The sequence below is a fragment of the Diorhabda carinulata genome, chromosome 9 (assembly GCF_026250575.1).
Source record: "Diorhabda carinulata isolate Delta chromosome 9, icDioCari1.1, whole genome shotgun sequence".
Classification (NCBI taxonomy): Eukaryota; Metazoa; Arthropoda; class Insecta; order Coleoptera; family Chrysomelidae; genus Diorhabda; species Diorhabda carinulata.
Genome location: NC_079468.1, coordinates 6,624,643 through 6,846,483, shown reverse-complemented (window position 1 = coordinate 6,846,483; position 221,841 = coordinate 6,624,643). Strand labels below are relative to the sequence as shown.

General features: G+C 32.8%; 12 protein-coding genes across 17 annotated transcripts; 7 read left to right on the top strand and 5 right to left on the bottom strand.

Annotated features, from left to right (window-relative positions):
- Positions 1–17,821: 17,821 nt before the first annotated feature.
- On the top strand, positions 17,822–22,306 carry LOC130898034 (cysteine-rich PDZ-binding protein). Its single transcript, XM_057807069.1, has 2 exons — positions 17,822–18,105; positions 18,234–22,306. Exons 1-2 carry the CDS (start codon positions 17,933–17,935, stop codon positions 18,361–18,363), a joined length of 303 nt encoding a protein of 100 aa, XP_057663052.1. The 5' UTR covers positions 17,822–17,932; the 3' UTR covers positions 18,364–22,306.
- A 3,646-nt stretch (positions 22,307–25,952) lies between these two features.
- LOC130897810 (uncharacterized) lies at positions 25,953–135,539 on the bottom strand. 2 transcript variants are annotated; one of them, XM_057806724.1, is made up of 7 exons: positions 135,198–135,539; positions 120,352–120,596; positions 59,553–59,624; positions 52,189–52,331; positions 47,944–48,088; positions 46,027–46,223; positions 25,953–30,842 (listed from the first exon to the last, which is right to left on the bottom strand). In XM_057806724.1, the coding sequence occupies exons 2-7, from the start codon at positions 120,533–120,535 to the stop codon at positions 27,732–27,734; spliced, it is 3,852 nt and encodes a 1,283-aa protein (XP_057662707.1). In that variant the 5' UTR covers positions 120,536–120,596; positions 135,198–135,539; the 3' UTR covers positions 25,953–27,731. The 2 variants fall into 2 exon arrangements, with proteins under 2 accessions (XP_057662707.1, XP_057662708.1); XM_057806725.1 differs by having other exon boundaries at positions 135,202–135,523.
- A 2,713-nt stretch (positions 135,540–138,252) lies between these two features.
- On the top strand, positions 138,253–142,563 carry LOC130897785 (zinc finger protein OZF-like). 2 transcript variants are annotated; one of them, XR_009059791.1, is made up of 6 exons: positions 138,253–138,623; positions 138,676–138,897; positions 138,956–139,297; positions 139,350–139,603; positions 140,606–141,038; positions 142,546–142,563. XR_009059791.1 is itself a non-coding variant. In XM_057806687.1 (5 exons), the coding sequence occupies exons 1-5, from the start codon at positions 138,495–138,497 to the stop codon at positions 140,967–140,969; spliced, it is 1,311 nt and encodes a 436-aa protein (XP_057662670.1). In that variant the 5' UTR covers positions 138,253–138,494; the 3' UTR covers positions 140,970–141,562. The 2 variants fall into 2 exon arrangements, 1 of the variants encoding a protein (XP_057662670.1); XM_057806687.1 differs by lacking the exon at positions 142,546–142,563 and having other exon boundaries at positions 140,606–141,562.
- A 3,013-nt stretch (positions 142,564–145,576) lies between these two features.
- LOC130897950 (V-type proton ATPase subunit E) lies at positions 145,577–162,851 on the bottom strand. The gene is made up of 4 exons (XM_057806941.1): positions 162,649–162,851; positions 162,344–162,519; positions 161,795–161,963; positions 145,577–146,181 (listed from the first exon to the last, which is right to left on the bottom strand). Exons 1-4 carry the CDS (start codon positions 162,679–162,681, stop codon positions 145,879–145,881), a joined length of 681 nt encoding a protein of 226 aa, XP_057662924.1. The 5' UTR covers positions 162,682–162,851; the 3' UTR covers positions 145,577–145,878.
- A 36-nt stretch (positions 162,852–162,887) lies between these two features.
- LOC130897773 (mediator of RNA polymerase II transcription subunit 23) lies at positions 162,888–170,806 on the top strand. Of its 3 annotated transcripts, XM_057806669.1 has the most exons (11): positions 162,962–163,513; positions 163,567–163,912; positions 164,094–164,426; positions 164,626–165,001; positions 165,082–165,548; positions 165,618–166,059; positions 166,267–166,692; positions 167,697–167,885; positions 168,009–168,304; positions 168,575–168,882; positions 168,940–170,806. In XM_057806669.1, the coding sequence occupies exons 1-11, from the start codon at positions 163,100–163,102 to the stop codon at positions 169,186–169,188; spliced, it is 3,846 nt and encodes a 1,281-aa protein (XP_057662652.1). In that variant the 5' UTR covers positions 162,962–163,099; the 3' UTR covers positions 169,189–170,806. The 3 variants fall into 3 exon arrangements, with proteins under 3 accessions (XP_057662651.1, XP_057662652.1, XP_057662654.1); XM_057806668.1 differs by having other exon boundaries at positions 162,888–163,513; positions 168,575–170,806; XM_057806671.1 differs by having other exon boundaries at positions 165,412–165,548; positions 168,575–170,806.
- On the bottom strand, positions 170,704–171,874 carry LOC130897776 (18S rRNA aminocarboxypropyltransferase). The gene is made up of 4 exons (XM_057806674.1): positions 171,681–171,874; positions 171,328–171,630; positions 171,016–171,273; positions 170,704–170,967 (listed from the first exon to the last, which is right to left on the bottom strand). Exons 1-4 carry the CDS (start codon positions 171,763–171,765, stop codon positions 170,921–170,923), a joined length of 693 nt encoding a protein of 230 aa, XP_057662657.1. The 5' UTR covers positions 171,766–171,874; the 3' UTR covers positions 170,704–170,920.
- On the top strand, positions 171,875–176,293 carry LOC130897774 (general transcription and DNA repair factor IIH helicase subunit XPD). The gene is made up of 13 exons (XM_057806672.1): positions 171,875–171,958; positions 172,014–172,113; positions 172,175–172,429; positions 172,483–172,716; positions 172,770–172,990; positions 173,665–173,941; positions 173,994–174,208; positions 174,275–174,446; positions 174,535–174,633; positions 174,690–174,869; positions 174,943–175,119; positions 175,841–176,050; positions 176,104–176,293. Exons 1-13 carry the CDS (start codon positions 171,954–171,956, stop codon positions 176,236–176,238), a joined length of 2,280 nt encoding a protein of 759 aa, XP_057662655.1. The 5' UTR covers positions 171,875–171,953; the 3' UTR covers positions 176,239–176,293.
- Positions 176,294–177,966: 1,673 nt separating this feature from the next.
- Positions 177,967–179,085, bottom strand: LOC130897775 (leukocyte receptor cluster member 1 homolog). The gene is made up of 3 exons (XM_057806673.1): positions 179,002–179,085; positions 178,849–178,948; positions 177,967–178,731 (listed from the first exon to the last, which is right to left on the bottom strand). The coding sequence occupies exons 1-3, from the start codon at positions 179,022–179,024 to the stop codon at positions 178,003–178,005; spliced, it is 852 nt and encodes a 283-aa protein (XP_057662656.1). The 5' UTR covers positions 179,025–179,085; the 3' UTR covers positions 177,967–178,002.
- Positions 179,086–180,769: 1,684 nt separating this feature from the next.
- On the top strand, positions 180,770–185,277 carry LOC130898073 (uncharacterized). Its single transcript, XM_057807117.1, has 3 exons — positions 180,770–180,812; positions 184,715–184,867; positions 184,926–185,277. The coding sequence occupies exons 1-3, from the start codon at positions 180,789–180,791 to the stop codon at positions 185,202–185,204; spliced, it is 456 nt and encodes a 151-aa protein (XP_057663100.1). The 5' UTR covers positions 180,770–180,788; the 3' UTR covers positions 185,205–185,277.
- Positions 185,278–188,233: 2,956 nt separating this feature from the next.
- On the bottom strand, positions 188,234–198,176 carry LOC130898072 (importin-7). Of its 2 annotated transcripts, XM_057807116.1 has the most exons (12): positions 197,936–198,176; positions 195,756–196,067; positions 195,377–195,682; positions 194,853–195,109; positions 194,491–194,672; positions 194,203–194,410; positions 192,538–193,219; positions 191,433–191,859; positions 191,173–191,376; positions 189,874–190,134; positions 188,714–188,857; positions 188,234–188,655 (listed from the first exon to the last, which is right to left on the bottom strand). In XM_057807116.1, exons 1-12 carry the CDS (start codon positions 198,017–198,019, stop codon positions 188,594–188,596), a joined length of 3,129 nt encoding a protein of 1,042 aa, XP_057663099.1. In that variant the 5' UTR covers positions 198,020–198,176; the 3' UTR covers positions 188,234–188,593. The 2 variants fall into 2 exon arrangements, with proteins under 2 accessions (XP_057663099.1, XP_057663098.1); XM_057807115.1 differs by having other exon boundaries at positions 188,234–188,857.
- A 635-nt stretch (positions 198,177–198,811) lies between these two features.
- Positions 198,812–200,738, top strand: LOC130898071 (60S ribosomal protein L18). Its single transcript, XM_057807114.1, has 4 exons — positions 198,812–198,882; positions 199,014–199,100; positions 199,156–199,414; positions 200,451–200,738. Exons 1-4 carry the CDS (start codon positions 198,880–198,882, stop codon positions 200,666–200,668), a joined length of 567 nt encoding a protein of 188 aa, XP_057663097.1. The 5' UTR covers positions 198,812–198,879; the 3' UTR covers positions 200,669–200,738.
- Positions 200,739–203,738: 3,000 nt separating this feature from the next.
- On the top strand, positions 203,739–204,725 carry LOC130897936 (uncharacterized). Its single transcript, XM_057806923.1, has 4 exons — positions 203,739–203,964; positions 204,019–204,052; positions 204,111–204,280; positions 204,336–204,725. Exons 1-4 carry the CDS (start codon positions 203,811–203,813, stop codon positions 204,644–204,646), a joined length of 669 nt encoding a protein of 222 aa, XP_057662906.1. The 5' UTR covers positions 203,739–203,810; the 3' UTR covers positions 204,647–204,725.
- Positions 204,726–221,841: the final 17,116 nt, after the last annotated feature.

Here is a 221,841-nt window from a genome sequence, read left to right as displayed (position 1 = left end):
TCATACAGGGTAACTAAGAAAATTTCAAATAAACTTATTTAAAAAACGTCAATCGTTATTTTTTATTTGGCATATCTGATATTTTCTGAGTAGTAAATGAAAATTTATCCTATCTTTAGACCATGCAGAATTTCATTTCGTTTTATTATAGGTTTTCGTGTTTGAACCTCTAAATTTATTATACCTAATACCAAATGATGCATTGGTCCAGCGGCGGACATATTACTAAACAAATCGGCCGAAAGGACCCTTCGATGCTATCGATTCTAGAGCATTTTTGTCTCGGAATAGATAAAATGTATATGTATATGTAAGTCCTCACCACCTATGTTTAATATTCGTTAAAAGCATCTGGCAACAGTTAATTTGATCCGAACGTAATTCCGGGAATCCCATACAACCCAGTCGTCCGTATATTGTAATTTAATTCCCACTATTTCCAGGTCACATATTCATTAATTATTCACCATTTAGTGATGCTCAAAAAGTTTGTTTAAATTTGAAGATAATATTGTGAAGTGGGTTGCTAAGAGTTGTACGGTAGGCTAAAAATACAAAAAACAAAAGTAACTTTAGTTCTTACTTGCTAAGAATAAAACAAATTCTGAGAAAATCAATTGGATGTAAGTAAATTTGTTATTCAATTGAATACTAAACAACTTCATCTTGAACCAGACGATAGCAGATAATAAATGGTTTATAAGTATAGATGTCACTAAAACCAGTGAAACTGATGGCTCTCTCTTCGCAGTAAATATCTAGCTGGAGATTTGACCATAACGAAGATATGACAAAGGAAATCTAGAGAATTTTGGAAGATCTAAATATTACAATAATCAATTATTATAGACAAGGCTACGTTCGCACAAGCGTGATCTTATAACGGCGTTCAGGTCAAAATTAAAGGTGTTCCACCCAACGCAGAATATATATTCTGTGAGAGAGGGAGAGAAAGAGAAATGCTTTATTGTCCAAAAATTGTTACAATTTGTAGACAAAAGCTTGTAAAAACTGAAAAAGCAACATACACGTGATTAAATTTCAATATACAGAGGATAACCACAATGAGTAACAAAATTATAGGTAATAGTAATAGGTAATAATTAGTATATAAGTCGCATATGAGTCCATAGCAAAAATTAAAACAGTATGCAGCATGCCCGGAATTAAATATTATTATTAGAATAGAAGTCGTTTAGAGTAGTAAATATGCCCTAGAATTATTGCGGAATGCGGGAAAAGATAATAATGATTTGATTTCAATTGGCAAGTGATTGTACTTTTTCTTTTAATTGTAAAATATCGAGCACTTAATTAATTCTGAACGTGGAGTAGGTAGATAAAGGTCGTGCTCCGCGTTTCTAAGTGGATAGCCAGTGGTATTGGATGGAACGATCCTTCTGAAATTGGAGTAGAAGTATCAAAAACAATAAGAGCTTTCGTCTTCCTTTACCGGGTAATCATGAACTAGTTTCATCAATATTCTAAAGCCTTCAACAATAGTAAATTGAAATCGCAGAAAAGGGAAGAAGTCATGGAAGATAAAAATTTGAAAGTTAAAATGGCCAGCTAAGAGTTTGTTTTTTTTTTGGTTTGATGATCTTTCTTTTTGTAAAGTAAAGTTTGCATCAAAAATTTTATAAATGATTGATTCATGTCCACAAAAGATTTTGTCCTGAGGCTCAATCTCCCAATTCCGCTACTCCATCAGCCCTGGAAAATAAACTTTCAAACTGTATGTTTTCCAAATATTTGCTACATATTGACATTAGAGTTCTAATTGTACTTGTTAAAGGTTTTCGTATTGTGAATACAATTGAACAATTTTAGATAATATTAAATTGCCTTTATCCTGTATAAAGCTTTTTTCATGCTTTTCAAAAATAGTTAGTTATTATACAAAGAAAAATGTACTAGGTTTTAGCTTGAAGTTGTAAAGGTATATTTTCAATACGGTAAGGTTAAAAATGTCTGATTCCGAGTTTTCCACCGGAATTATACTAGTATTCAAAATAGCGTCACAAAAATGATTACCAGCTAAATCGCGGAAAATTCATGAAACCGAAATACATACAGTTATTTTTCGGAGAGGGTGTTATTGACTTATTTTTCGAAATTGGCACAGTAACAAAACTATCAACAGTGTAGTCAAATGATTCAATGATTAAAAGTATGTTACGATCCAATAATAATGTAGACATTTAAAAATATTTCAAACTAATTACAGCTCTAAAACAAAATGGGAAATTATTACAAGCCTAAAGGCCCCCATACACTACGGGTAAACACGACAATCTTAACGCGTACAAAATTGCTGTTGTAGGAGCCAATCACGACGATGTTAACCGACGTTCTTCATCTCCGACATAACCTGAAATTTTGTCCGTACATGCAAATCTGCTAGTGTATGTGGTATTCATTCAAATCCGTCGTATAAAAACATGGTTGTTCTGCAAAATGGCCCATACAAGAATGTGGAACAAAGATTTTACTATTGAATTTTTGGAGTTATGGAAAATAAAATCTTCAGAATATCCAACAGAATAAAATAAGAAAAAGCCTATGAAATTATGATCAAAAAGCTGCGAGAAATAGATCCAGAAGCTTCTTAAAATGATGTTAAGAAAAAGATTTACTAAAGGGATCCTTTAGAAAAGAGATGAAAAAAGTAGAGACAAATCTGGAGCAAGGTCGTATGATATTTACAGACCACACTTGTGGTATTTCAAGTATTTGCTGTTCCTTACAGATCAAGAGATGCCAAGAGAAATCCAAAACAATATTGTGGTTAATGTGGAAGCCATTGTAAGTATAAAAATAATTATATTTTAGTTGTAGGTACAACAAGAATCGCTTATTAGTCCAATCAATTTAAACAACTCTAATTTTATTTGTACTCCGTTTTTTGAGGTCAAATAAATAAAGTAATAACAAAAACATTTTATTGAAAAGAAATGTAGGCAAATATTCCATTTTTATGTTTTTAAAAAAGTTAAATTTAAATATATTGATCTTGCCAAGATACGGCACCATCATTATTAAAATAATTCATAAAGGCATTTCGAACATTTTTGGTTGTTTCGGACGCACCCCGATTTCGTCCGACCTCCAAGTCTATAAAACCATTTTGCAGTGGACGTAGATGATCAGTTGCATAATTGTATTCATCTACTGCCAACGGAATGTATTGCTCGCCCCATTTTCTTCGTATAAAATTATGTACAGCAAGCCATTACCACTTTTTCAGTATTGTGCAGATCCAAACCTATAGCAGATCGAATGATTCTAAATCAAACCGCAAGAATTCCAAACACATTTTCTAATATACGACGTGCACTGGAAAGTCTGTAGTTGAATATTCATCTCTCTTTACTTAAAAGTTTCTGAGCAAACTGCTTCAAAAAATCAGTACGCGTAAATGCGTCGTCACCAATAAAGACAAAAGGAAGTAATATTGACTTGTTATTGATTTTCGATGTACACAGTAAATTCAATGACCGTGTTATTAACTTCTGATAAAAAGCCGTATTCTCTATCACTCCACCATAAGCACTAGGCTGTGAGTGCTTTTATAGTTATAATAATATGAGCCCATATTTGGGGGTGGTAGGATCTGCATGTGTTTGCCAGTATTTATTTTCTTTAATACACAATTTTGAGTAGCAATTTATTTTTAGAATGAGGATTCACATATATTTTAATGAAACGGAAATAGAGTCACCCTGCTCTATAGAAGCGAATCAGGATAACGAGAGACCAAGTTCTAATACGAGTACTTCATGTCCTGCGTCTACCACACAGTCAACTCTTGACAATGAGAGCAATGTCAATACACTACAATCTATACCGCGGGTAAAAGATACCCCTAGATCAAAGAGATCCAGAAATAGAGGTGATGATATACTGGAAAAAATATCAAAATAACTTTATACTGGAGAAGATAAATTCGATATTATTGGCAAGAACATAGCTCACAAATAAGAGATTTATGTGCAAATGTTGCTTTCATAACAGAAAAACTAATAACTGATGTAATATTTGAGGCTGAATTGGGAAATGTTTCTCGACAATCAAGAATAACCATACATACAATATATTCAAACTGAGAATTTAGGACCGATTGCTTCCACTGCACTTAAACTTACCTTTAAATATTCGTCCTTTAAAACCGTGTTTAAAGCATCACATGTTTCTGGTACTATGCGTCCTAAGGCTTGAGCTGATATTGCTGTTAAAAATTTCGCCCTGGAACAAGATATCGTAATGTTGCCGTAAGACGTTCATGACAGGATATAGACTGCCGAAGGAACGAATTTTGCTTTTGTATCAAAGGTGTGACACGGTTTAACAATTCCAAATAAGTATCTTCAGTTTGAACTCTTTTAATAGATTAACATGGGAAAATTCGTTTCTTTTTAATAACCAATCTCTTGTCCATTTCGAACGTTTTCTACGTGAATTATTTTTTTAAAGCAAAAATCAACGCCACTGCTATTATGTCCTTGCGGTTCATCGTGAAACACACAACTGCAGACTTTCTTTTCTAACAGTGCATGTGTGTTTAAAAGCGGCAAATTTGCACATACAATTTTAACTGTTTGATTAAGATTGTCGTGTTTACCCCTAGTGTATGGGGGCCTTAAGAAATCTGCGATTTCTACGAGTAGTTTATTCGATGGTCAAGGTTGTTGTTGCTTTTTGTATTTAGAAGCTTATCGAATTTGTGAAATCAGCGAGGTAACATTATACTCTATTTGGAATGAGCGTAGAGTAATAAATGCTCATTATAAATGCAAAACCCTGAAATTTTTAGTACGGTACTTCACGTCCAAAATTTGGAATATTTAAATATGCCAATGATAAATAAGGAACTGGACAGAGATATATATAGATAATCCAAATGGCAATCCTTTTCTTTCCAAAATTGAAGGATATCTTTATTTCTATCTCTATTTTAATACTTTCACACCAACTTCTGAATCTCCCCAAAAGTAAGAAGACCCTTACCATCATAGCCGTTGGAATTGGTTTTTCGTAATTAATAAAATATTATTATTGCTTTTTAATATATACAGTTATTTTCATTTAATTATTCACAAATACGAGTATATACATGTAAGTATGAAAAATACAAATTGTGTGTGTCAGCTCCGATGCACGACTGGAGTTTAGTCCTTAAGTTCGATAGTCTAACCAGACGCAGAAAGAGTTTATTTAACTTAAAAAAGATTGGTTGATTGCCAGAATATTTTGGGCTTCCTTCATTAATTTTTTTTTAATCTGTAAGCTCGCTGTCTCTCGGCTGGAGTTTTTGGAGGTTTAGATTTTTTCCTAGTCAAAAAATATAAAAAAAAATTAGAAACTTTATAAATGCATAATTATAAGAATTTTAACTGACTTTAAGAAAATTGATAAAAAAAGGTTTTTATAAACATTTTTTTTTAATTATTATAATTAATTTTTTATTTAAAATATAATATTATCTTAATAATTAACAAAAATGGTTGTAAAAAGATAATTATGTCACCAAATCTTTTACATACAATAATAAATAGTACATGAAAATTATTTAAATAAGCAAAAAAATAACTTTTCGAAAGAAAATTATATAAAAACATTATTATAATGAAAAAATATTGTCGATTTTTCCGATAATATTATCGAATTATTGACTACAGTTGTTAATATTTAAAAATTATTTATAAAATAAATCATAATAACGTGGAAGAATTTATAGACATCGACAAAAAAATTAATTTTTGGTTAGGTTTGAAATTTTCTATTTTATGTGGATGCGCTTGATAATTCATATTGGGTTGATTATCTAATTTTATGTGTTATTTTCAAATATATATTTATATAAACTACATCGATAATTATTAAAATATTTAATAAATACAAATTGCACATGCTCATACATATAATACATGAATTATAACGTACCTTGCAACCACGTGTTTGTTAGATGTTCCGGCAATATCATCTACACCTCTTTCTGCCATACTTATTTGAAAATACTTTCAGTTCACTTTAGCGGAACACAATGATAATAAAACTTCACAATGACAGCAATATAAGTATGTTGACACTGACAAATTAGAAAGTTGCGCATCATAGGGTGCGCACCAAAAACGTAACGAGGTCATTCATCGATAGATTTTACTCCTCACATTTTTCTCATACCAGGCCCCTTATATATGCAAATCGATTCTTAAGGAGTAAACTCCAAAAATACAAAATATACTAAACTACACATTACTATATTATATACAACAGTCTACAAATATTTCCTGTAACATATTTAAAGTATGTGCATATTTGCAATATATGTATTTTATTCCGAAGAACTAGAGGATGAATTGTTTAAATTAATCATGAGAGGTTCTACAGTTTCATCAATAATGTTGTCTAGTTCCCACATGTTTTTTTCCTCTTTGATAACATGCTGAATGCATTTTGCGCCAGTTTTCATCAATAATGTTTTTTAAAGCGTCTTTTTTTCTCCATAACGTCGTAGGTAGACTTTCAACTTGTCTCGAGTGGTACTGGCGTTGTCAAGAACAATTACAGATCCGGCTGGAATAAGAGCTAGCATTTGTATAAAATATTCCTCGAACACATCTGCATTCATAACACATACTTGTTAGATCATCCACACCCACTGAAGGGTACTGATGTTTTAATGCACCATATACATTTAAAGCCATGGCTTTCTCATTAACAGAGAGTGCATGCGTCTTCACTTTATATATTGGAGTATAGTTTTCAAAGGTCGACATATTGAATATTCAGTAAAGTTTTGTAAACGTTTCTTGACAAACACTGCGCTAGAAATTTTAATCTTTTAATACCCTCTTGCAAAATGTACCTAATTATCATTTTTCCCAGGAAACATTTTATAAATCGTTTTCAAATTAACCTGTCTGCTAAGGTTTGATAAAATAAAATAATAAATTGTTCTCAAATATGACCACGGCTATGGTGGCCTGGAGAGGGATTGATTTATCACTCTATACTCTTTCCGAATGGAGTATAGATAATATTGAAAATTTGTGAATGTTATTAATGATAAAACATAAAAAAACAAGGACTGATGTGAACATAAGATTTTTAATTATTGAAAAATATCTTAAATTTTACAGAATGTAGAAAGCCCTTTGTCCAGTAGCAGTAAAGGATCGCCGCCTGTTTTTTTTGCATATCACAATGGAATATGTATCAATTAAGTTGTGGATGGAAATCAGTTTTATTAGTTTCCTCGAAACATTCATAGGTCATTCATTTAGAACAGGGGTCTACAAACTACGGCCCGAGGGCCACATCCGGCCCGCGGACAGATTTTGTCCAGCCCGCGGAGAGCTAGCATACTTGAAAACTTCTTTTAGAGAACATATTTTTTATAGCAAATTAAATTTAGTTTACTGAAGTATTGTAATTTTATGTTGAATAATTATTAATACTCATAACATTGTTGTAGGCTTATTGTTATTGTTTTTATTTTATGAGTAAAGACGTGTATAATATGCAGAAAATTTAACTTCAGTATATAATAACTAACAAATTATTATTAAAATGAATCCAACTAACATTTTATACATTTTAAATACAGACATAACTTATAACAAGCATAATGACATATGAAATACTAATGAGATTCATGTAATTGAGATTTTCCACTGACAATAGTTTGTAGTTGTGGACTAATTTTACTTGTACCAATTATTAAAAGAGATTTAAGATGCTCATCAGTTAATTTAGATTTGTAAACATTTTGTTTGTACTTCATTTTGGAAAAGATCTTCTCACACAAATAAGTAGTACCAAAAACAGAAATTTATGCAAATTATCAAATTGTGTCAGTGGAAGACTCTTATAAAATTTCCATAAAATCATTTCCATTTGAAATTCCGGGGCTAGGGTTTCAATGTCAGTATCAAAAGGATTCTGAAAAATCTTAATTTGATTCGCAATGGCATCAAAGTCCGAGAAACGAGTATAAAAATTTATTTTCAAAGCACTCAAAGTTTCGATTGCAAAATCGATAGAAAACTTAGTCTCAGTGGTGTGGTTGAATATTTCACATGTTTTAAAATGTGAAAAACATTTACTTCGTAGTTGTGATTGTATAAATCAGGAAGATGCTGGTTTTCTCCTTACAATCTTAAATCCAGTTCGGTCACATGTTTTGTCAAATCAACAACTTCCACAGCCATACGTTGTTTTGTAATTCAGTAAGAGGGCGATGCTTTTCATTCAAGAAAATTTCGATCGCAACTCGAAGTTCAAAAAAGTTCTTTCTCACAACTAAGCCAACGTACGGTAGTATGATAAGGTAAGTCATTTTCTCCAATCTCTTCAATAAATTGTCGGTGATTCAGCCCAAAAGATCTGATAAAATTAAAAGTTGATATGACTGGTTTCAGAACTTCAGACATATTCAAACATTTTCCGCACAAAGACTGTTGATGAATGATACAATGTAAGATTAATGGTTTTGAACCACCGTCATTTTCTACAGCCTTTGACACAAGAGCGACCACTCCTTTATCTTTCCCACTCATGTTTTTGCCTCCATCAGTTGTAATACATTTCAAGTTTATCCATCGAAGGTTCTTTTGATTAATGGCCATTTCAACTCCTTTAAAAATATTTATACCAGTAGTTGTGCCATGAATACTATACATATCAAGAAGTTCTTCATGCATTTCATAGATTTTATCTACTCCTTGAATATAAATCAACACCTGAGCAGTATCTGACACATCCGTTGACTCATCCAAGGCCAAAGAAAATCACTCAACCTGACCTTTTCAGGACACATTTCTTCGGCTACTGCAATTATGCATTCTTTGATCATTTCTCCACCGGTGAATGGTTTTCCACGCTTTGCAATTTCAAGAGCCACACGAAAGCTGGCACGAGTTGCAGCCTCTTGTTCAGTTTTCAGTTTTATAAATGAAGATTGCTGCGATTTCAATCCGCGCTTCATAGCTTCAAATTTTTCTGTCCGCAAACTTCCTGTATATTTTGAGTAATTTTGAAAATGTTTTGTTTCATAATGACGTTCAATGTTATATTCTTTGAGAACAGCTATGCTTTCATTGCAAATCAAACATAGCGCCTTGTTACTGGACTCAATTACGAAATACTGGATGTTCCACTGATCTTTGAATTTTCTGCATTCACTATCAATTTTTCGCATATTTTCCATACTACTAAATCACACACAAAAGCAACAATTCAAATCAAAATACTGTTACAAAAATGTCTTAAACTTAAACACGCATATACTCGTTTTAAGGAGGTACGCACTATTTTATTTCACAACAGTGTCGTAGGAACTGACTTGTGGTTGCGCCACTAGCCTTCTTATATATTCCAATTACTGCCATCTAGAAGTGAGTGGAAGACACCAGAACTTTCTCGAACCAATGAGATTATTCTGTACGTGATATTAGCGCCATCTGTTAGCGATAGAAGGTACTACCTATTTCCGCTTTTGTCCACCAGATGTCGTGTCACGTTACTCCTCAAATTAATAATATGTAGTGTTACCGATTGCAGACTTTAGTCCGATTGGCAGCCTTTTTTAAACGTTGCGTACTTATTCGCACCTTTTTTTCATCAGTGGACTATTTCACTTTTACCACCGGCAACAATGATAATATGGTTTTGGCCCTCGGAACTTACTGGAGTAATCAGTATGGCCCTAAGGCTGGAAAGTTTGGAGATCCCTGATTTAGAAGATCGTCTGCTACACATTTAGATAATTTTAGGGGAGATTTGATGACACTAAAGAAACATAGCGGTTGAAAGTCATGAACGGTTGCTGTAGGGTCTGCTGATGAATCGGTAGCACACAGGACAGAAATAGCTAATAAATTGTTTATAACGTATAGTAGTGCTGAAAAAACACCGGATTTGCGACCAAGTATATCAATGTGACTTGTGATGACAGGAAGAAATATAATTTCAACATAAGAAAATTCTACTGTTGTAGTGAATAGTTTAAGGAATGTATAAATCATGCAATGCACATTTAATGATTTTACTTTTAATATAAACGAAATGTATCTTTATTTACAACAATATATGCAATGCTGTTATCACTAACGTCATTGAAGGTTAGAAAGTGTCATATTACACACCTCTACTTCCCGCCCTCATTAACCGCCCTCACTTCCCGCCCTCAAAAATATTGTGATCGTTAAAATTTTTCTCATCTATTCCAGATGAAATTTTCCATATTTAAAAATATAGCCCATTGACAAATATTTAATGGCAAACAATAAAAACCAACAATGAACTAAAATACAACAAACTACTTATTGAAATTAATGGTTAAATTTGAATTATTACAAGAGTTTATAGAAATATTTAGGCAAAAAATTACTTTGCTGTTAAATGACAAAGGTTTGTGAACTACTTGCAACAGCTTTAGAAGACATGGCACATTGGGACAGCTTATTGGTAGTTTTGGGTTTATACTCCATTGAGCTATCCACATAACCTTCTGCGAAATTACTAGATTTCCATCCTCCCAGCTGTTCTAATTGGAGTATATTTGCACCGCTTTTGGAGAGTAACGTAGCGGCGATTCTTCTTAGAGCGTGACCTTTAAAGCCTTTCGAGTCCTCTAAAATTTTAAAAAGTTTTATTTTATATAAAAATTTAATTTAAAAAAATTAAAAAAGTAGCAGTTTTTTGGGAAAAATTGTTGATTTTTTACTATTACTCCTCTAAGCTAAACAAAAAATCTATTTCTATGTTTTTTCTTAAATACATGTAGTCTCGAATGATCAGTAAAGAAAAATAAACTACTTGTATGTATTTTGGAATCTGGAATTTCAACCGAAATTTTTTCTTAAAAAAAGCAAAATCAAAAATTTTCATTTTCACTAATTCGTCCGACCGACAAGCTCCAGATACGCCTATTATTAGTGCGACCTAAAACAGTGAGAAAAATATAATACCATAATAACTGTGCACTTGTATAAGCTAAAACACGATTTAAAAAAAAATACCTATTTGAAGATTATAAATGTATTACCTGTATCGCTAAACATTCATTTGGAGCTTTGTTTAAAAGATCCTCTAGATTTTTCTTGGAAAATACGTTCGATTTCTTGGACCTGAAGCCCACAATTTGTCGTTTCAGGAAGGCAAACAGTTTCCCATGTCTCGATATATCAGTTTTTTCCCCAATTTCCAACATCGTTCGAATTATACTGTACATTGCTCAAAAAGCAAACGGCTTCTTTTGTCTGGTTTGCTCTCCAAAATACGCTGAGAGTACAGTTTCGGAACTGGTATTCTTCATCTTTTTTTCTTCACACCACTTCGTATATAAATAATTCAATAGCTTTTAGAAAACGATGATAACTTTCGAGAGCAACCATGTGCTGCTGCGTCAGCAGCCCGTCGTATTTCTGGAGCGGTACAATCCATCAAATCTTCATCGGAGAACATTTTTCTCAATTCGCAAACTCAGTATCCATCCGACTTGATCCAACATTTATTTATATTGGTGACTGCTGTTTACCACATAGCAACAGTAACATTATTCTGAGAAAAATGATGGTTGGAAATAAAATAGTATACAAACCTCGGTAAGAAGTTTCATTCCTGTCTCGAGATCATAGCTTCGCGTCTTGGTTAACTATATTAGTATTTATCTTTTTCTTTACTTGAATTTATTAGTGTATTAGGATTTCTATTGTTCTTATTGTGTAATATCTATATGTGCGTTGTCGGATGATTCTATTAATTTAATATTCTTGGTGATATTCTAAAGAAGTTAATTTTAATGCTTTTTCTGTTATTCCTATAACGATGCTGTTTTTTTGTGACTTAGGATGCATGAGTTATAATTAAAATATCTTCCAGATCATGTTTCTTCTCTTCTACAACGATATTATAGAAAAAAAATATTCATATATCTATATATATATATATATATATATATATATATATATATATATATATATACAGGGTGTTTCAAAACGTTCGCATTAAGCAAAAAAAAACGATTAAAAACCACCAAACAATCACATGTCTATAATGCATAGATTAATTGCAAAGTTTAGCCAATCAAAGCTTGTGGAACGTTTAAGGCGGATTCACACCAACGGGCACAGTCAGATCAGGTCACGGTGAGATCACCGTCCAGTCACGGGCAAGCAATTCACACAGCGCGGGCAGATTGCAGGCAGTCTGTGCCTATGAATCAGTGCGAACAGATATGCCTATCTCCATCATGTACTATCATCGGTACTTGTCTTCTACAATAATGCCATTTAGAAAATCAACTCTATTAAAAATTGCTTTAATTTTAGAGGAGGAAGAGAATATTAATAAATCGCGATTTCAAAGACGCTTTTGGGTACATGATATCGCTAAATCAAGGAGGGAAAAAGGAAAGTTTGTAAAACTATTTCCACATCTGGTTGACGATGAAACCAAGTTCTACCAATATTTCCGCATATCACACTGTGATTTTAGAAATTTGTTGATTCTCATTAAAGAAGACATAATGAAGATAGATACTCACTTCAGGAAAGCTGTGACTCCAGCTGAAAAACTCGTTGTTTGTTTGAGTCTAAATAAATAAATTAAAAAATATAGAAATATTTTTTATAATAATATTTTATAATATATAATAATATTTCTTATTTAAAAAATGTATACAAAGCTTTGGATTCACAAAATTTAAATTCAGTAATTCTCTTCTGATGAAAAACTTTCCAAGTATGAAATGAAGTTTTGCTTTTCATTCAAATTAATCCCTTCCAGTTCATTGACAATAGCTGTTTTTCCGGGATCTTGTTTTTGTCGCTAAATTTTTTGACTGTCGCTTTCATAGTGTCAAAAAATAAATCTATATCATCCTCCATCGTTACTATTTTGCTCTTCTTATTCCTTCTGTTTTTTTTTCCTTGTCCAAAATGTATTTCATCAAAACACCCGAAGCAGTTTCGGATAACTTTTGCTTTGAAGGAAAGGCGCGTGACTTTCGAAGTGGAGTCACAAAAATGGGGGGGGGGGAATTTAGCTTCTGATCCCTCAGGTCTCTCCACCGTGTCGATTTCTTATTCTTCTTCAGGAGAAAAGATGTGGTCAAGCCCTGATGTCACGGAGGTATACCTCATTTTGTCCTTCATGTACGGTTTTAGAAACAGCATGTTCTCATAATATTTCCATTTCAAAGGAGACCCAGCCGATTGGCCTGTAGTAGTTTTCTTACTCCAAATATATCGTCTGAATTGATTTCGTAAAGACTCCCATCTTGTCTTACAAGGATCTGAAAACTAAATACAAAAGCATTAATATATGAATTGGATATTGAAAAAAATAACTAATTTTATACTCATATGCATCAATTTTATTACAAATAAGTTATTATAAAGTATGTTTTTTTTATATTTGTTTGATTGTTTTCAGGTTTCTTGCAACTGGTGATTCTTTTGTTACGATTTCGTACAGCTATCGACTTGATCATTCAACAATGCACTCACTCTATGGTACATGAAGTTTGTCAAGCAATAGTGAAAAACTGTTTGAGTGTTTTCATTCCAACGCCTGGAGCAGAAGACTGGGTGAAAATAGCCCAAAATTTTTAAACTAATTGGAATTTAATTATAAGAAAACATTTTCAGTAGTTCTACTAGCACTAGTTAATGCTAACTACAAGTTCGTAGCTGTCCTACGGTAAAAATAGTGACGGTGGAATTTTTTTGAAGTTCTAGATTAGGTAAAGCACTGAAATCTAATTCACTCAACATTCCCAGTCCAAAGCCTTTACCTGGTACAAGTATATCTATCCCACATGTAATTTTGGGCGATCAAGCGTTTCCGCTCAAGACATACTTGCTGAGACCATATCCTGATAATCAAGTTCAGCAAGATCCAGCAAAAAGAATTTTCAATTATCGCCATTGCCGAGCCAGAAGAACTGTGGAAAATGCGTTTGGTATTCTGGCTCAAAGATTTAGATTATACTACCGAAAAATAAACTCTCAACCTGGGTACGTGGAAAATATAATATTGTCAACATGTATTCTTCATAACTACATTTTATATAGTACTTAGAGACTTGCCTGGACTTGGGTACAACGCTCGGTTGTCAGCATTTGATAATAGAGAAAAATTTAAGGATTACTTCAATTTAGAAAATGGATCCGTACCTTGGCAGGGAGATCATGTGTAATTGCATTGATGCAACGCATACATTTTTTTTATCACAATGCATATCTCTATTTTCGGACTTTGCTCACATTTAATTATGTAAAACAGGTAATTTTTAAAAAGTTGACAAAAAAAATTTGGAAGTATTCCAATGTTAAAAAATAAATATAAGAAAAATTGTCTTATGTATGTATCTATTGGTATTGTTTCAAACAAGCATACGGACACTACATTTGATTATGAACATACAGACATAAATCCATTTGTTTTGCTCTCATGACATTTTTAATAATTTATAAATATTTTGTTTTGAAAAGATCACCCATTATTCTTCAACATGAAAATATTGATTGTCTCTATCAACAAACATGCTATAAATAATTGAATTGTAGGGTTGAATCATGTTTCAAAAGGCTATTTTTATTTATTTATTTTTGATATATTCCGAGAATTACAAAGGAACCTTTTGGAAAAATGTGTTGATTTAAATAAATGTATTCATAAGTTGGCAGTAGTTTTATCTACTTGAATTAACATGAAATAAAAAACTAACCTTGTTTTAGTGCATGCCCTATCTCCTGCATTTCTGCGTTTTGTGGAATGCATCACTGTAGTGAGGGCTGGAAAAGTCGTATAGAACTTGCTGCTCCCGGACCAATTCAATGAGTCTCTCATCATCCATTTTAATAAAGAGGTTGAAGGCAGATGGTTGTCTGTGACTGCGGTAGTTCACACTCACAGACTGGTAGCGGACGGGCAGGGGCAGGCATAGTCCTGATCGCAGGAAAGGCGAGAAAGCGGGCAGCCCGCCGATCTTGATCTGACTGTGCCCGTACCGTGCCCGCCAGTGACAACACTCTCATTGAAATCCCGAGGCAGCGATCTTGACTTGACTGTCTCTGACTGTGCCCGTTAGTGTGAATCCTCCTTTAAGTTCCTCCCTATCGAGCGATCGAGAGAGCCATAAAAGTATTTAGCTGCTGCCGCATTTTTGAATTTACTTTTCTTTCTATAAACGTACTCGAATGTTTTTCGGCGCATATTATTATCTATCGCAATTAAAATAAATAAGAAGCATTTTACCCTCTAAAAACGCCAAAAAATTCAACGATCTATAATAATATGCGCCGGAAAACCTTCGAGTACGTTTATAGAAACAAAAGTAAATTCAAAAATTGGGCAGCAGCTAAATACTTTTATGGCTCTCTAGACCGCTCGATAGGGAGGAACTTAAACGTTCCACAAGCTTTGATTGGCTAAACCTTATTGTTAATTTGCGATTAATCTATGCATAGACATGTGATTGTTGGTGGTGATTTTTAATCGATTTTTTTTTGCTTAATGCAGTGATATAACTCGAATGCGAATTTCATGAATTTTTTTACCTGTCAACAGAGATTAAATGACAAACTTTTTTCCCGTCACAAAAAAATTAATATTTTAGTTCTGTTCTGTTTAATTTTTATCCTGAATTTTTTTATTTTCTTACTTTTTACATGATTATCAATTAACTTATGAGACTACTCTACGTACTTTAAGAATTGACAAGGGATAGGTAGGGACCCACAAATCTATGCCCTGAGGCTAACTCACTCCTAGAGCCCCTACTCAGTGCTCTGATTAGCAAAACTGTTTTCTAATGACTTTACCAATCAGAGACAAACCTAGTCATTACACACGTGGCTAAATAATCCTAGTTATTGATACCAATGAGACAGACAGTCCTTTCTTTCTCTAATATTGGCATTGATGAACACCTCGACTATGAAAATCTTCCGAAAGAAGACAGACAAAGAAGAAAAAGGAATAAAACTTGTTAAATAAGAGAATATATAATTCATAATTAAGATTTGAAATATGAAAAATATTTACGAAAATGCTTTCAGCCAATGGATTAGCCAAAACTAGGGAGGGTAGATAGAAAAAACATGAAAAAGTTTCCAACTGTATACGATAAATAACCATTCAAAAACCTTTCAGAATAGCATTGGCTTAGACATAGGGTATGGTATGAATGTAGCAATTGTAGATGCGCGTCAGCTCATTATTAAATTTTTTGAACGACTTGCGTTGAATATAACCTAAAATGAATTACCCTGATACTAATTTGGCGCCATCTTGATTGCGACGGACCCCTTTCATATAGACAGATTGTTTTTCTTCTCTATACCCTCCTACGCCAAAACTATGAACCGGTATCAGTTAGATGATCTATCTGATTTCCGATCCTAACCCAGTCGCGATTTTTATCAGAGTTTCAGATTTACGTTGGTTTTTTGTTAAAAAATTAAGACTTAGAACTCAACCAACGAAAAACTTTTATTTCGATTACTTAATCCCATAATATGGTTTGAGCCAATTACTTCGATCAGTTTCCAAACAGCATCGAGTTACTCCTATTTTAGCTTTCCCCCTAGCTTTCCTAGATTCAAAGAATGATAGAATGAACAACAAATAAACTAAGGTATCAACTGCTCTCTAATTTGCCATGACTAAAAAATTATTTTATATTCAATAATATTTGACCACTTTCTCTTAATAACAATAAATCTGTCAAAAATAAGCTACGATATACCTTATAAAAATTAAAACAAAACGAATTTATTTGCGGAAACTAAACTTAAAGCAATCTTTAAAAACTAAATATCACCACAACATCCTAAATAATAAAAAAACAGTGACGCTAACAGAAATTATCACGCGATTGTGCAACCCTAAATAAAATTCACTTTAACGTTGATTCTTAAAGTATAAGAGGAATTTTGTTTACTTTCCTAAAAAATCGGTAATTACATTTCTATGAGTAAAAAATACGTACAAATATCAAACTACATATATTTCTCAATATTAATCTTTATTAAGGTACATTTGTAATGCAACCCGCAGGCGAAGTGCGAATCGCCACGAACTTAAACGCCAACAACTTTGTGAACAGTGTTTGCACATGCTCCTTTGCAGCAGTTTTTTGATTATTAAGTTTAATTGTGTCGTCTTTCGATGTAATATGGACACAAAAATAAACGATGAATTTCTTCTCCAGAAACACTACTTCATATTTTTTTTAAATGAAAATGCATATGACAATACGACCTAGTGCGCATGCACGGCATGAAATTTAACCTTGAATTGACTGTGTTCTGTGATCAAACGTCAAGTTGTAACCTTTCCAAAGATTATATAACTTTTCTAAGAAGAAGAATGTTTGAATTCGTTTGTGAAGAAAAGAAAAATGAATTGGAACTGCATGATTTATTCTCTATAAAATATACATCGAAATTCTATGAAAAAAACTGTACAAAGTAACTCCACATTTACCACTAGATGTAACACTTGTTAACTTCAATAAAAGCAACCAAAATAGCCTCTGGTTAGAAAATATAACTGTCATAAACTAACTAGACACAGATAACAAAGAAGAGTTGACAGCGAATGCTGAACATGTTCCTGATCGTAACCGTTACCGATAAGAAGTAGTAGCGCTATGCGCTTCCTCCGCCCATGAATTAAATTAGAAATATACCCTTTGGTGGAAAAAAAACTTGAATATTTCATATTTTAAATACAATTTAAATACTTAACAATAGAACTTAACCGGAATGGTGCGTTACTATGAACTATAGAACTGTCATTGTCATTTGTCAAAACAGAAAGTGCTAGTAAATAAATATTAACAACAATAAAGCTATATTATAAGTACATACAATTTAATTATTTTATATAATTGTAAATAACTATTCTTAGTGAAAATATGGTTTGTGATAAATGCCAAAAAAAATGCGGAAAAGTAATAACTCCAGATCCTTGGAAATCTGGAGCAAGAAATACCACAGAATCAGGAGGCCGAAAAGTTAATGAAAATAAAGCATTAACTGCAGCCAAAAATCGTTTCAATCCATACACCACAAAATTTGAAACTTGCAGGTAAATAGATCTAATTTTTATCTGAATAATTAGTAGTATCATATTATAATGATGAATAGAATATTTAAAATAAAAGTTATGTATAGTTCTCTCGTTTCTGGAAGTGTTATCTATACTTATTGTTTCAGAATATGTAGACAAAAAGTACATCAAGTTGGATCACACTACTGTCAATCATGTGCTTATAAAAAGGGAATATGTGCCATGTGTGGAAAAAAAATAATCAGTACCAAAAATTACAAGCAATCGGCAGTATAGTTTAAACTGGCTGTGTAGGCTTAAAATGTGAAAAGTGTATTTTAGTTTAATCATATTAATTGAATTATTGTTAGGGAGATGATGTAGTGGAATGGGGCACTCAATGTTGAAGATGGTTTCTGAGAATTATAACTTCTAGCTTCACATATCCCTTCTTTGCATGATTTTTTCTTTATCGGTAAATAAATCAAGGTGATATAATTTATGTTCAAAATTAAAGGATAAATGGTTAAAAAACTATTAGTATATATTTATGGTAGAGATTGAACAAAAAACAATATGATGGAAATTTCCATCATTATGCAAAATTATATCATTAGCTTAGTAGTAAATAGAAATAAAAGAGGATATCATTGGATATTTTTTATTCTTTATGATAATTAACAAAACAATCATTATTTTTATTTATTCACAAATTGTAGAATACCCTTTAGATTTAGAATATTTGCACAGGAGTGACCCACCCACTGTTGTCTAATGTTCAGCAACATCTATTCTTATATCTTTTGGAGGTGGAGGAACTGTATCAAATCTTTCATTGAGGCGCTGTAGTACAGCTCAGATTTTATGGAGTCTGTCATGTTCTGGGTGTCCTACGGGTTTATGAAGATGATTATTATTGAAATGTAACAATGAGTAAAAATATTTTTTCTTATACATTAAGAGATAAGTAACTGCAGTGTGATGTTAAATTCTATCATGTGGTATTTTTTAAATTAAATTCGAACTTTTTCAGAAATTGCTCAAATAAGGTTGAAGAATCCCGACTCTATAGTTATATAGCGGTTGTCTGGGGTTTTTTTAAGTGGTTTTTTCATTATGAATGGTTGACAGTCCTGCTAATGACATTTTTAAGTGCTGTCATCTTGACATTCATTTTTACTTCATGTATTCCGATTTACTTGTAATTTGAATTTATTTTGTCAAGCAATTAAAAACTAAACTGAAAAAGTTTGTTTGGATTAGAACATGAAAATCACATCAAATAATAATAGAAACACATGTTACAAACTCAAATATAATAAAACAAAATTAAAAACGAAATCATATGCTTATTGCAACCAAGGTTACTAGAATAATAGAAGGTTTGTGACAAGCGGCTGTTTTTGTAAACAAACGATCAGCTGCTAGATCATAAGCTACATCATTATGTTTACATTTTTGTTTTGTTTATATATTTATGTCAAACAGAACCTCACTAACATTATGTTTGAATTATGAGGATGTGTGTTATCTCTGGCTGATCTGGCTATACAAACGAATTTATTGAGACTTGTTGCTGTTCTCACAACTGTGAAGAACCGGTGATGTCACTTGTCAACTGCGCATCTTGTTATTGTCACAAACCTTCTGTTATTCTAGTAACCTTGATTGCAACTACAATAAGCAGTGGAATGACAACTTCAAGTTCATACACAGAATGAACGGGGGCATGACGCGCTCTTGACGTCGAAGTTAACCAACTTTCTACTTTTTCGCGCTGATCGTCTTGAATGTCAAAAACATAACCTCACTTTCCTCGTCTGAATCTAATTCGTTCATTTTAAAATATGTTGTAGTAAAGTTATTGTAGAAATTTCTTTTCAAATTGAGGAGTCTCACCCACCAACGCCGCCGTGTCAAATGTCGCTTTGTATATATTTCTCTACACATTTAATACAGTAAAGTAAATATATCTTATTAATAATTTAAAATCGTTGAATGCTCTAGGTTTTACTGATTTTCCAATGACAAAGAGAGGTAGCTTAGTGACCCTAATGCGTTCGAACACAAAGCAACTTCACTAGAAATGATTCTCTTAAACTTTCTGAAAATTGACTTGCTGCTGGCTCATCTGCTGACATTTTTTCCCCACATACGCTGATAAAGTGAACTCCATGGCGTTTTTTCCATCTTGCCAGCCAGCCATCCCTTGCAGTAAACGTACCTTCTCCTCCAAGTTTTGCGTGAAGGATTATTGCCTTCTCTTTTAAAATTGGACCACTTAGAAGATTCAATGGATTTTCGGTTCCTACGCCACTAAATCACAGTACTTTTACCGACATTGAATTCTCTACAAATACTTTGGACTGATTCACCCTTGTCTAGACGCTCTAGGATATCAAGTTTTTGTTACATAGTCACAAACGTATTTTTACGTTTTTCACTAATTTTAGAAAACATTTTTCTCCAAGTAAACACGCACACTCACTTACACAACACTTAGTCAAACATACACTCACAAATTAACGTACGGTACAGTAAAATCTCACTTTATAACAATAACGAATGTCACAAGTTAAGTGCAACCGGTCGATAACGAAACCACCCGTGCACTATTCTGACATAAAAACTGTAGTTTGTGTGTACGGCCGGAAACAAAACATTTAAGTAAAGACCTGTCGAAAGTCATTAGCCCCCGGCGCGGTGCGGCGGAGCAATGTAACGGATATGATTCATCCTCCCAGGACCGGCCGAACTATCCGGCGGCCGATCCAGCCGAGGGTGTCTACTGTACACAACAATCAGGACATTCAAGTGAAAATGTTGATTGAACTGTCACTGGTATACGTGTTGATAGATCAGACTATTTAACTGAATTTGTTTTATTATTGGAAAAAAAGTTTGTAACAGGATGTAAGTTTTGTAAATACCCTGTGTTGTATTTTGTTTCAATTATTTCCTAAACATAATGAGTGTTTTACATAAACATGCTTAAAAAACATTTTTATTCAGTTTTGGGTTAGGCCTGTATTAAACATCTAAAAAATATTTTGCACTTTTTGATGTTTTAAATGCTTTAAAATTCAAATGAAAAATAAATGTTGGAATTTCCGGCACATTTGAATCCCTACACCTCAACCGCAAAAATACTGACTGTCTCGTTTTCGAACAAAGTTTTTATGGCCAGCCCAAATAAGATATGTTTAAAATTTCTCATATTATTTGTATAATTTTTAATACAGTTTCATCTGTTTCCTCATAAATGAAGCGAAATAGGGTACAATTATAATTAAATTTAAGTAGATTTTATCCAGCCTTTTCCTAAAGCAAATATTAAATCAACCATAACAACATGTAGAAAAAATGATAAAGCAATATCTTGAGATAACTCAAGATGTTTTTATGCTCCTAATAATTCCACTTTGCTAAAGCTATTTTTTAATAATTTTTGAGTCTCTAGATTCTTATTCAGAAAAAATATCAAAGTTTGGAATGAACATAACCTCAAAATGAGATATTTATCCATTCATTGAGGTACCGCAACTCTGAGAAAAGTGTTGCTATTAAATAATCTTTGGAACAATGCTGTTTATCCTCAAAATTTTGCATCAATTTCATGAATTCCAGTTATTTTATAACACACTATTTGTAAAACAGATTGCTCTGAAGTAGCTTCGTTTAACTATTGAACTCTTTATAAATGTTCAGTTTCTTTTAGATGGGAGTCTACATCAGTAAAAACTTCCAAGTATACAAGCTAAGCTAGTGTATGGAAACAGATAGGACTGAGGTTATTACTAATAGAGTCATGAAAATACTTATAGCACCACTTCTAGAAACGTCTTATATAAAAATAACTTTACAAAACGTGAGAAGTGTTTCAAGAAATGCTGGAACTAGACTCAAGTAGCTGACACTCATTATGGAAAACCATGCAGTTAAATTAGGATCCACACGTGAAGATGAGAACCAGAATATTTAAGAATGGGGCAATGTACTTTTCATAGATGATAAGATATCAAAAAATTTTGGAGGGTCTATCATGTTGTCGGGTGAAATATCTTTTACAAAGACACACCAAATTTGGTAATTATAAACGAAAAATTTTTTTCGAAATTTTTGGTCCAATTTTGCCCCCTATCGTTATATTTTGGTCTCCCCTGTACGTCTCTGTTCTGTAACTCCCTTTTTATGTAAATAAATTTGTTGAATATATTAATTATTATATTACTAAGTATTATTCACTGGTTTATATTTGTTATAAAATAGGTAAATGGGAATTAGAAAATTATATATTCATATAATATAAAGCATTTTTCTTTCTTAAAAAAACTCCATAAATCAAGATACTTTTTACAAAATAATAAATTCAAATTTTTATTCTGGAAGGATGGGGGTATCTCCCATATATTTTCATTGAAACTTATCTGTCATCCATTGAAGTTGTCAAGGTACGTGGTTAATCAAACAAACCACTCGTAATCAAAAAGGCTTTATTGCTTGTTAATAAGAACAATAAAATAGCATCTGTCCAATATATCTTATAGTTATTCCAATATCAATTGCAGAAAACAATTATGCGAGGAATAATCAATATTTCATAAATTCGCACGGCACTCATACCAAATTAAGAAATGAAAAATAATGTTCACTCCCCGTATAAAATTAGGTAAACATCTAACAAACCGTCAGTCCTCCTGGACTCATCATCTCCAATGTTTACCAATGAAAACATCGAATCGTAAACATGAAATTGCACTGTGTAGTGAGAATAAAGACAAGTATGAATTTATTAATAAATATTTAGATATACAAACATGGCAAGTAATTTTAAATATATTCAAATGTTAAAAAATCAAAGTATTCAGCAATCTGATAATGCAATCATAATAAGAAATGCTGAATTAACTAGAGTAGATAAATTTTCCATTTATCGAGTAGTCACGAAAAGGGTTGCTGTGGATCATTCACATAACAGAAAAACTGAAATCAGTTGACAAAGCTACTCAAGATTTTGTGACATTAGAAGTAATACAGCAAAAGATAGCAGATTATCCAGAATACAATTATACCAGTTTAGAAACATTTCGACAAGTTTTGTCAGCATGTGGTACCTCTACCCTCCATAAATTTCCCCTTATAACATAAAGTAGTAAGAAAGAATTCTTATGTCAAGGACAGTTAACCGGGATGGTTATCCAAAATGGCTGCTGCAGAATATACTATATCATTGGCGTCGTACCTATATTTAGGTAAGATAAAACTATTTTTATAAAATGAAATTAATATTTTCAATAACTCATAGAAAATTTTTACCAGTGAATAATTTCTCAAAACATAATTTTAAAGGCATTACAGACATTAAAGTTGGTAATATGGAAATAAAAAACAATCATACATTTATATTTCCACTTACAGTAACATTATTGGCCCTTAAATGAGTTTTGTATAATCTTGTGATACTACAAACAACAGGCTTATAAGATTTTTGAACTTTCATTTTAAGAAAATCTAATGCTTCTGATGTTAATCCCGGAGATGCATGAACCGAACAGTAATACGTAGATAAACACTTAGGGTGAGGCAAACAATTTTCAAATTTATTTCTGATAATCATATGCGTGGGGAGAAAAAAAAATGTAAAGTGATTGCAAAAGATCTCGACTGTGATGAATAAGTTTTTGGCACAGTCTTATCTACAGTTTTCCTAAATAGTCTCTGAACAATTTCTTTACTATTTCCAAAATTTTCCAAAAAAATGTTTTCATCTTCCTCGACAATCAAATTTTTGTCTTTAGTTCTGTTGTTATATTTTTTAATAATTTGACTCTTTGTTGTCTCCATACAGTTTGGTGTAATTTCCGTAATTTGAGTGTCTTTATTTTATTTTGCATTTCCAACTTGTGAATGCGCCTTTTAAAATCTCTTTTACGAGGAGTGTCTTTAGAGAGTAAGAAAATTTTGAGAGTCTGAAGGTCCAGGAAGAGCTGAAACTGAAATGCAGAATGGTAGTCAGCTCAAATTTGCTTTGACATTTTCTGAAAAAATATACTGAACACAAGGAATGGAATTTAAAAACCATAAGAAACATCAAGTTTACCAATTTAATTAAAATACTTTAAATAAATATTTACATATTTCATTCGAGTGACTCTAATCGTAGGTACGACATTTGCTAACAATCTAACAATAAGAGAGAAGGACCTATCAAATGCATCTTCTGTAAAGTGTTTGGAACATAAGAAACTGTTTTTCCCAGGAGTTCAGCTCCTTCAGTCCTTATCCACAACATTTATCCATTGGCTTCTCAGGATGAAAAATATTGTAAGTAAAAAGTATATTATAAAATGATATATAAGTTGGAAGCTCTCTTAATAATAATGATGTGTTAATATGAAACTTCATATATTTGTTTATAACTAAAAAATAGAAATGATACGCCCTTGTCTAGTGAGAATTTAGGTTACGAAACAACTATGATGTATTTTTTAAAATTTTTAACATAACGACCAATATTCACATCTGTAGATCATAATTATTATAATAATGCGACTTACCAATGGAAAGTAATTTTCAAAGCGTCATTTTTACCAATTTTTGAACGTCCACAAGCACTACAACTCACCATTATCTTGAAAACTATATTTATATCACTGAGAGTATGTATAACGTAAATAAAAACCCAATTTAACATTAGAAAATACTATTATAAAGTAAAAACATCTAAGTAAGTAATAATCGACAAAATATATATAAAAAATAAAGATAAAAACCAACTTTTCAACAGCGATGAAGCAGTGAGTCAGAAAATGGTTATCCAAAATAGCCGACTTTGTCTCTTTTATTTATCACTCTATGTTCTAAGAATTTTCCAAACGCTTTTCTGATGTGTGTTCTAAATAGGAAGAATTTTGTAAAATACAATGCTCCAAATCAATTTATGGCTAGTGTGAAAATCATTTTCTGGAAAGTGATCTAACTAATTTCAATAGAAAACATTTAAAGTAGAAAGTTTTTCCAAAGTTCCCAGTTACGACAAAGTTAATGACTGTATTGAAAACCAAGAACATTCATATGCTGTAAGTGCAGACATAGTACACAGTGATATTATCGTGCATCAAATTCTTAATCCATGTATTCATGCCAACATCTGAGAATTTACATATATAAGAATCATTGGAGTTTTCAAGTTAATTTTCAGACTACTTTGTTACAAACAAAAATCGGTTTTTTTCACTGTAGGGACTAGTAAGAACAATTTAATACCTAGGCAAAGGTTAAGGGTATCAAGTTCATTGGAATGACAGTCAAAATATCAAAATTGAAAAACAGTTTGAAGAATAACAAAGAGCAGTTAAAGACATTAAAGAAGATGGGTGAAATAGTAACATTTGAGTGTAATGAAGAAAATTTAAATAATGTAACGGAAGAATTCATTAATTATAGTTAAGAAATATTCATAGACAAGGTACAACAAAACGATGGACTATATAGGATACAACTTATTTTATATGTACAAAAGAAGTCTCTACAACCAATATTACTCATTTTTGAATTATGTTTATGGACAGGGTATGTTTCGTGCATCTCCCTGTAATTCGTCCAAGAAGCCTTAAAATGTTTTAGTGCCAAAGTGAAAAAGTGTTAGCTAATTCTAATGTGATAGCCAATCAGTTAAATAGTGAAATGTGGAGGTTGAAACGCCTGTTGCCATCCGATCTGAGTGATGAGTTTTCATATTATAAGACTTAGATTGAGATTTAAAAGAGGTTACTGGCTGGAGTAATTTTTTACAAGTCATTCACTATTCATACCAAACCCTTATTGCCTATTAGACTACTCTGAGAGTTTAAAAAAATGTAGGTTGTGAAATAAAAGAAAGTACATATAGATAAAATTATATTTGTTGGCTTAAAAAAATATTTACAATACAATATCCACCTTTAAAATTTGTAGAAAGTTCAACAATAACTTTATAAAAAATATATATTTACTAAATGTATGTACAAAATATCCAACATTTTTTTAATATTAGTATAATTAAAATCGCCTAAAGATAATAAATGAAAAGTTAGGTAATCTTAATTGAGCATTAAACTTTTTTCTTTGAAAATATATCTACGACATTGAAGTGGAAGTTTTCATTTTACTGTACATAAGATTCTAGAGCAAGAAGACTTAAAAGTTCTTAAAATTATTTAAAAATTATTGTAATAGGTTAAAACAGATTAAAATGTTAGTCTGTATAAACTATCTACTATTTTCTTGTTTTTATTTGATGGTTTCATTGAAAATTTACTAAATATTACCAAATAAACTTAACACTAAATAAATCAAAACTTTATTTAGGTTTTCATTTTATCTCATTAATACTAATGATATCATAAAATATTCATATTTTTTAAAGTATTTATGACAATAAATAAAAATAAAAAATTTAGAAAATGAGCTAACTACGCCTATGGGAGATGAAACAAAATTGTCGGCAAGGGTTTTTATTAAGTTTTTATAATCTGCAATTGATATTGGAAGAACTATAATAATTTTTTATATAATAAATTGTCATTTGATGGTTTCTTCTCAGTTCTTCTCATATTTCTTATTCCTTTGTTTTTAAACAATCTTTATTTCCATATTTTTTTGAAATATATTCATAATTATATATTATCAATTAATTATGGTATTGTCTTGTTTTTAAAAACATATTCGATACTAAGAAAAATTGTGAATAGGGAACTCCAGAAGAATCCTAAAAGAACTAAGCAAAGAAGCATATAAAAAAAACTAAACATGATTAAATAAATACTAATTATTGAATAAGGGGCAAAAATAAAAAAAAATTGTTGGTGGACAGTGGAAATAAGAAAGGATAATAAATATACTGAAACTACTAAACTTTACTAAAAGATAGAAACATTAGCAAAAAAAACAAAAAAAGTTACAAAACAATAATGACACCAGTAGTAATAACTTACACAGAAATATGGAAATGAAAAAAATAAAAATGTTGGGGCCCAAAAAGATACAAGAAAACAAATACCAAGCACTAATAAACTATGAAATTAGGACTCTTATGAAGGAGGGAGACATATGAAGACAAAAATCCATCATCCTTGTTAAAAAAAGGGGAGACTAATTAAAAGTGTACAGAGTTAAGCAAAGTTTATACTATGTAGCACGGCTATATAGCAAATTTTGATGTCGAAGAGGATATCCGGGAGCTAGGTATGAGGGAGTGTAGACGCCTAGCGTTGGATAACTGGAGGAATGTGGTGGACAAAGCCAAGACTCTCTCCGTAGTGCCAGTGGTGTTGAAAATATTACAGTAGCTGCGGCTGCTGCAAGAACTACCTTCGTCTCCTGCATCTGGTTGGAAACTGAACGGTTTCTCCCAAGCTATATGTAGCTCTACTACACAGAATGGCATCAAATTTATTTATAGTAGAGCTGTATAGCTATATAGTGTAAACCCAGCTTAAATGCCCAGAAGAGGTGAGAAACAGAAGAACAGATTTTAAGGAATTTGGTACTTATATAATATATGGAAGGAGATGGAATCACCTGTAACTATTATGAAATATCGTTTAAGCAGACATATAATTAACAATCACTTCCACTCCAATGTACTGAATGTATGGAATAAAACTAAATATTGAAAGTGAATATCACTTTCTGTCATCTTTATTTTGAGTAACCGTAACATTAGTTACATTGGACGGATTAAACACCCATTGCTTAAAGCTGCTTTCGACATTCCCGTTAGTCGACACTTGTACGACATTTTCATCATTTAGCTCTATTTTTCTGGGCGTCCTGGTACCTCCCAAAGTAGGTAAACCGGAAGGTATTTTCGAACTGGTTCTTATAGATGTTACAGTGACGTTTTTATTGGGTGGTTTGATTTTTGTTGCGAATGGAGTTGAAGTTATAGAAGACGACATCAATTCTAAAATGGCTTTATCATTTTCATTTTCGAGATTTCTGGAATCTCGTCGTTCTGGAGAAGTTGGAGGAGTTTTTGTTGTCGCTATCGGTATACGAGATTTTGATGGAAGTTCGGGTTTGGGAGGTTTCGCTGAAGATTTTTCAAAGTTGGATTTCAGTAGTTCGACTTGTGACTGTCGTTTTTCTGGTATTTTAGACGGCTCGTAACTGGATGTCGTGAATTTCATTTCTGGTAATTTTTTAAGTTGCTGTTCAGCTATTTTTCGTATTTTTTGTAATTCATTTTCATCTACTTTTTCTTCTAATTTAACATCCACTGGTTCTTCTTTTATAAACTCTTGGAGGTTACTATCAAATTGGTGGATGTTACTTTCAAAATGTTCCAATTTAGCTTCGAAATTTTTTACATAGTTTTCGAATTCCTTATCTAAATTTCGAGTTTCTTCAACGGATTCATCGGGTTCATCGGATGTTATTTCTATTTCCGATACATTACCTTTCTTATAATTATTTGGTGTTACTTTAATTTCCGTGACATAAGTATGAGATGCATTTTGATTTTTACCATCGTCACTAACAGAATCAGCATAATGTGAAGGACTTGATGGATTATTATTTGTGAAAGTTACCTCATCATTTAAAGTATTGATAGCTTCAGTTAAAGTTACGTTTTTAATTAGATCTGGAGTATTTAATATTACTTTACTATCATTATAATCCACAGCAGTGGTATACATATCTTGAGATTCATTAATACTTAGTTCCAAACTATGCAATTCTGAATCACCATTAGCACTGTTGGTAACATTAATATTACTAACATGTTTTATGGCATCCGTTGGTTTATTATCATATTTTGGACTCTGTCTTTCCAAACTTTCGTAAGAATGTCTTGAAACTTTAATATCATCTGAAACGTTAACATCTTCCGCTTTAGGACAGTAGATGTTCTCTCCTTCATTATTAAGTTGTTCTGTATACAAAAAATTACGAGTAACTTCTTTTAGGTTAAATTCCACTGGTAAAGCATTCAAACTCACAACGGTTTTAGTTTCGTCGGTGATGTTCGAATTCAACACAGATTGTTTCAACGCCTCCTCTTTTTGATTTTTCACCATCGAATTCAGAAGTGGAATTTTCGATAAAACTTCTTCTGGTTTCGGTACTGGTGAATATTTCAACGGTGTGATATCCTCGGTTTCGAGAGAATGAGGAGGTGAAGTGTTTGTGATATTATCGGGAAATGAACTATCCCATTCATCTATTACGTCGGAAATTGGATCGGGGGGTATGGCAGAAACATCTGGTAACCTTTGTCGTTTATTCAATTCCGGTATTGCGGTATTATTAAGAATATCATTTAGTTTGTTGGTTGTAGATTCGAATGGTTCATAGATTCTGTTATTTATTGCAATATTTTTTTGTAGAGGTTGATGAAAAGTACTGCTTTCCGTTTCTGCATCTTTATTTTCCGCTATGTCATCTGTCATAGTCTCTATGGTAATTATATTGTTAGTATTTTCTTTGAATCCACCATTATCTGGCCATATTTCATTCTTTATTTGTTTTAAATTATTCGGGGTTTCAGATTCTCTTTTTATTTCATTTATTTTATTAACAACTGCATGGTACTCGCTATTTTCTGTATCGGTGAAACTGTTTTGGAATTTTTCATCTTCTTGATCTAATTTCAAAATTGCATCTTCGAGATTTCCCCATTCTGTAGATTTTTTCAATCTATTTCTCTGGAAAGTATTCAGACCATCTAGAATTAACGATAAACGAGGTTCTCTACTAAGTATTTCGCTTCTAAAAAGATCTTCGTCCGATTTCATCAAATCTTCAGATATTCTGTTTCTAATAGGTACAGTAGAATCGGTTATGTCAAGACTTTGAGCTCTTTCTAATGTACCGGTATTATTAGAACATTTAGAATGTTTGATTTTACTTAAATCGCCAGTACTAGCGGTTTTTCTATTTTTCAGTTTTTCTTCTTCTTCCGTTTGATGAATTGTAATATCACTGGAATTTAGTTCTATTGTATTTACGGAAGAATTGTTGTCTGTTTCTGCGTCGGAATCGGAGTTGTAACATTTAGTTTCTTTATTTGAAATTGATGGACTTGTATTTGCTTCTTCAATGTCGACATCTTTTAAATTATCATCATCTGTGGCAGGTTGTATGTCATCATAATTTGTTACTTTTATGTCTTCTGGTACTAAAGGCGCTTTACCTTTTTTCTTCCTTTGATCGTTTTCATTGAATAATTCTCTATTTATTGATTTTCTATTGTTCATGGCAGCGGTAGCTGCATTTAACATGTGTTCTGGAAGCTCTAAAGGTATCCCTTCTTTATCTCTTCTTATTCCAGAATTATTCATACTGTTCCTCTCGAAATATTCATTTCTTTCTATTTTTTTCTCTCGTTTCTTAACTGGTGGCGGTTGTTTAGTGTTATCAACTTCATCTATACTCGGTTTACATTCTAAATTTTTTTCTATGTTAATATTGTTTTCGTTTTGCTCGGCGCTTTTTGGACTTATTTGACGTTCATTTGGTAAAACTCTTATACCAAATTTGGGAAATTTCGCTTCTGTTTTCTGGGTTTCGTGTTCTATAGGATCTTTCATTTCCATTCGTTGCTCCAGTTGGACTTTTAGATGTTCAGGATTTAAGTTATTTATTTGTTTCTTAGTTGGGATATTTATGTTTGGGGAATGGGACTCTTTCCTTTCCAGCGTTGTCATGTTACTTATGGACTTTTTCAAACTTGAATAGTTCGAATCCAGTGAACCGCTATCGATGATTTTCTTTTTGCTACTTTTATCCACCTAGAAATTAAAAAAAAAACAGATTATTAGTTGTATTATTGAGTTAGGATACATGAAAAGCAATTATGAACATTCAGTAAGAGAGTGTATTGATACATTCTAAAATTGAAGCAAATCATTTAGAGTAGAGATTTCCAAACGTTTAGTGGGTCTGCTGGCATAAATTGGAAAAAAGTTAACAAAAACAGCATCTAAATAATTTTATATTTTATATTGATGATTATGGTCCGACAGTGACAAATTTTCATCACGAATTTCCTCCCGTGTGAAAATTCGTAAAATGCAATAGGAATTTGTGTTATGAAGCTTCGCGACCGTCAGCTGCGGCTCCGGTAGTAGGGCAGGCAGCGGCAGCCTCCCACGCACGAAGAAAAAAAGTTTTGTTAGTCATTTCCTCCCATTCTAAAATTTCTCGAACATAACTTTATCTAATATCGCGAAGCTGACTATGTAAAAATAATTTATATTTTCAATGATTTCCTCTCAACTTAAAATTAATCTGGTGATAGTTTATATGTTACTGTGAATGAAAATTAATGTCAGCTTGTTGTATCCTCAGTGGAAAGTTCGTCGGCTGGTAACTTGAAATGTGTAACGTAGCAGCATCTATCACGTACCGAATCTTATCAGCTGCGGACTTTTCCCTTGATTTACAGCTAGCTGAATTTTTTTTTATTATTTACAAGACTATATTACCTATTTTTTATAAATTAGTTATACATGTTATCATATACGATGGATATTTCATCTTACATCAAATGAAAGACGCGCCTCTTAGCTTTGGGAATATTTCAAAAAAACTTTTACAGATAATTTGTGCAAACAGGGCTAAGATAATCGTCATTGCTTTTGATTGGTACATATTTCCTTCGATCAAATATACCGAGCACAAACTTCGAGGTATTGAGTAAGTTAACTCCCGTATCGATAGTCCTGATCAAGTACGAAAAAAAGAGTTTTCAATTGAACTGAAAAATATTTATTTCAAGGAAGCTCTTATTCAGTTCATTATTGAAAATTGGGAGCAAGATTATATGGCACAATATATAAGCAACAAAACTATTTTTGTGAATACGGATGTTTGTTATAGATACATTGTCACTAATGGAAAAGTTGTAAAAACTGTACACAAAAATGATTTTTCACGCTTGCCAAATCGATTTACAAGGAAACTTAACGATCCGTTGTTCTGACACAGATGTATTGGTTATAATGTTAGCTAATATAGCTCATGTTTTAAACGATGTTAACGTTTTTATGGAAGTTGGCGTTGGAAAACATATTAGATTCATGAATGTCACTCAACTTTACAAAACTTTGGGACCGAGTTTAAGTGCAGCACTCCATGCATTTACAGGATATGATTTCAACCCTGCATTTTTTAGAAAAGGCAAAAATGTCAGAGCCATCGAAGAACAGGGAAGATTTATGACAGTCGCGAAGCTTCTTACTATATTTTACGAATTTTCATTTGGGAGGAAATTGGACATGAAAATCTATAACTGGCTCTCGGACTATTATGATTCTGTTCATGTCAAAAACATTACATATGTGTGATTTGTCTAAATTTCAATCAAGTAAGATTTTTGGAGTTTACTCCTTAAGAATCGATTTGCATATATAAGGGGCCCGGTATGAGAAAAATGTGAGGAGTAAAATCTATCGATGAATGACCTCGTTACGTTTTTGGTGCGCACCCTATGATGCGCAACTTTCTAATTTGTCAGTGTCAACATACTTATATTGCTGTCATTGTGAAGTTTTATTATCATTGTGTTCCGCTAAAGTGAACTGAAAGTATTTTCAAATAACTATGGCAGAAAGAGGTGTAGATGATATTACCGGAACATCTAACAAACACGTGGTTGCAAGGTACGTTATAATTCATGTATTATATGTATGAGCATGTGCAATTTGTATTTATTAAATATTTTAATAATTATCGATGTAGTTCATATAAATATATATTTGAAAACAACACATAAAATTAGATAATCAACCCAATATGAATTATCGAGCGCATCCACATAAAATAGAAAATTTCTAACCTAACCAAAAATTAATTTTTTTGTGGATGTCTATAAATTCTTCCACGTTATTATGATTTATTTTATAAATAATTTTTAAATATTAACAACTGTAGTCAATAATTCGATAATATTATCGGAAAAATCGACAATATTTTTCATTATAATAATGTTTTTTAATTTTTAAATAATTTTCATGTACTATTTATTATTGTATGTAAAAGATTTAGTGACATAATTATCTTTTTACAACCATTTTTGTTAATCATTAAGATAATATTATATTTTAAATAAAAAATTAATTATAATAATTTAAAAAAAAATGTTTATAAAAACCTTTTTTTATCAATTTTCTTAAAGTCAGTTAAAATTTTTATAATTATGCATTTATAAATTTTCTAATTTTTTTTTATATTTTTTGACTAGGAAAAAATCTAAACCTCCAAAAACTCCAGCCGAGAGACAGCGAGCTTACAGATTAAAAAAAAAATTAATGAAGGAAGCCCAAAATATTCTGGCAATCAACCAATCTTTTTTAAGTTAAATAAACTCTTTTTGCGTCTGGTTAGACTATCGAACTTAAGGAGTAAACTCCAGTCGTGCATCGGAGCTGACACACACAATTTTTTTTTTCATATCATCATTATAACTAAAATATTTCAAATTTTATAATCTTCGTATTTCGTTCTTAAGATTTCATCGTTTTGGTGATAATATACTAATATTTTAAGCAAAAAAGTTTAATATATGAATGTTTTACTTATTTGAAGGTTGAATAAATTTAAATTTCGCACCATTTTAATTTGCGGGTATTTTGAGTCGTATTAGTAGTTATAGTTTACAAGCCTAGATGGCGCCAATTTATACTAAAACTACATGCAGGCCTTTTAAATATTAACTACTTTTATTCAAACGTGGCTGAGACTGGTAGTGATCATTTTCTTTTAGTGTCTACGGTAAGGGAACATGAAAAAAAGTAGAATAGATAATTGTAGAAAAGTCAATTTTGGACATATAAATTTGAAGAGAAAGAAGTAGCAGAACGATACGCACATACAGTTACAGAAAATACACGAATTAAACAACTAAAAAACGTTTCGGAAGACTGTGGAATGTGGAATATAAGTAGCGATAAGCGAAGCAGCAAAACAAGTACGTAGAATCAGTGGCGGACTAACAGGGGCGCGGAAGAGGTGGCCCGCCCCGGGCGGCCTCAAATGCCTCCGTGTTCCTCTGATCAAATCCTAAATAAGACTTTACAAATGTGCTAAGACCATTGAAGTTTTAAAATAAATGAAGGGCCCACAAGTAGCGCACTTTTGAAGACGATCAAATGCGCTATAATGTCTCATCACCTCTCACACCTTCTCAAGACGTAAGATGAACTACACGTCTTCAATTGTAGTGCAATAAAAAGAAACCAAAATTATGCCTTCGTGTGGTTTCCTCTTGGATAAAAACACGACAAAAAAGTTTAAAAGTCTTTTTTTTATGAGAATAGATGACGAGACGAACAAATCGCTCGCCTGATGGTAAACGACACGCTTGTCCATAACAATTCATTGTCACCCAGAAAAGAAAAATTCTGCGCGGCAATGCACTGTGCTGGTCATTCTGAGATATAGCTGTTAAATCTCTAGAGAAATTATATTCGTTCTTTTCGTCAGATACACAGAGATGGCATTTACTGAAAGAGAAAACTTGAAAAAATTTAAAACGTTTATCAGATACTTGCTGGAGTGCTCATTACGAGTCAGTAAAAGTTGTAAAAGAAAACATAGAGACAATTGTGAGTAAATTGAAACATTTTTAAGATCCAATAAAAGCAAATCTAGATACAAGATATCATCTTTCTATACATGGGGAATTAAATTTTGTTCAATAATATATTTGCAGTCTCCAAAAATGACTCTGTACATCAACATCGAGAAACGAGGAAGAAGGAAGATAAAAAGAACGATGCCGGGTGAATCAGCTCGTGATACTGGATTATCAATTCAATACGTCGGGCATTGTATAAATGCATATACCGATTTATACAAGAATTTTCGTCACGATACTGGGCCATGAAACAAATCAATAATATTTTCCAAATTATTGAAACAGAGTTTATGCTAGAAGCTTCAGATGACGCTCTGGATGTAGCATTTGACAATCTGATACAAATTTATGATGAATTTGACAAGGAGCAAGTTTTCCAAGAAATACAAAGGTACCGCAGACATGTAAAAGCCACCGATACGAGTATGGACTTTGCTGCCGAATAGAGACCCCAAGAAATCCTTCAATTTATAGCAAAATGGGACTTCAGTGAATCGTTACCCTGTATATCGCTTATATTTCAATACTTTTTGACCATTTGCATCTCGGTGGCATCATATGAGGGGAGTTTCCATTCTATATTGTAGGTATATATGTTCATTCAGCCTAAATAATTTAAAACAAATTTCACTTGCCAGATTTTAACGAAATAAACATAAACTGAATAAAAAGCTTGTAAAACTACATTTTTTTTATGCTGGGGGGGGCCTCGAAGGGGCCCCGAGCCTCTGACGGGCTTAGTCCGCCACTGCGTGGAATATGTGAAACAACTATCAACAGAAAATGGACGAACCAAATAAAGTAAGAAATAAGAAAGAAAAAAGGCATATGGAAGCGATATCTTGCAAGCAGACCAATAGGAAACTATGAAAAATACAAACAGCAGAGAAAAAAGTGAAATATGTGGTAGCTGAATCGAAGAAAGCGAGTTGGACAGACTTCGGTATCAAACTGGAAAAAGACAGCAAAAGAAACCAGAAACTATTTTATAAAACAATCAAATGATTAAGAATAGATTAGAATAATCTATTGTCCGGCATTTAGCTAGTACTCCGGGAGAATAGGCATGCGTGGCACGCCATCAGCCAACTGCCTATTATCCTGGGATATCCTGGGATATACCAAAAAACTGGGAAATAGCATTATTATCACCTACTTATAAATCAGGAGATAACAAGCAACTATAGAGGAATGGCATTACTGTGTACATAGGTGAAACTTTACGAGAAAATCAGTGATAACAAATTGAGACCAAAAGAAGAAAATTCATTAAATGATGCACAAAGCGGATTTGGCAAAGATAGAAGGGTACAAGATCAAGTATTTACCATCAAACAAATTATGTATAGTACATAACTATAAACTTAGACCACACATCACTATGTGGTATATGTGTATTACAAAGTCCAAGCGACTAGCTCCTCAGTTAGCTCAAGACCACCATTGAGTGTATTATTCCATTCCAAGGAGTAGGCAGATTGAGACCACGGAATCGGATTACTACACCAATGAACGAATAACCCACCCTTCTCTTGATAATTACTTATAGAAATAATAATAATAATAATAATAATAACGGTAGACATAATCACGACCTCAACGGAACTTCAAACAGATGGCTTACTAGCGGTACTGTCTTTCCAGAGACCGAACACTTTATGATAGCTAATCATTATTAGCACTAATAACTACAATAAAAATGTTATTGAGGATCCGAACACCCAACAAACATCGGATACCATTCAAAACATAACATCTGCTTGTAGTGTGGGACTTAATACTCATTATCTGCACCGACATAATCAAGTGTGCAACATCATCCACCAGAAACTGACCAACAAGTGCGGTCTTCTCAATACGTATACACCGTATTACAAGTACCAGTCGCAGAAGGGGCTCGGAAGTAACAATTTCAGACTCTACTACTATAGGTCCATTATCACCGATAGACAGGTGACGAATAATAGACCTGGCACAAACACCAGGAGAACCTGAGAATCTCGCAATTGAGATTAAACCGATGTGGTACGGTGAAAATGTAGAAACAATCCTAGTTTTTATGTCAGCAACCGACGTCGTGTCTAAGACTATACAAACCCAACCTGGGTTTACCAAAAAACACCTTCGCCGACACAGTGCGTTTGTTTTATTATGTGAACTGAGTCTCATCCTTTTGATACTTTGTATCGGGATAGTTAAAGTGAGTAGTGTAAGTCTTTCGCATAATAATAGCGGCCACAGAATGAGATAACTAAGACAGTGACCAGAACAAATAACATTGCTATGAATTGCTATTTACTTAACTCGAATCAGACGAATCGTGTTCGTAAAATACAGACTCAAAAAAAAGAGTCACCATCTATTATTCGTTAATAGTTAACGGCAATTTTAATAAATATTAATATAACCTCTATGTATAAAATTTTCTCAATGTGATTACAAGTTTCAGTCTTGCAAATACTTCTTATATAATGAAGATCAATTTTTATAGCTTATATACCGAAATATACACAAATACCCTGGCTAATAGTAATGATATCGTGAATTGATGTCACTTATGACTTGTTCTGAAATATGTTCGTTCCATATTTTAGCGCCATTTTTAAAACAATGCCAAAAGTGGCTGAACTTATATTTTCTTATGTATAAATAAGATGTAGGAACGGTTTCCAACAAAGAGACTTGAAAAAGGGGCCAACAGCTTCCAAATTGTCTTGACAATACGCTCATGTCACAAAACACAATTGACTCGCGAACTTTTGGTCGCCAAAAGTCTCTCTACCTATCCACATCCATCTTTATAACCAGATTTAGCACCCAGCGACTTCTAGCTCTAAAAATTCTATTAGCAAAATGTTTAAACATAGTTTCTGACATTGAAAATATACAATACATCAGATGAAAGCCTTTCCGAAAGAGGCTTCTAGAAATTCTTCCAGTCATTAATCAATTTTGAGATAAACGCCAATGGCAGTACATTGGAGGAATTCAATTCAAATTTTATATTAACTATTCAAAAATCTAAGTAATGGCTTCGATGACCAATTACTGTCAACAAAACAAAAACAAAAATTTATTTTCTTTAGGTGATAAAATAGAAATCTGTAATAATTTAAATATAAATACCTGTAAACATTCAGATCCAAGTTTCAAGAAATTGCATGAGAATTAATGATTAGTGATTAAAAATTCAAAAAGTGCACAAAACACTATTTACAAAACCATAATGCTTCCTGCTAAGTGAAATGTTTGCAACGTAAATAATAAACACACCTCGAATTTTGTAATTTTACAGAATACTTGAGATTATGGTTAGCAATTAGAAGTGAGAATGTATTTTCAATGCATTTCATGAATTTCAACAATTCATATGGGATAAATATTTATTATGCGATAATAAAAATACGAGAAAGTTGATACTCGTCATCATAGTCCAGGCTACCAAAGTAAAAATGAGGTATTACCTCCGATTTCCATGAACCTGCATCGATTTGCATGAAAATTTGGAATTTAGCTTGACTTACCCTCATTTTCAAAATCTACACTATGCTGATATGTGCTTATTACTCTCAGGTGGTGCAAACTATCTCTTATTGCAAAAAATCAATAAAATTAGCATAGTATAATAGCAATAATAGCAAAGTAGGTATAAGCATTTAATGAGTAGAAAAATATTTTTGAAGTTTGAATAAAAGTTGTCCAATACTTTAATATAGTATTAAAATTTTTCAACACTGCTTGTTGTATTTCATCCCTTATAAAGCCCCCCGGTTAATATGAAATTAAAAAATTCTATTTAATTACTTTGTAGTAGCTTACTCATATTAAATTGACTCTTTTGTTTGTGTTCAACTCAAATATTTTGCATCCCAAATATTCAACCATTATAAATCATCCCTTATTTCGAAAGAAATTGGAAAAAAATAATTATATTATTTATAGTTACATTTATATATTATACTAATTCATTTTGATGATTTATTTATTTTAAATGGACATATTTTTATCTGTTTTGACTTTGTCTTTTGTCTATTTTGTTTTTATAATTTTCAACCCGTATAAATCATCCCCTATTTTGGAAGGAATTGAAAAAAATATTTACAGACATATTTATAAAATTATTCGATTTATTTATTTCGAATTGTCTTTTTTTGACCTCTTTACGTTGAATATTATGTATTTAAAATTTTCAACCCCTATAAATCATCCTTTATAAAAAATAAAAATATATAAAAAAAGTCTACAAGATTTATACAATGTTATACTTATACGTCCCTTAAAAATTATCTATTAAGAGGAAACATTTTTAAGAAATTTGTTAAATTTAAAAGGAAAATTAGATTGTTAATTTTATATTATTATTTCACTTTATATGACAGGGAAGAATTCTTAATACACTTTTTTAAAAATTTTCATCATCGTCGTCACTATTTTCGTTCTCTCCCTCTTCGTAATCCATTATTGGCGCACAATTCTGGGAATTTTGACTAGCACAATCACCGAAGATTGAGTTGCAAAACAGCTAGTGGTAGATTTCCCAGCAGGCTGAGTAGACTGTAGCCTAGGGCGGCGGATTTCATGAGACGGCAAATTTTGTCCAGCAATTTCCATTCACAAAATTTTAAAAAATGTATTATTCACACTAACAAGATGACTTTTAAGAACAGAGATCTTCAAGTTTTTCGAAGAAATGGAGGTGGAATTAGGCGTACAGAAAGAATACACTAGAGAAACGAAAAAATACAACAAATTAGAAGATTTAATGAAACCCCCAATGAAGATATTGGAATTAATGATTACTTTAGAATTAAGACGTTTCCAGTCGTCTCATATCCGCGTTGGCGAAACGGCAGAGTCCTATAAAGGATTCAACTTGAAATAGTCATTTCTTGCAAAATTGAATTGTTACCATGGATTCTAACAGAAAAGTTTTTTGGAAAAATTGTACCCTAATTATCTAGAAACCAAATTAGTTCAAAGCTACCGTTCACTCTTTACTTTGTGTACACTTTGCTCTGTGTACACAAGCTTAAAATTGTTCAGGTGAGAGAAGCTTTTCTTGCTAGAAAATAATCAAAAAACTATTTACTATCGATTTAAATCCAAGAAATGTTCAAAGTCTTGACTCTTTTATAGAGTCAGAACTAATGAACAAGTTTTCGTACGACAATATAATTAATGATTTTGTTGGTAACTGTCAGTGTAATAAAAAATATGTATCAACGTTTCTCGTTGTATAACCTTTTTTCATATTTATACCGTACCTTACTAAAGTAGCATACATGGTACAACTTTTCTTTTAAAACAATTTGTTTTAATAGTTTTTTGCTGTGAAAATAATGAAGAATTATTACTCTTAGTTTTCAAATTATAAAGTTGAGATTTTTTTAATAGGAAATGTAATATGTATAATTGTGAACCAAAGTATCGAATTTTAGAGGTCAGTGAGCCGGCAGAAGATTAATAGCCTAGAGGTGACCAATCTGTAAATCCACCACTGAAAACAGCCCAACGGCAGCTACGTGATGTACCGCATCCTTTTTGCAATAGCAAAATATCATTTGGAAAAGTTCCTGTGATGCAGGGCTATTCTGCATTCTAATGGGTTCCAATGAGCCTTCATTTCTAATCCATCCCCAATCAGTAGGTTTAATAGTTTTATTCCTAAGCCAAATTTGGTAATATACCTTTTTATTATGCTGATCTAGAACATCTACTATTGGCACAAAGGATGATAATCTTACGACACTGTTTTTTGTATTTGCCTTAATAAAGGACTCATATCGCTCTTTTTCAATATACGAGTACTATTAAAAATTTTCAATTTCTTGCATTTAGTGTATATAACTTTTTGGCCATATCTTGGTTAATTGTCAAAAAAATTAGTCGCTCAAAACGTAGATTTATAGGAAATTTTATAATCTACTAGCAGACCCGGCCACGCGTTGCTGTGGCTGAGTTATTTGATTTGAAATAATTCTAATGACAATACAATTGCTCTCTCTTCTGCTTGTTCAATGAAATTATACTGGCATCTAGTTGTTACACGTTCTTCACAATTGCCCATAAAATAGATCTGAAGAAATTTTGTATCTTCATTTGGCATTGGTATCAATGATCCAATTTTATGATATGGCTGACCTTGAATTTTGAATGTTGTCTCAAACTTACGACTATCAGATGACAAATCACAAACTTTAAATGCTCCAAACGACGTCATTTGAAAGCAAGAATTAAATTTTCGTGTCTTACGCAAAAATAATTTTGATTCATTTGAAATGGCAGAAAGAAGGGATTTCAAAGGTTCAGGTGGAGTAAGGATTGGAGACAAAACAACTTTTTCTGATGCGCAACACATGCCGGGTGTTTCATTGCGAAATTTTAACGCCTGACAATAATTGCATATTTTTTCTATCGCACCAATAGTAACTTTCAAATCAGCCGAGTATTTGATGTCTAGTTCATAATTAAATGCAAGACGAACAAATGCTCCACGTGTTACTGCGCAGTTGGTTCGTTGATTTTCTCGGTTTTGTTCTCTATATGAATCTATGTGTTGTTGACGTGCCACCCTGTTTCTCAATGCATTTTCTTATCGACGATTATCACGCTGTTCTCGTGCACGAATTTCTGCTTTGCGAATTCTTCGAGCTGCATTTCTTTCTGCTCTCTGTTCGACTCATTCATGAGCTCTTTCAACACGTGCACATCAAGTCTTCTTCTATGGGCATTAAGGTTGGATTTTTTGGGTGGAATTTTACTAAAAATAGTAATTGAATTTTTAATGCGAATGAATGTCGCCGTTCTCTGAATAACTGAAGTAAAAAAAAATAGTCGAAGTAATGTACGCAAACTACGATTAATAACAACAATCAACGTTGATGATCAGTTTATTATTAATTATTGAGACCATTACTTTAAATAATAACTATCCTATAATTTAAGTTGGACCAAATTACATGTAGGGGAAATGTGCCTATGATGGACCCCTTAAGGAAATATCATTACAACTTTTTTAGTTTTGGACTTATTAATTTTTTTTACATGAAAATATATACTTAGCTCGAAGTTTATTATAGTATAGGAAGATTTTTCTGCCAAATAATTTCCTGTTTAATAGCATAGCTATTTTTAAAAAAGTAGTCGAGGGGTCCATCATTGGCACACATCTGCCCATGTCGGACCCCTTTAAAATAAATGAAAAAAAAATGTCTTTAAAGTTTTATTAGAAAAAATATAGAACAAACTAACATCACGTTAGGTACAGAGCTCACAAATAAAAGACTTGCAATGGAAGGAAACACCAGCGCACTCATTATGGCACCACGAGTTACATTTTTGACAACGAATCCACTTTTCTTTTGCACGTGAGTGCGAGAATAACTCATTGCAGTAAAGGCAGCTAGCATCATCATCTGAGTCATCTTGACCCTTTTCCAAAAAGTTCTCTAAGGCGGATTCATTTTCATCAGAACTGTCATTTTCAATGACAAGTTTCCGTTTTACTATCCTGGCTTGTTGTTTTCTTATCTTTGTTTCCTTTTCTATAACCTTCTCTTTGAGTTCATGAATTTCTGGTGTTGAATTCAAATGACCAGTTCTTCCCCTTCTTCTGCATTTTTTTTACCAGTACCAATTGCTACAGTTTGAGGGGGAGGACAAATTTCCTTCACAGAAATGTCGAGAACTGACGATGAAGACATGTTAAGACCAGATGTGGATGGGGTTTGAATTTCTAATTCCATTTGGTTCTCGATGATATCTCCTTGAGCCTCGGGAATCTGCTTATCCGTTGCTAAAGCTGGTGCAAACTGCCAGTCCTCGAAGACATGAGGATTGAAAGGATGAATGCCAGTCTTTTTGAACGAATTTATTGCATTTGATGGTACAGCACTCTTCAAATAAGCTTGATTGAGAAGACCTGCTATTTTGAATTGAGTCACTGCCTTCCCCGAGTTTTGACGAAGCCATAATTGAATTTCTTGATCAAAATACGTATGAAGAGGACGGAAGAATCCTACGTCCAATGGTTGAACGTGATGTGAACAATGTGCCGGGAAGCAGAACACAATTACCCCATTTTCTTTTGCAAACTGAAGAGATTCGAGACTCTTATGGCTACTGTGCCCATCTAGGAGCAAAAGAACCTTATTGTTATTAGATGCTTTCGTATACTTCACGAAATGCTTTAGCCATCTACAAAAAATTTCACTGGTCATCCAACCTTTTTCTTGTACGAAAGCTATGCTACCAACGGGAGCACCGTTCATAAGCTCATCGTTCATCCTTTGACGAGGGTAAATAAGAGCAGGAGGGATGTAAGTGCCCATGACATTCATTGCGCACACTACGGTCACGTGCTGCCCACGCTCTGCACTGCTGAGTGCACCAACTTGCTTCCGACCTTTTGAAGCGTAAATTTTTTGACATTTTTTTTGGACCGTAGTCAAACCTGACTCATCCATATTAAATATATTTTCGGGAGGAAAGTTGTACTGCTCCAGAGTGTTAGATAGTGCATTGAAATAGGCTTGAATATTAGGCTTGTTAAAAGCCTGGGCTCTAGCTAATGATGTACTTTCTGGACTACGCAAAGAAATTCGTGGATTGCGCTTCAGGAATCCTCTCACCCATTTCCAACCTGCCATTTTTGTTTCACGATTGAAATGATGCTCTATTTTATTTTTTTCGGCTACTTCGAATACCATCCGCCGCAAATTTTTAGAGGTTAAACCAAAAAAACGTGTTTCCATATCAATAATATATCCTGCAATCTCCTCTTCGATGGCTTTAGAGAAAATTGCGGTTCGTCCTCCCAAATTACCCTTGGAACTGTCCTGTTTAGCCAAACGCCTTCGCAAAGTTGTTTTGGGAACATTGAAGGTCTTTGCAGCCAACTTAAAGCCCATACTGTGATCTTGTACGTTCTCAATAGCCTGTCGCATATCATGCTCGTCCCACTGTTGTCTTTTTTTGGATGCCATCTCTATAAATGGAAAAGAAAAACTACTAAAACAATATATTTATTTTGTTTATTTCAGTTCCAATGATGGACCCCTGGTTCATCATTGGGATCCGTTAAGTAGTCTATCATAGGCCATATTGCATAAATCAGATAAAAATCTCAATTTTTTTTGTTCTCCGCCATAACCTCAATTTTTACTCGCCAATCAACATGCAACAGTTCTATCAAGCTGTAGTAACAAAATCAGATTCTAGCTAAGAGTAAAACAAAAGTTATCTAACATCATGCCATGCTACTTTGTTATATCAATACATACCAATTTCAATTTATTTATTTATTTTCACAAAAACGGTTTAGATTCGCAAGAGCGCTTGTAAACAACTGACTATAAGCATCAATCAACCCAACCAATATGGTGGTAGTGTAATATGCGCGGTAAATTTGAAAATATAGCTAGTGGTCCATCATTGGCGGGGGTCCATCATAGGCACATTTCCCCTATATGCCAACTTTCACGAATATCAGTTGACTCGTTTTTGAGTTCATTCGGAACATGCACACGGACAATGAATTTTTATATATTAAGATTAAATTTCTTTAGCACTCTATTTTTAAAAGGGTGAGTTTAAAAGGTTATAAAATGGTATCAGTCATACGTGAGAGTATGATTTGTAAGGTAATATCTCAGTTATTTTAGAAGTTACAAAAAATTAAAAAAAAACAAAATATTTATTTAAAAAATACTTACTTTTTGTTTCTTATCAATTTTTATGTATATCCTATGGTTTTTTAGAAATTTTGAAAAAAATGAGAAATTTTTAAAAATTTCGAAAATTTCCAGAAAACTTCCAGAAATCATTATTAGTACGTAAATGCAATAAATTATCATTCTTGCAATTTGGGCACTATTGCTTAGTATGGAAATGAATTTTTTTCTACAAAAAAAAATATAAATCACTTTTATTTCGGCCATAACTTTCTTAGTTTTTATGCTAGAGAGTTCTACTAACTCTCATTCCAAAGCTACTAAAAAGTACTTTGAAAAAGATTATATGCAGTTACATCGAAAAGTTGACCGTTTTATTGTTACTAGACGTTGAGTTAAATTTTCGTTCGATAAAAGTATTCAACCTTCAATAACTCATAACTTGGTTTGTATTATGCCCAATCTCTTTATTTTTTTATAAGCTTTTTCTGTCATTTAGTTATTTAGAGTTATTTATGAAAAATCTATTAAAAACGTGTTTTTTTTCAAGAAAATTTTCAATCGCACATAACTAAAAAAATAGATTTTTCGAAAACAATTATAAGAATATTTTTTGCTTAAAATTTAGTCCTCTATCAATTTCCGCAGTTATTTTCAACATAAAAATGTATTGTTGGGGTGGAACCCAACCCTAGTGCAAAATCGCACATTGGTGTAGGGTAGATTTTGCTTGTTGAGGTATTCCCTACATGCTGTCAAAATTTAATTCAAATCGATGCACGTTCATGGAAATCGAATACAAATACAAAGAAAGTTGGAAGAGGATGGCGATGATTTTAATAATTTTTTTTATAACAAGTGTTTATTAACAATCAGAATTTTTTATACATTCCCTGGGTTAATTTTCTCGCGATCTTAGATAATCTAACTTGTCTTGGTTAGGCTTACATCTAGTGATTTAACCTCTTATACCTCATATTGGGTCGATTGGCCAACTTTTTTTCAGTCTTTCTGCTTTTCTTGGCATTAACAACTGCTCTAGTAGTGGGTTTCTATAGTTTTGTGGTGTTTGATGATTCTTTCTTGGATAACTTCTTATACAGTGGGCACTCCTAGGTCCACGTGAATGATGTGATTTGTTAACATACCATGGAGTGTCTACTAGTTGACGGAGTATTTTAGATTGGGATTTCTGAATAATATTTATATTAGATTAGCGCAACCCCACAGCTCTATACCATATGTCCACATAGGCTTGATGACAGACGACAGAAAAGGATGACGACGATTTTAATAAAATGAAACAAAATTAACTTGAAATGGTTCTAAACGACAAATTTTCTTTAGAACTCTCAAAGTAGTTAGTTTATAAATGTGAATGAACAACTGCATATAGTATCTTAAATAAAACTTCTACTTATGGATGCGACAATTAAACCTGAATCTGAAAAATATATACGTTCAAGAAAACCGCCGAAATTTAGATGAAAAGAAAAAATTTGTACAACTGACTCATAAAAAAAGTAATTAAATCACATGATAGCATATTTGTCAAGTAGTTTTTGAAATTGTATACCAAAGGGATAACATGCAAGGAGATAAGACGAGATGAATAAATATTAGACAATAACTGGAAGAGCAAATACACGAACTAAAATTACTTACATTATATAGATCCAAATGTGATGAGCTTTTATATAAAGGATGTCCAGGCTGTCCTCCTTGACCTGGTATATTATGAATTAGCTTCCCACCTTTTGCTTCGATCACAACTTCATAGGGACTGGCATAACTTAATATCGCCAATGCATCTTCGTATACCATATGTTCAAAATTAATGGTCACACTATTAATACGATCGCCTAAAACCATAAATCATAAGTAATGATAAATAAAGGGTTGATCAAACCGAATAAAAGTGTAAATAGAGCCATGTTTCTGTTTTTAAATTGATTTTAGGCCTATTCTGTTATAAAATTAGATTTTTTTATAATTTTTGAAAGATAGATAAAAATATTGACGTTACGACTACTTTTAGTCTTTATCAAAATATCATATTTTGACTAAAAAGTCTACAAGTAGTCGAAACGTCAATATTTTTATCTATCTTTCAAAAATTTTATAACAGTAGGGACCAGAAATCAAGACGATTTAAAAACAGAGACATACATAAAAGGTCTCAGAAATAGTAAATTAAATAGAGCCATATTTGTTAATTTTAATTTTTTTTTCATAAATTAGTCTTTAAACTAAACAAAAATAATTTGTTTTTTTTTAACTTCAAGATTATTGTTTTGTTTCTTGAACATAAATTCAAATTTAACCTTTGAATTCCGGTGCTTTTCAAAATAACGTAGATGCCGATATGGGTTCCCTTGAGGACTCCATAAGAAATATAATAAGATAATTTGATAAAAACAAGAAGTATTAGCTATAGCAAATTTACACAAACATCGTTTTATGAAATACTGTGCTGCGCACAGCGCCATATCATTGCGAACTAAATCCTATAGAACTTATATGGGCGCAAGTGAAAGGATTTGTAGCAAGACACAACACGACATTCAAAATGAAATACATTAATCTACTGTTTGATCAAGACATTAAGGAAGTGACACCAGGAAACAGATGAAAAGCAGTTCAGCATGTCATTAAAGAAGAGGAGAAAATCTGGGATCTTGACTACTGGATCGATTGGACCGTCGACCCGTTAATTATAACTTCAAGAGGAGATGACAGATTCTCAGATGACGAAGAATATTATGATTTTTTATAATTTAATTTCTGTATAATGTATTTTTTGTATACTATTCAATAAAAAATAAGTGTAAGTAATACTATGTACATAATGCCCTATTCTTATTCCGTTAAAATAAAATTCTTTCATTTTTACGAGTAGCCTACCCGGACGCCTTTGGCACAATATTTTCAGTGTTTGTGAATGGATAACAATAGGCTAGACCCGTATATTGACCTCAAACCAGGTGGTACTATGTGCACTTGATAAAAAAAAGAAAAAGAATTTTACAATGAAATCAATGCCAAACTATGAAAGTGGCTTAAATATTCGTTGGGTCTAGCATATAGCTAGAGGCGCAGTTGCCAGTTTTATTGTTGTTTCAAAAATATAGTATATATAAATATAGTACTGAGAACCCCCCATCGGCATTCAAAGGTTAATTGTTAATGCAGAAAAATAACTGTTCGATTCTTTATCAGGTTTATTTTTTTCAAACTCAAGCTTAGATTTGGAAAAAATAACTCAAAATTCGAAATATGCAACCAAAGTATTGCTTTTTGAGCGATTTGAGCGGTCTTTATTACCAAGATACATAAATGTTATTTGTTAAGGTGTTTTTATTTATCGGCATTTCTATTAGTGGACAAAACCATCTTCTACCTGTATTGTGTTCTTTAGTTAACACAAGTATGAAGTACTTCTACAGAAGGATTAAACGCCTATATTGAGAGGCTACAGTAATAAGACTGCTTCTGTGGTTTGTCATTTTTGACAGATGTTTCTTTATTAGCACAGCATTCGAATACAGCAAATAAGTGAAACGAAATATATTTATTAGATACCTGAATTTAATTTCCCAGAATCGAAAGCAGGTCCTCGATGTAATACATCTTTTATATAAATTCCTTCCCTCATATTGCCACATATATTGAAACCAAGACCTGTAAAATCCTCACTTCTCAAAGATATAACTTTGATTTCCTTTTCCTAGAAATAAAAATATCAATTAGTATTTAAAGCACATTGACTTTTACATAATGGCTCAATAGGGGCGTTTTGAGCGTTAAGACAAATATTAACTTAAATGTGGTGGTGGTAAATATTATAAAAATGCCAAATAGGATGAATGCACATTCGTCGGATTGAAAATTCTTACTCAGGCCCGAGGATACATTGGACGTATTCAGAACACGTTCGGAATTAGAAATCTGTGCTCCATGAACACAGGATTTTAAATCCTGAATATGTTTTATTGATAACAGAATACGTTCAGGATATCTACTGCGAACAATGCTTATGTATTTTTTTGCTTTATTGGCTTGAAATTTATTAAGGGTAACTTGTAGGATGCTGGAGGCCATTGTTGGATCAGTGTGAGATGATAGCACAGTAGAGTCATCAGCATATTATTATGTTTCTTTGATGGTAGATTTTTAAGTAGATAAATTCACACCCTTGTGGAACAACGCCAATGAAGGGGTTAAATATCAGTATGGTGCATTCCACTGAACACTCACGACGTTCATGACCACGATCTTTCCCGTTCCACTTAGTCCAGAGCGTTATAATCGTAAAAACCAATTAGAATGGCTTACGTGGCGTTTTCAACGTTGAGATAAATATTAACTAATGACAAAACAGAAGAAAAAAGGGGAAGCTTTAAGAGGTTATGTTATAATTTGTAAGTTATTGATTTTTTTACTGGAATGTTTAACTGATTTAGATTGAAGTAAAATCAAAACATCTGCTAAGGCGATAGTAAAATAATTGGTGGTGCGTCACAAGAATGCTTCAAAAGTACTTATAATATACCATACTGCATCAAATGATGAGATAGATTCTCATGGTTGCAATCTGGGTTGCTTGAGTTTTGAAAATCCCGTTAGTTCTTTCAACGCTCAATTTGACGAGACTCTTGACAAGGGTCGTTGTGAACCTTCGTCATGAGTGACGTTCTCTCCGCGACCACAACGATCGTAGTCGTCCAAAAGAGTATTTTAGTGAACGCTTAGTGGAATGCACCGAATAAGACATATTTAGATCAGTTAGTTATACTTTAAACGAGAATAAATGGTTAATAGACTGTCAAATTTCACACTATAATTTGAACAAGAGAACCACCTCCCCTTCTACTGCTGGTACTTGAAGATCGGTTAGGTATAAATCAGAGTCCTAGGGAAATATTCCTGATCATCTTAACTTGAAACCTTTCTAGAATTTCCATGTTCGAATTGTATACTGAACCCCATTCATCCAAACTAGTTTATTTGTTGAGGATAGATGTGGTTTGCGACTGATTAGCCAGCAGTATTTATGTAACATAAAGTCTAGATGCTTCCTTTTCATGAAAATGTGCTTTCTCGATGTCAGTCTATGATCCGAATGTAGTTCAAATATTTTATCTCTTCTTGGATATTATTTGGTTGGAGTAGTTTCGTTTACATTTGAATCAATCAATATAGTAACAAATAGAAATATACACGCGACGCACTGGACATAAGAACTTTAAATTTAGCCAACGTGGGCAGTGAACATAGTCTGCTACTGGTAAAAATAAGAATGAAAATAAACAAACTTAAAGAAAGGAAAGTAGAACAAAAAGTAGAGAAAAACCAATATTGAACTGCTATGGAAAAGTTCCACCAAGAAAGATTAAAAGATAAAAACAACATTAACCCAATCGAGGCAGAGAAAAACGTAAATACCAGTTGGAAAAAGATAGGAGCAAACATCAAACAAGCGGCATCCGAGGCACTTGGATCCAGGACAGTATACTTCACAAAGAAGAAAAAATCAAACACCATGGTTCTGTAAGGAAGTGAGAGCTAAATGACAATGAAAGAAAGAAGCCCACCTGCAATACAGAACGTCAAAAACCCTGAATTCGTACGAAGATTACAAAAGAGTACGTAATTAAACAACAACATTACTAAAAGAAAACAAGAACAAATATTGGGAACAATTTTTCAACAGATGGAGAATGATTTTTACGGCCTCCAGAAACAGATATGGCGAATGATAAAGAGACAAAGAAAAGAAGTCAATGAGCTCTTCACGACAAACCAAATACTAAAGGAAACATGGTTCAAGTACGTCCAAGAACTGTACGGGAGAGAAGACGAAAATAGAAACGAACCAAACACGCCTGAAATAACTACAGACAAAGATCTACAGTTTGAATTGACAGAGGTGCAAGCGGCTATCAGACAGCTCAAAAACAGAAAAAGCCCAAGATGGCGTAACTAATGAACTACTCAAATACGGGGGAGAAAGCCTTGCCAAGCAACTAACAACTCTCATTAACAAGATCGTGTCACATCAAAAAACCCAGACGATTGGAGAACGAGTACTACGATTCTCATGTTGAAAATAGGAGATAAAAAAATACCATCTAATTATAGAGGAATCAATTTGCTGGGTAGCACTCTTAAACTCACAACAAAAGTCATCACAAACAAAATAAACAGTCTTATCACGTTAACAGTTGAGCGACAAGGATTTAGTTCGGGAAGGTCGTGCACAAATGCGATCTTCGTCATCGGGCAGATCACAGAAAAATCGATTGAGTACAACAGACCAGAATTTATGTACTTTATAGATCTACAAAAAGCCTTCGATCGAGTACCACAAACAAATCCTATAAAAACCATATACCAAAATATATACATGGGCAACAAAATGCAAGCCACAGTGAACGGAGTGCTAACGGAGCAAATAACAGTACACAAAGGGATTCGCCAGGGAGACTCCTTAAGCCCCTTGCATTTCAATATCATTAGGGATGAAATAATCAAGAAAGTAAGAAAGCTAAGGGACTACCAAATGAGGGACCGAAATATTACAATATTATGTTACGTTGATGATGCTGTTCTAATCGCAAAAAATGAGGATGATCTTCAAAGTCTTTTACATGTGTTTAACTGCACAGCTAAATCTTTCAATATGATAATATCTGGATAATATCCAAAACAAATTGTATGACCTCATCCAAAACTCCGAAAAGATGTAAGCTAGTCGTAGACGACCAGATAATTCACAAAGTAATGAAATGCAAATACCTAGGAATCGAGATTTGAGGATTTGGAGATGTAGAGAACGAAGTAAGAGAGCAAACAACTAAAACCTTAAGAATAGCAGCATGTTTGAACGAAACCATATGGCGAAATAAACATATCGGAATAGAGGCCAAATCGAGAATATACAAGGCCACGGTAATAATAATCTACACCGTAGAGACACGGCCAGAAACGGCGAAAACCAAAAGAATTATGGAACCAGCAGAGATGAAAGTGCTACGCAGGATAGGGGGAAAAACCCTACTGGACAGGGAAAGAAGTGAGACCGTCAGAAGATTGTGCAAAATAGATGACGTCAACGAATGGGTTCTATCAAGAAAGAAAGAATGGAATGAACACATAAGTCGTATGGATAACAGACTGGTCAAGATAGCGCGCGATAAATCCCCGTTGGGCCGAAGGAGTACCGACCGACCCAGAAAAAGGTGGAGCGATAACCTTGAAGCAGGATAGGAGGCAAGGATGTCGAAGGTAAAACAGGCGACTACGCCTAATACTCGGAAGAAGAAGATATTTGAAGGTAAGATGGCATCATTGATATAATGAGAGTGATGTTCCTAGAGGTTTTTAAATCGTTCTATATTGAAAGATGCCAAAAAAAGTTTCTTGAGATACAGAGTTTATTGGGTCGTAGCATGAAAATGCTTACAGAGATATTTGTGGTCTTGTAGGTTATATTTTGGAATCAATGAAATAATTCATGATATTTTTAACCAAAACTAAAACGCAATAGTAGATTATATTATATATAATATATATATATATATATATATATATATATATATATATATATATATATATATATATATATATATACTATATATAATATACTTCGAAACTATTATTTTTCATAAAGAGATATTCAATTTTTTTCAACAAATGAATATGTAAACGAATAAAATAAATATTGATGGCAAATGTATATACAATTAAGTATTATTGTTATAATTATTATTCACATTAATAATTGGAATAAATAAAAAAACAATTATTTTTATATATCATACATACACCTAAAGCGGAATCGTCCAGAGTTTTCTTTTTCTCCGATTTTTCCTTCACGTTCAAAACAGAAAGAGGAGACCATTGGTTCCATTTTGATTTGTTTTTTTCTTCTTGAGCTTCAAGTGATTTGTTTGTTAAGTAACTAGCATCTGTAATAAATCAAATTTCAAAATATTTGAACAATTAGAGTCGAGCATGCGTATTTTTAAGTTTTTGAAAAGGTTTAATTATACTTTTTGTTTGAACTTATGTTTAAGGAGCCGTAGTTATTAGATTAATCACATGATGAAACTGATATCTCTAAATGGTTATTTGAAAAAAAGTTGGGCAAAGCTTTATTAGAAAAGAACTGAACTTGAATGTAGCTTTGGGATAAAAAATATGCTGAAATGATTGTTACAATATTAACACAAATAATAAAGTATCTATTCTTATAACACACTTCTACTATTTTTATAAAAGGAGAAAAAACTTTTAAAGTAAGGTACCAAAAACTATTGGAAGGTGTTGAAACAATGAGCTAAAATCGTTTTACAATATTTGTAATACAACAATCTATTTCTCGTTAAAAAAAATATTTTATTCAATCTTAGTATAATTATTAATGAAACACCCTAAATATTTACAAAAACTTTTTCTATGTTATTTTACCCACAAGAATTCCATGGGCAACTCGCACTGCCATGTACGACAAACTCCTATTAGTCCTGGAGCCAGCTGCATATTTTCAACTAGTGTTTCACTTGGGAGTGAACGTAATGAACTCAGCTTGGAAGGTAGCGCCGGGTCCGTTTGATGTAACGTACAATAAACTCCGTATAAATTCAACTCATTCCGGGATGGCTCAAACTGAATAACATGGTATTGTATATTTAACAAAAAAAAATCTTCAGCTGCATATAGGGTGACAACTAGGTCTTGGAGACAAAAATTCAATACTGACGACGAGGTATGTAGTCCGGGAGCCAGCTTCATTTTCAACTAATCATTCCATTCCTCCCAATTCTGCTTGTCCTGATAGAACTCACCTTAGGAGTGAACGTAATGACCTTCAGCTGGCAAGGTAGTGCCGGGTCCGTTTGATGTAATGTACAATAAACTCCGTATAAATTCAACTCATTCCGGGATGGCTCAAACTAAATAACATGGTATTGTATATTTAACAGAAAAAAATCTTCAGCTGCATGTAAGGTTACGGAAAGTTCTTAATTGATACGCTAAAGGTCCCGATGAGTACGCGCGTAAGGGTACATAGGTATCATCGTTGATCGCAGTAGAAATCCTTTCTACCCGTGAATTACCGGCTGAATGTTTTATTTTTGTTAAATCCAGAATGACTAATTGAAAATGCAGCTGGTTCCTATGTACCTCGTCGTCTGTGTTGAATTTTTGACTTCAGGACCTGGTTGTCTTCGCTTTGACAGGCGCCTCTTTCTCCTTTCCTTTCTCCATTTTTTAAACGACACCTTGCTTTCGGGAGCGTGATATTTTACCCATGTTGCGGCTATATTGAATATTTGCGTGAACAAACATTATTGCCCGAAGTTCAACAGTTTAGGGATCCATCGTTTTGCTTTATTGAAGTTGTTCGTGGATAATAGACTCTACACTACCAATACTAATGTCGAACATTCATCCTACTGTCCTCTAAAATGAGATATTCTACGCGGCACAAGTTATGATGCTGGTTCGCGGTCCACAATCATGCGGCTCATTTTTTCGCTGTTTTGCGGCCATCTTTGAACGTTTTTTGCCAATTTAAATACAGCAGACCTACTCAGGAACTCACTATTAAATTGATTTCGTAAACTTTCGGCGTTTTCAATGCCTTTCCATTCCAAAAAACCAATAACAATACATTGCGCAACGGCGGTCGTTACTTGACGCTCACTCATGGTCGAAACCAACAGCGTTATCGCTTGTGTCCTCCAAATTAAATCAGTTAAAGAAGAAATTTCTCACTTCTCCAAAAATATTCTTACTGCATGGAAACCCATCCCAACACATTGGCTCATCCTCTAATAAGACCTCCCACGCTGCGAATGCTTAGAAGGCATTTTCCGTGTGATCTGCCTGACAGATTTTAGTTATAGTGATGTTGTTGTGTGGTTTATATTTGTTTAAGCAATACTCATTGTAAAATTTTACAGATTGCAAATAAAGAAAAGGGTTAAAAAAATTGTCGAAGGACGTGTTTCGATCATATTGGAACGGGTCTCCTTCATGGGAACATCCATAATGAAATATGAACTATAGCACTTTTTATTAATGGAATAGTTGCTTTTTCGACTTTTGGTTAATATAAACCGTAGATATAGAAAAAAATGGGAGGACAATTTTTATTAACGCAAAACGCAAGTAATTCTTCATATTATTTGTGCAAAAATAAATGCTTTCTTGTAATTTTAATAATTTCGTCACATTTAAACGTAATATTTTATGGTGATCAATAATTTTATGTATCGATGTTTTTTATCAGTTCCTTGCTTTTACCCACGGCTTCGCTCGCATTTAAGCGATTAAATAAGTATCAGAGATCATTATAATAGAAATGAATCAATATGATAACTATATTTTATTGCTTGACTGAGATTATCAATTTTTAAAAATTACTATACAATGAAGTTTCAAAAACTTAAAATATACTTTATTGAAAAACAAAAACACAAAAACAAAGGATAAAACGTTTTGAACGGAAGATAATGAGCTGTGAATTGGTGTAAACCTCTATTTTGTCGTTCTAAATATTGTCCCAAAAGAAACAAATACTATCGTGCCCTCGACTTGAGATTTTAAAGGTTAAAGGTCATAAAAATTGGTTTTTCTATTACTTAAATCAGATTTATACCTATTATGACAGTTATAGAGTATAAAATTCTCTAAAACTTTTGTTTGAACTTTTTTTCATACTATCAACAGTTTTGGCGATAGAGCGCAAAGAGTGCCCAGCGTACAGTCATAAAATATATGACTGTACGCTATATGGACTATATGACCTTTTTACAGACTTTTCGAAACAATTAATTTATGAATCTATACGGCCTGGTAAAAAGACAGGTCCCCCAGTCGTCACATATGTACGTATGTTAGAATACAGACCTGATGGCACCATTTGGTATAAAATTGGTTTTGATGACGAGCTTCAGCCGTTGCCATATCGTCCCACGCCAATTAACTGAATTAAACAAATGAATCACCTGCCGAAATTGTATGCAGCTAGAATACCAATTACAAAGCGGAAGTATGAAGATTTGCAAGACCTAAAACGTGTATTGCCATCTAGTTACCAGTGTTTTTATGATGACCTTCCGCACAGTCATCGCTAAAGACTGCAACTAACTATTAGACTAGAGATTTCGAGTATCATTTTTTATTTTTATAGTTTTATTACTATTACATCTTGTTTCATTTGTTTATTGAAGTTTTCATTCAGTTTATTGAAGACTATGTTTAAAATATTTACCTATTATAATAAAAATAATAATTGCACTTACGCTCTAAAGGTTCGTGTGTCAACCAAATAACTTTAAGCAATTGATCTCAATAATGTGAATCTTAAGATTTAGATTATAGATACTTATGTTATAACGATTGTTAATTATTCTTGAAATATTTCTTTATAAAAACTTTTCTTTGTAAATCATCTATTAATACCTTATTCCCTAACATAAGTATAAATAATTATTAGCCGCTTATCAGAGTATTTGTTAAGGAACGACAGAAAAATTCCCCCAATTTTTTAAAATAGACAGTTTTTTTCGTTTCCTGAAAAGTTGGTAAAAAATGACTTATGCGGTATTGTAAGCTAAGGGACGATATGGGCTAATGTAAGGTCAAGCATGAGTTATGGTTAACTGTACATTATTTAGTAAAAAAATATAGTTATCAAACAATGCCCAGTATTTATCTAATAATTAATAATTATTTATATTGAATTAAAATAAGTAATTCGATTATTTATATCTAACTATTTAACTATATTATATGATTAATTCTGCATACTGATTATATTTTAAATTAAAAAGATAGTGAGGGAATATATTTCACACATATCTTTTAATCATTAAATATGGCATATTAAATATTTATTAAAATGTGATTTTAAATATTAAAAAAATTTTTGATAATTTTAATTTTAATAAAATTGTGAATGGAAATTAGTTATCTTCTTCTTGGTAGTCTTCTTCTTGTTGGCGCTCAAAAATCTTCTATTTATTGTCATCATTGTCATTATCGGTCTCATATTCATGTTCAAGCCCTCCAGAATTTCAGGATCGTACGTGCTTTCTTCATCGGGATTACTTGGATATAGTGGAGCGTTGTGGCAAGCGTGCACTGGCTACATCCTAAAGAACATAGTAGCCCTGATTTTCTGCATCAGGATAGGTGGGGACAGGTATTTCCAGGTATTGAAAAATTTACATGTTTTAACGACAACTTATGTAATGTCGTTTCAACTTGAAATATTACTAAAATAAATAATCCAGAATTAATAATATACTATAGTTGAATAGTGGAAATGATTAGTACATAAATACTGGGAAATGTTTAATAATTATAATTTTTTAATAAATAATTGACTTTATACGCTGCGCACTCTTTGAGCTCTATCACAAAAACGGTTGATCGTATGAAAAAAAACTCATACAAAAGTTGTAGAGAATTCTATACTCTACAACTTTCATGATAGGTGCAAATCCCATTTAAGAGATATTCACGAAAAAACGATTTCAATGACCTTTGACTTTCAATATCTTAAAACGCGGACACGATAGCATTTTTGTCTATTGAGACATTTAGAACAACAAAACAAAGATTTACACCAATTTACAGCTTATATCCTTTCATTCCGAGGTTAGGTTTTCTTTACCTAATATAACTGGGCTATTTCAACGTTAACAATTTAAAAAGATACAGATGCAGAATATTAATCTAGGATATTTTTGTAGACTATTAGTTTTTCCATCGTGTGTAAATTACAAGCATTAGACAGACTACATATACGAGATCTGGCTATTAAATAACGATAATGGTTACGAAAAACGGTTTTATTATAAAAATTATTCTACATTCGAATGCTCCCCTTCAATATACTCCCCTCCCCTCGAAAAACACCTGTTCATACGTTTTTTCCATTGATCGAAGCAGTACTGGAAGTCTTCTTTGGTGAGTGTCTGCCGTTTTTTGCTTTACCGCTCCCATCGACTGAAATCGAGTCCTTTTCAAAGCAAATCTTTTTTTAACCATTCTAACCTTCCAAATCTGAGCAGACCCGATGATACGGGAGGTTTTGGTCAGGAGTCAGATTTTTTGGCGCCAACTTCGCGACAGATTTTGTCATATGAAATTCCTCGTGTAAACTATTTCTAACCGTTTATAGCCTCGGCAATTCCATATGCTCATTCGACGTTCTGCACACACAATTTGGTCACTGTTTCCGGAGTTGAAACAGTCGCAGGGCGACCTAGGAGCTAATCATCTTCAGTGCTCTCTCGGTCCTCACTAAAGCGCTTACACCACTCAAAAACACGCGCACGAGATAGAGAATTGTCCCCATAGGCCGCTTGCAATAATTTAAAGCACGAGAAAAAAACATGTTCGTTTCAAACCGCTACGGCACCAATACTATATAATAGTGACGGAAACGTGTTTTGGAAGATGCATAGACAAGATATCTAGATACCCAACGCACTACTCGTTTATTACCTCACCAGCCTAGGGGGCTCTCTAGGCGCGCAGTCTCGTTATTTAATAGCCAGACCTGGTATTATATTTGACCATAGCTTTTCTAAACGCACCGCTACCTGTAAGGTTTGCCCTTGTGCTTTGTTTGGAATAGCAGCGAAGCTAAGCTTGACGGGAAACTGAACCCTTTTGAATTGGAATAAAAGGTCAGTGAGAATAATTCAATGGCAGATTTACTGATTTGATGCCTGTAGACTATTCATCTTTTGTCGACTCTATAGACTTCTTAAGTTCGATATCTTAGTTTGAAATTATTCGAATTGCAATTTCAATCAATGAAATTGACACGTAAGATCCTCGATTTAAGGAAATAATCAAACACTTACACTTTAAATTTAATTAAAAAAACTTACTTTGCGGCATTTGAATTCGCAAAATCATTAATTATATTGTCATATGAAATATTGTTAATTCTAACTTTAAAATTTGCCGCCCCATAAAATCTGCCGCTCTAGGCTACAGACTACTCAGCCTTCTGGTAAATCCACCACTGGATTAATTGGAATATGAGGTATGATAGCACTTCCTTCCTAACCGACACAATTAAAACCATAGAGTAAAGTCAAAAATAATGAATAGCATCTAACCATAAAAATGATCTCCAAAATTCAAATAGTTTTATACTGCATATATAATGATAAAAAAAATAACAATAAATAATATAGAAAAATTCCAAACAGCTGAAACTATTGGCGAAAGTCATTATGGCGCTAAATTTGGCTTCTATAGCGGTGAACAACATAACTATCTGTAAGGGTGTTTGATATTGTTTTTAGTGATTTTGGTAGGTTTTTCTTTATTTTTGTAATTTCCGTTATATTCTAAATGTGTTTGGGTGGTTAGAACAAAAATTTGTGTTTAAAAGTCTGTGAAAAATGATGAAGAATGGAGTAATCCTTTTCAACATCACATTGGAATCAGAAGCAGACCACTAAAAGAAGGTGAAGCAGTTTTTAAAGCGGGACATATTGTATTATGTAACCTAGAAGGAACACATTCAAAAACCATTAAAATTTTGTGTCTACATACATCAGGTCTAACTTCCCAGCCTCATGAGATAACAATTAATCTGAATGATGTAGTTAGAAATACATTTGTTCATGCAAATAGGAGACGAAGAATATCTACACGAAACTACCAAAAAGCACTAGAATAGAATTTTAACAACTAGTAAATTTGTAACACTAAACTTTTACCACGTTTTGTTTTCGAAGTGCACCTTATGGATGTGTGGTTGTTTTTATCTCAGAAAAGCACTTTAAACAGATACATTATTTTACTATAATTTCAAATAACACTTTCTATTGTTTATAAAACAAAAAAATTAATTAGTATTCAGGCTTTGTTGTTCACCTCTATTGAAGTTTGAAAGAAAATTAACAGATGTCGCCCACTTCGTAATTTTTACGAATAGTCATTTGCATAGGATATTGACGTGCCCGTTGGTAAAACAGTACTCAGAGTTGTAACGTGGAGCGCTAGATGGCGTTAAAGAAGTTAGATTTTAATATTTTTTGACAGATAATGCTTTATTTTTCGTAAAAAATAATTATTTTCCATAAAAAGTATCCTATGTTACTTCTTATACCCCCAAGAATATGTGTTCAAGTAGTAGTAAGAATTACCTTTAAAACCAGGATTATCAAACGCGTATTCCCCTTTTCCTTTTTCTGGGTCCGTTTCCAAGATAAGGTGATCTGAAACAAATAACAATTACATTATTATTATTATTATTATTATTATATTAATGATTCACCATGTAACTATCGCATAACATAAAATTTTCCATAGATTTATTAATAACGACATAAAACGCAACATACAGACAAGATTAATCATGACGTAATAGAAATAGTATGTTCATAATAATAGGTATTACTTGCTGATTCCTAAAACAGCGTCGAGAATCAGGTTGAAAAAAAATTTATGCATAATCATTAAAGTGGTATAAAGGAGTATAAATAATGTCTATTTGTGTTTACAAGAAACCCATTTACCTGTCGGAACGTACAAGGTAACTCATCAAAGTAAATTGGATTCTTGATGAAATGCAGTCTAAGTGATGTAAAGAACAATGTTAGAAAATTATGTTTGCCAGAATCTAGTGAGTAATACCACCTGATAATAATTAAAATTTATTAGGCACTAATAATTATTACACTTGAATGGTGTTAAAATATTAAAATAAAAGTAAAGAGCAATAAACAAAAATTTGATACCCGGGATGGTTGTTGCATATGGCGAGCGGCAATATCCGTTTTACCATAGGCATGCTATTTAAAAATCTTCTGTGGCAAATAATGTGAATATAAAACAATTAATGCATACCTATTTGCCGTGATTTGATTACCCTTGATTTAGGGTAACATTTGCAATGCTAGCTCAACCTGCGATTGGGTTCAGATCCACGGTATTTGTCCATCAGCAAGGGACATCCTCGAGATGAAGTAATTTATTGGTTAGCTAAAGACGCCATACCGAATATTCGAATAGGAAGATGGAAATTAAATAAGCTAGATTAGGATAGTTGTCGGAAATAATTACTACACTACTGATTCTAAAAATAATGTTCGACACTTAGTATTGCCGAAATAAAAAAATGCCCCAACACACAGCCAGTGGCGGCGCCAGACCTAAACTTAAGTTATTGCTTTAGTCGAAAATTGACTTGGTCGGCGAGCAACTGTTAGACAATTGGATATTATCCGCGCAGCGGTTAGAAGAGTGTTCCAGCGTTAGGAAGAGACTGGATCCTTTCATATGCGACCTGGAACAGGCATACGGCGATTTACAACCGTGATGACTGCTTTATTGTATCAACAATATTCAGAAATCGTCACCTTAATGCCGTTCAAGTGCAACGATAGCTATGTGATGTGTGAGGAGTAACTATTAGTCAGTAGATTATAAGACAAAGACAGGAAAATAACCTGACCCCTAAAACACCTGTAATTGGTCCAAAACTTACCAGCTCATTGGCAAGCATGCCTGCGTTTTGCACAGGATCATCTGAATTGGACGTTAGAACAATGGGGATCAATTCTGTTCTCAGATGAGAATCCAGAAGGGAAGTTTACCGAAGACCAAGAGGGAGATTGCTGTTTTGAAGAGCGAAGTGCTTATGGAGGTGGTTCCTGCATGATCTGGGGTGTTCATTCGTAGGAACGACCGTATTCACGGAAGAAGAGGTTCAATGGCTGATAGATATATCTAGAGATTTTAGCAATTCATGGGGTACCTTATTTCGACTAGATTAGAGCCGAATTTAACTTTATGCATGACAATACAAGGTCGCACACCGCCAGAATCGTGCAAAATTACATTGAAGTCGGTTTTCGGGTTAAATAGTGGCCAGAACACAGTCCTGACCTAGATCCGATAGAACATTTATGCAATGAGCTAGACTTTCTATTTGCTTAATGCATTAATTTCACTATGTTAAACATAGGAAGTCGAAATAAGTTTTCATAAATTTATATTCACATGAAAACATATTGAATTGTCTTTCAAACAGCATATTTTTTTTGATCTGATGAATAATTTAAAAATTATATATTTAAAGTCAAAAATATATACTTTCCTCACTCTAAATTCGATGGATTAAGGAAAAAAATATAACAACAATGATAATTCATTTTCAAATAATTTAAATGGTGATTCAGTAAATATATTTGAAATGTTTTATTGTACTTTAAAATTTGAATCAATTGCTAATCTGCACGTTCGTTATTTCAAACGTGAGAATATTTAGCTTTCAATTATTATATCTTCAAACTTTGTTAACTTGTAAATTTCAAAAAAACAAAGTCTACTACTGATTGTCCGTGTATATATAATTATTTATGTGGTTAAAATCACAATTACCACCATTTACTTTACGTGTTTACCTACTAAACCAGGTTTTAACGCGACTTTCCAAAGTAACTACCTATTCAGCAGTTGCTTTGAGAATCCGTTGAAGTTAATTTACTAGTGAATAGCATTCATTTGTTAACAGACCAACAATAGTTTTTTTTAAGTTTTTTAGTATTTCACTTGAGGTTTTCATTCTACTTTTTAAAAATAATAAAACCACTGACATATATTTTGTCTAATTTCAAAGTTATATTTGTTTTTGTTTCTTTTTAAAAAAATAGATTGATATTTTATCAAAACAATTTAAATTAATCAAAATGTATAGAGTGGAACGCCTCAATTATCTCGGAAAGGGCTTGTACAATTTTATAAATTTTTGTGTACAAGTGTGTTGTGATACGGCCGGTATTATGGTGTTATTTACATTGTTGTCATTTTTCCGAAAAAATAATGAACTTTGTTATTTCACATGAATCATCCTGTATATTTTTCGCTTTTTAAATCATTAAGAAATACTTATTATTTTTCATTTAATGTTTCCTATACCAATATGCCATAATTTCGGCTTTATAGCTACATTTAGGTGACTGCAACAATAACAAATTGACATTTTAATAAATTATTATTGTTGGAAGTTTATTGAAAGTCACAATGGATCATTTATCTGAAAAAAAGTTTGCAGACCTAATGATGGAAAATCAAAACGATCCAAATTTTTAAAGTAATGTTATGTTTTGAGATGAGACCACTTTTTGTATTGATGGTAACGAAAATCGCCATAATTGTAGATACTGGTCACGTAACAATCCTCGTTGGATGGATGAACATCCCACACTCAATATCCCGGAAAACTGAATGTATGGGCTGGAATAATAGGCAACAAAATAATTAATTACTCAAATGGTTCGGCGTATTTGGATTTATTGGAAAATAGTATTATACCTAAGTTGACTTGGATATTTCCAAAGTATTTTCAATTACATTTAAACGACAATATTGGGCTACAACAAGATGGTGCGTGTCTGGTGAGACAATACCTAAATAATGTGTTTCGCAGAAGATGGATTTGAAGACGTGGTTTTATCGAATTGCCCCCGCGATCACCCGGCATGAATCCTTTAGACTATTTCCTATGGAATCACTTAAAAAACATCGTTTATAAAACAAAGCCTGCCAATAATCAGGAATTAAAAGATAGTAATCGCCTTTACTGTATGTTTTCTAAAATTCGTAATTTTTCTACTTAAGAAATGTGGATCTACTTCTAACATGACACAAACATTCAAAGATTTTTCTTCAGTTGATGTAAGTTTTCTGCGTCATGATTTGGATAAATATTTTACTGCACCAGTTTTGTTTTTTTTTTTGCTTTTTGCTAATTTACTGATACTAGATCTTCTTACGAGATTTGTATTAGCACATAAATTATTAAAGAATATCCAAATTATCCAATCATAGCCATCTAAATGTACAAAATTTATTGAAACTTCTCCTCCCTTCCCTTCCCTTTATTCCGCCTCTGTCGCATTGATAAATCAAACCAATTATTTATAATCGCATCAAATTGTAATCTATTTTGTATATGTCGCAATTACTAGTGATATTATAATTTAATTGATTGTCAATCGATTTAATGGCGTCGTTTTAGTGTCACTGTAATATCGCATGATCATTGGACACTATTGTGGAATTGAAAAGTCCGTTGAAATATGTTAAATAACGATGGCGCTACATTATCATCAGGGTAAATTTTAAAGAAAATGACAAATATTATTAACGCCCTGGACAACTTATTACACTTTTGTACAACGCAAATTATTGGAATGTTGAATAATGAATTAAGATATAAAACTTATACTTCAATTCATCTACAACTGCTACATTAAATACCATACCCATACCATTGTCTGCACCAACGCCATTCTGGAAGGTTTCTGATCTGTTGTTCGATCTATGCGTGACGTCATCTGTTAAAAGTTGACAGACGTAAACATAGCAATGACATGGATTTTGTTCGGCCATTTTGGATGATATATCCATAATGTGAAAAAGAACTTCTAAAATATTCAATAGTATACAGTGTGTTCAATTCCAATCTCAATTATATTAAAATTTAAAAGCATAACCAACCAAAAAAAAACGGATATAAAGATAAAGCATAAATGGCAGAAATCAAACGTAAACATTTATTATGTGACGTAACGGCCTGCTACCTTTCGTCTGTTGCAACAACGTTTCCGGCCAACTCAACCTCCACCAACCTTGCTCTCTGACTGGTCCGTTTCAAATGTCAATTTTGCAATCATAGAGTGAATAGTAAATAGATAGGCATATTCAAAAAAATCACAGACTTTATTATACTACTGTGATAGTAAATCACTTAATAAAAGAAGTAACAAGACACTGTTGGAGAAGCCATTAATATTATAGTTTTGCAAAAAGCAGATGGAAAAAAATTGAGCAATTAGAGCGCTGAACGACTCCCACTGACAACTTTCCTCATTATATAGGTACCTAGATTTAGCGGTCTATTTGGGAGTGAAATTCACTCACACTTAAAGGAAAATTTGGACCAACCCACCCCCTCACCTTACTTCATATGTACAAAACATACATCCGTTCCATAATCGATTATAGAGCAAACGTCTACAGCACTTTACCCAACTATCTCCTTAAAAAACTTCTGACTTGCGAGCAGTCGATTCAAACCATTCCGTTGCCAAAGAAACCCTTCTAACCCTGGTTCCGTTTTATGCGGCCCCTCGGCTTAAGGCCCAAGATAAAACTCACCTATCCGCCTATCTGGCTGCTAACAACAGCATACGAAGACCTCCCTGAAATATACTTCAACTTCCTTGACAACTCTCCCATATCTATAAAATAAAACCCTTTCACATCACTTCGTCGATTGTCGGTGTTGCAGGTTTTCTGCGGTTTCCCTGTAACCTGGTGAACCGGTGCATCAACCAAATGGCCGACGATAGGGAATAATGCAGCAGTAGCTGTATCCGCCCCCTTACCATTTAAATTTTTCAAAAAATAAACAAAAAAAACTTACCAAAAACTTACAAAAAAATCCCAAAACCGAGAAGAATCGTTTTTACCTTACTAGAGATCTATTTTCATTTTCTTCTGGCCAATGGTCGTTCGCTTTTCATTCTTTCCATCCAGGACTGCAAACACAACCGCAACCAACCTTCACAACCCTAGCCCTGCAGAGGGGCAACACCTACATTAGGACCAATTCCAGCAAATCTTTCTCCTTTAACAAATTTCCCTTATCCTACTTAAAAATTTTCCAACGAATCTCTTTCTCCCTTTATAATTTTACCATAACGTCCTCGTGATAAAATGAGGCTTTAAATTGTAAGAAGTGAAGTGATTGACAATCTACCGTATAATTATAATACTACTAATAACATTATAAAGTCACGGCTTTACAATATACCTGCAACATATAGATTGGAAACGTTTGTGCTTTGGTAGATACCCGAATTCAAAATTCAGTTCCCTTGTACTGTGAATTTAATTGGCATAGTAGGGGTCTCAAAAAAAAACAGGATAATTACCTAATTAAAATAGTAATAATAATCTAATCTACTACAAAATTTTCTAGAAAATCTCGACAAAGCAGATGAAAATCATATTACTTCAAAACGGTTAATTAAATTTCGTGATGAATTTTCCACATCCAGCCTTTTTCAAATTATTCCAAATTTTTGATGGCTGCTTTCCAGTGTTATGTTATTATAGCTTACACGCTAATCTATCTCGATTAATTGCAGTATTTTATTGGATTTTTCATTCAGAAGCCGATTGGAACAGGGTAAAATTCCACAGCCAAATTTCCACCATGTAAACGTTAAAACCAACTACGCACGGTACGATGATTTACAGCATCCTTGCCATAAATATCTCCGTATATCTGTGAGCGTTATAGTATTTTCTTTAGTGAAAAATCATCATTTATTATCAAATTTTTGTAACTTTTAACAGATACTTAAAAACTTTCACAAATCCTTAACCTCATTTCCACCCGTTAAACATGCATCAATTTGGGCACAATCGGTTGTTTTCCATATACCGTCACCAACAACATCTGCTGTAAAAATCCGTAAATACTTTTTAGATACTCTATTAAAATAATACACTCAATGTTTTCATCACACCTCGTATGTTCACATAAGTGTGAAAAAACTTCAATCAACGTTGCAGTAAATTTGACCTTAGTGCATAAAAAAGCAGTATTAATAAATTTACAAGGTCTGATTAAAAATTTAAATGCATTTAAATGAATTCAATTTGATATATTCTTTTCTAGCTTTTACGTATTATAACAGAAGCATCACGATGCATTTCCTACTGAGGTAATGGTTCTCAAAGTAGCACATACAAGTGGTAATATTTTTGTGTCAAGTGGCATCGGCTTTCTAAATAACAATAATCTACAGCCTGCAGCTATATGTTATTCATTATAGTCCAGTGAAATGTTACATGGACGCGACGAAACTTTTAGGATGTGTAGGGGGTACAGTTGATGTGTAATTATGTATTGAATCATCTGACTGGCGTCTTTAATGGAGTTTGGTAGATAAGGCACTAAAAGTTGTAGTTTTTCGTAAAGATTCTACGTCCTTGCTTTCTCTATTTTGAAGTACTAGACCTAAATCAATACAGTGATTCAAAATCTCGATATTTGGCAAAGATTTTAAACTATTTATGTTGTAATATTAATACAGCTTCATAGTTACACATTTTCTTTTTTGTAAAGCTTTTTATCTTAAAAAAATAATAGTTTAATGTTTTTAATAAGAAATCTATAATGCTGTCCATTTTAATGTTTTTATACGAAAATAGAAAAATTAAAGATTTACTAATAGTCCAGTGAAATGTTACAAAATTTAGGCCTTACCCTGCGTTTGTCTGAAGACGCGATGAAACTTTTAAGATATGTAAGGGGGGCTTAACTCCGAGTTTGTGGGGTCGCAACCCTAGTCCCGCGTCCACCATCTTAGGAAAGAAGGTAGAAACGCCTTTTTCACTATATCTTTGAAACTGCCAATCACACAAAAAATTTGTTAAGACATAAATTGTAGCAAATCGCTTTATCTACAATTTTATTTATTAACAAAAATAAGTGAACATATCGGCGTGTAAATATTCATTAAAATCAGGTAAAAAGCCAACATTTGCAGACATTTCATATTATTTTTATTTTTTTTTAACATTTATCATAATGTGACATATTTATTGTTGTCCCTTGACCTTGCCATAGAGCCTAAAATATTCGTATTTTCTAAAATAATTTCTGATAGGACATTTAATGTTGATCAGGCTAATCCGATGTAAATACAGTCATCGTATATTCTGCACTTACTGCATGTCAACGCTATGATTCAGTAACCATTTTAGCAGAAGACATTGACATTCTTATCTTACCTACAGCAATAAGCAGAAAATAACCTATATAATCAGCTATAAGGTTTTTCAGGTATTAGATATGCATATTTTATAGCTATAATTTACTGTTTCTCCATGCTTTCTCAGGATGTGACACAATATGAGCAGCTTATAACATGGGCAAATTAAAATTTCAGATTCACCTAAGCAGTAACAAAAATGTACTTTAGCGTATCATCGCTTCCTCCAACACAGGATGCAGCACGCTTTCGCAGACTCCGATTATATCACCAGGTCCAGTCATGGCTCGGGAAAAACAGTCATAATGAAGATTGGGGCAGGGGAAAGCATGGCACTTCCAAGCCCCCAGCAGATCCTGACCTCATGAAGTTTATAATATGCAAATGCAGGGAAAACAGTGGAAGTATTTGTAGCTGCAGAAAAGTAGTACTTAAATGCTCTGCAGTATGTTTCCATTGTTCTCGAGAAACTTGCTGCAACATTATGGAAATATCCAAATTAATAGAAGAGAATGATATCGAAGACAAATTACCAACCTTAACTTCCATTTTAAATCCCGTCGTTCCGCAAACTTTCATTTACTGACCTGAATTAGATCCAAAATCAAAGTCTGGACCATCCAAAAGAAGTTGACACGAATAGCTGGAAAACAAACTTTTAATGAATATAATACTATCTAAGATTGTCTCATCCAGAAGTTCTCCGAGGATACCTCAAAAACGCCACTATGAGACTTTACCTCATAGATGGCGGGGAAAAGAGTTGATAATAATTACGCCACATTATTATAATGTTGTAATAAATGATAAAAAATATGTATAAAAAATTAAAAAAAAATATGAAATGTTTGCAAATGTTTGCTTTGTATCTGATTTTAATCAGTATTTACGCACCGTATCAACTTTTGATCGCTCTCAAGCCTCCATAAATGCATCTAATTGCAAAAAATACTGCAACAAAATATATGTTCTGTAATTTTTTGATAAAATGCAAAATAACTCTTTTATTTTTGAGTTTAGATGTGTGTTTGCACCTTTATTCCTAAGATGGCGGCCGCGGGACTAGGGTTGCGACCCCACAAACTTGGGGTTAAGCTTTCCTTGACCCTCCCACACATCGGTAAAATAAAATTACGCCCTCAAACAAACGCAAGGTAAGGCCTAATTTTGTAGCATTTCACTGGACTATTTGTAAATCTTCAATTTTTCTGTTTTCGTATAAAAACATAAAAATGGACGAAATTATAAATTTCTTATTAAAAACATTCGACTGCTATTTTTTAAAGCGTTAAAGATAAAAGGCTTCACAAAAAAGGAAACGTTTAACTATGAAGCTGTAAATGTATATTCAGAATGGAATTTTTTATCATAATGGTTGATACCGTCATAGAAGATATTAACAAAAGAATCACTGTATTCACTGAAAATATTAAAGCAATTCTAGATTCTTGTACGACATAAATCGTTTAAAATATTTGCCACATACATATCTAGCTTTTGAATCACTGTAATGATTTGGGTCTAGTACTTCAAGAGAAAGCAAAGACAACATAGAATCTTATGAGCTTTAAGAAAAACCTCTTACAATGCTATTAGAATTAATGTTGACTGTGTCTATAAGCTTCCATAGAAAAGGACTTCAGTAAAGCAAAAAGCCGAAGAATGTTAATTCTATAAGAAATAAAATCACTCAACTCATAAAATAAAACCTTTTTTTCCAATCTTTATGCTTTTTAATATTGTCACAACGTTCATTGGTATTTTTCCACTATCATGAGTAGACATGTCGTATTAAAAGCATGTTTGGTAGTCTCGCTGAAAGGACTTTGCCCACATCAATATTAGTCCACGCTACGCCACTGTCTTTAGCTCCTTACTATAATAATCATCGACTCGTATATTGTATATTTGTAGTCCTATCGTAATATTATAAAATAGAACTATGGATAATAATTGAACATTTGTTCAAATTAAAATTATGGTGCAGATGTAGTTTAGTATTTAGAAGAGAAAATAATAGGAAGTAAAAGTAATACAAAAGAAGTAGAACATATAACCTTTTTGAGATTTACGGTATTAATAAACTTTACGTTTTCTAAAAATTTCAAATACCATATTTGATCTTTAAAATATGTTGTGAGAAATGTTTATCTCAATTCAATATTGTATCAAACATTTACAAACCTTGAAATAAATTATATTAAAGATTTTTGGATTTCAATAAGCAATCATTAAAAGTAATTTACTATATAGTCATATTTGATTTTTTTTACCTGCTATGACTCACGAGAGAGGACCAAAATAACCGGAATGATTTTTTAAAAATATTTAATCTTAGTTTTTTTACAGAACAACGTCGTCTCCTTCAAAAGATTCTCCATTATATCTACATTAATTCCTCCGGCGCTTATACTGTTCAAAATATTTTTTGTACTCATCTGTAGATATGGCTCGCAGTTCCCTCTCAGTTTTTTCTCTTTCTTCATTCGTGGAATTAAGAAAAATCACATGGGGTCAAGTCAGGCGAGTAAGTTTCTTGAAGCAGCGTAACTATGTAATTTTTTCCAAAAACTGTGGAACGAAGATGACTGTATGTAGGTTCATTTTCATGATCAAAGAAATAGTCTACTATGCATTTCAAAAACGCTTTTGCATTCGATTTGTAGTAGCGAACGGTGAAGATCGACGTTTATATGAATTTAATTTATAGTGCAGTCAAATTGTATGAAGTTTTTATCAACGGGGTAAGTAATTTTGTTGTATAATCACATTAATTCAAAAATTTTAACACTAAAAAATTATTCTTTATGATTCAATGAACATATTTAAAACTACCTCGATAATATGAAGTGTAAAAATTTTATACATTGGTAGAATGGTCTACCAATTAATAGACTAGGAAAGTTATTTTTCACAATTTGAAAGACCTGTGCAGAAAAAGTATCGCCATACTAATTTAAAAATTATCGTTCACAAAATTTAGGTGATGGTTATCGCTAAGTAGGAATAAATAACTGCCCTACAATGTGGTCATGTACAATACCAGCTCAAACATTTAATTGTTGAGACTTTTGGTTACGATTTTCCACAAATAATAGTAAATTTGTTTCACTCCAAGGCCCGTAATTGTGTCTCTTTACCTCACCATTTCAATAAAAGATGCATCTACTTTAACAACATGTATGGCAGATTAGCAATATAAGGTATCAGTTCTGTAAAAATTTCACAGAATTTAAACCATGAGCATCTTGATTTTGTAGCAACCATATTTGATATGAATGAAATTTTTGATTTAAGATTACTACAGAAGTCTAGAAAAGCTACTTTCTTTATCAACTGTGTGTTATCCATCTGCAAAGTCACCACTTCGTCTGATTCATTCCTGATTGGTCATTGAGGTGCATTTTGATTTATCTACATACCACGTTTATATACATTTACTCATCACCTTTAAAATCTCACAACATGAAATTATTTGGAGATAATTTCTAATCCTGTCTTTAGATCTAGGCGTCTTATACACAGTTAAACGCCTATATGAAACGAAGGTTATAAATAAAATTATTTCAAGTCAAGGAACCAGTTGCAGAATCTGATTATTGATGGACAATTTTGCAGTGAGATGAAAGGATTAAAATTTTCAACGTTGTTTAGCTCATAGGAAAAAATTTAAATAATGATGATGAATCAGACACTACTGTACACAACAGTCTACTTTACGAGAGACTAAGTGGTCAGCCATGCAACGACCTCTCTGAAAGTGGAGAAGAGTGCTTACGAATTAGGCAAAAGGATTCACAGAAAGGATGAGTCAGAATTTTTAATATTTTAGATTTAGAAGTCCCTGCAGTGAGCTCTGCTGTTTAGTCCGAGTAAATATCTAACAGCTCTCTTTTGAAGTTTGAAGATTCGCTCAAATTGAGTCGCACCACACGTACCCCAGAAAGGAAGGGCATATCGAAGATGCGACTCAATAGAGGCATAATAAACTGTTAAGGAGGTGGATAAGTTCAGTTCTTTGGAAACTGATCTCCGCGCAAAACAGAAGGAACTTATTTTTTTAGATAAGGCGGCAATATGTAACATCCATTTCAAGGAATTGTCCACAACAAGAATTTTACAGATTCAACGACGTCAATGGTGGTGTTATTTAATAAAAAAGACAGCAGTGTATTTTTATATGATAAAACAGTTTTAGAAAAGTTAAAACAGAGAAGATTAGAATCGAACCATAATTAAGGGTGATTAGGTCACTAGGTTAGGTTACGTCTAAATATAGTCCTATGAAGTCCCATGAGATAAGGGTTCCTCCAAGAGAAACTAGTACCTTCTGAAAATCGATATTGTTCCACTGATATCTAGATAGACGATGTCGTTTATAAACAGAAGAAACAAAATAGGGCCTAGTACTGAGCCTTGGGGCACTCCAAATTCTATTAGTTTGCAAGATGACATCGTTGTATCAACCCTTACAAACTAACTTCTGTTGGTGGGGTGCGTGCGGTGTTCCCCAAAAATCATAGTACTGCAATTTGTTACTTAAAATATTACGATTAACACAATCGAAAACCTTAGAAAAATCACAAAAAGTTGTTGTTTTTAGGAGGGAGGATATAACATCATTTGTGTATTTGTTACTTAAAAACCCAAATTGATAGGTAGTAAGTTTTTTATATTTAAACAGAAATGATAAATGCCTCTTTTCGACCAATCTTTCTATGATCTTAGATAACGTGGGAAGGAGTGCAATTGGGCGATAATTTGAGGCTTTATTTTTATCTCTTTCTTTATGCAGAGGTATAATTATAACCGCCTTAAGGCAATTGTGAAAAGTGAAATGAAACGTTAATAACTAAGTGGTAAGGTGATTTAATGTGCACACTCGAAAACATTTTTGATGTAAGTCCATCAGTTCCAGATTACTATTTATTTTTGAAGTCATTAATTGTACTGCGGAGCTTTGCTAAAACTACGGGCATAAAGAAGAAATTGTTAACATTAGCATGAGGGAGATATGAAAACGGATCATGAGAAGGAATTATAGAATTTGATATACAAAGTATTTATCAATGTTATCAGGTACCTTGTTTCTTTAGAAACATCACAAGAATTTGCTAGTCTTCTATTATAATTAATATCTTTGGCAGATTTTATTGCCTCATGATAATTTTTCTGTATAGTTTCACGTAATTTTTGAAGAAGACACTATCCGAGAATTTCCTTAGGTGAGATAAAGATCGCATGTTCTTTGTAGATATACCTAAACCTTTAGTCGACCAGAGTTAACTTTGCTTATTGTTAATACGCCTCAGGGGAAAAGAAATGGATGCCAGACTAGTTAGTGTTTACATGAATCTAGAAAATCTGGTGGTGAAAGTGATGTTACATTGTAGAATATTGACTTGTAGAAGTGGATGAGCAAATTTCAGGCTATCATATTTTAATAGAAGCTGAGATTGTTGATAGAGTAATAGTGAAAAAAATAGATATGACTATAATAAACACTACCAACTCCAAGCCTAAACACAGTGAAGTTACAGACCACATTGATTTCATTTCGATATTATGACTAAAGCATCTAAGACATCAACAATTAAGGAAGACAATAGAAGATCAGAAATGTCTTCAAACCATTGGCCGTGCCACGTAAGGATAGACCTAAGCCCTCATGTTCTAAGTAGACAAATCTCATGTGGAGTGTAAAACATAATGTACAAATTGTACACTTTTTAAGAAATTTCCACAGTAATTTTTGTTGGGATGCTGTATGCAAATACAAGTATAGACTATTAAATCCATTTATTCCACTTTTTATGATAAAATTATGAAAGTAACGTTGGACAAATAGATATATACGTCGATCATTTCAACACACACCTATGATTATAACAAAATATACCTATTTGTTACCGACTAATTTAAATACCAGTAAAACATCTACAAAGTATGTAGATCAAGAGATAATACTTCATCATATAAAAACAAATTATTTAAAAGCCCAACCTGACTCTGCAACGTTAAAATTAACATATTTTGTTTTATTGAATACGTCTCACAGATATTTTTCAAAATGCAGCGTGGGAAACTGAGAAAGGAAAGTTTGAAAACTTTAATGGCACGTGATTGTTATTAAAAACTAGCTTAAAAGTGTGTCAAAATGTCTATCGATTGGAAACGATATTATAACAATTATAATTATTCAGTTTATTGGTAATTAATGATAGGAACTAAAATTAGTTTTAATAAAGGATAAGCAGAAACAGTTTCCTTAAATGTGGTTATTGTTGTCCACAGATAAATTGCATAAAACGAAAATTTAAGAAAAATAGTGAGGTTAGTTTTACGGTTTGAAATTATAACTACAATCAGATCACGGAAACTAGATAAGAAGAATAATGCTAGTTATTCAGTTTTCGCAGTTATGGCACGGTAAACTGAAGATAGATGATTTTCGTGAATACGAGGTCTGGCTATTAAATAACGAGACTAGTTACGAAAAAGGGTTTTATTATAAAAATAAATCTACATTCTAATGCTATCTTTTAATATACTCCCCTACCCTCAACACACATCTTTCCATGCGTTTTTTTCATTGATCGAAGCAGTGCTGGAAATCTTCGTTAGTGAAAGCCTTTAGGAGCTGTGCAGTTTGTTGCTTTACTGCTTCCATCGACTCAAATTGGGTCCCTTCCAAAGCAGATCTTTCTCTAACCTTTCAAGGAAATCTGAGAGCAGACCCGTTGACGCATGATCTTTTAGTCAGGAGTAAGATTTTTGGCACCAGCTTCGCACAGACTTTTGTCATGTGTAATTCCTCGTGTGAAATTTTTCTAATCATTTTTTTATCGGCGTTTACAGCCTCGGTAATCATCCGGATACTCATTCGACGATCTGCACGCACAAGTTTTAAAAGTTTAATGGTTGTAAAATAATTGGATGTTGTGATAATCATTAAAAATGATAAATCGTAGTGTAGTTGATGGCTGTACAATTAACAGTGGAAGTGATCATCATCAACATAGCAAATTGAGTATATCAATATTTCAACAGAAATTCTTTGGTATAATGCAAATAAAGAGAAGATAATGAAGAAGTATTGAGAAATCTTTCTAGAAAGTTGGACGAATTAAATAGCCAAATACCTGAATTGAACAATTTAGTATGCGATGGACGTGGAGATCCTTGTGATTCAATTTGTGGAGGAGCAGATTGTGAAAATGGTTGTGGTAATTCGATAACTTGTGCTAACGGTGCCAAGCAGCAAGCTGCTACTGCCATTAGAAATGCCAACGACACTGAAATTGCTTTACGGAATAAAGAAAGTAAAGCTAACGACTTTATTAGAAATGTAAGTTTTCATTGCGTTTTTTATTCGATATTACCAATTGTTATTATATTTTTTGAAGGTTTCTCAAATAAACACAAATGAAATTAGGAACCTAGCAAAAGATACTTTGGATACTATCGTCTTGGAATTAACGAACGTAAATAAATCGTTAAACGAAATTGGAGACATAAGAAATGAAATGCGAGAATTTATGGGCCAAAATAAGTCTAAACCTAGTGATATTAAAAAATTAGCCGAAGAGGTGAGCGATTAAGCCGTGAGAAAACAGTTTTACTTAATAGATCTCTTTATTTGTTTGTTGTTGTAATGATCATCCTGATCCCATTATTTTCGGGTTTTAGTCTATTATATTCCTATCCATTGGTCACCCCACTGAAAGGGATGCTATTATTGAAAATGAATTCTCAATAACGAAACTCTATCTCACGGAGATATTAACAGTAATACTATTCTTAAAATGTCTCTGTTGCTGAAAGAATTTTTAAGAGAGCGGTGGATGAAGACAATAATGAAGAAGCTATGGATAATGCTTGTTCTTTCATTAGAACACCATTTGATAGTATTATAGATAGTAGTAATGATGATAGTGATTAATCAATCCGTTTGATGATCCAAATTATCCATCTACAAGTGATGGTGTAGTAGGTTAAATCACTGAATAGATAGCGCGAAAAGTTCAACGATTATCCCCGTGATGACAATCCTGATGAAGTTATTCAGTTGATGAATAAGATAAATTTTTATATGCCAGAATTATTGTAATTATGTTAATAAAAAACCAATAAAATGTTGATAATTCATGTGTTAATCGTATTTGATTTCCCACATATATCATCTTCTGTGTCTCCTACTTCGTTGATGGCAGACTCAGAAGCAAATAAAACGGAAATAAATAAGCAGTCTACAATAGTGACTAAGAGATACCTCAATCAGTCAATTATTGGAAATTGCTGAAATGCAAGCAATCATTTTATGAAATTATCGCTAATGTTGATGAAATTGGCAGCTTTTAATTTTAATTTTCATAAATTATAATAAGTAATATTAAATTGTATACTGCTACGAATTGGAAGTTCCATCAAAAATGAAATTATTATTTTGAAAATATTATTAATTACCGCGTTACTTTGTAAAAGTCATCTTTTAACTGTTTCGACAGAGATTAAAAATGACATTTTCACAACAATTTATGAATTTGGAAGTTTGTTACTATTACATTAAGGTAATTATTTTGGAATTATTATAGGAAAATTCTTTAATTTATTGTACTAGTCTTCTTCTTCCTCTTCGCGTGCCGTATCAAGTCCCCTTGACGTTGGCGATCAGCATGGCAAAACTCTCTCTATCTTGAGCTAGTCTAAATAACTCTCCCGCTTCTCTTATCCCAGTCCATTATCTAATATTCTTCAACCAAGAGGCTTGTTTCCTTTGAATTCCTTTACGACCTTCAACTTTACCCATCATAATCAACTAGAGGATACTAAACCGGTTACTACGCATTATGTGTCCCAAATAAGATATTTTCCTGCATTTAATGTTATCCACCAACTCGCGAACTGTATTTGCTCTGTTAACAACTGCATCGTTAGTTGGTTTAGCTGTCCACGGTATCTTGAGCATGCGTCTATATAACATTTCAAAAACCTCTAAGCGATTCATGGTAGATATTTTCAAAGTCCATGATTCGACACCATATAAGAGAACTTTCCATATGTAACATTTGATCATCCGTTTCCGGAGTTGAAATTTTAAATTATCATTAGAGAAGAGTGATCTCATTTTAAAAAATGTTGTACAAGCTACTTCAATTCTACATTTTATTTCCTTATCGGGATCCAGTTATTCAGTAATGTAGCAACCAAAATATTTGAAACTGGACACTCTTTGAATCGTTTGTCCATTTACCTGTAGCTGTGTGTCCTGGTACAGCAAGCGACTAAATACCATATATTTTGTTTTAGAACAGTTAATGTTTAGACCCATCTCTCTTCCCACTCAGTCAATGGCGTTTAAAAGGCATTGCAGTCCATTCAAGTCGTCACACAGTACAACTGAATCGTCTGCATATCTGATTTAGGCCAAGCAACGGGGATTTTTTCGTGACACAAATCTTAACAGGTAGCGAGTGGTGCCAATCGATAGAGTAAGTTGCCCCCATCAAAACAGTATACTTTTAAACTCGAGAAAATCGCGCGTTTGTTTGTTATTAACAAAAAACTGTAAATTTTCGGACTTTTTTTGGTTTTTTATTTATAAATCCGAAAGATTTGTAGGAATCGTTATGGTTGTAATACGAAAGTTGTAGAGAATTGGATAACGAAGAAAATGAGCTGTCGCGCGACTTCGTAGCTTGATTAGAAGCTGAGAAAACCCGGAAAAACTGGAAAATTCTCTCTTTTTTTAAAAAATTCATATCTCCGTCAATTTTTGACGTGGAGAGCCGAAACTTCGCAGAATGATAGAAGAACATATGCGCTTTATGCATGCAAAACCCTGTAACTGTGCGATTATTAGTTTTGCCGTAACGGTTGTTTAAACAAATTAACGCGAAATTTTCCCGAGTCTCCTAGTGACACACGGATCGTTTAAATTCAATTTTGAAAACGGATTTCGAAAGAATGCGACCTCAGCTACACAATGTATATTCTGATTTTTCGAAAAAAAAAAAGAAAAACTGTTTTAAATCCGACGTCAAAGATGACCGTTTTTCTTCGCGCGCCGCGAAATAGTCGAAGAGTGGGGGGAGCAGCGGCGGAGGAGAGCAGCGCATTTATAGTAATAGCTACAATCGTAAAAAAAATCAGTGAGATTTATGAAATAATAGCAAAGAAATTCTAAGATTAAAAACGAATGAGGCGGCATGCTACAAGCAGCGCGCAGCTATTACTATATATGCGCTGCTCTCCTCCGCCTCTGCTCCCCCCACTCTTCGACTATTTCGCGGCGCGCGAAGAAAAACGGTCATCTTTGACGTCGGATTTAAAACAGTTTTTCTTTTTTTTTTCGAAAAATCAGAATATACATTGTGTAGCTGAGGTCGCATTCTTTCGAAATCCGTTTTCAAAATTGAATTTAAACGATCCGTGTGTCACTAGGAGACTCGGGAAAATTTCGCGTTAATTTGTTTAAACAACCGTTACGGCAAAACTAATAATCGCACAGTTACAGGGTTTTGCATGCATAAAGCGCATATGTTCTTCTATCATTCTGCGAAGTTTCGGCTCTCCACGTCAAAAATTGACGGAGATATGAATTTTTAAAAAAAAGAGAGAATTTTCCAGTTTTTCCGGGTTTTCTCAGCTTCTAATCAAGCTACGAAGTCGCGCGACAGCTCATTTTCTTCGTTATCCAATTCTCTACAACTTTTGTATTACAACCATAACGATTCCTACAAATCTTTCGGATTTATAAATAAAAAACCAAAAAAAGTCCGAAAATTTACAGTTTTTTGTTAATAACAAACAAACGCGCGATTTTCTCGAGTTTAAAAGTATACTGTTTTGATGGGGGCAACTTACTCTATCGATTGGCACCACTCGCTACCTGTTAAGATTTGTGTCACGAAACCCTATATACAGGCTGCCCCGTTGCTTGGCCTAATTGTATTTATAAGTTTACCGTTAATTTCTACTCCATATGATAAGTTGTGTCTAACTTGCTTAAAGTTAGACACAAAGTTATCTGAATACAAATTAAACAGAAATGGTGAGAGTATGCAACATTGAGTGACTCCTCTTAAGATTTTGCGTTCTTCTGTCGATTTTCTGTTATAATTTTTCGATAATTCTTACGTCGGAACTATCAACTCCTTTTTCCCTTAATATATTTATTAACTTGTCGTTTTGTACTCGATTGAATGCCTTTTCGTAATCGATAAAGACTGCAAAAATCTTTCCGTTGGTCCCAGCATTTTTGTAGTAATATATTCAGTACAAAAAGTGCTTCTCGTGGTCCCAACCCATTTCTGAACCCGAATCGAGTTTCGTCTTGATCTTCGCACTTATTTCTGATTCTAGCGTGGATCATTCTTAAGAATATTTTTATAATGTGACTCATAAGACTTATCAGTCTATAGTCGCTACAGTGTTTTGGACGTTATTTTTTTGGCAAAGTTATGAATTCATATTTTAACCAATCTTCTGGAATTTCAGCGGTTGAATAAACATGTTTGAAGAGTTTAACTAATATTCCTATGTTTTCTTCATTTATAAGCTTTAGCATGTCTGTTGAAATGTTTTTAGGTCCAACTTCTGATTTTAGTATTTCTGGTCCTTCTTCTTCATCAAATGCCATTTGTTCTTCTGATCTAGAGTCATTATACAATCCTTTGATATACACATATCAAGTTGATTGAATTTCTTCTTCATCTATGATTATTTTTCCTTTTAAATCCCTTGAAGGTATGAGGAGTCTTCTTGTTGTATAGGCTAGCTACTTCTCTGACTTTTTTAAACATATTGAACGTGTCATGTTTGTCTTGTAACTCTTCCATTTCAATACATATATCTTTCATTCAATTTTCTTTGGCCACTCTTATTTTTTGTTTGTTTATTTTCTGTATCTGTTTATATTTTTTATTAATATTTTTTTGTCGTCATCTTTGCTTCATCAAATCTAGGATTTCGTCCGTCATCCAATGTTGTTTTTTGTGTCTTGTATTCGTTTTAATGTGTTTTTTGGAAATGTGATTTTTGAAAGTGTTCCAGATTTTTGAACTGTCAACTTCAGTTTTAATTCTTATTCGACTCTTTTGGACTTTTTTGAGTTTAATTTTAATATCGGCTATCAGAGGATTGTGATCCTTTGCAATGTCTGCGCCAGGATATGTTGTTACTTTCCAAACACCATTTATTAGGGTATAGTCAACCTGGTTTCTAATTATATGAAGTGGGTTATCTCCTGGACCTTTCCATGTATACAATCGTCTTTCATCTAATTGAAACCATGTATTTGCGATTATCATTTCTTATGAAAAAAATGTTACTATTGCTGTTTGCTGTTAAAATGACCAAAACAGTCAATTTTATGAGTATTTTGTCACTGTTAGTTAGTACAATGAAATATTGGAAGTTGGCAGAGCAGTTAGAACAAGTTATATAAACAATTTATTGTAATTTTAAAATGAATTTATCTACATTAAAGTTTGGATCTTCGAACTTATATGGAATTCCTAAATTCAATCAATCAATCAATATCAAACTCCTAACTCTATGTATTTATAAGTTTTGGCTAATTTTTAAAATTGAAACAGCAATATCTCTATTTAGTTTTATGTCTTTTCAATTGCCCCCAATACATTATTTGTTAAGTCACTTAAAGGAAGTAATCATCTAGGTTTTCTTTTAATATCATTTTGAATCTATTTTTGTTCTCAACACTACTATTTTCTATATTGTCAATGTGAATCGATTAGAAATCCTTTTCTGTTGAGCTTTATATTCAATAATATAATCTACTGACTCTGCTTGGTCCAGCTTCTACAACACTTTCAAATCAAGTGACTGTAGCCCTTACCCAAAGAGGTACACCCCTATCTTCTAATTTCAAGTTGGATGGTGATCCTTCACCTGTTGCTTTTCGGCTTATTTGAATTTTTCTATATTTAGATCTAGTAGAGCTCTTCCAATTGTTAAATCCCTGTAATTATACGTTGATACGATATATATATTTGATTTTCCAGTGCCACATAAGCACTCATGAGCTTATTTTGTATAAAAATGTTATTGATAACAGCGCTGCTAATTTTCAAGATCGATAGATATTTTATTACACATAAACTCGTGGCCATAAATAATGCACCACCCTTTTTTTAAATATCAAAACCTGAAATGTGAATCTTTTGGATTTCTTTTTTTTTATTTCACAAAAAGTTAAAGTACCTTAAATGTTATTGATAAAATGTAGCAAAATTTCTTATTACGAAATAACTGTTTTTTTAGTTTTTTAAAATTTTAATTTTTTGTATATTTTAATGTTTCTGTCATTCTATTGTTGTACCAACTGAGGGACAGCAGTAATTTAAGTCAATCAAGGTGTGTTAAAGTCGAGACTAGTTAAATAAAAAATGAATTTCGCGTTAAGTGAACGCGAAGCTGAAAGAAAAACCGAGTTAGTTGGACAGGGTCAAAGTTATCGTGAAGTGACAAATCTGTTTGGCGTACAGCACACAACCATTGGCAGATTGATGCAAAGATTTCGAGAGACCAGTTCACATTCTAGGAGGCCTGGACAAGGACCTCCTTCAGTTTTAACTCCTCGAGATGACCGTTTTTGCAATTAAATTCATTAAGAAATCTGTCAATGACAAGTATCGAGCTCAACAGCCTTTTACGAGAAGTCCGAAATGTAAATATCTCTGATAGATCAATAAGACGACACCTTCAGAATGCTGGTCTACACAGCAGAAGAGCAGAAGACCTCTATGGGACAAGAACAGCTTTCAGATTTATCTCTATTATCTGTAGAGGCCAAATATCTCGACCAACTGAGAACGTTTCTTTGATTTCAATTGTTTTGCTATATAGCTCCTAAGAGCATTTATCGTTTTTATTTTATTAAATACCAGTGCTTCTGTTTGTTTATTAGAAATTGAATTCTCCATTTTGGTTTCTCTGCAATTAGGTTGGAATTTTGATACAAGGTCCATCTAGGGCGATCTACGCCCATGCTCACACATCACATGCTTCAACGAAAGTCAGTTAGAATGATAAAAACATTGTGTAATTCATATATACGTTATTTAGTTCATTTAGCTGGATATACATCTACGGATATACCAACGTTATAGGGGGTCATGGAACATATAGGGGGGGTCAATACAAGCTTAATCCAACGTTTGTGGGGTCGTCGCCATCTTGGAAAAAGGGACGAAAACACGTTTTTCGCGATATCTCGGAAAATATTAATCTTACAAAAAATTTGTGGAGTCATAATTTGTTGCAAATCACTTTGCCTACAAATTTCCTATTTAACGTAATAATTTTTTTTCTACTGAGTTTACCAAAAAATTACGTCAATACAATTTTGTAGAGGATCTCTTCACAAAGATTTTCCCCCATAATATTTCTAAATTTCATTGATTTAAAATGTTGTTACAACGCTCCAAAGTTGACCGGGTTTGTCAATGCTCATGACAACCCGGTCAAAACAATATGTTTACCTTATTTTTATGTTTTTTTTTTATTGTAAACCAATCTTGGAACATTTTTTTTCAAACCCTACGATTTCACTTATTTATAACTAACTTTTTTCTTTAGCACAGAACTTAAAAAATTATTATTTCTTAAATAATTTTTAAGAGGAGTGTACTTCTTCTTCTACTGCCTTGCACCTACAGTGCGGAAAAGGTCGGAGTTACCGTTTGGGGACAAATGAAATTTGTAAAATCAATAGAAAAAAAGTTTTTACGCAAAAAAGGAAATTTTTTATAAAATATTTTCACTTTTTTGCTCATAACTTTTTAAATTTTGGATTTATGACGAAAAGTCACATAGACAACAGTTTGGCCCTTAAATTATAACATGTCAATGGACTAAAACTATTTTAGAAGCTATTGCCCTGCGTAAACAGCTACACAAAAGTATGTGTGAAACTATAAGACAAACAAAAACACACTTCCAACAATTATTCTCATCACCTTAGATCGTTGTCTGAAAAATATTCACACATTAATTAAATCAACAAATCTCACAGGAACTGATGAATTGCTATTTCTATGGGGTCGTAATACGTAAGACTCCTTCATCAGCACAAAATTAATATATGTGAACAACGAGAAGACGCGAAGTCGACATATTAATAATATAAATTCTTATGTCATCCTTGTTCTGATTCATTACCATAACTTTTAACAGTCAGTCTCTACATTTTTATCTATAATTTTTTCATTCATGAAAATATCAGTTAATCATTCGACAGCCATGTAAAAAAATAAACTCTATTGTTAGAACTTCACTAATCTTAATCTCATTTTGTATAAGAATGTCGGTGGTTATGTATGTCTATGTTTGCTTCTCGCATAGTAATTAATAGTTTCCGTCTCACTCTACAGGATGCTCAGACGTTTTCTTAATAATAATCAAGAGGATAATTATTTTCATGGTAAGGAAATATTCGTTATTACAATCGTATTTGGATAGTGTGTATTAACTTCATGTGAATATGAAAATAGAAACGTCAAAAAGAGAATTTGTTGAATTGATAAAAATGACTATGAACAGCTCTAGAGCCAAAATTTCCTCGAAAGATGGGCTAACAAAGGTAATTCTCAAATAGAAAGGGGCATTAGGGAGGGAGATGCTCTCTCAACGACTCTGTCCAATAACGCAACAGATGGAGTAAAGTTCGAAATCCACTAACATCACGCCACGCCACCCCACGCCATGCGACTTCGGATCATGTGGTACATTGTTGTGTACAAATTTGTAACACCCCATTTTATTCTATAATTTTAAACAGGAAAATTTTTAGCTTCGAGTATGTTATGGAGAGCAATAGTAGTTCGTCTAGAGTTTTTAGAAGAATGGGCTGCTGCGGCTGTAATTTTGCACAGCAAGAGAAAAATAAGATTTTGGGTTCATGAAATCAACAAAAACCGTGTATTTCGAGTCAATATTGAATATAAATCCAAACCATAGACTGTCATACAAAGGAAAGAGAGGGGCATTCACACGTCTTAATACGCGTTACATCTGAGAATTTGGAATCGTCTCACATGGAATTGGCCTCAATAGATGAGATAGAGGTGGAAGAGACATTATCCCAAAACAGTACGCGGATATTAGGATATGCTGATGACCGTGTACTTCTGGTAAGGCTAAACGCATACATACAAATTTCCATAGACTCAACTATTGAGTCGAAATCGATGGGTGTCAATGATTGCTCCTCGATTAAACTATTTAGTTGTGTAGGATGCGTTCCTTAGTAGTACAAAAATATTATTCGAAGAGCTCTGGTCAGTTCTCTTCTTTATTTCGACGATAAAAAGAGGAAAAGGAAACGAAGATACTCTGTTCATCCTATTTTCAGCAACAGTTTACTACATGGTAAATTTCACACGTTACAGAGAAACTTGAAGAGAGGACAGATCCAGTCATTTCGAGAGCATCCTAATAATTTTAGATTCGTCCAAAAGCGTTAAAACACAACTATTCTAAATAGAACATCGACTATTTAGTTGTGTATTTGCGCACTATACAATGCTAGGAATATAGAATTGAAAATCATGAATATGGATTTTTTATTCGAACAAATATCGTGTTGGGTATACGAGGATATATTGAAAAGTTCTTAGCCTACTATAGAACCAAACAAAATTTCAATGTAAACATATTTTATTACTCAGCATATTCTCCTCTTAATTGGATACATTTATTACAGCGAACCTGCAACGTCTCTAGACCTTTTAAAAAAATGTTTCTTCTTGCTCTGCAAACCACACCTCCACAACGTTTATTACCTTCTCGTTGGAAGAAAATATACGACCTTTTAAACTTTTTTTCAGTTGAGGACAGAGATGATAGTTGGACGGAGCCAAATCTGGTGAATAAGGGGGGTGTTCTAGTAATTCAAACCCTAAATCACGAATTTTTTGCATGGCAACATGAGATTTGTGTGCAGGGACGTTGTTCTGCAAAAACAACACACCTTTGGATAGCTTTCCGCGTCTTTTCTCTTTAATTTTTTCCCGTAGAATAGTCAGTAATGTCGAATAGTAATTTCCAGTTATTGTTCTACCCTTATCCCAAAAATTAATCATGATTACTCCATGGCAATCCCAAAAAACTGAAGCAAGAACTTTTCCAGCAGATTTTTGGACACGAAACTTCTTAGATCTTGGAGAACCAGAGTGTCGCCATTCCATCGATTGTTGCTTTGTTTCTGGATCGTGGAATTGTACCCAATTCGGTTTAAGAAGTCTACATCGTTTTCAAATCGAGCACAGATCGATCGCGATGTTTCTACACCTGCACGCTTTTGGTCAACATTCAAACATTTGGAGATCCATTGTGCAGCAATTTTTCTCATGTCCAAATTGACGTGAACTATATGATGAACGCGTTCATATGAAATATTCAGTGCTTCAGATATCCGTTTTAGTCCATTTCGAGGGTCTGATAAAATCATGTCATGAACTGCATCAATATTTTCGGGGACTAATACAGGCTGGCCTTGCCGATCGGTCATCATCTTCAATGGAAAATTTACTGGCTCGATACTCCAATTTTTCGATTTTCACAATTTCGATGGACATCTTTTTACTTTTAATTTATTGCGTAACTCTGGTTCACTTTTTTGACGTCAAACTTTACACTGACACTTCTAATAAGTTATTGTTCGTTGCTATGGTAACGCAATATTTTGTTTATACATGGAACTGGTCTAGGCTAACTAGATATCAATACATCCTAATATGCGCAATCCCTTTTAATTCTGACAGACAACTAAATATTTGTGCGATTAAAAGTTGGTAAATAAGAGAAGGACAAATAATGAGAGTGAGATCATTTTGGGAGGATACCAATTCCCATAACTAAATTATTTCAAGTATTTGGGTGTGACAATATAAAATGCAAATAATAGAAGCAGAAGTGGCGGAGAGAATCAGAGTGTCAAATAGAGTATAATGAAGGTATACAAAGTTTTTGAAGACTAAATAGTACGAACACAAATTATTGGAGAGAAAGATCTTAAGAAAGACACTGATACCGGTTAAAATCTTCGGAAGATACCTAAGAAGATTAATGAATCACAAGATTAACAACGAGGTGAAAGAGGATGATAGTAGTAAAGATCCAAAGGAATAAATGGTTTGAACATATACGATGAAGAGATATAAAAGGTCGACGTAAAACACGCTGGGAATAACATGGAATGCAAGAGAAGAGGAATAGGATAGTGAAGGAAGCGAGCAAGTAGCTGTATCAGGTTGAACTGGGAACAAAAAAAATTCAAAGCATTTCATTCTAGTGATCAATCCAGTCCAGTTGACTGGAATAACGGCTTATTTTTCATTCAAGCCTCCTTTTTCATTTCTTTTACTCATCAAATTTCTTACCCAAATCAACATTTTTCTTTTTAGTTTTTACCAATTTCACTCTGAAATGATCCAATTCAGCACTGGACTGGATTAACTCGCTGAATTACTGAACTGGAATAATGCGAACCGGATTTCATGCTAAGATATTCTGTTAATCATGGTCTTATTCAAAATGGTGGCACGCATATTTGAATCATTTCATAGATGTTGCGTAAATGTATATTACAAGTACTGATATATTTACGATATACGTGATTCAGATGCAAGGTATGAACCTCTTTAAGATAGACTAAACAGATTCTATCTGAATCTCTTTACAGTAAAATAAACAAATTATATTAATGAAATATTATTAGAGTATGTAAGATTAAACAAATTATTTCTAATTTTGTCAATTCATCTAAGTGAAAGAATTATAGATTGACAAAACGTTCAATAGAATATTCGATGATTAGTCATCAATATTTTTTATATAAATTAACCAAACCAAAATTATACAATTCAGTCTGACTTTAAGCCGAGTTTACACGTACCAAGTAGCTAAAGCAAGTTACTAAATCGAGTGGCTAAATTTAGTTACTTGTATGGTGAAAACAACTTGATTTAGTACTTGCGCAAGTCCCTAATTTAGTAAATTGTCTAGTCAATTGAATAGAAACAACTTCTATTTACTGGAGCAAGTAGTTTTTCCCACCAATGCTTTCCGGCAACTAAACGAGTGTAGACAGGTTGGTTTAGTCTAGTTCATTACTACATAGTGGTGAGGGGATTCTTTTTATTTGATTTGGTAGCGTGTTGAAATTTCTCGTTGGAGTGAAGCGACAACAGCAGATTTGAAACCGTTCTTTACTTATCCTCAACCAATTTCTATATTCTGGAGCGTCTTCAGCTGCTAATTATCTTAACAAAGTAGAAAAAGCACCATATACATCTCTTCGACTCATCCATTTTCGTACCCAACAACGCTTATTTTTATTTTTCATCATTTATTCGGAAAATGTTTCTGATAATTCACCACATATGTCCAAGATACAATGCCGTATTGCTGCAAATATTTTTGTATTTTTTGTAGACACTCGATAAAAATCGGCCTTAAATTTTAGTTGCTGGCTTTAGTAACTTACTTTAGCTACTTGATACGTGTAAACTCGGCATTAGTTTTAGTTTAGTGATATTGTTAACTAGCTGACCCAATAGACGTTGTCCTGTCTTAACGATGAATATTGAATTCGAATTGGTTTTGGAATCGATCGGTAAAGCTGTTTAAAGTTATTCCAAAAAAAATACATTTAAAAACCGGTCCAAATTGTATTCAAAATCTAATTCCCTTCCGTTATAAACAAATACGACATAGTATCTTGAGCGTATTCATGCATATGTCACGGACTTCCGACGTATGTTGCTGGGAGAATAGTTGTTTCCATCAGCATTGATAACATCCCGTAGATGAATGTATTCTTCAGAACGCATTTTTGCCTGGTTCAACCTGATAAATGTCAATCGCTCAGTTTCAACTTTTACGTACATATCCGCAGCATATGGTGGAAGAAACGCCGACATTTTAAAATATGATGGTCCTAATTTTCCCGAACCATCTTAAAAATGGTATCCATCTCCACCTTTCCAAAATAAGATAGGATATTGTAGTGCATCATATAATCAATGTGTTTCGGACACACGCTGCAGATAATTGCTACGCCGATGTAAAACAATATCTCGGTTTTCTAAATTTTCACCCACGATGACAACAGAGACTTCGTCAATTGGAGTTGTTCCACAATTGGTCTTATCACCGAATTATTGCATGCACAACGCTGATCGACTTGTCTTTCTGAATATCTCATAAAATATAAATTTGCAAGAATTTGTAGTCATTATTCGGCGTTGGCAATAAGGAACCTGTTAAATGATATATTTTACCCTGAATCTTGAAAGTTGGCATAACATTTTCTTGAATAACTGTTTGTTGCACCAAATGACGTCATTTGAAAACAAATATTGTATTTCTGAATATGAGTCAAAAAATGTTTAGAATCTGGCCCATTTCCGGAAACCAATTAATGTAGTAGTTATGGTGGCGGTAACAATGGCGACAATTTGACTTGACCGCTCGGGCAACACGATCCATGAGTTTCATTTTTAAACTTAATTGCCTTGCAATATAGGCATACAACGTACATTACTCCAATAGCAACGATTTGATATAAACTGTACTCGATTTTTACGTCATAATTGAATGTAGCTCGATTAAACACAACATTTCTATGTTGACTTGTTCCTCTATATCTTTGACTCGCAGCATTGCGAGTTCTGCGACTTAATTTTATACGTCTAATTTCTGGCATTTTCAAAAACGAAAATTCAACTGTAAATTAAAGGAAACTATTGTATTCTGCTTTATAACCGAGTATATCACTTGTTATGTTAGTAACGTTCATGTTATACCATCCAATCTTCCTATAGAGGAAATTTCCAAGGGCAAAAGCTTGGCCCAACTATTCAGAACTCTGGGCCAAGCTTGTAAGCCAGGCTTGGCCCAGTTTTGGTAAAACTCTGGAGTGATTACGATGGGCCAAGCTTAGTCACCATGCTTAAATGACAGAGCTGGGCCAAATTTAACTGCCAGGACCGGGGCAAGGTTAAATACCAAGACTTATTCATTACATAACTTTTTCTTTATTTATTTTTTATTCAATATAATTTTTTTGATTTGAAAAATAAGCAAACATAAATTTTTATATTTAATATTACTCTTACTGTAATTAACATCATAATAATATCAGTTAATTGGTTACATAAAAATATTCACTATCTCAACCACTTAAATTATGATTATTGAAGACTTGTAGATTGCACAAGTCTCACTCACAGAGCTGATGTACACTTAAATTATTTAAGCTTTACGCGTTCACAATTGAGTTAATTTTTTTTTCTTTATTCAATGCACGTTGAAAGACTTTGAACTCGAAGATACGCATCAGAGATGGTTACTTTTAGTAGTAATAAATAATAAAAAAATTGATGAGAAATACACACACTGAATAAACTGGAGATCGGATTGATCAGACCCATAATAAAAAAAAAGTATGGCTGCCGACGGGCCGTATGTGACCGAACAGCCGAAGCTTGGGTCTCCAATGAATGGCCAAGGCTGGGTTAACCAGGATTGGCGCAACCTTGGTCCAAGCTTGGGTTCTCAACGAATGACCAAGGCTGGGATATCCAGGCTTGGCCCAAGCTTAGGTAATCATTGGTATGGCCAAGGCTGGGTCAACCAACCTTGGCCCGAGCCTGGGTTAACCACAAATGACCAACTCTGGGATTTCCTGTATGAGTTACCAAAACTCCATATTAAATTGAACTTTTAATATTTGGCGTAATTGCTCTGAACTAACTGTGATGTACACTAAGAAATTCAGTTTTCTTACATCCTTTTAGTGGGAAATAATAAATTAATTATTTTACATGTATTTTTTATCAATGAAATAACTCCGATCGAAGCATTTGTTTTGAACGACATTCAGTTTTTTTACATTCTCTTTGATGATATTTGCAACACGAATTCTGTCATTTCTATGTCAAACGTCATAATGTTACATTAAAAAAGTCCCAAACGCTAAGGTTAAATTAGAAGTTAGTATTCTTAAATTTCCCAATTTTTCTATATATATATATATATATATATATATGTGTGTGTGTGTGTGTATACTTTAAAATATCTTGTAAAAGTCATAGTTAATAGAAGTGCTTATAAAAAAGTTTTTAAGTCATAAAAAAGTTTTCAGTCACTCAACGTGTTCATGCCACTAAACATATACATTTTGGTTAACAACGCATCAAAGTAGTGGTTGATTTTAATAGCTCAGAGTACTCTTGTTTGTTATAGTATTTATATAAATCCCAGCGAGTAGCGACGTCCCATTATAATACACTCCAGAATCCACGTAACTTTTTATGATTTGGTTCCCAGCTACTTGTGATGGTTATGTTAACCGACAAGTTAAAAATTTTACACAAGTGTTGCTTAAAGGTAGTCACGCACTTATCGTCATCGGACGGACCACACGCACGCATCGGATTGTGTGATTAAAAATATTGATTCAAATGGATCTGCGCACACAAATTCGCATCGTACGTATCAGATATCGTGCCGACGAGAACCCGAGAAGGGGCATTCATTCCGAATCATACGTACAGAGTGTCAATCAGATTAGGTGTGATATTCTCCATACTCCTGTCTCTTCTGATTGATTTGATTAACCCAAATTGAGGGCTTTTTTGCCAGCTTTCTCTTTTTCTTCTGCCAGCAAGCAAGAAACTATTACAATTTCTTCAATATCCATACTGTACATTTCACAAAAATCAAAAAATTTATCATAAACGAAGTCAAAAACCAAACGCACGAACTTCCATAGCGACAGGATGCCACTCAAATTGACGACTGGCGAGAGCCGGTAATTTGTGGAGCTTATGTACCTGTGTGCGCAGCCATCGAAATAAATTCGATCCGTTCGTTGCGAACGCTCCGTTCGATGACGACAAGTGGGTGACTACCTTAAATAATGAATTTTTCGAAATTTGTTTGCCTAATTTTACATTTTTACGTAGGTAGTTTCGCCGCGATATTTCCTCTCTTTCAATAAACGCAGATTTAATGTTATAATTTTTATAATTTCAACAGAGCTCGGAATGTTTATGGAGAGTTGACCATTAATATCTTCAATTTCAATTCAAAGCCCATCGTACTACTTTTTAGATTGATTTTGTTCTCCTCATCTAATTAGAATAGTTTACCCAGATAATAATGATTAGATACTATACTTATTTAACTATGTGACCGTATAGGTTTGTTCAGTTTCTCATATCCTCAGGAAACTAAGTTTGCTCAACTGCGCCTACAAATTAGTCAAGTATTTTCGACGTGTAAGTATGTTTAAAATAAATTATTCATAACATTGTGCAAGTCTAAGTCTAAGGACAATAAAAAAGAACTACCGCGTTAGTATCGAGATGGTACGGATAAGAAGTAAAATGAATTGCTAATGCTGTAATAAACTGCAACATCTTTTGTTAGTATAAGTTTGTATTTTAATATTTTAATGTGCATAAACTCCAGAGGCGTAGCTTTCTCTGTATCAGCCATATCAATAATACGGGACTATAAGATAAAGAGGTTAGCAGAAACATTTATAGATTAATATTTATTATTTTTTGGTAGGTTTCATTATGAAAAATAGAAAGAAAGAAAAATAGATTACCCCTGTGGAGCAAAACATATTTACACCTTCCTCTGCATTATTTGAAATCATTAATCCTATTCCTAAAGCTCCATAGTGCGAAAATAAAGACACACAGAAAGCTAGTATCCCACTAAATAATCGTTTGAATAGATTGAGCGAAATAAGAAATCAAAATTCTTTCTATGGTTTGCTTAATGAGTTGTAACAAACAAATAACCAGCGTTTTTTGACTAGAAATCAGGAAATGATAGAATTTCAAATCCGGAATTGTACTTTAAATTCAATGTTAGTCCAAGAACATGGAATTCTGTCTAAGTTCCTAACTATAATGTAAAGTTCTTATTTATTTATATGTGATGTGTTGAATTTATACACACGGTCTATCTTATTTTGGTACTGTATTTAATCACTGATTATTCGTAACACTTACTTAACACACTAATTTATTGAAATACACCATTTGGGCTACTTTCCACTATCCCAATGTATTCAGTATGACATTAATTTATTTATTGACTCTCCGTTTGTTAGAGATATATCATTATCACTTTCCAGAAACTTCTAATTGCTGGTAATCTGTAATTTGCCGTAAACACAATATTGTTTCTATTAAAACCGTCACAAAAATAATGTAAATAGGCCACAAACAAATAAACAGACTTTCCAAGAATTACTAAAATTACTAAAATTTGGTACACGCCAAACTTTAGATTAGATTAAAATATAACAGGAGCGGCAGGCTTCATGGTCTATGGATATCTGAAGCACTGAATATTTCATACGAACGCGTTCATCATATAGTTCACCTCAATTTGGACATGAGAAAAATTGCTGCAAAATGGGTCCCCAAATGTTTGATTGTTGACCAAAAGCGTGCAAGGGTAGAAGCATCGCGTTCGATCTGTGCTCAATTTGAAAACGATGTAGACTTCTTAAATCGAATTATTACTATGGATGAGACTTGGGTACATTTCTGCGATCCAGAAACAAAGCAACAATCGATGGAATGGCGACACTCTGGTTCTCCAAGATCTAAGAAGTTTCGTGTCCAAAAATCTGCTGGAAAAGTTCTTGCTTCGGTTTTTTGGGATTGCCATGGAGTAATCACGATTGATTTTTCGGATAAGGGTAGAACAATGACTGGAAATTACTATTCGACATTACTGACCACTCTACGGGAAAAATTGAAGAGAAAAGTCGCGGAAAGCTATCTAAAAGTGTTTTGTTTTTGCAGGACAAAGCCCCTGCACACAAATCTCATGTTACCATGCAAAAAATTCGTGATTTAGGGTTTGAATTACTAAAACACCCCCCTTATTCACCAGATTTGGCTCCGTCCGACTATCCTCTCTTTCCTCTACTGAAAAAAAGTTTAAAAGGTTCAACTTAGGCGCGTATGAATAAGAAAGTATCTAAAGAACATATCAAGAATTGGCAAGTATTAGGAGTTGGTGATTTCTACAATATTTCGTTGTCTTCGTGCAGTTCCTGCTAGAATTGAGTCTTTTTCAATGTGTTTTGTACACGTCTCCGAAAATTTCAAGTTGCTCTAGTCAATTTTTTTGTATTCTTATGAAATTTAATGCTACAAACTGTACAGCTCAAATGAATCCTGGCTTTCACCCTGCCTCTTTTGTGTTCGGAATAAAGCCAGTTGATATAAATTTCCCGAACAATTATATCTTTCCACATTCATTATTTTTTAAATAAAGTTCAATTATTCTACTATTTGTAAAATAATTTACACCATGCCGTAAAATAAAATAAAATAAGCACTCAACACAAGATACAATACCGCTGAGTGGAATTACTACAACTATTTAAGTAAGAGATATTTTGTTGGTAACAAAAAAATTAATGCATATGGAATAAAAAATTTTATGAACAAGTAACATTTGAACACTTATTTCCAATCGAAAAAATAGGATACCATCGCCCTTTGAGGGAGTTTGAGCTATACTTTCTTCTCGTACGTTTTCGTTAGCCGTATTATATATTTATTTCATTCTTTTAAAGTTAATCATCAAAAGTTCAAAAATCGTTTACTTCATTTATATTCAAAATAGTTTGCTGTCAAATAGTCGATAAAAATAATTTTATGGACGGTCGTCTGCTGAACAAATACGTCACGTGCTAATTACAAAAAAGAGGCAATGAATAATAAATGACATTATATACGTGTTCCGGAAGAGGTTTGGCTATTAAAATAGGTTCAAGGACAGTTACCATTACGAAATACATTAAAAAAATTGCAATATTTCCAATCGAATGATATTTGATAATCTTTTCTTCTTAAATCATCCACAAAATATCATCAATCGGATTGCCAGCATCAAGATGATAATAGAATTCAATATTTGTTGATTCCTATTTACGAAGGACATTAGTTAGTGCTTATCATTGAGACAGCCGCCAAAATTCCTGAGCTTCTTTGCATTATTAGCTACTACATACATAATTATATTATATGGTAAAAATTGATAACTTTGGAAAAATAGCAGGAATAGCAGACCTACCGACTAATGACGAAACCATCACTGGAAAATTTGCAGATGATACAGCTAAACTGCAATCCATGAAATTCTAGTTACAGCGTCTGCCATACTTCAAACACAATTAAACAACGTTCAGACCTGGTTACACAAGTGGAAAAACAAAACAAATATAGCAAAATCCGTCCAAGTAACATTAACTATAAAGAAAGACCAATATCCTCCAGTTACGCTTAATAACATTCAAATTCCACAATCCGCTAGTAGTTAATACCAAGGAATACACCTTGATTCAAAACTTACCTGGAAACAACATATTTTACAAAAGCAAAAACAAACTGACCTAAGAATAAAAAATCTACACTGGTTAATTGGTAAAAAATCGAAACTGTCTTTGAAAAACAAAATACTCATGGGATTCAACTTTGGGGATGTGCGAGCAAGACGAATACTACCTTAAATAAAAGAAGCCCATCCAAAATACTACGAATGATAGATGATGCTCCATGGTACGTGTCAAACCAGACTCTCCATGGTGACCTAAGAATCCCCTTCGTACAGGACTTAATTGCAGATTGCAGCACAAAACACCATAAAAGGCTAGAATCACACAGTAACCCCTTACTCCATCCCCTCTTAGAACCCCTAGCTGATAGAAGACTTAAAAGGAACTAGCGAGCTAATCTAACAAAAGAATAAAGAGGTCTTATAACTGGAAAAGACCTTACTAGCTTATAGAACTGTTATGGTTTTTGATTGGTAATAAATGTTTAACAAAAAAAATCATTACAAATAGGTAGTGGCTAATCCAAAGTTTCCTTAGCTTTTCTTCTATTTAAAAAATTCAAAAAATGGAAAATATTAAAAACTTTTTTTTATTTTTCATGTACAATTTGAACTTGTATTGAAAAAAATTGGGATTACTTAGTTGACGTTTATAGATAGAAAAAGAGAGCGCCACGAAAGATTCTTTATCTTTTTCGGATACCATATGCTTTTCAACGTGAAATCATTCGAGTGAAGTCAGTATTTGATATATACACCCCATAAAAATTATAGCATCACTCAATATTGTTTAAATATTTTAAATGTGTTGCCTGTTTTTCGAATTTTATTATTATTACGAATTAAAACACCAATAGATAGGCTTTTTGCAATATTTATTTTATATCAATTTAATTTACAGAGGACAAAAAGTTTGATTTACCAAAACAAAGAAAATACAAAAAAATTGTACAAAACATCTATACAAAAAAATAAACGGTGTTTGAACTAAAACCAGCCAATGAATTTCTTATAGTGTGTGTTGCCGCCCCACACTCTAATTACAGCTTCCATTCGTCTTGGAAGGCTTGTAAACAAGTTCTGGACGTATCCTTGCGGCATGTTTTCTCAGAAGTTAAAAAGAACATTTTTAAGATCATCTAGTGTTTTTATTGATGCCGGATGTTGCTGAATTTGCCATCCTAGATGGTCCCAGACATGCTCTATTGGGTTAAGGTCCGGGCTACGTGCATGCCAATTCTGGCTGGGTATCCCAATCCCTTCTAAGTACTGCCGAACCACTCTAGCAGCATGTGGACGAGCATTATCGTGCATTAGCACAGAGTTGTTTTCGATATGAGGCATATAGGGCACTACATAGAGGTCTAGGATATTGGTTATGTACCTATCAGCATTTAGTCTTCCATAATTCACTGGTACTAACTCCGTGTGACCTTCGGAAGAAATTCCTCCCCAAACCATTATAGAGCCACCACTAAAGCTTTCAGTTTGACAAAAATTAAGGTGATCTTGCCGTTTACCACGTCGCCTACATACTGGTACACGCCTATCTGATCAATACAGACAAAATTTTGATTCATCCGTGAATAAAATATTGGACCAATCTTGAATATTCCAATTTGCGTGTTCTCTAGTAAATTCCAATCTTACTACTCGATGTTCTCTTGTAAGACAAGGACCTCTAGCTGGCACTGTGGCTCGTATACCTGCTTCTCTCAGCCTATTTCGAACTGTTTGGAAGCTTATTCGGACATTATGAGCAGCCAACAGATCTGTTTCCAGCCTTCGAGCAGTGGTATGCCTAATTTTTAACGCCGTTCACCTCAAATAACGATCATCTACTACCGAAGTTACCCTTCCACGGCCTTGTCCGAGTCTTCTGGTTAGCTGCCCTGTTTCTTGGTAGCGAATAGCAACTCTGGCTATGGTGCTTTGTTGAACTCCAATTACCCCAGTGACGTATCTTTGACTGCGGCCATCTTGTATGAGCGCGATGATTCTAGCGGCTTCTTCATTCGTCACATGTCTTGTTAAACGTTGAGGCACATCCATTATTAACAAAATAAATTTAAATTTTCACTATACAATAGTACAATTTACTTAGAAAGTTCTCTATCTCAATGCATTCTCCAAGATTGTCTCAAAAAAATAAAATTAAGTATTAAAAATAAAATACCAGTGATGCGATAATTTGTGTGGGGTGTATAGTTTGCATAAGTGCCATTTGTGGTCTGGACCTCCTTTACCAATCAGAACTTTTGTAACTATCATGAAAGTTTGGTTAATGATGGAAATATGTCACTTCGCACACTTTTAGAAGCTAATGGTCAAAATATTTGAGGAGGAATATCCTGTTATAGCCATCTCTAAGTTTATAAAGTTTTATAAGTTTTGATATAATAATAAAGAAAAAATTGTTTTTTTGAAAATATCACATGCAGGAATGTTTTAAATCTTATAAATGACTGTGTGTGATGTGTGTATGTCACTTGAATATTTATTAAGTAAACTTTTACTTTATTTAGTGATTTCATTGAATTTAAATTCCAAGTTGAAATTAGTGTTGTTTCCAAAATATATCATACACATTTTTAAGTACATTCCAAGAAAGAGAAAAATTTATTTGTGAAGTTTACAGTTAGTTCATTGAAATAGCTGATAAATTCTAGTTTGATATTTTTGAATTCTCAGTGTTGCTGTCTTCCTTCTATTCCTCTTGAGTTTTTTCGTTAGAGCTGCTTCCTAAAGACACTGACCAACTGTAATTGCTATTTTTACCTATAATTCGACTTTTAGCTACTACTTTTGGATCACAAAATTCTTGTTAACTGCACAATTCTCTTCGAATTCCTGTTTAGTCGATTTTTCTTCTATTGTCCTCAACCAATTAGCAATATTAGCCTATGAAAACATATGATGAAATACTACACCAGGTCATCTGGGAATGTCTGGAAGGAATGAAACCATATGGTGCATGTCACTAGGATTTCATTATACAACTAATAACACGCAGAATACATCGAAACTTCAACATACACTAGGTAACTTCGTCCGATATTAATTATACATATTGTATCAACCATTGCATACAGTCAAGAGCACCCTAAATACCGTTGCCTTCTCAGTGTCTGTGTACATTACATTACATAACATTACGTCATTTATATACCATCCATGTAATGTTTAACCATGTAGTTTACATTTGTTCACAGACACATATGTTGATAAACAATTCTTGTGCGTTCATTTAAGTAGATTTTTAACTACTTATTTTGAATATTTCTTTTGGAATAATTACTAATTAGGGTAACCTTCCTTAGTCATGCACCGAAGTCCCTACGAGTTTGATACTGTTGTTTTATGTTGATCCACTACATATACCTATATATTTATAAGATTAATGATCAATGATGTTCTAACGATATTTATTTCAATTCTCCCATATATACAAATAGGAACTCTTCTTCTGAAAGTCAGTTTTCAATTTGCCGTTATATATACAGTAGTTAACTAGACATCGCAGCTTTTGAAGATGCCAACCTCTCGTGTTGGTGAAACTTCAAGAGCAAAATGAAGCCGACGACAGCCGAGCAGCCCAAAAACTATACATATATTGGACGATGGATGGGGAAATCTTATAGTTCTTTCAATATCAATTGCAGATTATAAAAGCCCCTGTCGACAATTTTTTTTGTTATACCGTAGGCGTAGATACCTCACTTTATAAATTCATTATTTTTATAAATACTTTTAGAAATATGTATATCTTATGCGAGAAAGTATTCGTTAAAAGGCAATTGAATCATTATAAATTGGACCGCATTATACGCCGTTATTTAGACAGATGCACTTAATTGTAATCCTACTTGGAACTTACAAAAAAATCATTATTATACCTAGTTAACTTGCTACAACTGAACATTAAATTATATTAAATTAAATAGACGAATAAAATGTATCTATTTAGTTTGGTTTAAACAGGATGCCAGGCGTGAACTGAGTGCTTTTTGTACCCCATTCAATTTTTTCTGGAAAACAATATTTCAAAGCAAAAACCATAAAGGAAAATAAATTCTTTGCAAATAAAACCTAAGAAAAAAACATTTAAATTCCCAAGTATCTTTATAAATAATAATGATAGTAAGAATCGTCTGAACTAGAGTCATCATTTTATTGAATTATGATGGGTTGTAAAGAGGGTGATACCATATACTCATCTTCTTCTTTGATAACATGTTCAACACAGTTTTTCCAAAGCTCTTTACTCAGTTCTGGAAACTGATTACAGTTTCGGAATTCTGACTTTACGTTTGCCCATATTAACTCTACGAGATTAAATATGCAATAAGGAGGTAGTCTGTGACGAGTATGGCCCTGTTCTTTGCACAGCTTGTCAATATAATAAATTTCCTCTAACTAGACCTTTGATAAGCAATTCTTTATTTGTTGGCACTTTTTTACTATCGCTGACAGGAATAGGAATTTCAGACATAAATGATAAAATTTGAGCTTTGTTACTGTTTGGTATCTTAAGGAGTTGCTGCGAGTGGTAGGATGCGTTGTCCATAACGATTTCTGACTGTGGTGGAATGTTAGGCAAAAGCTGTTCATTAGCAACTTCTCAAATAATTCTGCTGTCATATATTCATGATAATCAACTGCAGTTTTCATTTTTTTAGCAGATATTAATAAAGCATTAGGCACAAAGCCGTCTTTGCTTCCAGCGTGTACTATTATAATGCGTTTCCCTTTAGCTCATGGCCCATTCAATTAGCAAATTCATTATATTCAATCGCCCATGGTTATAAACGCCGTATTTCTATTTTTTTAGAAACCTATAAATAGAAATGCATTTATGTTTACGATTAGATGTTTTCATTGGTAAACAGTGGAGATGATGAGTCCACGTGGACTGACGGTTTGTTACATGTTTACCGAATCTTATATGGGGAGTAAACATTATTTTTCTTTCTTAATTTGGTATGAGTGCCGTGCGTATTTATGAAATAATGATTGTGAATTACTAATATTAGCGAATTATCTGCGATAATGATTTGTATTACTTGTATCGACATAATAGTGTTTTAAATTACTAGAAATGTAACAAATTTCTTTAACGGTCTTTCTTCACCTTGACTCGTGGTTATTGAAGGAAGTTACTTCTCAAATCATCCCAGCCAATGTAATTTAAAATAATTATACTTTAAGAACAGGTTTTTCGAAAGGGATTTCTCTGACCGCATGAGTGAAATGAACCCTTTATACACTAACATATTAAAGCCCCAGGACCAAATTGGCCCATTGAGAAACATGAAAAGTAAAAAATAATAATTACTAAATGAATAGACTTAATCTTGTTTTTAATAAAATACTATACAAAAAAAAATCTATACAAATATTACCATAAATTAAGTATCATAATGATGAAAAGATTCTAAAAGTTGTCATGACGTTGGATGTTTCCTATCCCCAATGACCGTTAATTTGTACTCTGGAAGGATATTCAATGAAATTGAAATTGAGAATGGAAAAATTCTCAACAATATACGCCTAAATAGAAATAACACTAAATACGAGTATATTTAAATAACTAAACAACAAAATGTACCAGAAGGAGAAATCACGGTTAATAACGTAGAAATAGATAAAGTAGAAAAATTGACATACATGAGAACCGCAATGAATAATAAATGAAATCCCAATGTCAAGATACGAGCAAGTTTTATGAAAATCGTTTGCAGACATAATCTTAACTTTGAACTGCGTATGAGGATGGAACGTCTTTCCTGTGCTCTTATACGGCGCAGAGACATGGACGCTTTTAGAAAATTTGATCATATGTTTGGAAGCGTTTGAAATGTGAAAATAAGTTAGGTCGATCGAGTTACAAACACCAAGTTTCTTAAGCGCATTGACAAAACTTTAGAAATAGTCACAACATCGTGGTCAAGATTGGAGTGAAGAATTTAGAAAGAACATTGTTAACGCATGAACTTACACATAAGTTTGAGAAGCATTTCTAGGGTTCACGCCAGTAAGGCGACATAGCGACAATTGTCGCCAAATCATCAAGAAATGTCGCCAAAATCATACACATCGACGACAAATTTGTCGCCCAAAATATTTTTAAAAAAACCTATGTTTTATATTTACTGTACTATTTTTGCATAAAAGAATTTAAATATGCCGTAAAAATATGTATAAAAGTGTGTGTAGCATGCATATGTTAATTTTACTTTTGTCTACCACGTTATATTTTTGGTGGTCCTTTTGGACCACTAAATTTTCATTGTTGGTGTGAACCCTAAGCATTTCTATTAGATTTGTTGCTTTCTTCCATTTGCATACAATCATTAAACAAAAATAAGGTTCATTATATTGATAAATATCAAATTATGTACAAAGTCGCTACTAATATTATTCAATGGAACAGACGGCGCTACTAGTTACTAATGTTACAAGCTAGTAGCCTCTGTTATGTTCCATTGAATAACATTGGTAGAGACTCAACGGGGACTAGTTAGTAATTCCCGTCAGAAGTTACAAAGATGGTCTCAGAAGTACCTGGTCTAACAGAGAAAACATAAAAAATTTTGAAAGAAATATATTGATTTTTTGACGTAATCTTTTTTTAGCTCCATACACTTTTCCCAGCGATGTTCAATAAGTTTTATACCCTTTTTATAATAAGAAGCTACAAGCTCCTCAAAATAGCCATTAACTGCCGACATCACCTCTTCATTGTTGGAAAATCTTTGACAACCAAGCCCTTTTTTTAAGTCTGGCACCAGAAAATAATCCGAGGGGGCTAAATGTGGCGAATAGAGTGCATGAGATAGCAAATCAAACTTTAAGTCATTAATTTTGGCAATTTCAGTAACGGATATGTGAGCTAGTGCATTGTCTTGATGAAACATCACTTTCTTCTTTGCCTAATATTTGCCAGCTATTTTTACTTGATTTCTTCCCTTAAACGTTGCAATAAATTAGCAAAATACTCGCCGTTGATAGTCTCTCTTTTTTCAAGATAGTCAATGGAAATTATTCCATGTGCATCACAAAAAACCGACGACATGGCCTTGCCTGCAGATGTAACGGTCTTTGCCTTCTTTGGAGCAGGTTTTCCCTTTTCAGTCCATTATTATCATTTTTCTTTTATTTTGGGTAAGTGATGGACACACGTTTCATTCATGGTTGTGAAACAGCGGAAAAATTCGGCTATATTTCTGTGAAACATTGCCAAACACTCGAAAGAAACATCTTCACCACATTGTTTTTGTTCCATTGTGAGCAAACGCGGCACCCATTTTGCGCACAGCTTTCTCATGTCCAACGTTTCAGTTAATATGCGATGTACCGCACTTTTTGAGTCCACTAGCTCGCGCACTTTCAGCCAACAATCATCCAATACCGCTTTGATGATTTTCTTCAACATTTCTGGAGTCGTGACCTCATTTGGTCGACCACTGCAATGCTAATCTTCACAGATCGTACGGCCTCGTTTAAATTCTGCTACCCAATATTTTACTGCTGATAACGAAGGAGCAGTCTCACCGAGAGTAGAATCTAGTTCAGCTGTTACATTGTTTGCGCTAACGCCTTTCAAATAAAAATATTTTATCACATAACGATGACCAATATTTTCCATGTTTACAAATTCACTGAAAACGTTCACTATTGATGACTGCCATCGTGTATTTTCTAATACAGTGGTATTTTTCAAGCAACTAACACCATCTCTAGGTGAGGCCAGGTACTTCTGGAACCATCCTCGTAGTTTCAAATGAGTAGCTCCGTGTGTAGAAGACCTTAACAGTGACACAAGTTTAAATCATAATAGAACAAAAAAATATATTTTTAATTTCAATGAAACGGACTCAATTGTTTTCGGTGTTTCATGAGATGCACATTATGAATATATAAATATTGTTATTAGAATTACCCGCTCTGGGAACGATTATGTACGCTATAAAATGGACGATTAGTTTGACCAACAGAACCATTATTCTGATAGAAAATATGAACAATTTGCAGACGTTGCTCTGGTATAATGAAATTTCAAGCCATACGAAACAAAAAGCAGATGTTAAATAGATTGTCAAATAAAGCAGTACCGCCAACTCAAAGTAAGAAATCTCCAAAAACTCCTTGCATCATTGTGATAAGTCTTTAGATATAAAATTGTTTAGAGATATACACAAGATGCCATATCTTTCAACTTGATAAAATTACAGTTTAAAAGAAAAACAAAATTCAAAGTGCGTTCCTTGGCGTTGCATATGTGGAGAATTACACCTTTTTACGATAGATTGGGGGTGATTTAGTGAGGTGAACATCCCACACAAATATACGGCATTGAACAGACCCACAATGATGGAGTTTGTAACTTCCAGAGTACTTTAACGACAAATAAAGTTAGGTTAAACGTTTGGTGAAGAGTGCAACAAAGTATGCCTTTTATGTAATAAATTGACTGAAGACGTCTAGATGAAAGTTCGAAATTTAGATCTTTTCAAGAATATGGTGTATAAAAAGACAATGAAAGCTTGCGAACCCCGCCACTGGGTTATTAAAACTAGTTTTGAAGAGGGTATAACCTAAAAATTATAAATGTATATTTATCTTGCCCGAGATGGGCATAGAATAAGAAGTTCATAATTTACTATTCTTTCTCTAACGATCTTATTTATGAGACATTCGGTATATTGACCAAATACTTGTCGAGATCATATGATGACTAATTAAAGGTGTTAAATGGTAAATATTGACACAGAGATTTTACTTTAATTGTATTTTCTACTTATTATTTGCTCTTGAGGATCGGTCTGACGAAAGTTTATTGATATAGGTATTTTCATAACTGCAATTATAGCTCGCCATAAACAACCGCTCAGTTTATTCGGATTTGTATTTTAAACAAACTTTCTATTAGCCAAAACCTGCGATACGCAAACAATTTAATTTGAAACTTAAGATTTAAAAATTACCTATAATAAAATATACCAACTTGTGTATATGTATCACGTTAAATATTCTCAGTCTAATTGTCGAAGATGCTTTTCCTTCGCAGTCGTTGGTCGTCGACATCTACGACCGAGTAGGAGCAACTGATTCGCCATAACATTATAGTACGATCTGTATTTGGCCTCATAATAAGCTTCAGTTTCAGCGATAACCTGCCCATCTGCGCAAAACTTTTGTTCAGTGAGCATCCTCTTAATGTTTGACAACAAAAAAAAGTCACTAGAGGCCAGATTTAGAAAATTCGTTAGATGCGAATGTAATTCGAAGCTCAGTTCAACCAATTGTGCCATCGTTTTTCGAGATTTGTGACACAGTGCATTGTTTTGAATACCACTTTCTTCTCCTTCAAAAATACAGTGATACCTCTCAAGTTGTACACCTCCCTATGTTGTACGCATTTTGATAGAACCAAATAAAATACATGACTCTTGTGGGAGAGTTGTACACCTCTCTATCTTGTATGTTGTACAATTTCTTCGCCAACTTGACCTCTGAAGTTGTACAAATTACCATAAAAAATGACAAAATCCGTAATTACGCTGAGCGCAGCCAAAATTTTCATAATCTTCCTATCACTATATTCAAATCTTTTACTATGATGTATTATCAAATATTTGGCTCTCCGTATTTTGTTGCCAGTATGTCAATATTTCACTGTCTATAATCTTTCGTCGTCTTGCATAACAAGAATTGAATTTTTTTTCGACATAGTTCATATATAATTGGAAAGTATGAGCGATTATGACGTTTAAAAAATCTGTATATTTTTTACAGGTAATTACATACTCGTCGTGAAGTACAATCGAACCAGTAGTCGCGAAGGTTTTTTTACACTTCACGGTCTGTATCTAATCATTTGCCATACAGTACATATTACGAAGATTTATCAAGGTGCTTATTGATTCTGTTATTCCGCGTCAACTATACAGCAACTGCAATATGAGTGCAAAGCGTAAAGTCGAGACCGATTTGAGCAGTAAACACATTAAACGAAAGGCTCCGAATGAATTAACCGTCGACAAGAAAAAACAGGTTATCGATTTGGTTGACCGGGATATGAGTTATAGGAAAATTTCGGTATTGCAACTGCTACTGTAATTGCTCGGATGATCGTAAAAGAAAGATGCGTCCAAATGAGAACGACGAGAAAAATCAAAAAGTTTTGGAATTTTTCACGAAATGCCGGGCAGCCGATTTTATTGTAACCGGACCCATGTTACAAGGCAAAGCAAAGAAATTGCTGCTAGATTGAATAACACAAAACTTCAAGCAAGTAATGGATGGTTGCACCGTTTTCTACATAGAAACAATATTACATTTCGAGTTCTTTGTGGAGAGGCTGCAGGTATTGACCTCGAAGAAGCAAGTGATTGACAAAAATTGAAAGATTATCATCCAAAAGTCCGTTTCAATACTGATGAGATAGCGTTAATCTCTGCGGAAGTCTTACGTGAAGAAGAACGACTCATACAAAGGAGACAAGTTATCGAAAGAGCGATTGAGCGTTCTGTTTTGCTGCAGTTCGACAGGCGAGAAGTTGAAACCACTTGTGATCGGAAATTCCAACAAACCAAGAGTATTTAAAAAAGAAGGTATCACAAACTTGAAGATCCTTCCTGTTCATTGGAAATCTAATAAGAAGGCCTGGATGACTTCTCAGATCTTCGATGAATGGCTTACCTCAGTCAATAACGATATGAGAAAAGTTAACCGCAAGATAAAACTAATTGTTGACAATGCTTCATCCCATAAAACTGCAAAGTTATACTGCAATCTAACAGTAATGTTTTTACCTCCTAATTTAACATCGGAGCTTCAGCCTTTAGATCAAGGCATCATTAGGAGTGTAAAAGTAAATTACCCCCGGAAAATGTTACAGCATATGATTTGTCACGCAGAAACCGAGTCCACTTCGCAAGCTTTTGTCAAATCAATAACAGTTCTCCATGCAATTCGATGGGTTTACGCTGCTTGGGAACAAGTTCCCACAACAACGATTGTAAAATGTTTCATAGATGCAGGATTTGACACGCTTGATGATAAATTAACACCACATAGTCTACACCGCGGTCTGCACGAAAACTTCAATGACATTGAACAAACTTTACCGGTTGATGTTCGACAAGATTTATTTTCTCTCGATGAAGTTGTGAGAGCTGAGATGAACTTTGCTGTGTATGAAACTCAATATGCGACTATTGACGACATTATGACGTCAGTTTTACAAAACAAAGAGGATGATATTACTGACGGCGAAAGCGAAGGTGAGATTGACCAAAAAGATGACGATAAGATACCAAAAGTGCCTGCCTCTGTAAAATTCGAAAAGGCATTTTCTCTCATCAGAGAACTTGAAAAACTTGCTTCTGATATACAGCTTTCTTGGATGCCGTTTTTTGTTGCATTGACATTTTAATTATTTTTATGAATATGAGCAAGTAACTAAGTATTCAATAAATAACTGTTGAAGATAAAAACATGTCGAAATAACTTTAATGATTACATCGTCTCCCCCCACCCTTATCCCTCTAAGTTGTACACAAATGTTTAGAACCAAAGGTGTACAAGATAGAGAGGTTTCACTGTAGAAGCTGTTTATGGTTTTTTCCCTTTTGAAGATAGTCGATCAATATTATATTATGCGCATCCCAAAATACTGCCTTAACCTTACCAGCCGACTTTTGCGTCTCTCCACGCTTTGGAGTCGGTTTATCACGTTTAGTCCACTCGACTGTGTGAAATAATAGAGTCATGCTTCATCCACTGCCACATATCGACGACAAAATTCGGATTTATTGCGATTGAACAGGTGCGAACTCTGCTCAATTTGTTATTGTTTTTGGTTGATTGTGAGTTATCATGGACCCATTTTGAACAGAGCTTTCATATACTCGAACATTCTTTCACGATACATTCCCTTGATATTTTTAGGTTCACTGTTATTTCCAACAGCTTCACTATACGGTTATCCAAAATAATTTTGTGAACTTTTTGATGTTTTTTTCGGTGAAAGCCTCTTTGGGGCATCCACTGGGTTTATCGTCTTCGGTACCCATTTCACCTCATTTAAACTTAGTAAACCACTTATCAACGGTTAATTTTTCTGTAGCAAAGTCCGAATCATGTTTATCATACAAGCCTTGACTTTTATTGCCTAAAAGCAATGCTTTATTAGCACGCGAAATTCCTTTTTATCCATTTTTCAACTAACATAATGCTATAGCTCACAAACTAATAGTACATAGCTGACAAATTGATACACTTACATTACTTATAAGACACCAGAGCACAAAGTTAGAGAGTAATCATACTAAAACATACTATGGATTCTGTGGAGCAATTAATGCTTCTCCATCAAGGTCAATTTTATTGAAAAATTTTTTTGTAAATTTAATCAGTGGATTCCAGTACAAAATTATTTGGTTCGGCGCTCTAACGACCATTTTAGATATCTGAAAATATTTTACAGAGCCTTCTTTTGGTCACTTTCGTGGTACAATACTTTTAATTTTATCTGGCCACTCGGTACAAGAATTTTTATGGAAGGTAAACCCTAAATAATATTGTTAATGTAAAAGCAGCATTAACACTAATTTCACGGAATTTACTTTCAGAACAGGTTCATTCAGTTTATTAACATAGAAGTCGAATTGTTAGATTTTAGGGTCATATCGAATAACAGTTTAATTTCTTCTGCCTCTAAAGAGACGAGTTCTTCGTTAGTTTGTTCATTAATTATACCGATTTATAACCGAAAAATTCGTATAAATTATGTAAATTTCAAACAATACGATAATCTGTTAATATTAGAATAACCAAAGGTTATTGTTTACTAGAATTTCCTGAGGAGCTTAGAAGCAAATCCGAATAAATCCACAATTCGTGATTTAAAAAAAAACTTGCTGAAGGTATTAGCTTCCTCTTTTTTTCTCATCAAATGATTAATAACAGAATTTATCAGGTTTTTCTCAACCCGCTTATAACAAATTGTTGTCAAGCTTGAAAAATAATTCAGATAAAGTAAAACGAAAACTATATCAAAATCTGCTCTTGGCATAAAGAAAACAACGATAGAAACTTTGTCATAAAGTAAAACCAAAGTGTTATTTAAAAAAAAACTTAAACAAAATACAAATCTAAAACTATTTATAAACTTAAATTTGACACACCAAAAACTTAAAAAGAATTTGAAGTTCTTCGGAACTTGAAGGATACATTAGAGGATTTAAATATGGAGCATTCATTGTTTCCACCATCCTTTTTTCTCTTTATTTTGACTTTCATTACATGATAGTTTTCTGTACCATGGAAAATTTAGAATAATTATGTAAATTTCAAACAATTTTCGATATTTACGGGATTTTCTGCAGTTTCACTAGGTCTGGCTATTAAATAACGAGACTGGTTACGAAGAAGGGTTTTATTATAAAAATTATTCTATATTCGAATACTCCCCTTCAATATACTCCACTCCCATCGCCACACATCTTTCCATACGTTTTTTCCATTGATCGAAGCAGTGCTGGAAGTCTTCTTTGGTTAGTGCCTTTAGGAGCTCTGCCGTTTTTTGCTTTACCGCTTCCATCGACTCAAATCGGGACCCTTTCAGAGCAAATTCTATCTTCGGAAACAAAAAAAATCGCACGGTGCTCGAACACCCGTTGTACTCTGGTGAGTAGGGCGGATGAGCACTGGAGTGCGCTTACTGGCCAAATACTGCTTCACAAATAGCGCGTTATGGGCAGGAGCATTGTCCTGGTGCAAAATCGGGCCGTTTTTTACGAACACGTTCTCGCAATGTTGCAAAAAGTGACAAATAGTAGTCAGTTCAGTCATCAGGATACCGTTAATGTCGAAAAAAACGATCAACATTGCCTTGAATTTTGATTTGCCCTCTCGGCCCACACTAAAGAGCTTACACCACTCAAAAACACGCGCACGAGATAGAGAATTGTCCCCATAGGCCTCTTGCAACAATTTATAGCACTCAGTTGGAGTTTTTTTCAATTTAACAAGAAATTTGAGATTGGTAAGTTGCTCCTGTTTTTCGTTACACATGGAAACGTGTTTTGGGACGTGCATAGACAAGATATCTAGATACCCAACGCACTACTCGTTTTTACCCCATCCGTCTAAAGCGCCCTCTAGGCGCGCAGTCTCGTTATTTAATAGCTAGACCTCGTATTTTGTATTAGTTTTCTACTTACGAAGCGGAACAATTAACTTAGAATTTCTTGAGGAACTTAGGATCAATCACCATTCGTGATTTTGAAAAAAAAAACGTTAAAAGTATTAGTTTTTTCTCTCTTCTGTTACATAGTAGTTCTCTGAAAAATTGAAAATTTTAATCATTTTCCCACTCTCTTCCGAATTGTTTTTCATTAATAGTCTTACACTTTTTTGAGGAATGTTATCTCGCAGTTCAACCTCCAACAGCAAAGCATTATTTTAATTTTTTACTCGTTTATAGAGGTTTGCTAATTCTGATTGAGCTCCAAATTGGTAGTGTTGAAAGCATGCCTTTGATATTTTTTCCAGTATTTCCGCATTCTTATTCAGATAATTTTGTAATTATTTTATGATCTTCCAGTCTAATTCTCAGATCTTAATAATTCCAAACAATACACCAGTTATAACCAGCATACACTTCTTCAACTATGGTTGTTGTTTTTATCTAAATATAAATAAAAATCCATACGCGCCAGCAAAAACCCTTCATAAAGACTAATTGGTTACCCGTTTATCTAATACCTCAAAATATTTATCAACACAAAGAGAAAGCATCAAATAGAGTTATGGTTGAGATCCTCTATTGTAGTAATTATCCGAAATCCGTAGTATGTCATTTGATAATCATTACCTAGTTGAAGATATCAAGACAGTTCTATATATTTATATTTCTGATCCACATATTACAGATAAAAGTTTTCTAACTTTACACTTATGTACTGTACACAAATTTTTTCCTTTCTTATTTTCAACTGCTGTTTTTTGCTTCTCTCCATGTTGTGCCTATTTTCTCAAGTATAGTATCAATTACTTTATAGGTATAGTTTCACGTAATTTTTGAAGAAGAGACTATCCGAGAAGTTCCTCTGGGGAGATAAAGATCGCATTTTCTTTGCAGATATACGTAAACCTTTAGTGGACCAGGGTTTATTATGCTAATTTTTAATACATCTGAGGGGAAAAGAATTGGATGCCAGACTAGTTAGTGTATTTATGAATCTAGAATAGGTGCTTGAAGTTTTGAAAAATGTTTTCCGAAAAGATACGGCATAATATGCGAAACGCATTTTTAGTTTTGGATTTTGTTAAAACTGCTTCATGATCGAAGAGAACTCAATTAAAGACAGTACACTCAGTAGATTCTGGATCATACGATGACACGACATAGTCTACGAGGATATATTGAATACTTCTTAGCCTACTATAGAACGAAACAAAATTTCAATGTCAAAATATTTTATCACTCAACATATTCTCTTCTTAATTGGATACATTTATTAGAGCGAACCTGCAACGTCTCTAGACATCTCAAGAAAAATATTTCTTCTTACTCGCAGAGATCTCGACAGCTTTTATTACCTTCTCGTAGGAAGAAAATTTACGACCTTTTAAACTTTTTCAGTTGAAGAAAGAGATAATAATCGGACGGAACTAAATCTGGTGAATAAGGGGGGTGTTCTAGTTATTCAAATCCTAAATCACGAATTTTTTGCATGGCAACATGAGATTTGTGTGCAGGGACATTGTCCTGCAAAAACAAAATACCTTTGGATAGCTTTCCGCGTCTTTTCTCATCAATTTTTTCCCGTAGAATGGTGAGTAATGTCGAAAAGTAATCTCCAATTATTGTTCTACCCTTATCCAAAAAATCAATCATGATTACTCCATGGCAATCCCAACAAACTGTAGACTGAACTTTTGCACAAGATTTTTGAACACGAAACTTCTTAGGTCTTGGAGAACTAGAGTGTCGCCATTCCATCGACTGATGCTTTGTTTCTGGATCATATAAATGTACTCAAGTCTCATCCATAGTAAAAATGTGGTTGAAGAAGTCTAAATCGAGCACAGATCGAACGCAATGTTTATACCCTTGCACGCTTTTGGTCAACATTCAAACATTTGGGGATCCATTTTGCAGCAATTTTTCTCATGTCCAAATTGACGTGAACTATATGATAAACGCGTTCATATAAAATATTCAGTGCTTCAGATATCCGTTTTAGCCCAATTCGACGGTCTGATAAAATCATGTCATATCTTCGTAAATCTGCTAACCTCTTAACCTCTCTAAATACAGGTACTTGATGATGGCTCAATACTCCAATTTTTCGATTTTCACAATTTCGGTGGACATTTTGTTTCTTTTAATTTATTGCGTAACTCTGGTTTACTTTTTTGACGTCAAACTTTACACTGACACTTCTAATAAGTTATTGTTCGTTCACACACTGGAATAATCAATATTGAGATCACCACATAGAATTAGTTTGCTTTTTAGACGTAAGAACTCCAGTAACGTCAGTAGTTTGTAACAGAAAGTATGCACGTCAGCGTCAGATGTTCTGTACATACAAACATTCCTCACTGGTCTTGAATCTTCCATTCTTTCTAAATGACCCCACCATCTTAACTGTATTTGTTCATTGAATTCCATGATTATCGTAATCTACAGATCCTATCGTGTATAGATATTTTTGTAGCACCGCTTACACGCCTAATATATTTCACATCTGTAACTTGCAATGTACACTTTGAGAGTCTTTGTTTCACAGCTTTTAGTCAATATCGGTATGTAAATAGCATAATAAATATTTAGCTTTATCTTTCTTGATACTTTTTTTATTGATCAAGCAGTTGTTCATGCTGTAATTCTCTTAGTAATTTCTGCGTCTTCATTACTTACTCTTTTTTCCAAACTTTTCCATATTTTTGTCCTCGGTACTTGCCGAAAAGCTTTCTCCATATTAATAAATCTAAATAACGCATTTGTATCCCAGCGATCGGATTTATCTATAAGTTTCTTGATAGTAAATATATTATCTTCTACCCTTGCGGCATCCGCTTTATGCATCATTTAGTTAATTTTCTACTTTTGGCCCCAGTTTGTTACCAGAGGTTCGTGGATCGTTACCACGCTCTGCTACCATAAAAGAATATTGAGTAGTTGTGGTAAAGGTTTTATTTTATAAAAAGCGTGGCTACAACCTGATAATACACACACACACACACACACACACACACACACACACACACACACACACACACACACACACACACACACACACACACACACACACACACACACACACACACACACACACACACACACACACACACACACACACACACACACACACACACACACACACACACACACACACACACACACACACACACACACACACACACACACACACACACACACACACACACACACACACACACACACACACACACACACACACACACACACACACACACACACACACACACACACACACACACACACACACACACACACACACACACACACACACACACACACACACACACACACACACACACACACACACACACACACACACACACACACACACACACACACACACACACACACACACACACACACACACACACACACACACACACACACACACACACACACACACACACACACACACACACACACACACACACACACACACACACACACACACACACACACACACACACACACACACACACACACACACACACACACACACACACACACACACACACACACACACACACACACACACACACACACACACACACACACACACACACACACACACACACACACACACACACACACACACACACACACACACACACACACACACACACACACACACACACACACACACACACACACACACACACACACACACACACACACACACACACACACACACACACACACACACACACACACACACACACACACACACACACACACACACACACACACACACACACACACACACACACACACACACACACTTTAAAGAAATTTGGTTGCGTTCCATTTTACTAATCCATTTGAAGCTGGCATGAAATTTAGTGGTAAAACGGCAGATGAAACAATTGCTGACTGTCCAACAAGCTATTGGCTCCTTACTGTATTGGCCGGATATATCATTTGCAGTAAACACACAGAGCAGATTCAACAAAAACCCTACAGCTGCAAGCTGGATTGCGGTGAAAAGAATTTTCAAATATCTGCAGGATACTAAAGACTTGAAGCTAGTATACACCAAAGAAGGCAATGAGAAAATCACAGGATATTTTGATGCTGATGTGGCACTATCTACAACTGAAGCTGAATACATGTCGATGTCATCAGCGGCGCAGGAGGTGCTGTAGCTCCAACAACTACATGCTGAACTCGGCCAAGAAGAGAGCAATCCATTCGTCATATTTAGTGATAACCAGAGTGCAATAAAATTGTCCAATAATGATTGATAGTTACCTAGGTCAAAACATTACATAACATTCGTTATCATTTTCTCAAAGATCATGTTAATAATTTGAAGATAAAGTTTTGTTATATTAAGGGCGAGGAAATGATTGCTGATAATTTAACTAAGGTTACTACTGCCGATAAACATTTGTATTGTGTAATGAAGATGGGGTTGCGTCTAAAGGAAGGGTGTTAATGAAATGGAACGCAGTCAAATTAGTTTCTTTAAAGTGTGTGTATGTCGCGCAGACGTTTATGTATTCCCAGGTTGTAGCCACGCTTTTCATAAAATAAAACCTTTGTGATAATAAAAAGTACATTTAATCCCATACCACAACTACTCAATATTCTTTTAACTTCAGGTATTATTCTTTCGCATCAAGCAGTTTTTCTATTTTTTAGCAATTTGATAGCTTCCATCACTACTTTATTCATTTTTTATTGTGGTCTTCTTTATCAATTATATTATTAATTTCTTTATTTTCTTCTGTTCCCATTAATAGTTGCTTATAATTCGATTCTCAACTTTCCATAATTTTAGAATTTTAGAGTATTTCATTAATGGTTTTATTAACAGTAGCTGTCATTAACTGTTAGAATATCAAACAAACGAAAATAGTCACGTATATGTATATATATGTGCACTTAATTGAAATGATATAATACAAACACAATAAATAACGTAATTTGTGTGTACTCTCATAATAAGTATCTCAAGTACGTGTTATCTTACCCAAATATTATGATTTTCTGAATTATAGTTTCAGTAAATATGATGAAACTAAATTTATAACGCAATCTAAAATTATTTGAGTATGTTCACCAACTACTTTTCAAATCATCATAGGCAACCGTTTCCTGGAACCGTTAGAGCGCTTGTAAACGTACGTATTTTTCACAGGACAACGCACCGTCAATAAACGGCTATCCTTCCTATACATATATTTTTTTATCGGATGGATTTTACCTGGGACTGCCGTCTTACATGCGCTAGTTGATAGTTTTGTACTGGTAGTCAGAGATTACGCACGTGTGAAATGAATAATAAGAAAAAAAGCTTGTATTGGCTCACTATTTGTACAAGAAGAAACAAAAAGAAATAGAAAAACGTAAAAGGTCATTGTGGGTGCATCCTATATTATTGGAATGGAAAGAATATGGTGCATTTCATGGTGGTGCATGTATACACATCCATTATAAATCATACACCAACGCGAATCCGGCAAAAAATACGGTCCGTTGTCCGGTGAAAAAACGGACGTCTACAAACGCTCTTATTGACAATGGACACACCATTCCTTAGCACTGATGCTTAAAATATTTTAGAAGCGTTTCGATGTATAATTTGTCGTTTTTAAAGACTGGAGGTAAATTTAAGCTATTCTTGATAAAGAAAGTTGTTTCTTCAAATACGAGACCCTCTATCAGGGATATACTGGTGTATATCCCTGATAGAGTCATCAACACAAACGCGACTTGTGGGAATTTACTGCACGACATAGTTCAATAAGGATTTGAATATATGTACAAGAAAGTGGTGTCGATCGGTGGGACTGATTGACAAATCGAACAAGGCCTACCTAGTCATCTTTAACAGGAATAAAAACCTCAATCTCAAGCCAGTCAATTTGGAAAACAAAGGGTACATATCCGGGACTTACTCCAAATAATAACCTTTTAAGGAACAAACATTAGAAAGAGATAACCAGTGAAGCGACGAAAGCCCTGATGAAATAAATAAACTCAAAGATCCACTGCTGAGGATGTACAAGGGTAACAGTAAGAAGATTTCTAACGTATGGGGCAGTGATTTGTGGCAATAGATCTGGTCTGAATAATATAAGTAGAAGTGTGGTTGAAAAACTTAAAATATTCAAAGAAGTAGTCATCAAGGATAGGATGAGGCTCCTCTCAGACATTGACCGAATCTGGGACATAACTCAGAACCTGAAGATTTCTGCATGGATCAAATACTATATTAGAAATAAATAGAAATGCCATGATACACGGATGGCTCCACAACGCTCTGAACGTTTGAGTTATACAAAAACTATTTTTCAAGCAGAAACACAGTATATTCCGAAATAAACAGTACTGAACTTGTAATTATTTTATTGTTCCAAGAAATACAAATTATTAACATTTTATTACATGTTCTGAATGTGATTCTCCTCGCTCAAGACAGACTACATACCGAGGTAGCAAGTTTCTCGTCATGTTATGCAATAAGGGTTGTCTCAAGTGCGTGAAGAAGGTTCTAACAGCATTAATTGCCCCAAATGTATACGTCTGGAAATTGGAGGTCGGGAGAATGTGAAGGATAAGGGAAGTCAGAAGTTCACAACAGAATTGAAATACTATGTAGTGTAGTGATTAAGTGTGACCTGCCTATCATTATCTTCGATAATGTATGGACCAATGATTCCGTGTCCCGAAACTGCTCACCAGACACTGACTTTTGCACTAGTTAAGGAACTTCTTGAACCTCATCTGATTTGACAAAGCTCAGAAATCGATTTGTGCGTCGATTTGTATGGCCTGTCAAATGAAAATGTACTTCGTCTGAAAACCAAATATTTTTCAAATATTCAGGATTTTCATACTATAACGCAAGAATTCTGGCGCAATAGAATATTTATTAAAACTTTGTGTAAATTGAACACCTACATTTCAGTTTCATTACTGTCTATTTCGGGCTATACAGTATTTGCAATCTAAAATGTGACCAATTCAATTTGGAAAGGATTCATCTCATCTCAGACAATAGAGCTATGAGCTCCAATATCATGAGATATTTAGAACACACTGAAGTAAAGGAAAATGACATAGCAGACACACTTGCTAAAGTAGAGATGAATAAGACCTTCGCAGGATCTGAATCCTTACGTGGAAATAAGTACACGATAACAGAGATAGTAGACAAATATGGGAAAAAATTCAGTTACTAGGATAATCTACGGGAGTTAAGAGAGGCATTGTCAAAGATCTTCTTCGGCTATGCCTCTATACTCTATGGTCGTATTTTGTTCATGAACAATCTCATAGCCAATCTGATGATAATGGATTCAATATCCAGGCGATAAGGGATGGTAACTAAGTTGGAATTTTTGGAACCGTTAGCATACTGAATACACTACACCAACACTCACGATTATACTGTCTGAAGCGCGTTTCAATAACCAAGTTTTCGTCTTCAGGGACTGAAGGTAAACTGTTTACCTTCGAGAATATTGGTGTAGTGGTGGTGTAAACAGTGTAATTAGTACGGATAAGGGATGGTATTTTCCAGTTTTTGCTCCAAGATTTTGATGTATTTAATAACAACTTTTGAATTCAACAGAGATCAAATAAAATAAAGAAATTGATAGACTAATATGATTTTTCATTATAAAATAAACATTTTTTTTTTCGAAATTCAGTTTTCAACGTACGAACGCTTGATATTTCTAAAATCAATTTATATCGACTTTATAAATGGCATTAGTAAAAGCATAAGAATGGTAAATGGGATTAAAGATTTAAAATTAAGAAGCCGTTCAACATTATTCAATCAACCGTTTTATGTAACAAATGATGAAGAATTTAAAAGCAGACTACGTGAACTATCATAAATCTTCTCACTCCTTTTTTCAGTTAGCTTGAAGTTTAAAACAATAAACGAAATTAGAAGGCGTCAAATAGTTGAATTATGACTTTATAACAAACTAATTAAGGGTAAAACAATTAATCTTAATCAGTAGTTTTGAAAACCTATGGTTAGATACAATAACACGTTTCCTTGATCCAAATTTAACAAATATATATATAACAATTACATAACATACGATTACTAAATTCAACGTTTTGCACATTGTTAATACGCCTCTGTGTGGCATATGGATTTAGGGCATCGTTTACAAGTTACACACGAGTAGATATACTTGAGTGAAATCACATTCCGAACGATTATATCGTGCTGAGAAACATAATTTATAATTGTTATGTTAAAACTATATTTATTACTTTCCCGTGATATTATCTTTATCAGTATAATACCTACAAAGTAACAATACGAGTTAAATGTTTTAATTCCTAGACGAACTTATCTAAAGATATAATTTTACTTGATGTTGTATGTTGTTCGGAAAAATCGCACACGATATCTTCAAGTAATCGAATTCGACATACATAGTAATGATTTAATGATACAAGAAACAAAGAGAAAGAGAGAAATGTTTTTTGTCAAAAAAATTGTTACAATTTGTAGACAAGAGCTTGAAAAAACTGAAAAACAAATATAAAAATAACTAAATAAAGATACAAATAAATTAAAATCTCAATATACAGAAGAGAAACACAATGAGTAACAAAATTATAAGTAATAGTAATACTAATAGGTAAAACTTACTATATAAGTCGTGTAAAAGTCCATATCAAAAATTAAATTAAAATAGAAAAAATTAAAAAATTTTTAAAAATAGATGTCGTTTACAGAGTAGAAGGCATTTTCCGGTAAATATGCCCTCGAATTATTGTGCGGGAAAAGATGATATCGATTTGATTTCAATTGGCAAGTGATTGTGCATTTTTTTTCATTGGAAAAGTCGTGCTCCAGGTTCCTAAGTGGATAGCCGTGCAACGATCTTTCTGAAATTGGAGAAACGTGCTTACAAATTAGGCAAACGGATGAACAAGGAAGAAGGAAGTGTCAGAATTTTTAATCTTTTGAAGAAGTCCCTGCAGTGTGTCCTGCTGGTTATTCCGAGTGAATATCTAACTCTTTGAAGATTCGCATAAATTGAGTCGCACTACACGTAACCCTGAAGGGAAGAGCATATCAGAGATGCGACTCAAAAAAGGCATAATAAACTGTTAAGGAGGTGGATAAGTTCGGTTCAGAAATAAAATAGAACCTAGTACCGAGCCTTGGGGTACTCCACATTCTATTGGATTGCAAGAAGGTAACGTTGTATCAAACCTTACAAGCTGACTGTTGGTAAGGTATTATTTAAACCATGCTAGAGATGTTCCCCTGAAGCCTAGTACTGCAATTTTGTTAAAATTGAAAATAATGCTATGACGTAAAAAAATTTCTAATACGACTATTTGTTTCTGAGTTATGGGCCTTTGAAGTTTCTAAATAGAAGCTTATATTCAAGTATATTTTCTAAATTATACATTCCAACATTATGAAATTTCAAAGGATGATTACATATGTTCATGTTATGTGTTTGAGGGAATAAATAATTCTACACTACTATCTGAAGGCTAGGTGCGACTCATGCCTAATGGTTAATGGTAACTTTTACAGGGACAACCTGTGCAATCTAAAGATAGCAAAAATTAATTTTTGAATCGATTTATCAACAAAAAGGCACTCCTTGTTTAACTCGAAAAAATTTATGATTTAGGAGATATGTAGATTTTTAAATCGTTGTACATGCCAAGGAAACTGTTCGCCGTGAAGAGACATTCTGAATAAAATTATCATAAATTGTAATTATTTATTGAAAATACTTACAGGAGGTATTACATGGATAGGCAGACGAGGATTCGTTGAGTAGCCCGCACGGTCATGGCCTGTGGGGCCTTCTCAAGGACTGCATGTTTGCAAAAGGACCACGCACCTTTCCCGACCTTCAAACTTCAATTGTAGAAGCTTTTGAAACTCTTCGCAGGGAGCCTGACATGCTTCGTCGGACCTGCCTCTTCGTTGAGAAACGTTACCGTAAATGCATTGATCAAATAATTAACCTTTCATCGAATCCCTTCTGTCATTTCTTCTAGCAAATTATTATTCTTAATGCAAATTTGTTGCCGACCTTTGTACCACAACTTATTAAATAAAGGGGTATTTAACTGATACTTATAGATTTTATCCACGTCGCAACTCTTTCCTAGTAGGGTTTTCAATCTTTGCACTCACTTCTCAACATTTCCCTTTATTTGCCTTCATTTGCGAAAAGACACTTGCCACTTTGTTTGCCACTGAAGATTAATTTTCATTTTGATGTAGGCTTCCACTTTACTATCCCTGCATGCCGTAGTGTCTTTTGCATGTTATCAGCATCTTCAAAAAACTGACATCTAAATTATTGTTTTAAAGTAGATGTAGTCGACTCTATTTATAGTTTTAAGAAAGTTGCTTCTGCAGATATGGTTTGAGGCCGCTTGACATGAGTAATATCTTGCAAAGACAAAATATTGCACAGACGAATACTGCACGTCGCGTGTCTATAGTTTGTTGTAGATTTAAAATTGATATCTAGATATTCATAAGTGCCGTATACAAAATATTTTTTCATTCAATATATGAGTTAAATGAATCAAATTCGCCTCAAAGTAAAATTAGTTCTGAACATAAATGAAAGTATATATTTGTACAAAAAATATTCATTTTCACGTGGAAATTATTTTTAATACTTTATAGTGGCTAAAACGAGCTTTTTATTTAAAATTGCATATTGAGAACAAAAAATACGTCCATTTCATGTTAGTAATTCAAGTCTGAAAAGCATTTGTCGCTTTTACGTATCTATAAATTTTGTCGCGAGATAGCGGATTCACTCACAAACAAAAAACGAAACTAAGAAAAGGCAAAAACCCAGTATTACAAACAAAAAAACTGTCTCCAAATCAAAATTTGTCGTTGTTTTATCCTGTTTATATGATAATTTTGTAAATATAAATCCGAACTCAAACGACTCGTGTACTTGGCAGATACACAATTATTTGCATACTTGGCAGGTATACGAGCTTTGCGATTTGCGATGGCAAGCAGGGCGCTCAGACGAAGTGTAAAATTTACAAGTACGCGAGCCCGAACATTTGACTTAAAACCTCGACAAATGAATCAGTGTTGTGGCAGTCAATATAGATAGCTGCTTTTGTTGTGATGAGCTTTAATTAAATAAAAAAAATCAAAAGCAATGTCATTGGTCCACTCCATTCCAATCTTGAAAAAAAAAACACAAACAAAACATCTGTACGCTTCTGCTAGGTTTTGAAAACGATGCATAGTCGCAGTAAGAGCCAATTATTTGTGCATTTTGTCAGAGTGCCTGTAGTAGTAGTTTAGACTTGTATATTATTGGCAAGTGTACAAATAATCGTGATCCCTCTGATTCGGGACAATTTTTACCGTTCACAAATAGGAAACCGACGAGTGACAAATAATTGTAAGTAGCCCACTTACACGACATGTCAAGACCCACTTGCGACCGTATAAAGAGTGAGTTTTATGTATGGAACGCCTCAATTGTTTCGAAAACGGCTTGTACGATTTTTATAAACTTTTTCTGAAAAAATAATGAACTTTGTTAGTTCAAATGAATCGCCCTGTATATTTTCCGCTTTTCGAAATGTTCCCTATGCCTAAATGTCATAACTTCAGAGTTATAACTACATTTAGGTGACTGTTACAATAACAAATTTGACGTTTTATAAATTATTATTGTTGGAAGTTTATTGAAAGTCGCAATGGATCATTTATCTGAAAAAGAACGAATTGATATTTTAATGATATTAAGATATGGTGATAGGCGTAGAGGTCAAAAAGAAACGTATAATGTCTTTAATAATTTATATCTTAACCGAAGTTCCATAAATTTTCAGCCAATAACAATACTCCAAACGACAATATTTGACCACAATAAGATGGTGCCTCACTATGCGGGTGTGGTGAGATAATATCTAAATAATGTGTTTCCCAGAAGATGGATTGGAAGGAGTGGTTTTATCGAATGGCCTCCGCGATCACCCGACATGAATCCTTTAGACTATTTCCTATGAATCACTTAAAAAACATCGTTTATAAAACAGAACTTGCCAATATTCAGGAATGAAAAATAGGATTACCACAGAGATAAGTAGAGTTGAGCAGTCAGGGGTGTTGCAAAATATATTGCAAATTTTTAAAAATCGCATGATAGCACAACATTTTGTGCTGTAATCGCCTTTACTGTATGTTTTCTAAAATTCGTAATTTTTCTACTTTACAAATGTGGATCTACTTTTAACATGACACAAACATTTAAAGATTCTCTGTATTATTGAGTTTATTATTGTTTTAAATTTTATATGAGTCTTAAATATGGATCGCCTCTTATATTTCAGACACGGATTTTCGCAAAAAAAATGCTCGCGAACATCCTAGTTGATGACCAATAGTTATGATGGAGTTTTGATAAGATATTGTAAAGAAATATTTTCTTAACTACTTACCGGTTTTTGATTTTCGCCTTTTCCTCCAAAAGTAAACGGCCCACAATACGAACAATGTCAACAAAAATGTTAAAACAACCGAAGCCGCTATGGAACCAGGTCCATAACAGACAGTTTCTTCTTGCGCATTCACTACACCGAAAAATAGCACCGAAAGAACTGTCCACTGATATTGCACTTCCATTTTTTTTTAAGTTCAGTTTTCTAATAAACAAATTCTGAGCATTTTTTAGATATTCTTCTTCCTGGAAAAAAAATGATTGTTGATTAATTTTTTAAAATGAAAATGTTTAATACATCAGAAAATATTAAAATGTGTGATTCAAAAAAAGTTGATCCCGTCTCTAGGATAGATAGAAAACTAAAAAATATTTGAGGTTTGCTAAGTAAACAATTTTTGTAACGCCACCCGTATTCAACATAAAGAAGAATAAAAATATACACATTTTTCACGTTTTTACCGCAACTACTGATAACATTGTATTGAAATTTTATAAGAATATGTTTTGGAAGCTGACACATCCAATGCATTTGTTTTTATGTTTGACTCTCATAGAGGGCGCTAGTTACACGATTTGTACCAAGTAGTATTGAACATAACATTTTCAATGTTAGATTTATTAAGCAAAATTTCAAGTGAACCTAAACATCATTTAATTTTACACCAAAATCTTAATAAATATTTTGATTTGAAAATTATCAGGTAATAACCGATGCTGGTTTAAAGTAATGATGAAGTTGTTAATCATTATTATTATTAATTAATAAGCATTATGTGAATTGAATATTTTTTGTCGCGTAAATGAGACCCCATCGATAAAACGAACACATTCTTCAAGTACTTGGACGATACTTAAAAATAAACAGATATATTCTTATCATTACAAGCAAGTCCAAGAGCTCTTGCAGGCGATTTACAAGTTAGAGTGGATTTTTGTCAAACATTACAAGAAAGGCAGCCCTCAATCCAAATTTTTTGAAATTTGGTACTGGTGTGATGAGAATCCACATGCCAGAAGGGTATCACATTACCAACAATCATTTTAAGTTTATTGTTTGGGCAGCAACTTTAGATAACAAATTAATACATTCTACCAGGATATTAAATGGTGATATGTACCTGGATTTTTTAAGAAATCACTTCGAGATATTAGAAGATTTAACGCTTAACGAGCGAAGAACTCTATTTTTTATGCACGATGGAGCATTTTGATAGAAGGTGTCGTAATTGGTTGAGTAACAGTATCGATGGATTGGTAGAGGTGCAGAAGCACCGATTCATTAGCCCCCTCGGTCATGCGATTTTTTCCCTTGGATTACACAGTTTGGGGGCCTCTTGAAAGAAGTTTATGCTACAGGAGTAAATTCACCTTTAGAATTAAAAGACAGAATTCAACGTCACTTTAAAAATCTTATAGCTGACTCCCAGCCGTATAGAAGATTAATGGATTCTTTAGAAAAAAGGATAAACTTGTGTATTCGTGAAAACGGAGGACATTTTGAAAACCTACTCTAATTGAATTCTATTTTATGTTATTAGCCTTTTTTTCAAATTTTCATCTTGTGATTTTTTGTTTAATTTATTCATTTATCATTACTTTATACCATCATCGGTTATTAATATTTTCAAATCAAAATATTTCAAAATCTTTTTGTTGTAAAATTAAATGATGTTTAAGTTTACTTGAAATTTATTTAATAAATCTAATATTGAAAAAGTTATGTTCAATACTACTTGGTACGAACCGTGTAACTAGCGCCCTCTATGAGACTCAGACATAAAAACAAATTCATTGGATGTATAAGCTTCCATATTCGTATAAAATTTCAATAAAATGTTACCAGTAGGTGCGGCAAAATCGTAAAAAATATGTATATTTTTTTTGACTGAGCAGACTCCAAATATTTTTCAGTTTTCTATCTATCCCAGAGACAGGATCGCCTTTTTTTGAAACACCCTGCATTTAGGTTTAATTACAAAGATTTATAATCGATAAAAAAAACAAAAAAGGAAAGATTTTTGAAAAGTACGGTTTGGATCCTGAAAAGTACTCAAAAATAAAACAAAGTTTCCAAATTGGCACTTGGGTATATAACTCTTAAATTACACGTGGTATTTCTCGGTTGATCACACCCTTCAGTTCGATAGTTGCTTTGTAATATTGATAAAAACTTACACCTTCAGGTCGAATTGAACACTTTTCAAATTACGTAGTACGTAGTATCCTCAGGCGACTAATTACAAAACTGACTTCTAGAATGCCTTTCATATAATTGAAAGACATGATTTTCTTCAAAAACACAAGATCTTATCATAGCGAAAACGAAAACTCTTGGATTTGGACATAATAAGAAATAAAACTTTTGTTTTCTTTCTGAAAGCACATGAGTCTTATAGGCAAATAGCCTATTTTAATGCCTTCCTTTATTAAAAGACGGTACGAACTTACCTAAGAGCCCTTTCTAATGATCCAAGAAAGAATTAAATGATTACGGATATTTTTCAAGCTTCAATTATTCTTTACTTTATTCATTAATTAGTGTTAAGGTAAATAGATACTCGGTGGAAACAATTATTGTTAATTTGAAAAATGTTTGTTGAACAGCCTTCAATGTATTCGGTTCAGTGAGCAAGGTGCGATAACAAGGTCAAGTAGACATCAGCACAACTTACAGCGTATTTTAGTAAGTTGAAAACACGAGAATTCAATTTGCAATTCCACGTGAAATGTATTTTATTATTTCAATAAAGATATACCGGGTTTGTTGGAATGTTTACCAAGTTTGCATTTTCTTGAAGTAATATAACGTTTTACGAGAAATGACAATATCTACTAAAATTAAATCATTCGATAGAGTAAACGAAAAAGCCTAATGGTCTAAGGTTAATTCAACTGTGGTCAAATCTTCTTAAACTTCTCTGAATAGTTTTGAAAATAAAATCGATATATTCATGTATTATTCCAATTTGTTCAAAAAGAAAAGTTGAACTACGTTTTAAAGTAGACTACCAGTCAAATGTTTTTGACCACCATATAATCCATTCTTTGAATTTCTCTTTCATATTGTCAAGCGAAGGTCGAAATGGCGTCACATCAACCAAAAATATTGTCCGTTATTAGTTTACTTTATACGAGCATGTTTATATTTTGTCGGTAAGTGTGACCAGTTAAAACTTGCAAGTACCGGCTGATTTGTTTATTATTCTTTAGCTGTGAATTATATATGGGTGATTCCGTTCTAACTGTGATTTTTTGTATTCAAAATTTCAAGATTTTAAAATTTAACTTTTCTAACTTTTTTATGCATATTATTCATCTATTTTACTGTAAAAATAAAACTCTAAGAGGAATTTACTACAACTTCAAAGTATCACGAGCAAGACACAAATGTCGGATTTTGAGTTCCACGGTACTGACTCATTTATCCACGGTACTGACATGGTAACTTAAGATATTAAACAACAAGTGCATCAATTTTCCTCAGTTTGATCATAAACATTAGAATTTATAAGGTAATTAGTTTAAATCATTTGTTACGACAAAAAAAATTAATAATTTATCGGTAAATTCTAGGAATGGACATGACACGGTACTGACATTCAAGTGATGTAGTATAAGTTTTCTTTAAGTGGCAAGTTATATTGTATAAAAATAATGTTTAAATATCTTAAGAATTATTCAATTAACACAAAATTTTTATTAATTGATTATTAATTAATGACTAGTACAAAAAAAAATACAGGACATTGAATATCACAGTTAGAACGGAATCACCCATATTTAGTGTTTATGATTGTAGTTTAATCCCAGTTAGCAAGAACGTGCTGTAATCTTTACTTTTGGACATTTTCGTATACGAATTGTTTTCTTTATTGAAAATTCAGTCTAGTGAGTTTTGTAATGAGTAAAACCAAGGAACTATTGCATTAATCGTAAACCTTTATAGTCTAGACAAAAATTGCCACCGAATTAAAAGTACCTCGACGAACCGTGGACTATAACGTGAAAAAATATGCATCCACCTTGAGCTTTGGCGATAGAAAACGTTCAGAGTGGCCTCGAAAAACCACAACCTCTGAAGATAAACGTATTGTATTGATCAGTAAACGTGATCGACAACTCACTTGCCCAGAGATAGCAGCTCGTATCAATGAATCTGAGGATCTGCCTTTGAATACTTCTACAGTGAAGAGGGGATTGAGAGAAACTGACCTTTTTGGTTGGCAGTGAAGAGCCTGATCGGTAGAAAGTTTATCTTTCAACATGACAACGATCTCAAGCATTCCTCGAAGCTGTGCAAAGAGTATTTGAAAGAAAGGATGTACTGAAAGTAATGGTTTCGCCTTCGCAGTCTCCCGACTTCAACCCGATTGAGTTAATGTGGGACAAATTGGACAGGGAAGTTAGGAAGCAGTGTTCTAATTCCACTTAACATCTTTGGAATAACCTGAAAAATAAATGGAAACAAATAGACGACAAATATTTGTCGAAATTGTTACATGCCAAAATTGTACACCGAAATAATAAAAGCAAAAGGAAATTACACCGATTTGTAAAACTTTATTATTTCCATATTCTATATCAAATCTATAAGTTCCTTAAAATATGAATATCAAGATCGATTTTACTGTTTTTATTTGTTGTCGCGCAAACTGTAGGGTGGACAAAAACTTTTGACCGGCATGTAAGATACAAGAAGAAATCAAAATTACAAAAGAATCATCAGCATTTGTATACAAAAAATAAATTAGAGCAAACTGTAAATACATCACTTTTAGTAGAGGAAGAAATAACATTTTGTACAAGGGAACAAAATTTAAACTTTAAACAAGATTAAACTTGTACTTTGATCGATTTCTGTTACTAACTGAAAAATTATTAGCCAATACTTTTATTGATTAATGTTCAATCTGTCGTCAAAAGAACCCCTAAGAAACTGGTACCATATTTTGAAGGTTGTTCTAGATTTGTTCTACTTTGTTCCAAAGCCGCATAAGTCTGAAAATGAAACTTTTAGAAAAAATTTAAAAAAAAACGATTTTTGGTGCTTTTCTAGGATTGTTTTATATTGTTTTAAAGCATTGCTCTCAAATAAGATATTTTTTAGAAATTTTGAGAAAAGTACTACTTTGTTTGACGACAAAACAATCAAACAAAAAAATCCGATTTTTGTGATGTACGAATCCATTTTCAAATTATCGCGATTTTACCGTTTATTCTGGCCTATTCTAGGATTGTTCTATATTATTCCAAAATATAACGTTCAGAAGAAATTTTTTCAAGATTCCTATAAAATGATTGATAAAAATAAGTATAATATTCTAGAACTATTAGGGTGCAGAAGAACACAACAGTGAAACTGGATGAACACTGATTTTATTAATAATTTACATAACTTAAAATTACAAACTGCGCAGGCGCGGTATCATCTTATTACTGTTCCAATTTTACGATGACACTGCTTCAACCATGACAGTCACAACAAGAACAAACTTGAAACAGCTGAGAACACCGATTGTAATCGCGATTGCTCGAATGCGTGGTGCTAGCTCATTATTGTTATTTATGTAACAAGTGTGTACAGTAACCTTATTTTGACGAATGTGATAATCACATGAGTAGAAAAAAGGCGTTTACATACAAATTGCATACAAATTTTTTCTACTAACGAAAATTTTATCAAAACACAGAAGTTTTTATATGGTATATAAAAGGTATAAAATGCGGGGACCTTAATAATACGTATTTTTACGCACTAGTGCGTAAAGTAAAGTTATACGCACTCGAAAATGTGTCTAAAGTACGTACTTTACATACGTTATTGGAAAAATTGTTTTTTTTTCGAAGTTTCGGAGTTTATTTCTTAGCTGTTTTGGAACAAAATAGAGCAAACATTGAACAATCAAGAACATTATTCAAAATTTCTGTATCATCAAAGTGCGGTGACAACTTCTTTGGGGACTCAGAAGAGGACGCGAATGTAGGTATCCAGTGATTTTGCATTTATCATCCTCCCAATTAGAATTCATTTTAGGTTATTCTGTAATGCAATTTAATCCGCTTTTCATATTTGATGAGTTGAGACATTGATTTTGAAATTCCTCTCAATCCTTATTGATAAGATGGATCATTTCTATAAAAAAGTAACTGGATCCATACAAATAGCAGCAACAACTTTTTTTCCCAGCTTGTCATACACACAAAGTATATATTTGTACATGATGTGACGTACTTAGAACGTAAGAAACAACCATCTTCATTGTTTTATATGTATGTATGTAAAAAAATTGAGATTCGTGTAGTGTCATGGTCTGGAGTTTTTCAGAGAATGTGGATAGAAGTAGCAGAATCTGTACATCTATTGATAAACCTAGTATATTCAGGTGGCTATTGAGGTGGCAATGTCCCGACAATAATCTTTTCAATATTTGTAAATTATTCTTACTTAGGTTTATAAATTCAATAGGTTATGGGATCCAAGGAGAATCTTCGCCTGTTTTATCTACTGTAGATTGTCTCAGTAAATGATTTTTTTTTCTATCTACCTCTTTTATACTATATCTCTATTATCTTGTAGCAGATTCCATAGAAGAGTTTATATGCCCTTACTTTTGTAAGTTTATCTACTGTTTCATTTCCATCTTCTCCAATTTGCGTTCTGGAACCCTTTGGAGGGCAATTTCCTTCCTTTTTTGCTAGCTATTTCAACTTGTCCAGGTATTTTCAAATTAGTTTGAACTTCTTCGCTATCGGACGAGATGTTAATCTCCTGTTTGCGATAATTCCTTTCCCAGTTTACCAGGACCCATTTCGATTGCAAATATTTCTTCTTAAAAAGCACTAGGTGTGTTACCTAATCTATCTCCCTTTTGTTGATATACTACCTTAACTTTATAATTGCCGTTATAGCACTGTTGTAATTATTTTTCAAGAAAAATAGTTTAGTGTTTTAGAAAAATTATTGACATTTTTAGCATTTCTCGACATGAATTTACCACGCCTTTTTATAATGTAAATATTTTTCTGGAATTTTACGCAATAATTTTATTTAAATCATCATATTATAAAAATAACCGCAACTAATTGTTGTTTATTGAGGCTTGTTCTATTTTCTATTACAAACATTATTAATGATTAAAAAAATTACAGAAGAATATTTTAAATATTTATTAGTCTAATGTAAAACCGTGTGTATTTAGAAAATTAAAATTTCAAAATACTTCAAATACTTCTTTCTACATACGGATTAAAGTAATAAATTGAAGAATATCAATAAATTTATTATCATCATGTATCGTTGGGAATGTTTATGTAAATTTCTCACTTCAAAACTTTTTATTATTATAATTTAATTGCAGGTTATTCCAATGGTGGAACTGACATTCTTTCTAGCTTAAATATGACAAATCAAAAATGAAATTAGTCAGTAACATTTTTGTTTACGATTCGTTGATACTTGTTTGTGTTTTATTAGTGACATAACTCAAATTGTATTCAAAATAAATGAGGAAATACTTATATTATCAAATTTATGTATCACAGATACGTTAAAGAGAGCAAAAATATATTAAATTACATTAAAAGTGGGACAAACAATTCTTACAAAGAAATTCTGCAATCAAAGACAACGACTTAATGTTCATTTTGAGTCATGAAACTTTACAAAAACAAGTGCATATAATTTTTTCAAGCATAACAGGAAACTAGAATCAATAAAATGACAGAAATAATCATCTGCCAATCAAACTATCTTAACGAATCAAAAAATTTATTGTTTAGACTGTAGGTAGACGGAAGGCTGTTCTTGCAGAATTATCGACAGAATTTAAACCAACAACAGGCAAAGGACTAGAGCTTGAATTGGTTAAAGAATAAATGTGTGACCTAATGCATAGCATGATGGTCACCGACAGAAGAAGTGGTAATCATTGATAAACCATCATTGGTCAATAAAGATTTACGCACGCTCTGAATTCATTTCCAAGGGACAAAACGCAAGCTCTTTTTACCACTTCCTACTTTTCAGGTAAAGCTGCTAGCAATAAACGTATGTTCTTAGGATTGTTTGTATGAAAACCTCGTTAGACAGCATTAACATTATCTCCTTTAGACAAGAGGCCTCGAAGGCTCTGAAGGCTATTGAGTGCACGTCCAAGCTAGCAAGGAGGTGTAAATAAACGTTAAAATCATTAGCTGATAGAAACAAGGTTACCCAAATGTTTTCACCAAGCAATGAAGAAACAAACACCCTTGCCAAAGTAGGTGCAACGACTCTATTGGCTAAAGGATAACTAAAGGATCAAATAGAGTCCCTCTCGAGAATTTCTTTAGGCTTAAGAGAATCCTAAAGATTCAAATTCATATCTAAGTTTTCTCAAGATGTCCAAAATTGATGGACGGTATTCTGACAAGTCATGTCCTACAAATGTCGCCTTAAGATGAAGATTGGTAGAGGACGACAACTGCAGATTCTGAGAGCAAGCAATAGAACGGAGCATCTACTCTGCGAATGTCCTGCTCATTTGATCAAAAGACTTGGGTACCTCAAGAAGGAAGTTCTTGGGAAGTGGAACAAAATAAACTTTCATTTTGTTTGAATAGAAGATTCACAATTGATAAACTAGTAAATTTTAATTAATGCTGTTAGGATTTTTTATTAACAAATAAACCGAAATACTTGAGGTTTGTCATCAATTATCTGATAAGCCATAAGCCTGTTATCTCTGTTATTCCCTAATTAAGATATATGTACATTTTTTTTATTTAGTTCATTCCACAAAACAAAACTCCCGTTTGTTTAAAAAATATTTTAAATCATATTTTGCCAAATTAACATATTTTTATCCTCATTAGAAAACTAAAGCACGAAACGCAACCAGCAGATCTGATGTGGATACTACAATTAGTACTAATAAAATAACCTTCAAATAACATGATATTGACTAATGCATACGAATTTCATGCTAATTGCATGCTAGGTATATTTTATTTGAGAATGCGAAAAAAGTAAATATTGATACTTTCTCATCTGAAAGGTAAATTTAGAAAGGAAAATCTAAGCAAAGAAATCTAGTAGGTCACCTAAAGATTCTAGAATCCATAAGGCTAGAAAGCAATCACAAACCAATGGAACAAATGCATAGAATGGTAGATACAGCCATCCCATTCGACGTGGTAATAATTGACCACAAATAAATGGATCAACAAAGTCGAAATACATTTCTTTAGAAGAAAGATGGTTCAAAGCTACCACAAAGAGCTGGTTTGGTAATTTCTGGACCAAAATAAAAACTCTCCATACCACTAGGAAAACCACTCACTATTTTTAAGGCAGGACTGATAGCAATAAAAAGATTTGCATTATACCTCGCTAGAAAGCACATTAACATTATTTCCGGTAGACAAGCGGCCTTACAAGCTATCATTTACATATCCAAACTAACAAGGGACTGTAAACTTCAAAAGCACTAGCTAAAAGAAACAAGATAACCCTAATGTGGCAAATAGAGTATACCAGACAATGAGGAAATTAACAATCTTGCTAAAAACTGCAATGATTCTATAGACTAAAGAATTATCAGGAATATTTCTCAAGGCCTAAGATGATCCAAATGATGCAAAACATATCAGCTAAGAAGTCTGAGGAACTTCTCAAGATGTCCAAAAACGAACTCAAATTGGTTGTCGATATTTTGACAGTTTCTATCGCCTTAAGATGATAGGAAGGCAACTGCGAATTCTGCGTGCAAGTATCACTTCCGAAGTGGTACAAAAAATAGTTTAATTCCACAAAACAAAGCAGACCTCCCTCCTTTTATCTTCGTATAAACGTGTTATTTCAATAACTGAAAAAAAAATTTTGAAATCTTATTCTGTCGAGTTAACATATTTTGTTTCTCGTTAGAAAATTACACACCTATCATGCATCTTTCCGATTCGACTGCGATTATACAGTAGGACGAGTGTCTGAGAGGGATGTTACGAGGTCTGGCTATTAAAAACGAGACTGCGCGCCTAGAGTGCGCTCTAGGAGGGTGGGGTAAAAAAGTAGTACTAAATATCTTGTCTATGCACGTCCCAAAACACGTTTCCGTTACTATTATAATATTTGTGCAGTAGCGATTTGAAACGAACGTGTTTTTTTCTCGTGCCGAAAACCATATGTGACGAAAAACAGGAGCAACTTATCAATCTCAAATTTCTTGTTATATTAAAAAAAAAACTCCAGCTCCTAGGTCGCCCTGTGACTGTTTCATCTCCGGAAACAGTGACCAAAATCAACGAAATTGTGCGTGTAGATCGTCGAATGAGCATCCGGATGATTGCCGAGGCTGTAAACGCCGATAAAGAAACGGTTAGAAAAAGACCTGCTTTGAAAGGATCCCGAATTGAGTCGATGGAAGCGGTAAAGCAAAAAACGGCAGAGTTCCCAAAGGAGCTCACCAAAGAAGACTTCCAGCACTGCTTCGGTCAATGGAAAAAACGTATGGAAAGTTGTGTGGCGAGGGGAAGGGAGTATATTGAAGGGGAGCATTCGAATGTAGAATAATTTTTATAATAAAACCAGTCTCGTTATTCAATAGCCAGACCTCGTATACTAGAGTTTGAATAGCGTAGATCACACCTTCCGGGTCTGATTCCACTTCTACACGATTCTGATCATGGATCAGATCGTGCGGTCTATTCGTTTAAAGGCTGCAGGACGCGTGTCCGTTGAAATTGAAATGTAGGGTATAAAACCCTTATTGAAGAAGTTAGGAAATATCCAGTACTATATGAACAGACAAAAGGTAGAAAAGATATCTACTACTTGTTTTTTACCCTACCCGCCGAGAGCGCCCTCTAGTCGCGCAGTCTCGTTATTTAATAGCCAGACCTCGTAATATCCCTCCCAGACACTCGTCCTACTGTACGATTGTAGTCGAATCGGAAAGATGCATGATAGGTGTGTACCGGTCTTGAGTAGTATTGCAATCTAGAATAAAATATGACTGGTATGACCTGCGTATGCAATGATCAATATCATGTTATTTGAAAATCATTTTAGACCAATAAGACCAATAATAGCATACACAGCAGAACGCGACCGGACACGTCCAAAACACAAAGAATGCTGGAAACAGCTGAGATGAAAATACTGAGGAGAATCACGGGGAACACACTGAGAGATCGAGTAAGTAGCGACTACATTAGAACAACATGTAATGTCGAGAAGATTAACGAGTGGTTATTGAATAGAAAAAAGAATGGAACAACCAAGTAGAATGACAGATGATAGGGTAGTAAAGATCGCAAGAGACAAATCGCAACCGAGAGGAGAAGTGTCGATCGACCCCGGAAAAGATGGAGCGATAATATAACTTAAAAGTACAACAAAAGAAAGAAATAGGCAGAATTGCCTATAGAAAAGATAGAAGAAGAAGAAGAAGAATACGGAGTTTGGTCAGCCAAGTTTTGGCGATTTTTAATTGGAACCTTTAAAAAGTTTCAAAATTCTACAATCTGCATTTTTGCTAATTTGCTCGCAATTTTAGATACGTATTAACTAAGTTAGCTACCTTCATTATTACGGAAAAACTGAAAATATATATACAGGATGTACTATTTGAAAAAATATTTAATAATTTATTTTGGAGTATACTTCTAATCGGCTTATGACAGAAATGGAAATATTGATTACGTTACTTTATGAACACACTGTATAAGTATAATATACAGGAGGAGTTTTCATTTTTACAATAAATGAAATGTTTGAATAGCAGCAAACCCTAAGTAGATGAAATCTATCACTATTAGAGCATTGGATAACGGCCGCGAAAGCCTTTCACAATTAAAGACTTAATTTTATATGTAGAATTCAAAAATGTTACCAAATATAGGGCATTCCAATAGATTGTATATTTGATTTGGGACATTTTGTATGACTGGTAATCTTCATATGGTTATAGGAAAAAAAATCTGAAAGATGTCACCAACCGCACACTAGAGCCCATAAATATTCAAACATAATTTACTGCTATGCAAGTAATCATTTAATTTAGAGAGAGCTACTCTCTTGTGTCAAAATCCGTAATGTACCGATAACCTTATTTTTCAATTAAAGCCTGTTTAACAATTGCTACAAACTGTACATGCTGAATAATGAAAAAGACAAGGTTTTCTAATCACTCATTATATATATTTCACAAAAAAAACATTATACTGAGATGACCATACTTAAAACTCACGACAAGCCTACATTTCAAAGAATTGTGTTAGGTTAGGTTATTAATGCGCAATTACAATCTAATCCAACCGAACCTAATCTAACCTAACATATCCTAGCTCAACCTAAGCTAACACTCCATTAAAAAATAATATAAGCCGCATTTTAACTTCCCAAGACTCATACGTTTAATTTTGGTTAGACATATTTTAATGATTGAAGCCGAAAATTCATCAAAAGCTCAAAAATAATAACCAACAACCGTAAATTTCCATTAAAACCTCTTTAACCAATTGATAGAAACTCTACATGATAAATAATTGAAAAGACAAAGTTTTCTGATCACTCACTCTATACATTTCACAAAAAAACACTAGAATGAAGTACCATACTTAAATCTCTGGACAAGCTTTCATTTCAAAGAATTGTGTTAGGTTACGTTATTAATGCGCAATTAAAATCTAACCTAATCCAACTTAATCTAACCAAACTCCGTTAAGAATGATAACAGCCGCATTTTTCCAAGAATCCCCCGTTACTCTTTGATTAGATATGATATTTTAATGCTGAAAAGTACGAAAAATCTCACATATAACAACTTCTGTTTTGTTTAACAAATTTTTGTTTAGGAGAAAATTTAAGAGTTGTGGGTATATATCGGACTTCGACTGGACTTATTATTATTGCTTTCAATCATGTAATTTACTTCACCCGCTAAGAACATGAACTATGATGAATATGAAGAAGAGAAGCATCGATATAGTAAATTGTATAGATGCGTTAACTCTTTGTAAAATATGAAATGAATTTTTTTAAATGAAACTAGCTTTTACCCGCGGCTTCGCTCGCATCGAATCCATTAAATAAGTATCAGAAATCATTATAATAGAAAAGAACGAACTCTGTAGCTATATTAGAACCTGAGATATAGATCTTTGAATGTAGAAAAATTGCCAAAAACCTACAAAAATCCATAACTCCACATTGAATGTCCGCGCCTAGCTCCTCTCCAACTCAACCGATTCAAGTTTTCAAAACCTCAAAAGAAAGAAGGTGTTTCAGCGAGTGTTCTTAAACCAAAACGAAGTCTCTATCTTGAATAGAACCTGAGATATTGAGGATAGAACGTGTGTATGTGAAAAACTCCAATAAGTAATGTACAGGGGAAAATCGCATTTGAGTATAACTTGAGAATGGTGAAAATTAGATGAAATCCGATGGTTGATGGCTGATCTGTACATCAATACCTTTCATTGAAAAAAAAAATTAAGCAAATCGGTTGGGTAGAACGCCTGAACGGACTCGGAATGAAAATCATCAATTTTTTTAATATATAAGATTATTTTCCATCTCTATGAAGATAACAGAGAAATCATTTTTTATTATATTATTAAATAATGTCTTATCTAAATGACACTCGAACATACAAAAACGAAGATAAAGGCAAACCAAATATGTTCAGATCAACACAAGATTAAAACAGAGAAATCCGCTATCAACTACGCTGTTCAATATAGTATAAGTAGAGTAAAATCGGTTTGAACACAACAGGGACACTAAAAACAACTACTGGCATACGCAAACGATGTAGTAATCCTTTCAACATCGGAAAACGAGCTTAAGGAAATCTGCAGAACCTTCCTAGAAACGGCAGAGACAGTGAATCTACCAGCCAACGGAGATAAATCGAAGTTCATGATAATGACTACACCATAAAGGAAAAGAGCAATGAGAAGTTCGTCAATACAACTAAACGAAGAAAAAGCAATGAATTTAGAACAAGTTAAAAGATATATCTTGGGGTGGTTATCAAGGACGACGGTGACTAGGGAGGACATTTGGAAGCGAGTATGACGAAAGGAAGTAAACAGTTAAAAGTGCTTAATGCGATAAGTTCCAGGAAAATTTCCAGAAAGGCGAATCTACAGCTATAGAAAACAATAATAAGACCAACAGTGAGCTACGGAGGCGAAACGTAGACTCTTGATAAAGCAGAGTAAGAGAAGTTAGATATATAGAAAAGAAAAATACTCAGAAGCAGAAATAAGCAAAATGATAAGATCCAAAAGAATAAAGTCACATACAGAGAATGCCATATTTTAGAGCAACAAAAAAATGATGGAAGCCTTAAGAGAGAGAGAAATTCAAGACTGGAAAACGAAAGCAAAAAATAGGAAAGAGCTATGGGCCTAAAATCATGTAATGAAAACGTGTATAAAATAACACTTATTTTAGAATTTGTTTACTCGAATATATCAATAATTTAATAATATAAAATATTAAAACCAGTAGAAATTTTCAATCGCAAATTAAATTATCTCTTTTACTATTTAATTACAGCCGGTATAACACATAAATACAATTTAATCACAATCATTTTATGGTTAATATATTCCCACAGCCTCACATAAATATTGACAACTTTTCCATACCACATTCCATTATAATATTCTTGCGGAGGGAATGTTGCTCGCAAGAGAGAGAGGAATACCCACAGTAGGTACCACCGAACCAACAAAAAGTAGTATCAAAAAAATTTCTCAAACGCTTATAATATAATAAAGTTATCAACTTTACATGCCTGTCGGCACGCATCTGTTGTCACTCGAGATGATATTTAAAAAAATAAAATCACTTACATACGTGAACGTTCATAGATTTCCTATCTAATAATACGCGCACATAAAGATGGGAATGCGAGATATATTTTTCAAAAATAAACGAATAATTCGAAAGAAGAAACACACACATACACTTCGTTCGGGTTCGTATAACAGCGCAGTTAGCGTTGTGAAAACAGGTAGGCCACTAGATTTGTTTATCGTCGTACAGGTGAAAGACAAACGACGCACGGACACAACCGACTGTGACTCTCGAGAGCAAGTCGAATGTTTTGTGCAGGTGTGGTGATGGAACCTGCCAGAGGGAATCTGTGAACTTACTACCTTGAATGACCGACTAGAACCGAAACTCGCTACCTCCGACTGGTAATATGGGGAGAAGATGCATTCCAAGACCCATTCAGGACCGTAACTAACACATTTTTTTTTCTGATGTTTGTAAACGAAAACGTAATTTTACTTCTAAATAATTGAAATTTAGGTTATGTCTAAAAATTTATACACATTTTAACAACAATTTTGAAAGAGTGTATAACAATATAGATTAATCTAAATTATTACTAGCGATTTCTGTTTCTAAATAAAAAGCTTTATTGTTTAATACTAGGCTATTTGACTAATATTTAAAAACTAGTTTATATGATATACGAGGTCTGGTTATTATGTAACGAGACTAGCGCTGCTGCAGAAAAAATACAAATGCGCCATAGGTTAACGACTGTCAACTGTTTAGCCAGTATTCTACTCTTTCGAATGCGATGTCTACAGTATCTGTAGACAAATCAGTGTAACCGTGGCCTTCGTTTGTATAGGGGCTGCTTTTTTTGGTTTGCCGTTAAAATAAAGCAGTGGATTGTTGTGAAATTTCACAGAAAACTTACTACCTTGAATGGAAGGAGTATTTCGAAGAAATTGTGTACATACGGCTTCGGCCAAAAGAAATGTCCACGTGGACTGACGGTTTGTTAGATGTTTACCGAATTTTATACGGGGAGTAAACTTTATTTTTCATTTCTTAATTTTGGTATGAGTGCCGTGCGTATTTATGAAATAATGATTGTTCCTCGCTTAACTGTCTTCTGCAATTGATATTTGAAGAGCTATAGCTGACAATTTTGGTAATTTGTCAGCTTATATAAATCTTTGATTAGTTTAATTTGATATTAAAAAGCAATAAATAGGTTGTCATTGTCGTAACGTGCTGGTTCGTTGTATCAGGTCCACAGATCCACCACTTCGGAACAGTGAAGACGCTCAGCTACTAGAAACCAGACAGTGGAGGGGGGATATTATTTTATAGAAAATAAACTTAAGTATATTGGAGTTATAAAGTTAAGAGTTGGAAAATTTAAATTACATATATATATTTTAGATATTAATTTTCATGATATTTTTTTAGTAGATAAAATATTTCTAATTTAAAAAAATTGTGTTTATATGAAATTATTATAAAAGCTAGTTAACTATAACCTCCCAACTCCCATGCATGCACTTTGACCTTTCATGGATTTGGAAAACATATCCTATTTCTTTGTCTACTATTACGTATTTGATAGTAGTACATGTCTAGTTTCTTTTCTATAAAAGAATATTTCACCCACTCATAGTAAAGAGCTGTGCGTATGTCTTCACTGCCCTGATACAATTAACCGACCTAAAGCATGTGCGTTACGACAATGACAACTTATTTATTGTTTTTTAATATTAAATTAAACACCAAATATTTATATTAGCTTATCAATTATCAGCAAATGCTTCTCGATCCCGCACAGGCAGAATTTTTTATTTTTTTCGTGAATGAGATGCTAAAATTTCTAAATTACCTTGAAAAACTTTAACCCTCAATAAAAAGTTTTCGGTTATTATCTAGATTAGGTTACACCCCTCCGATTTCGTTAAAATTTTAGTATGTTATAGAGAAAATTATGCTGAAAAATTTTATATATATTTGTAAAGCGCGGAAATCATCCCTTCACATAGTTTTTCAACTTTGAAGTTCCAGAAAAAGAAAAATAATTTATACATCATAGTTTAGCTTCGCATGTCTAACCTAACCTAACCTAACCACTAATTTTAACTAAGAATATTGATAGAATATCTATCAATAAACAGCAATACACAAAAATTCATATAATTTTATCTTTTTCATGGTAAACAAACTAGACTAAATTCTCTGCAAATTTTATGGTACATGATGTCATCATTAGGCTAGGTTAGGTTAGGTTAGACATGCGAAGGTAAACTATGATGTATAAATTATTTTTCTTTTTCTGGAACTTCAAAGTTGAAAAACTATGTGAAGCGATGATTTGTGCAACCTAAATATATATATATATATATATATATATATATATATATATATATATATATATATATATATATATATATATATCAAATTTTTCAACATAGTTTTCTCTATGACATACTAAAATTTTAACGAAATCGGAGGGGTGTAACCTAATCTAGATAATTACCAAATTTTTTAGCGCTGATCACTTAATAAGACCAACTGACCTTTTATGAACAAGTTCCTACCTTTCAGATGATACCTATAATTGGTGAATCGAAATTCCACTCATGGGGTGCTAAGATCACGAAGCCGAGGTTTCTTGACATCGTGCAAATGAATGATCACAAATGAAGCCGATAGACAAACGGTAACCGATACAACAAAATAATAAAAAATTAATTTTGATCTTTTAAAATAACAGCACGTCGCTCGCTTTGTTATAAATCAATTGCATACTTAAAATTGGGACCAACATAAAATTAATATGCAAAATATTAATCTGATATTATTATTTCTTATATACACCACGACGAGTGAATATAATTTAAAAAGGGGAACGACAATTGCAGTGCTGACAATAACTGCGTTGCCCGAATATGCCTTCTCCTATTATAGCGTCTGTGCCGTTAATTTCGTACCATAAATTTTTCGTACCTTCATTATAAATTAAAATGTGTCATCACATAAATAATTCAGCACATTCCATTGAAATGACTTATTTGTTTATTGATACATCAGCACAAATTTTTCTATATTTAATACATAAAAAACACTTGATGGATTGCAGTAGTGGTTTACACGCAGTCTATTTTTAACTATACCTTGTCACTAATTTCACTAATCTAAATTATTTGCCCAATTTTCAATAAAATATAAAATAATAAAAGAACGTAATTTGTCTTTAAAAAGTATCTAAATAGCTGTCTAGCCACAATGTACGCGGCGACTAATAAGTAATGGAAGAAGCAATCAGTCTAACGTGAGTTGTCAATTGAAATAGGTAAATAATAAAAAAAAAATTCTATATGGAAACTGCGTATTCCGAATTAAATTTAACTAGAATATGTCGAATTTGTTTAAACGAATATTCTGTAATGAAAGATTTGTTCCAGGATAACCTAGTAGAAATTGTACAAAGTTTAACTACCTTGCAAGTGAGCTTTTACTATAATTTTAAAGATATAATCCTCATAATTCATTTTTTAGATTCACCAGTATGACTTAATGCCTAACCTTTTATGTATTCATTGTTTTGACGATATAAAACACTTTAATTTATTTAGAAATAAGGCTTTGGAAAACGATAAACTTTTACAATCAGTTTTAAATTCTAAAACGTACACAAATAATATATATTTTGAAAATCCATTAACAAAAAATGATGTTCAGTTAGAAAATAATACAAGTAATTTTGTAGAAAACTCTCAGGTATTAAAACAAAAAATGTACCAATTTAATATGTTTACAAATAAATTATGTTTTATAGACTGAGTCGACCTCTAAACAGGTTAATCAGTGTAATATTTGTAATAAGACTTTTAAACATTCAACATCATTAAAACGACACCTTAAACTTCATACTGGCAGTAAACAGTATGAATGTTCATTTTGTGGAAGGAGATTTTTTGAAAACGGTAATCTTCAAAAACATTTAAGGCAGCACAAACAAATTGCAAAAAAACATCAATGCAATGATTGTGGTTCTAAGTTTTACGATAGATATAAATTACAAATTCACATGAAATGCCATACTGGGGAGAGACCTCATGGATGTAATATTTGTGGAAAGGGATTTTCGACAAAGTCCCAGGTGCAACTTCATAAAACAGTAAGATAAAGTATTAGAAAAAAAATGTTGTTTCAAAGCTTCTATTTCGTAGGTTCATACACAAGAACGTAGGCATCACTGTGAGATTTGTAAAAAGAATTTTGCTTATAAAACTTCGTTGTTAAAACACTTGAAAATCCATACAGGGGAGCTACAGTATTTTTGCCAAGATTGTGGTCAATCATTTACGCAAAAAGTAAAGTTACTAGGTCATATTCGTAACAAACATTCCAAGGAATGTCCTTTTATGTGTAATGTATGTGGACAGATGTTTCCCTTGTCTGAGCAATTACAAAACCATTTAAGGTAGGTATTCATCATATAAAAATTTTCAGTTGCCAAGGAACAAAATAAATTGACAAAAACTGATATTTATTTAGTATTTTTTATTATTTATTAAAGAATGCTAATGGATAAATAACTGTTGTTGTATGTTGTTTTGGACATTTAAAATTATAAAAATTATGAGAAGCTGCTAACAATTAAAAACTAATTCACCTGTGATAACATTTAAAGTCAATTGTATGATGAGAGCTTAAAAATGTTTTATGCAATAAAATGTAATCTTTGTTTGAAAATTGTGAATTCAACCACACTAAAAAAGAGTCACAACTCAAAAAATGTAATTACCAAGTTAAATATACATCAAAGTTGAAGAAGACTTGTTTCTTCCTCTACAAAAGAGTCATTTCATCACATCAAGTTTTTATCACTAGATGGCGAAAGTAACACTTTCACTTCATCTCATCGGTTTTCAACTGATTCCACAATTCTCCACAGGTTGCGACTCTGTACTTTGGCGCTCTAATTCGGTTCTACTTCTCTAATATCTTTCAAAACAGCATTCAACCATTTTTTTTGTTCTTCCCTTCCTTCTTGTACCACAATCCCCTTATTCAATGATCTTTTTGCTGGCCTCCTTTTAGTATGCTTAAATCATCTTGTTAATGATGGGTATTTAGTTCTTGTCCATAGTCCTTCATTTGAATTTATTCTTCTATTCTGTTGAAAGATCTTGCTGGGCACATCAAATCATTATACCCAAACGTGTCTCACCAGGCGGTGTCAAATATTGTATTGTAAAAAAACTTTTATACGGGGAGTTTCTAAATTCATGTGACAAAATTCAGGAGATCTTTCCTATAACTATATTTCTCCAGCCCATCCCTTTACGATTCATCTTTAAAAGGCGGTGACTAAAATGGATTTTTTTTTACAAAATTTCAAATTTTTCTTTTTTCGAGTTATGACTGTTTTAGCAATATGTACAGCATTGAATTCAGAACTTGATAATTTTTATCATTGTAGGACTCACACTGGTGAAAAAAAACTTCTAAAGCATCCATGTTCTGTTTGTAAAAAACTGTTTTCATCTCAATCGGAGCTTCGAATCCATACTCGCAAGCACACAAACGACAGACCCTATCAGTGTGATATTTGTGGAAAAAAATTTAAAGCCTCTTCACACGTGACATCACATAGACGAATACATACTGGTGAAAAAAACCATATTTGTGATTGCTGCGGAAAATCATTTAGAGAAGCATCTACTTTAAAGGTTCATTATAGAATTCATACAGGAGTGAAACCTTACAGGTGTACAGTGTGTGAAAAGAAATTTACGCAGAAAAATACTTTAATTGTACATTCAAAGATACATGAAGTTAATTAAAAAGATTAAATGCATATTGAAAGTGTTCGCTAATGTCTGAACTCATGAAGATAACAATGAAATGCAAAAGTAGGTATGAAAAAAATTCAAAACTGTTCTATTTGTTACAGATGTTTCTGGTGATGTTTTATTTGTTAATCTTAGCTTTACATACTTTTTATGTCCTTTGTTATGTATCCATCTCTTCTAGATTAGAAATCCTATGCCACTTGTTCTACCAGTAGGCGTTTCTTTGTAGTTTTTGTTTTGTAAAAAGCAAAGACAAGAAGGTAAACCCTTTTACAGTCGAGTAATTCTAGTGGTGCCTTCCGTGTGTATATTGATCTTGAACTTCTGTAAGTTGTAGTCCTCGAGAAATATTTATAACGATTTAAATAAATTATCTATGTAAAGTTGAGATTATTGCTCTACTCCAAGGGTGAACAAAAGCCGGCCCGCGGGCCGAATCCAGCCCTTTTGCTTACTTTATCGGGCCCATTGAAAAATCTTGTATGCAATTTTTTTTATTTCTTATATACAATTTTGTTGAAATTAAAAGTATTTGTGTGCGTATCATACATATTAATAATTAAATATATAAATAATAGAGAGTATTTTAATTTGAACAGCTGTAACCATATCCCTACTTTAATATATCGATATCGATGTTGTTGAATGCGAGGGGGATAGTTGTCTCGATTTTCATGCTCTATACTCGTAATAGGAATGCTCCCGCCAGAGGAGTTTTATTCCAGTCGCATTCTCATGTAAATAGACAATTCTAACCTATAATTTTTATTGAAACTTATCATTGTATATTAATAATTTATTGTAGTCATATATAAGGGATTGTAGTAATGGATGATCTTCTGTATATTGGGGTGCTGGAAGAAGCTGAAGAAATTGTTGCAGAGCCCTATGTAGTTATCTTAATAGATCCTCTAATACAACTCAGTGAGGACCAATTGAAAAAAACTATTTCGGCTAACCAAAAAAACTTTCAGAGATATTTTGACACAATAAGAATATATCTGAACGAATTCATTTTATTGTAATAATCAAATTATTTATTTATAGGCCTTTGTAAAATGAGTTAATCTAAAAAAAGGAAAGTTCGTTTAGAATGCAGAAATTACAATAAAATACCTCTTCACAAACATTGATAAGAAAGCGATTTGTTTAGTTTGCCAGAAAACAATTGCTGTTTTTAAGGAATACAATTTAAACAGGTATTTCAAATAAAAAAAGTCCAAAATATGCATCACCTTCTTTAAAAGAACTTCAAAGTGTAGCAGAAAACATGACAGAAACCTTGAATAAGCAACTAAAACAACAACAAAAGCAAGTTATGCTGTTGCATACAAAATTGCTAAGTTCTGTAAACTTTTTACTAAAGCACAATTTGTTAAACAATGCATGATACAAATGTCGAAGATATGTTGTCCAGAAAAGAAACATAGTTTTGAAAATGTAAGCCTTTCGAGAAGAACAACAATAGTATCGATCGAAAATATTCCGGAAAATTTACTTGACCAGCTAAGAGCAAAGAGAGAGAGAGAGAGAGAAATTATTTATTTTTATATGACTTTGGTTTTAGAAACGTTGATACAGAGAAGATTAGAATCGCTCCATGATTTAAGGGTGGTTAGGTCACCAGATATGGTCCTATGAAGTGCAGTGAGATCAGGGTTGCTCTGAGAGAAACTAGTGTCGTCTGCAAATAGACATATTTTACCCCTGATGTATAGATAGGCGATGTCGTTTATAAACAGAAGAAACAAAATAGGACCTAGTACTGAGCCTTGGAGCAGACCACATTCTATTGGCTTGCAAGAAGATATCATTGTATCAACCCTTACAAGCTGAAATCTGTTGTTACGAGAAGTGTTCTCTAGAAACCATAGGACTGCAATTTGTTAATTAAAATATGATTAACACAATCGAAAACCTTAGGCTATAATAGACATTATTTAGGAGGGAGAATATAGCATCATTTGTACATTTGTTACTTAAAAACTCAAATTTGTGGGTAATAAATATTTTATATTTAGGCAGAAATGATAAAAGGTTTTTTTTGACCAATCTTTCTATGATCTTAGATAACGTGGGAAGGAGTGTAATTGGGCGATAATTCGATGCTTGAATGCCGATTTCACATATTGTTCTCTGGCTTTAGATGAGTCCTGTGGTACAAAAAACGTAAAAAATGATTTTTATTTTATATTTAAATCCCTACCTGGTTTTATGACCTCAAAAAACAAACAACAAAACTCACAAAACAATCCCCAAACCGAGGAGAACCGTTTTTTATTACTAGAGCTCTCTACCGAAGTTATAATAAGCTTAATGTAAAAGTATAGTATTTTAAAAGAAAAGGAGTTTTGCACTCAATATTAAAAAAAGGCTAAAATTTTTTACGAGTTCTTTGAAGTAGCCTAATTGATATAAGAATAACTATCGATTTCTCAAAGTCTAAAAAAATTTCGAAAATCAATTTGATTTTGAAAATTTCCGATTATTTCAGTCTGCGATGAAAGGAAAAAATAAAAAATACCACGTTGAGGGTGAGTTTCTTGATAAATAAAGGTCCCCTACAATTTTTTGTAATAGATATAGTTTTCTAGGAAAAAATTCGTAAATCTATCATTCATAAAATTACTTTCGTAGAAATTAATATTTCTGTTTTTTAAGCAAACAATTGAAAATTTTGGAAAAATGTCGAATTTGCCGAAATTTGTTTTTTAATTAATTGTAGGAAATATGAGAAAAATCAATACATATTAAAATTTCTTTTTATTATATAATAGTTTATTGATAATATGGAAAAACCAAAATGAATCTACATCTTCATCAATGTCGATATCTGAACAGGGCCGGATTAAGATTTATAAGGCTCGGGGCTAAAATAATGACGGGGCCCCCTTAAGGAATTCGAAAACCCGGAAAAATTCACAAAATAATATCAATACGTTAGATTTGTGGTATCAACACATCAAAAAATACAGAATAATTTCCAAATGATGGGGCCCTCTTGGACCTGGGGCTATAGCCCCCCCAAGCCCCTAGCTTAATCCGGCCCTGTATCTGAATCAGATTTTTCACACTGATTCATCGCCATTTGCCTCAATTGAGAGTAGGGGAAATTTTTTATAATTATCAGGGTCACAAGTTTTATAAGAAAATAATTTTATGTATTTTGTATCTAGATACTTCCTAACCTGTACGATACTTAACGTTCTATTCTCTGAACCACCTTGTATATGTTATAGCAGACCCGAATTTTATAATAGAGTGATGATAGAGATCGAACCTCCCAACGAGAAAATCAGCTATTTCCTTGTATTCAAAAAATTATTTGTACTGGAAAATTTCTTGTAGCCAATGATCTTACACTTATATATTCTTGAAATGTATCATTTTCTCAACATTAAAAAAATTTTTAAGCAGTTTAAGCAGAGTTATAGATACTTATATACTTTCCATTTTGCTCAGTCACTTTCTGCTATCTTTCTCTCAGCTACATGATTCCGCGTTCATAAAATTTCTGATCCTTATCAGTAAAAAATTGAACCAGGTGCGATTTAAAGTCATCGTCATTTCTGAAAGTTTGACAATTGCAAGAATGCTGCAAACTTCGAAATAAATGGTGATTAGATGATACCAGATCAGAGCTGTATGAGAGATGTGGCATCACTTCCCAGTCGGGCTCCAATAGTTTCCCACGAGTTGCCAAAGTTGCGTGAGGCCTTGCATTATCATGGTGTAACACTTCACCTTTCCGATTTGACAATTCTGAAAGTGTTTATTTGATTGCTTCTTCATCCAGTTCAATTAATTGTTAACAGTAAAAATCTGAATTGATCGTTTGTTTCCTTGGAAGCAGCTCAAAAAACACAACGCCTTTATAAACTGACGGCATGAACCTTTTTGTTGTTTTTTAGCTTTCGATGCGGTTTGTGCTGTTTAATCGTGTTTGCTCCATTTCTGAACTATGTTGCTATGGAGGACCGATATTTCACCACCAGTGATGATTATTTTCAAGAAACGTTCGGTTTCATTTCGTTTAATGCATATCGCAAATGTTGATTCTTTGTGTTAAATGAATTTCTTTCAATTCGTGAGTTTCTTAACTATCCCAAGACAATTTCAATTGTTGTTAGCAATACATGTATCCTCTTCGCAATCTCTTAAACAGTTATATGACGATCCTCTTCAATTATGACTTTGATTTGGTCATCAACTTCAGTAGGCCGACCACAACGTTGCTCATCTTTTAAGGAAAAATCTCCAGAATGGAATAATAGCTTCAATAAAAATCAAGCACTACTTGCCTCTAAAAAGTTACGTCCAGTATCACGTGACAAACGGCAAGGTACATAGAAAAACTTACCCAGCAACGTAGTATTTATTTAACGTTATTTTCATCACAGACTGAAATAATGGTAAATTTTGAAAATTAAAATGATTTTCGAAATTCATTTTGACTGAGAAATCGATAGACTTTTGGATTTTTTCTTATATCAAAAATTCAGCCTTTTTGTTTATAATTTGTACTTGTTGCCTTCAGCAACTAGGCTATTAAACTGTTTTACAAATAACTTTGAAATGGTTTGAAATGAAACTACACCTTCAACAATAAATTTTATTGCAATTAACCTCTTACAGAAAAAGGATAATCATCTATATACATATACTTACATAAAATAGTATCAATTTCAAGAAAAGCATGGTGGATTACAATAGTTGTAAAAAAAATAATTGCTGGACGAAAAAATGTTATAAATTTCAAATACTCTACAAGGAATGATTTATTAATAGTCATACATATACCAAACAGTTTTATAATATTGATATTGACCATCTGTAAATATTTACCTAAGTGACGGTTAATTTTTTGAATACTATTTAAAAAAAACAGAAAATAAAACACTTAATCGGCGAATTTTCTGTTAACATTACGACCGAACAAAGCTGTACGAATTTGAGGTATCAATTGTTGAGAAATAAGTTCCAAACGAGCTTCAAGAGTATTGTTGATTCTAATCTTATTCTTTAAAGCGTAGAGTTCAATTCCACCAGTAATTTCTTGTGAAAGATGGGACTCGTCATCAATTTTTATATTAATATCTTTACCGGTAATGTCCTTGTACTTGGTGACAATGGTGGGAAGGATAGATTTCACCAATTCTCTGTCTTGAGGACGTACCCTGACTGTAACCTCCTTTTCGAATAACTGAAACGAAATATTCGTTTTAAAAAATATGTTTATTACAAACTAATGTCTTTGTACAACATGAACAATGACCTAATGTTCGATTATAACATAAACCCTCTTTCATTAGGTGCAAATTTATATTTTACTTAAATATAAAAACTTAACGGATGTAGTAAGATGGGCAAAGAGCCGCAGAAGAGAAAGGAGAGAACATGTTGACAGAATGCCAAATGAACGGTTAGCAAAAATTGCAAAGGAAAAGAAACCAGACACAACTCGACCTCCTGGACGACCACTTATAAGGTCAGCATCCCAACTACTCCTGGCAAACCCTTGATGAAAATACAGTCCTAACGTAAGAAGAAGATAAAAACTTAAGGCCAATCGATAAACTTTACTTTCCCTTACGTATATTAAGCTGCTGGGACCATTTTGGAGTGCACGTTCTAAACCTGGCTAATAATTTGTTACTGATAATTGATTTTATTGCTCCAAACGCTCCCAAGAAAATGCGTGGCCCCCTGCCGTGATATTAAGGCAACCAAGTGCAAGAGCTCGGTAACGATCGTAGCTGGTGATACGAGACTGGTGGAATATTTTTCACGGGAATACTCCCCAGTCAGTTAATTTGATTAACACTATTTTTGGGTTATTTGCAGTATTAAGTTACTGTAGCCATCTGCGATATCTCGGTAGCGAGAAGAGCCAGCGACATGAACTAAGCGGCGTATTTTCTTGCTATTATGTCACTTCCGGGCGGCTTTATCGAAAAATTTCAAAACACTTCTACAAGTCAAAATCATCATCACGACTACTTGCAGTTATCAGCTACAGTGCGATGTCTCTGATGAGCTAGCGACATGAACCAGGCGCGATATATTTTGTTGCTTTACGACAGCCACTGTACGAGATCTCGACGGCGGAAATAGTTATTAGGCAGGCTTGGCGGCATATTTTGCTTTCTAATTTATTGCTTCAAGACGGTCTAATATGGAACATTCCGGAACTTTCACAGCCAATCAAAATTACTCTGGTTACCGCGATTAAGCTTTATCTCTAGACTAGAATTAGTTGTTCCTCGGCATATTTTATTGTTATACAGTTACTATAAAATAGCTTTATCAAGATATTCTAAAAACCACCCCTATTCTCAAACTCACACTCCTCATTTTACAAAACAACAAAATATGCCGCCTTATTCTTGTTGCCATTTCATTGCGCTTCCGAGATATCACAGTTATCTACAGTAATTTAATTCTGCAAGTCGAGTTGAGTTTTGGAATTTTCGATAAAGCCTCCTCAAAGCAACAAAATATGCCGCTTAGTTCGTGACGCTAGCATCTCTCGTTAACGAAATATGTAGCCAGTTGATTTCTCGGGAGCCATTGGAGCAACAAAATCAATTATCAAGTAAAAAATTAATAACAAAATAGAAACAAATTATGAATCGTGTCCGGAACGTGCCCTCCAAAATAGCCTCACAGCTTAGTATACGTATTTCCGTTTGCCGCTGCTAAAAAATTAAAAACAAAGAAAATAAGACCATTCATAGTTGCCGTTGGTGACTTTCAACATAAACCAATTTTATCTTTTCCCTTCGGTCGTTTGTAGATAGTGGTGTTAGCGTTATTTCTCTTTTTGTTTGTTTATAGTGGTCTTTTTGCTTTGCTTGTTTTCTCTTCGTTATTTTCCATAGTATCGTCCATAAATACCGGATTATAAACAAAAACACAGAAATATCACGTAAGTCAAAGGCAGTTCACACATCAAAATGAATAACAAATTTTTAAGTTAACGGCAGCCAAGCCAAGTTTATGAATAGGGCGTAGAATTTGCTACGAACGTCAAACGGTAAACGTCAACGGCAAAACGGAGTCAAGATTCGACCTTTATACTTTTAGTATATTTACATAAAACCAAAAAAAAACCAATAGGAGGAATAAAATCGCCAATAACCATCATCAAAGTAAAAAAGATGACACTTAACTAAGATTAACTTTTAGCCTGTAAAATTTTTAAATGCAACAAAACCAAATTTACAACTTTTATATTAATACAAATATATTTACAAATAAATAAATTCACTCGTTGTTATTATTATCAATGACTGATTTCAAGTATAGAAAATGATCGATGACATTTTGAACACCTAGGATACCATTAATTGCGTAGTTAGTTATATGTTTTTAATTCTAAAATTTGTTACTTGATTTATTTAATGAGTTGTTCTCATTTACATTTGGATAACGCAATTCTAAAGGCAATTTTACGATTATTATAAGCCATACAAGCTATAACGGCTGAAAAGGTTTGCTAGTGCTGGAGTGCAAGAGTCATACAGAATCTGGTTAGTGATGGCTGCAAGATCCAGCTCGTTTGGGTGCCTGGTCATTCGGGAAACAAAGGCAATGACGAATCGGACTCACTCGCCAGACTCACCACCAATGGGTCCAGTACCTATCCTTGGTGTGGCCAAAAGCGTTGCTATTGCATCTCTAAACGGTCTACTCGCAAGGCGGGCTCAGTAAAGATGGATAGAGACACCTCGTATGAGACAACTGCTCTAATGAAATAGGCGCGAAATCCGACTAGTGCCCGTCTGGACACTGCCATCTAAGACGCCATCTCCACACTGGGCATCACAAACATCCAGAGGGCCGTTGGTGCATAGAGGAGGACGAAACCGCAGACCACATTATCTGGGAGTGCCCTGCACTCACTCGAGCGCGGTTTAAACACCTGGGCAAACTACACAACTTGCCTAATGACATCAAAGGGTTCAATTCGAAGCGCCTGATTAGCTTCTCAAAGGACATCGGCCTCTGGTAACTTCTAGTGGGGCGCGACGGGCATATCTGAAGGCATACGTGCTCAACAGCTCCATGGTCGTCCACAACTTTGAACTATGAACGATTATTATCAGTATAGTTTAAACTACTGCAGGTTTGCCAATGTAAGAACTTTCCATCCAGAATAAATTTTTAATTTCCGTTTGAGCCAACCCGCCTAATAGGCGTTTTGAGAAAAATTCTCCCCGTTTACACATAAGATATATCGGGACAGAAAAAAGATACCGACATGCGGTTATTGTTATTTTAATGTTAATTCAAAACCATGAATCTGCAAAATTGTTTGACCTAAGAGCACCATAAGTCTTAAAATGACCTAATTTAGCCATGCCAAACTCATGAATGTTATTACGCGCCAATTCTCCACAAGGTCAAGTCATTTATTCATGAAAAAAATCAGTTCTCCGTCGAATTTCACCACGGACTTCCCACAAACGGACAATTGCGCGTTTATGGTGTATTTGCGTTATCAAGAACTATATTTAATTCATCTAAATGTACTACACTCGCTTGTTTGACGTTGCGAACAGTATCAGTTTTGTTATTATCTTTTTTGATGAGCTTAACATATAATCCTGAATGTAACACTTTCGTGCTTTTGGAATTGCAGACTATTTGATAAATATATGTGAATATTGCGTCTTCGGGTTTTTTATGGCAACCCTCAATAAAACTGATTGTTTTATTCATACATCATTGCACAAACGAACTTCCAATGGGGTAGTTGAGAACGTAGACCTTCTAACAAGCTTAGCAATAATGATGACCAGTTGATTAGGGAGCATATCTTCATAAAATCGATTCATTTTTTTGGGGATATCTTAAAATCTTGGTATATGCAGCTCCGGGAAACACAAGAAACGAAATGATCGATAGAATAAACTATAAAGTGTCCTACGTATAAAATCTTGAGTAGCTTTGTCAACTGATTTCAGTTTTTCTTTATTTATTTACTCTAGTTAATTCAGCAATTCTTATTATGATTGCATTATCAGATTGCTGAATATTTTACTTTTTCGAACATTCGAATATATTTAAAATAACTTGCTTTGTGTGTATATCTAAATTTATGAATTAAATAAATCTCACCAAGCCACGCCACTGCTCATCGCAGACTGTCTAGCAGGAATATTTAAAAAAAATTGTGTACATACGCCTTCCGACAGCTTCGTCCAATAGAAATGCATTTATGTTTACGATTCGATATTTTCATTGGTAAACAGTGGAGATGATGAGTCCACGTGGACTGATGGTTTGTTAGATGTTTACCGAATTTTATACGGGGAGTAAACATTATTTTTCATTTCTTAATTTTGTATGAGTGCCGTGCGTATTTACAAAACATTGATTGTTCCTGTATTCTGCTATTGTTATTGGAAGAAATATACTTTTTTGTTAAAAAATCGATTGAAAAATTTATTTTTGCTATCTTTAGATTGTACAGGTTGTCCCTGTAAAAGTTACGGATTGTTAACCATTGGCCTGAGCCGCCCCTGGCCTTCAGATAGTAGTGTAGAATTATTTATTTCCTCAAACATCATACATTAAAAATTCATAATGTTGGAATGTATAATTTAGAGAATATGCATAAATATAAGTTCTGATTTCGAAACGAAATTGTTTTATGTCACATTATTTTCAAATTTCAAAATAATATATACATAGACGACACTGTGATATAGTAGATATGCTTTAAAAATCTAAGAAAATATTTGTATCGTGAATTTGAGTGAATATCCATTATTTAGGAGGTCTCCAATCTATTCTCCAACTGATTTATCATCCATTTTAATGTACATTATTTTAGCAACATTTAACATACACCACAATATCTAATTATCTATGATATGAAATTAGATCCTATTTTCAGCTACTAATTATAATACCCAACAAATGAATACATCACTTTGATCCCAGCAAGCCTAACATAACAACTAAATCTAATTGAATTTGTAAAATTCAGCATTTGTAATGGCCCACAAAAAAATTAAACATTATATCAAACTCGATTTTAATGAAATTACCAAATTCTTGCCATTAAACCCTTTCACTGCTCAAGAAATAACACATTCTAGACCATCTTTCAAGAAATATTAAATCTAAAAGTTAGAGGAAATTCTAGCTAAAAGCGTTGACAATGACCAAGAATAGGAATGGCTTTCTTCAGACACGGAACAAATTTGCGAAATCAACATGAAAGTGTTACATATATACATACTTTGGATATACAGTGTGTCTACTTAAGTTGGAACCATATGGAAAACTTTTTTATTAGTGGTTTTATGAAAAAAATTTATTGTTGATAAAAAGTTCTGTATGGTCCAAAAGTTAAAATGCAACCATCAGATATCAATTTTTTAAAGCAATATACGAGGTTTGTCCAAAAATTTGAATTTTGTGCAAGACTAAAGTATCTTTATTTTTTACAATTCAAAAAAACGTTATAAAGTAAAGTTGTTTTGAATTAAAAGTTATATTCAAATATGCAATTACAGCCATTTATTATGAAAATTCAGGTTTTGTAATTATTTACTAATCATTCCGTAAAATTATTCTGGCGGGATAAAAATTATCTAGGATGCCCTGACATGAAGTATGTGAAAGTGAATGTCAGAGTGAGTTGATGTTTATAACATCACAATAAAAATCGCAAATTTACTATACCGTGAAGAAAAAGCCGTGAGCAGCAGAGCTCCATCACGAAAATCGAATTTTTCGTCGAATGAAGAATTTAACTAATACACAAACAAATCTTTCCATAAAATGAATTTCTTGGAAATGATATCAATTCTCAATCTTATTTCTTTATATGGAAAATTTGCTATTCCTCAATAACTTTTCATTTCACAAGTTAACTTTCTCTCTCTCGAATGAAAATTTATAATTTCAATAGACCCGGTGGTCTCGAACCCTCTTGTTCAATTCCAATTGACAAGAAAGAAAAAATTGTCATAATGACAAGAAATTTCGAAAATGGGAAGTAAAAAGAATCACCCTAGCAACGATCATACTCGTATTATTCATTAAATAGGAGGCGTTCCAGTTCAACAATTACAACGATCAAAATGATTTCGGGCGTTTTGTGCTAGAAGAACTGAAGAAGAAAACTTTGAACTTGAGAAAGACAATTCTTCAACATCACCCCTACTTGCATGCGAAGTTCGAACTCTCTAGTTAAACTTTTTCTGGCCAAAAAATAAGAAAATATAACAAAAATGACCATAAAATGGAGAGGGGTGGAGATGGAAAGTTTCGACCTTAGGCAGGAAATCATCTCGCAACTAATTGAACCTACATGTGAAATTTCATTTTTCAGTCGCTTTTCGTTTGACCTGCGGAGTTGAGCAAGGTCAAAAACCACTTTTTTTGCACTGCGACCCCTCGAAATATTCATTTGTTTTCAACCAAACTCTAATAACATCAATCCGCCGCCAAAAAAGCCATGTATGCTAATTTTGAACCAAATCGGACCCATAGCAATTGCTCGAGAGACGAAAATAATAATTGTAGCTTAAACAGATATATAGATATATATATATAAACTACAGACATTCGAAAAACCATCATAATCGTGTTCAGGAGGTCTCAAAACATGGAAAAAATGATGTGCCTCCTATTTTTCTTCTGGTCATGCCTACCGTAATAGTCTAATTTTTCTTTGAAAAATTCGACTAAAAATAGAACTTATGTTAATTGTTTGCATAGAAAAATTAGGCATTCAACAGTTACAAAAATTTTAAATAAATTTAAGGCTAGTAGGAGGTATAGAAAATAAACTTAAGAATATACGGCGAAAACGGGTTGCGAATGAAAACACCGAATTTGAAGTGATGCTTTCTGTCGTGGAAGACCCAAAAATGTCATTAAGAAAAAGGGCCTCTGCAATACAAACTACTTCAGTAAGTAAAGATACAGTGGCAAATATGTTGAGAGGTAATAAATATCATGCATACAAACCGCAATTTATACAGACGTTACTACCAAGGGATTACGATATTCGTTTTAAATTCTGCGCTCTGATCCAAGGAAAGTTGGATGAAGACCCGTTTTTTACAAGAACTATAATATTTTCCGATGAGGCAACATTTTCTTAAAACTGAACCGTCTTATCAAAAAATTGTCGCTGGTGGTCTAACAGTAATCTAATCTTTGTAATAAAAACTCGGAGCCAATATGACATAATAATTGGAACTTTTATTAATAGAACAAGGAAAGACAATTTTGAGGAGTCAAAAAATGTTAAAATCCGTTCAGTCAAACCGGAGTAATTTATGTTTAAAGGAAAATGCTTAAAATTTACACATTTCTTAGGATATCGACATGCGGTTTTCGCTATTCTGTAGCTAATTTGGTCTACTTCTATATTCCTTAATTAAAACTGCATATTTCCATTTAACATTTTTCAAGGAAAGCTAGATTTTGAAAAATTAATAAATAGCGTATACGTTACTCATTCGGTTGTTTCGAAATTGGATTTACAGGCGTTTTTTCATAATAAAGTTCCCGCTTCCCCCCACCTCTTATTTGAAGAGATAGACTAAAACTTGTAAAATCAAATATACGCTGAATTTCTTGAAGAATACGATAATCATAGTTTAAATGCATCTTGATTAGGCAAAATTTGTAAATTATTTATTTTATAATTTTTGGTATTTAATTACGCCCTCTAACGGTGGACCTACAACTCTGTAAATAATTTCCAGGTTTTTCTCGAGGTCACTTTTGTTATAATTTTTTTTCCCGAAGCTGTACTATAAACGGTTCCCGAGATATGGCCGAGAGCCATTCTTATTGGGACACCCGGTACAAAAATAAATTAGTTGAACCTTTTTTTTCGATATTCCTTAAATGCCGCACAATACCTTCAACTATTAGAAAATCAAGTAAGTGATTTCCAACAAGACGGTGCTTCCATCCATAGTACTTTATTAGCGAGGACCATTTAATGATGTAGACCATTTGGAGGATTATTTCTGAAGAATGCCAAAAAATTACTCCAAATATGATACGGAAAGTAATACAAGAGTTTGACAAAAGAACAATTAAATGTTTACAAGGTGGATATGTCGAAGCTGTAAAACATTGAATTAAAATTTAATTATGTTTCTGTTTAATAAATATTCTTTGTATGGATTAATCAAATTCTTCAATAAATAATTATTATGCATTCATTACGTATGTAAATTGCAAGTTTGTTCAAAAACAGTAATAAATAGAAAGGTTATCATATTTTTAACAGGTAAGAGAGATAAATTGTATCTAGCCCGAATAATTAATACGGAATGATTAATTAATCATCACAAAACCTGAATTTTCATACTAAATGGCTGTAATTGCATATTTGAATATAACTTTTAGTTCAAAAAAACTTTATAACATTTTTCTGAGTTGTGAAAAATAAAGATACTTTACTCTTGCACAAAATTCAAATTTTTTGACAAACCTCGTATATTGCTCAAAAAAATTGATATCTGATGGTTGCATTTTAACTTTTGGACCATACAGAACTTTTGAACAAGAATAAATTTTTTTCATAAAACCACTAATAAAAAAGTTTTCCATATGGTTCCAACTTAAATGAAACACTGTATATACGAGGCATATTTTTTAAGTAAGTACCGTTTTGCGATTCCGCCGCCGCAACCCCAAGGTCGGCGTTCCGCACATGCGAGCTGGTTACCTACATCTCTTGTCTACGCACTGACGCCATTACAGTCTGATTCTTCTCTTCATTGTGTACATTGTTTACTGAGTGTTTAAGATGCCTCCGACAATCGTGAGTCCCGCCGATTATGAAGTACGGGCTGTTATACGATTTCTTAGTGCTAAAGACATAAAACCGATCGATATTCATCGTGAGATCTGTGAAGAAGAAGAAACAATAATCCATGGAATGACGACATTCATCATCACCCAAAAAAGTGAAGTTTAAGCAAACGATTTCTGCCCGGAAAATCATGTGCACAGTTTTTTTGGACAGAAAAGAAGTATTGCTAGTGGAGTTTCGGCCTCGTAATGAGACAATCAATGCAGCGTCTTACTATGAGACGTGGCAAGTTGACTAAGGGTATCGTTTTGCTGCATGACAATGCCCGTCCACATGTGGCTAATCGGACCAAAGATCTCATCAAATCTTTCCAATGGGAAACTCTAGATCATCCTCCCTACAGCCCTGATCTAGCGCCCAGCGACTACCATTTGTTCCTGCACTTGAAGAAACACCTGCGCGGTCAGCGGCTTCAAGACGATAACGAAGTCAAAACAGTTGTGATACAGTGGTTAACAAGTCAGGCGGCAGAATTTTATGAGGAGGATATTCAAAAACTGGTGCCACGTTATGACAAGTGCCTCAATATTCACGGAAATTATGTAGAAAAGTAGATTAAGGTACAAGCTTTTATGTAAAAATAAAATTATTGCGATATCTTTGCACTTCTTTTTTTAATCCCAAAACGGGAAAATATGTCTCGTATATTGAATATAAGCCAACAAAACCTATTGTTATACAAGTCCCTACTTATTTAATGCTCCCCACAAAATGAAAACCAATGCTTGTGGAACTGTTAAAACGACTCTTAAAAAAATGCCAAAAATTACTACCAAACTGTCAAGTGGTGAGTGAGGGCCGATTCTGCAAAGATAACTGCGATGTAAATATGTCACCCTCTAGGCATAATCCAGATGTGATGTAGGCATAATCCAGATGTGAAGTCTGTTGGCAACAATCGAGAAAACATGCTTCTTTCATCAGCCGAGAGTAACCGCAAAAGCAATGCACAGTTAAAGGGTTAAAATGACATCAGATTTTTTAAATTTAATTTGTATTTCTAGTTGTTTTTTTCTAGTTTTGTAGTATAAATGAATTCAATATCTATATTGAAGCCAATAAAATTGTAGTTGAATAATTACAAAGCTGCATTTCAACAATTATCACAAACTATAATTTACTTACCTGATATAACCCCTGCAGTATGAGATTCTCAAGAATGTCAGTGTATTTGGTCTATAAAGATTAGTACAACATGCAATTTAATTCTATATGCACCAAAAAGCAAGCCTTAAATACTAACAAAAACAAAAAAAATATTTGGTTATATGTAATTGAATATCTATAGTTTCCAATACTGAGGGTACCGTTCTTGTGGTCACCAGATAGCGCCACCAGCGATTGAAGCAAAATGTTTTATTATTAGTCCAGTCAATATAGGCTTTTGACCTTTTTCTTTTCGTGTGCATCAGAAAATGTGCACAATTGAGTAATTCTCATGAAATCTTGGATGTTTTTTTTCGAAAGAACATCATCAAGGCTAAAAATTGGTGAAAACTTTGGGATTGTACGGGCATTTGTGAGGAATAAAAAATATATGGGTGAATATACGTTATTTGAATTCCATTGGTCCAAAGACGAATTTTATATAAAACTTATTATATTATAGTTTCTCTATGCTCAAACAATAATAAATATGGCATTTTACCTGGCCCACATAGTCTATTCATAATTGTTCAATTTATGACATTAATTGTTTAAAATAGCTATAACTGTATACTTCACCGGCCTCCCAATTTATGAATTATAATGATTTTAAATGCCAGATACTTTAAATACGTTTGCAATTATGTAATTTTTTAATATGATCATACACTTTTATAGACATCGAAACATATTTTATCGAAATAAAGTGTAAAAATATTTATTAATATTAAAAAAATAACTTATTTTAATGTCATGTTAAGTACAATTTTTGTATTTTATCGTTACGAAATTGTTTATTTACACAATGCAATGTTTATTGTGCGTAGATATCATATTTTTGTAGGTTATGTACGATTTTGTCACTTCTCTGGCATATAAAGAAAGGCAGCAATATAAGAAGAGAAAAGAAAAGGGACAAATTAAGACCATACATGATATGACTGAAAGGGATCAATGAGAAATCAGGAAAATATGGCGAGAAAAGTCTAGAAAGCATAGAAGTCGCGTTACAATCAACTAGAAACTATCCGGTAACACCACCTGAGTCTGATGATGAATACCAACCTCCACCTCCACAAAACAATATCGCTCTGGCTGCTAAAAGGCGATAAGAAATTAAGCAGAAAATACAAAATAAATTTATAAAAAGACAAAAATGTGAAATTAAAGAGTTATGTCAAAAAGAACGTGACTATAAAAAGAAACTACGGCGCATCCAAAAACAGGATATGACGCCAAACTCAAAAATGACCCATCGTTCAGAGAGTAATAGTAAAGAGAATGGAGAAGAGGTAAAAAAGAAACGATCATTCAGTGGGGTGATCCAAAATCAAGAAAATATGAATTTAACAACGATTGGTAGTGAAAGGAAGATATTCAAAAAAGTATTAAGTGGTAAAATAGTCAAGAAATATAAAGTATTGAACCAAATGAATATGGAACCTATAAGACTTTCATCTACAGGAAATAGAAGTATGTTAAATATAACATGGAGAAAACACAAGAAACAATAAAACGAAATCGAGGTTAGAGAAAATAGTGGCAGAGTTTGTAGGAGAAGGTTGCAATAGCAGATTATGCACATGTAAAAAAATTAACATTACAAAAAGTAAAGTAAAAAACAGAAGAGACAGGACACTATGAAAAATATACACGCAAGTTTATAAAAACAAAAAAATATAAAGTTAAATTATATACTGTTTCGCCGCTTACGACCATTTTGGGTTGTAATTCCAAACATCCACCAAAGAGACACATGTATAACTCATGCAACCATGGAGCTAGCTAATCTTGGCTTCCCTCAAACAAGCAAAAATCGTGGGTATTCCAAGCTATCAGACACTGTTTAATTTTTATGTTGCGACCAATACAATGAAAAATGTCTTGACTGCAAAAGACGTTCTTTATATTATAATGAGTTCGAAACTTCTGTTCTGGTGAAATAGTTTTGGACAGTTAGTAGTACAGTTGCCTGTTCGCAATGGCGAATTGACTTTGATAGAGTTTGATAGAAAGATTATGTTGCGAGATTTTTTTAGGTTATGAATTGTTTTGTCATGACCTCACCATCTCCTCATTTTGGATTATGAGGTGAGACTAGATCAACTCGGTTTTAGTACATTTTTTAGAGAAACGTTTTAATTACCATTTTGTTTTATTTCATAATTTGTAAGTTAATATAAACTAGTCGAAATTTATATATATATATATATATATATATATATATTCATATATTTAAATCGTCAAACTTCACATATTCTGGGGTCTACCAAATTTTTCACTTCTAGTAAGATAAATAGTACAAATTTCAGAGCAAACTGAGATGAATTAATTTAAATATTTTTCATTAATTTATTGATAGATAATTTCGAGATTTTATGAGAATTATCCAATTATGTATTTTTAGATGAGGAGTTCGATTCTGAGCTATGTGCTTCGAAATTTTGTTTTTTTGTCCACATCAGAAATTTTATCGTAATTGAACAATAAAATTAAATTTTATCTAAAATGCCAAATATTTTTGCTTATGTCATTCAAAAGTTGAATCTTACCAAATCGATTGAGCGAAAATTATTAATTTCGTTCTCAAGATATTGGTTGTGGAAAATAAATTTATTTTCATCAAAAATATTAGGCGCCAATACACAAAAATTTGAAGTTTTAGAAAAGTGAATTCACTATTTAGCTAAAACTCGCGGAAAAAAGATAATAAAAAACCAAAAACAACTGTTCGTGAGGACGTATTTCAGCATCAATTGTTGAGCTTGCAAGAAAATGCAATAATTTAATTTTTTTTGTTTCGAGCAAAATTATAGGCATAGAAAAAATTAAAATCGGCCATAGCGAAAAAAAATTTCAAATTTCATCGATTTCACTTGATTATATTAATTATTGACATGTTCTTTACCATCTCTCCAAATAATAACATAATTTAGCTTACACAAGGAAAGTTATTTGTGATTGAAATTTCCTTTCGCCTTTTAAGCTTGCAAAGTGAAATTTCAAATCACTAAATGCCAAATCAGTATGTTACATAAAAAAATTTCCGTGATCCATGGTCTTTGCAGAACCTATACAAATCGCGAGAAATTTAAAGATAATTTTATCAACCCTTTCTTTGGCCATTGAAAATATTAACTTACAAAAAAAGACGTTTTTAAAGAAAAAGGATCTGGCAACTACAATTTTCAATATTTTCGGGTAAAAAGTTACCCTGTGTAAATTCATTCTATTATTAACATCCCTCTAAAATTTTATTTACGTATAACAACCCTAAGAGCATCAGTTGTTTGTTTTGCTGGTAGCATACCCATTCTTGATTTGTGCGTAAAAATTTTTTAAAGATTTGAACCTTTCATTATTTCTAAAAAGATTGAATAGATATTCAATCAGGCGAAGAGAATAAACCATATATTATTGTCGATAAAAATGATGAAAAAATCAAAATCTTATGTGGGCTCAAACAATGAAAATTACTTGGACGCCACTTGGTGGCACAGTTTCGGAGTTCATTATCGATTTCCCCGTTAATTTGCGTTTTTTTGACGAAAATGACCATTTTCCCCTAATTAAGGTACTTTATTGAGGTTTCATTTGAAAAAATAGCTAAATTTACTGGACTACTGCTTAAATAAACAGAGTTTCTTTCAATATTGTGCACTTCTGTTCTATGCATAAGTTTTAAAAAGACAAAACTCTTAGGGTCGGTATTATAAAGTCCGGTTGACCGAAGGTTGAGATTCAACCAAAGGGTGAGATTCAACCGTTGGTTGAAGCCGAATTTATGTAAATGTTAGCCAGTGGTAATGGATTGTTGAGTGTCGGTTGGTTCAACCGCAACGTTTAAAGTGTCAACGGAGATTTGAAGGTATTTTCTAACCTCAATTTTTGTTAACTTAGACTTGCTTTTTATGAACTTAGCTAATATATTATTTTAAATTAATTGAACCATTTGAAAGATGTCGTCATCGTCTTCTCCGAAATTTTACGAAACAGGCTACATTGGAAAGTTAGTACTAATGATGATTCAACTTTTTAAATTTATATAATACTGAAAGTACACGTGGAAACTTCAAACAAAACTATACTTCGACCTTTGACTGACACACTCTCCCCGGCAAATGTCACTTCTCTCGGATTTGATTGGTTATGAACTCTCAGTGCAGCCTACTCAAATTTTTCAGCACAAATCTCCAGTTTGCCAACGGATGCTTGCAAATGCGTTATAATAACGAATTGATGTTAACCATCGATGGAGTTTCGACCTGCGGTTGAATAACGTCCGGTCGAACAAAACTTTTGTAATACCGACCCTTCAAGCAATTATACCCTTCCAAATCATTCAGGTGTTAGTAAAAATAGACAGCAATGCCGAGACTACTGAAAATATGCAATTATATAAATATTCACACCACAGTAATTGTTTATTTAGTAAAAAAATGGATTGAAGTACCCAAAGGAATAGTAACAAAGACCTTACTCAATTCCAGCGCCTCTAGCAATTTCAAACTTATTTTTCTTGAATATTCCTTCATTCATTTATTGTGTCACAGTAGTCAATTGGGCTTTTGAATTTTTTTTATGTACTTCAAAACTTTATTACTAACAATATTGATATTTAATGAAAAAAACTTGAAAAAAAAATTTCATTTAATTGTAAGAAATGAAAATCCAGTGACTATAAACGCGGCATAATTATTCACCATAGTTGTGACGTCATAATGTTATAGCCACTGAACATAACAAAAAGAAGATCAATTTGTATGCAATCATAACTGAAATTATGGATAAATGTGTTGAAAATTTTGACAGGAGTTCAAAAGCAAAATGAAGTGTTATATATGCTTTATCCACTTATCAACAACTTCTAACAGAATGCAAAAGAAAGCCACAAACTACATTAAATGTCTTCTTGACAAAAAGACAGAAAATTGGATACAGTATAGACTGAATGATCTGACTGACTTCTAACATTTTTGGAACTTGGCTATTTTTTTGTAATTTCTACTTAGCTATCTTAGTTGATTTTAAATAAAGGAAGAAGAAAAGTCTATGTTTTGTTTTTGCAAGAGATTTGATGATTGTTTTCTTTTATGTTCTGTTATTTGAATTATTTATTTAATAAATTACTCGCTTTTTATTTCCCAAAACTCCTACTAAGTCCATCGTCAAAAAATATGGCTTAAGAACAGTTTTCTTCCTTAATTTGTAGGTTTTTATTCAAAATGTTGACAAATCAACCAACTACTTTTTTGTTTTCTGTCCTAAGTAACAATTAAAAATTTTATGAATTTTTTTCCCTTTCCTGTAAAAACATCTTGAAGTTTACACTCAAAGACGACGATATATAAAAAACAAAATAAAAAAGATATGAGAAAAACTATAATATAAGGAAAAAGTCTCGCCACAAATTGAGTAAAATTGACTTTGATTTTAATATTAAGTACGAACATGAAAATAAATATAAGAAGTGACTACTGAGCCATAATAAATGAACAAAACAATATTAGAAATATTTGAATAAAAATGTAACAGTTCAAATAACATGTTACAAACAGTAGTTCTTTCAAATTTAAACATAATAAAATCTTTAGTTCAAGTTAGACTAATACCAAAATTATATAAATATATATATTATATAGTATATTTTTTCTACTGATCTATCTCCACTATTCTACCAATACTTATATGACAAATGAGTTAATAATAAAAATCATACAATATAAGTGAAATTAAGCAAATTAAATTCTGATTAAACACAAAAATTGACACTTAACATTACTCTAAAACAGACAAATATGCTTCTAACCTGATATAATCCTTGCATGATAAGACTTTCTAAGATTTCTGTATATTTTGCTTGATCCCTTGTAACTTCACCCAGACGTTTACGAGCCTCCTCCAAAACACTACGGACATGATCTTCTCTCACTTTTAATACCTTCAATCTAGCCTGGTTCAACATGTTTGAAGATTGACTGAAATATAAATACTGACATTTTTGGGATTGAAAAATTAAAATTGGTACATGTGTACTTTAAAAGACTAGATAATTTAAACAAAAATTAAACATTTTTCATAGCAATTAATCAAAAAATAGCTAATATTAAAAAATATTGCATTAAACAAACATAAATTTATTAAACATCTTTGTTAATGTCGAAAAATTTAATGGAATTTAAAAGAATTAGAATATATTTAATAAAATTCTTAGGAAATTTTAAATAAGAAGACACATGACATAATATTAAAAGAAAATTGTCGATCATTAAATTCATAAATTATACCCATTGAGTAATTTATAAATCACATGACATGATTATAGTTCCAAATGTAATTTTGAATAAGAAAAACTCACATTTTCTTCTGTAGTTCAACTTGTTTTTCCTTTTTTTCATAGTACTCCATAATCTTGAGTCTTTGTTGCTGAACTAAACGGCCTTTTTCAATGTTGAACTCTTCTTCAGCCTTGGCATCAATTTCTTCAGCTTTTTCATTTGCCTCTTGCTCAATGAAAGCCATCATGTGCTTAATCTGTGTGAAAATAAAATAAATAATTTGTATCTCATTGCCATTATTGTGATCAATGAAAATTCAGAAGACATTGATAGAATCCAAAGATATGTACAAGAATTTTGCGTAGTTAAAAAAACTTATATCTACCTGCTTTTGAACGTCTGCATCGCTTAGAGCCATTTTGATGGTGTTTTTTTAGTAATTTTAAAATAATATACACACTAGTTAAACGACTACGCCCTTCAAGTTTTCTGATCAACCTGCTAAATTATAATGGGTGCACCAAATGGATCATATGATCTGTCATGGACATAGATTACACATGTCATAAGGTAGCCTTATGACGTGACACCTGTCAAATAAATACGTTCTCTTATAAGATATTCAGCACATAGATAAACATTGCGAGTTACACGTCATTCCTTCAAAATTTATTTACGGTGACGTAAACTACTAGCGATAATAACAACTATAAAAAAGAATTGTTGACAGTGACATTATGGAAAGGTTATATTTTAGTATAATGTTATGGTTTTGATATTTGTTGACGCGGTAAGGATGCTGGATTTTGAGTAGTAATTTACTTTATCTATTAACAATGTGTGAAGCTGTTACAACTATTTTAAATGATATTTTAAAAGTCGAAGGCATCGAAGAGGCATTTAGCTGCTTCCTTGTGCATAGATTAAACAATGAAACGGAAAAAATTACTACCTGGCAACAAGAGCTAAGTACCGCATTTAGAAACACAAACCCAGAGCAGTTAGATGTAGCAGTGAGGCAGTATTTAGGTATAGCATATGGATGTTCTCAGAATCATTTGAAACTTTTGATGGAATTACTCGAAACATCTGTGAAAAATGGCACATTACCGGCTCGCAAAGTTTGCGAAATTATCATTTCAAGTGAATTATTACAACATAGTAATCCACATTTCTGGGTAGAATGTTTCAAGTTAATTAAAACAATTATTGATTTAGTAGAATATAAAGGTGTGAGAGAGATTATGAAGGTAAGTGGTAAATGTTTTCCAACATTGTATTTTAATATTGATTTGTTTAATAGGGATGTTGTGAGAAAGCTAAAACACTTCCTTGGTGCTTGAACTCTGGTCTACAACCCCAAACTCAAGCTCTTATGGAAGTGGCTCAAAAGATAATGGATAGAGATGCATGTCTTCTGCCAGGGTATTTACTAGTTAATGAGCTACAAAAGGCTTTTCCTGATTGCCCTCATTGGAGGTTATCAGCTTTATTTTCTGATTATGTTGAAAGCTTTAGAGCCTGTGCTCAAATGGTGTCAATTATTGGACAGACTGAAATGAGACCTGTTGTTGAACATAGTGGCTGTCCTGAACATTTAGTAAATCCTTGGAAGCTTGATCCACAAACTTTGAGATTTGCCGTTAAAGGTAATTTTCCTAAAACAAACCCCAACCTGTTTGAAATAGCTTTAAAAATTTGTTTTATAATATTGTGTAAGGTGAAGTTGTATTTACTATAACATATTCAACGGAAAATCTGTTTACTTGTAAAATACTCTAAATTGTTACCACTAAATTAATTTTCATGTTTTGTTTACCAATATGTTAGGTACCTTACCATATGCTCCAGAATTGTTAGAAAAGCAAACTGGTTTATTGAGATATGTATTAGAGCAGCCTTATAGTCGTGATATGGTGTGTGGAATGCTAGGCTTGAATAAACAACACAAACAACATTGCCAGGCAATTGAAGAACAACTGGTAGAACTTGTGATATTGGCTTTAGAAAGAACAGAAGTGGAAGGAGATGAACAGGCAACTCAAGACTTGTGGATTCATTTATCTTCACAATTAATTTATTTTGTGTTGTTTCAATTTGCCAGTTTTCCTAGTCTTGTCATGTCATTACATTCTAGATTACAGGGAAGGGATTTACGGAGAGGTAAATATTTGATAAAATGATTATACATATTTCAAATGCTTGTAAATATAACAAAAAGTAATATAGTTTTCCAAATAATTTTTATTCAATGAATTCAATAAAATCAAAATACCATCAATAAAAGAAGGAATTGGAAATTTGATATATAGTAGGCATCATAAATATTTGGTGTTGAGATGTGTTGATTGTTCAATTTCAGGAAGAGACCAGTTAATGTGGGTTCTGTTGCAATTTATCTCTGGTTCCATTCAACGTAATCCTCTCTCCAACTTCCTTCCAGTATTGAGATTATACGAACTTTTATATCCAGAACAGGATCAGCCTCTTCCTGTACCAGACTTTAACCAACCACAATGCACTCGTCAGATGGCAATGACGTGCATTTGGATTCATCTTACAAAGAAAGCTCAAGCTGAACAAGCAAATATTTCTTGGCCTGTTCCAGCTAAATTACGAGCTCATCATGATTTTCTTCAGCACTTGGTTCCTCCTAATAATGCAGCTCTAGCAATGGGGAATGATTACAGAATTGCTTTATTATGTAATGCTTATTCAACAAATCAGGATTATTTTAGGTATATATCAATAATAATTATTAACTCAGATTTAGGTTAAAGTACAGAAAAATGTTTAATATATCTATTTGTTTTATTAGCAAACCAATGGCAGCACTTGTTGAAACAATTCAAGGAAGTTCTAAATCTTCATCTCCTCCAACTGCACCACTCAGTATGACAGTTCTTGATTCACTTACAGTACATTCAAAAATGAGTCTAATACACAGCATTGTCACTCATGTTATCAAATCTTCCCAAACAAAATCAGGAATGCCTCTATCGCCAGCTCTCGTAGAAACTTACAGCAGACTTCTTGTGTATACTGAAATTGAATCCTTGGGCATCAAAGGGTTCTTAAACCAATTGCTGCCTCAAGTGTACAAGTTTCATGCTTGGGGTACATTGTATACTTTATTAGAAATGTTCAGTTACAGGATGCATCACATTCATCCACATTATAGAGTACAGTTATTGAGTCATTTACATTCTCTGGCTGCAGTACCTCAGGCAAATCAAACTCAGTTGCACCTGTGTGTGGAATCGACAGCATTAAGACTAATTACAGGTAGGTGAACATTATCTTTTTATTCAATGGTAATCACTTATATGAATTTTTTTATTTTATTATTTAAAGGCCTTGGCAGTGGAGACGTTCAACCCGAATTATCCCGTTTTCTCACTGAACCGAAAGGAATTGTTTCAGCTGAATCAGAAGAACTCAATAGAGCTCTTATTTTAACATTAGCAAGAGCCACACATGTTACAGGCATTGATGGTTCTTGGTGTCACGAACTTCTTGCAACAATCGCTCAAAGCACGCCACATGCTTGGGCTCCACAAACATTGGAATGTTTTCCTAGAGCGATGGCTGAGTTTTTCACCCAACATGTTGTACCAAAAGAAAATAAACAACAACTCAAAAAAGCAGTAGAAGAAGAAAATAGAAAATGGGCGTCTATGAATAATGAAAATGATATAATGGCACATTTTGGGGTACCAGGTGCACCGCCTTTGTTCTTGTGTCTCTTGTGGAGGATGTTGCTAGACACAAATCATATAACTCCCATATCCTACAAGTAAGACTTTCCATTATCATTTTTTATCTAATTTTAGTCTCCTTCCAGCATATTCAGAATATTTTATATATATTCAGGAAATTTGTCCTTTATTCACTTATTTTGTAAAGAATAGTGAATTTTAATGAAGACAAGAAACACTGATGCATATAATATTGTTGTAAGTTGTCTTCTTTGACATAAACTTCAAATTTTTCTATTTTTTAGAATTTTGGAAAGAATTGGAGCCAGAGCACTATCAGCACACTTGAGAAAATTCTGCGACTGCTTGGTATTTGAGTTCAGTAATTCACCAGGAGGACAGCATGTCAATAAATGTGTAGATACTGTCAATGACATGATCTGGAAGTACAACATAGTAACTATTGACCGATTAGTTTTATGCTTAGCATTGAGAACACAAGAGGGCAGTGAAGCGCAAGTTTGTTCATTTATTATACAATTAGTTTTACTGAAAGCATCTGAATTTCGTACAAGAGTACAAGATTTTGTTAAGGATAACTCACCTGATCATTGGAATCAAACAAATTGGCATGAGAAACATTTGGAATTCCAGAGAAAATATCCGGAAAAGTTTGCACCGGAAGAACAGAGTGGAGGTTATCATCCTAATTTTGGAAATGTTTGTTTAAGGTAATTCGAAATAATGTAATTAGTTTAATAATGTCAATATTATTGCTTTGGAATCAAATTTTTATAGTAAAAACTATAAACCAAAATTTATTGTATTGCAAAATTAATTTTTTATTAAAAAATTCTTTCGGTAGTTGTAAAATGTTAATTATAAAATTAATTGGAAAAAGAAAAATAATTTTTGTATAGCGTATGTAGATATTCCGATCTATCATTATAAAAATGTTTCAATTGATAACTAATTTTTAATCCTTTCTGGGTTAATTTTTTTTAATTTATTTTTTAAACTGAAAAAATTAGTCAATATTGCTAAGTTGGTACAATACAGTATTGAATCTATTTTAAAATCGTTACTGGCATAATTCTTGAAAATAAATGTTTCTGCATTTTAAGTTTATTTTTGAAGTATAGAGGTTGGTTTCTATTTATACATATTTCTTTATGTGTTGCTCTATATAACATGTTTTTTTTGTGCAAATACTCATTAAAATTTGTACTTAATCTTCGGGAAGAACAATTATTTTAAATTGGAATTTAACTAGATTAAATTTTAACTTCTATTTATAAATCATAAAGCCATGGTTTTGATTAAATTTTGTAGTGACACAATGGCATGTATAATGAGTTGTAAAAATATTTTACATCATTGTAACCATGGTGGTACATGTCATAGAAGTAGAGGTTGTACAATAAAGCAGTGTTTATGGTACCAGATATCTTTGACAATTAAGTGTATGTCATTTATACAAAAGACATCTGTGCAAGACCCTATTGAACGGGTTATACAGCTTCTATTTGGTTTTATATTATTGCTAGAGGTTGTAATGTTGATATTTACTTTATGAATTTGAACTGATTGATCTGAATAATTTAAAATTTTATTTCATATTGATACACATGTACTGGATATTTTCATAAAATCAAATTATGATTTTTACTTGTTTTATAAACATTATTCGTAAGACCAACTAAAATAACTTTCAAGTACTGTTTTTTTTCTACAGGTTTTTGCCTGTATTTGACATAGTAGTACACAGATTTTTGGAAATACCGCAAGTTACCAAGAGTCTAGAAATCTTATTGGAACACCTAGGCTGTTTGTACAAATTTCATGACAGGCCAGTCACATATTTATACAATACATTGCATTATTATGAATCAAAACTGAGAGAAAGGCCGCCTCTAAAAAGGAAGTAAGCCACTCTTTCAATTTATTCAATTTATATATGCAGATACAGTGTATGCTGCAAGAAATAATTGTTGGAAAAAATAAATTATTTCATCTTAAATTTAAGATTAAACCTTTGCATCTCTAGATTAGTTGCTGCTGTTCTGGGAAGTCTTAAAGAAACTCTTTCCGAACCATACCAAGCATTTTTAAAAACAAGCGCGGAAGAAATATGGTTACCTGAACTGGACTATTATATACAAATGATAAAGAGGGTGGTAGACGTTATAAGTGGTACAAATTCCAATTCATCAACAGATTGGAGATTTAATGAATTTCCAAATGCTGGAGCTCATATACTTTACACTACTTGTGTCGAACTGATGGCTTTATCAGTTGGACCAACAGCAATAGCAAATGGGTTATTAGATGTTATAGCTAAAGGTTTGTAACTTCCTTCCATAAATTATTTTGAAATACCCAAAATTTGTACAAAGTAAATCAATAGATTCAACACATAATATTAGAATTGACTTAGTGTGAGATTGTACCAAAATTTATTACATTACATTCATTACAATACTTTGAACGGCAATTTTTGATTCTAAAAATCAGTGCCTAAAAGACTAGTGAAATATTTTTGTGATATAAGTAATAAAATCTACTTGTGACTAATAATTTTTTTATTTGGTACTTAGTAACTCAATTTTTCAGGTTATGTTATGATTCCCTCCGCCGATATTCACCAATGGATCAATGCAATCGGCTTGGTATTGTCAGCTCTTCCTATAAGCTATTGGAATGTCCTTCACGAAAGACTGATTTCTACTCTTTCTGAATTAGATTCATGGCCTTTCGATACCTCGCCATTTGATCTTTTCAATTTCAAACACACCCACTGCGGATTGTTGCACAACCGATTTAGTTATATGTTAGCACTTGCCCATTCTGTTTGGCATCATGCAGGTCCTGGACAAATCGCTAGTGTTCCTCGTTGGGTACGAGAATGTCTTCCTGCAGTCGTAAGAACCGAAGAACAATTTTTGTATGTGTGTCATTTGGTAGGACCGTTTTTGCAGAGATTTCACATGGCTATAGTCGATTTGACAAACGCTCTATATGAATTGCTCGCTCAAGTTGATCAAGCTCAAGCTGAATTGAAATACATGGATCCAGTTTGTGATTTGTTGTATCACATCAAATATATGTTTGTTGGGGATAGTATGAAAAAAGAACTGGAAGCTGTGGTGAGAAGATTGCGACCACAGTTGCAACTTAGGCTTAGATTTATTGCGCATCTTACTATAGAAGAAGTACATGCATCATAATAAGATGTGGTTAGTCCAAATTCATGAAAATTAGTTTCAACAAGTATTTGATCCTACTGCAACGGTAAGCTCACAAAGTATAACTTATACTTCATTGAAACATGTGAATATGGCATTATTAACAAATTTAAAATACTGTATAACCTCAATGATGGTGATAAAGATCTCTGAGCAATAATGCATCTGCTGGTTTTAAATGAATTTGCTTTGGACAAAGTAACTGTTCAAAATTATTATTTCACATAATCTGAATTCAACCCACTTTAGGTTAAAACACATATAGTGTCAGTGTATTCTTCTTCTTGCAGTGACGTGCTTGCCCTCAAAATTTGGATAAATTGGTCTCTCACTACTTGGTACGTTTGTTCTACTCCCAGTATCAGTACAATTACTAATATTTTGTAACCACGATAGCTTTTTGTGACCTATCTATGTTCTGCACTCAACCTTTTGCTGAATAATCAGAAGTATATGATGTAATATTTGGTACCTCACATTATATGCCCGAAATAACTAACCTTTCTTGTTTTTATGATGTTTATCGAGTTTTTTATTCAGCTGTCTGAATACCTCTTGATTAAGTTGGAATTTCTGGAACTGTTGGTGATATTCATACTGAACACAATCTTTATACTACCACTACACCAACACTCCCAATGTTACACTGTCTGACGCGCGTTTCAATAACCAAGTTATCGTCTTCAGAGACAGAAGGTAAACTACAACCTAATAACTTGTCTTACCTGTTTTATACTGAATTTTCCCACCAACAAACCTCCCGCGAAAATGAATTCCAGTGGGAAAACTTCCTTGGTGGGAATCTTCACATTTATTCCTTGACTACTAAACTATAGAGTGGTGGTTGCTTTAATTCATTTAGTAGACTGTATTTTACAGTATGTCTGATGTCTTGCTTGGTATTCTGATAATTCTAGTTGAGAGTTAAATTTTAATATGTGTTATCTTTTATTTTTACTTCTCTCTTCTTCAACTTCCCTTTTACAACAACCTTTTTGATCGCAATCATTATCAAGAAAAATTATCTTACAAAATGTTAAAAGATTCCATAGGCAGCCGTTGCTTAAAATTGTACATTTTAAAAAATCAAATTAAATTATACCTTTGCCCTTTGTCCCTATTTAAGCTTTTCTTACATTTAGTTGTAGTGTAAACAGTATGTTTATTACTTCATTACTGATATATGAAGTTCATGGGATCTTAAAGATTCTTTGATAGCACCACATCTTGAACTCTTCTATTTTATTTATGATGTCAGCTTTAAGCGTCCATATAATTTCAGTGTAACTGACTAAAATCAATTATAACTAATAATAGCATTGTGGGGAAGCTAAGGACCAATAATAGTTGCTTTGTCAGTAAATCTAGATCATCGAATTAGCTAGATAGGTGTTCCTTAACTGTGCATGTTGCTTTTGTAACATGTATTTATCCATATATAGATAACTGAACTGAATTGAAAAATACAAGATTTTAGGATTTGTTCAATTGTGCTCATTATAGAATTAGCAAATTTATTACTATATTTATTTTACAGCTTTAAATAAATACTGTTTTGTAAATATAATTGTAATAATACATTTTTTATACAGAAATATAATGATTTTATTTTTCTTTCCTTTTTAATCGATAAATATTTGATGTTATGGACAATTTAAAAAATATATCAAGTTATATCTCAACACTATGTACAAATACAAATACATTTCAAACATCATTCTGTATCACTTGAATCACTGGAGCTTGGAAAATCTGGTTGCACTGAAAATAAGATGTTAAGAAATTATTGAAATATTGAGCTGTACTTACTTCTTTTATCCTCCTCCTGCTTCATCTGTTCTTTTTTTATGTACTCATGTTGAGCTTCCACAACAGATTTACTGTCGGTACAAGAAGCATAAATATCTAATAACTCTTTATTTAATTCCTCAAATGAGTGACCCCAAGAAAATTTATTCATATAAAATCTAGCTTCTGCTTTAAATCCAGTTATATACATAGTAGCTGCAATAGCTTCTACACAGCTCAACTGGCATGGTTTACCATAATTAATGGGATTTGAAGCCACTAAAAATATTTAATTTTAATATCAAAAGCAAACATATTTTACTTATTACACACCTAAAAATGGAAGAAGTCTTCCATGGGCAGGTTTCAGTGCCGTTATTGGAGTTTCGTCAATTCTAGCCCAAGAACAATCTACTACACCAATTCCCTTAGTTTCAACTATCCCTCGATCTTCCGGGCTTACACATTTTTCTCCAGTAGGTGTTAATACAATTCCATGAAAACGTTGTTTCTGTTTAAGACATTTAACTAAATTCATCCTGGCCAATTTTCTACCCGAACATTTTTTAGGATCGCACTGATTAAAATCCCACATTGCAATTGGAAAACTGGGGTTTGCCTCTTGATCAGATTCTTCTAAAAATTGTAATAATGAATTGATTAATAATTAATTTTTCTCACATTACCTTCACTTGATGAAACATTACTTCCACTCTCGCTGGAAGACTCTCTTATATCTACTTTATGAAATATTTGGACTATATCATTCATATTTCACTTTTATGTTTAGAAATCTCTTCTTTTATCATTTATTTTATACTATAATGCCGATTCTTTTGAACATTGTTAATTAAAGTCTATGATCTACGCGACATAATTGTGGAACAGAATAAAGAAAGAAGAAAATTATAACCTATACGTATAAAACGCTCTTCTGTGTATTTACAAAAATATAAAAAATGAGGTATAAAAATTTTCAAATATTCTTTATAAAATAAGTGTATGTGTTATTTTTTCAGGTTAAGCGTAGATGGATTAATTGTTTATTTTCCATATGACTATATATATCCAGAGCAATATGCTTATATGTCAGAATTGAAAAAAGCTCTAGATGCAAAGGTAAATAATTATTGATGTTATATATATAATAAATTAATTACTAAATATTTTATTCCTCTAGGGACATTGTCTTCTTGAAATGCCCTCAGGTACGGGAAAAACAGTCACTTTATTATCACTTGTTGTTGCCTATATGATTGAAAACCCACATCATGTTCGGAAGTTAATTTATTGCTCTAGAACTGTACCTGAAATTGAAAAAGTTATGGAAGAATTGAAAAAATTGATAGAATATTATGAAAAAATAGATGGTGTCCAACCTAAACTAACAGGTTTAGTTTTATCATCAAGAAAGAACATGTGTGTACACCCTGAAGTATGGTTTATAGTTAATAGAGTAAGAAGTGGTTAATTGATATAATGTTTTAGGTTAGTACCCAAAGAGAAGGTAAAATAGTAGATGGGAAATGTCATTCACTAACAGCTAGTTACATCAGAGATAAACATTCATATGATGATACTGTACCTGTTTGTCAATTTTATGAAGATTTCAATATAGATGGCAAAGAATCTGTTATGCCTCACGGAGTTTACAATTTAGAGGATCTAAAGCAATATGGTAGAAATAGAAACTGGTGTCCTTATTTTGTGTCCAGATTTGCAGTAAGTATTTTTTTAACTGCAGCATTGTTTCTTTAAAAGAAAACTTTTTTTAGATCACTTATGCCAATATCGTAGTTTACAGCTATCATTATCTATTGGACCCAAAGATTGCCGATGTGGTTTCCAAAGAATTGACAAAAGAAGCTGTTGTCATATTTGATGAGGCGCATAACATTGATAACGTTTGTATAGATTCTATGAGTGTGAAAATTCAAAAAAGAACTGTCGAACGAGCTACAGCTAATATACAGTTACTAGAAAAGACTGTGGCTGAGTAAGTATCCAATCTCTTATGCTTATTTGTTGTATCCTCATAAAACTATTCTTCAACATTGTAAATCCAACTAATAATGATTGTTCAATGTTAACAGATTGTCTGTAGATGTAGAAATGTGAAGAAATTTTTAGTACATCTTCAATTATCAATCAAATACGTACACAGTATTCTTATTAATTTCTTGTCCCTTAATAATATACTTATTTCTCAGCCATGACAAGTGAAAAAGGAACAATCTATTAGAAAAATTTTTAATTTAGATAGCTCTGACAGCAAATAAACATGAAATAAAACTGCTTTTGGAATTATGTATTTGATCTATGTGTTAACAATTTCTTAGTTACATATGCATAAGTTTTTTATTGATAATGTTCATAGTTTGATTCTAATAAAACGCCCTTATTTTTTCGTAAAAAAGTTTTTTATTGATAATGTTCTTAGTTTGATTCTAATAAAACGCCCTTATTTTTTTCGTAAATTAGTTTTCCTTAATATTTGATCTAAACTCCCTTTAACAAGAAAAGGAAACGAGAATCATTTTCACATTTTCTTTTTCTTAAAATGTTGTTGAACATTTATTATGAATCTAAAAAATATCAAGTTTAAATTTGGAAATATCTCAACATAATTAATACAAACAAAAACAATCAATTATATGGTAATTTGTGTAGGATGAGAGAAGATGACTCAAAAAAATTACGAGATGAATATCAAAGATTAGTTCAAGGTTTAAGAGAAGCAAATGTTGCTAGAGAAACTGATGTTATATTATCAAATCCTGTATTACCAGACGAAATTTTACAAGAAGCTGTACCTGGAAATATAAGAAATGCAGAGCATTTTGTTAGTTTTCTAAAAAGATTTGTAGAATATATAAAAACTAGATTAAGAATACAACATGTTGTTCAGGAATCACCAGTGGCTTTTCTGAAGGATGTCCAATCAAAAGTAAGTGGCAAGTGGAAATATAATACTGTCTGTTATGAAAATACATTTTTAGGTGTGTATAGAGCGTAAACCTCTAAGATTTTGTGCAGAACGATTAGCTTCATTATTGAGAACTTTAGAAATTTCAGATCTGACAGATTTTAGTCCTATAATATTAATTACACATTTAGCAACATTGGTATCAACATATACTAAGGGATTTACAGTAATCGTTGAACCATTTGATGACAAAACTCCAACAGTTTCAAATCCTATTTTATATGTCAGGTAAATTTTGTGTGATTAGCAATTTTTAGTTCCAAAATACTGCTAATATGTATAATTTTTTTTCAGTTGTTTAGATTCATCAATTGCTATGAGACCTGTCTTTGATAGATTTCAAACGGTAGTTATAACATCAGGTACATTGTCTCCTTTAGATATGTACCCAAAAATTTTAAATTTCCATCCAGTTATCATGTCTTCATTCACAATGACTTTAGCTAGGCCATGTCTACTTCCGATGGTGAGCAGATATATTTTTTTTTTGCTAAATCAAGTTCAAAATGTAGTTTGTTCCCATCATTTTTTTTCAATTGAAATATAATTTTCAGATAGTTTCCAAAGGAAATGATCAAGTAGCTATTTCTTCTAAATTCGAAACTAGAGATGACAATGCTGTAATAAGAAATTATGGACAACTTCTAGTAGAGGTATTATTATAAATATATACTATTAACCAAATATATTAACTTTGTCTTTCTTTTAGATTGCAGCTAATGTACCAGATGGTATTGTATGTTTCTTTACCTCTTATATGTATTTAGAATCAGTGGTTGCGAGTTGGTACGATCAAGGTGTAATAGATAATTTACAAAGATATAAATTGTTGTTTATTGAGACACAAGATTCAGCCGAGACAAGTTTTGCCTTAATGTACTACATCAAGGTAAATCAACACATTTCTAAGAAGCCGTAATGTTGAAATATTTTTATAAAAATTTATTTTTAAATGTTTTCAGGCTTGTGAATCTGGTCGAGGAGCAGTATTACTTTCTGTAGCTAGAGGAAAAGTATCTGAAGGAGTAGATTTTGATCATCATTTAGGTAGAGCAGTTTTAATGTTTGGGATACCATATGTCTATACACAATCACGAATATTAAAAGCAAGATTAGATTATCTTAGGGATCAATTCCAGGTATAATACGAAGTTCATAAATGATTTCCAGTAAATTGAAGATACTTTCTTGAAAACTATTCGAAGATGGAAAAAATTGAACGACTAAGTAGAAAATGTTATATGGGTGATTCCATTATAACTGTGATATTCAATGTCCTGTATTGTTTTTTTGTACTAGTCATTAATTAATAATCAATTAATAAAAATTTTGTGTTAATTGAATAATTCTTAAGATATTTAAACATTATTTTTATACAATATAACTTGCCACTTAAAGAAAACTTATACTACATCACTTGAATGTCAGTACCGTGTCATGTCCATTCCTAGAATTTACCGATAAATTATTAATATTTTTTGTCGTAACAAATGATTTAAACTAATTACCTTATAAATTCTAATGTTTATGATCAAACTGAGGAAAATTGATGCACTTGTTGTTTAATATCTTAAGTTACCATGTCAGTACCGTGGATAAATGAGTCAGTACCGTGGAACTCAAAATCCGACATTTGTGTCTTGCTCGTGATACTTTGAAGTTGTAGTAAATTCCTCTTAGAGTTTTATTTTTACAGTAAAATAGATGAATAATATGCATAAAAAAGTTAGAAAAGTTAAATTTTAAAATCTTGAAATTTTGAATACAAAAAATCACAGTTAGAACGGAATCACCCATATCTAATCCAAAATCGAAAATTTTACAAATTGAGATATGAACTAATCTACTCTTTATTTGTAGATTAAAGAAAACGATTTTCTGACATTCGACGCGATGAGACATGCTGCTCAATGTGTAGGACGAGCTATCAGAGGAAAAACTGATTATGGTATTATGATTTTCGCGGATAAACGATTTTCCAGATCAGATAAAAAATCGAAATTACCTAAATGGATACAAGAGCATCTCAAAGATTCCTACTGTAATTTATCTACAGAAGAAGCAGTGCAGGTAGGTAATTGATTAATATAACCCCAATGAATGTTGAGATATCATTTTTTTAGATCGCCAAGAGGTGGTTAAGGCAAATGGCTCAACCATTCACCAGAGAAGATCAGTTAGGGGTTTCTCTTCTTACATTAGAACAGCTAAGGGATATGGAATCAAAGAAAAAAACTGAAGAGATGAATCATGAATAGTATCAAGATAAAATGATGAAAAACAATTTTTATAAATTAAACTTTCTATGAGTTTTGTTTAGATTATCATTATACATGATATTTTTTTTTACTTTTTTATATATATTTTGATGACCAAATTTACAAATCTCAATGAAACTCATCCCGTTTCCAGTGCCCCCTATCATAGCTGTTTTCAAAGGTTCTTTCTAGAACCAAATAAATTAAGAGTTTCTCCTCCTTACTGAATTTACACGTGTTGGTTTCTGCTAGATCTAAATTCATCAATGGGTTCCTGTAGGGGCGTTGCCTTTAATGAAATCTAGAGAGGAGGTGTAACTAGATTTTATCGAGATACAAAAATTTGTTGAATCTAGTGTATCAAAATTCTGAAGTAAGTTTTTGGAGTAATCCATTTCAAGAGTACTTCTACTATTATACAAACATTTCCATACATTGCAGAAAGACAGCAAATCAGAAAATATGTGCTTGATAACTTTAGGTGTAAGAAATCCCTTCAGTACTTCTTCCTGGCAAATTCTGAATGAACTAATACATAGAGAAATTGATAAAGATTTACTTGCATCACAGCTTTCTGTATCAGAAATTATAGTCAAATATAAAGTGATGGAAGAAAATAGTGGTGGAAACAGTGGTGCACCCAGTTCTTCTTTGTGTGTCCCTACACTTTGGAATATCCTAAATGGTGAACTGTTAATGAACAACATGCCAAAAGACTTACCCTAATAGGCTTCATTGATGACATAGTTGTTGATAAATAAGACACGAAATTATGGAAAAAGCAAATCTGGTACTAGGAAAAAATTATGGAATAAGCAGACCTGGGAATTCTAATGGTGTCAAATTGGATAGAAAATAACTCTCAGACTAGTACTGGAGAAAATAGAAGTTGTGCTACTTAGGTACTAGGAGAATCCCAATATCTTTTAACAATCAAGAAATTGAAATCAACCCAAAGACTTCTGTGAAATACCAAGTAGTATGGTTGGATTCAAAGCTCTCTCAGATCATATACACTAGAATAAGTGGCGGAAACAATATCTGCCTTGTCCAGTCTTATGCCCAATATGGGTGGTCCAAAAGCTTCCAAAAGAGGAATTCTGGCATCTGTTGCTTAATCTATGATCCACTATGCTTCTCCTGGTGTTCAGTTACTAATAATAAACAACTGAAGAGAAGATTAGTATGAATCCAGAGACTTATGTCACAGAGTAGCTAGTGCATATAGGACAGTGATAGCTGGCATCCCCTCAATCAATTATGAAGTTCAAGTTAAAAATTTTCTAAATACATACTTCGGAATGTTGTATCATGAATGCTTACAACTTGAAAAAATAGGCACCCTCATCTTCTTTAGTGTACTTTGTAATAAGTTTTATATATCACCTTTTTTCCAAACCAAATCATTTTCCTAAACCGCAGAAAGACTCCAGGCAAATAAAACGTCTCCTTGATCCTTTTCTAGCAAACATATAGGCTTCTTTAATTCTGATATGCCCAAGAACCCAATAAAGACTATTATTCTTGCTCATTGTCAAATATCCTACTTATCTAACTGTTAAGTATTTCTTTGGTGAAATTCAAACCATTAGAGATATTCAATCTGATTGTTCTACAGTATTTCATGTACTTGATTGAATATCACAATTGGTTCCATAACTTTCAAGTTATCCATAATATTGATCGCTAGTCTAATTCCATGGTATATTATGACAAAAAAAAAACAAATTTCTATTGCAGCTTTAATGAAGTATATACATTTTTTTATTGAAGCATATAATTTTGTTTAGCTAAATGAGGATTAAACTGTGCATTATATTTTGCTTTAAAGTTGGTTGCATCTGTAGTATCTTCATCCTTTTGATGTGTATCATTCAATTTTGACAAAAGTGCATTAGCTTTTGACCTTTCTTCATTTTCTCTTTTCAGTCTTTTCATTCTAAGTAGTTCAAGTTCCCTTTGTTTATTTCGTTTACTTTCAGATTCATCAGAATCAGAGGAACTTGACCTTTGTCTCTTATGCTTCTTGTGTTTTTTATGTTTTCTATCAGATTCTTTTGTGTGTATTAGGGGTTGTTTGATTCTGTTATTGCTTAAGCTCATGTCTTTTGTGTCTTTTTTATCATTGGTATACTTTTTCATAACATGTAGTGGATCTTCACGTATTTTACTTTTTAAATTCACTTCAACTTTAACTTCTGATCTATCTGGGGCAATGTTGTACCAACTTTTTTTGCCTAATGCTTCATTAGTATCTTGTCCGAGATAAGTTAAATAACCAATCTGTTTTTCATATTTCTCCCTTTCCTCTTTCTTTTCCTTTTCATGTTCAACATTTACTTCTTTTAATTCAGCATTGCCTTCTTCTAGCTCTTCAAAAAAATTAATATGTTTGTTATCTCCTGCATCTTCTTTTATTTTGGAATCAAGTGGTAAATACCCTGTTGTATTACGGCTCTTACTTAGTAGTAATTTTCTTCTAGCTTCCCGTTCCTAAAAAAATAATTTATGCACTTAGTAACTTCTTTATTCAAACTTGTAAATGATGTATATGAATTGTTTATACAAAAATAATAGAGATTTTTCATTTTTTTAATAGATTGAACTTACAGCAAGTTTTATCCTTTCTTCACGAGCCTTTTCCTCTTCCAAAGCTTTTGCTTCATCTCTTCTAACTCTTGCAATATTATCTTTTGTGCGAACATGCCATCTGAAAATTTAATCGTAAAATTGCAGTTTTTTTAAATAAGCTTCAATATTTACCGTTTTTTAGGCAAAATATTCATAATTTTAAATGTTTATATCTTTTGACGTTTTGACATAACCTCCTATAAATTTTGACGTGTTTTTCTTCTTTCTTATTACAGCATAATGTCTATAATTTACCCAATGCTTTTCTGAGTTAATTGTCGCTATTTCGTATAGCATTTTTAGGGTCGACAATCATTCTTTTCAATATTTGTCTGTTACTATATATAATTATAAAGAAGTCTTTGCCAGCTATATTATGAGTAGTTTTTTATTGGGAATGTGGCCAGGAAATACCAAAGTGGACTAACTTCAAAATATTTTCCGAGCTTTCGAATACTTATGTATTTATCGTCTGGGAAATAATTAATTAAGATTTCCGGTGATTTTGATATTGAAATATTTCTATCAAAGTCAATTTGAATATTGAATTACAAGAGATTGAAAATTTTTACAAGCTTTAATAATATCAAAATCACCGGAAATCTTAATTATTTGTTGTTTGTCAAAAGTGAAAATGCATCAGAGGAAGCTTATTCATATCTACTTATATGTCTTTTAGATGTCGGAAGGGAAATTATTTGAACATTCTGGCTAGACTGGAGCAAGAACTGAAACGTACTGTTGGATTTGCAGAAAAACAATATGGCATAAGAGAAGAGAGGCAAACTAGATGCTATCAAAGAAGTAATAAAAATTGTGAAACAGGCTTGGAATTTTTCTCCCCAAATCCGGAAATATGCGCTGTGATAACTTTAGATGTAAGATATGCCTTTAGTAATGCTTCCTGGCAAATCCTGAATGAACTAAGAAGTAGAGGAATTGATGAAGATTTACTTACATCATACCTTTCTGATTGAGAAATTATAGTCAAATATAAAGTGATGAAAGAAAATATAGAAGTAAACAGTGGTGGAAAATTTTAGATGGTGATCTGTTAAGGAAAGACAGGCCAAAATACTTTACCCTAGTAGGCTTCACTGATGACATAGTTTTTGATAAATAAGACACGAAATTATGGAAAAAGCAAATCTGGTACTAGGAGAATCCCATATCTTTCAACATTCAGGAAATTGAAATCAACCCAAAGATGTCTATAAAATACCAAGGAGTATGGTTCGATTGAAAGTTCTCTTTCTCAGATCATATACACTGGAAAAAGTGGAGGAAACAATATCTGCCTTGTCCAGTCTTATGTTCAATGAGGGTGGCCCAAAAGCTTCCAAAAGAGGAATCCTGGCATCTGTTGCTCCATCTATGATCCACTTTGCTTCCCTTGGGTTCAGTTACTAATAATAAACAACTGAAGAGAAGATTAGTTGGGATCTAGAAATTTATGTCTTGGCTGAGGCCTTGGGAGTGATAGCTGGCATCCCCCTTCAACCTCTTAATTGAAGAGAGAATAAGAATTTATCAAGTTCGAGTTAAAAATCTTCTAAATACATAATTCAGAATGTTGTATCATGAGTCCCTAAAACTTGAAAAAAGATGCACCCTTCTTATCTTCTTTAATGTACCTTGCAATAAATTTTATATATCAATCTTTTTTCCAAATCCAATCAAACTCATTCCTAATATTACCAGTTTTTATGATATTCTTTTATATTGTTTAATAATTAATTTTTGTTTACTCCACTACATTTAATATACTTTTATCATTTTAATTAAGTTCGTTTATTTTATTAATTTTCTCTTATCCGTGAATAATTTAATATCCATACTATTTACTTAACTAATCAACACATCCAAAAACTGGTAATAATTCTGTATGAGATCTGAATCAGTGGTGTGAGTTGCCTGAAATGATTTCTGAATTTATTGAGCAGGTAAAGCCAAATTATTTTCTTAGATTTAATAATAGTGCTGGAATGGGGTGATTTGTGTCGAAATAATATTTTGACAACCTAGTTTCTTCTAATAAACATTTCTATTTAATTTGGTAATGGTCAAAATTTGATAAGTGTCTGAATAACCTTACCACAATGTTTTTAGGAGTTGTATAATATTACAGTTCAACATAATACAAGGGTGAACTTTTGATATATTTGTTTGTATTTTCAAATTAATTGCAGAGTCCAAATAGAAATTTCTGAATATAGTAATATAAAATTGCCAACAAACGTAATTTCCATCTAGTAGTATATATTTTAATCATTATCATAAGTGTTCCGCTGGGCTCTCACCACAATATTTGAGTACCCTACTTTATTATTATTTTATTAATACTGAAATTAATCAGTAAGAACAGGGACAATAATAAGAATTTTTTAATTATAATTCATTCAATTAAAAATATTATTTGTGGCCAAACATATAACAAATAATATTAAGAAAATTTTATTTTATATTAGTACTAAAACAGAATAATTTGCAAAAGTCACGAAAACATTTTTTTTTCGATATAGGTAATGTTGAATTGTTTTGTCTCAGGAATTTTGTTATAATAGTCCGGTCATATTTTTTTGTACTATTAACAGCAATCGGCAATACATTTTCTATGAGCTATTCTGTTGGCTATAGTATATTGAGTTTAAAGTATAAGAGTAATCCCAGGTATTTAACACAAGAAATTACAGGTAGCACTATGTTGTTAATATATAGTAACTGGAGAACATTGACTTTTTCTTAGGGTTATGTTATGTGCTGGGATTTGTTTTCGTTAATTTTTATTCTCCATCTTTCGATCTGGAATAAGTGGTCTTTGAGATGGCAGAAGCTATTATTGGATCCTCGTGTATAGCCAGTATTACTGTCATCAGCAAATGTGCTTGTCATAGTGTAATTTGAGGTTGGAATGTATATACCATGTACATGATTAGCCCTAGGACGCTCCAGCCTTAATAGGTTGAAATTCAGAGTTCTTATCACTAATTTTTGTTCTGAGCCCCCCTTGGCTGGTTCCAGGACTTAATTGGACCACTAATTGAACATAATGATTTTATATATATAAAATGTGGACGTAATCCGTAATACCGACAGCTTTTTGAAGAGGCTAAAGAAGTAACTGAGCAGTTAGATGTAGAAATTAAATGCCCCTTAATAGTATCAAAACAAATACATAGAGCCAATAACCAACCTGCTCAATCTGCTGAAGAGTATTTTCGCAGAGCTATATACATCCCTCTTCTAGATTCAATAATAAGTGATCTCCAGAACCGCCTTCTCCTGATGTACTTAATTTGTTTCAGTTAAGCGTTTTCATGGCAAAAAGCGAATATAGTAATGAAGACATTGAAACTGCGAAACAACTAGCTACCGACTATACATTATTACTAGATAGCACTCCAGTTTCTGTCATTGTAAATGAATAACGGCTGTGAATGGTGAAGTGGCAGCCGTGGTAGCGGAGCCAGGACATACCACAGTCGATTTCTGATCTTATTTTGAATTGTGGCATCGATATGTATCCTGATATAAGGAATTTTTTATGTTGGCTACACTACCTGTCAGTGTAGCGACAGCAGAAAGGTCTTTCTCTACGTTGCGCAGAATTAAATCGTGGCTAAGATCTTCAATGGTTGAAGTTCGCCTAACCGGACTGGCACTTCTTCACGTTCATAAAAACATACCCATTGACGTAAATGATGCAATAACGCGTTTCGGGAGGAGACGCAAAAGAAAAATTGATTTTGTTATTTAAATATATATATATATATATATATATATATATATATATATATATATATATATATATTTTTTGTCTGTTTCTATTTTGTTTGTTGGAAACCCTTGTCGACCACCTCTTCACTTTTGCGGAGTTTTGCATCTTACCTCTAGCTGTTATGACAAATCATTCACCACGGTTATGGAATATAAATAGGTTGCCTTATTCCGTGCGTGGTAGTGCTTCTATGGATGTCTTCAAGAGAAGATGGCAATATGTACAAGTTATTATGTGTTTTTCAAGTGTACAATAAAGAATAAATATGTTTGAGTATAGTATGTACGTACAATAATAAAATACCTGCTTTTTACTTGTATCCATTGTTATCAAAATTAAATTATAAGTTCTTGACTTGACCACGACTGTGTGACCACCTCCTGGCGCCAAAGCTGGATTCGCCCTTGTCTGAAGGATCTGTTTGATAGATATAACTGAAGCAGAGTGTAGTATGAATTGGGGAGACTGAGTTTGATTTTATTCACCAGACCTACAGTCCAGTCCAAATTAGGTGGATATCATAGAAAATAGACGTACCCAGTATATTACCACGTAAAAACTTGTATTTTGGCATCCTAAAACTATTCTCAAAATTCACATATAATTGGATGGTCGCAAGTTTTAAAGTCGGGGGTCAAAGGTCACAAAAATCGATTTTTTTTACATTTTTTGCAAATATCTCGTTTTCTATGGGTTTGTATTTGTATTTCTTATCAATATTATAGACAATTCAATTCTTTACAACTTTTGTATTTAACATTTTTCTATTCCTTGAATTATTTTCGAGATACAAGGCGTAGAGCGCGTGGTCAGAGAATTATCCAAGGTCAACTAGTAGTCCCGATCAAAAACTCGTAATATTAAGGTTATTGCTGAATGTATTCTTTCTATATAAATAAAAAAGAAAAGAAATACATTTTGAATTATTGTTTTATAGATTTATTATTGTCAAAATTAATAAAAGTTTCAATTCTCTTCTTCTTCATCTTCTCCATCGTACCTCCGCTGCAGAATTTCAAATTCCTCTTCATTACCGTCTTCAACGACATTCGTCTTCAAAGTCATTCATGGTTTCTGGGTCAAAGGTTCTATCATCATTAATATCGGTCTTAAATGGTTCAGCAGTGAGACAAGCTTGTCCATTACACTGGCCGCACAGGAAAGAGCAGTGTAACTCCTGATTTCCTGCATCCATATCTTTAGCTACAGCCACTTTTATAGTTATAGAATATTGTATTGAGTAATTCATCTGACGCAGGTGGTAAAATAGTCATGATAGGTTCAAGGAATTCGTACGTATTGTCCAGCCCGTATGTTGGTGAGCTGCTCCACTCGTTGGTGGAATATTTGATACCTGCACAGGTTTATTAGACTTTGTTGACTTGACGTATAATGCATAACGGAGATGATTGATACTATCCACAGATTTCAGAACCGAAGTTTTCTTTTTCAAATGCTATTAGTGTAAATAAGAATATAATTACAATGTAAGTATGTCCCTTTGTAATTTTTCAATTACCGAAAGAGATTATGAGTGTTATTGACATGATAAATTTTACAATTATTAGAAAAAAGGATTGGATTTCATCTAAAAGTTAATAAAAAATGATAATTATATATTCAGCAATAGATTATAACCTTATTATTAGGCGTTTTTGATCGGGACTACTAGTTGACCTCAGATAATTCTCTGACCTTGCGCTCTAAGCCCTGTATCTCGAAAACAGTTCAAGGAGTAAAAAAATGGTAAATACAAAAGTTGTAGAAAATTGAGTTGTCTACAATATTGATAATAAAATATTGATGTGATTTTTTATGGTGAATATAGAAGAGCTTCAATTCATAACTTACCTTTTAATTACTAGGTCATCAGTTGCAAATATTATTTATCTCCATGTGTTTTGTGTAACTTTTACTGTTTTTTCTGCGTCATTAAATAACAGCAATGTAAAGTTAGTACAGTAAGATTTTTATCTTGTTATAAAATTCTTTTATCCATCCCAACTAAACATATAAAAATATTTTTTATTATTATTTTTTGTTTAAAACTAGTTTTTTTTCATTTAGGTACAAATTCTAATGGAAATTCAACAAATTAAGCACGCAGAAATCGAACAATGGAACCATAAGTCAAAATATAACTGGCTGTGTACAAAAAAGGTGACATTAGTTATTCTTTCCCTAAAACAAGAATACAAAATCCGCCAGGCACTAACAAAGGTAAGTTCAACATTATATCGCTATAAAATACTATTTATTTTAAATAAGTTTGTTTCAGGTAGATGTTGAGGATCAAATTGAAATTTTACGTAAATTGATGAAATGGCTTAGTGACAACCCTTTATTTAAAGTGGAAAGAATACCAGAAATAACACTTGATTTAATAAATAACACAATTAGAACCAACTTAGTGAATCAGTCTAATTTGTCAAGAATTAATAGTTTCCGAAACAGTCTAAGAAGACTTTCGATTTTATCAAACAGAATTGCACCAGAGGAAAAGCCTAAATGCGTTACATTTAAAGATACAGCCACTGTGTACAAAATATCAAAATGAATTTTATAGACCATTAGTGACATTTTAATGTTACTTGTTGCTAAAAATAAAGCTTAGTGCTGTTGCTATTGAATTAGAAGATTTTTAAATATGCTATTACAATAGCGAATTTATCAAATATATCGCCCCAATAAAACTTTTTTCTCATAAACAGCCTCGATTTTGATCATTTTTCTTCATAAAGTTTTTTTGTATTATTTAATAAAAATAGAAATTTAATTTTATCAGACTATTTTCTATGCATAGATGTAGGATGTAGATTGGTTAGGATCTTAACCAAACAAAAAGGCTATATTCATACAAATACTCAAAATATCCAATCATAAAATTTACTATATATGGTTTTCCAACATTGCTGAAGTTACTATTTCAGTCTGAAAATTTATCAGACTTTTCCAATAATTATGGTATTTAGAGTGTTTAAATGTCACCTTACTAGTAGTAACCTTTTGAGAACATGAGAAATTGGTAAAAAGTGTAATATAGACGAATTCTTTATCGGTTACTGAAGCATAATAGATTCAACTACTGACAAGTCTTGATTGTGTTTTTGGAAGAATAATAAGATTCTTTAAAGATATCACCAAAATCCAGCTATAAATAAGAACTAAAGGAAATTGGCAAAAAAACCAAAAAGAAAAAACAAATAACATAACAAGTAGAACAACGTACAAAGCAACCTAGTACTTTGCTAGTAAACAAAGAAATAAACCATATATCGTTCCAAAAAACATGAAAAATAATCCAAATTTCGGTTCAGCAATCAAAGGATAAAGAGATCTGAAAGTAACTACAAGAAATTCATCCATTTTTAACAGCATTCATCCAAAGAAACCGAGAAAATACCGAATAAATCAGGATTACCATCATAAGCAAGTTCAAATGTTAAGTTGAAATTTCTGAAACTGTTGGTGATATTTATACTGAACACACTGTTTAAACTAACACTCACAATTACACTGTCTGACGCGCGTTTCGATAACCAAGTTATGATCTTCAGAGACTGACTGTTTTATACTAACTTCCCACCAATAAACTTACTCCCGCGAAAATTAATTCCAGCGGGGAAACCTCCCTTACAGCTCACTGTATAGTTTAGTAGTCCAGGAAGATTCCCGCCTAGGAGGTTTTCCCGCTAGAATTAATTTTCGCGGGTGAAAGTTTATTGGTAGGAAAATTTGGTAAGTCAAGTTAATAGGTTTTAGTTTACCTTCAGTCTCATATAAATGATAACTTGATTATCGAAACCCGCGTTAAGACAGTGTAAGTTGTGTTGGTGTAAACAGTGTGTTCAGTAAGTGCAAATGTTCTACAAAATGGAATCGCATTCAAAATTATTTGTATACAACAATTTCTAGTGTAAATAAATGACTTCCGACAGTATGTTAGAGAAGAAAAGATTGATGACTATAATGTAATAAGATTATTCCATGATTCAATAAACCCAATTTCATTATAAAGTTGAAAACAAAAACAATAAATCAACCAAAATGATCAGATGAGTTTTTAAAACTGCAAATCAGCAAAAAATAAAACATTTCTATTGTGCTTGGCAGGGAAAAATTTTCTAATACAAGAAAAATCACAAATAATGTATTGCACAACAGTTTTATATTTCATTGTTAATAATATTAAATTTTTTATATCAAACATACCCTATCCAGAAGATTTATGATTTTGAATAAAAAGAACAGAATTAAAAATAATCTTCTGAAATCCAAGCTGCTCTATATATTCACAACTAATGTTTAATAAATAATATTAATAATAATGGCTCAACTCCCCTAGTGGGGTTGCGCCGCAAAAAGCTCTCTAGATTCTCTTGTTGGGGTGGATCAGTCCCCATAATACTTCTCGCCTGCCGGAACTTCCCTTATTTCCCGTCTTTTCCTACCAGTATCTAGCTCTTAATCTGCTTAGGTCAATCGACATTCCTTTTTTAATTTTCTTCATCTGCTCTTATTTTGATTATCTTTTGTATTTCTCTATCTTTTTGTTACATACCGTTTTGTATGATTATTCTTTGATCAGTTTTATATTAGCCTTTATTTGATCTGAATAATCTTTTTTTGTTATTTGAAATACTTAATTCTATTGAACATTATTTCTCTCAAAGTTTAACAGCTTTGTAAATCTTGTTCTAAAAAATGTTCCATTTCTGCTGTTATTTTTTCTTGATTTTTCTACTACTATATTATTCCTTCTTTTCTCGTTTTATACACGTTCTTTTCTATCTTCCATGTTTATTATTATTTCTTGCATTTGTTCGTTCGTTTTTAATTCATTTATAGTTTTCATCTTGGCATTCTTGTTGATCTATCCTCATTTTCTTGATCTCTTTAGATAACTCTTCCATAGACATGTTTATCATCATTTCCATTATCATGTCTATATTTTCTTCAATTTTTCTTTGTGATATGATAGATCTTCTATAAAGTTTACTTTTCTTAAAAACGTTATCTTCCCATTCTTTTTGATTCTCTTTATCACTCTCTACACTTTGGTTGTTTGTTAATTCGCCTCTGTCGATTCTATGGGATATGGTAGTTTTTCTAACTAATTTTCGTAGTTTTGATTGTGGTTGCACTTATGGTTCAATTACAAATCACTGTTATACCTTATTTAGTTTTAATTGCTCGTATTATCTCTAAAAATTGAGTTTTAATACGGAACACAAATCAAAACCCATTTGCTTTCCCTTTGTAACTATCTGGTTTAACATTGTCTCTATTTATATTTTCTTTTGTTTACAAGTACTATATCATCAGATACTCCTTTAGGTGTATCTATACCTTGTTCTGTCAATAAATTGTTTCTTTTTATTGAGTCAAAAGTCTCTTGAAAATTGATAAAAAGCATATCAATATCTGTTTGATTCTCATGTGCTTTTCCCATTATTTGTTTTAATAAATTCTCTTTAACATTCTATTTTGTCAAGTATTGGTATAAAAATAATTAGGAAAAATGTAAAGAAGGATAAAAGGATTATTGTAGCATGTTTTAAAGATATTACTGTGAAAAAGGTTCAGTTCATCCTGAAAGCAAGACATTTATTAAAATGCAATAATTTATAAACAATGATTCAACTACCATTTTTATAAAAAGATAAATAATCTGTTCAAAACAATTGAAATTCAATATGTAAGATGATTTGATTGATTAAAAAATTATGTACAAAAACAAAAAAAAAGCAATTACGCTCAAACATGCAGTACGAGCTATCAATTTCAAAATTATGTACTTAATTTCTAATAAAAAGGCACTTAATCAAAAAATGAAAAAGATTTTTTTATATAATCGAAAACTGTACAAATAACTACCTTACTGGTCATTAGAGTCAATTTTACATTCAGTCACAGAAAGGTTACAATAAAAAGCAACAAAATTATTCATGAGTTTCCATCACCAAATTTGAAAGATGTTGGTACTGCTTGTTGAGTGAAGATATACCCTGCAATAAACAATTGCGTTAAATAAATTTTGAAAATTATATATTCGCAATGACTCACCTCCTTGTTGTTCTATTCTTTTACTTTCCCTAGCCGCAGCTCTTTGCTCCGCTAAAACACAAACTTCGCTTAAAGTTTTCAATTGAGTTTCATTTAAATTATTTGTTAAAGCATTATACCATTCGGGGTCTTGACTTTGTAGTCCTAAAATAAAATTATTAAATAAATATAAATTTTGAAATTCCAAAATAATAAACACTGCAGCATTAAAAATGAAAGAGAGATGGTAGCAAAGTAATGTAATGGAAAAAATATTTTCAAAATTTAGTAAATGTAACACAATAAAGATGAAATTTTTTAAAAGAATTAATTGGTTACAACAAAAAGTCAAAAATCATGGAAAGCCTGGAACAAAATGCAACAGTATTATTGCTAAAAGATCTCGGGAAGAAAAAAAAAACGAGAATAATGGAAAATAGGAATATTACCCAAGTATAAATTTATGTGATTCTACCTCAATCAACGACAATAGACATCAGAAATTATCAATCAACATGAAGTGATAATCGACCTCAATCATCTTCAATGTATTGTTAATACACAAGAACTGACAAAACAAAAGTCAATTCACCTGAACATACAAGACATGATGTTATTTGACCTCAATCAAGAGAAAGTGAAAAACAAAAACTACACATGGAAATGAGAAAACCATAACCAGTAACAAAGAATTCAGAAAAATATTAAATTTCGACAAAAACTAAAATGACAGTATTCCAGTTCTTAGAGCAATGTTCAAATATGTAATTAAAGTATTAATTACTGTGACAAGTATGCGAGCAGAGAGTGTGGCGCAGCCGTACAAACACCGAGCTCTACAGGCTCTATGAAGACCTCAGCCTGGTGACAGAAGTCAAGACTCAGATGGCTAGGTCATTTGGAGCGACCGCGCAAACGATGGCTGGATGATGTCGAAGAGGATCTTCGGGAGCTGGGTGGAGATGCCAAGCGTTGGACCGTGATGATTGGAGGAATGTGGTGGACGAGTCCAAGGTTCTTTGGGAGTCATAGTACCAGTGGTAGTAAGATAATTACTAAAAGAGACTGAGGCAGACCTAAAGAAGAAAGTTGGAACAGAATAGCAGGATTGTTATTAAGAGAGAATAAAACAGTTAACACAATATTTAAACAAAAATTATTAGAAATTATCGATTTTTTACCTGCCATAATTTGTTTAAATGCCTGATATTCATCTATGTCACAGTCTTCTTCATCTAATGGTGTTGTGTATGATTCAAGTACAGTTTCTTCGTTTGGTTCGAAATTGGAATCTTCATCATCAGATGTATCATTGATATCATTAATTGTAGCACTTACGTTCATGCCTTGTGCTGTCAACACATTAGTTGTCCTATTAGATAAATTTTCTAAATAGTCATTACCCTGATCGTCGATTTCATCTTCATCTGAACTAAGTATGTCTGAAAGAACATATATAAATATTAATTTTGGTGAAATACTTATTTTCATTGTAATGATGCAACAGTTGCAAATAAAGTTTTTTACTATGGTTAGAAGTAATTTAAAATTAATCATAGTTTAGTACATGTTTATCCCGATTAGTAACACCCTTAGTAATTCGTAAGGGAGGGTTGCAAATAAGGGATATTTTCTATAGCACTACAGATTTAATCATAAATACCATTGTCAATATTATGTTTAGATCCAGTGCAAGTGGAAAAAAAATATTATATTATTATCTATAACAAAATTTAATTATCACATGTAAAAATCAACAAATAAAATTGATTGTTTTGGTCCCAGTGAAATACGTAGGCGTAGAAGTGTTAGACAAATTGAAGGAATTTGCTGATATTTTTTCATTGAAGGTTTTGTAAGACACAAAAAGGGAGAATGTGAATTTTCTTAATGTATTATTAGAAAATCTTTTGGTTTGGTATTCTCCAGCCTATTTCCTTCATCTTCTTGTAATCTGCCTTCTATTCCAGATGTAATTACCATTGTAGCCTCTTCATCTGATTACATCTATTATTTTCTATTCATTATACAAGTATATATCTTTTTATTAGTTTGTCTCACTCATTCATCATGTATCTCATATATAATTGTCTGTTTAATTTATTTTTATTCATCTGTTGTGTGATTCCAGCTCTAGCATTTCTGCTTCTTCCATTTTGGATTCATTTGTAAGTTCTATATAATCACAATATTACATTCAAACCATAGTTTCTGTTGCTACTGTCAATTTTTGTTCTATTCCCTTCAGTTCTTCTCTTATCAACACTAAAAAACTTTCCCATTTGAACAATTAGTTCCTGAAATTAGCATATTCAATCAAACTCTTCAGCTTTATCATATTAGAAACGATTTTCTTTGGAAATTTAGAAATTCGATTAAATTTGAATAGAAACAGAAATTATGAATTTATTCAAAAAAAGATATAAACAAGTTGCACGAACATTATTATTATAATATTTATTAAGATTAAGATTTATTACCTTCAATCTCTCCTTCGGAGCTTTCACTCTCTTCTTCTTCTGCAGCTTCTGCTGCTTTCGCTGCATAAGCTCTTTTTAGGCCCTCAAATAATAGAATTAATGATGGCACTATTTTTGGAGCTACTTCTAACAATACTGGTGGTTTATTGGGCATGGAAATTAATGTACACAATCCCAATATACACAATTTTCTATCGTGGATACCTAAACAAATAGAAATATTATTATACTGTAAACTATAAACAAATAAAATAATTTACCTAAGAAACAGTCGGTATCGTGTAACCATTGCTTGATGAAGTGATTTGTAAAATCGGGCATTTTAGATAATACGGAAAACAGCAACTGTGGATCATAATATAAAGCGGCGATGAGTACTTGCAAGCACATGGTCCTCAATTCGCTGGTTTTCACTTCTCTTAATAATCTCGCAGCTGCCAATTCTATCAGCATAGGTGCTGCCTGGTCGATTTTCTTGCGGCATTGTAATAATATAACTTCTAAAAGTTTAGCGGCGTGAGATTCAGGATCTTCTCCGGAATCTTTCGTGAGTATTTCTTTACACATATTGTAAATTGCTAAGAGGCGTTGTTCGTCGGATAAGAATGCATTCGTATCGATCGTTATGTAATTATGGAGAGCTGGCATCATGTCTGTGAAGTGATCGATGCCATTTTTCATAAAAACCTATCAAATGAATAAATTGAAAACTATAAATTATGAAGTTTGCAACAATAACCCAATCTATTTATCTTGTAAAATTGAAAGATTTAATTATTTAAACCCCCAATCTGGGAAATTCAGTTTAAGTTCAATGAATAGGGTTCTAATGAAATTATTATAGTCTTCTTATGAAGTTGATATGAAATAATCATATACCAGCAAAACCAAGACTAAATTTGTATGTTGGCAAAAATTTTTAATGAATTTTTTATACTGGCTTAATTTTGTCGACTTTTCTATATGAAGTTAGATAAATACAAATTGAAGTTTAAATTATTCAAGAATAGATTTCAACTATTTACAATTTTGTGGTGATTCTAAAGCAACCTTCTAATGGGTGCTCCTCTTATAGCCAATCTGAGGTCCTTGAATATTCTCACAAATTCTTTTCAGCAAAATATTTATGAAAAAGATTCAAAATACTTTTTAGTTATAAAAATGTAAAAGGAAAGGAGGAAGAAACAAATTTTTAATTAAATAATTATTGCAAACACCTATGAAAACAGGGACCAAAGAATTGGAAAAAACATATTATTTAGAAGTAATATTTTACAGAGGCTACAGTTAAAATAGATGGAGAAATAAAAGTAAATTGAAAAAAGATATGACAGATAATAAAAAGCAAAATCCGGAAACCCTCACCTGATAAAGTAATTCAAATACTTTCCACATATCTGGTGACACGTGTTTACTTGTCAAATCATATATCAAAGCTAAAACTTCTTCATAAAATTCTTGAACTTCATTTTGTAATACATTCGCAATTACTTGAAGAACGGTTGGTTCTAATAATCTAAGAACATCAGGGTGTTCATCCATCACAGTTAAAAGCGTTTCGATAGTATTAAGTAAGCCCATAGCTGTTATGGCTTTTTCGTCAGATCCCTCATCCGTATCCAAAACTTGGTTAAATGTAGTAGCTAGGTGTTGACATATTTCTACCGCTATAGGTATTAATTGTTGAGTATAGGCACATACTAATTTCTGCATTACCCCCGTAACATCTTCGTTTTCAGTTTCCCTGATAATTGTCAGTAATTCTAAAGCAATTTGTTTAACTTGTGGTTCTATATATTTATGTGCTCTTTCTTGGTAATTGAGTAACGATTGTAAAGCTATTGCTGCTTCAACTTTAACCGGTAAATCTTTATCTAAGAGTAGAGCTCGAACTGTTAGATTAATAGCTTCCATCAATACATTTTCTTGTTTAAAAGTAAACTCGGCAAAATAGTGTAATACCCAACATGCTCGAGCTCTCATATGACCTCTGTCACTGCTGAATTCCGGAAAAACGTATTTTATAAACAGCTGGTCCAACTGATCTCTGTAAGTAGAAAGAAAAAATATTATGAACATAATTGTAAATATTCTAAAGAATATAAAGAATTTATATGAACCAAATAGCTCCTTAAAAAATCTAAAAGTAAAGGTATAGAATTTTTTATGTTTCAAAAACAATATTTTTCAAAAGTATACAATTCCAATGTCATTATACTAATTCGAATACCATATTTCCAAAAATCCTAATAGCCAGAATTCAATATATTCTGATCTCTTTGGTCTAGCAACTATCAAAGAATTTGATGGAACTTAAAACTGGCATGGGCACAGAAGAAAACTTAAAATATACAAGAGTAACAATCTCTCTAGTTTGGGTTCCTAGTCATACAGGAATAAAAGAAATTAAGAGACCAATACTCTTTCCAGTGTAGGAATACAACTGCCTTACATTGACTTAGAGCCTTAAGGTACTGTAAAAAAATGCTTTTAAAAGAAATGGTTTTTGAAAGAGAAGCACTTGGTGGTATCTGATAACTTCCTTCAAAGCACCAGATCTAAGAAGTATTGAAACCCAAGCAAGATAAGCTATACATCTTGGGTGTCTTTTTTACAGGACACTACGCTACCTCAGGGAGCACCTGATGAAATTGGGTCTAATAGAAACTGATAGATGTAGATAAACCTTAGGGTTGCAGTGTAATGCAACCCTTAATCAACTCTATATTGTTCAAAATTCCTTTTTAGATAAATAAAGTTAAGAATTCAGTAAGAGAGAAAGGAGGAATAAACTTTTCTAATACTATTGCATCAAAAGGTCATCGACTGAAGTCTCAGCCAATCTACAATAATAATGTATATGAATTAATAATTAATACATTAGCAAAGTTCAAATTCAAACTATTGAAAAATAAAGAAAACAGTGAAAATTTTATTATGAAATGAAAAATTTCAAGAAAAGTTACTAAATTCAAGTCATAATTTTTTTACTCAAATACTTAATATACAATAATAATTAACTATGTTTACCTATACATTTTCTTCCGTAAGAATATATCAGCCAGAGATCCGACCATGTGCAAAGCACCATCTTTTTGTGCCGGTTCAGTAGCGGTATTTGTAAGTATGGTAGTAAGCATTACCATGGTCTTTTGTAACATTTCTTTGCGTTTCTTACAAGATGAATGTAACAATGATTGAGCTGCTGTTACTGGAGATACGAAATCTTCAAATACATCTAAAAATGGAAACAAATGTGTTTTTAAATGAATAGTCATATATCAAATATAACCAACAAAATTTTTCATGTGTACTTACCAAATTTAACTCTGATGTATTCATGAGGATCAACTGTCCATAATTCATGATCTTCTGCTGAATAACTCATGAGTGGGAATAAAACGTCTTGTATAATAGCAGGCATATGCGGCTTGAGTATTTTCCATGTGTGGGCGTGAGATACAGCTTGATTGAGATAGTTTAATGTCTGTTGCAGTACCCTGTAAATTAACTATATACAACAAACGTGGAATACCAACACCAACAATAATCAAAATAACTAAATTTGTTAAAAATTCCAACCTCATACTAATTTGTAAAAAGTTCCAAAAAATACGATTTCATTAAATGACAATCACCAATTTCATCATTATCTACTCAAAATACTACAAATAAAATACCTTGGTGGTACCCAATTGCCTCCACGAAAACCATCAAGGACTCTCAGTAAAACTTCAAGGATACCACCACTGAAAGTTTGCAAATACCATTCTGCAAATTCGTTATATTCTTTAGTAACATGTCCTGGCGATCCGTATCTCTCAAACATTCTATAAAGGATATGAAGTGCCCATTTTTTGCACTTCCACCAAGGTAAATCAGGTCGTTCATCTTCATCTGGTTGAAGTGCTGCTGGTGGTACGGGTCGTTCTACAACCTATAAATAAATATTTAATCAAGTTTTTCTCTTTATTTTTTATTAAGCAATTGACCACAATCCATTTTCTTATATTCCTTGAAACAGCTTACTTAATTAGATTTATAATTAATGAGAAACTTGTTACAACAGAAAAAATAATTTAAAATAAATGTCATAGATTGAGTCAGCTTCCAGAATTTCAATGTAGGTAGAAAACTAAACATAACTAATTCCTGTATTTGAGTTTGTAGTAAATCTAAATAAAGAAAATAGAAGAAGTTTTACCTGTCTACATACTTCCATCCACTGAGCAAAAGCATCTCGACTAATTAAATCTAGTGGTAAAATATATTGCGTTAATGCAAAATATATTTTCAACCCTTCTTTCTGCAACAGTACAGACTGTTCAGAAGGATCTGATAATAATCTAACTTCCAACTGGTATAATTGTGGTAATAAAAGGTTCATAGCTTCATGTAGAGGTCCTCTTTCTTCTGCTTTTTTATATTCGAAATTTTTTACTAATTGATAGAGACACAGAAAAGCTCCGTGCCAACCATTAGGATCTGGATTTGATAGATAAACACTGATCTGTGGTAAAAAAAATAAAGGTATGATTGTTGTATGATAAGTTGAACAATATTTTGAGTTATGATAAACTCACTTTATCAACTATTTGGGTCCATCTCCCTGGAAAATCATGTTTAACCATGTGATTTACACATGTACATAATTGAGTTCTAATTAATTCAGGTGCGTGTACCACTGCATCAACTATGCTGTCTCTTATAAGTGCTCTATCCTGTTCATGTAAAGCAAACGGCATAGGCTGTCCAGCTTCTGTTTCTCTGTCTTGCCAATTAGTTGATATGAGGTTTTTTAAATAAATAGCACCGGCTTGTCGGACTGGCATGTCACAATCAGACATCATGATGACTTGAAGAAGAGATGGAGCAAAACCAATTATCTTATGTATCTAGATATAAGATAATAATATTAAAATAATTGGCAGGTAAATGAACATTAGGAATGAAATATGAATTTGTTTGATTTTTAATATCTCATCTCAAGTCCACTTTCAAATTTATTTTAACCATCTCTTTATATGAATAAGACTAAGATTGTATTTTTCAAAATTATCTATATTATAAATTTGAAGGATAAGTAGTTATTTTGTTTAGAAAAACAATTATTTTTTCAATATTTATTTGTACTATATATACTGATTTCCAACACACCTTGTGTTTCTAAATGTATAAAGTCATATTATTGAGATCAACAAGGTTTCAATTGGTAAAAGTTATAAATTAGAAAAATAAATGTTCATACTATAAAACACAGGAATAATTTCATTTACTTTGATGAATCATCTCACATTCCTATGTGTTTCAGGGACAATTACATTTTTATTTATAACAGACACCATATATTTGTATTCAAATTCATTAAAACATTCATTCAAAGGAATTTAACTCTATAACAATGAACTAATATCATCAACATCTTCATATATGTATTATAAAGAGGTATATTGTACTTTTGTTCTTTTATTGTTAAAACTATTACAAAAATTACTAGGTTGTTTTGACAGTTTATTTTAAACTATCTTAGACCCTAGGAATGTACAATAACAATTAATGGTTGTTACAAAACAGTTCTGAGCAGTTCTACAAATAATCCGGTAGTCAAAAATACGTTAATGCTTCAAACAATCAAACAATTTCTGGCTTTGTATAAAGTATATTAAGTATAACACACATTACATCTATTCCAAGGAATATTGTTAGATTAAACCTGTATCAAAATTAATTTATAAATAATGATAACTTAACAAGTAGTAGCAGATGTTAAACACCTTAATAAAAGAAAAATAACATAAATTTTGAGCGTAACTGAAGCTAAAGAAGATCATTTTAATGGTATATTTTCTGAAAAATAAAAAGCCTATTGATGCAAATTGTTTTTGTAATGTGTTAGGTGTCATTTTTTAAACAACTGGTAACTATTATTAAAGATTAAAGGCAACAGAATTTTTGTTACACATATATATACCTTTGAAAAATTTTCAGAGATATACATATATTAAACATTACTGATACATAAAAATTGTCAAATTAAAATTTCATAAAATATTTGATATGACATAATCATGTAATTTTTTGATCTACCTATGCTTTTTTTAATGCAATTTTAAATTATTTTGAATTTTATAATAAATTCAAGGACTGGAAATTGAATTGTTACCAAGTTCAGAAATACATTTTCAATGCCAAGTTATTCATAAACTAAAAAATAGAAAACTTTTAGATGGGAATTTAGATTAATTTTGCTTGAAAAATCTAGTTTTGAAAAAGAATTATTTGTACAATACAGAAGTTATCAAGTTATTAATATTATTGAAATTTGGAATAAATTTGAAGTTGAAAGTAAAATAATAACAGAAGAGGTCAAGCAATAATTTTTTTGCTGATAATTAATATGGAAATCTTTTTAGATAAATGTAGAAATTGTTGGTATAATTATCTAATAAAAAAGTTGCAATTTTTTTGAACACCCTTTTTAATGCCTGAAAAAAATGGTCATGTAATAATGTGAAATCATTTGTTGACATTTTTATAGCTTTTTATTCCTATTAGATGTGTGAGGAATATAATGACGTTTATTAAGTAGATGTAAATGTAAAACTGTGTCTAATAACTAACAAGGAGTAAAAAAGATCAATAGCACTTCTAAAATGATCTACTAAAACTTAATATCGAATACGAATACAATAAGTCAAAAAACTGATAGTAAATTTTTGTAAAACTCTTGATAAAAGCCTGACCGCATGGACAGTTGGAATACCTGATCTAATTGAGCCTCCGCTTGCTGTCGTTGATTAGGATCTATAGTTGCCCGAAGCAAATCCGTTAACTTTCTGATTTCCATTTTTAATAATCAGCTGCTTCTAACTTAGTTTTGTTAAAATATGAGATATTGAAGAAGTAAAAAAATGCTTTATTCTGTAATAAAATGTTCGGTACCCGCACTTCGCGCACGATACTTTTTGACGTTTGACAAAATGAAAATTCTTTGACAGTAAATTGACAAATATGACTGATCTCTATCATGTTCTACTCTTAGAAATTTAAAACAAATTCCTAAATATTTTGAATATTTATTTAACCTTCCATTTTTTTAAATATTCAGCCACTAAACCATGTGAACTTGCACAAAGGTAAGATCAGGTTGTTTGAGTTTTTTTGAGGAGCAGAATTTATTGCTATTCAATTGTTCGTCTTTCATTTGAAATAATTATGCACTTAGGTCTATTTTAATGAAAAAATCATATATATTGAATGTATTACAATTATTAGAACAATTTTCGATTAGCTTCTACAATAATACATGAACACTGATTATTTACTTATTATCAGTACAAATTTATACTATGTTGAAAAGCCGGTCCAAAAAATATTTTGTTTGATTACATTAGAGTATTAAAACTGTATACAATGCTCAAGATTTAACAAAAAATATGTCAAAACTGAGAAGGAAGAGTGTTAAAGTCTTGAAATTTTGAAAGTCATCTAAATAGGGGCATAGTATCTGAATGTAATGATAATCCGATCTTTGGATTTGACATGATCTTTTATTAGTTAAATATTCAAATTGGAAATGGAACATACCTTTATTGTCACTTTATAGTTGGTTATTTTTATTTTGACGTCACTTGTCATTTGTCATTGCCCATAAACACTCACTGGCATGCGTGGTGTGTTCTTTTCTTTTCTAAAAACTTGACAAAAATGGTAGGTCAATACATACTTTTAATTTTTTGAAAATACAGACCATCTTTGGGTCACATTTGATAAAATAAATTGAATTAATCATGTGAAGCAATGTAATTATTTTTTAAGTTAATATTTTCTGTATTTTTCAGGGTATCGACATAAATCATAAATATGATCGGAAAGTTAGGAGAACAGAACCTAAAAGTCAAGATGTATATCTAAGGCTCTTAGTAAAAGTAAGTTATTGGTCATTATATTATAAAAAATGAGTAAATCTATGTTGTTTTTTAGCTTTATCGTTATTTAGCCCGTCGTACAAATGCTAAATTTAACAAAATCATTCTTAAAAGATTGTTTATGAGTAAAATAAACAGACCACCACTTTCGCTATCTAAATTAGCTCGTTTAATGAAAAAACCTGGCCGTGAAGGACTTACGGCAGTTATTGTAGGAACAGTAACTGATGATGCCAGAATTTTTGAAATTCCAAAATTATCTGTTTGTGCTCTTCGTGTAACCCAAACTGCAAGAGCAAGAATTTTGAAAGCTGGTAAGTCCAGTTCTTTTTAACTATAAAATTTAATTCTAAATTTTTTATCATTTAAGACCAAAAAATTGAAATATCGTTTTACTATCAAAAAATAAAATATTTCATATACAACTGATTTCTAAATCAAATATGAATTTGACGAGTTGGAATGACAAAAAGTTTATTTCTTTTGAAGATAGTATTTTATTTAAGTATCAATATAAATATTTGACTTATTTTTTTTTAATTATTTGTCTTGACTTTAGGCCATAATATTTTGATAAAGACCAAAGTTGGTCAAAGTGTCAAATCTGTTGTTTTAAACTGATTTTCATAGAAAAGAGATTTAAAATCAAGACAAATCATTAATTAAAACAAAAATTTGTTTCATTTATTTATAACTGCTGTTGGATTAACTATTTACTACATTTGTCTATGGACACTACATTCTCATATGCCCACCATTCTATATGAAGGTTTAAAATTTTTCTATTTGCCTTTTTTGTTGATGTAACTCACAAGTAAGCTGGAATATCTGGAACCGTTGGTGATATTCATAGTTGTTAGTTGTTGGTGTAGAGGTGGTGTAAACAGTATATTCAGTATGTAATTCACAAGAACGTGACTGATAACACCATCAGTATTGACAATTAGAAAAAGCAGAACATTGAAAACACCAGGGTCATTTTTCATGGTAATAGACAACTCCATTTGTTTAGTTTCGTGCATCTTCTGAAAATGCCAGGAATTAAGTCTTTTAGTCTTGATTTATATTCACTAATCAATATGAAGACAAGTGTGTGGAACCACCAATAAGTTGAAAAAACATTGACAGCTGGATTTAACTATTTGAATAAATTAATTATAAAGAACAATTTTGCATTCTAATTATTCTAAGAAAGCTTTATTCTAAGCATCTTTTAGAAATGATCGCAGCACCAACTCATTTATTTGCCTAGATCAGATTGTGAATTAACTTATTATGAATTTACTTTGTTTCATATTTATGTAATATTTTCTGTTAGATGCTAGGACAAAATTTTTTTCATGTTTTCAGGTGGTGAAGTTATTACATTTGACCAACTGGCACTTAGAGCTCCAACCGGTTCTAAAACAGTTTTGTTACAAGGCAGACGCAATGCTCGTGAAGCTGTGAAGCACTTTGGTCTAGCTCCTGGTGTACCACACAGTCATACTAAACCGTTGGTTCGTTCAAAGGGACGTAAATTTGAAAGGGCTCGTGGACGCAGGCGATCATGTGGTTACAAGAAATAGATTAGTTGATCTTTATGTTACTACTGGATTTGTATTTATTTTTTAAATAAATAGGAACTTCAGTAAAATGCATTTTTGTTTTATATTTATTAAATAACATCTACTAAGGGGTGGGTAACTTATAATATAAATTGGGGCTCAAAGGACCAGGTAATTAGACAAAAAACATCCCGTTTTGGTACATTCCAAACATATTTACACAAAATTATTGTTTAGGAAATAACATGAAAAATTACTTCATGCTGGTCCTCAGTTATTACTAACTAGCTTCCATTAGGAAATTTTCTGGCCTATAGGTGGTAGAAACATATCCAGAGCTACTTATCAAAACTGTGTGTGATGTTGCAGAATCGAAGGTTAAACTGTCTCTCCCCTTATGAGAAACCTGCCACAATCACGTTTGCAATCTGGTGGTTACCCATTTGAGAACGTTAGGGTGGCGTATGCAGGTCCACTTTTAGTGTTTAGTCGTCAGGAATCGAGACTAATTGATGTATACATTGTGCTTTTCACAGCAAGTCTTTACTTGAGAGCGTATATATTTTCACTTCACTCCTTTCGCTCTGCTGCACTTTGGCGGTCGTAAATAAAGACACAATGTTCAATCTATCAGCGGAAAGATCTAATTTTAGCATAGACGATATTACTAGCCAAATCATGGAAGGAATTATATAGTAGATTGGAAAATGAATCAAAAGATCGACCTCAGGGTAAATGGCGAAAAGACTGAATATATGGAAATGCAACAGAAAAAGGAGAAGCAGGGAGAAAACAGACCTTGCAGAACGGAAAACAAAGAACATCATTTTGAAAAAATTGCGTCCTTCGACTATCTAGGAATTGTCACTACGAATAGGGAGAGAAAAGTACTCAAAAAATACTGGGAAGGGAGGGGGTGAAACTAAACAATTGAGCAGAACGCATGCTGATATGAAAGAAATATAAAACTATTCTAATATCACACAAATAGTCAGAGCCCAAAGACGCAAGTGGTTGAGGCGTGAGAATTGTCAAGAGAGTGTAAATTAGAAGAGGCAGAACGGAAAATAAATGGATAGGAGAGGTAACATCATATTTGAGAAGATTTGGAGTAACTGAGTGGAGAGAAAACAGAAGAAAGAAACGGATGGAGAGGTATAGTAAAAAGAGTAGATGAAGAACAAAACAAAGCTTAAAGAAGTTGAAATATATATTTTGTAAATTTTTTACAATTGAAAAAGTGCTATTATATATATATTTAAAAGACAGCTATGCATACAAAATAAAAACAGAAAGTTTGATTTCACAATATAAAAATTTCGTTATATTTGAAAAATATATGTAAATAGTGTTGCATAACTACATGAAACGTACAATTCTTCGTTTCTAGTAGATACATAGAATTCATAATACACATAGAGTTAAGAATAAAAACTATAAAATAATATTTTCTTTATGTTGATATATCGATTATGTTTCTTTATGATTTGGATCAGACCTATCGGTTGATTGCGATTTTCAGTTTTCGATGGAAATTAAACACTCACTTATTGCTTTATGGCACTGTGCTTAAAAACTGTAGTCTTCTTGATTGATCTTAATTTAGTATAATACAATTTGACATTTTCACCAAAAATAAATGACGTTCGAAAACTAATAAAAATGTTGTTCTAGGTTAGAATTCGAAATCAGCTGATCTATCTTATCCAAGGTTAAAGTCACAGGCGTTGTAGTTTTCATAATAGTTCACTTATACACATTATAAATAGGAAATATTAAATAATGAAGTAACACATAGTTATAATAAATATGAAACAAGAATAACATTTGGTTGTCCAAACTTTAAATCATGTCATCAGGTAGAAATCTCATTTACCTATTAAAGAAAGTCAATAAAATTTATAATTTAAATTTGATGAGTTTCAGGATTTTCTATAATTATTTTGGATTGACAGAAATAATAAATTAATTTGTATAATTAATAAATCAATGTTTATAATTTGTAAATTATGTTATTAAAATATTAAGAAAATCCTTTATGGGCATCCATTAATTACGTGAACCATTTTTCGATCAGTTTAGACTCCCCCCTCCCTTAGGTGAGATTGACGCTAATATTATTTTAAATTAATTTTTTTTAGTATTCGGAAAAATAATGAACCAATAATTGGACACACGTCATCTGGGATTTCTGGTAGTGCTAGAAATGTCCCGGGTAATGTCTACGTTTTCTTCTTCTATCCATTCCAAACTTTCATCCACAACGCACAGCATCTATTTAGCACGTCGTTTGACCACACGTATTGGCTGAATCCTGACTACAGTTTCTCATAGAACCGAATGAAGAGCTGATCTGTGCTTTACACACGAAGCAAAATAAATGCCACATGTCTTACAATTTCGATTTAATTGAGATTCCGTTGAACCCCTCCACCCACATTCTGAGCTCACGTAATTAATGGATGCCCCCATATGATAATTGATACAATTTATTTTCGTAAGACATAAAGGTGAGCTCATCTACAACAAAGTTTCTAAGTTATAGATAGTTATTAATTCCTAGAGTTTTTAATTTTTCTATGTTTAATAAAGTTTTCAAATTTTTTGATAAATGGCGGAAGCTGCGCCGTTTATCAACACCACTTAAGCCTCTTTCTTTCGAACAAACATCAGTAACTCTTCGACATAACGGAGTAGATTTTATTTTAAGTCATTGAATTTTTTAGTGGAGTATTTAACTAAATTACACTAAAGTAAAATCAAAATTTCGATAGTGAGAAATGGTGGTGTATCACAAGAATGCTTCAAAAGTACTTATGATATTATATACCGCATCAAATAATGAGACAGATTCTCATGGTTGCAATTTGCGTCGCTCGAGTTTTGAAAATTCTACTAATTATTTCAACGCTCTCTTTGGTCCACCTTTTGACAGAGGTCGTTGTGAACGTTGGTTATGACGTCATGAGTGATGTTATAGCCGCAACTGCAACGATCGTCGTTGCTACGTAGAACGCCCAAGAGAGTATTTGAGGCGCCGTGAACGCTTAGTGGAATGCACCATTTATTTTACTCTATACATAATATTTATCTATGATTTCCACATTACCTTTGTTTATTACTTTAAGTTGATGGTTAATTCAAATTAATTGATTTTCTTATAATGAACGTGAATAAGAAAAGACTACTTAAAGAAGATTTGGAAAAATCTTGCCAGGATTTAGCTTTATTTTTACTAGGAAAAATTTTGGTTCGTAAAATTGACAATGATACTATTTTAAAAGGACGAATTGTAGAAACTGAAAGTTACTTAGGAGGTAAAAGATTAAATACATAAGATGGCAATAACAAATAATTTTTTTCTATTTAAGGTGAAGATAAAGCATCACACTCTTACAATGGCAGGCAAGAAAGTTTATCTTTTAAGTTGTACATTCATAATAACGTTTTCTATTCCTTAAAGGCGATCGGAGGCAAATGAGCCTATGTATATGCCCGCTGGAACTTGTTATGTTTATATGACCTATGGAATGTACCATTGTTTTAATATTTCAAGTTTGGAACCAGGTGCAGCAGTTTTATTGAGAGCATTAGAGCCTGTTTGTGGTTTAGATGTTATGGAAAAATTTAGAGGTATTCCTTATATTTAACAAAAATAGTTTTAAAATCAAATATTCCTTAATTTCAGCTGCAAAATCAAAATCTCCTAAATCATTTAAACCTCTTAAGTTATGCGATGGTCCTTCAAAATTATGCATTGCCTTGAATATAACTAAAGATATTAACAAACTGGACTTGACAGATCAAAAAAATGATGTATTGTGGCTGGAGGTTGACCCTGCATTTAATGAAGATTTCAAAGTGATTCATTCGGCAAGAATAGGAATTAATAGGGCCGAAGAATGGAACACAAAACCACTGAGATTTTATATTTTGAATCATGAGAGTGTTAGCAAACGGGATAAAGCTGCAGAACAGAAATATAAACAAGCTACTTAAGTTTTTGTACTTCATATTTGAGATTAAAGAATAAAGAATTTTATAGTCTCTAGCTACTGAAAAGTAGGTTAAATAAAAACATGTTTTAACTGTCTTACTGATTAAGTTGGAATTTCAGGAACCATTGGTGATATTTGTACTAAACACACTGTTTACACTACCACTACACCAGCACTCACAATTACACTGTCTGTCTGTCTCTTCAGAGACTGTTTACCAGTTTACCTTCACTCTTTGAAGATGGTAACGAAACGTACGTCAGATAGTGTAAACAGTGTGTTCAGTATGTTTTACTGTTGCTTAAGGATGCGGTCATTGAATGTTGAAAACAAAAATGGTTGTGTAGTGTTAAGTTGGGGATTTGAATATAAATAGAGGTTCTGTATATATTACTGCTCAAAAGTACTTGGCCATCCAGAAAAAGGTCTTTTAGGATATTTTGAGCGAATAAGGGTCAGTATTAAGAAAGTTTTGTTCGACCAGACGTTACCCATCGCCAGTTGATACTCCACATCGATTCGGTATTATTACTCATTTACAACAAAACAGAGCTTTGTGCTGAAAAATTTGCGTTGGCTGCACTAAGAGTTCAATTTGAACCGAGTGAACCTACATTTGCCGAGAGAGTGGGTAAGCCAAAGGTCGAAGTATAGTTTTGTTTCAAGTTTCCACGCGTAGTTTCAATATTATATAAATTTAAAAAGATGAATTGCAAATGAATAAGAGTGATCAAAGAATGATATGAATCATCATTATCTTTCCAAGTTAGTCCGTTTCGTATAATTTCGGGATAATATGATGACGACATCTTTCAAAAGGTTCAATTGATTTAAAATAATATATAAGTTAAGTTCATCAAACACAAGCCAAAGTAAACAAAAATTCAGGTTAGAAGGTACCTTTCAGCTCTTGAAATTTAAGAAAATTATACATGATTATACGCCAACTGAATGTCAACAAATAATTCAGCACCGATGGTGACGTCAGATGACTTTTCAACGGTCTTCTATCTTATCCAAAATTTCTAACAAAGGTTAAATAAATCCTTTGTGGATCGTTGGCAAGTTCCAATAATTTACATGTCGTGCCGTGTATAACACATGCGCACTCCTGAACACACTATTTACACCGCTACTACACCAATTTAAAATGTCTGACGACCGTTTCGATAATCAAATTATCGTTTTCAGAGACTGAAGGTAAACTAACATGGTTATCGAAATGCGCGTTAAACAGATTAATTGTAGTAGTAGAGTGTTGGTGTAGTAGTAGTGTGAATAATATTTTCAGTATGAATATCATCAGCGGTTTCAGAAATTTCAACTTAGTTACATGCGCAACCAGGTCGAATTGTCATATTTCGCATTTATACGCCCTTTATTTGATTTATCGTAGAGAGGTTTGTAATTGGATACAAACTGGAATTCATTGTTTATTTTTGCATCCATATCAAACTAAAGACGGGCCAATTAAATTTAACCTCCAATAATAAAAAATTGATGCAAAGGCGCATGTGAAAGCACTGTTCGCAAAGTTAGACAAGATCATTAGAAATCGACCAATTTTATGTCGAAACGCATGCGAATCGCATTAGAATTGTACCTTGAAACTGGAAATTAAAAGGAAAGAAGGCACGAAGGATGCATTCAACTAAGCACTCGATCTTAGTCCTTTCCCGTTTTACTTAGTCTAAAGCATTATAATTGTAAACCTAAGTGGAATAGATTACGAGATGTTTTGAGCGTTGATATATATGGCAAAACAGAAAAAAAGTGCTTTTGAAAATTCCGCTAATTCTTTCAACGCTCATTTCCAAACCCCTCTTGACAAGGGTCATGAATGACGTTCTAGTCGCGACCATAACGATCGTAGTCGCTATGTGGAACGCCCAAGAGAGCATCCAGGCGCCGTGAGCGCTTAGTGGAATGCACTCGAAATGATGTTAAAATAATAACCTAAAAATGGAAAACATATAATGTATTTAGCGCTCTTGGTTAGCTGTTACTCATATGTTATTGCGCTAAATGATTTTCTATTTCTGACAGTGCAGTAAACTGTCAGAAGGAATATGACAATGACATTTAATATCGTTTTTTGGTGGTTACGTTTATTTAGTCGATCGTTCTGAGGCGTTGTCTTTTTTTGGTTTATATTGTGGTAAGACTCGAAAATCCTAATTTACATAAATAGGTCATTGCAAATGGCAAAAGTATTGCAATAGCATGTTCAGAGGATATTCATTTTTCACACAGCCAAAAATGCTCTAGATCTGTTTATGAAAACTTGTACGATCTGTTTTCCATCAGTTCTTCTTGCTCATTTCTTGGTAAGTGTCCAAAAAGAATGCCCTCGGAGAAAGGATTTCGAGCCCAGTCCATAGGTTGCAGAAATTAATTTTCTCTGCAAGAAGTTTCAAGTGTTTGAAAATCAAAGCCTGAACACTTTTTTCCGGATCAGATGCCATGACATTAGAACATTTCATTGTTACCATTGGTAGCGAGACTGATCCTTAGTTCCAATTTAAGGCGAAAGCTTTCAATTTTATCCAACGATGTTAAAGTATTGGAATATCTGCTTTGCATTTTTTTATTGAGTTCATTTAAGTAAGCAAATATATCCGCCAGATATGCAAGTATTGCAAGCCATCCTTTTTTAAACAGATGCGCATAATCTCAACCCTGTGACTGCAAAAACGACTCAGCCTCATTTTTTAACTCATAAATTCGGAAAAGTACTTTCCCACGAAAAAGCCATCGTATTTCTGTATGAAACAAAAGTGACTGATTATCTGACCCCATTTCTAGAATTACTGCATTAAACAGACGAGAGTTCAGCGATCACGACCAGATGTCATTTACGATTTTGATAATTTCTTGAAGAACGCACTACAGTTCGTCTGGCAGACTTCGTCATAAGAGTTTCATTGCGTAAAAAACAATGCTGTTTTTCAATATCAGCAGCCTTAGTTATAAAGTTTTTAACCTTTCCTGTCATAGCTGCTGCCCCGTCTGAGCAAACACTTATACAGTTACCCCATTCCAAATTATGTTCATATTCGTCCATTACTTTAAATATTTCTTCACTAGTTGTGTGGTTAGGGAGTGACAAACAAAATAAAAAGTCCTCATTCAATTTACATCCATCAATGTATCTAACATTTGAGATGTGATGCGCGTGACCACTGTTATCAGTGGACTCATCAACTTGTAGCGCAAAAAATCCATTTACTCACAATTTTTTAATCAACGTCGATTTAATATCGTTAGATATGTCATTAATTCGACGTGAAATAGTTTCTGCCGATGCAGGTATTTCTTCAATTTCTTTTTTTCTTGCTTTTGGTGCTTTGTCTGAGGTTTTCAAAGACGGACTCACGAGATTTACCTGCTTTTTGGATTGGTCTGGCCACCATCGAATTATTACCTAAAGTTTCTCCACACACTAGACATTTTGGGCCATGACAAGATTCCGTAACTTGTGTAGATTCTGTCATATTTTCGATGAACAATTTTGGGGTTCTTTTTCGTTGACTTTTTTTCTTCATTATTTGCACTTGAAAAACACTACGTTTAATAAATTGATCCATTTGTTAAACGAGGATATATTGAATAATTCTTAGCCTACTATAGAACCAAACAAAATTTCAATGTCAAAATATTTTATTTCTCAACATATTCTCTTCTTAATTGGATGGTGGTGTTCTAGTAATTCAAACCCCAAATCACGAATTTTTTGGATCGCTAAATGTGCAGGGGCGTTGTCCTGCAAAAACAAAACACCTTTGGATAGCTTTCCCCGTCTATTCTCTTTAATTTTTTCCCGTAGAGTGGTCAATAACGTCGAAGAGTAATCTCCAGTTATTGTTTTCTACCCTTATCCAAAAAATCAATCATGATTACTCCATGGCAATCCTAAAAAACTGAAGCAAGAACTTTTCCAACAGATTTTTGGACACGAAACTTCTTAGATCTTGGAGAACCAGAGTGTCGCCATTCCATCGATTGTTGCTTTGTTTCTGGACCGCAGAAATGTACCAAAGTCTCATCCATATTAACAATTCGGTTTAAGAAGTCTACATCGTTTTCAAATCGAGCACAGATCGAACGCAATGCTTCTACCCTTGCACACTTTTGGTCAACATTCAAACATTTGGGAATCCATTTTGTAGCAATTTTTCTCATGTCCAAATTGACATGAACTATATGATGAACGCGTTCGTATGAAATATTCAGTGCTTTAGATATACGTTTTAGCCCAATTCGACGGTTTGATAAAATCATGTCATGAACTGCATCAATATTTTCGGGGACTGACACAGAAACTGGCCTTTCCGATCGGTCATCATCTTCAATGGAAAATTGATCACCAAGGGTATTAAACATATCTTCGTAAATCTGCTTAACTCTTAACCCTTTTAAATACAGGTACTTGATGATGGCTCGATACTCCAATTTTTCGATTTTCACAATTTCGGTGGACATTTTTCTTCTTTTAATTTATTGCGTAACTCTGGTTTACTTTTTTGACGTCAAACTTTACACTGACACTTCTAATAAGTTATTGTTCGTTGCTATGGTAACGCAATATTTTGTTTATTCATGGAACTGGTCTAGGCTAACTAGATATCAATACATCCTCGTAATATTTATTGTACGCTTACAATAATAAGCAACGAAACAAGAGCGTGCGGTGACTGCGCAGACGTACTGATTCAACGGGAGTACGGGTAGCGGGGACGGGAGGCCTCCACCGTCCGCGCCAAACGCAACCGTGCAATAAGTTAAATGAAACAAAAATCTCTGTCATGCGTTCGCGTGAATATAATAATGAGTAATTATAAGAAAAATACTTAGGTGCATACACATAATACTTATTTATGCAACAAGTGAGTGAAGTAATACTTTTCTTCACGAGTAAGATGGTTTAGGAAATTCCTACAAGTGAAAAAAGAAAGTTACTTCACTCACGAGTTTCATACATAAATTTTTCTACGTCCATAGACTTAAAGAAATTCGACAAGACTTTTATCAATTTCTATTTTGTAATAGTAATATTATAAGTACAACTGTGAGCATTATTAATTTGAACTGAAGAAGAAGTTACATCATTATTGGTACTTGGATTGGCAACATTTAACGAGTTCAAAGAAATAACATATAGTTGTATTAGTACTTATTGGATTATTGGTAGAATCGTGAACATTTACAATGTTGCTTGAAGTCGAACTAGTTATTCCCGTTAAAATGTTCACTGCGATATCCATTTTGTTTTATATTGAGTCTATGTAACCCTTCGCAACTGTGTTGGATTTCCACCCACCGTGCTTCTTTAGTTGAATTATATCACTATCGGAATCCACTAATAGAGACCCCAAGCACCCAAGTGTGTAGTTTTTTGTATTAGGTAAATTCAAATATATTGCCACAAGCGAGAGAATTTTTGAAAAAGTATTGATATCTACAACTTGGGTTTTGAATTTGCCATTTCTACTGCAAAAAGAAATTATCTGTTTTGACAAATTTTGTGGGTCGTTGGTTTTTATATTTTTTATAAATGGTCACCAAGTTTAATGTATTGTCAGATATTTCACCAATAACAGTAAAGCGACGTTGAACATGAATTTTTGTATCAGGTACTGTGATAATTAAAACATTTTCGGTATTAATAATATCGTTACACTTCATTTTATATAATTGCTCCCTCCGCAGAGCTCTTGCGGTTCCGAATATTAAAGTAACTTGAAAGATGTTACAAATAATATCTAAGCTTACATTAAATTTTTTTCCTTTTATACCTTAGGCAAATGTTAGATTTTTTAGGTCTATAGCCAACTGATTTATTTTTCAAATATTCAATGAGTTTGTCTACGTCTTTATTTACCATTAAGGTGCCTTTCATTTTTTAAATAAGTCGACCAAACTGTTGAAGACTTCCACATTTTGGATTTGGTTTCAAAGTAAGCTAGTAAGCACTCTTTCTGTGAAGCTGTTTATGACTTTTTTAGTTCGCCACTCCATGAAAGAATTACGAGATTCCTTTAAATACTGTTTCCTGGAGTTCTCAGTTGCAGATTCAACAACATCTTCTGGTGTGCAGTTTAACTTTCTTCTCTATTACTCTCCATCAATAATAATACTACAATCCTTTTAATTAGACACAAAACGGATTTTCTTGAACGAATATCAAGATGTAAAAATGTGATAGTTTATCGGAGAAACGAATTTACATGAGAAAGTAAATACCTAGTATTTTTCTTACCCTTAGTTATAAGTTTACGAGACAACCTTATTTTTCGGAGAGACAGCAATTAACGACCAAGGTACACCAGTGTGCCGCGGTACACACGAAGAAAAATGTAGGTAGCCAAATACTTTCAAGGGGTAGTGTGTTTAATCAGGACATAAGTTTTAAAAATGGTAAAATAAACAGTCAAAATAATTTTTTCATTTTATTATAAAACATGTACCTCCGAATACATTCAAAAAGTAATAAATATGAGTTATAACAATTGAAATTGAATCAGATATCTCTCAGTTCAAAACTATTTGGTAGATCGAATTTATACCTTTTCGAAAACTTACAATAATTTTATATCAAATATTCACTTTAATTAACCCCATTGTAAAATGACTTGTAGGTTTATGGAGTTTATTTTATGACACATTACCCAATTGTATGTCATTTATTTTTATTATATCCATTAATATAAATACTAAAACATGCTTATTATGACATAAAATGAAGGATACATTTTTTAATCGAAATAATGGTATAAATTACTAAGAAGTATATGAAGGGTTCAATGGAAAACGTGCCTAACCAATAAACTTGTAAAATATTACATTTTGTGCTTAACTCACTCGTACTGGGTTACCGTATGGTACGCAGTAGTTTCCTATTCGATATTTCTTTCATATAGGTAGCGACATTTATGAGTATTTTTGCATTTTACTCGGGGCAAGTTATTTTTGTGACATAGTTACTCAAGCCACCAAATATGGCAGACAGTGATTCAAAATGTAGTGTTGCTAACGATCCAGATTATGAGCCATCAGATGGAAGCCGTAGTTAATAAGGTAGGCCATAATATAAGATATTTACTTTTTTATTAAACCATAGGTTACAATTTTATTGCTACTCGGCTTGATTTTTAGTACCGAACATACTGTACAGCCGTACTTTTGTTTTTCAGATGGAACTAGTGTAGTCTGGAATGGGAAATAGAGCCACACCTTCTACGAAAAGAAATCGAAGACCAGAACACAAAAGGAATGTAAGAAAATTAAAAATAATGAGAGGAGAGGAATATAAGTTGGACTCGGGGAAAACATGTGGTTGCAGTCAGAAATGTAATGAACGTTTTCACTTGAACGATGGATGCACATTCACAACAATTTTTACACATTGTCTTGGTGCCTTAAAAATGCTTTTATAGCCAGGACAAGTTGAATCGATTATCAAAAAAAGGAAATACATCAAAAATTCAAATTCTAGGAGAAATTGCACAAGAATTTATAAACTGAATAAGACGAGTGTCGAGGTAAACCAGTGCCGGATTAAGCCAGGGGCTTGGGGGGGGCTATAGCCCCGGGCCCCAGGTTCAAGAAGGCCCCATCATTTGGAAATCATTCTGTATTTTTTGATGTGTTGATGCCACAAATCTAACGTATTGATATTATTTTGTGAATTTTTCCGGGTTTCCGAATTCCCTAAGGGGGCCCCGTCATTATTTTAGCCCCGGGCCTTATAAATCTTAATCCGGCCCTGAGGTAAACGTTTGTAAAAATTATTTTAAAGATACATTACTGATCTGTGATGGCATGGGTGTAGCCAGGATTTATAACAGGGGGGGCAAATCATGGTCATGGTCCATGGTCGTTCAAAATGTAAAATTTTAGGATAAAAAAAAGGCAAATGAAAACAAAACTTTGAGATTTTAATGATACTTAAATTAAAGTAATAACATTTTTCTTGGATTTAAACTAAATTTATCCAAAACTTTCTTCACTATGCAGTCCTGATTTTCATTCAAAAAATTTCGATGTACACTCATCAAACTGTACCTATTGTACTCCTGAGCCAGGTTTCAACACTTCGTAGGGTACTGAACGAACTTTCTACAGTAGCTGTAGTGGACGGGAAAGCACTTAATACTAGCAGTACGTGCCTTGTTGCAGGGAAAAAACATTAGCTCCTCCAAAAGTGCAGCCACTTCATCTTCTGCTAAATTCTTTTTCTTCCACATATTGTACCACAAATCTAATTCTGCAGAGACATCACCCAACTCATAAAATTCCATGAAAAAATCTGCATTATTTTTGAAGCCATTTTGAGCATGCTTGAAGGATGAAGATAAGTTAAAGCAAAAGGACAGGACACGCGAATAATATTTATTATCAGAGCTTATTAATTGATTTTTAAATGTTCATAGAAGCAACCAAATGTCCACAACAACAAAAAATATATATAAAACAGATAACAAAAATATATGCAGATCAGAAAAATATGTACTTATATTTTAGATTAAATTTTTTGTTTATTAAATCTATTTAATTTAATTTTTTCTTTCAAGGGGGGGGGGGCAGTTGCCCCTCGCTGGCTACACCCATGTGTGATAGTACTATTACTAACACCCTCAAAAGAAAATCTTAGAGGATAAGAGAGGTAAATAGTTAAACACGAGCCGGTTAATAAGAGTAAACCAATTGACGTAAATTACTTATGTAATTTTATCAAGGAGTTCCCAGCTTATCAATCACATTACAGTAGAAGCGATAATGAAAGCATAAAATATCTAAGCCCGGAGCTAAATATTGGTAGGGGAGGTTTGGATAATACAGTGCGGTTGATAATACCGCGCCCCAGTTCAACTACATAACTATCTATAAAAGCTATGACTGTGTATGCATCAAATGATCGCCCGGGCAACCGAGTAACCCCGCCCCGCGCGGCAGTGGTCAAAGGTCAGTGGCTAAGATTATATACTGTCAGTGGTACGAGTTGTACGTCTATAGAGAACATTTCTTATAATTTTTCTGTGACTGTGACCGCGCTCAGGGCGCAGTATTGTCAAACGGGGCGCGGTATTATCAATTGCATATTATAGGTACCTATTTTTTCTTTTACAGATGTTTGAAAGTGCACCAAAAAGAAAAAAGGGGTCATGGGATCCACTTCAAATGCAAGCTGCTTTAGAAGATGTAAAGAATGGGAGAAAAATAAAGCAAGTAGCAAGATCATTTATGCTTCCGGAGTCTTCAATTAGAGATAGGTTAAAAAAAGGAGAATACTATGACCCTCGATTTGGCCGAAAGGCAACATTTTCAAAAGAAGATAAAAAGGAGTTAGCTGGTCATATTATTAAGTTGGCTAAAACATTTTTTGGAATCTCACAGCAACAGCTACGCAAATTGGCTTATGAGTTCGCGGTTGCAAAAAATATTAGGTAAGCACATTTTTTCAAAGAAGGGCATGGCTGGTGAGTGTTGGGTGTGTGCGTTCCTGAAAAGAAATCCTGAGATATCTTTACTACTTCCGGAGCCAACAAGCATGAATAGAGTGTTGAGTTTTAATAAATCTGAAATTGCATTGTTTTTTCACAATTTAGAAGAAATGACAGAGAAGAATGCTTATCCAACAAAACGAGTATTCAATGTTGATGAAACTGTTATAACTACTATTCAAAGACCTGGAAAATTTATGCACCTAAAGGAATTAAGTTGACAAAATTACAAGCGGAGAACGTGGGCAAAATGTCACAGTTGTCTGTGCCATGAATGCATCGGGAACTTCATTTATCCCACGCCAAAGAATCAAACCAAGTCTCAAGATTGGAGTTCCTATTGGGGCAGAATATGAGTGTTCAAAGTCTGGACGGATCACCGAAGAACTTTTTGAGAAATGGTTTCGTCACTTTGCCAAATATATTACTGCAACAGCTGAAAACCCCACTCTACTAATTCTTGACAATCATGCTAGTCACTTGTCACTGAAGGCTTATTAATTTTGCCGGGAAAACGGGATCCATATGCTTGCTATCTTTGCTCCCGCACATTTCCCATAGGATGCAGTCGTTGGATATCATTTTCTACGGTCCATTGAAGACAGCTTATCATAAAGAGTGTGACTTATATATGAAAAACCATCCATATGAAAAAAGTATTCATGATGTTTTGGCTTCAATTCATCCCATAAACCCCAACGTGTTTGATGATGATGATTGTATATCAGACCCAATTGTTGAAGACTTAACTACTCGAAACGAAAATTCATTCAACAATGACATAGCAACGGAAGCACTCTCTACACATGTTGCAAATGAAACCGAACCTGTTGCTAGTACTTCGCGTGGTAACATTTTAGTGCCTCGAAAAATTCAGAAAATTAAAAGACGTTCAAAGAAACAACACTCTCAAATTTGGACCGCCACGCCTCTAAAAGGACAGCTAGAAGATAAGGAGAGAAAGAGAAGATTAAAAGAAGGAAAAAAAGGTAAAGGAAAAGCTTTTGCAAAAGGAAAATCTGTGAAGAGAAGAGTGTTAATTTCTAGCAATGAAGAAAGCAGCGAAGATATTCCCCTTGCACAATTATGTAATGACGAAGATGAAGATGAGATAAGCTCAGACAAAGAAAATGAGAATACTAATGACATGTAAATTATGTGGTGAATTTGGACGTAATAATGAAGTCTGGTTTCGTTCTTGTTCAACCTGGATCTACAAAGAATGCAGTGGAAAAGAAACGGCAGAAAATTATATTTGCGACTTCTGTTAAGATTCTCTTAAGATAAACACTATACCTAGTTATGTACAATGGCTGTGAATTATGCCTAAATAAATTTTATTTTCTTCCTTTATTTTTATATAGGTGTTGTACAAAATAAATATTGTATTTAAAATTGATTGCTAGGTAACCTCTTATAATAAAATTTTAGCTTGAGTTGATCTGATATGCACTAGTCGAAAATTATAGCCATATGCTTTTAAGGGCAACTCTCCCTTAAGCTATATGCACTGTATAAAGAAAGGTTTAAAAACGACTCGGTTATTCCTTTATCTTCCTTCGTTTCTACAGAAGTTTATAATACAAAATTCAATCATCATAATCATCGTCCGCAGACGGACACATGCCAAAGATGTGACAAATATAACGCAGAACTTCAGTCCACTTTAATCACGCGAAAACAGAGGAATCGCATACATTTTGAAAGCGAGCTCCACCAGAGAAAAGCAGAAGCTGTAAAGTACACTCTGAGAAGGGTCCCCGAAGGACCCAAACATGATCCAACGCGTCATGTCCTCACTTTTGATTTAGAAAAGAATCTAGCAACGCCGGTATTAAAAACGGACGTTGCATATTATAAACGTCAGATGTGGACGTACAATTTAGGAGTCCATGATGAAATTTCAAATAAAGTATTTATGTACATATGGGCCGAAAATGAAGCTTCACGAGGTACTCGAGGAATCGCGTCTTGCATATGCAAACATATGGAGGAAAATTTACCTGCTTGCATCACACACGTTACTTTTTATAGTGACACATGTGGTGGACAAAATCGCAATATTAAGATGGTACTAATGTTAACCGATTTCCTACAAAAGTCTGAAAATTTGAAAGTAATTTTTTGTTAGTGGTTATAATTGAAAAGGCAAAAAAATATCATAGCAGCATTTTCGTTCCCGATGATTGGCTAGACATGATTAAAGATTCGAAAAAGAAAAGACCGAATGAAAAGAGAAGATTTCTTCAGTAGTAAGAACCTCGAAAGCTTTATAACAAACAGAAAATCGTTTATGGATGGTGCAAAAGTGCAATGGCTAAAGCCAGGTTCGATACGAATGAAAAAAGATAAACCGCTTCTAATACAAATGAAACAAAATTTTTCAGAACTAGACCTGTGAATAAAAAAGAAAGAAAGACGATTCTATCCTTTTAAAGATCTTGATACGTTATACCCTAATGGAACGGACCTTACTGCTGAAAAGGTTGAAAATTTATTATTTTTGACTCGGTATATACCGCCAGTTCACCACGCCTTTTATCAAAATTTGAGAGGAAATCCGAATGCATTAGATTGCCTGGAAGACCCTAATTCAGATAATGTTCCAAATGACATTGACGAATAAAACTGTTTCAGTTCCTTCTTATTATTGTTATAATTGTAGTTTCATTTTATTTTTTGTAGTTCTTCGTATAAGTTCAAATTTTGTAGGACCAAACGTGCCTAACCATTTTTTTTGTAAAACCACTTAGAGAATAAAACTATTTGTTTCTGGCATCATCGTCTGTTAGTCTTACATGATTTGAGACATTAAAACTAAAAAAAGAAATCCACATTTCTATCTCAGATTTTATAAAATAAAAAATATCTCCTTCGTTTTTATTTTTATTATTACTGCGCCTGTGGGCACCTTTTCCTCTGAACCCTTCATGTGATTTCGAAACTATAATGTAATATTAATTTGGATATACCATAAATGGGTTTCTGTGTAAAAACCAAAAACTCCCTAGAGGCATTAAACAAAAATAGTGTATGTTAAGTTATAGTCTCCATAATTCTACAAATTTTACTGCTTTAACCCTTTACCACATCATGTGCAATAAAGACACAAACATATTTTCAATTTTCTTAGTCGTTTCAATTAAACTCTTGGTGTTGATATCTAAGATCTGTTAGATTTGGGTCAGCTATATGCGCGACTTTTCGGACCTCATGTGTACCTGTTTTTTATTACTTTTGTATTGAAAAACCATTTTTTTTTATTAACAATTTCAAATTATTACATCAGTAAATACTAAATACTGATTAAAAAAAACAAGAAAATACGTTTTTGAATGTCGAAAATCGGAGCACTTTGAGAATATTTACTAGACATAATTGTAAATTTAACAAAAAATTAAAATAATCGAAGTGCTCCAATTTTCGTCATTCATAAACGTATATTGGGTTTCCTCAAGATCTTACGTATACAAAAGTATCTGTATACCAAGTAGTCCGGTCAATTTAGACATAAAAATAGTAGTCAAATTACAAAAATTCCTGGAAAGCTAAATATTGGTGGAGATAGGATAAAATTGGAATTTCTGGAACCGTTGGAGGTATTTATATTGAATATACTGTTTACACCACCACTCCAATTACACTGTCTGGCGCTCGTTTCTATAACCAAGTTATCGTCTTCAGACACTGAAAGTAAACTGAAATCCAATGTCTTGATTTACCTGTTTTATACTAAAACTCCTTGGTGGGAATCTTCACAATCATTCCTTGACTACTAAACTATAGAGTGGGCTGTCCATATTTTAAATTTGAAATATATGGACGGACCGGAAGATCAGGTAGAGTAGCTTAAATAGGGACAAAGGGCCAATTCATTACAGTCCACTCTATAATTTAGTAGTCAAGGAATGAATGTGAAGATTCCCGCCAAGGAATTTTTTCCTACTGGAATTAATTTTCGCGGGAGAAGGTTTATTGGTGGGAAAATTAAGTATAAAACAGGTAAGTCAAGTTATTAGATTTTAGTTTATCTTCAGTCTCTGAATAACTTGGTTATCGAAACACGCGTCAGACAGTGTAATTGTGAGTGTTGGTGTAGTGGTAGTGTAAACAGTGTATTCAGGAGATAGGGTTGCCAGGTAGTCAAACCTAATAGCCAGTTTGGCCGGATATTTGGTTAGAAAGGCCGGAGACTCTACATTGTTGAGGAATTTGTCTCAGTGTTAATATTTTTGGTTCACCGAAACCTGCTTTAAGAGATCAGCTTCTTTCAAAATGTATTTGTAAAAATCCTTACATGTCAAATGTCATAAATTATAATATACAACCAACATTTTGGCAACAGTATCAACATGTAATCTGTTGCATTCTTTCGTCCATCGGTGATCTATCAAGAAGAAAGCTCTTTCAAAGTTTACCTGTGATAGCAAAGTAATACTGACAATAATTAGGAATTCTGAAAAGCAATCTTGAATTATCTTAGATTTAAACTAGCTTACCCATTTTTTTATGTGCTAACTGCTTCTTGAAATCAACGTACTCTTTGTTAATGTTCAGAAAACGGGAGACGGGCGGCACTTGGGCCTGCGTGAGCGACCTACAATCAACCTCGTCGCTTGCGCTAGTCCACGCTCGTTTGCGAAATGTAAAAAGCCTGACAAAAGCCGGATATCGTTTATTTTGGCCGAACACGCAATCAAAAAGTCTACCATCCAGCTTTATCCGGACGCCTGGCAACGCTAGGTGGAGAGCTGGAGCTTACCATTATAAGTGAAATTTTAAAAATTCCCTAAAAAACCTCAAACCAAAGTTGTAGATCTTAAAATTCTCTACAACAATGGTCTCTATGATTTTTTTGCCATTCCTGAGATATCGCGATGTACAATCGGAATTCGTAGTTTACGCAGTCAGCGCATCTCGTGCGCGGGATACATCATAATTTTTTAGAATTTTTTCCGAAAAAACTATAGCTTTTACACAAAAAAATGTAAGGGATCTTTTTATCGAGAAAAACTTACCCTATAACGTAGTATTTTTTTCTATCTTCATCACAGACTGAAATAATGGGAAATGTTGAAAATCAAAATGATTCTCGAAATTTTTTTTTACTTTAAGAATGTTTTTCTTACATCAATAAGCATACTTTAAAGTACTTTTAAAAAATTTCACCCTTGTTTCTTGTAAGTTGTACCTGTGGCCTCCAGCAACTGGGCTATTACCTATTCATACTCAATAAATTGTAACGATAATATATAATAAAAATAGTTTATTACTTCCAAATTATTCACCAAAATATATAAATTAATGCAGTAAAGGGTTACTGGAAACAGAAAAACTTTTAACAACAATTGTAAGCTTAATAAATGGTCAACTCAGAAGAAAAATTGGACAGCTTCACATGGCATATTTTGAACTATCCCAATCTAATAATGAATTAACAAGACTAACAAGATTATTTTGTAGAATAAACTTTTGTAAGGCATTTTTTGCAATAAAAAACTGTCAAATATTTGGCTAAAAAAGTGATTTAAGATATGAAGAGCATTAGAGGGGATCAAATTCGGTTAAGTAACACAAATATTTTAAGGGATCGTATATATATATATATATATATATATATATATATATATATATATATATTTCGATAGAGGACCGTCTCCTATACATGAAAGTTTTTTTTAAGAAAACGTCCCCTTAAAAAGTTGTAGGCAATTATATGTTCTATTAATATACAGTAAAATCGTTAGGTGGCGTTGTCAAAATCATCACCATGCAAGCACTGAATCATTTTTTGCTGCTAGCGACTGTTTTGGAGGCAGACATTGTGTTTTCCTTTTAAACAGAACGGTCGCATCCTTTTCTTTTTCTTAAAAGTTTTTGTTTTTTGCTCCAACTTATTACCTGGAACTTGCGCAAACTGCCCTTCATCACTAAAGATGCGGCTTATTCTTGGATACATCAGCAAAGCCTGGTGTCTATAGAAAAGCAGTGTGACCGCCATCTAATAAGGATGGAAATCAATACTGCCCAGCATGGCTTTAGAGTGTTCTATTACCGCGGAGACGTTCATTCTGTAGAACTCGACGCGTGGATAAGGACACTTAGTTTGAGGAGTCTCGTCTACCTCCTCACAACGATATTAGATATGTAAATTATTCATGCTTTCATCTGAAACCATAGCTTACCGGTAAGTCCGGCCTATTGGAATTGTTTTTTAATAACACTGTTGCGAGATGAATGGTCGTTGAGACTTTCTCAGCTGAGCAACATTCACGTAGCAAGATTAGTGGTCCAGGTATTAACTTTCAAATTGATGAGAGCAAGTTTTGTAATCGCAAATATAAGCGCGGCCGCATAGGGAGTCCTGAGCATTAGTTCAGAAGAAACAGAAGAAGGACATTCGTATCATTATCTGTCTTGAAAACTACCGCAGCGTTTACTCTATAATTGAGGAGCTCGACAATCTGGATAAACAACTGACGTGGATTCTTAACCAATATCCCTAATAATAAAGGACGCCGTTGTACTAGTGAAGGATGCTAAACGAGTATACGTTCGTTTTGTGTTAAATGTGATGTTGGATTATGTTTACAGTGCAATTTAATTAAACGTAGACATTTTGTATACCATAAACAGCTAGCGTTAATTATATGTAACAGTACATTTTGAGAAAAGTACTATTTTTTTTTTCAAGAAAAAATGTAAAAACAATAAAGATAAACAATTTTTTATATAACCATACTATTTTTATTTGTTTTGCACACAAAAAATTATTCTCGCCGCGCCGTTAAAGGGTTTTTATTTAAATTATTAGGTTGTTATGTTTAGGTTAGGTTAGGGTTGCCAACCGTCCTGTTTTCCCAGGACATGTTCTATTTTTTGTAGTGTCCTGAATAGTTTTTAAGCCGCGTCATGGATTTTTAAATTCGCGCTCCTCTTTCATGATTGTATTGTAGTGTTTATTATCGTATTGTATTATTGGTATTATTTATTCAGAGAATACAAATTAAAGTAGAAAGAGACTTGTAAATGTGTTAATTTCTAATTTATGACCTCGATTTTTACCGGAATTTCTTTTGTTTCAGCTGTGTTTATAAGTTTAATGTTTCCTCTAAAGCATGTCGAAACTAGAAAGCACTTTCAATGAAGCTTTAGGAAAAAGGTTTCCGTCGTTCAAACGCGGCAAATCCGATTCTAAAGTGTATTGTATTGCTGAATCCAGTATATCTATAGCCAGTAGAGGTGCGATAGATATTGTAGTAGGAATTTCTGAGCCTTAGAAATTTTTATAAAGAAATAGTCCATTAAGACTATCGCTGCTGAAGGGACTGCAACTTATCACAAAATTCTTCACCATATATCTTTTAACTCTTTAGACCAGGGATGGGGAAACTACGGCCCGCGACCGGCAAACAAAAATTGAGTACAATTTTCTTTTTATCAGAAATGACATTCTCATGAATTGGCAGTAAATGCAGTACACGTCGGGCATAAAACCCATATGTCCGACTATCGTCGAACGCACTATCCATTTGAGACAACTATTTTGAACACCAGCAAATTGGAATTTTATAAGCCCTTATCTAAGACCCAATAGCCAAATATAGTTTTCCACGCCCAGAAAATAATGGCTATGTTTGGTACAAGCTATTTGTGCGAACAAACGGTTTCAATAATGAACAAATTGTCTTCG

Coding starts and splice junctions, on each gene's coding strand:
- LOC130897776 (XM_057806674.1), bottom strand. CDS start 171,765: ATGAATGATATAGTCCAAATATTTCATAAAGTAGATATAAGAGAGTCT. Junction 171,631..171,680: donor TAATGTTTCATCAAGTGAAG/GTAATGTGAGAA, acceptor TACAATTTTTAG/AAGAATCTGATCAAGAGGCA. Junction 170,968..171,015: donor GCAGGAGGAGGATAAAAGAA/GTAAGTACAGCT, acceptor TCTTATTTTCAG/TGCAACCAGATTTTCCAAGC.
- LOC130898071 (XM_057807114.1), top strand. Junction 199,101..199,155: donor ATCTAAGGCTCTTAGTAAAA/GTAAGTTATTGG, acceptor GTTGTTTTTTAG/CTTTATCGTTATTTAGCCCG. Junction 199,415..200,450: donor AGCAAGAATTTTGAAAGCTG/GTAAGTCCAGTT, acceptor TCATGTTTTCAG/GTGGTGAAGTTATTACATTT.
- LOC130897936 (XM_057806923.1), top strand. CDS start 203,811: ATGAACGTGAATAAGAAAAGACTACTTAAAGAAGATTTGGAAAAATCT. Junction 204,053..204,110: donor TCACACTCTTACAATGGCAG/GCAAGAAAGTTT, acceptor TATTCCTTAAAG/GCGATCGGAGGCAAATGAGC. Junction 204,281..204,335: donor TGTTATGGAAAAATTTAGAG/GTATTCCTTATA, acceptor CCTTAATTTCAG/CTGCAAAATCAAAATCTCCT.
- LOC130897950 (XM_057806941.1), bottom strand. CDS start 162,681: ATGGCTCTAAGCGATGCAGACGTTCAAAAGCAG. Junction 161,964..162,343: donor GTTGAACTACAGAAGAAAAT/GTGAGTTTTTCT, acceptor TTTATATTTCAG/TCAATCTTCAAACATGTTGA. Junction 146,182..161,794: donor TCATGCAAGGATTATATCAG/GTTAGAAGCATA, acceptor ATTTCGTTTCAG/TTATTCGAAAAGGAGGTTAC.
- LOC130897775 (XM_057806673.1), bottom strand. CDS start 179,024: ATGAATATTTTGCCTAAAAAACG. Junction 178,949..179,001: donor AATATTTTGCCTAAAAAACG/GTAAATATTGAA, acceptor TTAAATTTTCAG/ATGGCATGTTCGCACAAAAG. Junction 178,732..178,848: donor AAGAAAGGATAAAACTTGCT/GTAAGTTCAATC, acceptor TTATTTTTTTAG/GAACGGGAAGCTAGAAGAAA.
- LOC130898072 (XM_057807115.1), bottom strand. CDS start 198,019: ATGGAAATCAGAAAGTTAACGGATTTGCTTCGGGCAACTATAGATCCT. Junction 194,411..194,490: donor ATACATCAGAGTTAAATTTG/GTAAGTACACAT, acceptor TTCCATTTTTAG/ATGTATTTGAAGATTTCGTA. Junction 190,135..191,172: donor CTCCGAAGGAGAGATTGAAG/GTAATAAATCTT, acceptor ATGTTCTTTCAG/ACATACTTAGTTCAGATGAA.
- LOC130897773 (XM_057806668.1), top strand. CDS start 163,100: ATGTGTGAAGCTGTTACAACTATTTTAAATGATATTTTAAAAGTCGAA. Junction 163,913..164,093: donor TTTGAGATTTGCCGTTAAAG/GTAATTTTCCTA, acceptor CCAATATGTTAG/GTACCTTACCATATGCTCCA. Junction 166,060..166,266: donor ATAACTCCCATATCCTACAA/GTAAGACTTTCC, acceptor TCTATTTTTTAG/AATTTTGGAAAGAATTGGAG.
- LOC130898073 (XM_057807117.1), top strand. CDS start 180,789: ATGATTTCTGAATTTATTGAGCAG. Junction 180,813..184,714: donor TTTCTGAATTTATTGAGCAG/GTAAAGCCAAAT, acceptor TTTTTCATTTAG/GTACAAATTCTAATGGAAAT. Junction 184,868..184,925: donor TCCGCCAGGCACTAACAAAG/GTAAGTTCAACA, acceptor AGTTTGTTTCAG/GTAGATGTTGAGGATCAAAT.
- LOC130897810 (XM_057806724.1), bottom strand. CDS start 120,535: ATGGAAGTGCAATATCAGTGGACAGTTCTTTCGGTGCTATTTTTCGGT. Junction 48,089..52,188: donor TGGACGATTCCGCTTTAGGT/GTATGTATGATA, acceptor TTTTATTTCTAG/GAAAAGGAAATCAAAGTTAT. Junction 46,224..47,943: donor TTCTGGGAAATTAAATTCAG/GTATCTAATAAA, acceptor TTATGGTTTTAG/GCGATCGTATTAATAGTGTG.
- LOC130898034 (XM_057807069.1), top strand. CDS start 17,933: ATGGTTTGTGATAAATGCCAAAAAAAATGCGGAAAAGTAATAACTCCA. Junction 18,106..18,233: donor ACAAAATTTGAAACTTGCAG/GTAAATAGATCT, acceptor TTATTGTTTCAG/AATATGTAGACAAAAAGTAC.
- LOC130897774 (XM_057806672.1), top strand. Junction 174,447..174,534: donor GGCCATGTCTACTTCCGATG/GTGAGCAGATAT, acceptor TATAATTTTCAG/ATAGTTTCCAAAGGAAATGA. Junction 175,120..175,840: donor ATCTTAGGGATCAATTCCAG/GTATAATACGAA, acceptor CTTTATTTGTAG/ATTAAAGAAAACGATTTTCT.
- LOC130897785 (XM_057806687.1), top strand. CDS start 138,495: ATGGAAACTGCGTATTCCGAATTAAATTTAACTAGAATATGTCGAATT. Junction 138,898..138,955: donor ATTTTGTAGAAAACTCTCAG/GTATTAAAACAA, acceptor TATGTTTTATAG/ACTGAGTCGACCTCTAAACA. Junction 139,298..139,349: donor AGGTGCAACTTCATAAAACA/GTAAGATAAAGT, acceptor TCTATTTCGTAG/GTTCATACACAAGAACGTAG.